Source organism: Capricornis sumatraensis, chromosome 1 (assembly GCF_032405125.1).
Source record: "Capricornis sumatraensis isolate serow.1 chromosome 1, serow.2, whole genome shotgun sequence".
Taxonomy (NCBI): domain Eukaryota; kingdom Metazoa; phylum Chordata; class Mammalia; order Artiodactyla; family Bovidae; genus Capricornis; species Capricornis sumatraensis.
Window position 1 is genome coordinate 674,738 of NC_091069.1, and position 258,580 is coordinate 933,317.

Genomic DNA, 258,580 nt, shown 5'->3' on the forward strand with positions numbered 1-258,580 from the left:
GATAAAGAACCCGCCTCCCAATGCAAGAGACATGAGAGGCCTGGGCTCGATCCCTGGGTGGGGAAGACCCCCTGGAGGAGGGCACGGCAGCCCACTCCAGTGTTCTTGCCTGGAGAATCCCACGGACAGAGGAGCCTGGCAGGTTATACTCCATAGAGTTGCACAGAGTCAGACACGACGGAAGTGACTTAGCACACACAACCTTAAAATTACAGAGAAAGGCAAAGGACCCAGAACAACAGCAACAACAACAAAAATCTTGGAAAGGAAGAGCACAGAGGAAGGACTCACATCTCCCAACTGGAAAACTGACCACACACTTAGAGAATCAAACAAATGTCTTCTGGCATAAGGTCAGACACACAGATCAATGGAAAAGAACTGAAATTCCAAAACCAAATCTGTACATTAACGGCCAATTAACTTTTTACGAAAGTATCCTGACAGTCTGGTTTCCGTTTCTGTTTATTTTTCTGGTGGGGGCGCCACACCGCTTGGTGTGCCGGATCCTTCTTCCCAGAGCAGGAGTCCAGCCCACGTCCCCTGCAGGGGGCGTGTGCAGCCATAACCACTAGGCCAGCAGGTGTCCCAGGAGGCACAGTTTCGTGTCAGCTTGCTTGGGCTACAACCCCCAGTTATTCAGTCAAAACATACCATAGGTGTTGCTGTAAAGCCCATAATCAGTTGATTCCAGGTAAAGCAGAGGGTCCTACATGACCTGTTACTGTTTCGTTGCCCAGGCGTGTCTGACTCACCTGTGACCTCCATGGACTGTACCCACCAGGCTTCTTGGTCCGTAGGATTTCCCAGGCAAGAATACTGGAGTGGGTTGGAATGGGTCCAATTCAGTTCTTTAAAAGCCCCTAAGAGAACAGCTGAGGCTTCCCTGAAGAATAAGAAATTCTCTCCATGGATAACTCATGCCAGAGGTTCAGCCTGCCATTTCCAAAACCTGCTCTAAGTCTTTTTAACTTGCCTAGATAGCCATCTTGTCGCCGATTCCTAGAAACTAATTCCTTAACACATATCCCTCGCTGACTCTTTTTCTCTGGTTGAACCGTAAGTGACACAGGTGTCAAGAGAACTCGATGAAGAAAGCATACTCTTTTCAAAGAATGGTGCTGGGAAAATTGGATATCAACAGGGAAAAAGATTAATTTAGACTCTCACCTCACAGTTCAGTTCAGTTCAGTCGCTCAGTCGTGTCCGACTCTTTGCAACCCCATGGACTGCCGTGTGCCAGGCCTCCCTGTCCATCACCAACTCCCGGAGCTTGCTCTAACTCACGTCCATCGAATCAGTGATGGCATCCAACCATTTCATCCTCTGTTGTCCCCTTCTCCTCCTGCCTTCAATCTTTCCCAGCATCAGGGCCTTTACAAATGAGTCAGTTCTTCACATCAGGTGATTAAAGTATTGGAGTTTCAGCTTCAGCATCAGTCCTTCCAATGAATATTCAGGACTGTTTTCCTTTAGGATGGACTTGTTGGATCTCCTTGCAGTCCAAGGGACTCTCAAGAGTCTTCTCCAACACCACAGTTCAAAAGCATCAATTCTTCAGTGCTCAGTTTTCTTCACAGTCCAACTCTCACATCCATACATGACTACTGGAAAAACCATAGGTTTGACTAGACAGACCTTTGTTGGCAAAGGAATGTCTCTGCTTTTTAATAAGCTGTCTAGGTTGGCCATAGCTTTTCTTCCAAGGAGTAAGTGTCTTTTAATTTCATGGCTGCAATCACCATCTGCAGTGATTTTGGAGCCCCCAAAAATAAAGTTAGCCACTGTTTCCACTTTTTCCCCATCTGTTTGCCATGAAGTGATGGGACCAGATGCCATGATCTTAGTTTTCTGAATGTTGAGATTTAAGCCAACTTTTTCACTCTCTTCTTTCACTTTCATCAAGAGGCTCTTTAGTTCTTCTCTGCTTTCTGCTGAGGGTGGTTTCATCTGCATATCTGAGGTTATTGATACTTCTCCCAGCAATCTTAATTCCAGCTTGTGCTTCATCCAGCCTAGCATTTCTCGTGACATAATCTGCATATAAGTTAAATAAGCAGGGTGACAATATACAACCTTGACGTACTCCTTTCCCTATTTGGAACCAGTCTGTTATTCCATGTCCAGTTCTAACTGTTGCTTCCTGACCTGCATACAGGTTTCTCAAAAGGCCAGTCAGGTGGTCTGGTATTCCCATCTCTTTAAGAATTTTCCACAGTTTGTTGTCATCCACACAGTCAAAAGCCTTGGCGTAGTCAATAAAGCAGAAAATAGATGTTTTTCTGGAACTCTCTTGCTTTTTTGATGATCCAGTGGATGTTGGCAATTTGATCTCTGGTTCTTCTGCCTTTTCTAAATCCAGCTTGAACATTTGGAAGTTCATGGTCCACATACTCTTGAAGCCTGGCCTGGAGAATTTTGAGCATTACTTTGCTAGTGTGTGAGATGACTGCAATTGTGCAGTAGTTTGAGCATTCTTTGGCATTGCGTTTCTTTGGGATTGGAATGAAAACTGATCTTTTCCAGTCCTGTGGCCACTGCTGAGTTTTCCAAGTTTGCTGGCATATTGAGTGCAGCACTTTCACAGCATCCTCTTTTAGAATTTGAGACAGCTCAGCTGGAGTTCCATCACCTCCACTAGCTTTGTTATTCGTGATTCTTCCTAAGGCCCACTTGACGCTGCACTCCAGGATGTCTGGCTCTAGGTGAGTGATCACACCATCATGGTTATCTGGGTCAATAAGATCTTTTTTGTATAGTTCTGTTTATTCTTGCCACCACTTCTTAATATCTTCTGCTTCTGTTATGTCCACACCATTTCTGTCCTTTATTGTGCCCATCTTTGAATGAAATGTTCCCTTGGTATCTCTAATTTTTTTGAAGAGATCTCTAGTCTTTCCCATTCTATTGTTTTCCTCTATTTCTTTGCATCGATCGTTGAGGAAGGCTTTCTTATCGCTCCTTGCTATTCTTTGGAACTCTGCATTCAGATGCTTATCTTTCCTTTACTCCTTTGCCTTTCACGTCTCTTCTTTTCTCAGCTATTTGTAAAGGCCTCCTCAACCATTTTGCCTTTCTGCATTTCTTTCTTGAGGATGGTCTTGATCCCTGACTCCTGTACATCACTAAACTCCCGCATAGTTCATCGAGCACTCTGTCTATCAGATCTAATCCCTTGAATCTATTTCTTAATTTCACTGTATAATCATAAGGGATTTGATTTAGGTCATACCTGAATGGTCTAGTGGTTTTCCCTACTTTCTTCAGTTTAAGTCTGAATTTGGCAATAAGGAGTTCATGATCTGAGCCACAGTCAGCTCCCGGTCTTGTTTTTGCGGACTGTACAGAGCTTCTCCGTCTTTGGCTGCAAAGAACATAATCAATCTGATTTCGGTGTTGGCCATCTGGTGATATCCATGCGCAGACTCATCTCTTGTGCTGTTCAAAGAGGGTGTTTGCTGTGACCAGTGTGTTCTCTTGGCAAAACTCTATTAGCCTTTGCCCTGCTTCATTCTTTATTCCAAGGTCAAGTTTGCCTGTTACTCTCAGTATCTCTTGACTTCCTGCTTTTGCACTCCAGGCCCCTATAATGAAAAGGACATCTTTCTGGAGTGTTAGTTCCAGAAGGTCTTGTAGGTCTTCATATAACCGTTCAACGTCAGCTTCTTCACCATTAGAGGTCGGGGCATAGACTTGGATTACTCACCTCACAGTTTATACAAAAATTAGTACAGAATTGATTCACAGACCTAAATGTAAGAGCTAAAAGCATAAAGCCACATGGAATAAAACATAGCAAATCTTTATGATCCTGGATTAAGCAAAGACTTAGCTACAACATCAAAGGCATGATCCAACATAGAAACAAATTAATAAATATCACTTTATAAAAATTAAAAACTTCTGTACTCCAAAAGACATTTTTAAGGGCACTACCCAGTATCATGTAATAACCTTTAATGGGAGAGAATTTTAAAAAAGATTATACATATATTGAATCACTTTGCTTTCCATCTGGAACTAACACAACATTGTAAATCAACTATATTTCAATAAAAATCTAGAAAACAAAACACTTTTAAATTATTTTAAAAACAGAGAGAAAATATTTACAAACTATGTAGCTGGTAAAGAGACAGCTAAACTATATAAAGACCTCTTGCAACTCAATAGTGAGGCAAACAACTCAAATAATAGAAACGGCTGATAAGGACATGGAAAGATGCTCAGCACCGCTGGTTATTAGGAATGCAAATTGAAACCACACACTAGTATCACTGTGATGAAAAAGACTGGCAGTAGCAAGCTTTGGCAAGGATTCAGAGAAACCGTCACCCTCACGCACTGCTGGTGGAATGGGAAACGGCAGTCACTCTGGAAAGCAGATAGGAAGTTTCTTCAAAAAGTACACCCACAGAAATTTATATGACTCAGCAATTCCACTCCTTGATATTGGCTCCAGATAAATGAAAACACGTGTCCACACAAAGGGACTGTAGCCTACTGCTCGGTGCGCCATTTCTGCGTAAAAGCCAAAGAATGGAAACAGTGCCGATGGCCATTAAATGGCGAGTGAGTAAAGGAAGTGCCTTTGATCCATTTAATGGGACCCTATTTAGCAACGGAAAGAAAGACACCATCTGCCAGTATGTCCTAGGGCACGGGTGAACCTCAAACACGTGCTAAGTGAAAGAAATCAGACATAAAACCACAGAAGATTCCATTTGCGTGAAATGTGTTTTCAAAAGGGCAGCCTATAGAGACAGGAGGAGGATGGGTGGTTTTCAGAGAAACAGGTGGAGACACAGACTCGTTGGAAATGAGCAGGATGGCTCTTTCTGGATGACGGAAACGTTCTAAGCCTGAATCGCAGTGATATGTGCACAATTCTGCACACTCACTAAGAACCAGTTCCCTCTGTTCAGGCGCTATCGTGTCCGACTCTTTGACGCCAAGACTGCAGCTCGCCAGGCTTCCTTGTGGTCCACCATCTCCCGGAGCTTGCTCAAACTCATGTCCGTCTAGCTGGTGCTGCCAACCAACCTTATCTCATCCTCTGTCATCCCCTTCTCCTCCTGCCTTCAATCTTTCCCAGCATCAGGATCTTTTCTATGAGTCAGTTCTTCGCATCAGGTGGCCAGAGTATTGCAGCTTCAGCTTCAGCATCAGTCCTTCCAATGAATATTCAGGACTGATTTCCTTTAGGATGGACTGGTTGGATCTCCTTGCAGTCCAAGGGACTCTCAAGAGTCTTTTCCAGCACCACAGTTTGAAAGCATCAATTCTTTGGTGCTCACCTTTCTTTATGGTCCAACTCTCACATCCATACATGACTACTGGAAAAACCATAGCCTTGACTAGATGGACCTTTGTTGTCAAAGGAATGTCTCTGCTTTTTAACATGCTGTCTAGGTTGGTCATAACTTTCCTTCCAAGGAGTAAGCGCCTTTTCATTTCATGGCTGCAGTCACCATCTGCAGTGATTTTGGAGCCCAAGATAATAAAATATCTCACTGTTTCCACTGTTTCCCCATCTATTTGCCGTGAAAATGGGCCTAGATGCCATGATCTTAGTTTTCTGAATATTGAGTTTAAGCCAGCTTTTTCACTGTCCTGTTTCACCTTCATCAAGAGGCTCTTTAGTTCTTCTTCACTTTTTGCCATAAGGGTGGTGTCATCTGCACATCTGAGGTTATTGATATTTCTCCCGGCAGTCTTGATTCCAGTTTGTGCTTCATCCAGCCCAGCGTTTCTCATGATGTACTCTGCATATAAGTTAAATGAGCAGGGTGACAGTATACAGCCTTGACGTACTCCTTTTCCTATTTGGAACCAGTCTGTTGTTCCGTGTCCAGTTATAACTGTTGCTTCTTGACCTGCATACAGGTTTCTCAGGAGGCAGGGAAGGTGGTCTGGTATTCCCATGTCTTTAAGAATTTTCCAGTTTATTGTGATCCACACAGTCAAAGGTTTTAGCATAGTCAATAAAGCAGAAATAGATGTGTTTCTGGAAGTCTCTTGCTTTTTCCATGATCCAGTGGATGTTGGCAATTAGATCTCTGGTTCCTCTGCCTTTTCTAAATCCAGCTTGAATACCTGAAAGTTCTTAGTTCATGTACTTTTGAAGCCTGGCTTGGAGAATTTTGAGCATTACTTTACTAGCGTGTGAGATGAGTGCAATTGTGCGGTAGTTTGAGCATTCTTTGGCATTGCCTTTCTTTGGGATTGGAATGAAAACTGACCTTTTCCAGTCCTGTGGCCACTGCTGAGTTTTCCAAATTTGCTAGCATACTGAGTGCAGCATTTTAACAGTATCGTCTTGTATGATTTAAAACAGCTCAACTGGAATTCCATCACCTCCCCTAACTTTGCAGTGATGCTTCCTAAGGCCCACTTGACTTCACACTCCAGGATGTCTGGCTCTAGGGGAGTGATCACACCATCGTGGTTACCAGGGTCATGAAGATCTTTTTTGTACAGTTTTTCTGTGTATTCTTGCCACCTCTTCTTTAACACCTTCTGCTTCTGTTAGGTCCAGACCATTTCTGTCCTTTATTGTAGCCGTTGTGGCATGAACTATTCCCTTGGTATCTCTAATTTTCTTGAAGACATCTCTAGTCTTGCCCATTTTATTGTTAAAAATCAATTAATTTTCCACTTAAAATGGGTAAATTTTGTGGTATGGAAATGATACCGCATTCAAACTGGTTTTTTTTTTTATTTTTTAATAAACAGACAAGAAAACTGCAGCATGAGACAGAAGTTCAGCCGGACTGACTGGGGCTGTGATCTTAGGGCGCGGAGAGACGAGGTGGTGGTCATCCTGAGAGGTGGGCGTTACAGAGCAGGGTGGGAGAGGGCCTGGGCGTGTCAGTGAGTAGAGGGGAGGCCAGCAGGTCCAGGAGCCTCTGTCCTATTTCCTGACCTGGGTGGTGAGCACACGAGAGTTTGCTTTACAGCAAAGCTTTACTTTATTCCATTTCTGGCCACACTGTATGGTTTTGCAGGAGCCTAGCTTCCCCACCAACGGCTGAACCTGGGCCGTGGCCGGCGGAGCACTGGATCCTGTGCGCTGAGCTGCCCAGCCAGCACACACTTCGGTTCACACACGTTTCTTGCTGTGTGTTGTGTTACACAACAATACCAACCAAAGATGTATTGTTCCTGAGAGTAGTCAAGCAAAAATGAGCAAGGCCTGTCTTCAGCAAATTAGAGACTCTACTGAAAGACATTCAATCAGGCCTTAATAAGTGCCAAATAGTGTAAAGGGATCGTTATTTCCCAAATTGATTTGTAGAGTCAATGCAATTCTGATCAAATCCTAAAAGGCTTTTCAAAGAATCTGAGAAGAACTTCCCTGGAGGCGCAGCGGTTAAGGCCCTGCACTCTGCGCTCTGCTAAGGCTCTGCAGTGCCGAGGGCGCGGGCTCTGTCCCCGGCCGGGGAAGTTGCTCTGCCACGCCTCCAGATGGCCCCTTGGTTGTCACAGCCCCTGCCAACCCGCCCTGCTCCCTGTAAAGTCGAGCTCCCCGTCCTGTTCTCTGGATTTGCCTTTGGTCTGACACTTCTTATACCCTGAATTGCAACTCCTCTGCTATTTTCAAATAGACTTGCCTTTGCTGGTAAAGTGACTGGCTATCACTTATCAAGGTTGATCTATATGGTGTCAGAAGTGGGCTCTGAAGGAGGTGAGCCCCAGGAGACTATGGACCTTGGAGCTGAGTGAGCTCCTCGTGCTCATCACTCCCCTGGGTCTCGTCCTGGACTCCACTCTCCGCTCTGTCTGCGTCTTGAGCTCTCTGACTTGTTCGGGCTCTGGAACGGCTTTGTCCTCTCACGGGGAGGCTTCATCCTTTCTGGGTCAAGGCTGGGCTGTCTTCTGGATAGTGCAGTAGTGACATTATTTGGGGGATGAGCTAACTGGAATCCAGTGATTTGTCTTATTCCTTTTGGAATCTGGTCTAGGACTCCAGCAACTTTCTTGGGCTTCCAGAACTTAGGGAAAAGGATCCTGGGCATCCAGTCCCTCTGAGGGCAGCCCTCCCTCGGGGGTTCTGGCAGGTCCATGTTTAAAACCTTGGACCCTGACAGGCTCTCCCCCCGCAACATGTTCATTTTTTTAAAGTGGGCCAAACAAATTAAAAGTAATCTGGAATTAAGATGGCCATTACAGGGAACTTTTGATCTTCCCAAACTCATTTTTCTTAAGATTCAATTGGAGCGCTGTGGTTCTAAAATTAAACAAAAGGAATGGGATATTTATTTTCATTGGTACCTGGAAATTTCCAAATGTGCGCAAAAGCCTTAATTGCTTGTTTGCAAGATAACATTTCTAAATTGCCTGAGCAGCTGAAACACTTGGAAAGAAGAAAAGAGTTTCCGAAGCCTCGGGCTCCTTGAGACCCTCCTCCCCCAGCGGGTTTGTCTCTGGCGCCCTCTTGTGTCGTCTCCACTTCCTTCTTCTCAGACTCCACCTCTTTGTCTCAGACTCCACCCCTTTGTCTCAGACTCCGCCCCTTTGTATCTGACCCCACCCCCTTGGTTTCATCCTCTCCCCTCCGCTGTGGAAACCTGCCCCTTTAAAATCAATCTTCTTAGGATCCTACTGCTAAACCCCTAACTATGGAGCAAATAAATAACCAGAAAGAAACATTAAAATAGCAAATGCCTCGATTTCTTATAATACACAAATATACTCCAAAACTCCTAGGAGAAAACTCGCTTTCTGTTACTGTTTGTTGAAATCTCGCTAAGTGATGAATCATGTTTGTAAAGGGGAATTTTGTTTTAAGTTAGTCCACCTTAAGGGGCGCCATTAAAATGGATTCCAAACGTCCTGATGGACCTCACCAGATGGTCAACACTGAAATCAGACTGATTACATTCTTTGCAGCCAAAGATGGAGAAGCTCTGTACAGTCAGCAGAAACCAGACCAGGAGCTGACTGTGGCTCAGATCATGAGCTCCTTATTGCCAAATTCAGACTTAAACTGAAGAAAGTAGGGAAAATCACTAGACCATTCGGATACGACCTAAATCAAATCCCTTATGATTATACAGTGGAAGTGAGAAATAGATTCCAGGGACTAGATCTGGTAGACAGAGTGCCCGATGAACTATGGACGGAGAGATAAGAATGCCTTCTCAGGCCACCGCAGTCACCCTCTGCGATGGCCCACACTATCTGCGGAGTGTGCGTCTCTTGGTATCTGATTAAATTCACTTCTTACCAAAAGAAAAAAGAAAAAAAAGAAAGCCTTCCTCGGCAATCAATGCAAAGAAATAGAGGAAAACAACAGAATGGGAAAGACTAGAGACCTCTTCAAGAAGATTAGAGATACCAAGGGACATTTCACGCAAAGATGGGCTCGATAAAGGACAGAAATGGTATGGACCTAACAGAAGCAGAAGAGATTAAGAAGAGGTGGCAAGAATACACAAAAGAACCATACAAAAAAGATCTTCACGACCCAGATAACCACGATGGTGTGATCACTCACCTAGAGCCAGACATTCTGTAATGCAACGTCAAGTGGGCCTTAGGAAGCATCACTATGAACAAAGCTAGTGGACGTGATGGAATTCCAGTTGAGCTATTTCAAATCCTAAAAGATGATGCTGTGAAAGTGCTGCACTCAATATGCCAGCAAACTTGGAAAACTCAGCAGTGGCCACAGGACTGGAAAAGGTCAGTTTTCATTCCAGTCCCAAAGAAAGGCAATGCCAAAGAATGTTCGAATTACTGCACAATTGCACTCGTCTCACACACTAGCAAAGTAATGTTCAAAATTCTCTAAGCCAGGCTTCAAGAGTATGTGAACCGTGAATTTTCAGATTTAACTGGATTTAGAAAAGGCAGAGGAACCAGGGATCAAATTGCCAACATCCGCTGGATCATCGAAAAGGCAAGTGAGTTCCAGAAAAAAACACCTACATTTGCTTTATTGACTAGGTCAAGGCCTTTGACTGTGTGAATCACAACAAACTGTGGACAATTCTTAAAGAGATGGGAATACCAGACCACCTTCCCTGCCTCCTGAGAAACCTATATGCAGGTCAAGAAGCAACAGTTAGAACTGGACATGGAACAACAGACTGGTTCCAAATGAGGAAAGAAGTACATCAAGGATGTATATTATCACCCTGCTCATTTAACTTTTATGCAGAGGACATCATGAGAAACGCTGGGCTGGATGAAGCACAAGCTGGAATCAAGATTGCCGGGAGAAATGTCAATCACCTCAGATATGCAGATGACACCACCCTTATGGCAGAAAGTGAAGAGGAACTAAAGAGCCTCTTGATGAAAGTGAAAGAAGAGAGTGAAAAAGTTGGCTTAAAGCTCAACATTCAGAAAACGAAGATCATGGCATCCAATCCCATCACTTCACAGCAAATAGATGGGAAAACAGTGGAAACAGTGGCAGACTTGATTTTGGGCTCCAAAATCACTGCAGATGATGACTGCAGCCATGAAATTAAAAGACGCTTACCTCTTAGAAGGAAAGTTATCACCAACCTAGACAGCATATTAAAAGGCAGAGACATTACTTTGCCAACAAAGGTCCGTCTAGTCAAGGCTGTGGTTTTTGCAGTGGTCACGTATGAATGTGAGAGTTGGACCATAAAGAAAGGTGAGCGCTGAAGAATCGATGCTTTTGAACTGTGGTGTTGGAAGAAGACTCTTGAGAGTCCCTTGGGCTGCAAGGAGATCCAACCTGTCCATCCTAAAGGAAATCAGTCCTGTATATTCATTGGAAAGACTGATGCTGAAGCTGAAACTCCAATAGTTTGGCTACCTGGTTCGAAGAGCTGACCTTTGAAAAGACCTGATGCTGGGAAAGATTGAAGGCAGGAGGAGAAGGGGACGACAGAGGATGAGATGGTTGGATGGCATCACCGAGTCGATGGACATGAGTTTGAGTAAACTCCGGGAGTGGGTAATGGACAGGGAGGCCTGGTGTGTTGCAGTCCCTGGGGTCGCAGAGTCGGACACGACTGAGCTACTGAAATGAACTGAACTGAATTCATATGAGTGAACTGCATAAGTATTTGTAAAATTCTCATGGAAAACCAACTGCTTTTATGTTTTGTTTTCCAGACACAATGGGTCCCTTTTCTCCTCCCCTTTAGGCTGTTATACGTGCATGTGCGCCAAGCCGCGCAGTCGTGTCCCACTCTCTGCGACCCCATGGACTGTAGCCCGCCCGGTCCCTCTGTCCATGGGATTCTCTAGGCAAGAAGACTGGAGAGGATTGTCCAGCCCCCCTCCTGGGGCTCTTCCCGATGCCGGGACTGAACCCGAGTCCCCTGCGTCCCCTGCACTTGGCGGGCAGATTCGTTACCACTCATGCTGCCTGGGACGCCTAAGCAGTCTGCGCCCCACGGTTTGGTAAAGCGCATCTTTCCATCAGAGGTTGACATTTACGTTTTTCTCCCTACCTGGCCCCTCGAGAGTTCTGAAACTCTCACTGAATATTAGTTCTTCATGACAGTGGACATATTCACACAGGTCTGCTGGGGTCTGTTCTCCCTGGAACAGAATACCCAGTGCATGTGGCTCCTGCCTCTCTGACCCACAGCTGAGAAAGGGAGAAGCGGTTCCGCACTGCTTCTACTGAAAATAACCGGCGGGGGTATGGCCTGGTAGTCCAGGGCTTAGAACTCCCCATTCTCGCTGCCAAGGGCCTGGGTTCGACCGCTTGCTGGGGAACTAAGATCCCACATGCCGTGTGGTGAGGCAAAAAATTAAAAAGTTTAAGAAGATAACCAGCTGGAATTAACATATACACACTACCGCACAGAAAACAGATCGCCAGCAAGGACCTCCTCGGTAGCACAGAGGGCCGTACTTCGCTGTACATCTGAAACTAACGGATCATTGTACATCAATCATATGTCAATCAACTTGTTTTAAAACTCAAAGAAAAAAATCACTGGGCTCTGGCAGAGCACCCCTTTTGCTGTGCACTCTCGGAAGATCAAGACCCCCACACAATGCCCCAGAGGCTGGAGGTCCTAGAAAACGTACCCCTAAAAGGAGCCCCTCTGGCCTCGCCTGAAGGGCACTGCCAGGGCCTGGTCACTAACTGCTGTGCCACTCAACTCCAGGGAGGAGGCTCCAGGTCGTGTCACCAAATCCCAGCTGGACCTGAGGATGCGACGAGCTGACTCATTGGAAAAGACCCTGATGCTGGGAGGGATTGGGGGCAGGAGGAGAAGGGGACAACAGAGGATGAGATGGCTGGATGGCATCACCGACTCAACGGACATGGGTTTGGGTGAACTCTGGGAGTTGGCGATGGACAGGGATGCCTGGCGTGCTGCGGTTCACAGGGCAAAGAGTCGGACACGACTGAGCGCCTGGACGGAGCTGAGATTCTGCTTCTGTCTCTGTAGGACGACCCTCCCTCCCGTGGACGGAAGTGAGCACCAGTGAACGTGTGTGTGTGACTGATCCATGCTGCTGTACACCTTTCCCTGTCAGACGGTAAAGCACCTGCCTGCAATGCGGGAGACCCAGGCTTGATCCCTGGGTCGGGAAGATCCCCTGGAGAAGGAAATGGCACCCCCTCCAGTGCTCCTGCCTGGGAAACCCCACGGACGGAGGGGCCTGGTAGGCTGCAGTCCACGGGGCCGCAGAGTCGGACACGACTGAGCGACTTCCCTTTCGGTTTCCCTCTGTAGGGAGACCCTTCCTCCCGTGGACAGGAGTGAGCACCAGCAAACGTATGATCAGGAATCCCTCCTGGACGCTAGCAGAGTTAGCCGACTCCAAGGCAGTCTCGGCTCAGCCACGGTCACTAACCCATTGGCCACAGTGGTTTTGGATAAACACGTGCCTGTGATCACTACCTGCTGAGCAAGCAGGTGTCTGCAACGGCAAACTCCTCTTCCTGAAATGGTTGAAAGCCTCTGGGGAAGTAGAGACCCAGAGAGAAAATCAAAGAGCAAGCACGGCGGCCACAGCACCGTCACCTGGCAGCCCGCTCTTCCGGGTGTGTCCAACTGGATGCCTGCAGGTCCGGCTCCGGTTTAGAACCAGCTTGCAGCCTGGGCGTCCCCGGGAGGCCCGGAGCTGGGAGGAGGGGCCTTTCGGGGCAGGACGTGCTCCCTCCCCATCCCTTCCTGCTGGGGCCCAGGGTCTGCGTGCTGGCTGGACAGGCCGGCCACTTCCCTCTGCCTGGAGGGTCCCCATCCCCTCCTGGACAGACGGCTCACCGTCTGCAGCTGACCAGCATGAAGAGGGCGGGTGAAGGAAGGGGCTCTGACCCTGGGGGACCCTCAGGGAGGGGCCTGTCAGGGGCTCTAGAGGTATCGGCCCCTGTGGGCCTTGAGGTCTCATGAGGGCAGGGGCCAGGCTGAGTGCGGAGGTGGGGTCTGGAGCCCCTGGCACAGCCCCCTACATGCTGGCAGCACCCCCACCCTCTCCCCGGCCACCTTCTTGGGTCGCTGCTGCTCCCCAGTTGCATTCCAGGACCCCTGCCTCCCGGGTTGCACCTTCCTCCCAGTGGGCTGCTCCAGGCTGACCCTGTGCCCATCAAGGAGCAGTGCTGAAACCACCACGCCGGCCCCCTTGGGAACCCAGCATAGGAGGTGGCCAAAGTTCAGCGCTCACCGCCCCCCTCCCCTAGGAGCCACCGAGGCTCCTGCAGTCTTGCCCCTGCTCCAAGGCCGGAGCCTGGAGAGCCTAGGGCTGGGGAGGTGCCAGGCTGGCAGCAGCCAGGACGGCAGGCATGAGGCCCGGCCCCAGTCCTGGGGCACACTGGGGACCAGGGAGGGGGCCCTGTTAGAGGCCTCCCAGGAATCCCGCACCCTGCAGCCGGCGGGGCGGCGGGGCGGGCAGGACCTCCCACATGGGCCCCCTGCCTACTTGGGTCAACCCCCTTCTGGAGCATTCAGGGGGCTCCCCTGGATCAGCTCATTGGGTGGAGCGCCCACCCAGCCCTTTTCCTCTCAGGGAGCTCCTGGGCCCAGGAGGCCATAAGAAGTCCAGGCCGGCCCAGGTGGTCCTGCCAGGGAAGCGGCCAGGAAGGCGGGGTGGGGTGGGGTGGGGGGTCCATGCGCGCCGAGTGCGGGTGTGGCCACTGCAGGTGCTCTGGAGTCGTGCTCATATCCAGCTCTGCGGGGACCACTGTGAGACCCTCGGGGGGCTGCTCGCTGTCTGTGGCCATCCGTCCACTAGACCACAGGGACAGATGGCCCACTCCTGGGGTGTGGGCCTCAGGGGACACACTGGCGTTGGAGATGCAGGCTGAGTTACGGACCAGCAGGTGGCAGATGGGGGCTGAGGGGCTCGGCACTGGCAGAAGAGGTCAGAACTGACCCGGCCCGGCCCCCCCACTCCAGGTCCCAGCGTGAGCCGGTGGCAGGCCGCTGCGGACAGATTTATTCGGGCCTCACAGGCCACAGCAAACCCGCAGTCCCCCCCCTCCAACGACCACGGCCACAGCGATGTCCCGTGGTGCCCGCCGTGAGCCACCGTGTCCAGGCGCGCCTGCGCTACAAGAGGTTGACCGCGGCCACCACCTGCTTGCAGCCGGTGACAGCGAACTCGCGGCCGGCCACGCGGTAGTAGCTGAGCTGCGCGGCCAGCAGCTCGGCGCGGGCCTGCTCGGGGAAGAAGCCCTCCCCGGCCATCTCGTCCCGGAAGCAGTTGACCACGTCCCGCTTGTCCAGCAGCAGGAAGGGCACGATGGCCGCGGCCTCCCACAGCGGGTGCTGGCGGACCAGCAGTGTGTGCAGGCTGGAGCGCAGCTCCTCCTCGGCCGCGCGCAGCTCCTCCGCCCCGTCGGCGCGCCCCGCGCGGGACGCGTTCTGCAGCACGAAGCGCGTGACCTCAGCGCCGCCCGCGCCGCTGAGCAGCACGTAGACGGCGTTGTGGAAGCGCGGCGGCCGCTGCGGCTGCAGGAGGCCGTGCAGCTCGTCCAGCAGCGCCGGCGGCAGCAGCTCCGCGTCGTCCAGCACCAGGAGCGGGGTCTTCTCCTCCGCCTCGGCCCGCGCCAGCACGTCGGCCACGCGCCGCGCCAGCTCCTCGCGGCAGCCGGCGGCGGCGCGCGGCGCGGGGCAGTGGTGGCGCGCGTGGTACTGCAGCACGAGCGCGCCGTCCTCCAGCACCGCGCGGAAGTGGCGCGCCAGCAGACGGCCCACGTGGCTCTTGCCCACGCCGCTGGGCCCGTGCAGCGCCAGGAGCAGCGGGCGGCTGTGCACGTGCGTGGCAAGGTAGTCCCGCAGCAGAGCCACGAGGCGGCCCACGGCCGCCGGCTGCCCGAACACAGCGCGCTGCAGCGTCTTCTCCAGCCCGTCGAGGTCATAGCGCAGCGCGTTGTCGTCCAGGTTCTCAATGGCGTTGAGCACCTGGAAGCCCACGATGGCCACAAGCAACAGCAGGCAGCGCTGGGCGCGGCTCTGGCGCTCGGCGCGCGGCCCGAACTTGCGCGAGGTCTCGGGGTACAGCACCAGGCGACTGCGCCGGCGCCGCTTCCGCGCGGGTCTCGACGCCCGCTCGACCGGCCCGTCGAAGGTGAAGAACTGCGGCTGCTCCTGGTGGACGCGCGGCGCCGCAGCCCCGGGGTCCGGCGCCACGGCCGGCGGGGGCGGCCGCCGCTTGCGCAGGAGGCGCACTTGGTGGCGCAGGCGGACGACGGCGCGCACCGGGGCGATCACGCTCGGGCTGGGGCCGACCGGGGCCGGGGGCTCCGGGCTGGACTGGCCGCGGTCCATGGTGCAGGGGCGGCGCTTGGCATGCAGGTCGCCCTCCCTGCAACAGGAAGGCGGGATGGTCTGCAGACTTCCGCCTGGCCGACTGGGACCCTCCCTCGGGATCTCACCCCCGCTGCGAGGCCCCTGGAGGGCAGCCCGCTGCCTGGAGACCGGGACCAGCCTCAGCCCAGGAAACGCCTCCCCGCGGGGCCCCAATGCAAATCTCTCGGGTCCTCGCATAAACAGCCTCGGGCCTTGAGGAAGTGCCTGCGCGGGGTGGGGGTGGGGGGCGCAGTTTATCGGCCGGCAGGCCGCCCGGGCTTCCTGGAGGAGGAGTTCGTGCCGGCCAGGCGCCAACTAAGGGTAAAGCAGGGTCAAGGCCGGCCCCGCCCCTGCCGCCGCTCGCCTGCCGGGCGCCTAGAAGGGGCCAAGGCGAGCAGAGGTCCGAGACCCCGGAGCTCGTAGGTGTCCCACACAAGAACCCTGGGCTCCGGGGGTGTGGGGGGGATTTCTCTCCAGATTGCTCTCGAGCTCCGTTCCCGAGCTGAGCCCAGGCCTCCCAGCCCCAAACGAGGATCCTCCCAACATCCCTCCGGTGGACACACGAATGGAGGGGGCGGTGGGGGGGGGGGAGCTCCTAAAGCGTGGTGGTCGGGGGGTGGTGAAAAGATGGACAGAAAGACAAAACTCGGAGAAGGAGAGATGGTCCATGAGGAGAGAGCTGGAGAAGGGCGGGTGATGCCCTGGCCCACCCCAGTACCTGCAGCTGCGTCAGATCAGGCTCTCACTGGCCCCCAGACCGGCACGCCTGCCCACGCCCGAGGCTGGGGCCTGCCACTCAGGAAGCCGACTGCGCGGGCTTCCCTGCGCAGGTCAGGGCGGGGTGAGGGGCCTCACCCGGTCAGCGACACCTGCGGGCACCCTGGGAGCGTCCGGACTGGAGAAAGCCCTGGGGAGGTTTCCGCTTCTTTGCAAAGGAAGTGAGTCAGGGGTGCGGCGCGGGCGGGACTTAGGCTGGACGGCGGCGCCAGAGGGGAGGCCTGGCGGGCTTGCCCAGGTCCCCCGCCGGTGGGTCACCTACCCTCCTCAGCCCTGCAGCCCTCCCAGACCACCTCACTCTGCCCAGCCCGGGACACCCCCAGGTTGCACCTCCCCTCCCCTGGGCCCGTGGTGAGGGGGATGGGCGTGTCCAGGCCGCCTGTTCGCACGAGTGGAGGGGGTGGGGGGGTCCCCCAAGCCCAGCCCAGGGCCCCGCAAAACAGGGTTCATTCCCTTTCTCCCCCCTCTTCTGCCAGGACCCGAGCTCCATTGTCCCCACTCTTCTCTGCCTTCGTCCCCTGTACCCCAGCCTAGAGTCCCCCCCCGAGACAGGGCAGCACAGACTGGGACAGAAGCCCTAGGACTGGGGAGAAAGCCCGCACTGGCTCCGGCCCCAGCGGGAGAGCAGATTCAGCAAAAACTTGGGCCAAGAGTTGGCAGGTGGAGACTGGGTCCTTCCCCAGCCACCAGCTTCACGCGGCCCTGCCAGAGCAGGCTGGCCAGCCTGGAGCGCCCTCTGCTCAGGCCACCCGGGGCGGGTCTGCTAACCAGTAGTGCCCCCTAACCCTAACCCAGCTGTGTGCCACGGGCGCTGGCGGCCCTGAGCCCCCCATCCTGTCCTGCCCACCGCCCCTCATCCTCCCTGTCTTTGCTCCTCCACACGGGTCCCTCTGCCCAGCGCACCACCCCTCCCCTCTCCCCAGCTTCCCTCCACCTCCTTGCACAAGCTGCATTCAGGGAAGTATCGGTCGTGGGCTGGGGGTTCCGCCGTGCCCGGAAGACGGGGCCCTGCATGTCTGCGTGTCTGCGCCCTCAGGCAGCCTCACTGAGAAGCCAGGGCTGCTCCACACCCTGCCCCCAGCCTCGGACCTGCCCGTCACCAGCCTGCTGCCTCTGCGCTGAGCCAGGGGCCCGGGCACCCCTTGGGCGTCCCCCATGTGGTCCCCACTCAGGGGGACAGGACAGAAGGGTGTTTGTGATCCGTTCAGGCCTCTGCTGGGTGTGGGGCTTCGGGATCTTCAGGCTTCCTGTAGTCTCCACACTTCTGCCTGAGGGGAGGGCAGGAGGCTTGAAGGGCAGATGCAGAAAAAGATTGGGGGGGGTGGATAGGGAGGAGTGCGGCCAGGTCTGCCAAAACTTCTGGGGTCCAGAACCCCCCCAAGGGGGTAAGGAGGGGGTATGGGGTGCGGCAGGAGTAAAGTCAGGCCTCGGAGGGCCCACCGCGGCCGGGTCAAGGGTGAACCTGAGCCCTTAAGGCCTCTCCCCTCTGCCCCCTGCACTCTCCCCCGCCTCCATGGGGACGTCTCCCCTTCATCCCCTACCCCACACCACTGCACCCTCCCTAGGAGGTACTCCCACCCCTCCTCCAGCCCACGCTGCACCCAGCCCAGAATTCGGGTCCTCGTCTCTAACCTGGTCTCTGCAGACCCCTCCTCACCTTGCTGCCCACCCCGACCCCTCTGCCAGTCCAGTGTGGCGCTAAGATTCCCAAACGGCTGGCCTAGAAGTGGGCAGAGCCCCCACCTCTCACGTGCTCCTCTCCTCCCCGAGTTTCTGCGTGGACACTCCCTTCCTCAGACCAGACCTCCCAGCCCCCGGCCTCCCGCCGCCCTGCCCGGTCCAGCCTCAGGAGCCTCGCAGCCCTGACGGTCCCTGAGCTCAGCTGCGCCCTCCCACCTGCCCACTTGGGCCTCCTCCTTCCTGCAGCCCCCCACCCAGTTCTTGCAGCTCGTGCCCTCTACCCACCAAGCCCCCAGCCAGCAGGACGCCACCCACTCTCTTGTCCGGCCCCTGGTCCCTCTGTTGGGGCAGGAGCCTGGCCCCGCTGGCCTGTCTGTCCACACTGACTGTGAGCCTCAGGTGGGTCACGTGGGCCCCGCCTGGGCGCTCGCCCCTCCCCGGTCCCAGTTCCTTCCCTTCCCCCCTCGGTGACCTGTCCTGACTTCCTGCCCAGGACCTAGCTCCCTGCTTCCTGCAGGAAAAGCCACAGCCGGAATGGATCCGGTGCCCGAAGCCCAGACCTTCCTCCTCCCCGAGAACCCTGCACCTGTGAGGGGCGCCTGGCACGGCCCCCCACTCCCACTCGGTGACCCCCCCAGCCTGTCCCTCCCACACCCCTTCCCCATTCACTCATTAGACACTCGGGCTCCTCCTGACCCCCAGGCCTTGCCTCCCCGCCCCGCAGAGCACACCTGTCAACATCACAGTGGCCTCCACACAGCCTGACCCTCAGCAACGGGCCTCCAGGGCCAACCCTCTCGAGTCCTGTGGCCCCCAGTGCCGCCAGGCCCCGGCCCCACCATCCATAGCTGCTGTCCCCCGGGGGCCAGGCATCACGGCCGTCCCCAGGGAGACAAACACTCCAGGAAAGCTCTCACTGGCCCGCGCTGCTGCCACACCTGTGTGCACAGGAACCGCTCAGCTGCTGGATTTACCAAAACACCTTTTATTTACAAAAGTGAACTCGCAGTGTGAGCCGCAGCTGACCCCCGCCTGGCCATGTGCTCCAAGGGCAAGCGGAGGCCGCGGGGCGGGGGCGGCGCTGGGTCTTCCTAATGCCTGCTCCCCAGGGCTGGGGGCAGGGGCAGGAGCTCCTTAGAGAGAGCTAGGCTTTGTCTGCAGACGCCCCTGCCAGCAAATTGTGTGATTCTGCCAATCGGTGGTGCCAACCATCCTGGCCTGCCCTCTTCCCCGTGGGGCTCAGGCCCCACCCCACCCCTGGGAAAACAGGTGACTTTTTCCCAGTCCCAGCTGTGGCCTGGCTCGTCTGTCTGCCCAACAGCAGCGGAAGCCTCCGACTCGAGGAGGACCAACCAGGCAGCTCTCCGCGGCATGGGAGCGGGAGGGCCGGGGAGGCCTGGAGCAGGGCTGGGGACCGGAGACCAGCGGGAACGTGAGGCCCCACACAGGAGGTGTACACCACCCAAGACCCAGTTCAGGGCAAGGCTGAGGTGCAGAGGAGGGATGCCCTGCCCACAGGAGGCCCCAGGGTCTCGCTCAGCCCGCACCCCATCCCAGGAACGGCCGACGCGCCTCCAGGAGAGGGTCTGCACCGGCAGGAATGTGGAGCCTCCTCTCCAGAATGACCGGGGCCACACCCCCACCAGGGGCCCTGCCCGCCCTGAGCAGCCCCAAGCAGAGCCTCAGGGCACAGCGGGGGCAGGCACAGCGGGCAGGGGCAGCTCCAGGGCGGGCGTCTCTGGGGCCTGGGCTGGGCTAGGCTTCCGGTGGTCCAGCTGCTCGAGCTTCTCTCCAAGCTGGGAATACAGCTCCTTCACTGCCTCTCCACTCTGCGGGGGAGGCCCAGGGCACGTGTGTGTGTATGTGCGTGCGCCAGCACGGGGACACGCGCACGCGCAGGGTCGGGCCAGCACAGGCAGCGCAACCCGAGGGTGCAGGCAGGTGTGGGGGGCGCACCTGGCCCGTGGGCTCCAGCGCCTTCTGCAGCGCCTCCAGCTTGGACGGGGCCACTCGGTGGTGCAGGTGCAGCAAGAGCCGCAGGACGTGCCGCTGCACGCTCTCCTTCCTGGGGGAGGAGCAGGCGGGCTGCAGGCTGCCCACGGGCCCCGCCCCCGGCCCAGAGGCCCCGCCCCACCCCTCTTCCAGCGGCCAAGGACAGGACCGGGAGAACGCACCTTGGGGAGGCGGTGAGGAGGAAGCCGTCGAAGAGGCTGCTGCAGAAGTCCTCCAGAGCGAACTCGTCAGCCAGCAGGGCCAGGCTGCCCGTGAGCAGGTGCAGGAAAATGTCCCCGAACGCCAGGTCGCCGAAGGTCTCCACTGCAAGCACAGCAGGCGTCCCCCAGCTGCCCCCACCTCCCCGGCCGGGCCTGAGCCTGAACCGACCCAGGCAGGCAGGCAAGTGCTGGGGGCGTCCGGCGGGCCTGGGCCTAACCGGGAAGGTCCCAGGGTGAGGTGGGGAGGGGACAAGTTCCTGTCGCTGGGGTTCCGCCCAGCGGCCAAGGGGACTGGGGTGAAGTGGGCTCCAGCAGACACACAGTGCTGAGGCGGACCCCCCACCCCACCCGCCACAGCTGACGCAGGTCTCCACAGCCTCGCCTGGCTCACAAGACACTGAGGTGGGCACGTGGTTAGCGTGCCGAGGGACGTGGCCAGCAAAGCCACCGCCAGGGAACAGGTGCCCTGGATCCCCCGACATGCCCCATGAAGCCCTGCAGACCCCAAGACCTGAGGGGCAGCAGAAGTGAGCTGAAGGAAGGCCCCTGTCTGACTCCTGATCCGAACAGACCATCTGCACGAAAACATCACGCGACAACAGGGGAAACCATCAGGGCCTGGACCCCGACTAACCGCGCCACAGTCACGGCTTTGAGAGTCCACGTCCCATCAGGACACCTGCTGGGCTATTCCGATCTGGTCTGCTGGGGTCCAGGCTCTGTCCCGCCCGTCACTGAGGGGACGGAAGCCACACACAGAGCCCCCTGCAGGTGGGCAATGGGCCTTGGGCTTCACTAGCCTGCACTTGAGTTCATAAAAGACTCCCACCAAAAAAAACGTTTAAAAGCAAAGAGAATTTTTAAAAACCGACACCCATTTTTACTAGAACCTTGCAGTAACAACAAAGCAGCAGCTTCCTCTCCAGAAGTGGAGACCCGCACCCGCCCAGTGGGTGGGATCAGACCTGCACCCGGTCCATCAGGCGGACGATGCTGAGACTCCACCTCCAGGATATCCCACACCCACACACACGCGATTCAACAAGAAAGACCCAACAGTTCCCAAATGAGCAGGAAGAACTTGGTCAACCCAAGTTCCTAGGACCGTGCTCCTGGAGGGATCCTGGACCGGCAAACTTGCCCCCCTGGGGTATTGGCCCCGCGGGGAAAGTTGGTCCACCGTGCCCCAGGCAGGCCCCTTAAGAGAGAGAGGTGGACGGCGAGAGGGCCAGGTCAGAGCCAAAGATACGGGAACGGGAGAAGCTGGGCGGATGAGCTGCAAAGGGGCCAGGGCCAAGGACGGGGTTTCTGGGAGCTGGGGGGACAAGAAGGGTCTTCTCCGGGGCCTCCAAGAGGAGCAAGCCCCACCCACACCTGCTTTAGCCCTGAGAGACCCAGTGTAGACAGCCGGTTCCCAGAAGCGTAAGAGTTAATTAAGTTCCCGTTCATCAGTTGGGTGGTGGCTGTATAGAAACTGACACCCACGACAGGCAGTCTCCTCCATAAAGAAAAGCCTGGAAGCAACTCGCAGCATTAGACCCGCCAGTGGCCACGTGCACACTGAGCGCGCAGCGTCACGCCCTCTCCAGAAGCCGCAACACCCCGACAGGACTGAGCCAGCAGAGGCCCTGCATCTGTTGTGTGCTGGGCAGGCTGGGTGCCCCCGACTGGCGCCCGCACCCCGGCTCAGCCTGCAGCTGGCTCCTGAAGGGCCCCCGGATGCCCCCAGCCTTCCTGGCTTGCAGGGCCCCTCCAGCGTGCAGAGCACGGTTCCCAGGAGCCTCTCCGCCACCTCAGTGGGGAGCTCTCACCCTGGTCTAAGGGCTTAGGAGGCTCCGGGCCCCTCGCCCGTTGGGAAAGACGGCACCGGCTCTTGGGGAGCGCAGGCTGCGGCGGGGGCAGAGGGCGTCTGGGGAGGGCGGCGGCGTCCCACGCCCGCACACTCACCGAGCCCCGGCAGCAGGCGCAGCAGCGCGTTCCTGTTCCTCTGCTTGGTGACGTGCAGCACGTAGTACAGCCCCACCTCGCAGGCCATGCGCTGCTCCTGCAGGAACCTGTGCCCCAGAGCCGTCAGCCCCCGCGCGGGCCCGCGGGCCAGGGCCCTCCCCCGCCACGCCCGCAGCCGTACTTGGTGAAGCTCTCCGGCAGCGTGTTTGGGTATGTGACTGGGGCCTTCTCCTCGGCTGGGAGCTTCTGATCCACGTTGAACGTGTGGTCGTCCACCACGAAGGACATGAGCATGGGCAGGAACCTGGTGACCAGCTCCACCTCCTGGGGCGCAGGCCCTAGAGCTGTCGCACGGCACGCCCGCCCCAGACCCCAGCCTCCGGCCACCCCCCAGCCGCAGGCCCGGCGCCCCCAAGCCCCACCCCAGGGCCCCTCACGGAGGAGCCCGCCTGACCCTGTTACCATCTTGGGCTCCTTGAAGACCTGGCTGTCGATCATGTCCCACGCGCCCTGGCCCAGCGCCAGCAGCCGGAGCAGCAAGAGGAGGTCCGGGCTGTCCTGCAGGGAAACGCAGGCCTCGGCAGCTCGCCTAGCGTCCTGCCCTGACCGCAACCCCCAGGGCTCAGGCCCACACGCCGTCTGCCTGGAGGGGGTGTGGGCTCACCCCAGGGTCACCCCCACACACACCCCGAGGCAGCGTGTGGCCGGCCGGGCGCACTCACCCTGGGCAGCACCTCCTGGCCCACCAGCTCCTGCAGGTGCTTGACGGTACTCAGGGACAGGGTGTTGATGGCGAAGGGGTCGCACAGGATCATGGACAGGTCCCTGTGAGGACACGCCCACAGTGTCAGCCAGGGCGGCTCGCGGCCCGCACAGCCACTGGCCCGGGAGCCAGCCGGACCACGTCACCCCACGCTGGCCCCCTTTCTAAAAGCTCACGGCTCACAACTTTTCCTTAACGTGCTCAATAAACTGAAAGACCAGAGTTTTTTAAAAAAAATGAAGGTCTCATTTTGGTCAAGGTTCTGATCCAGGCTCCACAAATTCAGTCAGGTTCTCTCAAGCCCGATCCCAGACCGGGGACAGCGGCCACCCAGACAGCACCTTGCTGCCAGACTGCCACCTCTGGACTCAGCAGGCCTGTCTGCTCACAGGCAGGCCAGCTCAGGTGCCTGGCCCGGCTGAGACACCACAGCCTCACCCCAGCAGCCAGGCCTCTTAGTCACGGGCTCGGACACCAGATGGTACCCCTAAAACGCACGGGAAAAAATACCGCTCCCGATGGTGGCCACGGCGGACTCAGGTGGACGCCGGCGGACAGGCACCCACACCAAGTGGACCCTCACCCCAGGACTTGCTCCTGCCCCTTCTTCACTCCGTCAAGGAAGCCCTGCAGCTCTCGGGCCCTCTTGCTGTCCACAAACCGCTCTCGGATGCAAGCGTCCAGGCACCAGGTGAACTGCGGGGAGAAGGCAGGGTCAGGGCTCGGCCAGAGACCGCGCCTGCAGGCAGCTCTCCGCACTGCCTGAGCGCTCAAGCCTGGGCTGAGCCAGGCACCCCCACCTCATGTCGCCAAGGACCCACTCGGCGTGAGGAACAGGACTGCACAAAGCAAACAGGCCCAAGGACCCACGTCTCCAGAGGCCAGGCAGTGAGAGAAAGAGGCCAGGTGTGTGTGTTCTGAAACGGGCCTTCCCGGGGTCCCCACTGCACGATGGGCAGTGCCAGGTCAGAGTGTATAACACCACAAAGCCCCTAGGGACGCCGTGGGGTGGGGTCACACCGCGTCCACGTCAGGACAGGGCAGTGCAGAAAGCCCTGTTCCAGAACACAGAGCTCACCACGAGGGCTCTGGACCAGGGGGGAGACAGACCCCAGGAAGAGCAGGGCAGTGGGGCTGGCCCGGATGCTGCGGACAGACAGACCCTGCAGCCGGGGGGGGTGGGGGGGGGGGGTGGCGCCACAGGGCAGTGGGCCCGGGGTCGAGGGCCCCGACACTGGGCCCCCCCACTGGGGGCCGGGACCACAGCGTCCCAGGGGAGGAGGGGGCCCAGGGGCACCCACCTTGTGGCAGGGGTCCACGGAGCAGATGTCGCCGACGTCCAGGTCGTGCAGCGCCATCAGCAGCTCGGCGCGCAGCGTGCAGTAGTGCACGTTGCGGGTGCGCAGGAAGAGCGTGCGGAGGAACTGCAGGACCATGTCGTAGAGCTTCACGCTGCGCCCCACCATGCGCGTCAGCCTCCGCACCACCTGCCGGGACGCCAGGCCTCACAGCCCGCCCCCTGGCCCCTCACCCCGACGTGCAGGATGCCGGCTCACGCTGCGCCCCACCATGCGCGCCAGCCTCCGCACCACCTGCCGGGACGCCAGGCCTCACAGCCCGCCCGCCCCCTGGCCCCTCACCCCCGACCCGCAGGACGCCGGCTCACGCTGCGCCCCACCATGCGCGCCAGCCTCCGCACCACCTGCCGGGATGCCAGGCCTCACAGCCCGCCCGCCCCCTGGCCCCTCACCCCGACCCGCAGGACGCCGGCTCACGCTGCGCCCCACCATGCGCGCCAGCCTCCGCACCACCTGCCGGGACGCCAGGCCTCACAGCCCCCCCCCCGCCTCCTGGCCCCTCACCCCCGACCCGCAGGACGCCGGCTCACGCTGCGGGGCAACGACTCTGGTTTGGAGGACGGTGAACCGTCAGGCCCCGAGGCTCCTCTGAGAGGGCGTCAGCCCGGGCCCCAGACTCCACGTCGGGTCAGGCCTGCTGCGGGCGCCCTGCTCCTGCCTTCTCTCTGTGACCGACGTGTGACATCTAATGTGTGGAGTCCACCCCTCGGGAGCCTGAGGAGCCCAGGAGGTGCCCTGATCTCTGGGGTCACTGAAGGGTCCAGGCACCCGTGGCAATGAGTCAGTGCCCAAAACACATTCATGCAGCAACAAACGAATCAGAAACAGACACAGGGAGAACTCAGGGCTGAGAGCAGACAGAGAGCTGGCCGAAAAGGTCAGCCAAGCCACCCAGCGCAAAGTACACAGAAAAGACAGAAAAATCCACGTGTAGGGAGGGTGCTGCGATGCCCCTTGCCAGCCCCACAGACGAGCCCAGGCCTCCAAGAGCAGACAGGCGGGCATTCATGGGGGCGGGAGGGGGCTGGCCAGGGAGGCCCGCACACAGCCCTGCCCCGCCTCACCTCACCCTGGCGCCGGGTCTTGGGGGAAGGGCTGAAAAAGTTGTGCAGGACAGAGAGCTCCGTGCTGAAGAGCGCGCTCTCCTTCTCCACGATGTACTGCTTCAGCAGCGGGGAGACCTCGTCGCCGAAGAGCGCCTGGTTGTCCTGCCAGATCTGCCGCTTGACCTCCACCGCGCAGGCCCGGTACAGCTCCTTGTCGGCCATCACCAGCTTCAGCTTCTTCTCAGGAACCTACATAATCGACAGGCCACCGTCAGCAGCACCCTGCCCTGGCAGTCTCCCTCAAGACAACCAGCAGGCCTCAGCACCCCCACGGCAGAGACCACATCCATCCCAGCCCAACTGACGGGGACACCTGGGACCGGGCCCCCAGGCCACGGCGTGGGCAGGAACCACAGACAGCTTTTCCCCAGACAGGGCTCCACACCCCAGAGCACATGCCAAGCTTCAGGGTCAGCTTGGCTCAGGGAGAAGCCAGCGCAGGCAACCGTGCTCCGAAGCTGTCTCTACAGGGACAGGCAGCTCAGGAGCCCTCCCCGGAGGGAGCCAGCCAGGCAGCTGTTACCTTGGGCAAGTGTTTCATGACACACATCACCACCGGCTGCAGAGATGGCATCTTCACCAGAGAAAAGCTCTTCTCCAGCAGGTCCTCCAGTTTCTTATACCTGGGAAAACTCACATTACTGAGGAAGCAGTCACCTGCGGGTCCCCAGACTGGCAGTGCCACCGGCGTCACCGGCGGCCCCTTTTTCAGGATGGCTGTGTAGCCATGGGGAGGTGAGCGCTGCTAACTGGGGGTTCCTGGCTGGGGAGAGGGCTGCCTGTCTCACTGACCTTTCCTCGGCCTTCCCCTCTGAAGCAATGGCTGACACACGCTCCAGCAGCTTGTCCCGAAGCTCATCAAAAACCGACTGGTGGAACTCCAGCCGCGGCGTCCCGTGCAGGTCCAAGAAAGGCAAGGCCGACTGCAGGGAGGGCAGCAGCACGCCGTTCTCTGTCTAAGGAAGCAGAGGTCGGCGTTGCTTCCTCGGGGCGGCAAGAGAGACCTCAGCCGCAGCCGCTCGTGGTCAGGCGCCCTGGCTGACCCGAGCGCTCGAAGAGGCAGACAGCAGGGTGTCTGCGCCGCGCCGGCTGTAGCAGCAGACGCTGGGAGCCGCCCGCCGGCCGTCGAAGCGGCCCGAGCTCGGCGTGTCCGGCCCCTCTGGGCCGCGGAGCAGACGGATACGCCCGCTTCACACGCGCGCCTGCCCCCAGCCCCTCGCGCAGCCCCACCTGGAACTGCTCGATGGCCTTGAGCGGCTCCGTGCAGTTGGTCAGCGTCTCCTTTAGGTCCTCGCCGTTGGCCACACCCAGGTCCTGCAGCCCCGCAAACAGGGCCGAGGCCCCGGTCCCCACCCGGCCCGGCGCCCCATCCCCGCCGCGCTCCCCCGGCGCTGCCGCGCTCGCCACGGGCCCTGCAGCGGTCCTCTCGCCCGGGCCTCGGGGGCCGCCGGCGCTCCGCTCCCCGGCGCCCTCCAGCTCGGCCAGGTCCGCCCGCAGCGCCGCTCCGCTCGCCCTGCAGCCGCCCACTTCCGCTCCGCGCAGCCAGGTCCGCCCGCCAACGGGCTCCCCGGAAACGCCGCCGACGTCGCGCAGGGGTTCCCGGGAGGAGCGCCGCGTCCCGCGCCCGGCAGAGACAGCGCGAAGGCGGGGCCCGGATGACGCACGGGTCGCCCGCGAAGCGCCGCCCACCGGGCCCGCCGCGCCCTCCTGCGCGGCCCCGCCCTCCTGCGCGGCCGCGGCCCCGCCCAGCCTCCCGGGCCCGGCTTCCTCTCGCCGAGCAGGACGCCGTCGGCGAGCGGGCCCCTGGGAAGCGGGCGCCAGCGCTGGGCTGGAACGCCGGGGGCCCGTGCCGCCGGCCGGTTGGCCTGCTCCAGGAGATTCAGGACTGATACTTTAGCCGGGCGCGTTTTACTTAAGAAATCTTGGGCCGCGCGCCGGGGAGTTAAACTCGCACCCCTCTGCGTTAGAGGTGTGGAGTCTTAACCACTGTACCGCCAAGTGCGTTTTATTTTTTTTAATATTGATTTGGTTGTGCCGGGTCTTTGCGGCTCGCAGGATCTGCGTTTTAATAACCATGAAAAACCCTTTTGCTGACCTTAGCGCCCACAGGACCCTCTCATCCTGGAATTTGGTTTCCCCCGTGTCCAACCTGATGAAGCCCGCACCACAGAACTGTCACGAAGACCAAACTAATGGGAAGTGCCTCAAAGCAGGGCGTGCCTAGCAGAGGCCTGGGCACGCAGTGACGGTGTGACAGCGGTGGCTGTCCTCTCATTGCCGTGAGCATCTAACCCCCTGACGAACCCGAAGGGCCAGGCCCTCAGGCTTAGGTCCAGCCCCACTCAACAGCCCCCCTGGCAGCACAAGAAGCCCGTAGAGGGCGGGAGACACTGCCCGCTCCGCACCCTCCGCGGGCTCCCTTACTGAGCGTGCAAGGCCTGGACTCGCACACAGCCCTCTGCAGCTTCTCGATCCCGCCAGCCCCCTCCCGTCCCATCAGCCTTGCGCCCTCCCAAGCTTGGCCGCACCAAATGTAACATCTGCTCCATTTCCATGTGCCTTTGCTTCCAAGGTTTGCTCTGCCAGAAATCCCCTTCCTGCCGCCCAGCAAACTCTGGCTCATCCTCGAAAGCCTTGCCCCAGAAGCCCGCCCTCCCCAGCCCAGCTGGGGCGTTGCTCCGTCCTGCCTGCTGGTCCCTCTCCCGGCTTGGAGTCCTAGGAGCTGCTGGCGGCGCACCTGTGAGCAGGGCTCCTCGTGCCTGACCTCGGGCCAGGCGCCACTGCTCTGACTCTGTTGCCCTCTGGCCCGCTGGTCAGCCCAGGGCCCAGTGCCACGGCCTGCAGTCCCACCGTTCTGATTCCCAGGGTGCTGAGGCTCGACCCACAGCTGGTTTGGCGCTGGGGGAGGTCCCAGGTGCATGGCGCTCATGCTCCCTTGCTCTTGGCTTCCCTGTGGAGAGGGATGATGCCAGCACCGTGGGGGTAGCTCTCGCGGTGCCTGTTGAAAGGGTTGAGCTTGGACAGAAGAGACAGAGGAGGGGTCTGGCCAAGGGCTTCGGGGACACAGGGAGGCCCCTGGAGGAGCTGGTGCAGGGACAGGAGCCACCGCAAACTGCAGGAGGCCCCTGCAGGGAGGCAGGCTTGGGGCCGACCCCTGGGCAGGAGGGCAGGGCGGTGGCGATGCGAGGCCTGACATGGGGCAGGGCCTCACGGTGAAGCCCAGGGCATCTGTTGGCTGCAGCCTGGTCTGCACGACCCTGGCTGAGCTCACAGGGTCTTTGGGCAGCTGCAGGGAGAAGTGGAGCCAGGCCCTAATGAGCAGGTCCTCTGGGCCTTACCTGGCTGGGGAGCAGGCTGACCCCACCTCCACCCCAACAGTTGACTCCTCAGCTCGGCAAGCAGCCCGACCCTTAGGAAGACCAGCAGCTGGATCCCTCCACTGGCTGGCACAGCTAGGTGGGGGCGTCCACACGGCCCAGAGACCCCTCCCACCAGGCTCAGGCTGCAACCCCAGCCACTCTAGAGAAGAGAGCACTGAAGGGAAAGAGAAGGGGACCTGGCCAGGGGACAGCAGACACAGCAGGTCCGCTGCGGCCACTCTGCAGGATGGCTCAGGGGAAGGGCCAGTGGTCGCCAAGCACACACAACTCGGACGAACCAACAGCACCTCGGTATATAGCAAGGGGATGGGCCCTCCTCGTCCACAGCTCAGAGGGGCTGGCTGGTCAGGAGAGTGGGTCAGAAGTGCCCAGAGAGTCAGAAGCCCAGGCCGGGGGTGGGGTCACTGAGTTCCAGAGGGAGGCCCAGCAAGGCCCCGGGGGGCAGGGTTTCATGTGCTGACCCGGCAGGCCGGGTGTACCCCGCGGGCTCTAGAGCGCACAGAAGGGGCCAGTGTCGTGGCGCTTGGGCCTCCGCACGCCTTGGATGACCACCCCAGGTGCCGAGGGGAACCGTGAGCTGTAGCAGTCCTCTACGTCGTAGGCGGCCGGGCCTGGGGTGCAGGCTGCAGAGGGGAGGCGGGTGCAGTCACTGCGCCCACCCCTCCCACCCAGGCCCACCCCTCCCACCCCCCGCCTCCCCCCCACCTTACAGGAGCCCAGCCAGGAGGCCAGCAGGGGCAAGCGGCCCATGGAGAAGGCGGGTGGGCACGGGCCCTTCAGACGGCAGCCCGGAAGGATGTTGTAGGTGCTGGGGCCAGGGCCCGTCTCTTCCCCTGTGGGCGGAGGGGCCGGCAGGAGGGGCTGGGTCCGGAGCCCTGCGCCCCAGCCCTGCAGCACCCCCTGGCGGGCTCGGGCCTCAGGTGGCCTGGAGGCAGGGCGGCCCCTGAAGCTGAAGGCTGGGCAGGCAGGCGGGCTGGGCAGCTGATAGTCGGCAGGTGATGGCCACTGTGGGGAGATGCGGCTGATGCAGGCCTGCCCCTCAGGGGGGTCCACCCCGCCCAGGACCTGCCAGGCCAGCCCCCACCTTCTGCTCTCGGTTGAAGTCAGCTTTCTGGGTGAAGGGGCTTTCACTCTGGAACCACACAGTCTGCCACGCCCTGCGGCCACCGCCCTCTGCAGTGGGGACAGGGTCACAGGGGTGCCTATGGCCAGGGTCCCTCTCCAGGTGAGAGGGCGGGCGGTGGGGGCGGGGGGAGGGGCACGCACCATGGGTGGGGTGCCTGCGGCCGATGCTGAAGTGAGGGTGTGGGGAGGACTCTCGCAGCGATGCGTCTGGCACCTGATACTTGGTGGGGCCGGGAACATGCAGGTCGGTCAGGATAGGCGGGCGTTGCTCCAGCACTGGCGGAACGAGCCCTGGGCCTGGGTCCTCCCAGCGGCCCCCACCCGCCCCGCCTGCTCCCCCGACCGGCCCGGGGCTGGGGAGCCCGAGCCCTCACTTACACAGCTCCCTCAGGTTCCAAGTGAGGGGCTCCGGGAGGGGGCTGGCTTGTGTCCTGAGGCCCACCTGGAGCTTCTGCACCACTGGGGGCCACGTCTCCTCCCAGGCGGCCCCCAGCCCTAGCTCCAGGCCTGACAACAGCGCAGCAGCATCGAGCCTGCGGGAGACACGAGCGGCCACCGTCCACGCAGCCGGAGGGCCGCCCAGGCCGCTGCCCCCCAGCCAGCCCACCGCGCGGGCAGTTACTGGGAAGTCACAGGTGGTTTCTGCTTCAGGGAGCCATAGGTCCAGTGTCTGCCTCCATTGATGTGAAAATTTGCCAGGAATTTCACCGCCTTCTGGTCAAAATTCATTATCAGGGCCTCTGGCTCCCCTCCCCCAGGGACATCACAGGGCTCTGTGACCTCACTGACTGGACATGGGTCCCCCGTTGCCAGGGACCCCCTGGGAAGCACTGTCCAGCCCAGAAGTGACCCCTCCGCTGACCCACACGGTGGGTTGGCCTGGGATCAGCCACGGCCAGCAGGCCCCAGTGACTCTCAACTCCACTGCGCTCTCTCCCTCCTCCCCTTCTTGTTCCAACACGTCTGATCTCCTGGACTTCTGGGTCTCCCGGGGCTCTGGGGCCCACTCTAATAGTGCTCAGGAAGGCCTGAGGCCCTGGCAGAGGGTGGAGAGGGAGGCGGGGGCTGTGGGCTGCTGAGCCTGCAGGGCCAGCCGAAGGAGACATGGGGGAGGGCAGAGGGGACTCCCCAGGGAAGGGGGAGGCAGGCCTGGCGGCTCAGGTGAGGCTGGGGGACACTGTCCTCTGGGGGGCACAGAGCCTGGACGTCATCACAGACACAAGGGCTGCTGAGGCTGAAACGCGAAGGCACGATGAGGCCGGGTGAGCGGGAGTCCAGGTGGGCGCCAGGCCCCCGCAGTGCCTTTCGGAGCCGACCAGCCCACCCGCCCCCGTCCCCGGCCTTGGCCTCACCCGGGCAGCGCAGCCAAGGATGTCCCATCCCCCAGTCCCCCATGCACGCCCGTCTCTCCCTCTCCAAGGCCCCCCCATCCGGCGCCACCGGGCCTGCTTGGCGCTCCTGTCGGTAGCGGTAGCGACTCGCTTGAGGAAACACACCTTTAATCAGGGCGGGGGGCTCCCCACCTGCTCCAAGGTCGCTCCCTGGGGAGCAGCTCGGGTTCCCCGGGAAGAACCCTGCCGCGGCGGATGACACGCACACCTGTGCTCCACGGGCCGTCTCCTCGGGACCGAGTGGAAGCCGCAGGTCAAAGCCCGGCCGCCGGCGTCCCCACGTGAGAGGTGGTCTCTGTGCTGGTGAGGTCAGGCCGCCAGCGCCCTCACTCGTTTAACTGAGGCCCTGTCCTCACTGTGGGCCGGCTTCACGGGCTTTTCTGTTGGGTGTTAACTTCTCATGGGTTTGCTTGGGGAGCTTGTTTCTACCGATACCGTATCTGCACACAGCACTCGCTGCAGACACTTCCCCCGCTCTGTCACCTGTCTCTTAGTATTGACTATTCTGTTGTTTGACATGTGCTTGAACCTGCTAACCGTCCCCTTTATGCTACCTGTCTTCATTTTTATGCTTAGAAAGTCCTCCCTACACACACCCCCCAAAAAAAATCAGGATTTGTTTTAAATGGAAAATAGTGACAGATCAGGAGACATGGGTTCGACCCCTGGGTCGGGAAGACCCCCTGGAGAAGGAAATGACAACCCTTTCCAGTCCTCTTGCCTGAGGAAGTCCCACGGACAGAGGAGCCTGTGGGCTACAGTTCCTGGGGTCGCAAAGAATCGGACTTGGTGACTTAAAGAGCAGTGCCAGCTCCAGAGCAAAGACCCCCGAGGACAGTGGCCCCCTGGCTCAGGAGGCTCGCTTGCTGAACCTCGCGGCGGTGCCTCCAGAGTGGCCAGCGCCTCGTGCACGAGGAGGGGGCTCACTTAGCCTCACCCCGAGGGGCTGCTTTTCACCGGGCTCCCAGCCTCCTGCGGGTTGTGAGCGTCCTGGCCGGGGCCTGCCCCTCTCTACCCAGGGGGCTCTCCAGTGTGACAGCCCCAGCCTGTGGCCCCGCCTGGAGGCGGGAGTGCTCACCAGTGCTGCAGGCAGGGCGACTCAGCAGGCAGGGCGACTCAGCAGTCAGTCCTCCTCACAATGGTTGCCAGGCAACAGGGCTCCTCTCTGGAAGGTGGCAGGCGCAGGCGCGGGGCTGGAGGCAGCCCCGCAGAACCAAGGCGTGATGACGGCCACTCAGAAGCACAACCTCTTCTCGCCAGAACCTCACTACATCCCTGGGTAAGCACCACGGCCCTGGGGCGGGCCTGGGGTCCCCGGGGTCGGCGGAGCACGGCTGGGGCGTCAGGGGACCCCAGAGCTGTGTCTCCAGGAAGCTGAGGCCAGAGTGGGGCTGGGGTCGGGGAGGGGGGGGGTTGGTCCTTGGGCAGGAGCTGGGAACCGGGGTGCCCGGGAGTGGGGTGAGGCTGCAGGCCAGTCAGGAAAGCCAGGGCAGGTTTGCGGGGGCCTGGCCAGCCCACCCTACCGGTGCAGCCTTGCCGGGTGGGTGCACGTCTGCGGAGAGCAGAGGCTGGGGACAGCGTGACAGCTGGGTGCACTGGCCTCTCCCTCCAGAGTGTGTCCCGCTTTAAAGAGCTGAGCTGGGACAGCCCTGGCCGTCCAGGGGTTAGACTCTGCTTCCACCACAGGGAGCAAGGATTCGACCCCTGGCCTGGAAACGAGGACCTTGCATGCCCTGTGCCCCCAAAACATGAAAAAATAACAGATAAAGAGGAGATGAGCACCTGGGGTGAGCTGACAGGCTTGGCCTTCAGGCCGCCTTGCTAGTGTCCCCACATCAAAAACAGAAATGGGGAGTTCTCTGGGGGTCCAGCGGTTAAGACACTGAGCTTCCACTGCAGGGGGCACAGGTTCGATCCCTGGTTGGGGAACTAGGATCCTGCCTGCCACGCAGCGTGACCAAAGATAAACAGAACTGGGCCTCCTTGCTGACGCACAGTGTGCACACTGACACACACTCAGACCACACGCCAAAAAAGGCTAGTAAGAACAGAGGCAACTCCGGGGACACTGAAGAGGCCCTGACCTTCAGGCTCAGCCTCGCTCAGCTCGCTGACTGACCTGCATCCACTTGAGCAGGGGTTTTGATAGATTTTATTCTATATATGTACGTTGGCATCTGCTACCTGTGGCCGCACTGGGTGTCCGGGCACGGGCTCTCCCAGGCCGTGGCGCGCGGAGGCCCCGCTCCGCGGCAGTGCCCGGCTGGCTGCTCACCGCAGTGCTGTCTGGCAGAGCACGGAATCCAGGCGCACAGCCTTCAGGAGCTGCAGCAGGCAGGCTCCGTGCCTGTGGGTTGCTCCGTGGCTCGTGGAATCTTCCCAGACCAGGGGTTGAGCCCGTGCCCCTGCACTGTGCCCCCAGGCAAGTTTTAAAAAGAAACACACACCCCTTGCTGGCACACAGGCCACTCCTCGGGGCTTAGCCGTGGCGCCCACGCCACTTCCCCACAGGCCTGAATCTCCCCCACCAGCAGGGTCCCCCCACACCTTCCCGGGATCCTGCCGGCTCCCGTGCGCCTCAGCCCAAGGCCCAGCCCGTCTCCTCCCTGCGACGCTTTGGCGGGCAGAGCTCCCTAGTCTCTCTTTCCGCCCCTTGTTGGAAAATGGCTGGCGGATGGCCCGCAGACGGTGGGGAGGACGACGCAGCTCCCCTCCCGCGGGCCAGGCCTATTCGCGGTGCTTGGCCTGAGCGGCCCACTCAAGCCCCAGGAGCCCCAGGTGGCGGGGCTGCCGTGACCCCCGCTCTGCAGGCAGGTGGAGGCTCTCGTCTGAGGCCAGCAGGCCAGATCCACACATGCTGGTGGGGCCCGGCCTCGCCCTCTCGCCTCTGCAGCTATGCCGGCTTCTACCCGCAGCTGCGCTACCGGGTGGGGGACACCTATGGGCGCACCACGGCGCAGCTGCTCACAGACCCCAGCGTGCAGAAGAGCCCCTGCTCCGTGCTGGCCCCCGTCGCCAAGCCCAGGTTCATCGAGGACTTTAGCGAGCCCAAGCCACCGTCTGTGCCCTGCCGCGACCTGACCGAGCCCTACGTACCCCACTACACTGGTGAGCCGCCCACGCCCCCAGCCCCGGCCCCGCCATGCCCCAGGATGCCCTCCTGCCTGCTGTGGCTCAAGGCTGCCCTGTCCCACACAGGTCTGAAGCCCTACAAGAACTTCGAGATGCTGGGCCGGTTCCCACCCCAGGAGGCGGATGCCCAGGGGTCCCTGGGGGGTGAGAATGTATCCAGGCAAGTCCCACTGCCTGCAGGCTTCATGCCCTATTCCCCCTACGCCCCCTGCCCCCCGGGCAGGAAGGGGGACTCCAGGGACCTTGGACACCCGGGGCTGCGGCTGGCATTAGGGGAAGAGGTCTGGAAGAGCACCGCCCCTGCCTGCAAGGCCCCCGGGCAGTACCAGGTAACTGAGGGACACCCCGGGAACATGGGCACCAGGCCCCACCCCAGCCAGACCTGGGCGGGGGCTGGGCGGTGACCTGCGCCTCCCCATTTCAGCTGTACCACTGCAGGAGGGATGAGTCCCCACCCCTCGCCCACTGGCAGGAGACACTCGACGTGGGCAAGTTCCACAGGCTGCCCCAGCTAGACCACCCCCAGCTGATCCAGCGCAAGGCCATCTCAGGTGCGTGCCCTCCCCACCAAGGCCCCAAGGGCCTGGGGGAGAGCAAGTGAGGCTGCCCGTGGGCCTTTCCCAAGGGTGGGTGCTCTGCGGGCCCACTCCTCTTTAGGAAGAGGGAGCAGCCTACACAGACTGCCTTGAGACCCCCGGGGCAAGTGGGGACCTGCAGGGGACCTGATCTCCTCCTTCCCCAGGTTACGCAGGCTTTGTCCCTCGGTTTGCCTGGGTGATGGGGATGAATTATCGCGATGGGGTCACACAGGCTATGGATGAGTTCGACAAGAGCCAGGTGTGTGGACACCACCCCTGGGTGAGCAAGGCCGTGTCCACCCTCTGGCTTCCCTGGAGAAAGCTCTGCCCAGAGAGGCTATCCCCTCCGCCCCGCCCCCCTCCCAAGCCATCTCCTTCTGACTAGGTCTTGGCTCCCAGGTCTGGAGTGTTGTGGGAAGGGAAGACCCGAGCCACTCACTTCCCAGAATGCCAGCCACACGCCCCCAGGACATTCTGCTCCGTGGTTTCCAGCTGGGGAGGCAGGACATGGCAGCGCTGACCCGCCTGTCTCCCCAGTTTCTGCTCAGAAATCCCATCTGTGCCCTGGGCGAGAGGCTGCCCAGCACACACTGGCCCAGCAACGCCGTCTACAGAAGCCAGGGCCTGATCCCTTTCTACATGGGCTCCATACCATGTGAGTGCCGGGGGCGCCTCCTGGAAGACGTCGTGGTGACAGGCCACTGTGGGGCGGGGCCAGGGGCTGGGCCCTCTTAGCCAGGCCTTACCTCAGGCAAGGTTCCCTTGGGACAGGATAACCCAAAACTCTCTCAGTGCCTCCCCTTCCCCGTGCAGAAGGGGCTCACTGACAGCCCTGACTAAAAGCCACAAGGCCAAGTGCCTGCAGACCGCACGCTGGCCTCCTGGGGGTTTCCTGTGCACAGGCTGGGCCCACCTCTGGGAGGCAGCCCCCGGCCCCCCGCAGCAGCCCTGCGTGTTCCCCATGCGTGCGGTGAGCACAGGGGCTCAGCAGCAGCATCCCCCTCACAGCCATGCAGGACAACTACGCACTGACTTCGGCAACAGCACCCGCAGGGCCTATCGGAAGGAACTGGAGAGGCGCGGCCAAACACTATGAAAACGCTTTAATGGTGGTGGCTGTACAGCACGTGATGTCGAGACAGGAAAGAACACACACACAGTGAGACAGACTATCAGAGCGGGCTGTGAGTGAATAAAGAGTTCCCACGGCCTCAGCCTTCCGGCTCGGGCCGCTCTAGGCCACCTCCTCCTCCGCCTCCTCCTCGAACTCGCCCTCCTCCTCGGCCGTGGCGTCCTGGTACTGCTGGTACTCGGACACCAGGTCGTTCATGTTGCTCTCGGCCTCGGTGAACTCCATCTCGTCCATGCCCTCGCCCGTGTACCAGTGCAGGAAGGCCTTGCGCCGGAACATGGCCGTGAACTGCTCCGAGATGCGCTTGAACAGCTCCTGGATGGCCGTGCTGTTGCCGATGAAGGTGGCCGACATCTTCAGGCCGCGGGGCGGGATGTCGCACACGGCCGTCTTCACGTTGTTGGGGATCCACTCCACGAAGTAGCTGCTGTTCTTGTTCTGCACGTTGAGCATCTGCTCGTCCACCTCCTTCATGGACATGCGGCCCCGGAAGACAGCGGCCACGGTCAGGTAGCGGCCGTGGCGCGGGTCGCAGGCGGCCATCATGTTCTTGGCATCGAACATTTGCTGGGTGAGCTCAGGCACCGTCAGTGCCCGGTACTGCTGGCTGCCCCGGCTGGTGAGCGGGGCAAAGCCGGGCATGAAGAAGTGCAGGCGCGGGAAGGGGACCATGTTGACAGCCAGCTTCCGCAGGTCGGCATTGAGCTGGCCCGGGAAGCGCAGGCAGGTGGTGACCCCGCTCATGGTGGCCGACACCAGGTGGTTCAGGTCCCCGTAGGTGGGGGTGGTCAGCTTCAGGGTGCGGAAGCAGATGTCGTACAGCGCCTCGTTGTCAATGCAGTAGGTCTCATCTGTGTTCTCTACGAGCTGGTGGACTGAGAGTGTGGCGTTGTAGGGCTCCACGACGGTGTCCGACACTTTGGGCGAGGGCACCACGCTGAAGGTGTTCATGATCCTGTCTGGATACTCCTCCCGAATCTTGCTGATGAGGAGGGTGCCCATCCCAGACCCAGTCCCCCCACCCAAGGAGTGGGTCAGCTGGAAGCCCTGCAGGCAGTCACAGCTCTCCGCCTCCTTCCTCACAACATCCAGCACCGAATCGACGAGCTCCGCCCCTTCCGTGTAGTGTCCCTTGGCCCAGTTGTTCCCGGCACCGCTCTGACCTGCAAGAGAGGGCAGCCGGTTGCTACTCAGCCAGGCGTGTGCTCACCACTGATCACTCGTGCCAAAAAGGCCAAACGACACACCGTGTGGATGACACACAAAACCCACCCCGCAGGTGTAGCAGACAGGTCCCCAGACGGATACGGTAGCGACGTAGCCGAGAAAACACCAAGGTGTCACGCTAACATGGCTAAACAACCAACCAGCCCCTCCCACGGGCAGCCTCTGCCAACTCCCAAGAGCAGACGAGCGGCCACTGCCTCCAGCTCAGCCTTCCCGGCAGGAAGATTACATCTGCCTACTCCTTCCCGGCAGGCAGACAGCTGGGCCTTCTCGGCAAAGCCGCTTTAGGTGAGGGGATTGAATAACTCTCGAGAGGAGGAGGGCGTCCTGGAACCCAGCTTCTACTGAGGATACAGAGTGGATCAGAACTTCGGCTCTGCGAGTCCTGAAGATGGCGACACTGGGCACCCCCTGACCTTTGCGCCGTCCTGTCTATCAGCCGCCACCCACCCCGATCCGCGGCTCACCGAAGACAAAGTTGTCCGGCCTGAAGATCTGCCCGAAAGGCCCCGAGCGCACAGAGTCCATGGTGCCCGGCTCCAGGTCCACGAGCACAGCGCGGGGCACATACTTGCCACCTGGGGGGCGGGAGGGCGTCAGCGAGGGGAGGGCCGCGGGGCGGCATGGGGGTGGGGAAGGGGCGCGGGGTCTCACCGGTGGCCTCGTTGTAGTACACGTTGATTCGCTCCAGCTGCAGGTCGCTATCCCCGTGGTAGGTGCCGGTAGGATCGATGCCATGCTCGTCGCTGATCACCTCCCAAAACTACGGGAGACGCGGGCGGGCCGGTCCAGGGCTGAGTCACGCCGGAGGTGCCCGGAGCCGACCCCGCCCCGGACGGCGCGGCGCGGCCCGGCCTTCCCTTCCCCCGCCGCCCGGCCGTCCCCACAGACCCCAGCCGCTGCCCGCCGCCCTAACCCCGGTTGCGGCGCCGCGAGGGGCCGCAATGCGGGGGCGCCGCCCGCCGGATGCCGCCATCTTTCCCGCCGCCAGCCCGCCCCGCCCGGAGGACCCGCGCCGGCCCAGACGTCCCCGCTCACCTTGGCGCCGATCTGGTTGCCGCACTGGCCGGCCTGCAGGTGCACGATCTCCCTCATGGCGGCGGCGGCGGCTGCAGCGGGGGCGGCTGCGGAGGAAAGAGCCGAGCGAAAGCCGAAATGCGGGCGCGCAGAGTGCTACAACCGACGCTGCGCCGGCGCTTATATACCCGCCGTGCCCGCCCCCGCCAGCCTCTTATTGGGCGTCCAGAGCGAGGCTGGCAGGCGGCCTCGTTTGATTGGCTGTAATCCCGTCAATCGGGCTGCCCAGGGCCCGCCTTCGCGACGCCGCTCGCCCTTTATTGGTCCGTCGCGGCTTCTTCACTCCCTATCCAAGTCCCCCCCTCGCTCTGCGGTCTTCTGACCATTGGCTGTTTCAAATGATTGATTTGTGCTCCCATTGGCTGGCTCCGCAGAGCACGCCGCCAGCCTTCCGCTATTGGCTGGCGGGGCCGGCGTCCTGGTAACCGCCGCAGTGCCGCGGGGACCGGCGCGGGCGGGGCGCTGCGGGGGCCGGCCGAGCCCCGGGCAGGCGGGCGGGGCGCGCCCCGTGGCCCTCGCGCGGGCACAGGCCTCGCTGTGCGCATTTCAGAGGGCGGCCAGGCTCATCTTGCGGAGTCTTGGAGCGGAGGAAGGGCTCGGCGCCGTTCACACGGACTCCCTCGGGGATCGGGGGCCGAAGGGCGGCGGCGCCTGGCCCGCCCCCTGAGCTTTGGAGGCCGCCTGCCCCCTTCCTCGGTCCTCAGGCCCGCACGGGTCGTGGGCAGGTGGGCGAGCGCGTGGGGCCGCGGCGCCCGGCTGGAGAGAGGTGGGCGCGGGGCGGGCGAGGCAGGACGGGGCCCTGCCCGGCAGCGGCTTGCGGCTTGTTGTGGAGACCGCGCTGGCCTGGCGCCTGTTGCCTTGGTGCCTTGGCCCCAGGAGCTCACAGACCCGCGTGGAGACACGAGGGCCGCGCCCAGGTCTCTGGGCAACCACAGATAGGTACACCTGGCTGAACAAATGCTTGTACTTTTCCTTGAATTTTGTTTGGAGGGGAAAAAAAACAACTTATGAAAAAAAAAAAACAGTTAACTTGCATGTAGTCACACTTTTAATCAATCATTTTAAAAACAGTACGCTTGCGTTATGTTTTCGTGACGTTCGCCATGGACAGTCTCTCTCGCTGTGGCCACGGGTCCTCTCTCGATTCTGGTTTTCTCGGTGAGGCTCTTACCCTCCTTTGCTCTCCAGCCCATGGATGTTGTGGGCAGCCCCTGGTCATCTCTACCTAGAGAGATTGTGCTTGCTCTTCACCGTGTACTCCATGACACCGCCGTTTCCTGGCGTGCTGCAGCATTAGGGCGCTTCACGGTATACTGAATCTGGGGGTGAGACGGTTGGGAGATAGCACACTGGCATAGGGATGAGTCTTTCCATACCCTGAGAGTGGTCTGCAGCTGCAGTCCTGAACCTGACCTGAAGCGTGAGTCAGCATGTCAAAGTAATAGTTCCTGAAGGGCCTAGGGGACCAGCCCCTTCCCCCGCACCAGTCCAGGAAGGTGGGCCCGGCTGGTGCTGGCCACAGGCAGTGACTTGTCGTGTGTGCAGGGTCCCTGCCTGGCATCTAGCTCTGCAAAGTAGCTTAGCGGCCCAAGCAGGCCTGCGAGGCCCTGCACTGCAGCAGGGAGGCTGCACCGAGTCGTCAGGATCAGCGAGAACGGGAAAAGCTCAGACTTTGCTCCAAGGGAGCCAGTGAGCTGGGGCACTTTGAAATGTTTGTCAGAGCCTGCCCTCCTCGCCCCCCACCCTGGGCTGAGACCCCACTGGCAGAAGTCTCTGCTTCCTGTGACCAGTGCCCGCAAGGCCGGGAGTTCAGCGTGGCACCCCTGCTTTACAGGTAACAAAACAGTTGTGTCACCCCCCAGGTGTGAGCCCCAGGGCCCCTCGCGGCACCAGGTTGCCCACCTCACTCCCAAAGTGAACACTGGCCGGAAACAAGGCAGCAGGCCTACCCGTGGCCCTCGGCCAAGGACCACAGTTGGCACTGCTGCACAGGGCAGGTGGGGCGGAGGCCCTGCAGGTCCCCACCCCTGACCAAGGGTGTTCCTGCCGCAGGGTGGAGGTGGGCTCCAGTGAGCCACGGGGTCCAGGCTGGGGGGAGGTCTGGGCCCAGTGGGGCTCTGTGGCCCAGCGGGACGCAAGGCAGAGTGGGCGGGGGCTGTGGGAGTGCCGGGCACCTGGCCCTCCCGCCCGAGCCTGCAGCTGTTGAAGGCGTCCTCAACGACAGCTCTGTTTACTGGTGGCCATGGTCCCAGTGGGAGGCTGCATTACCGCCTGGTTCATGGCCTCAAAGGACCCAGCAGTCAGCCTTTGTGGGCGGCCTCACCCGCCCCCGGAAGGAGAGGTGCACGCACTGGGTACTTGCTTCCCTTCTCACTGCCTTCCCACCACTGGGAGGGCGAGCCCCCTCCCCCACCGTGTCCCTGGGGAAACAGCCAGGCCCAGCCCCTCCTCAGGGACTTCCATGGGCGTCAGGCTGATGTCAGAAGGGCAGGTGTGTCCTGAGGTCACAAAAGTGGGAGGAAGCCAAAAACAGGTACATGGACCTGCCCCAGGGGTCTTGTTCCCACGAGGCCCCTTGTGGGTCTCAGAGCAGGCGGCTCGCTCCTCCAGAGGCCAGGGTGAGCCCCAGGCTCAGGAGACCTAGAGGCCTGTTGGGAGGACAGGAGACATGGAGCTGAGAGGGGCTGGGGGACACGGGAAGGGGGGGTCTGTGAGAACCCGAGTGAGAGGATGCCACTGTGGACAGGAATTGGTTCTGGGGTCCCGGTCTCATCTTCCTGAACATTCACACCTGTCCCCCTATCGGGTTTGGCTAGGCACACCTGGGAGGCTGGGAAGGAAGGTGGCCCCCATCTTCGGGGCAGCATCCCTGGATCAGAAGGTGATCACTGGTCGCAGCTGCAAACCGAGAAACAGGCAACCCACCCCCATACCCCACACTGCCACCCCCGCCCCCACGCGGGTCCGAGCTGCCCAGCCGTCTGCACATGGGCACACCAAGGCGCCCGAGTTCCGGGGGAGAGACTGGATCTGCCAACGCTCTCCTCTCAGGGCTGTGGCGGCACAGGGTCCGGCTGGTGTTGGGGGCAGCCCTGAGCCGGAGCGGGGTCAGGTTACCAGCGCCGGGCTCCAGACAAAAGCCTTCCTATGTGGAAACCCGCGGCGCGGGCAGGGAGAGGGCTGGGGGAGGGGGAGGGGAGTCAGCCCCGGGTGGGCACCCGGCCCAGAGACGTTTTACCTAGGTGCTGCCTCCAGGGGCGACCTGCGCCGGGCGTAGCGGGCAGGACCCACTTCCTGGGGTGGGGGCACTGAGCACCTGCTCTGCCCAGAACGGCGGGGTGGCGCCCCTGGCCGCCCCGGTGCAGGCCGGCGGACATGGGTAACCGCGCACTGGCCCGCCGGCTCTGCGCCCCCGACCCGCAGCCCCGCGCCGCCCCCGCATCCCCGTGCCCCGCAGCGGTGGGCGCCGCGCCGCGGGAGGAGACCGGGGACGCGGGGGAGCGGGGCGCCTCGGGGCCACCCGGTCCTCACCCGTGCCCCCCCCTACTCCGCGACGCACCTGCGGAATTCGGGGCCCCGCAGCGGCCACGTGACGCCCTCCAGGCCGACCGCCGACAGGGGTTGCAGGGCGCCGGAGCTGCCCGCGCGTCCGCCCTCCCTCCCTGCACCACAGGGAAGGCCCCGGGCGCGTCCAGCCTCCCTGGACTCCGAGCTTCTTGCTGCGGGCTCTCCCCGCTCCGGATCGGCCGCACTCAGGGCCTTCTGCCGCTGGCGGCCGTGGAGAGAGAGTCACAGCTCGGGCTTCGGCTGTTTGGCCGCACCTCCGGGGACTTCCAGCTCCTACTCGGGCTCGGCGCTGGCCCCCGAGTGTCCGCTGGGGGGCGGCAAAGGCACTGCCCCACCCCCAGCTCCCTACCGGGCGGGGTGGGGGGTGAGGTGGGGAAAGTTTGGGGTCGAAGGTGGGGTGGAGGGAAGTTGGGTGTCGAGGGGGGCCCTCCCCATGCAGCCCCGGATTGGGGAGAGAAGACGGCCCACACTTGGGTACAGGCTTTTTTTATTTGCAAAGAAGGCGACCCAGGTGACTCAGAAGTCCGCAGCTACTGGGATCCCCCTGGGCCACCAGAGGCCAGTGGGGCAAGAGGGTGAGGCACGTCCACCCTTCACAACTGCTGGGAGGCCAGAACCTGGGGGTTCTCATAACAGTGGGCCTCCTTGGCCGCAGCCTGAGGCGGGCTGCAGGCCTTGCAGGGGCAGCAGCGTGTCACCAGGAGGTCCCAGGGCTCCAGAGACCGTAGCCAGAGAGGCAGCCAGGCCCAGGAGCGCAGGCGGCGGGGCAGCCAGGCGGGCCGGTGCCGCTGCAGGACGGTGACCAGGGCGGAGAGGAGCAGCAGCACTACCAGGGGTGCCCCGACCGCAGCCAGCACTGCGCCCCCCGCCAGGGAGAGCCCAAAGGCGGCCAGTGGCAGCACCAGGAAGCACAGCAGCAGGTAGGCGACGGCCACCCAGCGGTAGCTGGCGGTCAGGTTCCCAAAGTGCTTGGCCAGCGGGATGGGCAGCCGGAGGATGGGCACCACGTACCACAGCAGGATGCCCGCCAGGTTGAAGAAGAAGTGGATGAGAGCGACCTGGAGGGAGGGAGGACGGGCGGGTGGGGCTCAGGAGCCTGGGCTCCGTGGGAGCCATGCTCCTCCCCGTCCTGGCAGAAAGGGGAGGCGTCCAGGTCTGTCTGAGATGGCCACTGTGGTGGGCATGCTCTCCCCACACCCCACTGTGCCTTGCAGGTTGGGAGCCCAGTGCGGCGTTGCCATGTGGTAACTGTGTCTCTGATAGCTCTGTGGATTCCACCTTCCCCTGAGCCGGCTTCACTTGCCCATGCTTCATCCACGGCGACCCTACTCATGCTCATTCCTCAGTGGGCTTAGCCACTCAGCCCCAGGTTCTGGCCTGGCTCCTGCGAGGAGGAGTTGCAGGGCTACACATGGAGGGAACACCACTCTCTCCAGGGGTTGCTGGAGAAGTCGAGGAGTCGCTGTGGTGGGTGCATTCCAGAGGGCTTCCTGGAGGAGGGGGATCAGGGCCCTGCACTGGGAGGTTCTAAATGGACAGAGATGGAGCCAAGGCAAGAGAGCAGGTGGGAGTTGGGGAGCGCTGGGGTTCATCTCTTCTTGTGGGCAGCAGCCCAGTGAGATCCAGGCCTTCCAGAGCCGCACCTATGAGGGCGCTGGGATGGAGGCCGTGGGGCCCAAGGGGCAACCTGTAGAGAATCAGGGGGACTGGATGGGACTGGGCGTGGGGCTCAGAGCTGGGGGGCTGGCGGGAGGCATCCTGGAGGCAGAACTGGGACTGGGTAGGAGTGCATGGAGGGAGACTGGGGAGTTGTCCAAGTGGGGACCTGTGCCGTTTAGGTTGCTGGGGGGTGGAGGGCATCCCAGAGGTGGTGAGATGGAGGGGCTTGAGGCCACAGCGGCCCCTCAGGAGAGCCGCCAGCTGGAACCGGGAAGAAGGCCTGGGGCTACAGGGTCCTGGAAATGACGAGGTTGCAGGGGAAGAGGGGAAGGCCTGGGACCCCGAGGAGTCCCACAGGGCCCTTGGGGTCCCAGGAGGTGAGGCTGTGGGCTTGAGTGGGCAGCCAGAGGTGGAGTCCAGGAGAGCCGAGGCCTGAGGCCCCAGGACACACGTCCCACCACCAGCCTACAGGACCGGACAGGAGGGGGTCTGACCCAGAGCGGAAGCCCCAGCCCACACTGGGAGTGGAGGGGCCTGCAGGCCGGGGAGGGTGCCAGAGGGCGGTACCTGGACGGCGCTGAGCAGCATGTCCGAGGGGCTGGCCAGAGCTGCCAGCAGGGCCGTGGTGGTGGTGCCAGTGTTGGAACCCAGGAAGAGAGGGTACGCTCGCTCCAGGCTGATCACCCCGACCCCTGGGGGAGCCAGGGTCATCACGGGCCCTGAACCCACCCACCACCCACCCGGGAAGAGAGGGTACGCTCGCTCCAGGCTGGTCACCCCAACCTCTGGGGGAGCCGGGGGTCATCACGGGTTCTGAGCCCACCCCCCAGGTGCTCCCGGCTCTGCTCACCGATGAGCGGCACGATGGCTGCGGTGAAGACGCTGCTGCTCTGGAGCACGAAGGTCAGGCCGGCGCCCACGAGCATGGCCAGGTAGCCGCTGAGCCAGCCAAATGGGCAGGGGAAGTCTGCGAAGCGAGACCCATTGACCCCGAGCCCCGCTTCCCCTCCCCCTCCTCCGCGGCGGCCCCGCTTCCCGCCGCACCAGCGTTGATGACCGTCCTCACGGCCTGGGCGACGCGGCCCCGCAGAGTGGAGTTGAGCAGCTTGACAACGAGGACGAGGCAGGAGCAGAGCACGAGCAGGGAGGCGGCCAGCAGGATGAGGCCCACGGCCAGGTCCGCGAGCGCCGTGCCGGCGAACAGGTGGCGGCCTGGGGCAGGGCGGGGGTAGGTGAGCCGCGGCCAGCGCGGGGCGGCGGGGGCGGGCGGGGGCGCGCGGGGCGGCGGGGCGCGCGGGGCGGCGGGGGGGGGGCCGGGGGCGCGCGGGGCGGCGGGGGGGCGGGGGCGCGCGGGGGGGGCGGGGCGGCGGGGGCGCGCGGGGCGGCGGGGGGCGCGCGGGGTTGGCGGGGCGGCGGGGTTGGCGGGGCGGCGGGGGCGCGCGGGGCGGCGGGGGCGCGCGGGGTTGGCGGGGCGGCGGGGTTGGCGGGGCGGCGGGGGCGCGGGGCGGCGGGGGCGCGCGGGGCGGCGGGGGCGCGCGGGGCGGCGGGGCGGCGGGGGCGCGCGGGGCCGGGCCTCACAGGGCACGGGCCCCTCAGACGCAGAGCCGTTCTTCCCAGGGCAGGGGCCCCCAGCCGCCGCTCCGCAGTGGCTGTTGTTCCCCGCGGCCTGGGAAGACAAGGTGGTGGGGCTCAGGACGGGCTCAGAGTAGGCGGGGCCGGGTAATTCAGTGGGCCTGGGGTCAGGGATCAGCGGTGCCTCACCGTCTGCTCCCTGGTGCCGCACCATCGCTTAATAAGGCTCTGGTTGGTGGCGTTGCCCGTAGCACTGCCCATAAGGACATCAGCGTCCAGCTGGGAACAGAGGATCCTGGACTGGCGTCAGTTCCTCAGGACTGGCCTGGGGCTCGGAGGACTGCAGCCAGGTCCACCGTGCTTGCCCCACCCGACCCTGGGCCCAGACTGGTCTCGCCAGCAAAGCCCTTCCAGCAAGGCCCTGGCCTGTGGGTCCTGCCAGAAAGGAGCGAGCTGCCTCACCTGCACGATGAGGTGTGTGAGCGGCCGGGTCAGCACCTTGAGGATGTCGGGCGTGTGCCGCCCGGGCTGCAGGTTGGCGGCACCCAGGATCAGCGCGCTGAGCCTCTCCAGGGGGGCTGCAGCACTCTCCAGCGGCAGCAGAACCAGCGCAGTGAGCCAGTTGAAGATGCCATGCACAGCCGAGCCGCCGAAGGCTCTGGGGTCACACAGAGGCAGCTGCGTGCCGGCCTTGGCCACCACCCGGATTGCCACCCCGGGCCCTGTCTGCCCCTTACCCCGCTCACCTGCGAAACTCGTCCCGGTCCCCCGACTGTGCCATCGAGACCAGGGTGCTGGTGATGGATGTGCCCACGTTGACACCCATGATGATGGGCACAGAGGCCCGGACGGTCAGCACTGTAGGGGCGCTGCGTCAGCTAGCCGCCGCCACCCCCCCACCATCCCGGGAGGGGAGGGACACTCACGCTTGGAGGCCACCATGCTGACCACGATGGAAGAGGATGTGCTGGAGCTCTGCACCAAGACAGTGACCAGCACACCAATGACCAGTCCCGCTACAGGGTTGGACAGCACCACGTTACCCTTGAAGATGTCTCCGGTTACTTTGCCTGCGCCCGGGAGACAGGTGTCCTGAGGCTGGGGAGGCCGGGCTGGCCAGCAGCCCGCAGCCACCCGGCGGGTCACTCACTGCCTAGCAGCTGGAAGGCGGAGCTGAGGATGTCCAGGGAGCAGATGAAAAGGTAGAGGCCGCCCAGCAGCCCGCAGGCCTTGAGGAAGCCGGTGAGCACCCGCAGCGCCCTGCCGGCCGCACTGAGCTCTGAGGGCACAGGGCAGGGCGGTCCTTGGCGGGTCCCGCCCTCCCGCGCACCCCTCCCGTGCACCCCTCCCAGGCCCCTTCCTTTTCTCCCTATTCCCAGGGCAGGGCCCCAATCCCCCTTGTCTGTCCCTTGGCAGAATGCTTAGGCCGACAGCCCTCTGGGGTCTCCTGGGAGCCTGACTGCCCACAGGATGGAGGAGGAGGGCCAGCAGGGCTGGCAGCCGTCCTGCTGAAGGGCCGGGTGCCCTGGTTGGGGTCTGCGGTGCGCTTCCGTGGGGCCTGTTGGAGCAAAGCCCCTCCTCACTCTCTCCTTAAGAACCCTCTCCAGACTCACACCCGGCAAGGTGGAGCCGTGCTGGACCGACCACTCACTACCTCCAAACCTACCTCTCCAGGCCTGTCCGGGGCCCTTCAGCTGAGGGAGGGCCCAGGGGTCCATGTCTCTGTCTTCCAGGATGGAGGCAGAACCAGAGATCCCTGCAGGGGTCGGGGTCAGCTAGGGCCAGGGATCTTCTGGACACCTTCAGCCCCGCAGCACAGGGGCTTGGGGTGAGGGATGGCAGCGGGAAGGAAGGGTCTGGCCGTGGGCTCTCCTGGGGACCGGCTGGTGCCCCTCTCCCAGCTTCCCCAGTGTGATGAGTCAGGGGCCAGATGGGTGGGCAGGGACGCCGGTGGAGGTTGGGACCCTGGGTCTCTGGTACCTGCGTTTCCCAGCCTCTGGTCCACCAGGCCAACTGTGTCCAGAGGGGCGGGAGGGGCCGGGCCACCGGTGAGGGGATGCGGCATGGATTTCAAGCAGGAACAGACCCAGGCCCAAACCCAGATCTGCCGGGGAGAAGGGCAGTTCAACGCTGCCCCCTGCCCGCCAGCTCTTGGGGTGTCCTGGCCTGAGACCTTCCCACCATCCCCCCTTCCCACCTGCTGTTGGCCTCAGCGGTCTCCCCCTTCCTCCTTCTGCAGGGGGATGGCTACAGTGACCCCAGGTGGCTATTAGGTGAGCTCAGTCCGGTTTGGGGGGACAGAGTGGAGGAAGCCCTGGCTTGCAGCTGATTCTGGCTGGAGGAAGGGCTGGTGGGTGACCCAGGGTGCTATGGCGTAGCCTGAAGTGGCCGGGACTCCGGGGCGTCTCCTATTGGGTGTCACAGAGACCACTGCAGATGGTCACAGCTTAGACTTTGGCATTTGGTACCAAACAGCAACGTCTCCACTTGATAAGGGCCCATTCCCAGTGATGGGGAGCAGGACAAGAGGCTTGACGCCCCGCCCCACCCTACCTCAAAGCTCCCTCCTCAGCCTGCTGGGCCTGGACCCCCAGGGTCTGGGTCCTGGGGAGCCTGCGGCAACCCCTCCCTCTGGCTGCCCGCAAACTGGTCTCTCAACCTCAGCTGCTGGAGAGTGAGGTGGGCGCTAAGCCCTGGGCCCTGATCCCAGTGTCCTGGGCCCCCGCCTAGTTCTAGAAGCTCCTACCTGTGTGGGCAGTAAGGGGCACCTTCGGGGAGGAGACACGGGCCGAGAGCAGCTGCAGGTCAAAGATCGGCTGGGCGCGCACATGACCTGCCGTGTACTGAGCCCATTAATGTTTACCCAGCAGCCAAGGGCCCCCCAGGGGTACCATCGCAGCCCTGGGTGCCGGCCTCTTCCAGGCCCCACCGTCACCCAGGGGTGAGCAGGGCTGGGCAGCCGGCCCCCAGAGCTGGGCTCCTGCACGTGGACGCCTGAGGGACATGGCAGGATGCTGCATGCTGGCCGCCTGTGGCAGGCAGGATGCTGGCACTCTGGCCTGCCGTCCTGGGGACCCCCCGGGAAGGCTGCTTTCATCTCTGCAGGCCTTCTTGTGCCTGTCCTGCCACGGTCACGTGGCCAGAAGGAAGCTCTTTGCACCAGGTGGGCGGGGAGGGCAGCAACCCCTGAGGTCACCCAGTTCAGGGCTGGGCCTGGCAGAGCTCCCACCCAGTGGCGCAGCCCCAGAGGGGGCCAGCAACGGTCACAGTCACAGGCGTCCCTGCCTTCTCCCACTCCAGGCCACACTGCTGCTCAGCCCAGCACCCGAGCCCACCCGGTTCTCTCCCCAGCTGGTCCGGCCCCCTCATTCACAGGTGTCTCTTTCTGGAGTCGGGCCCCTTCTCACTCCAGGTATGTGGGGAGGGTGAGCAGCCCCACGGGGGCCAGCCCCGCCCCAGCCGGCTGCTGCCTTGAGCCCCTGCCTGCTGTCCACCAACCGCCGGGGCTGGGGGACTTTGTCCCCAGGAAGGAGGAACTTTCCGACTGTCCTCTCAGCACATTCTCTGGCCTGTCCCTCCCATCCTGCCCCCCACGGCTGGGGCGGGCCCCTCGGCCCTTCCAGGGGTCCTGAGCGACAGCCCCTTCCCGCGGGGGGGAGGTGGGCGTGCGGCAGTCAGACCGGTGGGGTCTGTCTCTGGTCCCTCTGAGGGTCTGTGTGGCCGCCCCCGGGAGGCAGAGGATGCCACAGGCCCGGGGAGGGGCCGGCTGTCTTGAGCGCCCCTCAGCAGTCACCCCCTGGCCTGGAGTTCCTTGCACACCTACAGCAGCAGCAGCCACCATGCTTGTCCTCCCCAAGCAGCACCTGACACACCGGGAGCTGGGGGCAGTGAGCGGGTGGGCTTCACAGAGGGTGAAGGCAGGGACCCTCCAGCTGGGCTCAGGGCTCTATAAGGAGGGGCCCTCCTCCAGCAGGCCAGGAGCGGCCTCTGCTGGGCCTGCAGCCCTGGCCCGGACACTGGCCCCCAGACGGTTGCAGGAGCTGCCTCTGAGCTGCGTCCAGATCTGTGCTGGGCTCGCGGGACTCTGACAGCAGCGCCCCCGCAGGGCACAGAGACCCCCGTGGGGCCGGGGCCTGGCCTGGATTCCAGCTCCTGCAGAGGTGCACGGCGCTGTGGGCACAGCTCACCACCTTAGACGGTGGCCCCGGGGCAAGAACACGGGGCTGTTTCGGGAAGCCTGTGCCTCGTGCTGCAGGCCAAGGCTCCCTTCCGAGGGGCGGCGCCAAGCAACGCTCAGAGCTGGGGGCTGCCTGGGGGATCCCAGCAGAGGCTGCGGCAGGCCAGGCAGCAGCCTCCGGGCTGGGGGAAGCGGGGCAGGGGGCCCGACGCGGGGAGGAGCCTGGCCGGTTGCTGAGTAACAGTGGGGCTGCCCTTGCGGGGCCCGGGAGGATGCGGCTCCAGGCGAGACGGCCCCTGCCCGGCCCTGATGGCCAGGAAGGCGGCCAGGTAGAGGTCCAGCATGGCCGCCCCTCCACGGGGCACGGGCGTGCTCCGGCGGCACTGCGGGCAGGGGACCCAGCGCTGCTCGGGGGCCGGTGCAGCCAGCCGCCGCACGCACGCCTGGCAGACAGTGTGGCCGCAGTAGAGGCGGCGGGGCTGGTGCCCGGCGAGGTCATAGGCCGAGTAGCAGACGACGCAACCACCGCGCTGGGGCCCAGTGGCCACGGCCTCTTCAGAGGCTGAGTGCCCCTCTGGCAGCAGCATCCTGGGGAGGGATACGGAGCGGGTAAGGTATGGCCTCTGCAAGCGTCCCCCGGGTTTGGGCTCAGCAGGGGAAGTGCTCCCCCGGCCCCAGAGGGCCGGAATCCAGGCCTCTGCAGGCCTGAGAGGTGGGCAGTGGCCCGTGGGGCTGGCCGACACCGGGGCCTGGGCACAGCCTCAGTCCTCGTGACTGCCGGTCGGGCAGCGCCCTGGCCTGCGGCCCGGTCTCGGTGGCCCTCGGGCACCCTCCCAGGCTCGTACCCACCCCCCAGCCACTTGCTCGAGCCCCAGGTCTGTCTCACCTGCGTCTGCTCTGCCAGGTGGCTGTGTCCAGAACGAGGGTGGCCAGGGGCGGGCTGGGGGGACCCGGGGCGCCTGGGGCTCCCTTCCTGGGGCTCACGTTACTGGCTGAACATGGACCAGTCAGCGGGGAGGCAGGTGGTGGCTGCGGGCTGCGTGGGCTCCCCTTTCAGCCTCAAAGCGCTTGCAACTGGATCCACCAACACCGCCAACTGGGCTGGAGACGCCCCTGCTCCACCCCCCGACGCTGCGCAGCGCTGCCCAGCTTCCTGCCTCGCGACCCGGCCCTGCGCCCACTCACACTCGACCGCCACTCACCACAGGAAAGCTTTCTGGTTCCCACCTGGGTGCTGCAGGCCCTTCAGCACTCGGTTCCTCCAGGAAACCTGCCAGGACCCCCCCAAGCTCAGAGCCCCGAGGGGCCCCCCACTCCGTGGCTCAGCCACTGCGTGTGTGTCCGTGCTGAACTGTCACAGTGCCTTTTCGTCCCTTCGGCGTTTCCATCACAAGCTAGCCCCACGAGGAGGCCCGAAAGCACAGGAGTGGAGAGACCACCCAGAAACCCCCAGGCGCAGGGTGCTGTGGAAAGCCCCTGGCGCCCCTTCAGAGGCCACCTCCCCCTGGCATACACCTGGCCAAGGCCCCAGGGCCAGCCTGGTGGCATAGCAGGATGGGGTGTGTCAGGGAGGGCTGGGAGGGGGTCAGACCCCAGAACCTCCCTTGCTGGAGGAGGCTCCTCACTCCCACCACCCTGGCAGTCCTCGGCCTCCTGGGCTGGTTGGACGGGTTTCTGTGGCCGCCCCGGGTGGGGTCATCTTCCTGTGGGGGCCAGCCAGGGGCAGGGGCCGGGAACCTGGCATGTCTGAGTCCCCATGTAGTCAGGCCAGTGACATGTCTGCCCACACCCAGAGACCGGTCCTGCCACGCGGCTAGTCACCAGGGGTCAGGGGAGGGCTGTCACCGGGACCCGTCCATCCTGCGAGGCCAGCTCACCTCCTCCAGCTGTCTGCCCCATCCCGGAAACATCAAGGCACCTGGTGCTGGCCTGGACGCTCCCCCTGCACACGCGCTTTCCCGCCTCACCCCAGGCCCGAGGGGCTTAGCACCCCCGGCCTCCCACGCAGGTGTGCCGTGCTGCCCAGACAGCTGGGAGATGGGTCTGGCCCAGCACTGTCTGCCCGCCGCTACAGAGCCCGGGCCCTGGAGGCAGGACCGTGGGGAACAGCACGTGGCAGACGCCAGGGACCAGGGTGATCTGTGGGAGACCAGAAAGACACACAGGCAGGGCAGTGACTCACGGGTGGGCCGGGCCAGGTGCTGGGCCCCGGGCTCCCACCCCTGGAAACCTGCCCGCGCTGGTCCCACCCGCCACAGTGCTGCCAACCGGGCCCTCCTCCGGGAGGCTTGTCTCGGGCTCAGCACCCTGTTCCACGCACAGCATCCTCCTGCTGTCTAACTTGCCCCCAACTGGCCTTCCTGTCCAGCCCACGGGCCAAGCTGAGGCCGCAGGTGAGGTTGCCCTGGGGCTGCCCCGCCCGTGACTGTCCCACAGAGGCTGGCGGTCTCTGGCGGCATTTAGCCTGGGAACCTCCCCAAGGGGACAGTGGCAAGGAAGAAGTGTCCAGGATGGAGCTCGCACAGCTTTATTGCTTGGGCCTGGGCCTCGAAGAGGTGGTCAAGGGTGCCCCCAGCACGGGCAGTGCCCAGGGCTCCATTCCAGGGGCCTGGGCCGACGTCAGCCTTCCCGGTGGGTTGGGTGCAGCTGTCCAGGGAGGGGAGCAGCCAGTGCCCGTGACGACGCCACAGTGGCGGTCCCAACTGTCCAGGCCCTGGGCATGGCCGCCTGAGCAGAGGCCGGCTGGCGGCGCCAGGCCTCGGGGCCAGCGGGGGCCGGGCTAGGAGACGACGCAGCAGCAGCTGTGGCAGCGGCAGAAGCGGGGGCAGTGGCAGCAGGAGCAGCAGGGGCAGCACCAGCAGTGATGGGCAATGTCGTCGCCGCGCCCCACGGGCGGCGGGCCGGCGTAGGCCAGTCCTGCCGGGCGCTGCCCGCTGCCACAGGGCTTGCAGGGCTGCTGACAGGCTGGCTGGCCCCGGACGGAGGCAGCCTCCTTGGCGCCCTTGGGCCCTGGGGCCTCCTCCAGAGGCTCCAGGGTGCAGGAGCTCACCGGCAGAGGCTGCGACTCTGCGGAGGATGAGCCCGCCTTCAGCTGCTGCCCCAGCTCAGGCCGCAGGTGAGCCCTCGGGATGCTTATGTGGGCGTACGGGTTCTTGACGAGTGTCTCATGGGGGTCCATGGCCCTGCTGGCAAAGGTGAGCAAAGGAGACAAAGTCAGCTCCGGGGAGGGCAGCAGCTGCATCCCCAGGTAAGCCAGGTTGTGGAAGCGCCTGTGTGTGTGTGTGTGTGTGTGCAAGATGGCAGAGTATAGGGACCGTGAGAGCCAGCATCTCTCAGCTGTCCCCAGGTGTCCGCCACCCTCCCTGAGTGGCAGGGCCCTGTGATGGAGCTGGAAGTGGGGCGGGGGCCGGGAGACACAGGTAGGCTGGTCTAACCGCGGGTGGGGAAGTCCCTCAGCCCAGGACCCACCTGGAGCTGCGGTGGCGGCGAGCTGTCCTCTTGCCCAGGTCCTTGCGCCTGTGAGCTGAGCCTCCAGTAGCTGACTTTTTCCTCCTGGGGAGGGGCGGGGCCTCGGGCGGGGCTCAAAGACAGGGTTCCCAAGATGCCAGGAGGCCCCAATCCCGCAGCACAGCGGCCACCCACCTTTCCTTTCCTGGATGGGCGGTGGCCAGGCCTGGGCTCCCGGGGACCCTGCCAGCCTGGCTGATTCAGCCTTGACCCATCTGGGGCATGTCCAGGCCCTCCGGGAGCCGGCAGGTCAACGGAACGCAGGACAGGATCCTGGGTCAGGCCCGCAGATGATCTGGGGCCTGGCCGTCACCCACAGTCTCAAAACCACTGCTTTGAAGCAGAGGGAGAGGGCTGCACGGTGACCTGAGCCTCTTGCCCGCAGGCAGAGACCAGGGCATTACTGAGCACGCTGCTCTGCTCGGAGGCTTACTGTGTTTCTAACTGATGAAAGATGTTTGGTTTGCATACCTTTGCCGATAAAACTTACTTATCTCACTACTGGCAACATGAGTTTCATACACAAGTGGCGTTTCCTGCTCATTTCTGAAACTAGTTTTGCTCTGGTCGGGGGGGAGGGGGGCGGGGGCGGGGGGGCCTGTGCACAACCCCCCGTCTCTCAGGGGCCGCATCCTCGGCACTCCCACCTCCCCCAGCGTCATGTCCTAGGTGGCGCCTGGCGCCTGCCACGCCCTGGGGGCGCTGGGTGCGGGGTCACAGCGGACGTGCGCTCTCGGCGCAGGGCCTGGCACTGGCTAGCTCCGCCTGGGGCGGCCGGGCCCGCACCCCTCGTCCTTCGCGCTCGGGGGCAGGGGGCGCCTCTGGGAAGGGCGGGGTCCAATCAGACGTGGTCCAGAGGCCAGCTGACCCGCGCGGCCGGTGGGGGGCCAGTCAGACCGGTCTGGGCACAAACTCTACGGATGCGGCACGGGATGCGGGGGAACGGGGCCAGAGCCGGAATCGGGGGGCCGAAGGCGCAGGCCCACCGCGCAGGCTCCGCGGGCGCCGCCCGCCGCCCCACAGCGTCCGCCGCGGCGGAGGGGCGGGGGCCGGCGCGTGCGCAAACCTGGCCTGGAAGGAAGCGGGCGGCTGGTGCGGACTGTAGTCCCCAGAAGCCTCCGCGCTCGAGGGTTTTCCCAAAGACCAGGCTCGGGGTCAGCGGGCCCCTTCCCGCCAGAGCCGGGCTTGGGCCGCCCCGGCGCTGAGCTTCCGGGCCCGGGCGGGGCGGGGGCTCGGGCACGGGGCGGGGCCTCGAGATGGGGCAGGAGGGGCCTGAGTAGAGCAGCTGCCCAGGCTGGACCCCGAGCCCCGCCCCCGGCCGAGGCTGCCTCAGTTTCCCGGCCTTCGGGCCAGGGCCCCTCGCTGCCCCTCCCTTGGGCACCTGCTCACGTGCACAGCTCTCACACTCGAGTGGTGGGTGACACTGAAGGGCAGGCACTAGACTGAGGCCTCAGAGAGAGCAAAGTTGGGCCTGTGGGCCCAGAACGCCTTTCCAGCCTCCTGCCCACGTGGGGCCCTTCATCAGGAATGCCGACCGCGCTGGGCTCTGCTGCCCTGCAGGAGCTGGGCTTAGGTCTATAGCCAGGGGCACTCTGGCCTGTAACAGAGCAGAGCAGCTGTGGCTAGAGGGGCTGGGTCTGTCCAGGGTCAGAAGCAGGGCCCAGTGCTGGTCAAAGGAACGCCGGCAAGCCACGTCGTGGCTACGGCAGGTTAAGGAAAGGCACTCTGGAGGCCCAGGCCGCTCCAGTTCCCTGCCCTCCCTCTCACCTGACAGCTCCTCACAGGCAGAGGGTGTGTCCTGGGGGGGCAGGGAAGTCTGGCGAGGAAGCAGCTGAAAGGAATGGGGCTTTGCTGGGTGGGGTCGGGTTAGCCCACAGCTGTCTGATGGCCTGGCACCTGCTGACCTGCTAGGGTGCCGGAAAGGCCTCCCCGCCCATCCGTGTAGGTGCGTGTCCTCGGTGAGCTGCCCCGTGGGGCCTGTCCTGCCATCGGTCTGACCTGCTGCGCACCCCTCACACCACCCATGTGTCCCAGCGTCCTGTCCTTGGAGCACTCTCCCAGCTAGGGTTCCTCCATCGTCCACTCCTTCGATGCACACTTGCCCACCCCTGCTCACCCTCTTCTGCCCTCAGCCGGCCTGAGCTGGGCACCTGTGAGCCGGAACAGCCCGGAGGCATTCTCTAGGGGCCGAGGGGAAGGCAGTCCTCCAGAGACTCTGCCTGACGGTGGGGCCCCGGGGCCTGCTTTCCTGGGACCACCCTAGGGCTCCCTCTCCCCTTCCTTCCTCTGGTATTGTGAGATCTCAGAGTACTCCTTCCCTTCCAGAATCGGGGCAGGGGGCTTGACCAGGACCCAGGGTCAGCAGGCGGGGCCGGAGGTGGGGAAGACGGGAGGGGGCCTGCCGTGGGGATCCCGACTCCCACGGGGGCCGCGGGGGGAGGGGGAGGACGACCCCCAGAGCGGGCGCCAGGCCCGCGGCGGATCGAGGGGCGGCAGAGAGACTGGCCCCGCCCCGCGGACCCCGCGCGGGTCCCCAGACGGGGGGTGGCGCTGCGGGCGCCGCGCGCACTGCGGTCCCCGCGCCTCCGCCGCAGAGCGCGCCACGCTCCGCACGCACCTGCCGCCGCCGCCGCCGCCGCCGCCGCGCCGAGCCCCGCGCCCGCGCCCCACGCCCCCGGGAGCCGCCGCGGCCCGGCCATCGCCCGAGGTCGCCGCCGGAGCCTTCGTTGCCGCCGAGCCAAGGCTCGGGCGCCGCATCCAGGCCTGCCTTTGAGACAACCTCTGCGGAGGCGGCGGCGCGCGGCCCGGCCCGGGAACGCCAGGCTGGGGCAGGTGAGTGCGGGCGGGGCGGGACAGCGCGGGGTCTTCGCTCGCCTGCCTCCACTCCTGGGCAGAGGTCGGGCCTCGGGCGCGAGGGGCTACGGAAGGGGCTGGGTTCCGAGTCTGTCGAGGGTCGGGGTCAGAGGTCGGGCGCCCTGTCTTTTGTGCGCGGTGAGGGTGGGCCCAGGTGCTGACCTCACGCCGTCTCTCACCTGCAGCTCCGGCCCAGCCCCGGCCTCTCCTGTGCTTCCGCCGCCAACCCCGAGCTTGCCGCCCGGGTCCTTTGGCGGCCAGCGCTCAGGCTAGCTGCCTTCCCTGGGCGCCCTGTCCTGGAGCCATGGGGCCCACCTAGCCCCTGCCTGCCCGGATGTCCGGGCCCCGGGACGGCTGATCTCGGCTGCAGGGGGACCTCCTGCAACGCCCCCTGGCCAGCCTCAGAGGCCAGAGACCCTGGGTGAGCCCCTGGGCCCGACCCCCGGCCCAGGGCAACCGCCCACACCCCCCTGCCCCTCTCCTCCTCCCCCACGGACAGGACCTGAGAAGCCACAGTGGCCGCTGGGGGGGGCCCTTCCCCCCAAGCTTTTGCCCGCCTCCTCCAGGAGTCCACAGGGCAGCCAGGATGCTGTCCCCTCGCTGTCCCCCCGGCCCCACCCAACTCCCCCCGCCACCCGAGCACCCAGTCTGACTGGAGACAGCCGGATGCCGGCTGACCCGGGGCCCGAGGCGGGCGGTGGCTGGCCAGGCTTCCTCATGTCCTGCCTGAAGGGCCCGCATGTCATCCTCAAGATGGAGGCCATGAAGATGGTCCACCCTGAGAAGTTCCCTGAGCTGCAGGCGGCCGCCCCCTGCTTCCCGCCCGCGCCCCGGCCCCCCCCGGCCCTCGCGCCCAAGCGAGCCTGGCCCTCAGACACAGAGATCATCGTCAACCAGGCCTGTGGGGGGGACATGCCCGCCCTGGAAGGGGCGCCCTGCACCCCGCCCCTGCCACGGCGGCCCCCCAAGGGCAGCGCTGAGCTGGGCTTCCCCCGGGGGGCGCCGGCGGACGAGGTCATCGTGAACCAGTACGTGATGCGGCCCGGCCCTGCGGCCCCAGGGGCCCCTGCGGCAGCGGTGGCCGCGGCCCCGGGGGAGCCTCTGGAGTGCCCGACGTGCGGGCACACGTACAACGCCGCGCAGCGGCGGCCCCGCGTGCTGTCCTGCCTGCACTCCGTGTGCGAGCAGTGCCTGCAGATCCTCTATGAGTCCTGCCCCAAGTACAAGTTCATCTCCTGCCCCACCTGCCGCCGTGAGACTGTGCTCTTCACTGACTACGGCCTGGCCGCGCTGGCCATCAACACGTCCATCCTGAGCCGCCTGCCGCCCGAGGCGCTGACCGCCCCGTCGGGTGGCCAGTGGGGTGGCGAGCCCGAGGGCAGCTGCTACCAGACCTTCCGGCAGTACTGCGGGGCTGCGTGCACGTGCCATGCGCGGAACCCGCTGTCTGCCTGCTCCATCATGTAGCGCCCGCCCGCCCGCCACCGCCCGCCGGTCCCTGCTCGCTGCTGCTTCAGGGATCTGGCCCTGCCCTGTTGCCCGCTAACCCCTTGCCCACCACAGCTTCTGGCCCCACCCGTGTGGCACTGTCGCTGCAGCCAACTCTGCCATTAAAACTGTTTGCCAAAGCCTGCACCTCGTGCCCTGCACCGGAGCCGAGGCCTGCTCACAGGCCCGGGCCGGGGGGAGTGGGCACCCAGAGCGGCAGCCCTGGTGGGGTCCAGGCTGAGCAACCGGAGCGCGGCCAGATACTGGGGGTCAGCCTGCTCTGCTCAGTGGGCCCAGGCAGGGCCTGTGTGTGCGTGTGTGAGCCACCTGTGTGCTCCGGGCAGGCCTGTGGGAGCAGCTGGGCGGAGCAGGACTGGCTGGACCAAGGGAGGGCACGGGAGGGCACCTTCTCTGCGCTGGGCCCTGGGTGTGAGTGCAGCCGGGGGCACGAGGCAGCCCACCTGGGCCGCGGAGCCCGCCTGACTCCCTGAGGCGCTGTGGGCACAGCCTGAGGGCCCGTCTGAGCTGGGGCTGGGACAAAAGCTGGCTGCAACCACAGTGGGGTACAGGGCCTGAGGGCCTCCTGTCCGGTACTGGGCGACCGCGTCTGAAGAAGGGACTGTCGCCCGGCTGGTGAAGGAAGGGTAGAGGGGAGGGGTGCAGGAACGACAGCATCAGTCCCAGTGTCTTTTTATTGAGAGCTGCCCCTTGTACCGACGAGCCCGCGAGGCAGGGCTGTGACAGCGTCCATCAGGCGCAGGCGGCAGGCTCAGGGAGGAACAGTGCGGCGGGGTCGGGAGGACAGCGCCCGGTTGGTGGTCTCTGGCTCCAGGACCTGGTGGGGCCCTGGGCCCTTGAAGTGGAGGGGTGTGTGCTGACACCCAGCCTGCTAGGGGCCGCCGGGCTCCTGAGGTGGCCCTTTGTGGGCTGGGCCTGTGCGGCAGGGGGCCCCCAGGCTGCCTGACCTTCAGGGAACACTCGGGTCCATGGCGCCCCCTCCTGCAGAACGGCCGGGTGGGAGGCCCAGCAGCGGGGTGGGGCCTGTCCAGCGAGGGGCTCTCAGAGCCCTGGCCACGGCCCTCCTCCAGTGCTGTGCTGGGCACAGGCGGCTCGTGTCTGGGCAGTAGGTGTCTCGGGCTGGGTCAGGATGAATGCAGGTTCCAGGGCCGGCCCTGTCCAGGCCCCGGGATGAAGGCTAGCGCCCTGGTCAGCCCTGGGTTCTTCAGTCCTGGTCAGCGGGCCTTGGCACCGAGGCCTCCTGTCGGTCGGCAGCCGCGGCTGGCCCAGGCCCGGGCCCAGGCCGTGCCGGCCGCAGGCGCGTGGCCGTCAGCGGCGGGAGCCGCCCAGCAGCACGAAGAGCAGCCCCAGCAGCATGAGCGGGGCGAAGACGAGCAGCAGGCCGAGCAGCTCGAGTGCCAGCAGGCTCAGCAGTGCCAGGCGGCGGGCGCAGGGCCCGTGTCCCCGCAGGGCCCAGAGCCAGGCACCCAGGCAGGGCGGGCAGGGCAGGAAGGGCAGGCAGCCTCGGCCGCCCATGGCCTCCGGCAGGAAGCGCAGCTGGTAGCGGTGCTCCAGGGAGGCCCAGGGCCCGCGGCCGTGGCGGGCGGGCAGGGGCGGGGTGGGGGGCGCGGGGCGCGGGGCCCTGTCCGCCCGCAGCAGCTCCTCCTGCAGCCGGCAGATCTCCCACTCGAGCACGGGGGTTTTCTGGCGACACAGCGGGCAGCGTGCGTGGCCCAGGTCGCCGGGGGCGGCACCCAGCAGCCGGTGCAGACAGCCGGTGCAGAGGCCATGGCCGCAGTTCAGCAGGGCCCGGCGCTGCTGCCCCAGCCCGTAGGGCTCCGTGCAGATGGGGCACTCCTCCGCCTCCTGCTGCACCTCCTCGTCCTCCGTGCGGCTGGCCCAGGGCGGGGCCGCGGCCCCCAGCAGGGGCTCACTGTCCGGCGTCCTGGCACCCTCGGGCTCCCCAAGGGCTCCGCTGCCCGGCCCATCCTCTACCAGCACTTGGTGCAGTGGGTCCACGTGCTCGGGGCCCAGAGGCCGACTGGCGAACCCAGAGCTGCGGCCAGCAGGGCCACCAGCAGGGACCCCAGGGCACAGTTCAGGGGCGGTGCCTCCAGGGCAGGGCCCGGGATGGGTGGGTGGGGACCCCAGGGTGGCAGAGGGGTGGCTGGGGCCTTGAAGGTCAGCGTGGCCCTCCACAGCCGGGGCAGGCTCTGGCACTGACCTTGCAGCAACCGCCGCCTCCTTCTGGCTCCGGGCCCCACTCGAGGAAACTTCACTTGGGTCCCCGTGCCCCTGCCGGCTCCTGGGCCCAGCGTGCCGTCTCCGACAGGATCTGCCCAAGCCCAGCCGTGGGCAAGGCAGTCCCTGTGTCAGCCAGGGACGGCCAGCTGGATTCCAGGCGGGGGCCTTGTGGGCAGGCCAGTCCAACTCCTCCAACAGGAATTCCCCTCCCAGGGGTGGGGACGCCAGTCAGACCTCCCTCCCCACCAGCCTGAGCCACACCCCTTCCCTCCAACCCAGGCCACGCCCCCTCCCTGTCTCCTGAGGGCCCTGGGCAGCTGTACCCTGAGCTGGTAAGGAATGGCCAACACCAGCCTGGCCGGGTGCCTTTCCTGTTTGGCCCTCCCTCAGGGCAAGGGCAGAGTCTACACAAGGTGGGCAAATGGCCGGCACCCGCATCATCAGACTCACGCACCGGAGTGTGGGCTGAGCCACGGTGCCCGTGCCCAGTGGAGCGGGCTGTTCCATCCAGACCCGCTCTGGACCACCCACCGCCCGAGGCCCACTCCCACACAAGGAAGAGCAGGTAGGAAGCGGCCACCAAGAGCCCGGTGTTTATTGCTGAGGCTTTCCTGGAACTGAGCGGGCAGGTGTGTGCTGCCCAGGGCCTCCTCCCTCTGCTGGGGTCTGTGCAGGCGAGTTGACCACCCTCCCAGCTGGGAAACAGGACGAGAGCCAACAACAGCCCCCAGAGAGCGTCGGGCAGGGTGGCTGCAGCCAACAGCAGGATGGCCCTTCAGGCCCACGTCTCAGTCTGGAAACGCAGTGTCCGCTGCAGCTGGGCGAGGTAGGCGGTCGCATCAGGGCCAGAGAGCCCGCCCTCCTCCCGGAAGATGGACAGCAAGGTGTCGCACACATCGGCCGGCATGTACTTGGCGTTGCTGGAAGGGCAGGCAGGACAGCGCTCAGCACAGCCGGCGTCCCCACGGGGCCCGTCCCTCCAACCACCCTCGGCCCAGGCTCACCCTGCCAGGTAGAAGCGGGCGCCCCGGCCGTCCAGCAGCTCCCACACCAGCGGCCCGAATGCCCGGAGCCGGTGCTGCACGTACACTTTCTGCTCCTGCGGGGCGGGGGCGGGGGCGCTCTGAGCCTGCACCCTGGGCGCCCCGGCCCGTGCCCCTCCCCGCCCCTGCACACACACCTGCTCCCGGGAGAAGGCCGTGACCAGAGTCAGGCAGCCCCTCGCCTGCAGCTGTTCCCACTCGGCCTCCCAGTAGAAGTCCTGGTCCCGCAGGCGGCAGCCGAAGAACAGCACATTTCCTGGGGGGAGGGGGCGGGGAGCAGGGGCCTGAGCCTGCGCCTGCACCCGAGGGGTTGGGTGGGGGGAGCAGGGGCCTGAGCCTGGGCCTGCACCCGCAGAGCTCAGCTGGCTGCCTCCCCACCCCAGACTCTGCTCACCAGTCTCGCCCTGGGCCACTCGCTCCTGGATGGCTGCTCGGAAGGGGGCTACGCCGGTGCCGGGCCCCACCATGATCACAGGTACGTCTGGAGTCTTTGGGAACGTCAGGCCCCCAGACCGCACCCACAGGGGCACCCGGACAGGTCCTATGGCGTGAAGGAGGCAGCTTGAAGAAGCTCCCAGGCCCAGGGCCCAACCCCCCACCCCAAAGAGCCAGGGTCACTTTGCACAGGGTCCAGGGACGCCAGCCAGCTGGAGCAGAGGCCACGGCGGGGCTCCCGGAGGCGGGTCCGGTACTGCACCACGGCCACCAGGATCTGCAGCCGCGAGGGGTGGGCCTGGGGGACGGGACAGTAGGCAGCCTGCCCCGTGGGCCCCCTGCCTGGCTCCCTGCCCCCCCCCCCCGACCCCCGCCGCTGAGACTGGCCCTCCTCTCTCACCCGCAGAGAGGAGGCGATGGAGAAGGCCCGGGGCCGGATCAGGGGCAGCAGGTCCAGCAGGTAGTCTGGAGGGATGGCAGCAGCCGTGTGGGGGAAGTCGCATAGCACCTGGGGGGGGGGGCAGCGGCAGGGCAGCCGCGGCTGGCAGGGCCACACGCACTGCAGCAAGGCGCCCAGGCCCGCTCGCCAGCCCCTGCCCACCTCCAGGCCCGTCCCGTGGGGCCAGGCCCTCCCCGGCCCCTGCCCTCCCCTGGCCCCTGCCCACCTCCAGGCCCCTCCCGTGGGGCCAGGCCCTCCCTGGCCCCTGCCCACCTCCAGGGCCGTCCTGCGGGGCCGGGTGCAGTACTCGCAAAGCTCCTCCTGGCCCCGTGCAGAGCTGAACTCCTGCAGCTTCTCCCGCTCCAGCTCGTGGGGGGAGAGACAGGCCAGGAGTTCAAAGAAGGAGCGGCGGGGGACACTGGCAATGTCCAGGTACTGGGACACGAGACGCCGCATGGAGCAGGGCTGGGGCAGCCGCGCGGGGCAGGTGACGCCTGCAGGGGACGGGACGCTGTGGGGGGCGGGCACAGGGGGACGGGGCACCGGGGGGCGTGGGGGAGCGCAGAGTGCGAGTGCCGCGGCCTCGGGGGCTCACCCGGCTCCCGGGGCTGCAGGGTGAAGTGCTGCTCGGGGTCCAGGCCCAGCGCCTGGCAGAACTGCTGGACGTGGCTGGCCGTGTTCTCGGGCTGGATCAGCACCACGTCGCCGGCTGCAAAGCTGTGGGGGAGGGACAGCCAGGACCTGGGGAGGGGCCCACCTGCGGGGTGAGGACACTGGGGGCTCCAGGAAGCTGCAGAGGAAGGAGGCAAGCGGCCAGGGAGGCTAGGGGCCCCTGGACAGAGGGGTTCTGCCTCCCCAGCTGTCGTCCCTGCTCTCGGCCCTGACGTGCACCCACTTCAGGAGAAGAGCAGCTCAACCCTGGACTGGGGCTCCCGTGCAGCCCCTCCACGGGCCCCCGGCGCCGACCCGCACCTCATCCCAGAGCCCGAGATGTCGAACTCAATCAGCCGCACGTCCTGAAAGTGCGAGGGCCCCGTGACCCTCTGATTGCTGACCATGGGCGCCAGGAACGGCTGGAGCTCTGAAGGGGGCCCCTGAGGGTCTGTTCCGGCCACACACAGCTCCTCAGGGCCCGAGGTGGGGGTGTCCTTGAGGAACTGCAGGGTGAACTTGGAGGGCCAACTGTGAAAGGGCAGACACTCTCAGACCGCTGGCCAGGTCTGCTGTGCGGGTGGGTGCCACCCCAAGGCCACACTTACGGGACTCCAGGAGGGGTCAGGTCGAGGTTCAGAGGCACAGGGTGCGGCCCCAGCACCTTCTCCCACAGATCCTGCAGCCAGGGGTCGATGGCGGCGTCGGGCCTGCAGAGAGCAGGTACACACCCCTCTGGCGACCCTGCTCCCAGCTGGGCCCGCAGGAGGGTACCCCCACCCCGCAACCCACTCACCCCAGCTCGTGCTGGTCATCACCCAGGCACACGGGCAGGAGGGCGCTGCCTCCGAGCTGCAGCAGCCGGCGGTGCAGCTTCTTGGCCACGAAGTTGAACCTACAGAGAAGACAGAGCTGGTGCTGGCCCCGGCCCCGCACAGGCGGGAGGCACACGCCCAGTGGGCTGCACAGGGAGGGGGCTCCCAAGGCCCCGCAGGCTCCTTTGCTGGCTCCCTGAAGGACAGAAGGGTCTCTCACCCGCCCCGTGGGTGTGCCCGGCAGTGGGAACAGACGTCTACGTTTTGCAGTAAACAAAGCCCCCAGACCCTTCCCAGGCGAGGGTCACAGGCCACTCAGACCCTTCCCAGGCGAGGGTCACAGGCCACCCACTTTCCGTCCTTTGCACCCGGACAGCTCCGGGCCCCGGGCTGCATTTGGCTCTGGAGGCGTCTGTACCCAGCGACCCCTCCCTCAGCTCCAAGCTGGAGAGTTAGGAGTTGTAACGCCGCAGGAGCCCCACGGCGTGTGTGCCCCTCAACACAATGCCCTCAGAACTTCCCTGGGAAATAGTGCAAAGCGACAGCACTCCGCTCAGGACACAGGCATGTCGTGAGAACGGAGAGAGAAAGCAAAGCGGAGGCAGGCAGCGGTGGCCACGGACGGCTCCCAGGGCCGGGCTCTTTGCACCCTGCCTGCTCTCCCCTCACTGCTCTCCGCGCTCGTCGTAAGCTCAAACCCCTCCCCGAAGGCTGCTTATGAAGGCGGGGTGAGCCAGGCTCCCTTGTTGCCCTACGTCACATGTTGACAGACGACGCTGGCTCAGGCCCTGGGGTCTGGCTCTGGACACCAGTTCCTGCCTGGACCGTGTCTCAGGTGTGGCCCCAGCCAGCCCCCTCCCCGCCCCGGCTGTCCTGCTCACTTCCTGCATGAACCAGCCTATCCTTCACGCCCAGGGCTTCTGGCCACGGAGAAGGTGTCACCAAGGAGTGTCTGTGGGGCCAGGAAGCGTGGCCAGGGCCACGGCCTCAAGGGGGTGCCCTGGGGGCTAGGTCACGCACCCCTCCGCCAGGCCACTGTGTGGACGCAGGGGACAGGCCCACCCTCCCTCACTCACTTGGCGTAAGACGAGTCCCCAAGACCCAGCACAGCAAAGTCCATCTGACGGAGGGCGGTTGACGGCAGGCTCCTCCGGAAGATGAACCTCCAGAAACTCTGCAGTGGGAGAGGGGTGCTCAGGGCCTCTCCCGGCCACCGGGCCAGGCCTCCCCAGGGCCCAGGCCTCCCCAGGGCTCTGCTCTCCTAAGCAACGCTTTTGTTACAAGACCGCTTCTCGTTCTACCGTAGCAGTGAATGAGTTGGGCAAAGGCAGAAAACGGTGAAGTGGAAGAAAGCCGCCCTGGCAACAGTGCTGGAGCCAGGCTCCAGTGCTCCCTGCAGAGGGCCGGGGGCGCCAGGCGGGGCTGCCACCAGCAGGGCAGCTCCCAGCCCGCCCTCCCCACCCCCTCAGCATGCGGGCAGCACAGCCCTGGCAGCTCTCAGCCCCGCCTCGGGCCTCACAGCCACAAAGAGGCTCTGGGCCAGGACGGCAGACCCTGAGGCCCCTCTCTGGTCTGGTTTCCCCACTCATTGGAATCTTCCCTCCTGGGCCTGGAGCTACCGGCCATCAGGCTGCTCCATGTCCGTTCCCTGCCCCTGTGGAGCCAGCCCAGGTCCCACACTGTTCCCCTCCCCTGGGGCACCCTCGCCACCATGCGGCCACTCATCCCAGGTGGCCCCCAGGTCGGAGCCCGAGTCCCTCTCCTTCCCTGACCACAGGGTCACCACTGGGCAGCTTGTGCGGGAGCGCCTCCCATTCCAGGTCTTGGCCTGGCCTTCCCGCAGGCCCAGAGGCGCTTCTGAGATCTCCTGCTTAGACCTTGTCTCCTGAAGGCTATGGTAAGCCTCAGGTACTTCCTGAGAAAGGGTCCAGGGAAGATGCGATTCTCACAGCTTCGGTGTGAAAATGCCAGGCTTCCCCTTGCACCGCTGGCAGAGAGTGGGGCTCACTTCAGGTTGAAGCCGTCTTCTCCAGGCCCCTGAAAGTTTGCTCTGAGATGGTCCAGCTGGGTGGTTGCTGCTGGGAAGCCAGTGTCCCTCTGTGGCCTGCTCTGATCCCAGATGCCTGGGCACTCTGCATGCTCAACAGCTGAAACCCACACGAGTCAGGTGTCAGTGGGGGCCCGGTTCATGTCCTGCCGGCCCTTCCTGGGCACATGGTGGGCTTGTTGGCCCGAGATCCAGCCTTCAGCCCTGTTGACACTTTCCGCGGTGATTCTCTCACCGGTCTTCCTGCTGTGGGGCTGCTGGGAAAATCTCGGGCTCCTGATGTCATCTTTCTTGTTCCCTAACTTTGCTATGGTTTCTGGGAGAATTTCTCAGCGTTATCTTCTGATCTGGGATCATTTTAAGGTGGTCTCCTCAGCTCCTGCTCTGCCCAGGCTTGCTTTCTGGCCCCAGGGCGCCGGCTCGCCCGCCCCTCACAGATGGGAGCTCTGCCCTGCCTGTTCCTCTGGTTCCGCGTGTGCTTCTCCTGGTCCCCGTCCTTCGCAGCGGTCTTTCTTCGAGCACGTGGTCGTTTTTTGTGGTCTATCTGTGCTTCAGATGACAGAAAAGCTCAAGCTCAAGCCTGTCACCAGTGGGTTTCTTGGCCAAGAGAGGGGCCTGCCCGGCCAGTGTCCGATGGCGAGCAGGAGGCTCGGGTCCCCTGCTCCTGTGCCGTGCTGGGTCAGGAGGCCCCCATCCTGACTGCCTCCGTGGTGTCCATCCTGGCATCTGGCCCTCCGGTAACCACCCTCATCCCGGTGTGACCGTCTCCACGCTCAAGCTATTATTTCTGCGGCAAAGTCAGGACCTCTGCCCAGCTGGCCCCACGGGGGTCTCTATCCCCAACCCCTTCCACACCCTGGTCTCTGGCACCCACCACACGCCTCCTGCCCTGATCTCCCCAGACCTGCCTCCTCTCCTGTGCCGCCTCCTGTGATGGTGTGCCCAGTCCAAGCCTATTCTCAATCTTCTGCTTTTTGCACCTACCAGCATTTATACAGGCCTGGGTTTCTCTCTCACAGCTATTCTGTTTAATCCCTTAACCCCTCACAGCATAAGCGTTTTTGAGTTGTCTCACGTGCAGACATCCTTAAACGCTTCCGTGCCCGAGGCTGCCATCCGTCCCTTTGCTGACCTCACTTCAACTCCTTGCAGCTTTGAGCACCAGAGACCACCCTCTGGAGACAGTCACCCTTCTGCCCTCGGCCCTGGAGATGGTCCACTCCCCCTTCTCGCTGGCGGGGCCTCTTTCCTGCTCCTCACTGGCTTTGTGTTTAAGGGCAGCCCGTCCTGGGGGAGGGAGGCACCTCCTTCCTCTCGCCTCCATATTTTGGCCACTGCAAAACGTGCCTCCACTAAGGATCCTCATTGGAGCTCCAGGCCGACTGCACATCTCCACCTGGACAACATCCGGGCACCTCACCCTCCCGATTCTCTTGCTTCTGTGCGTGGAACCATCATCCATCCTAGTAGCTAGGCTCAAATCCCTGTCTTAACTCTGCCTCCTTTCTCATCTTTGAAATCGATTCCACAATTGCATGTTCAATCAACTCTACCTTCTTAGCACCTCTGGAGGGCGTCTGCCCCTCTCTGCTCTGCCACCACCCTGCCCCAAGCCTCAGGCTCTTGGCTGCACTGTGCCCACCTCCCACCACCACCACCATCCCCGTTCCGGCTCTCCTGCAGCCTGCTCCCGCTGCAGACAAGGGCTGGTTTTGCTGGAATACACACGTGACTGCATCACCCCATGGGTTCCACGGCCCTTCGTTTCAAATCCTTCTGCCTCCCCGTGGCTGTTGACCTCTTTGGGATCCAACCTGGCTGCCCGCTCTTTTTCCCTCCAAGCCTGATTCATTCCTTGGTTCAACCATCCTGAACCGCTTTCCACTCTTCCATGGCTGGGCTCTTTTTCTTCTCTGCAGAGGCTGCTCCCTCTTGCCTGGTGCCTGGCTAGCCCCCACTTATCCTTCAAGACTTAGCCTAGCCTCTTTTCTTCTAGAAGGCTCTCTCTGAACCTCCAGATTGAGGGGGCAGCCCTTATTAATGCTCCCATTAACATCAAGCACTTTCTCTTGCAGTGTGCATTTTTTTTGACATTGTAACTGCCCATTAAACATTTGCTTTTGCTGTTTTGAGTTTCACGAGGGTAGAAATGTGACTACTGGGTTCATAGCTGGATTCACAGCATGAGATTATGCTTGGAATACAATGTGTGCTCAAAAGATGGTCAAAGAATGGAAGAATGTTCCCTGAAGCTGAGCTTTGAAATACACACAAGACCCATACCAGATTTATATACAGCCCTGGAAAAAATATGAAAAGTTAAAGTGGTCCAGAGTTTATTAGGAAGGACACCCAGCGCTCCCCGCTCCACCCAGAGATCTCCTCCCAAATCCACAGGAGAACAATTATCCAGTGCGCTTCTCAAGTCTTTCCAGGCAACGAAACCAGGGTGCGGGCCAAGGGCAGGGAGCTGAGCTCCTGAGCGCACCGCAGGTCAGCCTTACCTTCATGTTGTCCGGGGGGTCTCCTTGGCCTGCAGTTGCACACACAAATATCACCACGGGCTCATTAATCAGATTCACCTCAACAAAAAGACACACACGTAAGGCCTCGGGCTGTAATGGCCAGGCATCCTCCCAGCAGCCTGGCTCCCCTCCTTCTCTCAGAGGAATGGGGCAAAGGGACTCAGCGCTAGCGAGCGGCCGGCCTGCCTGCCTTCTCTTTCAGGCTCCTCGGCTACCGCTCCCCTGTCTCCATGCGTTAAACTGGCCGCTGCTCCCAAGCGTTCCCGGCCCCTAAATCCGCCGTAATGGAAGGGCCCGCTCTCAGACGAAACGCAGCCCCCTGGGGTCGAGCGCTTCGGGGGCCGGCGCCCCAAGCCCGCCGGGTACCCCCGCCGAGGTCCGAGGAGCCCTCACCACGGGGTAGGAGTCCAGGGCTTCCACCCGGCAGCTGAGCTGCCGGCGCCTGGCCTCGCGGCCCAGCCTCTCCGACACATCCTGGGCTGTGCCCGTTTGGCTGCCGAAGAGCACCAGGAGTCGTGCGCTCGGCATGGGCTGACCCCGGGGAACCCCGCAACCCTGACGGGACCCGCAGCACTCGCCGCCAGCCCGGGCCCCCGCGACCGGCTCCAACTTCCGGCTTCTGGCGTCGGCCGGAAGTGACGCCCTAGGGCCGCGCCCGGCGGGGCATGGCGTCCGAGCGTGGCGGGCGTCGGCGGGTGGTCTGTGAGGGGTCCCGGGTCGGGGCCGGGGGGGTCGGCCGCGCGACGGGGCCGAGGGCCGGGGCAGGTGGGGCCGCTTGCTGCCTCTCGTTGGCCGCGGCGGCGGCAGCGGCAGGCGCCAGCGAGGCTAGGAGGGCGCGGCCGCGTAGCTCGGCAGCTGGGACGCTCGGCCGGGCCCCGGCCCGCGCCCAACCGGCGCGATGCTCTTCTCGCTCCGGGAGCTGGTGCAGTGGCTGGGCTTCGCCACCTTCGAGATCTTCGTGCACCTGCTGGCCCTGTTGGTGTTCTCTGTGCTGCTAGCCCTGCGTGTGGACGGCCTGGCTCCTGGCCTCTCCTGGTGGAACGTCTTTGTGCCCTTCTTCGCTGCTGACGGGCTCAGCACCTACTTCACCACCATCGTCTCCGTGCGACTCTTCCAGGATGGAGAGAAGCGGCTGGCCGTGCTCCGCCTTTTCTGGGTCCTCACAGTTCTCAGCCTCAAGTTCGTCTTCGAGATGCTGTTGTGCCAGAAGTTGGTGGAGCAAACGCGAGAGCTTTGGTTCGGCCTGATCACGTCTCCGGCCTTCATTCTCCTGCAGCTGCTCATGATCCGCGCCTGCCGGGTCAACTAGCCTCGCAGAAGATAGGCTGGAGTGCTGGGGCCCACACGGAGTCCCCGTGTCTGCCGCACCAGAGAAATCTTGAGTCTGAGGGCCAGCTTGTGCCCTGCTGCGTGCCTGGTTTTCGATCAGTCGTGTCTGAAATTGTTCCCTCAGCTGGGCTAAAAAGAGAAGCCTTGATTCTTAAAGTGTATTTTCTCTTACTTCATGCTTTGAATAGCTAATCTTGAACTGAGATCCCGAGAAGGATCCTGAGAAGGCCAGACAATCCTGAACTCCTGACAGAAACAGCATATAAGTAAAATATCCTCATGGGCTGTTGAGTATTTTCATGGATCCTGGCAAAGTACGCCGTGTGCAAAGGCTGCAGAGCTGGACTCGGGATATGCCCTGGCGAGCAGTGCTGACCTGAGCGCTTGCTGTCCCCATCTCCCCAGACAAGACTTTCTTAGATGCTTGAGCTCTAAAAAGTGTAAACCGGCTTGTGTCTTCTCCCCAGTGGCACTGCGGAGGATAGCTTTTTCTTCATTCCAACCCAGGCAGACAGGAGGATGTTAAATAAGCGTGACCCGGACCCTATCCGGAGATCTGTCGCCTGAGAAAAGAACTTGCTTTCAAGGCACTGCTTGGCTTCCTATCCCAGCTTTTCCACCACCTTGTGGCCGGCAGTGTTAGTGCACCTGAGACGTTTAGGCCACTCTGAGGGACCAGAGAGGAACAGGTGTTCTGATGCGAATGGGCATTGAGACCTACACATGGGAAGTTTGCAGTTGGTCTCAGCCCACGCTTGTCACCCTGAGGGCTTTGGTTTGATGCCAGTTAGGTGCCAAATGAAAACATTTGCTGAGATGAAAATAAAGTAAGAGAGTGTTTTGCTGAAACACACGGTGGTTGCCTGACCTTTTGAGGGTCAATGCTGAGCCACTCCCTGCTGTGTGGTGTGTGTGGTCCCAGAGCTGAGGTGGTGAGAGAGGGCTGGAAGTTGGCTCGAGCCTTCTGGTTGGATGGCAGCGTAGTTCCCTCGGAGCATCCCTGCTCCCTGCCTGGGAGCCAGAGTGAAGACACCCTGGGGGTGGGCCCACTTTGAGGGCTAACAGGCGTGTGCCATCAGAGGCCTTGTAGGCCTCACTGAACTGCAGAGCAGGAGTCAGCAGGCTATGACACGGGGCCTGTGTTTGTACTGCCCCTCAGCTAAAAATAACTTACATTTTCAAAGGGTTGTGAAGACACCATGGCAGAGAGTGAGTGTGGCCTGCGGTGTACGGGGCTTGTGATCTGGGCACGGTTGGCCTTTGGGTCAGATCACTTTTGTTTGTGTGCGTGCAGGGAGAGGCTGTCCTGGGCATCATAGAGTGTTCAGTGGCACCCCTGACCCCCCCTTACCAGATGCCAGGAGCACCCCTCACTTGTGACAGCCCAGTGTCTCCAGACATTGCCACATCTCCTGGGGGACAAAGCTGTTCCTAGTAAGAACCACTGGACTAAATTATTCCCTGTCTCGCCCTTTACAGAACATGTTTTCTGGACTCTTGTTCTAGTGAAACAGCTTCAGGACCCTTTTCCTAGGATGGCTGCTGCACGGCCTGAGCCACTGAGATGCTTGAGTTGGAGGCTGGTCTAGTTTGTGCCACAGCTACAGAAACATCTCCTACCCAGCATCGGCATAACCTGTGTCAAAACCAGATGCAAGCTGACCCTTGGGGGTGGGTTTCCTTTTAATGTTGCCTTTAGTCTGTGTGTTCTGTCACTGCCCTGTTGGATTCTGGTAGTTTGGGATCAGGTGATCCTGTCGGCCTACAAGGGATGAGTGCAAGAATGTTCAGCTTCCTTTTGGGAAGGTGATTTGAGGAGAGTCCTGAAGGAACACCTGGGCTCTGGAAGGCTGAAATCCAGTTTCTTTTCTCCAGCTGGACAGACTGGGCTGTTACAAGTACAGTTATTGTAGTGATAGCTGCAGACTGCCACGGGACACAAGTGGAGAAGGGCCCTGGGGCTGAAACCTGCCCCGGTCTTTGCAGAGGCCCAGGTGCTCTTGGAGCCTTGTCTCTGAAAAGTGAGTGTAGTGGGAGGCAGGAGTGTCATTTGTGAACATCTGCTGACTGTAGGCAGGTGCTGGAAAGGCAGGTGACACTTGTCCTTGCCCATGCCCCCAATTTGTCCTTCTCTCCTTGGCTCCAGCAGGCCTGAAAGAATGTAGTGAACTTTGTGCAGCCCTCCCGGGGCAGTGAACTTCCTCATGGCAAGTACACGGAGAAGGTGTGCCCTCAAAGTCAGTGTTGGGACTGGGCGGTTCATCAGGTGAACGGAATGTGCCCCGGCTATTATTGCCCTATGTGCCTTGGACTGCTGTGGGCCTGCTTGTGTGCGTTATGGGCTTCCACACTCCCATCCGTGTTTGGTGGGCTCTGGATGACCAAGGGTGGATAGTTTCCACTACTTGTCTGGGCAACAATAGTGGATTCTAGGGGCCAGCAAAAATCAGAGATTCCTGAGAAACCGGTTACTCAGCACTGGGTGGGGCTCCAGCCGTTGCTGTCTCCACTAAGTCCCGCAGGAGACCGAGGACCGCAGGTGGGCAGTCCTTGGACCCACAGGCACCTGGGCCAGGAAGAGGGAGGCTGGCGTACAACCGGCGCACCGCTCACGGGAGCGAGACAGCCTTCCAGTCCTGGGTTGGCCCTTCTTCCACCGCGCTTTCCGCGGGATAACAGGCGGACAGACCAAGCGCAGCCAAGGTCACCCGCGCCGCGGGGCCGGGGGGTCCCGACTGCCTGAGGGGCAGAACCCGCCCCCTCCGGGCCCCGCCTTCCGAGCGCGGCCGGCCTAGGGAGCAAAGGCGGAAGTGTGGGCCTCCCTTGAGGGGCGTGAGGCGTCACGGGCGTGTCCCAGGGGGCCTCCCCAATAGGGACCCGCTCCGGTGCTGGGCGCTGTCCACTGAGGTCGGCGGGCGGGCGGGGGCGGGGAGAACGCTCTCCAATCAGCGTGGTCGGCCACCCTCCCTGCCATAGGTGGGGCCGCGGGGCTGGGGCGGGCCTGAACGGGCCTCTCCCCCAATGGGCGGCGGCCCGGGGGTGGGGCCGCTGCGCGAAGGCCGGCGGCGGGCGGCGGCCGCAGTCCCCGGCGCGCGCTGGCTCCGGCGGCCACTCTGCAGCATGGCCGGCTTGGGGCGGCCGGGCCCAGCGCCCCGCGCCGCGATGCCTGCCTGGAAGCGAGAGATCCTCGAGCGAAAGCGGGCTAAGCTTGCGGCCTTGGGCGGGGGCGCGGCGCTGGTCGCTGGGGCGGGCGCGACGGAGACCGCGGGGCCGGAGACCGAGCCGCTGGTGCTGGCCGAGAGCCTGGGCCCGCTGCGCGAAAACCCGTTCATGCGGCTCGAGTCGGAGCGGCGGCACGGGGCGCGGCGCGGCGGGGGCGCGGGCGTGGCGGGGCCCGGAGCGCGGCCCGCGGAGCAGCTGCTGGAGCGGTACTGCTGCGTGCCCGGAGTGCGCACCATCCGAGCCGACAACATCCTCATCATCGAGTCGGCGCCCGGCTTTCCGCCCGCGCCCGCGCCCAGCCCGGGCCTCGGTCCTGGCGGGACCGCCCGCATCCGAGCCGCGGAGGTGCTTGTGTACGAGGCATCGCTGCCGCCCGGCCGCGTCAGCCGCCTGCTCCAGAAGTTCGACCCGCCGGCCGCACCGCGCCGCCGCGGGAGCCCGGAGCGCGTCCGCCCCACGCCGCCGCCCTCTCCGGGCCCGGCCGTTCCGCGCGTGGGCGAGCGCGCCGCCTGCTTCCAGTCCGATCCGGAGCGCTGCGGCTCAGGCCTTGGCCCCAGGCCCCGGCGCAGCGACTTCTTGCACAAGACCAGCAGCAACTCCTTCACTGTCCACCCGCGGGGCCTGCGCCATAGCGCGGGCACTCGCCCACTCCCCAACGGGCCCGCGGCCCCAGAGTCCCGGGCCGGGGCTGCCAAGGGCTTTGAGGGCTCAGCGCCTGGGCCAGGCGAGTGGAAGCCAAAGGTGGAGTCGGGGGAGGCCCCCGCCCACCAGTCCCCCAGCCAGGGGACCCCCAGTGCCACTCCAGCCGCGGCTCCGGCCCTGCCCACGCTCAGCCCTTCCAGTGCCACTCCCAGCCAGCGCCAGCGGGTCTCCGCGGCCGCCAGCGCCAACGACTCCTTCGAGATCCGGCCAGCCCCCAAGCCAGACATGGGCAGGATCCCTGCTGGGGATCTCCAGGCCCGGGCTCTGGCCAGCCTTCGAGTGAACTCTCGAAACTCTTTCGTAGTCATCCCCAAGCGCAAGACCTCTGGGGCTCCTCCTGGGGAAGGAAGGCGGTCCATGGTGCCTCCAGAGGAAGAAGTTGGCTGGGCCTCCCAGCACCCGGAGCCTGAAGCCCAGCAGGTGCCTGGAGTGGATGATGTGTCTGCAGCGGGGAGGAGCCCCTCCAGGATCGAGGAGGGGGGCAGCCCCGCCCCCGCCACTGCCCTTGTGGACCCTGCCATCAGGTGGCAGAGGCCGCCCTCACCACCGCCGTCTCCACGGGCCGCCACTGAAGCTGAGCCTGCCCAGGGCTTCCAGACTCCTGGCTTGGCCAACAGTGGCAGGGAGCCTGGGCGGCCAGGGCTGCCCATCACTTTCATTGATGAGGTGGACTTGGAGGACGAGGTTCCCCAAGAAGCCAAACTGCCCTGCTCCGGGGCTGGCGTGCCTCCCCAGTACCACCCACATCCGACCAGGCCCGGGCACTTGTCAGAGCTCCAGCGTCGGGGTGGCAACACCTTCACAGTGGTGCCTAAGAGGAAGCCGGGGGCCGTGCAGGCCAATGGCGTGGCCAGGCCAAGAGAGGCTGAGGAAGAGGAGCCAGGCAGAGTTTCAGAGCCCCCTGCTGCCGTCGGGACCTCGCCGAAGAAGCGCTACCCCACCGTGCACGAGATCGAGGTGATCGGTGGCTATCTGGCCCTGCAGAAGTCCTGTCTCACCAAGGCTGGCTCCTCAAGAAAGAAGGTGAGTGGCGGGGAGCAGGGTCCCCAGCAGGGAGGGGGAGAGGTGGCAGGTCACAGATCTGTGGGTGTAGCACGTGGCATGTTCTTCGGGTCCTGGCCTGTGCAGGTAGCCGGGGCCAGGGTGGAAGTGGGAAGGGGCAGGAAGCCCTTTGATGTGGATGGGGTGGGACTCCTGCTCAGCTCCCCAGAGAGCATACCGGCTTCACGCTTAGCAGGACTTGGCTTTGAGTGAGGGTTGACAGGCTGGTCTGAGCCTGGGCTGAGCTGCTGGGGAGTGAGGAAAAGGCTGCCCTCACTGGGGAGGCCTGACACCCTCTGGGCACAAGAAGACGTTCCTCAGATTCTTCCTGGTCGTCTGGGCAGCAGTGTGTTAACCCGGGGCGGATTCCAAGGCCAGCTCCACACGACTGTGATCAGCAGGTGCTGTGGGCTGATGCACTCTCCTTCTCTGCTCGTCCTGAGGCTGCCTCTGCCCTTCGCCTCCGTGGTTGGGGCCGTGGGGGGCGGTGGCATGCTGGCGTCATGGAGCCCCCTCGCCCGCCGTGCTGCTGGCGTTGTCCAGTTAGACGTGGCGCCTCGCCCGTTTGCTTCCTTTGGCCTTCCTGCCTCAGGGGTGGCCTTGGCACTGCCTCACTCCCTGTGCCACCCTCTCCTGCCGCTCCATCTGCCCCGTCAGGCCGCGCCTATCCCCCGCCGCGCTTCCGGCGCCCCCCACCCCTGCCCCGTCCTGGCCGCCTGACCTCGCCTCACCCTCTGTTCGCGTGCGGCAGCCACGGTCACGGCCCCACGCCCGTGCCTGTTCCCTCCCTCGTCAGCTCCTGCGTCCTGACCCTTGGCCCCAACTGCTGCTGGAGGCTCCTTTCCCCTGCTGGCCTCGGGCGGTGGAGGCGGTAGCTCCCACCCTGCCATGCGGAGGGTGGGCCTGAGGGCACTGGAGGCCGCGGAGCTCTCTGCTGAGCCCCCGTCCCAGCCCCATGGCCCCACGCCCGTCAAGCTGGGAGCCTTCTGCTGCCTCCTGGGCCTGAAGGGCTGCAGCCCAAAGCTGGGGGAGGGCTGTGGGGGTCGCCAGTGGCTGAGTGGGGGTGAGAAGGACGTGAGGAAGTTACGAGAGGAAGAAGGCCCCGGCCTGGCCTGGCCCTTGGACCAGCCTGGTCTCTGTCCTGGTGCCAGCCTCAGGGGTAGGGGGTCCAGATGGATGGTGAGCAGCCTGGCTAGGGCCCTGCCATAGCAGCACAAGCTGCTGGGAGTGGTTTATGCCTGGGCGAGCACCAGCTGCCCTTTCCAGGAAGAGCGGAACGCCCGTTGGGTGGGACAGAGGCGTGGGGCCGCCCAGCCCTTCACAGTGACCCAGGCCACTCCGGCCATGGACGCCCCCTGTGGTCCCACAGCCCCTGTGCCCATTCCAGCCAGCCTGGGGCTTCATCACCCTCCCGGTCCCCTCCCACCCCATGGTCCAGGGATGTGGGGGTCTGGAGGCCAGCAGGACATCGGGGGCCTCCTGGGCGGGGTGGGGGCTAGACCGCCGCCTCTTCCGAGGGACAGGGAGGCGCAGCTCCTCACGTGGGCATGGGCCCCCAGCCAGCTGCACACCCCGGAGCCATGCCCAGGGGGCACACACGACCTCCAATTAGTTATTTCTGGGCAGAAGCACAGATACCCTTCCTCTCCCTGGCTGCTAGGGGAGGGGGCGGCCACGCCCCTCTCGCCCTGCCCCAGCCCTAGGCTCTCCGGGTTCGCACTGTGGGCCTCTCCCCTGGGAGGTGCCCGTCTGGCGGCTCCTCCCCTCCCCTCTGCCCTCCTCACCTGCCCATCACCCACCCAGCCCAGCACGATGCCCACAGGGCTTGAGCCTCCATGCCCAAGCCCCCGACCACCCACCCCTCTGGTCCTCGGGTCTTTCTAGAGCCCGGGACCGCTGGAGCAGGCCCGGTCCCTCCTCTCAGCTTCCCCACTGATGGCGGGGAGGGGGGTAGGTGGGGGTGGGGCTGCCCTTGACTCAGGGCATCCCACCTGAGCCGTCGTGGGAACTCCTCTTGGGTTCTTGTGGGGTGGTCCTGTGGCCCCCTGGAGCTTGGGCTGAGTGGGAGACGGTGGGCGCAGGGGTACGGAGTGGGGTGGGTGCTCACCCCCGGCTGGGACTGCTGGAGCCCAGCTCCCAGCCCAGAGTGCAGGGTGGACACTCTCCAGTAACCAGCTGGGCATGCCGGACGGGCTGCGGTGAGGGTGAAGTGGGCGGAGCCAGGACCCACCCGCTGGCAACCCGGGGCAAAGTCCCCGCCGGTCAGCTGACCAGGCTTGTGCAGGTGCCTCTGGCTGCAGCCCCTGCTCCTTCTGTTCTCCTCGGGTCTGGAGACAGGTCCCGCCAGCGCACAAGTCACAGGGCGTCCTGTGACCCACAGACCTGAGCTCACGTGGAGCCTGGGGACTGAAGGGAGGTGGGACGTGACCTGCTGCGTGCCCCAGCTGGCTGAGGCAGGCCTGTGGGCCTACCCCTCCCACCCGGCCGCTGCCTGGCCAGGCCGTGCCAGGCTCAGGGCCTGTTTGCGCCCAGCCCCCTTGGTGTCCTGCTTGCAGCTGGTCACGCGGACTAATGAGAGCGTGCTAATCCGCCGGGCCCTGGCAGCGAGCCCATCCCTGTCCCCAGTGGCGGGGGATGGGCACAGAGGGCCTGGGGTCCTCGGGACAGCGCTGTGTATCCAGGGGCATGCTCCCTGCGGGCCTGGGCTGGGTGACCCCTGTGCCGGAAGCCCCTTCCTGCCTTGGGCTCCTCCTGGGGTCTTTGGCCGCAGGTCTCAGAGGGCCAGTTCCCGGGGCGGTGGATGGGGGGTGGCCAGTTGACTCCATCCCCTCTGTCTCGGGACGAGCACCTCGATGCCAGTTTTGCCTGGCCCTGGTGATGGTATGCCCATCTCCCTGACCGCTCGTCTGTGCCTGCGGGCCGGGCAGAGGCGGGCAAGGCTGCCCACAGCTGTGTGTGCCCATGGGAGGTGGCAGGACCCTGGCTCAGCAGGGCAGTGCCGGCTGCTCCTGGGCAGCCCTGCGCATGTCCCCCAAGGCTGGGCCCTCTGCTGCCCAGGACCGCGAGCCCAGCTCTTCTGAGACCCTCCCCCGCTCTCCGCTGTCCCCAGGCCCAAGGCTCTTCGCCCGGGGGCCTGGCTGCCTCTTTGGCTCCTTCCAGGGGAGGAGGAGGAACTTGAGCTGGCTGTGGTGTCCTGTGCCCTGGAGTTTAATATTTCGAGCTCCTGTAGGGCTGCTCACATCTGCCGCGGGCAGGCGGCTCCCGTATTCATTACCACCCCGCCTGGCCGGCTGAGCCCATGAGCAGGCGGTGGGGGCCTGGCCCTGGGCCCCGGAGAGGGAGGGTCCGGACCCCACGGGCCCTCCCCACCCGCAGCACAGTCTGGGCTCCGAAGCCTGTGGGCGGAAAGCAGAGGACTTTCCCCAGCATAGACTCCTGGGGCCTGTCGAGCGGACAGGGCAGGTGAAGACCGTGTGGGCAGGCCGAGTGAGAGAAGAGGGCCACTGGCCCCGCCCGGCACAGCTTCCGGCCGCCTCGCTCTGCAGAACGGTGACAGTACCCGGTGCCCCTTCCTGGGCCTGGCACAGAGCGGCTGCCTGAGCTCATGTGGGCCCTTGGGGGCCTGGTTGTGGGCGTGCCAGGCCCTGGCCCAGCCGTGGTGGTCTGTGCTGAGCAGGGCGGGTAGGATCATCCCGGTGCCTGGCAAGCTGGGCTGTGAACGCAGGCCTGGAGGAAGGCCCCAGACGACAGGAGGGGCTTGCTGGAAGCACAGAGGTGGGCTCCCGGGTGTGGCCTCAGCTGGACCTGTTCCTGCTGGCGAGTGTCAGGCTGAGAGATGTGGCTGGTGCTCTGGCTCCCTCGGGAGGCAGACCTGCGACCCTGGGGACCGCCTTGGAGGGGTCTGGAGACCCCCTGCCTTAGGGCTCCTGGTGCTGGCTGGGGTCTGGGCCTTGGGACCAATGGTCACTAGGAGTGAGGGGACCCTGGGGTGGGAGGGGACAGGAAGGGAGGGGCGGGGCCCAGGCTACAGGCAGACACCGCAGCCTGAGGGTCCAGGTGGAGGGTCTTCTCTGATGAGGGGCAGCCCCCACCGTGAGGCCGATGGAGTGCTGGGCTCCTGCTCTGGTCTGACGTCCCCACTGCACCCTGGGGGCCCCCTGCACCCAGCTCCGTCCAGCTAGAGGACCCCCAAGGCCCGCAGCAGGGCCTTCGCTGACGCGCCGCCTGCCCCCAGATGAAGATCTCCTTCAACGACAAGAGCCTGCAGACCACGTTTGAGTACCCCCCTGAAAGCTCCCTGCAGGAGGCGGATGCAGAGGAGGAGGAGGAGGACGCAGCGGAGGACGCGGAGGCTTACGGCCCTGATGGTGCAGCGGAGAAGCCCCTCACGCTGTTCCTGCCCCGGGCCACGTTCGTGAGCAGCGTGGGGCCTGAGAGCCCACGGCTGCCAGACGGCAGCTCCGGTGAGTGCCTGTCAGGGCGGGCAGGCAGGATGGGGTGGGGCGGCCCAGGCCGTGGGACTGCAGCCATACGTCCACCCATTCGGCCTGCAGGCTTGTCCAGCTACACGCCAAAGCACTCCGTGGCTTTCAGCAAGTGGCCGGAGCAGGTGCTGGAGCGGGCTCCGAGTGCGGAGCAGGCCCCGTCCAAGGAGGTCATGGTGAGCAGGGACAGGTGGTGGATGGGCGCCCGGGGAAGGTGGGCAAGATGGGGGCTCTAACGCCTGGACGTGCCCTTGACTGCCTCCACACCCCTCTCTCAGCTCACCCCCGCCAGTCAGAACGACCTCTCGGACTTCCGAAGCGAGCCAGCCCTCTACTTCTGACCTCCCACCCCCCGACCAGCACGGCCAAGGCTGAGCCCCCGGTGTCCGGGGGTTGCGCGCCCTCCGGCCTGCCAGGCTCTGCCCACCCATGTCCTGCTTGCCCTGCCTGGGGCCTCACAAGCAGGCTGGTGCTCAGGGCCCGACCCTGGGGCGCCCGGGACTCCCGACCCTGGTTTGCAGGCACTGCCTGTGGGGAGGGCTGCTCCTGCTGTCAGCTGTGTCCGGGTGGAGGCCGGTGGGACTTGGATCTCCCCACCCGCACCCCCACATCAGCCACTGTTTCTGATGATCGGCACGCCTCCCTGCCTCTGATGACGGACTCAATAAACGACACCGGATGAGCTGCCTCTACCTTCCTGCGCGGTCCTGGGCTGGGGAGAGGGCGTGTCGAGGTGCGGTCCGTGAGGCTACATCGAGGCAGCGTGGTGGAGGCCACCCACCTGGGGTCGGGTGGAGGACCATCGTGGGCGTGTGCCCAGGGAGGTGGCCCTGAATAACGCCCCACACCGCGTAGCGTGGCCCAGGCTCCTCCCCACCCGTGGCCCTCATTGCCCTGCTTCCGCTCCCAGCCACGCTTTGGCTGGGCGAGGGTCTGCCCTGTGCGTACCCCCGGTCTCTAGGGCTCCCCCTGCCCCCCAGAAGCGGGTCAGCGAGAGCTGTGGTGGGAGGCGGGACGCCAGGCAAGCTTTCTAGGGGCTGGAATCCTACAGGCCTGGGAGCGGGGGCACTGTAGCTGTCGGGTCTGAAGGCTTTCCTGAAGGGCCAAGGGCTGGGGGTGGACAGAAGGGCAGGGCAGGGAGCCTCGCTGCTTGATTAGACTGGAAAGTTCCCGGACCTACTAGGGCCTGCAGAAAGGCCATGGCAAGCTGACCACTCGCTTGGGGTCCCGCTAGCAGGGAAAACTGCCAAGAGGTGACAAGAACGGGAGCGGCTCCCGGCTGGACTGGCTGCCTGTGTGGAGCCAGGCCATTCACAATCCAGCCCTTGAAGTCATGTCTTTTCCTCTTGGAATGTCAAGCCCAGGAGAAATGCCACCTGGCCAGGCTTGGGAGGGAGGAAGGTGTTTTCCTGGAAGGGGTGGGCCCAGACTTCTGTAGACCTTTTCAACTGACACACGCTTCCCAATCTGCCCAACCTCAAGAGACAGCAGTTGTGAGGACCCCAGCGGGCTGACAGGCCAAGGAGATGGGCCCAGAAGACTCAGGAGGGACGGCTGGGCCCCAGGCTGCACAGACGCCACTCGTGACCAGAGAGAGTGGGAAGCATGGGTGCTGTGCTGCCCCGCAGCGTTCGGAGTCACTGGGCTGGAGTGCAGCTCTTCCCGGGGCTCTAAGGCCCAAGAAGGTCCCCTAGACCCGACCTTATGCTAGAGACCAGGAGCAGCGGCACCTTCAGTGCAGTGTGGGCTGTGCGCTAGGCGCAGCGGAAGCGGGTGTGGCAGAGGTCACAGGAAACGCTCAGGGGCACCCTTACCTCTACCCCAACAAGGCTGGACACAGGGAAGGTCACTCCAGGCCCTCTTCTCTCCTTCACAAGGAACCATATAACAGCCGGGCCAGTTTTGTGTTCTGACTTGGGCGGGGGGGAGGTGTGCGGTTTGCATCTGGCAGCCCCACACTACACAGGCAGCAGGGTGGCATGGATCTTTACAAAGACAAACTTTATTGACAGTCACAGGCCTCCAGGGCAAGCTCTGAGGTGAAGAAGGGCCCCAGCCCCTCCTCCACTTGCCTGGGCACCTACCGGCTAAGGAAGGAAGTCTGGGGACTCCCCCCCTGCTAAGTTTAGAAGCAGGCCTTCCCTGCAGCCCGGGTGGTGTGGGGGCCCTGCAGAGCTACGCTCCCCAGAGCCTGCGTGAGTGCAGGACTAGGACCCCCCACTGGGTGGGCTACATCCAGGGCCATCCTGTCACCCAGAGCCACTGAAGCTTGGCAGTTGCCTCTCTCGGCACCAAAGACAACAAACGGAGAAAGCTGCTTCCCTGAAGAACAAAGGTGCTTTAAAGACAGGCTTGCGGGGGGCGCTGAGCCACAGGCAGGACCCCCACCCGCGGCCTCATCAGCTCTCTTTGCCTCCACTGCTCTTCTGCTCTGAGGCTGTAGCCTTCGTCAGGTTCCCCGCTTCTCGCTTCAGGACACTAAGCAGAGTCTGCGAGCTCTCCAGGATCTGCGGACAGACACGCCAGCCAGTTAACACTCCTCCCCGACCCCACCCCCCCCACCCCCGCCCCGTCGGAAAGTTGCCACAGCCCGGCGGCCCTCTCCTACGCCGGGCCCTGATCCCCTCTGAGTATAGCCCAAAGCCCACTGCTCACACCCTGGGAATCCAGGCCCCGGTCGGCTCCCGCTCCCGCTGCTGCTCAGTCTGGAGCCAGCGACACGGCGACAAGACGCCAACAGTAGGACCCAGGCCGCGCTGTCACTCCACGGGGGCCGACGACCTGTCTAGGCGCCCCGGGGCCAGCACCCGGACCCCGAGCCCCACCTTGAGGTAGGCGGCTTCGGTCTCCGCGATGGTCCGATCGAACTCGTTCCGAGAGGCGATCTTGCGCGCCAGGTTCTCGTTGACTCGGGCCAGCTTCTCCGTCAGCTGCCTCACCTCATTCTGCAGCCTCTGCTTCTCCTCCTCCTCCTGCTGTATCTGCCGGCACAGCTCCTCCCGCTTCTGGCACAGCTCCTCGATGCCTGGGGCGAGCGGGGAGCGGGCGCGGTGGGCGCCGGGGGCCGCGGTGGGCACCGGAGCGCCGGCCCCAGCGCTCGAGGCGAGCGGCCAGCGAAGGCCCGGGCGCCCAGACCAGGCCGGCGGCCGGCGTCCCAGGGCGTCTGCCGTCTCAGGAGGCCCCGCGCGAGCCCCCGTGCTGTCTGCGGGGCTGAGCGCGCCCAGGCCCCCGCACCCTGCTCGCGCCATAGAGGCCGGCTGTCGGGGCGGCCACTCCGCGGCTCCGCCCGGCGTCCGGGCCGCTCCGGCCGGAACAGCCGCGCGCGGCGGGCCAGCGCCGGCCCGGGCCAGCAGGCCGGCGACCCCGCCGCCCTCCCAGCCTGCCCGCCGGCCTCGCCGCGCGGCCACTCACACTTGACCAGCTCGTTGTTGTAATTCTGCAGCGCCGCGCCCTGCTGGGTCATGGTCGCCGCCGGGCCCCGCCGCCCCAACCGCCGCTGCAGCCCGCCTCGGCGCCTGCGCACGATCTCCGCTCGCCCCGCCCCCGGCCGCGTCACCGCCCCTGCGCCTCTCGCCGCGCACCGTGTGCGTCATCGTCGCGCGCGCGCGCCCAATTTGGCGTCATCGCGGCGCGCCTCGCCGAGCGGCTCTGAGAGCTGGTGGGCGCAGATGGCGGCGGCGACGGAGGCGGGCCGTGACTCGGGGCCTGCGCAGGAGCTGCTGGCGGCCTGGAACACCGTGAGCACCGGGCTGGTGCCTCCGGCCGCGCTGGGACTGGTGAGGCCCGAGATTAGGGCGACGAGCCGGCGCGGGGTGCCCGGGGCCCCGAGCCCGCCGGCGCCCGTCCTGGCTTCCCTGCGTGTTCCGCAGCCCTTCCCTCGCGTGGGCCTGCGTCCCTGCGAGGAAGGGCGGCGGGGTTCCCGTGGCCTTCCATCCGCGCTGTCCCTTTCCCGCTTTTTCTCACCTGTCTCCACCCTCTCCGCCTCCGCGCTGCGTCCCCTTCTCATGGTTTTCTGTACTGCAGGCGTCCTCTCGAACCAGCGGTGCCGTCCCTCCAAAAGAGGAGGAGCTCCGGGCGGCGGTGGAGGTGCTCAGGGGCCACGGTCTGCACTCGGTCCTGGAGGAGTGGTTCGTAGAGGTGCTGCAGACCGACCTGCAGGCCAACATCTCTCTCGAGTTCTGGAATGCCATCTCTCAGCGCGAGAACTGTGCGGACGAGCCCCAGTGCCTTCTGTTGCTCCTCGATGCTTTCGGTCTGCTGGAGAGCCGCCTGGATCCCTACCTGCGTAGTCTAGAGCTCCTGGAGAAATGGACTCGCCTGGGCTTGCTGATGGGCACCGGTGCTCAGGGGCTTCGGGAGAAGGTCCACACCACGTTGCGGGGCGTCCTGTTCTTTTCCACTCCCAGAGCTTTTCAGGAGATGATCCAGCGCCTCTACGGGCGCTTCTTGAGAGTTTACATGCAGAGTAAGAGAAAAGGGGAAGGAGGCACAGACCCGGAACTGGAGGGGGAATTGGACAGCAGGTATGCCCGCCGCCGGTACTACCGCCTTCTGCAGAGCCCGCTGTGCGCGGGGTGCGGCAGTGACAAACAGCAGTGCTGGTGCCGCCAAGCGTTGGAGCAGTTCCACCAGCTCAGCCAGGTCCTGTGAGTACTTGGCCTGCGTGTCCTGTGTCCCTGTCCCTCCTGGCTCCTGCTTGCCCCTCTGGGTCCCACCAGCCCCTGCAGAGAGCTGGTGAGCTGGCTGGGGGTGGTCTCTGCCGCTCGCCCTGGTTCCCAAGGGTTCTCAGGATGTGTGTCTTCTATGAGTTTATGCCTCTTGTTCTTGCCTAGGTGCGTCTGTTATTCACCTTGGCTCAGGTGAATTCACCTTTGTACTCTGCTTATGCTAAGACTGCTTGATTCTACTTTCCCGGGCTGTGCAGAATTCTGCTGTGCCTATTGTAGGCTCTCGGAAGTGGAATGACGTTTGTTTTGGAATTGAGAAAAATACGCTTGCTATTTCTTCTCTGTAGAGCAAGTCAGAGATTAGACCAGCATGCTGGGCAAACTGATGGCCTTTCTAGCCTTGTGAGGAGGGAAGGATTCTGTTGTCAGACCCAGGTCCTGTCGTGCAGGTCCCCGGCTCTCTGGATGTATGAAATACCTGCTGATTGTATGAAACACCTGTTCGCCTGTTGCTGGCGTGGCTGCGTCGGGTCTGGACTGTGGCGCACGGGGCCTTCGCTGGGCTGCAGTGTGCACTTGGTTGCCCCGCGACACATGGGATCTTAGTTCCCTGACCAGGAATTGAACCTGTAACCTCTGCTTTGGGAGGATTCTTAACCCCTGGACCGCTCGGGACGTCCCGTGGCTCCTTGTGATGACTGTCAGTGTGAATGGAGTGGCGGCTGCGCAGCCGTCAGAGTCTTCTCGCTGGGCTGACGGTGTGGCGTGCTCCCTAGAAGCTTGGTTCTCTTGGGCTTTTCTGCCATCATGGGTCAGGATCAGCACTGAGAAGCAGAGACTGCTACATCTGTGTTCACGTGGCCGGAGTAGTGACATCTCTAGCTATTGTTTGAGGGCCATTGTTAGGAGGTGGACGAGGCCTTGGCCCCAGTAGCCAGAGGTGCTGACCCCTTGGGGAGAGCGGGAGGTGCCTTACCGGTGCTGCCATCTCAGCGGCTTTGCCTTGAGTTCCCCGGGGCGGTTTTGCCCCAGCGGGAGGGCTGCAGGAGGCTGTGCTGAGGGTGCGCTGCGGGTGCGTGCGCTGCGTGCGACGTGGGCGGGGCTCTCCTCCAGGCACAAGCTCAGTCTGCTGGAGCGGGTCAGCGCGGAGGCTGTGACCAGCACCCTGCACCAGGTGACCCGGGAGCGGATGGAGGACCGTTGTCGGGGCGAGTACGAACGCTCCTTCCTGCGCGAGTTCCACAAGGTGAGGCCCCTCCCGTGGATGAGAAGAGGCTGCTGGCAAAAGCGACTAGGTGCCTTGGCTTTAGAAGTGGGCAGAGTGTGGTGACCTGGGTGAATCAGGATGCTGCTGGTGACTGAAGCTGTCTTGGTGCTGGGTGGAGGCTGGTCATCCTGGGCCCACCCTGGCACCAGCGAGGAAGAGCCTGACATGCTTCCTGAGATCTGTGCAGGGCCATACGGCCAGAGGCAGCCCCAAGGTCCCGGGCTGTCCCAGCACGGGGCCTTGGGGCGTCCATGCTGTTGGGGTGTGGCCTGGGGGCTGCCCTGTGCTGCACAGCATTGTGGGAGAGCCGGGCCCAACCGTGGGGCTCTGAGCCTGCCTCACTTCCCACCCTCCCCACTCCGCTGCATCCTGCCGCCTGCCTCCTGAGGACGCGTGTGCGCTGCAATGCTGAGGGCGGGGGTGGTGTTCAGTGCAAGGGTCCCCGAAGTGGGCTGTAGCGTGCCTGGAGGCCCGGGGATAGCTGTGCTGTCCCCAGGCAGCAGACCGTCCGGGCCGTCTTGCCGGTGGCTGGGCGGCCGGTCCCCAGGGTGTGTCCGTCCACTCAGACGCAGCGCCCTGTGAGAGCTGCTGTGGTCAGAGATGAGCCTGGTGCTGGTGTGCATGGGGTAGGCCCTGGGAGGCCTCTTCAGGCCCCCATCTGCTGATTTCACTGTGCTCTTGGTCTGGGACAGGTCCCTGGGGTTCCCAAGGGCCAGCCCGCGGCAGGTAGCTGCACGCCTGCCCTGGGCTTGGGCCCTGGAGCCCCACAGCTGTGCTCTCCTGACAGTGGATCGAGAGAGTGGTTGGCTGGCTGGGCAAGGTGTTCCTGCAGGACGGCCCCAGCAGGCCCGCGTCCCCGGAGCCGGGTGCCACGCTGCGGCGCTGGCGGTGCCACGTGCAGAGGTTCTTCTACCGCATCTATGCCGGCCTGCGCATCGAGGAGCTCTTCAGCATCATCCGAGGTCAGCCCGCTCGCCAGGGGCCCCTGCGCTCACCCCTGCCCGCAGCCCAGGACCCCTGCGTCTGGAGCACAGCCGGGCCCCACCCCGCATCCGAATTGGGCAGGAGAGGCGCTGAATCTGCCCCCAGCTCTGCCCTAGCCCTTGGGCTCTGCTCCGCCCATCTGCCCCTCAGGGTGGCTGTGCTCAAGGGTGCGGGCCCCTGAGAGCACAGGGGCCGCAGCAGGCCCCGGGCAGGGTCTCTCCCTGGAGCCTGTGGAGGTGTGGCCGCTCACCCTCCAGGCCTCCCTCCAGCTGTCTGTGGGTGCACCACGTGTGCACATGCCAGGATCAGCCTCTCCCCACAGACTTCCCGGACTCGAGGCCGGCTGTGGAAGATCTCAAGTACTGCCTGGAGAGGACAGACCAGAGGCCGCAGCTGCTCGTGTCCCTCAAGGCTGCCCTGGAGACGCGGCTGCTCCACCCAGGTAGAGCCTGGGAGGGGTTAGGAAGCTTTTCTGCGGCCCTTGGGGGGTGGGGTTCTGCCCCACCCTGTGACGACAGAGCCACTCTTCAGTACGGGTTGAGGGGGCAGTGCCTCAGATCACGGGGGTCTCGGGGTGACGTCGCAGTAGGACCTGCAGGTCGCCTGACCGGGGTGTCTGTCTCCGTGTCATCGTGTTGCTCGGGGTCTCCTGTCCCAACCGCAGGCGTGAACACGTGTGACATCATCACCCTGTACATCGCCGCCATCAAGGCGCTGCGCGTGCTGGACCCGTCCATGGTCGTCCTGGAGGTGGCCTGTGAGCCCATTCGCCGGTACCTGCGGTGAGCGCGGGGCAGCTGAGGGAACCCTCAGGGCCCCCAGCCCCACTTGTGCTGCTGAGCCCCCTACAGGCCTTGGTGGAGTGAAAGGACGTGGTCCCCTGGGCACCAGGTGTCCTTCCAGGTCGGGCAGCCCAAGCTGGGCACCTTCCTTTTGCCAGTGCTGGCTGTGGGCCTGCAGCCCAGGGCCACCACACCCGTGTGCAGGCCCAGGGCCAGGTCAGCACAGACAGACGCACAGGCTCAGCTTTGCCTGGCTGCGAGCTGGCCCAGGGCTGATGGGAAGGGTGGGTCTTGTGTTGGCCTTTCCACCCCGAGGAACAGAGCCTCTTGACTGTTGGCCAGGGAGCGCAGCCGACCAGGAGCCCCTGGGGCAGTAGAGACTTGAGCCTGCTGACCCCTGGCCCTGCATGGCCTGGTCCGGATCTGTCTTGTCGTCTCAGCCCCTGATGCAGAAGACGGTGGCTTTTTAATTTTGGGGGGTGGCAGTGGAGTCTGATGGCCTTGCCTTTAGCATGTGACTGGTGGGTGCTGCCTGTGGGGGTCGGTGGGGTCACGGGATCAGCTGGAGCAGGCAGCGAGGGCTCATGTCCACCAGGACGCGGGAGGACACAGTGCGGCAGATCGTGGCGGGGCTGACCGGGGACTCGGATGGGACGGGGGACTTGGCTGTTGAGCTGTCCAAGACGGACCCTGCAAGCCTGGAGACCGGGCAGGACAGTGAGGATGACTCTGGCGAGCCGGAGGACTGGGTCCCCGACCCCGTGGACGCGGATCCAGGTCAGCGTTGGGCAGCTCTGCGAGGCCCGGGGTCGCGGGGGGCCCGGTCGGGTCAGAGTTCGGGTTGTCGCTACACGTGCTCGAGCTTGAGGAGGTCCTTGGTCAGTGCCCGACCTGGCCTGGTTCCCCAGGGTGCTCCCTCTGGCCGGCTGGGCCCATGTGGGTGGTGGCCCCCATCAGAGCCCTAAGGGGTGCCCTGCCTGCCCCACCCCCCACCCCCTGGCCCTGCTGCTTCTGCTGGAGGAGGGGCAGGTTTCTGCACATCCGCACCAGGGACCCAGAGCCAGGCCTCACGCAGGGGTGCAGTGGGCAGGCTGCTCGGCACAGACGGCGCCACCTCCATGTCTGAGGCGCCCGTGTGCCTGGCCTCCAGGGAAGTCCAGCTCCAAGCGGCGCTCCTCAGACATCATCAGCCTGCTGGTCAGCATCTACGGCAGCAAGGACCTCTTCATCAACGAGTACCGCTCGCTGCTGGCCGACCGCCTGCTGCACCAGTTCAGCTTCAGCCCTGAGCGGTGAGGCCTGCGGGGGATGCCCTGCGTCCAGGGGAGGCCCTGCGTCCAGGGGAGGCCCTGCGTCCAGGGGAGGCGTGGCCCTGACTCGGGACAGCAGTCCTCTGTCAGCCCCAGTGCACAGCGGAGACGAGCGCGGTCCCCGGCCCGGCAGGGGCCGGCCAGTGCTTGACCACTGCCCCGGGTGCCTGGGGATGGCTGGAGAACCGGAGCACAGGGTTAAGGCTGAGGACCTGAGGTCCTGAGTGGGGAGAGGCTCGGCACCGGAGACCTGATCCTAGGGGCTTCCTTCCAGAGCCAGGGGAGGGCAGCGGGGGGGCGGGGCCCTGGAGCCCGCCTGTGCTCCCCGCCTCAGCCCCGCACACCCCTTCCTGGCTAAAGACATCTGGGGGTGGCTGCTCCCAGGGCTGCCGCCTGGCCTCCCGGGCTAGGGACGTCCCTGCTCTGGGGACGGGGGCACAGGGCAGTGGGTGTTGCCCTGCAGGGGCTGCCTGGGGCGGGGGCGCTGAACCCCTCAGAGACGCATCCTTGCAGGGAGATCCGCAACGTGGAGCTGCTGAAGCTGCGCTTTGGCGAGGCCCCGATGCACTTCTGTGAGGTCATGCTCAAGGTGGGCGCCCGGGCCCCACACAGCCACCTGGTCCCTGCCCCCGCCCAGACCCTCAGGAGGCCCGTTTCCCCAGGACATGGCGGACTCACGCCGCATCAACGCCAACATCCGGGAGGAGGACGAGAAGCGGCCCGCTGAGGAGCAGCCACCCTTCGGAGTCTATGCCGTCATCCTGTCCAGCGAGTTCTGGCCACCCTTCAAGGACGAGAAGCTGGAGGTCCCTGAGGACATTAGGGAGGCCCTGGAGGTCTACTGCCGGAAGTATGAGAAGCTGAAGGTAGGGCTGCGCTGCTGGGGCTGCGGGCGCCTTGGCGAGTCCTGCGTCTGTGCTCTGGGCTCCATGCCCTCTGTGCCCTCCCGGGAGTCTGCCTGTGCACACGTGCCGTCTGGGCGTGCGCGCGCGCTCCACGCTCTGCGGGGCCTGACGGTGCTGGCGCGAGCCTTGACCCTGAGCTGCCTCTGCAGCGCCCGCCCGCCTCTTCTCAGAATCCTGCACTGGCATCGGTGCTTGGCCCAGGACACCCGCTGTGTCCCCTCCATGGTCGTCTCCAGGGGGTCTCCTGGCTTCTCTTGGGGTGTTCGGCGGCTCCTCTGGGTTTGCTGTGAGCCGGTGCTGGGGCGGGCTGCGTTAAGGCTGAGGATGTGAGGTCCTGAGTGGGGAGAGGCTTGGCGCCGGAGAGCTGATCCTAGGGGCTTCCTTCCAGAGCCAGGGGAGGGCGGCGGGGGGCAGGGTCCTGGAGCCCGCCTGTGCTCCCCGCCTCAGCCCCACACACCCCTTCCTGGCTAAAGACATCTGAGGGGCCCTCCCCAGCCTCCCTCTGTGACCCAGCGCGCCTGTCAGGAGAGACCCTGCCAGCTTCCTCTGGGGCGTCCCCCTGGGTCTGAAGGTGGACTCAGACACGGCCCCCTTCTCAGGTTGGTGCGTCCTCCAGCTGGGTGCTGGGGCGCCTGGGGGGCTTCTGCTCCCCGCAGCGGGTCTCCTGCCCGAGGCCAGCGCCGCACACGCGGGGGTGGCCATGGCCTCTGCTGCAGACTCAAGTTGGGGTTGAAAAGGTCACGGTTCCGAGCCGCAGCGCCTGGTTAGGACCTGGCCAGCTGCCGACTGTGGAGAGCTTCAGCGTCACACCCCCTTCAGAGCCGTGGGGGCTGCATTACTCGGGAGCAGCGCTTGGCCCAGAGTCACCCTACCAGTGTCCCCGGTGGCGGCCATAACAAAGATGACAGACAAGTGCCTTGAACATGACAGCCATTTTCTGAGTTGCAGCAGCTGTCGAGCATCTGTGGTGCCAGCAGAAACTCAGGTTAGGGTGTTAGCAGGGCGTGCCCCTCCACAGGCTCCGGGAGGGGCCTCTGGCCTCGAGGTGGCTCCTGGCTGTGGTGCGCCACTCTGGCCCTGGCTCGTGTTACCCGGCCTCTCCCAGGGTCTGTGTGCAGAGTCCCCTCTTCCTCCGAGGACCCCAGGCCCCGCCCCGTGTGACCGCACCTTGACAAGCTGCCTTTAGGGACCCAGGCCAGCACCCCTGCCCTGCTGCTGAGGCCTAAGCCTGTGTGGGCATCCACACAGGTCTCAGCATCCAGTGCCCAGACCAGGGCGCCCACGCCTCTCCTGGGCCCCCCATGCCAGTCCCAGGACTGGCTGGCTGATGTGACTTTGACACAGCTCACCTCTCGGGCCCCGCGGGCTCTGCCACAGAGTGCGTGGAGTGGTGCGCTCCTTTGGGCTCGCCGGCCCTCCTCGGTTTCCCCCTCGATTCACACGAGCAGTGAGGAAGCTGCAGGCTGCTCCTCCTACGCTTCACGTGAAATCTCAGCCCAGCGCCCCGCACCTCCCTCCAGCCCTGCTCGCCCCAGCGGAGCTCGTCTGCCGCTCCTTCAGCGGTCGCCTTGCAGTCATGTCCAGCGGCGCTGCGACAGGCCTCACCGGAAGGGGCCTTGGGGTCGGGTTTCCCCCGGTCGTCTCCCCAGCGCAACCCCAGCTTTCACGAGCACGCAGCTCAGAAGGTTCCAAGTCCTCCCCTCCCCCAGCGCTGCAGCCACAGGCACGTTTCTGGGAAAGGTGCTTGCTCCAGCGTCACGCTCCGCCCACACTGAAGTCCCACCGCCGCTCCGCGGTGGCCGTGACAAAGCCTGCTCGCCAGGTGGCAGAGTGGTACGACCTGCTCCTGACCCTGCAGGCCGGGTCTGAGGTGGAGGGCTGGGCGGGGCTGCGGGCCTCCTGGAGGCTGCAGAGGAGTCCCTCCCCGGTCTTCCAGCCCCGCTCTGCTTCCCCTGTCTGCGTCCCACCCACCCTCTGACAGGCACACTGGTCTACTAGGTTAGGGTCCGCGTCGCTCCCAGACCGTGTCTTCCCTACCGACATCCACAGGGCAGGTCACGGTCTGAGGTCCTGGGATCAAGAAGTGGGCGTGTCTCGGAGGGACACAGGGCCTGGCTGCTGGTTGCTGCTGGCTGAGGGCGGGAGCTGGGAGCCCACCCGGCGCTGGTTTGGCTGCCACTGCAGCTGTTACCCGCCGGTCGGGATGGGAGCCCTTTCCCGCCTGCTCCCAGGCTGTAAAGCCTGGTTCAGCGGGACCCGCCGAACGGCCCGCGCTGACCCTGTCCTCCGCAGGCCATGCGGACGCTCAGCTGGAAACACACCCTGGGCTTGGTGACAATGGACGTGGAGCTGGCTGACCGCACCCTGTCCGTGGCGGTGACCCCGGTGCAGGCTGTGGTCTTGCTGTATTTCCAGGACCAAGGTGAGCTCCCCAGCTGCGCCCCACCCCGCTTCGGCCACACCCCCAGGAGAACACGGCCTGTCTCCCGAGGAGGGAAGGCGGGCCCGGGCGGCTCCCCGCCCCAGCCCTTCTGAGCTGGGCCCGTGAGGGGCACGGCGGAGCTCGCCCGCCCACGCCCCGCCGCCTGCCCGCAGCCAGCTGGGGCCTGGAGGAGCTGAGTGAGGCGGTGAAGATGCCGGCCGCGCTGCTGCGGCGCCGCCTGTCCGTGTGGCTGCAGCAGGGCGTGCTGCGCGAGGAGCCGGCCGGCACCTTCTCAGTAGTGGAGGAAGAGCGGCCGCAGGACCGGGACAACATGGTGCTGGTCGACAGCGACGACGAGAGCGACTCGGGCCTGGCCTCGCAAGCCGACCAGAAGGAGGAGGAGCTGCTGGTGCGCCCTGCCCGTCGCGGGAGCGGGGCGGGGCGGGGCGCCGCGGGGGCGGGGCGGGGCGGCCTGACCGCGGCGGTTCCCGCAGCTTTTCTGGACGTACATCCAGGCCATGCTGACGAATCTGGAGAGCCTGTCGCTGGAGCGCATTTTCAGCATGCTGCGCATGTTCGTGGTCTCCGGCCCCGCGCTGGCCGAGATCGACCTGCAGGAGCTCCAGGGCTTCCTGCAGAGGAAGGTGCGCGACCAGCAGCTCGTCTACTCCGCCGGCGTCTACCGCCTGCCCAAGAGTTGTGGCTGAGCCGCCGCTGGGCCCTGCCCGCCCGCCAGGATGCGAGTAAAGAGATGGTTCTTCATCCTCCGTGTCGTGTCGGCTCTGTGGCTCCAGGGTGGGCGTGTGCCCCAGTTCTGCACACTGGCCTCTCCACATCCAGGCGGAGCGGGGCCCCCCAGCAGGTGGGGCTGCACCCCTGTGTGGGCTCCAGGCCGGGAGGAGTCCCGGCACGTGAGCGTCCAGTCACCGTGGCTAGCGAAAACCCACGTCAGGCTCGTGGCTCCAGCCAACGAGGGGCCAGCCACCTGGGAAACACCTCCTGGATCTCCACCCAAGGGCCCCCCAGCCCTGGCCTCACCCCTCTGGCCCTTGGGAGAACTCTGGTTCCCCTCCCTCTACTCTGCCTGAGGGTCCAGCCCCCCAGTGCTGGGCTGAGAGCCCCAGGGCTCCTTTGCGGGCCCAGTGTGTTAGAACGTGTGAGGCAGGTGAGCAGACAGGCGGCCCGTCGCGTCTGCAGCACGGGTGGCTGCCTGCATCCCTGCTGTGGTCCAGCAGTCAGTGCTGGGGGCTGACAGTGAGCCGTGCTTCCTGAAAAACCCATCCCTCCCACGCCTGAGGTGTGGTTGGGGGCGCCCGGGAGCCTGGCAGTTCCCCTGAGGGAGAGGCCGGGCCCAGGGAGCCAGCTGTCCCCAGGGCTGTGCACAGGCCCTGTCCAGCCACTCTGGGGGCCCAGCACTGGCCTCGCCCCAGCTCCCAGGAGGCGGTGGGGTGGGTGTTGGTGCCAGGCCTGAGGCCTTCAAGCTGTGCTAAGCACCATGGGCACCGCAGCCCAACCTACATTCATCCAGCTTGTTTGGCTGGACCCGCTCAAGCCTGGTGGCACTGCCCCTCCAGGTGACAAAGGCCCCTTTCAGGACAAGTGTCTGCTCTGCCCACCCCCCTCCGCAGGGCCTCCCGGCCCCCCGGCTCCCTCAATCTGCACCCCAGCGCCCCCGCCTGCCCTGCTCTGCTCGAGGGCCCCAGTGCTGGCTCTGCTTCCGGGACTCTTCTTTTTTTTGGCCACACCAAGGGTCATCTGGGGTCTCGGTTCCCCGATCAGGGACCAAACCCCAGCCATGGCAGGGGCACCCGGAGTCCTGACTGCTGGGCCACCAGGAGCTCGTTCTAGAACTCCTTATGCCCTAGGGTGGGGTTTGCCGTGGGGTTTGAAGGAAGATGTGGAGGGCCTCACAGAGCCTGAGTGGTCTGTGGATGCTGAGAGGCCGGCAGGTGTACCCCTTGGACTTGGCCTGCCGGGGGTCTGTGCTGTGGTCACGGGAAGAGGACTTCCTGCCTGGCACTGGGCCGGGCCTGTCTTCGTTCTCCTAGCCTGGGTGAAACCGGCTGGACCTGCCTGGCAGGGTGGCATCGCCAGCCCCTGGGTGTGGACACACCTGCCCCAAGTCCCTCTGGCCTCCGTGTGTGGGCGGGTGTGGTGAGACCCAGCGCCTCAAGCTGCTGCTTCACTCATCGGGTGCAGAGGTGTGCCAGGAGGCGGCCCCAGGTGGGGGCCAGGGAAGTCCCTGGTGACCAGGGGTTGGCTGCAGCCCCCAGTGCCCTGAAGGGTCAGGTGTGGGACAGGTATTTCCTCCTGCTGCCTGAGTTTGCTTGGCAGGTCCTGAGGGGAAGGGCTGAGGTTAACCTTGAGCTCCCGCGAGCCACACTTGCCTGGTGTGCGGGAAGGTCACACGGGGAACAGACCGCAGAGCTGGCCATGAGTTCTAACTAACAACACAACTAACCCAGAGCTCCCGGTGCTGTCGTAGTGGTTTCAGAGCCGCCTGCTCTTCAAGGGTGTTCTGCAAACGCTGCCGGGTCCAGGCCTCCTGCCTGTCTCAGTCTTGGGGGGAGTGTGGGGACACTAGGCAGCTGCACCCCCGGCCAGCCTCTCGCCACCAAGCTGCTGCAGCCCTCATCCTGACAAACGGAGGCTGGGGCTTGCCCACTGTGGACCTCTGGCTTTCCAGGCCGCCACCTCCCTGCCCCCAGGGGCACAAGTACAGGTGATACTGCTTCAGGTGAAGTGGTCCTCCCCCAAGGCCAGGGCAGCCCTGCCGCCGCCCTGCCTCAGATCTGGCCGGGGCACTCCAGGCCGCCCTACCAGGCCTGTCCATCCTGGAGCCTCCTGCCCGGGGCTCCCCGAGGCCCCCAATGCCCAGGGCAGCGAAGCTCCAGGACAGGCCCTGCCCCCGCCCTCCCTGCCTCACAGCTCCATTGTGAGGTCAGCGCCTTCCGCCGAGCTCCAGCCAGAGGCGTGCGGCGGGCCGGGGGCTGGACATGGCCGCCTGTCCCCAGCCCGACTCCTGCCTGCTCGGCAGCCCCCTCGGCCTCGTATGTCTGTCCCTTTTGCTCATCCCTGCTGCAGGTGTGGCCTCCCCCAGCCAGGCCCGGGGGCCATGGGGGCGGGGTTCAGGGGTCAGCCACTGGCGGGTGACGCGGGCCCTTGGCCGCCCGGGCCGTGTCTCTGCAGCTGGAGGCTACTGCGAGTGCAGCCTTGGCCTCAGCCGCGAGGCCCTCATCGCCCTGCTGGTGGTGCTGGCAGGCATCAGCGCTAGCTGCTTCTGCGCCCTGGTCATCGTGGCCGTTGGTGTCATTCGAGCCAAGGGGTGCGTGAATCCCAGGGCCGACTGGTGGGGGGGTGGGGACTGTGGGTCAGGCTGTTCCCCCAGGCTCCCGGTCTCACCGGGTGAGGTCAGCAGGAGGGCTTGGGAAGGATGTCTCCCAGACTGGGGCGGGGAGAGGTGGAGGGAGGCACCTCTGGGTGCCTGGAAGCCAGCTGAGCTGTTCACAGACTCACGCCTCACCTTTGTCCCCCCACCCCAGTGAAACGTGCCCTGCACACATGGACAGCAGGTGAGTGAGTCCTCCTCCTCCCAGGGGAGGGCCCCAAGGGTGAGCTGCGCCCTGGGAGGTGGCCGCTGCCTGGGAGCTGGAGGCCTAGGTGGTCGGGGTGGCCTGCAGCCGGCCTGACCCGGGCCGTGTTGCGCAGGATGGTGGGGCACTTCGGGCTGCAGGAAGGCCATATGGATCTGCGCACGGTGCACGTGGAGTCTCACCTCATGGACCCCGACACGGCGGTCCCCATGATACAGCCCCTGGAAGAGCATGGCCTCATGACCATCACCATGGACTCGACTCTGGAGGAGCCGCCCCCCCCACCTGAGTAGGGCTCTGGGCGCTAGCGGGAGGGGAATTAAACGGTATTTAGTTACTCTGTGCTGTCCTCCCTGGGCCCCTCGGGGGGTGTCCGTGGTGGGGGGGCCCTGCACGCATCTGGTCGCCCCCTTTCTCTTCACTGGGGAGCCCGCTCTAGGCTCGCGCTATCCACCCTCCGGCTGGTCCACACTTCTGGGTGTCTGCCCTTCCTGCATGCCTCAGCCTGGCTCCTCCCTGCCTCTGCCTGCTGCTTTGTCCCGTGAAGCCTGCAGGCCCCGGCCCCTGCCCCACCCCGGGAAAACACTAAGACAGGACCTGTGACTCGCCGGAGTCCAGAGAAGCAGCATGTGACTGGAGCACTTGGGCCGCGTGCCCTACCCCACCCATGAGTTTCCTTGAGGTTCCGGGAGAGCCCTTGTGGCGGGGGGGGCAGGTGACTGCCTCCCCTTCCTCAGGAGTGCTGCCCTCCCCCCGCCCCCCACCACATCTCCTGGACCGCGGGCTCAGGGGCCCCTCAGCCGTCCACCATGGGGATGGGGCCGTGCTAGGTGGGGACTGCTGTGCGCGCCCTGGGATCACTTGCTGAGTGGAGACAGAGGGGGCTGCGCAGCAGGGCGCACTGGCTCCTACGTTGAGTCGCTGCTGAGTTGGGCAGGGGAGGGATTGTGGGGGATGGCGTGGTCCAGTGGCTCAGGCCTCCTGGGCTCACGGGATGGCGCACCACACAGGTGAGGAGGGGGCGCGGTCTTTACAGCGCTGCTGGCCCGGAGCCAAGTGGAGCTCAGAGCTTTGGGACAGGTGGCTGGCAGTGCCCTGCCTTTGGCTGTGTGCCCAGCCTCCACCCTAGGCGCAGGACCAGCCGTGGGACAGGAACTGCCTGTGCTCAGAGTCGATATTTGTGCGGCCGCCGCAGGGTCGGACAGGCTCTGGCAACACGCGGACAGCGGACCTCCACGACTGTCCCCATGCAGAGTCCCTCCTTTCCCTCGTGGGGGCCGCCGCCGCCGCCGCAGCTGCTACTGCTGCTGTTGCCGTGGCCAGTCTGGACCCAGGCGCCCGCCGCAGCCGCCTCCTGGGGAACCCCGGGCGCCCTAGACTGCCCCGAGGCCTGCGTGTGCGCGCCGGGGGGCCAGGCCAACTGCTCGGGGCGCGCGCTGCCCGCCGTGCCAGGGGGCTTGAACCGGCGCGTACGCGTGCTGCTGCTGAACCACAACCGCGTGCACGCGCTGCCTCCCGGCGCCTTCGTGGATGCCGGCGCGCTGCTCCGCCTGGACCTGCGCGAGAACGGACTGCGCTGGGTGCACGCGCGGGCCTTCTGGGGCCTGGGCGCGCTGGAGCAGCTAGACCTCAGCGCCAACCAGCTAGAGGGGCTGCTGCCCGGCACTTTCGCGCCACTGCGCGCTCTGCGCGCCCTCTCGCTGGCTGAGAACCGGCTGGCGCGCCTAGAGCCCGCGGCGCTGGGCGCGCTCCCGCTGCTGCGCGCGCTCAGCCTGCAGGACAACGACCTGCCTGCGCTCGCGTCCGGGCTCCTGGCTGGCCTGCCGGCTCTCAATACGCTGCGCCTGCGCGGCAACCCCTGGACCTGTGGCTGCGCGCTGCGCCCGCTCTGCGCCTGGCTTCGCGGACACCCGCGGCACGCGCCAGGTGAGCCCTCGGGGGCGCGGGCGGGCCGGGCGGGCCGCTACCCCCGCGACCGTCTGACGCCGCGCCCGTGTCCCGCAGAGGCCGAGACGCTGCTTTGCGTATCGCCGGGGCGCCTGACGCTCAGCCCCTTGACCGCCTTCCCGGACGCCGCCTTCAGCCACTGCGCGCGGCCCCTTGCCGCCCAGGATCTGGCCGTGGTCTATGCTCTCGGGCCCGTCTCCTTCCTCGCTAGCCTGGCCGCCTGTCTGGCCCTGGGCTCCGCGTTCACTGCCTGCGGCGCTCGCCACCGCCGCCGCCGCCGCCGCGCCGCCGCCCGCCGCCAGCAGAGGCGGCAGCCGGATCCTGGCCCCGGCCCAGCCTCACCTGCGGCCACCGCCGCCCAAGCTTGAGGGGCCGCGGCCGCCCTCGAACCTCTCCCCACCCGCTTGCCCCTCCCGCATTCCTGACGGCGTCAACAAGCGACTCAGCTCGAAATTTTCGCGACATTCCTTTCGGCATCACCACTGCACACAGCGGGCGGGGCGGGGGTCGGCGCGCGCTGGGCCCCTGGGGTGGAGGGCCCGGGCCGCACGGGGGAGGCGCGCCCGGACGCGGAAGGGCCGGGCCTGCACGCGGCGGGGCTGAGGCTAGTCCCGAGCCCGCGTCTGCGAAGCCCACCCTGGGCGGCGGGCGGAGGAGGCAAAGGGAAGGCTCCGCCCTCGCAGGGTCCGGAGACTGGGGGGAAGCAGTGGGGGGCCCGAGCGCGCCCCGGGGAGGCGCTGCCAGCGGGTGGAGCTCAGGGTCTGCAGTCCAGGAAGGGCAGGGCCAGCTCAGAGGACGGGGTGAAGCGGAGAAGGGGTACAGGCAGGAAGGGGGAGGTGGGGTGGAGGCCGTGCGGTGCGAGGGCGCGGGAGGGGTGGCCCCGCCAGCCCGGGCTAAGGCCCACCGTAGCTCTGGGAGTGGCCGGGAAGGATGGGGCTCCAGTCTCTGCGCCAAGCCCCTCTGCCGGGCCGAGTCAACTGCTCCCCCTGCCGCTCAGAGACCCCAGGGCCCTGCCTCTGCCGGAGCGCCCTGAGGCCCTGCCCAGCCAGCTCAGCTCTGGCCCGTCCTCAGCGGCTCTCGTCCGAGCCTCAGTCCAGCAGGGGCTGCCCACCAGCAGCAGGGCGGACGGATGGACGGGAGGCCCGGGGTGGGCAGTCTCTGGCAGGCGGGCTTCCCTCAGGCCTTCCCGAGCAGCACGACCCCTCAGTGTCCTTGGCCGGGCTAACGGGGCGGGTGGGCGCCTCCAGGCGCCTCACACCACGGTGCTGACCGAGGGATCTGAGAGGTTGAGCGGGCCCGTGATATCAGTGGGATGGTACTGCTGCAAAATAGAAATACAGACAAGGCGCCCGTTAGCCCGGCCGTCAGGGGCACGCGCGGGGCCGGGACGGGTGGGCCGGCCGGCCGGCCGACCGGCGGGCAGGCGGGCGCGGCCTGGGCGAGGCTGGGGGGCGCTCCTCCCCCGCCCCCGTCGTGCTCCGGGACTCTGCGTGGGCCGGGCCGCTGTCCCGTCCGTCTGTCTGTCTGTCTGCGGGGGAGGGGGCAGAGGAGGGCGGGCAGGGCGTCTCAGCTGTCCCTATGCCGGGCACACATCTGCAGCTGGCCCTCCTCCCTCTCAACAGCGCGTCGCGGCAGCACTGTGTCTTTTTGGTTTTGCAAAGCGCCGCGTCCACCCCCGGTGCTCTATAAATAAGAACCAACAATCAATACCCGCTGGCCCCGCCGGCCACCAGGGACCCAGCCCTGAGCGCCCAGTGCCGCCCTGGCCCAGACCAGCCCCGGGACAGGGGCAGCGCATCTCAGCGGCCGCACTGACCCCACCCCTCCCGACAGAGCCCCCCACCCAGGCCTCCCTCCGAGCAGGTGCCCAGCTGGAAACGGTGGGGGGGCTGGGCTGCCCTCCCCCGCCCAGCCCCCAGCTGGCAGTGTCCCCAGTCACCCCTGCAGGGCCGGCCAGCCCCAGATGCCACGTGGCACCAGAGCTGGCCTGGAGGGTGGTCCCCGGGGAGGCTCGGGCAAGGAGTCTGCTGGGAGCGTGTCCCGGGACAGGCACCCTGAGGGTCTCTGAGCTGCGCCCAGGCCAGCTAAGGGGCTGGTGAGCGGGCTCTGGGCCGGGACGGGGGTGGGATTCTGCTGCCCTCGGAAAGCGGCCCACCGCCTGTGTAGCTCTCCTGCCCCTCCTTTCGCCTGCCTGGCCCCAGAGCTCTGGCTGCTGGGCGCCCCCTCCCCGGCTGCCCCACCCCTGGTCCTTGCTGGCCCTCCCAGCCCCCGGCGGGGCCCCTAGCTCAGGCCCCACCCAGTTCCCGAGCTGCAGGGCTCCAGGCCTGTGCTCTGCCCCTCGGGCCGCCCCTGTCCAGCCACTCTGCCTGTGCTGAGCCCTAGCAGTGGAGTAGCCAGGCCTCGAGGGCCCCTTTGGGGCAGGTGGTGGCCTCACCCCGGACTTGGATGGCTCTGCGCTGCGCCCTGTCTGTCCTGCGTCTGCCCCTCTTCCCTTGCGCTGTGGGCAGGGGCTACAAATCCTGCTTCCACCTGGATCGTAAGACTGGGGTGATGCTGCCTGTGAACTGGGGGCTCCTTGTGGACGGGATGACAAGCTGCCCCTGAACCGCAGGGAAGCTGATGGGCTAAGGGCTGTGCTGGCCCTGGGCGGGCCCTCCTCGCCTGGGGACGCTCCCAGCAGGGCTAGGCCAGTCTTGGAGGCCTGGGGTTCAAGCACACACACCCGGGACAGAGACAGGCTGCCCAAGCGGGAAGGCGGGGAACCCTTGGCTCAGGCTCTGAAGGGGCTGGGGGTCAGGTGCTGAAGCACTGCTCCCCTCCATGGGGGTCTCCCCTCCCTGAGCCTCGGTGCCCAAGGCTTGCCAGCCACAGCTTTTGGGGCCAGCCCCCCGCCCCGTTCTCAGACCCCCAGGTGCTGCCAGCACGCCTCCCGCAGGGCCCCTGCTCGGCCTGGGGTGGGAGCCGCCGCCTCTGGCCCCACCCATTCCCCATCTGACGGCCCCTGTGGCCAGGGGCCTGTGCCAACTCCAGGCCCCAGCCGTCCACCCAGATGGAGCCGGGCCCGGCCCCCCAGCCCCGGCCCACACAGAGACCACACGGAGGGGATGCGACAGGCATGGCTCTGGTGAGGCACGAGAGACAGGCGTCTGGGTGGCAGGGCTGGCAGCCAGACAGATGGACGGTGGGACGTCACAGGCTCCCCTCCACGGACGTCGCAGGGAGGGAGCGAGGGCAGTGGGCCTCTCCCTGGGAGAAGCTGGAGGGACGGGCGCGACAGGGAGGTGGTGTGGCCTCCTGACGGCTGAGGAGCCCGGGACGGGGTGGCCCTGTGCGCCCGGGGCTGCGGGCACAGCCCTGAGTGGGGAGGCTGGCCGGCTGACCAACAACATGACACGGCTTTAAGATGGCGCGTGGCGTCATGGCACGGAGGGCAGACTGACGCAGAGACACACGGGGAAGACAACCCGGCGGGCGGGCGGGCGGGCCCGCGGGCGAGGGCCGAGAGAGGGGCCCAGAGTCCGAGAGAGGCCCTAGTGTGCCGGGCGGGCAGCGGTGAGCGCAGAAGGGCCGCGCGGGCGGAGGCGGATGGTGGGATGGCGAGGGCGGGCCTGACGCACGGGACACAGACACGGGGGCGAGGGGAGAGTCGGACACGTGGGACTGGGCGCTCTTCCCCTTACCGTGTCTTTGGAGGACCTACGTCTCTTGAAGCTGGAGGCCAGGGTGGAGGTGATAGCCCTAAGTGTGGCTTTCTTTTTAGGGTCGGGCTCTGCTCTACCACTCTTTCTATCCTAAAATGAACACGCACAAGTGATTAGATGGCCGAGGGCGGCGGCCACACCTGCCCTCGCCTGCTCCTGGGGGCTGCTGCCCAGCCTGGCTGGCCGCGCGGGCCCTCGCTCCTGCCTGCCTCCCTGTCCTGGACGGACCAGCCACCGGCCCCACGCTCGCAGGAGGCCTCTGCTGCTGCCGGGGTCTCCGGTCTGACCTTCCTTGTGCTGGGACTGGGTTCGGGGAGGCGGGGTGGGGTCCTCAGCTGGCTGTCTTCCAGGAAGGTCTGCCTGGTTCCCTGGCTCCAAGGTGCCCTTGGTGTACGGTGCCCCAAGGAAGAGGAACCCCCTGAACACTGGGTGAGTCACCCCCACAGGCCCCACCAGCCACTCTGACCTCAGAGGAAGCGCACCGAGATTTAGGAAGGGGCTGAGGGAACTAAAAGCAGGTGGCGAGATGGATTGGAGTGAGATAGAGACAGAGGCGGCTCCGGGGACCCTGGCCTCAGGTCTGATGGCCAGGTGGGCCTTGCGCCCGCCACTGGGAGCAGTGGCCAGGTCCCAAGAGCAAGGGTGGGCAGATGAGAGGTGTGGGGACACCGGCGACCCCGGCCCCGGCCCTCCCTCTCGGCAACACCAGCTTCCTCCCAGGACACAGGCTCTAGGGAGGCACCCAGAGGAAGAGAAGAGCTGGGGCAGCCTGGGGCTGCCCGTGGGGCACGAGCCCGGCCCAGGTGGGCTGTGGGCAGCCCGTCCCCTGCTGCCGGCAAAGCCCCACGGGTGCAGCCTGGGGTGCCCAGCAGGACCGGCTGACCAGCTCAGACTGCAGTTACATGGAGCACAGCAGGGTGGCAGGGAACCGGGTCCTTGGAGGGGCGTGGGGCGGCGAGGGATGGCGGACTGCGCCTTGGACTCACACACTACACCCAGCTGGGTCCCTGTCTTACCCTGCCTCAGTCTGCCTTCCTACGGAATGGGCCTCGGTGGGCGACTCTGGAGACAGAGGGGCCAGGTGGACGCTCGGAGCCCGGCTTCGCAGAGGCGGCCACCCACAGGCGGCCCCCAGCACTGCGGCCTCGGCTGTGGCTCCCAGCTCCAGTCCTCGCCACTTGGGCTCCTGGGAGCCAGAGCCAGCGCTTCCGCCTGCGGGGATGGAGGAGGGCCGGGCCGGGCCGGGCCGTGGGCACCAGGCCTCGGAGGGCGGCCTGCCCTACCTGCAGGTTCTTTCTCCACACGTTCACTGCCGCAAACGCCAGCTGCATCTGCTTCCGCCGGGCGTCCTTGTGCCGTTTATAGGCGATCTCGATGAAGATCAGGAAGATCCCGGCCACGATGCCCCCAGCCACCAGCATGAAGACCCCTGGGGGGGACACCCAGTGCCTCAGCTGTGGGTGCTCCCGCTGCGGCCCCCTGGGGCGTCCATCCAGGCTCAGCAGGGGCCTTGACGGGGGTGGGTGGGAGGGGGGAGGGGGCCCACCTGCCATATTCTCGAAGGTGAGGGTAGCAGGGGCGTTGCTGCGCGAATCGCACTCCTGGTACCGAACCCACGTCTTGTCCAGGTCTTCCATGAAGCCGTTCTCGTGGGACCTGGATGGACGGGGCGTGTGAGCCCGGGCGGGACAGGGCGGGGTGGGCATCGGGAGGGGCTCGAGGGGCAGAGCGGGGCAGGGCGGAGAGGGGGCGGGTGAGGCCAGCTCACTTGAGGATGGACAGGGAGACGTTCTGCTTCCAGGGGCTGTCCTTGCGCATGCCGATGCCAAAGCCCGAGCGGAAGAAGAGCTCGCCTGTGGTCACCAGGTCGCACTTCTGCGAGGCCTCGAACTCCAGCACCGCCGAGTCCCAGATGAAGGCGTGCAGCTTGCTGCGGGCAGGGGCGGGGTCACGGGGGTCACGCTTCCACGTGGCCCTGGCTCCCCGCGAGCCTTCCTCCTGCCAGCTGGGGACCCACCGTCTGTCCCCTCCCCGTGGTTCCCACAAGGCCGGGACACTGGGTGTGGATGTGGACGCCCCCAGCCGGTCCAGCCCTCCCTCCCCGCCCCGCCCCCCCCGCCCCGCCCTCACTCGTCGAGCGCGACCTGGATGGCCCCGCCCCTCTCCCGCCCCGCCCCTCACTGGCCCCGCCCCGCCCTCACTTGCCGCGCCCCGCCCTCACTTGCCGCGCACGGCCTGGATGGCCCCGCCCCTCGCTGGCCCCGCCCCGCCCTCACTTGTCGCGCACGGCCTGGGTGGCCCCGCCCCGCCCCTCGCTGGCCCCGCCCCGCCCCTCGCTGGCCCCGCCCCGCCCTCACTTGTCGCGCACGGCCTGGATGGCCTCCGCGGCGCTCTCGTAGTTGTGTTTCTCCATATGGCGGTACATGGTGCTCAGCTCCACCTGCCGCCGGAAGTAGATGTCCACCGAGCTCTGCTTCACCGTCGCGTAGATGAACTTGTCCGAGGGATTCCGCAGCTGCGGGGTCAGAGAGCCAGGCTCGTGGCTGCTCCCCGGCCGCGCCCCACCCCACGCAGCGGAGGGCCTGAGCGCCTCCCTCCCCAGCCCCCAGCCGGGCCCGGCCTCACTCGCGGGTCGTTGATGCCGGTGATGCGCTCTTCCGGCCGGTCCAGCACCAGGAAGGCTGCCAGGTTGGCGGTGTAGGATGCCACAATGATCATGGCGAACCCCGCCCACACCATGCCCAGGATGCGCGCCGAGAAGCTTCTGGGGGCGCCTGCGGGCAGAGGACCGTCAGCTCGGGGCGGGCGGCGGGGCGGGATGGGGCCCTGGCCTGGCGTCGCCTCACCTTCCCCGATGCCTGAGTTGAGCAGGACGCCCCAGGAGAACCACATAGCCGAAGACAGGGTCAGCGCATCCTCCTCCTCCTCCTCGCTGTTCACTTTGAACCGGCCGAAGGGACTGCGGGGGCGCAAAGGGCGGGCGGGAGAGGGCGGGAGGGGCAGCCTGCCCCGGCCCTCGCCCGCTCCGCCCGCCCGCGGGTAAAGGAGTCTGGTCCCCGGGCCGCGCTCACCTGAAGCGGTCCAGCAGGTACAGCATCACGGCCACCACGTGCACAGACAGCCCCACCAGCAGCCACAGCGTGCTCTGGAAGGGCTGCATGAACGAGTCCAGCGTGCTCCGGGGGATCTCCTGCGGGGCCACAGGCCGTCAGGGCCGCCCCGCCCCGCCGGGACGCCGCCCCGCCCCGCCTGGCCTTCGCGCACCTTCTTGACCAGAATGGTCAGGCCCTGGTACTTGAAGGGCTTTGAGAACTCGATGTACTGCGCGCGCTCGTTGTTGATGGTCAGCGGGGCCACGATCATGTCCGCCTGCCCGCTGAGCAGCTCGCCCATCATCCCGTTCCACTCCTTTTTATTGCTGTTGTTCACCTGTGGGGCGACCCGCCGGTGGGGACGCGGACACCGCGGACCCCACTCCCCAGACAGGCTCCCGCCCCGACCCATCTCATGGGTCACCCACTCCAGACTCCTCCCAGGCTCAGGCCCCGCCCGCCGAAGACCCTCCAGGGAGCAGGCCCTGGTCCTGCGCCGGCTCCTAGGGACCACTCCTACCCGCTCCTGCGTGCCGAACTTGCCGTCGGCCACCAGGTGAACCTCATAAGTGAAGTTCATGGTCCGCGCCAGCTTGATGAGCAGATCGATGCAGAAGCCGTAGCAGCACTGAGGCACAGTGTGGCGCGCTGGCGAACGGGGGCGCGGTGCAGTCAGCGAGGGGCTCGCCGGCACGTGGTCCCTGCCCGCCCGAGGCCAGTGCCCCTGGCCCCCGCCCCGCACTCACGGCTGCCCGGCGACGTGTCATTGGGCCCGGTGCAGATCACCTTCTTGACCGGGTCCCCGTTGACGGTGAACTCCTCCTTGCACGTGCCGTCGCTCAGCGTAGGCTTGACATACACAAAGGGCTCCTGGTGGATCGTCACGATCTGGGGACGAGCGGACATAAGGCCTGGACCACCAGCCCTGGGCTGTCCTGGGCGCTGCCCTCTTCTCAGCACCCAGACTTCCCTGGAGCCCCCCTCCCCAGATCCCTGACATTGCCTGCTGCCCCCAGGAGGGGCGCCAGACCCCAAGGCTTCGCCCAGTGCACAGAGGGCAACTGGCCTCCTGGAACACCGTGCCTTCTCTTGGCCATTTTTCCTTCAGGTCCTGGCCTACGGAACAGTCCCTTGGTCAGTGGAGCCTGCCAGATGTCCAGTCTGCCCTGAGCCCCCTCTCTGACTTCTTGAGGCTGAGGACCTCCCTGTCCCAGCCCAGAGCCTACCCCCTGCCCCCACCCCTGCCATGAAGACAGGGGCATGTCCACTCAGAGCCTGCCCAGGACTAGGGACATGCAGGGACTGCCCTTGTTGGCTCTTCCAGCTTCTCCTGGCCTCAGCCTCCACCCGCAGGGGGTCATTGTCTGATCACTGCCCTCTCTGCCGTAGCCTCTTCAATCCAGGGGCTCCTTGGGGCTCACGCTGGGCACTCTCTCCTCTCTGTCCTTCAGAGCCCTGAAGGCTGAGAGTAGGCAGGATAGACGCAGGCAGAGGAGCTGAGCCAGTCACTGCACAGGATCAGGGGTCCCGGGGGACATGGTGCTGGGGTTGAGTCTACGAGGTGAATGGGGTTGGTGAGAGAGGCCCCTTCTCCTGCAGGGTGACCAGCTCCCCCAAGGGCAGGGGACTGGGAGCCCCTGAAGGGGCTTATTTGCCTTTAAAACTTTCATCACCATTTCTATTATACAAGTAATATGCTCATGCTTTTAAAAGAAATCAGTGAGACAGAGGAGGGCTAAACCGGGAGGTTGGAATTGACATGCACATGCACCACCGCACGTAAAATGGAGATGTACTGCATAGCTCAGCGAACTGCGCTCAGTGACCCGTGTGGGGGAAGAACCTAAACAGAGTGGATGTATGTGTGTGCATGATTGAGTCACTTTGCTGTACAGAAGAACCAAACACTAAATCAACTATCCTCCAATGAGAACTAAGTTGAAAATAAACAGTTTCATGTCAAAAAAATAAGCGACACACAAAAAGTTCTAAGAGGCCTTCCGGCTCTCGTAGCCTGTAGGGGACCGTCTTGGCCATCTGTTCTGTCTGTTTTACACTCAGACTTTTCAACACCAGGCGTCTTTCCTGCGTGTTGGCTTGGGGAAATCCCTTCTGCCCATAGAGAGGGTGGGTGCCCTGCGGGCAGGTGCAGACAAAGAGGCCCAGTGAGAGACCATGGGGTGGGGTAGCTCAGAAAGCAGAGGAGGTCACGAGAGGACCTGGGGGCACCACAAGAAGTGCGGTGTGAGGCTCCTTGCCTTTCGTGAGCTCGGGCACCAGCCTGGTGCTGGTGTGGGTCAGTCTGGGAGGGACTCTTGGGAGGCATCCTGGGATGAGCCTGAAGGAGCGTAGCAGAGTCGGGACGTGGAAGAGAAGCTGTGAGAGATGAGGTCCCAGGGGAGGGGCTCCCAGAGGCCCAGTGAGTCACAGAGGGGCTGGCCAGCGCAGGGAGACCCGGCTCAGAAGGGCAGTCTGAGCCAGTCCCAGCAGGAGGCCAGGAAGGCCAAGGGTGGGCGGTGGGCTGAGACCACCTGGAGGTGTGCCGAAGAGTGTGGGGGCATCATCTCCAGGACGGGGGCTCAGCACTCAGAGTACTGAAGTCCACAGAAAGACCACCGGTCTGTCCCTCGTCCCCAGGGGAGCCCTGGTCCACATGGCTGCCCCAGGCTTAAGCGGGATGGGGTCAGGAGGGGCCGGGAGGCTGGGCTTCCTCTCCTGCACCCACTCCCTCTCCCTGCGCCTCCGCCGCGCCAGGTGTGTGCAGTGGGTGCTGGGCTGGTCCCAGGACCTTTAGTCACTTCCAGGGCCCTCACTGTCCCCTCTGCACCCTCGGCACGGGATGGAGGCCATGGTGCACGGAGACCGGGGCAGGGAGGCGGGGCCCCACCTTCAGCCTGGTGGACATCTGATAGCCGCGTGGCTTCTCGGTCTCTCCGCCCGGCCAGATGATCTTCCTGTCATTGGGAATGACCTAGGGGTGGGAGTATGAGATGGAGGCGGCCTCGCGGGGGTCTCGGCCCCAGGGCCCTAGGGCCCCAGCCCCCACCCCCTCGTGCCCCCCACCTACGTGCGTGCCGTTGTAGACGCCCCCCGCGCCCCCACGCACGTGCGTGCCGTTGTAGACGCCCCCCGCGCCCCCCGTGACCCCACGCACGTGCGTGCCGTTGTAGACGCCCACTTGGACCAGCTTGCGGTTCTGGAGGTTCATGATGCTGTAGTTGGCGAACCTCCGGTCCCCGTCCTCGTTGAACTCCACGCGGCCGGTCACCCCGTCTGCGTACTTGGAAGACATCAGCACCCTGGAGAGGGCGGTGTGGTTGGGCCGGTCAGGGAGGCGCTCCCTGCTCTCACTGAGAGCCGCCTGGAGGGCGAGCCCAGACGGAAGGCACAGCCACGCCAGCCAAGCGGCTCCTCGGCTCTGGACCCTGTTTTGAGGGCTTCCTGTGGGCTGGGACGTTTGATTCTGACGGCTTACAGGTGAGGTGGCAGAAGCCCAGGGAGGACGCGGTGGCCCGCTCACCAGTGAGTGGAGGAGGCTGGGTGGAGGTCTCATCTTCCTGCGTGTGCACACGTGTGTGTGTGTGTGTGTGTGGCGTGTCCACTGGGCCATATATGTGTCACACAGCAGGTCTTCGTATGGGGTGCAGCCCTGTGCGTGTAGCTGTGGCACAGGTGTGATGTTCCGTGAGCCTCTCCGAATCTACATGCACACGTGTGTGCCTGTGTGCACAGATGCTGCATGTCTGCAGCTGTGTGTGCTCCTGCTGTGGGCACCGCGGACCAGGACTCTGCGCCTGCTACTTGGGGGTGGGTGCTGGTGACCGACTGGGCCTCCCCACACTAGTGGCACGGTGTCCAGGGTTCTCTGTGTTAACTCCTGCCCTGCTGCGGCCACCCACTGTGTCTCTTGCCAACCTTGGCTCTCGGCAGACTCGGATGTACTTAGTCACTCAGTCCTGTCCAACTCTTTATGACCCCAGGGACTGTAGCCCTCCAGACTCCTCTGTCCATGGGGATTCTCCAGGCAAGAATACTGGAGTGGGTTGCCATGCCCTGCTGCAGGGGATCTTCCCAACCCAGGGATCGAACCCAGGTCTCCCGCATTGCCGACGGATTCTTTACCACCTGAGTCACCAGGGAAGCAGGGTTGGGTGCCATCCCCAAAATCTTTTGTCTGACCTCCTAGGCCTGAGGAAGTTCCCAGTGCCCGCCCGAGGCAGGATCCTCCTCCCCAGGGCTGTTAGTCATCCTGGGGACTGGGGTGGGGTCTCACGTTGGCTTCAGTGTTTAAAGGTGGGGACAGGGGCAATGGAGGCAGCCATGCTTCTGTGACATTGGAGGCGATGGTGTCAGTGTTGGAAATGGACCAGATGGTTATCACAGCGGGGATGGAGGTGAGGATGGAGTCAAGGTTGGGGGCAGAGAGGAGTGGGGAAGGAGACTGTGTCTGTAGGCGCAGCACGCTGGGCTGGAGCGACTCTTTCGGGCTCCGGAACGGTGGCCCGCCCACCCTGGACGGGCGGCCCCACCCCCTCAGACGGAGGGGCCCCGCCCACCTCAGGGCGACCCCGCCCACCCTGGAAGAGTGGCCCCTCCCGCCTCAGACGGATCAGACACGCCCACCCCGGAAAGTGGCCCCACCCACCTCTTGAAGAACAGCCCCGCCCACCACAGAGAACGGCCCTGCCCACTCTGGAACAGCCGTCCCACCCCTCAGACGGAGCGGTCCCGCCCACCTCGGAGAACGTCCCCGCCCACCCTGAGGGGCGGCCCCGCCCACTGGCCCGCCCACCTCTTGAAGAGCGGCCCGGTCTTCCAGATGTTGGTGTTGCCCACGCAGCCCCGGGGCGGGTCGGTGATGTTCTCCTTCTCGAGCAGCTCGTGCACGGCCTGGGCCACCACGCCCACGGCGTCGCTGATGTGCGCCGACTCGTTCTTGCCGTTGATGAGCTGCAGCCCGATGATGCCTGGGGCAAGGGCTGGCTTAGAGCCCGCGGGGGACGCCTGCCCACCGGGACCCCGGAGCCCAGCACTCACCGTCCGGGGCGTAGCGCAGGGCGTTCCCCGAGATCTCGCGCTCCCCCACCAGCCACACGTACCCCGAGCCCGTCATGTTCAGCATCGCGGCTGCGCGGTACACCGTGGCAGCGTCGTCCTCGCTGTGGGGCAGAGCGGGGTGACGGCCAGGACTCCAGCTCTCCCCACCCGCGGCCGGCGGCGGCTGCTCGACTCCCAGGTCCCCCTCCACAGCGTGGCCTCCCCCTGCCTCTTCCGCCGCCCCTGGTCTGCAGGGAGCCCTGGGGGCACTGCAGCGACGGGGGGCAGCCCCCACCCCGGCCCCTCCCCCAGCCGGCACTGCACGTGGGCCCGGAGACTAGCCCCGAAGTGATGGGGTGGGGCCCAGACCCCCAGAGCTTGCCAGAGGCCTCTTGCTGGCCCCCTGCTCTTGTGGACAGGGTTAGCATGACACAGGCGGTGATGGCCCATTATTGACGGGTAACTTGCTCACCCGTACCAGACACTATTCTGAATGCCTTCCATGCACCTTTCTATTTAATTCTCACAGCCTCGCTGTGAGGCAGGCAGAACAGGATCCCTGGCAGGACAGGGACTGAGCAGCCGAGGCGCACGGTGGGAAGTGGAGGGTTGGGTCCGTGTCTGATAATCCACCCCTGAGCCCATGCTCCTGCAGCTTCCTGGGCAAGCCACACCCCTCTGGTTCCATGCCTGAGCGTGTGAACTGAGAGGCTGGGATCTTTCTGGATGCTGCTGGGACCAAATGCCAGGGCGCTGCCCTAAGCATCGCAGCAGAAGCCACTGGGGCGCTGAGGGCACCTGCTCTCCCTTTTGGAGTCTGAACAAGCATCTCTGGGTGCCCAGCCCTGGGTGCTCTCCCTACCACCCAGGGCAGAGCCCCTGGCAGGACAGAGCCCAGGCCTCACCTTGCAGGCACACGTTGCCCTGAGCTCCTGTGTTCCCGCACAGCTGAGCCTCTGTGCACCCCGCCCCCTAGAGATGGGATCCCCCTGGTCAGGACAAGCACCCTGGGCCTGATGGCACTCCCAACCTCCTCTCCCTGCAGGGTGGAACTTGACCCCAGACATGATGGACACTTTGCTTCTCTAATGCATGGGCAGCGGGAGACAATGCAGTTTGGGAGGTGGTCTGGGGGGGGTGTTATTTTCACAACGGCTGATGTGGGAAACCCAGGCAGCCCTAGGGACCCTAGGAGTCAGCCCCCAGTTTTCTCAGGGAAAAATGCAAACGTTCAGTGTTTGCTTTAAACAAGAACGCAACCCCAAATAGAGGTGCTTCAGGCTGCACCCAGCCAAGACGGCTGGCGGCACCTGCGCGTGCATGTCGGGGCGCGGCTCCCCCAAAGCCTGGTGGAGGGGCCTGTCTGCTTGACACCATCCAGGTCTGTGAGGTTGGACTGGTGGTGAGCACACACCTATGCTTGTGTCTGTGTAAATCAATACCTTCAGTAAAGCAGTTGCAGACAAAAGCCTGATCGACATCAAACTGTTTTATGGAAATAACTGATCCCGTAAAGATGATTTCAGGAGGATTACTTTAAAAAAACGTTTTGGAAACAAATTAGAGATTCTGACATGCTCAATAGAAAACTGCTCAAAAGTTAAGACTGGCTTAATGAAGTCGCTCTGCAAAATGCTCTCAACAGGCTTCGTGAGGAGGAGCCGGGGGGGTCGGGTTGGGGACAGGGTGAGCTAGGGCGGCAGCGGCCTTCCCAGGGGCCTGCTGGCATCCCTGGGCTCCAGGGGCGGACCGTGCCAGGCCAGCTGGTCCCCTGCAGTGGGACTCTGGCCTCTCTGCTCTGAGGGCCTGTGTGTGAGGGCAGGGGTTCCTTCCCGCTTGAAATCCAGAGGCCACGAGTGGATTCAAGAGGTGGGCGTGTGGTCAGTGAACGCTGTGCCTCCACAGGCCGTGTATGTGCGTGTGTGGGGCCTGTGCCCTGGGTAGTGTGTGGCACACAAGTCTATGTTTGTGAGCACGTGTGTGCTGGTGTGGGCCGTGTGCCGGTGTGGTGTGTCTGCTCTTGTGTCTAGGTGAGCACATGTTTGTAAGTGCGTGTGTGTGTGGTGTGTGGCGGTGTGCCTGTGTGTGTATGAGTGTCCCTGAGTGTGTGTGTGTGTGGTGTGTGGCAGTGTGCCTGTGTGTGTATGAGCGTCCTGTGAGTGCGTGTGTGTGTGGTGTGTGGCGATATGCCTGTGTGTGTATGAGTGTCCTGTGAGTGCGTGTGTGTGTGTGTGGCTGTGTGCCTGTGTGTGTGTATGAGTGTCCCTGAGTGTGTGTGTGTGTGGTGTGTGGCGGTGTGCCTGTATGTGGATGAGTGTCCTGTGAGTGCATGTGTGTGTGTGTGTGGTGTGTGGCGGTGTGCCTGTATGTGCATGAGTGTCCTGTGAGTGCATGTGTGTGTGTGTGTGTGTGTGTGGCGGTGTGACTGTGTGTGTACGAGTGTCTGGCGAGTGTATGTGTGTGGCTGTGTGCCTGTGTGTATGTATGAGGGGCGAGTGTGTGTGTGTGGCTGTGTGCCTGTGTGTGCGTATGAGTGTCATGTGAGTGCGTGTGTGTGTGTGTGTGTGTAGTGGTGTGACTGTGTGTGTATGAGTGCCTTGTGAGTGTGTGTGGTGTGTGGCTGTGTGCCTGTGTGTGTGTATGAGTGTCCCTGAGTGTGTGTGTGTGGTGTGTGGTGATGTGCCTGTGTGCATATGAGTGTCCCTGAGTGTGTGTGTGTGGTGTGTGGCAATGTGCCTGTGTGCATATGAGTGTCCCTGAGTGTGTGTGTGTGTGGTGTGTGGCGATGTGCCTGTGTGCATATGAGTGTCCCTGAGTGTGTGTGTGTGTGGTGTGTGGTGGTGTGCCTGTGTGTGTATGAGTATCTTCTGAGTGTGTGTGTGTGTGGTGTGTGGCGATCTGCCTGTGTGTGTGTATGAGTGTCCCTGAGTGTGTGTGTGTGTGGTGTGTGGCTGTGTGCCTGTGTGTGTGTATGAGTGTCCCTGAGTGCGTGTGTGTGTGTGTGACTGTGTGCCTATGTGTGTGTATGAGTGTCCCTGAGTGCGTGTGTGTGTGTGTGTGTGGTGTTGTGCCTGTGTTTGTATGAGTGTCCCTGAGTGGGTGTGTGTGTGGTGTGTGGTGGTGTGCCTGTGTGTGTATGAGTATCTTCTGAGTGTGTGTGTGTGTGGTGTGGCGATCTGCCTGTGTGTGCGTATGAGTAACCCTGAGTGTGTGTGTGTGTGTGGTGTGTGGTGGTGTGCCTGTGTGTTTGTATGAGTGTCCCTGAGTGCATGTGTGTGTGTGTGTGTGGCTGTGTGCCTATGTGTGTGTGGCAGTGTGACTGTGTGTGTGTATGAGTGTCCCTGAGTGGGTGTGTGTGTGGTGTGTGGTGGTGTGCGTGTGGTGTGTGGTGGTGTGCCTGTGTGCATGAGTGTCCTGTGAGTGTGAGTGTGTGTGTGTGGCTGTGTGCCTGTGTGTTTGTATGAGTGTCCCTGAGTGTGTGTGTGTGGGGTGTGTGGTCGTATGCCTGTGTCTGTATGAGTATCTTCTGAGTGCGTGTGTGTGTGTGTATGGCTGTGTGCCTATGTGTGTGTATGAGTGTCCCTGAGTGTGTGTGTGTGTGGTGTGTGGCGATGTGCCTGTGTGCATATGAGTGTCCAGTGAGTGTGTGTGTGTGGTGTGTGGCTGTATGCCTATGTGTGTGTGGCGGTGTGACTGTGTGTGTGTATGAGTGTCCCTGAGTGCATGTGTGTGTGGTGTGTGGTGGTGTGCCTGTGTGCATATGAGTGTCCTGTGAGTGTATGTGTGTGGTGTGTGGTGGTGTGCCTGTGTGCATATGAGTGTCCTGTGAGTGTGTGTGTGTGGTGTGTGGTGGTGTGCCTGTGTTTGTATGAGTGTCCCTGAGTGTGTGTGTGTGGTGTGTGGTGCTGTGCCTGTGTTTGTATGAGTGTCCCTGAGTGTGTGTGTGTGGTGTGTGGTGATCTGCCTGTGTGTATATGAGTGTCCCTGAGTGTGTGTGTGTGGGGTGTGCGGTCGTATGCCTGTGTCTGTATGAGTATCTTCTGAGTGCGTGTGTGTGTGTGTGTGGCTGTGTGCCTATGTGTGTGTATGAGTGTCCCTGAGTGTGTGTCTGTGTGGTGTGTGGCAATGTGCCTGTGTGCATATGAGTGTCCTGTAAGTGTGTGTGTGGTGTGTGGCTGTGTGCCTATGTGTGTGTGGTGGTGTGACTGTGTGTGTGTATGAGTGTCCCTGAGTGCATGTGTGTGTGGTGTGTGGTGTGTGGTGGTGTGCCTGTGTGCATATGAGTGTCCTGTGAGTGCGTGTGTGTGGTGTGTGGTGGTGTGTCTGTGTGCATATGAGTGTCTCTGAGTGTGTGTGTGTGTGGTGTGTGGTGGTGTGCCTGTGTGTGTATGAGTATCTTCTGAGTGTGTGTGTGTGGTGTGTGGCGATCTGCCTGTGTGTGTATGAGTGTCCCTGAGTGTGTGTGTGTGTGGTGTGTGGCAGTGTGCCGGTGTGTGTGTGTGTGTGTGTGGTGTGTGGCGATCTGCCTGTGTGTGCGTATGAGTGTCCCTGAGTGTGTGTGTGTGTGTGGTGTGTGGCGATCTGCCTGTGTGTGTATGAGTGTCCCTGAGTGTGTGTGTGTGTGGTGTGTGGCGATCTGCCAGTGTGTTTGTATGAGTGTCCCTGAGTGTGTGTGTGTGTGTGTGGCTGTGTGTCTGTGTGTGTATGAGTGTCCCTGAGTGCATGTATGTGTGGTGTGTGGTGGTGTGCCTGTGTGCATATGAGTGTCCTGTGAGTGTGTGTGTGTGGTGTGTGGTGGTGTGCCTATGTTTGTATGAGTGTCCCTGAGTGTGTGTGTGTATGGTGTGTGGTGGTGTGCCTGTGTGTGTATGAGTATCTTCTGAGTGTGTGTGTGTGTGGTGTGTGGCGATCTGCCTGTGTGTGCGTATGAGTGTCCCTGAGTGCGTGTGTGTGTGGTGTGTGGTGGTGTGCCTGTGTGTCTATGAGTGTCTTGTGAGTGTGTGTGTGTGGTGTGTGGTGGTGTGCCTATGTTTGTATGAGTGTCCCTGAGTGTGTGTGTGTATGGTGTGTGGTGGTGTGCCTGTGTGTGTATGAGTATCTTCTGAGTGTGTGTGTGTGTGTGTGTGTGTGTGTGGCGATCTGCCTGTGTGTGTATGAGTGTCCCTGAGTGTGTGTGTGTGTGGTGTGTGGTGGTGTGCCTGTGTCTGTATGAGTATATTCTGAGTGCGTGCGTGTGTGTGTGTGTGTGGCTGTGTGCCTATGTGTGTGTATGAGTGTCCCTGAGTGTGTGTGTGTGTGGTGTGTGGCGATGTGCCTGTGTGCATATGAGTGTCCTGTAAGTGTGTGTGTGTGGTGTGTGGCTGTGTGCCTATGTGTGTGTGGCGGTGTGACTGTGTGTGTGTATGAGTGTCCCTGGGTGCATGTGTGTGTGGTGTGTGGTGGTGTGCCTGTGTGCATATGAGTGTCCTGTGAGTGCGTGTGTGTGGTGTGTGGTGGTGTGCCTGTGTGCAGATGAGTGTCCTGTGAGTGTGTGTGTGTGGTGTGTGGTGGTGTGCCTGTGTTTGTATGAGTGTCCCTGAGTGTGTGTGTGTGGTGTGTGGTGGTGTGCCTGCGTGTGTATGAGTATCTTCTGAGTGTGTGTGTGTGGTGTGTGGCGATCTGCCTGTGTGTGTATGAGTGTCCCTGAGTGTGTGTGTGTGTGTGTGTGGTTTGTGGCAGTGTGCCGATGTGTGTGTGTGTGTGTGGTGTGTGGCAATCTGCCTGTGTGTTTGTATGAGTGTCCCTGAGTGTGTGTGTGTGTGTGTGTGTGTCTGTGTGCCTGTGTGTGTATGAGTGTCCCTGAGTGGGTGTGTGTGTGGTGTGTGGTGGTGTGCCTGTGTTTGTATGAGTGTCCCTGAGTGTGTGTGTGTGGTGTGTGGCGATCTGCCTGTGTGTGTATGAGTGTCCCTGAGTGCGTGTGTGTGTGGTGTGTGGCGGTGTGCTGGTGTGTGTGTGTGTGTGTGTGGTGTGTGGTGGTGTGCCTGTGTGTGTGTATGAGTGTCCTGTGAGTGTGTGTGTGTGTGTGTGGCTGTGTGCCTGTGTGCGTATGAGTGTCCCTGAGTGTGTGTGTGTGTGGTGTGTGGCAGTGTCCCTGAGTGTGTGTGTGTGTGGTGTGTGGCGATCTGCCTGTGTGTGCGTATGAGTGTCCCTGAGTGCGTGTGTGGGTGGTGTGGTGGTGTGCCTGTGTGTGTGTATGAGTGTCCTGTGAGTGTGTGTGTGTGTGTGTGGCTGTGTGCCTGTGTGCGTATGAGTGTCCCTGAGTGTGTGTGTGTGTGGTGTGTGGCAGTGTCCCTGAGTGTGTGTGTGTGTGGTGTGTGGCGATCTGCCTGTGTGTGCGTATGAGTGTCCCTGAGTGCGTGTGTGGGTGGTGTGGTGGTGTGCCTGTGTGTGTGTATGAGTGTCCTGTGAGTGTGTGTGTGTGTGTGTGGCTGTGTGCCTGTGTGCGTATGAGTGTCCCTGAGTGTGTGTGTGTGTGGTGTGTGGCAGTGTCCCTGAGTGTGTGTGTGTGTGGTGTGTGGCGATCTGCCTGTGTGTGCGTATGAGTGTCCCTGAGTGCGTGTGTGTGTGGTGTGTGGTGCTGTGCCTGTGTGTGTGTATGAATGTCCTGTGTATATGGCACAGACGTGTACACGAGAACAGAGAAGCAGGTCGCATGCACATGTGTGTGTACAGTACACGTGTAGATAGCATGTGTGTGATGTGTGTTCAGTGGATGTGTGTGAGTGCGAGTGTGTGTGCCTGTGTGGGGGATTAGTGCTTGCTAACTGCCTTCCAGCCCAAGGAGCAGGCTCTATCCGGGGGAGACGGGAGGCGGGGCACCCCACCCCTGCTGGAGCCTGCAAAGCTCCTGGGACAGGCGGACAGTGGGGCAGGCCTCCCCAGGCCCCCACGTCCCATGGGGCAGGGCGCTTCCGTCTCCTATTTCTGGTGGCCTGGCCTTCCCTTCACAGGACGAGCCATTTGCACAAAGGGAGGCTTTTACTGGGGCTCAGCTCCAAGGTCACGGTGGGGCCAGGCCCCTCCAGCAGCAGCCAGGTGGTCAGGTCCCTAACCGGTTCCCTTCTCGTAGCTGCCTAGTCTGGCCGCTCCAACCCCTCCACCCCAGGGCCCCGGCCTCTCCCTGCCGTGGACCTTCTCTGCAGGCCCCTCATCCCCTCCCCGGGACCCCTCCCCGACCAGCTCCCAGAACCCCGGTCAGCCACTACCGCCCAGGCCGCCTCTGCCTTCTGAAGGGCAGGGGCTTATCCCTCTGCCATCCCCAAGGCCCTGTGTGTGCGTGGGGGCGGTGAAGGGGGCGTTTGGCAGGCGAAGCCCAGCATCAGCAGGGCACACCCTGGGCCTGGCCCCGAGGTGGCCGGGTGGCCGGCCCAGCCTGGCCTCACCTGGCGGAGAGGACGATGACCCGGGCCTCCAGCTCCCGCGCCTCCATCAGCAGCGCCGTCACGTTCTTGGTCCCCGGGTCGAACTGCAGCACCTTCTCCGCCTGCAGTGCGAGCGGGAGTGTTAGCGGGCGGCCGGGGCGGGGCACAGCGCCTCAGGGGCGAGAGTCGAGCTGCAGCCGCTAGGATCCCCGAGGCCGCGCCCTAGGGCCGCCGCGGCCCGCCTGCCGCCTGCGCTGCCAGCTGCCTGCCCTGCTGCGCCGGCCTTCCTGCGTCCTCCTCCTGCTCGCTCTCTGCACTCCGCGCTCTCCTCCTCTCACTCCTGGCCTCACTTTTGCACTGAGCATGCAAGTTGAAGTGGACCGAGACTCAGAAAGAGGCGTGCAGCGGGCAGGAAACAGGAAAGAGTTTTGGAACGCAATCCGAAACGGCGGAGACGGCCGCCTTTTCCAAAACCTCGGGAGGTCCTCCGGGGCCTGTCCGCCGGCCCTGCGGGAGCGGCCCAGGCTGGACTGCAGGCGGGCGGGCGGGCTCCCTCCTGGGTTCCGCGAGGAAACCCGGGGGCCCGGAGATTCACATGCACTCCCCAGAGAGCCGCTCCTCCTGCGGGCCGCCTGCGGGCGGGGGCCCGGCGGCCGGCACCGGCCTCTCCTGCCTAGGCTGCCTGCTCTGGGCCTGGCTCTCCTTCCTCTCTGCTCGGCCGCGGCATGGCGCGGCCGGGCCCACGGCAGCCCTGGTGGCCGAGGCGCCCGGCCGGGGCTCCCTAGTCGTGGGTGGCGTGCACGTCCATGCATATATACCTTGGGTCCGCGCTTGTGGTCATAGGACAGTTGGTCGAGGCTTTCATAGTTCCTTTTTTTACTCTGATGAATAATGTGCACAGAGAGAATATGCAGACACAGAAGAAGATTATAAACGGTTGAAAATGACGGCGCTAAAGCAATCACACCACCTCCTCGGCACGTCTGCAGACGGGCACGTACCTGGAGCTCGCAAACACCTAGGCCGGGGCGGGGCTGGGGCCGGGGCCGGGCCGGGGCAGGGGTGCGGGGCGCGGGGGCCACTGAGGCTCCCTGCCTGCGTGGACTTGCGCTCATGGAAACAGTCAAGCTCAGGAGAGAGGGAGGGCCTGTCTGCGTCCAAGCGAAACCCACCCCCTGGGGATCCCTCCTGCCCCCAACCCTGCCAGGCACCTGCCATGGGGTCCCCGCCGCACCCCCCCAGCCACGGGAGTCCTGCATGGGGCGGCGTCCCCTCCCCCAGCACCCCTTCTGCCCTCTGGGAGGCCCAGGGTTCTGCCCTCGCTGGCGCGTGGCGCATGCCCCGCCGCCCGCGGGCACTGAGCGGCTGTGGCGGGCGTTCCTGACACAGGCGCATCTGCGGGCGTCCACGTGCGCTTGTCGGCCTAGTGAGCCTGCGGCGGGGGCGGGATGAGGGTCAGCGCGTCTGAGCACATGTGTGCGTGCAGGCACCTGAGTGTGAATTCGGGGTGACCCTGCTCATGGGCACACGCCACTTGTGAGCCTGCTGGACCTCCGGGGGGGGGGGGGTGGAGGGCCCCTGGGGCCTGAGTCTGGGACAGCGGGAGTGTGAGTGGATGGTCTTGGGAGCAACTGCACGTGCCTGCGAGAGGGAGCGTGTGTGTGAGCATGCACTGGGCACGCGTGCAGCCACCAAGGGAGGGGACACACTCGCCTGGTGCAGCCCTGGGAGCCAGCCCTCCCTCCTAGGTTCAGCCCGTCCCCTAAAGCAGGACCCCCAGGGCTCTCTGGGTCTGCCCTCTGCTTCCCCCCAGCTGATGCCCGCTCTTCCCTTCAGGCCCTATGGCACCTTGGGGCACCTGGGTTGGCACTCAGCTTATTGAAGCCAACTCCGCTTCTGCACACAGCGCGTGCGCCCGCCATCCCTGGGTCTTGCCTCCCAGGGCCTTCCTCTGCCTGGGCCTCTCTGCCTGGTTTGGCCACCACCCAACCCGGGAGGGGCACAGCCCGGGTGCGGAGCACCCGCGGCTGTGGGCTGGGTGGAGGCGGGACCCTGGGCTTCCTCTGGCAGTGGGGGTGGACAAGGAGGGATGGGGGTCACCTGGACCCCCAGAAACACCACTGTGGTCTTGCCACCGCCCCAGGGATGGGGGTCAGCTGGGCAAGAACAGTCAATTAGAACCAGGCATCTAATTGGTCCCCAGGAGGGGTCCAGAGCCTGGGCGGGAAGGAGAGAAGGGGCCGAAGAGGGGCAGGGCCAAGACTGGGAGCGGGGCTGGCAGGCACCCCTGGATAGGGCTTCTGTGAGGTTGGTGGGCAGCGGCTAGGCGGACGGCAGCTGCGCAGTGAGGCCAGCAAGAGGACACGGGAGGGGTCACAGCAGAGGGGACCGAGCCTTTGCGCAAGGGACGCGGCACGTGGGGCCACTGCACTGAGGGGATGCCCCAGGGGCGGCATTGGGGCGAGGTGGCGCCCCGAGTGAGTTCCAAGCCTGGGGCCTGAGCGGGCTGGGGGAGGGGAGGGGGCGGGGCGGGGCGGGGTGTTTGCGGAGCTCCAGGTGGTCCTGCCCTCGCCCCGCAGGGACTGACACGAAGGAGATTTCGACTAATGGCAAAAGCGAGTGAAATGAGCCGAGGACAGGCTGGGGCGGGCGCTCGCCAGACGGAGTGGTGCTGACCACGCACGATGGAAAGAGAAGGGTGTTCACACGGGCCACAGACACGGCGGCGGCTCGCCGCTCCTGCTCCTGCGCGCGCGCCCCGGCCCGCGCCTCACCTTGGACTCGCGCTCCTCCAGCAGCGTCTCCAGGCGTTTCTGGGCCGCCCGCCCCTCGTGGTCGTCGCTGACCAGGAGGATGACGTGGTTCCAGCTGTAGACGCGCATCATCTCGAACCAGACGCTGGACTGGTGGGAGTAGGGCGGCACGGTGCGCAGGAAGCTCAGGTGAATGCTCTGCGAGGCACAGCAGGGCTGAGGGCGCGGCCGGAGACCCCGCCAGGCCTCCGCTCCTAACCGCTGCGGGCAGACCCCGGACCCGGGGCCTCGCTTCCCCGGCTCCTTCCCGCACCCCGCATCATCGCATCTGAGAAGCAGGCTCGGCTTGCCCACCAGCCCCCTGCCTGAGACGGGGCGGGGGGGGTCTGTGGAACTTTTCCTGGGGTGACTCCCCCACCTCCCCACAGACACCCCAGCTCAGCTACTCAGGCTCAGAAAGTTCTTGCTGACGCCCAGCATCTCAGAGACCCCCACGGGTCCGTCTCGAATTCGTATAACCGTCTTTCTGAGGAAGCCTCCCTCTTGGGGCTACGCTCCTGTCTCTTGGCCTCGTTGGGGGTTGTTGCCCTAACCCTCACCCTGGCCCCGCCTGCTCTGAGGGTGCCGCCTGTGGGTGAGGGGCTGAGCAGGCTCCGCCCCCCTCAGCGGGAGCCTCCGGGTCTGTGCAGGGAGCAGGGCTCCTGGGGACCACCCCGAACCAGGGGTCCGTCTGCGCCCTCTCCGTGCCTTGGCATCTGGGCCCAAGAATGCCCCTTTGCCTCTGCCTGTCCTCCGGCAGGTGGCACGGCTGCAGGGCATTGTGGCTGGGGTGTGGTGCTGGCTCTGCCCGGGGCTGTCCTGGCCTGCCTTCTGGGCACATACGGTCAGGGGTTTGCTCTGGAAGGATCAGGGTGGAGCTCTAAGGTCCAGCTGCTAGGTGTGCCCTCGTGCTGGGCCATGGTCTGGATCTGGGGTGGGAGTCCGTGACAGCCCGCATCATGCCTGGGAGAGAGCTCCCCTCCCCGGCCTCCCCGGGCGCCCGGCTGCTGTCCTCCTTGGAGGCACTTTTCGGGCCTGGCGCCCAGAGAGGTGCGGAAGGCAGAGGCTGGAAGGCGCAGGAGGGAGCCCTCCACTCACCGCTGAGGGGTAAGTGCCTCTGAGCAGCTCGGGAGGCTCTGCTGCGGCTGTGGTTCTCAGAGCCTCAGGAAGAGGGGTGCCTGGCCTCCGCGAGCCTCCTCCCACAGGGGTCGTCCCAGAGGACCTCTCACTCTGCTCTCTCTTTGCCGTCGTCCCTGACCTCCCTGGACACCCCAGGCCTGGCTGAGATGACCTCTGTGATTCAGGCGGGTCATCTAGAGCTCAGGGCTCCGGACAGGATGAATCTGGAGAAGATGGGGAGAGCTGGAAGGTTCCCAAGAGCCCAGCCCTCTGCCTCTCTGCTGACACTGAGCCAGAGTCCGCAGTCTGTCTGCAGGTGGCCCACCCCAGTGTTCTCGCCTGGAGGATCCCATGGACAGAGGAGCTGGGCAGACTTCAGTCCACGGGGTTGCAGAGTCAGACACGACCGAGCGGCTGAGCACGCAGGAAGCCCCAGGTCTGAAGGGTAAAGTGGAGTGGGCCGACCACCCTCCCGGCCTCTTGGTGGCGTTTCCTCCCAGCTGACTGGTCCTCCCAGAGTTGGGGCAGACGCTGCGGGAGAGCTGTGTGCGAGCCAGCGCACGTTCCTCACTGCTCTGGGGGTGAGTTTCCTGCCAGCCTGACTCGGGGACCTCTCTACTCTCCCAGCTGCTGCTCCACGATTAGACGGCTCCGGTCAGACCCCCAGCCCGAGGGCCACGAGGCAGCCCTGAGGACCGCAACCCCCAGACCAGCCCCCCAGCTGCCTCCTCGGCTCACCCGGCACCGAGTTCAATCCTGTTCCAGCTGCGTCCTCTGGGGGGGCTGGAAACTACAGCCTCACTGGTCCCTGGTGGCGCCGCCCCTCTAGGTGTCTCCTCTTCCTGGAGAACCCCCTTTTCCAGGGGCCCCTGCTCCGCTGTCCGGGAAGCTGTCCCGTCTGTCCCTCCTGTGACCCACAAGGGCCTCTGCTGCTCCCCGGGGCTTGCTTTTGGCACCTGTCACCTGTCAGTGGGCTGTGTGCCTGAGTGTGTGCGGGCGTGTGCTACTGTGAGTGTGCATGTGAGAGTGTGTGTGTGCCTGGCACAGTGTGTGATGGGCCTGAGTGTGCAGGAGTGAACACGGTGGTTTTATGTGAGAGTGCAAACAAGCATGAATGAGTGGGTGATGGTGTGAGCACATGTGTGAACATCAGTGTGTGCGTATGTAAGAGCAGGCGAATGGCCTTGTGACTGTGTGTGACTGTGCACACACAGGCGTGAGTGTACAGATATGTTCGCATCTGTGAGTTTGTGTGAGTGCTATGAGTGTGTACCGGTGTGCATGTATGTGGGTGAGTCTGTGTGTCTCTGTGAGACTGTATTCTGGTGTGAGTTGTCAGTGTGCCTGAATATATCGTCTGGAGCCCAAAGCCCGTGATCTGAGCCCCTCTGCCTATGCCCTGCACCCCCTCCGCAGGAAGCTGCTGGCTGCCCTGGGTCTGCCAACGGGGGCGCCGCGGTCAGGCTTACCTTGTCTGAGTAGATGGACATGCGCGTGGTCAGCCCCAGGACGGGGATGCGGTAGAAGCCGGCTGTGTAGGAGACGGGGGTGGGTGTGAAGTGGTCGTTGGGGGTAGGTGGGTGGCTAACTAGGATGGCGTAGACCTGCGGGCACAGGGGACACAGTCAGCTTGAGTGGGGAGTGGGAGGCCCTGCCCCAGAGCCGGCCGGCCAGCAGCAGCAGAGGCGGAGCGCGGCAGGCAGGGGTGTGTCTGGGGGGCACTTGCGCCTCGTCTGGAGGCAGAGAGAGGGCAAGCTCCAGGGACTTGGGCTTCCCTGGTGGTGCAGCGGCTGGGGCTTCACTCCCAGCGCAGGGGGCCTGGGTTCAATCCCTGGTCAGGGAACCAGATCCCACATATTGCAACTAAAGATTCCGAGTGTCACAGCTAAGACGCAGCACCGCCAAACAGAAAATAATTTAAAAACAAGACCCCAAGGGCTAAGAAGACACACAGGGAGACCACAGGCCCGTCCCCACGCTCCTGCTGTCCAGGGCCTCCCCTCTTGCCCCTCACACTGGGGGGCTGCCCTGAGCTGCATGGGAGGACGAAGGCCAGTCTCTGTCTTGTCTGGGGCTGTACACGCCTCCACGCTGTGGGCTGGGGAGACCCACACCCAGAGCCCCCACTGACCCCCATCCTGGGTCAGAGGTGGACGGAGGCTAATGCTCCAGAGATGGAGGGGGTCTCCAGAAGGCCTGCAGGGACAATTACAGACCGAGGGTTAGGAACTAGTAGGAGAAGCGGGACAAGGAGCCACCCAGAGGCCCAGGCCTCTCGCTGATGTCTTCCAGCAGCAGGCTGAGCCCCGCCTGGTTTGAACCAGACGCAGTGCTGACTTGGGCACTGGCCGCAGCCTCAAGGAGGCTTGGACTTCCCGCCTGGACCAGCGGCTCACCCTCCAAGGCAGGGAGATGGGGCAGAAGGCCTGGTAGTTCTGAGCTGCCCTCAGATTGGAAGGCCCTGTCTGTCTCATTTGTGCCTTCTCCTGTCTGAGCCCCAGGGCCCCCTGCTTCTGCAGATGGGTGGGAGTGTGCTGGCCCCACACGGTGGGGGTGACGGCTGCCATGCCCACGCCTGGCCCACAGCGTATGGCAGTGAGTGAGAGCTACTGCTGTCGCCGCGGCTCCCGGCACTCCCTGGGAGAACGGTGCCCACAGGCAGCAAAACTGTAAGTGGGAGGAGGGATCCCCATAAAGGGCCCTACCCCTTCTCCCTTCCTGACCCCATCTGCACCCAGAGATGGCTGGTCAGTGTGTGCCCGAGCATGTGTGTGCGTGTGTGGCTATGCCGTGCTCACGAGTGTGTGCTGGGTGTGTGTGTGTGTACAGCATGCCCCGGCATGTCTGCTTGTGTGTGTGTGCATGTGTGTGCATGCTTGAGCCTGTGTTCACATATCTGGCACAGGAATGCATGTGCCCATGGAGATGCGTGGGGCTGGGCTTCTGTTAATGAGTGTGCAGTGGATTACCCCATGCCAACATGCATGAGTGAGTGCTAGTTTAAGTCTAGGCATCTCTGTGCACAAACGTGGATAAATATGTGCGCACATGTGAGCATGAGTGTCCGTGAATGAGTGTGTGTGAGCAGCACTTGGCCCAGGGTCGGTCCGCCTCTTACATAAAGGGCTGCATTGCAGTGATCGGGCTGTCTCATTGGGGTGCAGCAGGCGCGGAGCCGGGGGCGGACAGCTCCGCAGGCAAAATCGCCAGTTGTGTCCTCCCCCCCGGAGTGCGTGCTGCCAGCCGCTGAGCCCTGGTGTCTCCCACACAGGTCGTCCCCATCCCCACCGTAGAGAGCACCCTGCTTCAACACGTGGGCCACTTCCCCTGTCAGGCAGTACTGTGGATGCGGGCGGGGGAGGGTGAAGGGATGGCGGTCTCCAAGAAGGAATAAAGATGGCCCCGGGCCCCATCTGGTTTAAAGCCCTGCGTCCTGCGTGCGGCCAGGCCAGCGCCTCGTGGGCGGCCTGGGATGCCCGCCACCACCCAGATACACAGTGACCAAACAGACAGCCACACGCCCACACACACCAGCTGGATGCCTGGTGAGGGCAAGCCCCGGTTACAGGCGATTGGCCTGGGGCTGACACAGAGCTGACGCCCGGTGTTCAGCTGCTGGCGAGACCAGCCCTCTGGGTCCTTTCTCAAGGGGAGCGAGAGGGCGAGGGAAGGATGCAATGAAACGGGGACAGCGGCAAGGAAGGAGGCTGAAGCAGGGAGGATGGGGGGAAGGGTGGGGAGGGGGAGGGGCCGGCACCGCGTGAGCCCGGCGAGTGGGGGGCGGGCACCTGGCTGGAGATGAGGTCTTCGCACACAGACAGGGCCATCTGGATGGCGTTGGGCTTGTGGGTGACGGAGGTGGCGTTGAGCTGGATCTTCCAGGAGCCATGCCGCTTGTTGGCCTGATTCACAGCCTCGCGGAACATCTGCTCGTGCTTCCGCGTGCTCAGCACCGCGCCGATGTTGACGATCTTGGGGTCGCAGGCGGCGCGGGCGAAGGAGCAGGAGAAAAGCAGGGCGAGAGTCAGCAGGCGCATGGTGCTCATGGGCTCCGGGCAGCGCCCTGGCTCTGGGCGGCGCGAACACGGGGCCGTCCGCGCATCCCCAGCGGGAAGCCCCGGCCGTCCTGCGCGCGCCCGATCCCGCGGACGGAGGGCGCCGCGTCTTCCCCGGGAGCCTTAGTTCTGCGACACCCGCGAGAGGGACGCGTGCCGCGAGGCTTCGGCCAGCCAGGCAGCCCCCGGAGCGCGTGGGTCCCTGGAGCGCGGCCCGGGCGGCGGGGCGCTGTCCGCGGTGCTGAAGCGGGTCTCGCTGCCGCTCCGGGTGCCTCGCGCCGCGAGGACACGGCGGCGGCAGCTCCTCCGCGGGCTTCGCTGGTCCCGGTCCCGACGCTGCGGAGGCTGCGGCGACTGCGGAGCGGCGAGCGCGGCTAGCGTCGCCTGCCCCTCCTGCCGCCCCCGCTTCCCAACGCCGAGCGGGAGCGGGGGCGCCTCCCGCGCCAGATTGTGCGCCTGCGTTCGTGAGAGCGATTTTCAGAGCGCGCGCCAGAGGGGGACGCCTGTGCGCGCGCGCGTGTGCGCGTGTGTGCGCGCGTGGGGACGGGTCGCTGAGATTGTGAGACCTGGGCTGTCTCGCACCTGTAGGGAGTCGAGCGTGAGGAGGTGAGGAGAGTCCGTGTCAGCGCAGGCGGCCGCCTGTGTCCTTTAACAGGACCGAATGTGTTCGCGCCAGTGTGTGTGTGTGTGTGTGTGTGTGTGTGTGCGTGTGCACGAGTCCTCACCCGCAGTCAGTGATATTTCGGGGCCTGACTCTGCCGGCTGGAAAGCAAGGCCTGCGAAGAGGTCCTGAGCCGCACCCCTGCGGGAGGCAGAAGGCTCAAAAATGGGGGAGAGGCCCTGGCTGTCTGGCCATGTGACTCGGGCTCCCTCCTGGAGAACTGAGAAGAATGGAGGGATGACAGTGACCACCCCATGTTGAGCTGCATCTTCCAGGAGAGTCTGAGGGTCTGAACCCCAACCAGCTGTGGAGAGGCCATGCCAGAGGGGTTCAGGTCTGCAGCAGGTGGGAGGAGGGCCAGAGGAGGAGGCCTTGCTGATGCAGAGGCTGTGCACACCCTGTCTCCACACTTCTCCCCTCTCCTGGTGCACTCCTGGCGCCCAGCACCCCCTCCTGCCCCTTGACAGAACCACCCTGTCCTTCCAGTCCTCAAGATTCCAATTCTTTGTCCTAACCCCCTCAACCCCCGCGGTGTGCTTCCTTCTTCCTAACTCAAAGGATGACTGAAGCTCCGCCCACTGCCAGTGACATCACCGTTTCCAATAGCAACTGAGGATTATGCAGACCCAACCGCAGAAGCCCCCAGTGGGGACAAAGCAGGGTGGTCCCCACACCTAAACGATGTCCTAAGGGGTGGAGGGGGGAGGGGCCAAGTCCCTCCCGACAGGGTCCTGGCCCCGTCCTCTGCCTTCCTCACCCCTGTTCTGACCGGCCTGCCCCAGCTCAGCACAGACACTTGGGAACCCTGGCTGTAAGGCGAGGGCTGCAGCGCTTGGCATGCTCTCTGTCTTGTCCGCTTCTCTCTCAACGCGAGGAAATCATTGCTTGGGGGCTACTGTGCCCGCCTGCAGCTGCACCCACACATCCCTCTGTTCTGGGGCTGAGGTCCACAGCCTGCCATGTGGTCTTAGGAGGGCTTGGGGGATGTGCTCAGGGGCCCAGAGCTAGTCCCTTCTTCACAGGGTCTGTGGCCTCTGGTGGCTCAGAGCTTGGAGTCTGCACGGGTGCGTGGGGACAGGCCACCAGCAACGCTGGCTCTGGTGTGGCCCCGACAGCTCCAGGTCAGTGCAGGGAGGAAGGAATTCACCAGGGGCCAAAGCCACCCGGGGGCCTGGCTCCTCCCACCCACCGCACTCCTCCAGGAGGGGGTGCTGGAGAGACTCCTATGGGGCCTAGAAAGAGAATTTCTCCATGTTCCCCAGCCCAGAGCTGGTCGCCACACAGCTGGAAGCTTGAACGTGGCCATAGCTGGAGCACTCACCCCATGGGCGCTGCCTGCGGCCGCCAGCGCTCCTCTTACCCTTGAGGCCTGTTTGCCAACCCAGCACTGCCTCCCCAGGCTGCCAGCATTCAAGCTTCTGCCAGAGGCCCTCGCATGCCACAGGCCTCAGTCTTCCCCATGCTGAGTCTCTCCTGGGCTCTGCACCCCCTTTCACCTCCTGGGCTTCTTCCACGCCCCCAGCAAGAGGGGTGCAGCTGCAGAAGGGCTCGACCCTGCTGCTTGCCGTGAAAGATCCTGCCGCAGGCTGAGGCTGCCTGAGCAGATGCCAAGATGCGTCAAAGCCTTATTAAGAATATTTGGATCACCATATCTAAGCTTACCACGAGATCTGGGCGGGAATGGGGTTAATGGGCTTCCTTGCGCTCGTGGCAAAGAATGAGCCTGCAGTGCAGGAGACGCGGGAGACTGGGGTTCGATCCCTGGGTCGGGAAGACCCACTGGCGAAGGAAATGGCGATCTGTTCTGGCAGTCTCGCCTGGGAAATCCCAGGGACAGAGGAGCCTGGTGGGCTACGCCCATGGGGTCAGAGAGTCGGACACGACTGCGTGACTCAGCAGCAGAGCAGCTTATAAGACCAGGAGCGCTGATAAAAGAAGGAAAGCCTGGGGCTTCCCTGCTGGTCCAGTGGTTAAGAGTCTGCCTTCCAACACAGGGGAAGGGTTGTTCCGTAGCCCATGCTGCAGAGCAAAGCTCTGGAACCACAGCTAGAAAAGCCCGAGGGAACCGCACAACGGAGCCCGCGAGAGCCTGAGCTTAGCAGCAGCCCGTGCGCTGCGCGAAGGTCAAGTGCAGCCGAAGAAAGAGAAAGAGGGAAAAAAGTGAAATAAAGGCTTGGGAGCTTCCAGGCCTGCGTCTGCTCACGGTCATCACTAACCAGCTTCACTGAAGTGGGACGGCAGTCTGGCTGGGTTGTGGGAACGCGGGACGTGGTGTTGACTCACAGCACTTCTGCTGCCCTAGGGCACGATTAAATGCACCTGTGACTCACACAGACACACAGACACACAAAGATGCCGCCGGGACTGGACCGCTGAGTCCGGCGCATCAGAGTCTGTGGTCAGGACAGAGGAGTGCTGGGGTGCCGCCTCTGGCCTCCAGTGGGAGACAGGTCCTGTCCATCCAGGGGGAGGAGGGGGAGCCTCCAGCTGCACCACCAGGCCTGGGGCTCAACCGGAGCCCAACCTGCTTCCCCATGTGGAGGGAACTGCTTCCCCTCCTCCCTGACTCCAACCCAGGGGCTCTAGCAAGGGCTGTCAATCACACATACAGCCCCTCCTTGGCCTTGGTCCATTGGCTGAGAGGGAGTCACGTGACTCAAGCAGGAGCCCCCCCCCCCCCCGCCCCCTCAGGGTTTTCCCCGAGGATTTTGACCAAATCAGTCACCGGGGTGAGAACGGATCTCTGAAAGTTGAGTCTCTTGTGGACACTTCCGTCAGGAGGACGGTGACAGGCAGGTGGAGCTTTTGTGCTGTGTCCAGACTCCTGGCCTGCAGCCAGTCAAGGGCCTGCCTCCAGACCAGGCCTGGGGAGCTGGGGCTGGCTGTCTGCAGGCCTGGCCCCTGGGACTCCGTCCTCGACCTGGGGGAGCCCGAGGGCCCTCACCAGCGTGGCTGCAGACCCCCACGGTGCCATCTTGCTTGCTCTCGCGCCGATTTCCGTCGCGCACCATGTCCAGATGGTTCTTCTGCCCGCCACCCCCACAGGATCCTCCTGTCCCTGTCGTCACTGACTTTCCGAACCCTAACTTTCTGGCAAGCCCGTCTTCCCAACAGGTGTCCCAGGTGGCGCAGCGGTTAAGAATCTGCCTGCCAGTGCAGCAGACACAAAAGATGCAGGTTTGATGCCTGGGTCGGGAAGATCCCCTGGAGGAGGAAATGGCAACCCGCGCCAGCATTCTTGCTGGAAAATTCCATGGACAGAGGAGCCTGGTGGGCTACTGTCCATGGGATTGCAAAGAGTCAGACACGACTGAGCGACTGAGCGTGCAGGCACGCATCTTCTCAACATTACAATGTCCCCACAGGTCCCACTGTAGGGGATCTTTCGTATTTCATTCACCCACAGACATTTGCTGGGCTCCCGTGGCCCGGCAGGCACTGCTCTACGTTACTGGAGTCCAGCAGTGGGAAAGTGAGATTCCTGACCTAGCACACGGCAAGCAGATAAGGATCTCAGACCGTTTCCCGCAGTGTCGCATGCTCCAAGGAGAAGGAGAGAGGAGGGGAGGACAGAGCTCGATGGGGCCGTGCGGTGGTTTCCACACCCCTGCGACACCTTCGACATGCTCCCCTTCAGAGGGTGCCCAGTCTCTCTCTTTGTATGTGGTGGGACTGGCAGACTGCTTCCGAGAGGGGTGTGGCAGAGGGACACGTGTGGCTCTCAAGGGGAGGTCCGAGGAACAGCTGTGCTCGGGTGCCGTCCTTCCGGGGTCACCTGCTCCGAGGGAGGCCCGTGCGGACAGGCGCTCCTGCCAGTGGCCCCCTGCCAGTGGCCAGCACCGACTCGCCAGCTGTGGGTGTGAACCCCTTTGGACACTCCAGGCGCCCTCCGGACTCACCCAGCCTTTGAGCGTGGCCCACGTCTTGGGTGTCACCTCGTGAGGGACCTGGGGCCTGAGCCATTCTGCACACTGCTGCAGAATTCCTGACAGAAACTGTGAGACATAATGCGTGTTTATTGTTGTTTTGATCAATGGATGGTTAAATAATCAATGCAGGTTGATTTTTTTCTGAATGAAATGAGAGAGCAAGCCGTGCAAATATCTGAGGAAAGAGTGTTCCAGGGATGGGGATGCCAGAGCTTGGAGCAGGGGAGGCAGGAAAGAGGCCGTGGAGGTGGGGAGCCCTCATGGGGCCCGGCTTAATTCTATGTGAGATCGGAAGGATTAGACCAGGAGAGGGACATGGTTCAGTTTAACTTTTAGAGAGAACCATCCAGCTGCTGTGTGGATAATGAAAGCAGAAGGGGTTGGGCACCCAGGAAGTTACTGGGATAATTTGTGTTCCAGTGTAGAGATACAGATGCGACAAGATAGGGGACAAGAAGGTCAGGAGCCAAAAATGACTCCGGAGTTTCTGTCCTGAGCAGCTGAGAGAATGCCGGTACCGCCGTGAGGAAGAGACACATGCAGGTCTAGGAGGTGTTTTGAAGCAAGAATCAAGACTTTTCATTTTCCTGTAAAGCTCCCACTAGGCCACAAATCCTGCATGCTTTGACGTGCTGTGTGTTTTGTTTTCATTAAGTTGCACAGTTTTCCTAATTTCTCCTGTGATTTCTGCTTTGATTTATGGGTTATTTAGAAGTCTGTTGTTTAATTTTCAAATATTTGGAAATTCTCTGAATGTATTTCTGCTACTGATCACATATGTTACAGAGCACATATGTTGTATGATCTTAAATATATTGAGACTTATTTTATGGTTCATAAGGTGGTTTTTCTTGGTGAATATTCTGTGAACCTAGAGGAAATTGTGCATTTTGCTGCTGTTGGGTGCAGTGTTTTGATAAATGTAAATGTTCCTCAGGGTGGTTTTATTGAGCATTTTCCTTAATGACTATGTTCAGCATCTTTTCTTGTGCTTATTGGCCTTTTGTATATTTTCTTTGGAGAAATGTTTATTCAAATATGTCGCCCATATTAACTGTGTTAATTTTCTTCTTCGTATTGAGTTGTACGTGTCTTATATTCTAGATAAAGCTCTTTTATCGGATATTATGTTTTTTAATATTTTCTCCATGTCTGTGACTTGTGTTTTCATTTTCTTAATGTGGTCTTTAACGTGCAAGACTTTTAAATGTTGATGAAGTCCAGTTACCAAACTTTTTGGTAGTTGAGTGTGCTCTGGTATATCTAAAATATCTTTGCCCAATCCAAAGCCCCAAAGATTTTATTTTACGTTTTCATCCAAGAGCTGTGTAGTTTGGGTTCTCACACTTAGGTCTATGACCCACTTTGAGCTCTTTCCTTTATGTGGCATAAGTCCAGGGGCAAATTCATTCATTTTATGTAGGTATCTGATTGACCCAGCACCATTTGTTGAAAAAAGCTATCCTTTAATCACTGAGCTTTCTTACTGTCTTTGTCGGACGTCGGTTGACCATGAATGTACGGGTCTACTTCTAAAATCTCGGTTCTGCTTCATTGACCTACATGCCTTGATGTGCCAGGACCGCGCTGTCTTGATAATTGCAACTCTGCACAGCTAGTGTCAGTTCCCCAGCTTCATTCTTTTCCAGGGTTGTTTCGGCTAGTCTGGGTCCTTTGTAATCACAAATATAATTTAGGATCATCTTGTCAATTTCTGCTAAGATTTGATAGAGATTGCAGTACATTTATATGTTAATTAAGACAATTGCAGTCTTAAAAAATGGGGTCTTTCAATCCATTATTAATATTTAGAACATCTTTATTTTCAGCAGTGTTTTGTAGATTTTTATGTACAAAAACTTGCAGTTATTTCATTAAATTTATTCCTGTTTTTTTTTTGCTGCAATTTTGAATGAAATTATTTCTTTATTTTCAGCCTGTCATCAGTAATATGCATGTGGAAATAAAACTGACTTTCGAGCATCGATCTTGTGTCTGTGCGCTTTCTGAACCTGTCTATTAGTTCTAGTAGGTTTTGGTTGTTCTCATCTCCCCAGCATTTTGTAGGAATCACGCTGTCTGTGTGTTAATAGGCGGTTTCCTTTCTTTCTTCCTGGTCTGGAAGCTGTTTGTGACTTTCTTGGGAGAATGAACGAGACAGAAACTCTCGTTCCAAGACTGAAACAGTGAGAGCAGACATCTGTGCCTCACTTCTGATCCCAGAGGGAAAGCATTTAACTTTTCACTATCAAGTACAATAATAGCTATTGGGTCTTGCAGGCAATTGTACCAGGTTAGGAAGTTCTCTTCTTTCCCTAGTTTGTTGAGAGTATTTATTGTGAATAGGTACTGGATTTTTCAAATGCTTATTTTCTGCATTTATTGAAACGATCGTGTCGCTTTGGTGCTTTATTGGCATGGTGTATGACATCAATTTATGGATGTTAAACCAAGCTTATATCCCTGGGAAAAATGGTCAAAATGTACAGTGTTTCCTGAATATTGCTGACTTCTTTTAGCTAGCATTTTGTAGAGAATTTTTGCATTTCTCTGAATGGGAGATATTGGTCTGTAGTTTTCTAGTGACTCCTCGTTCCAGTTTGGTGTTAAGTTAACATTGGCCTCGTAGAATGAGCTGGAAAGTGTTTGCCCTCTTCTCTTTCCTGGAAGTGTGCGAGTGTTGACGCTAATTCTCCTTTGAGTGTTTGGTAGACCTCCCCAGCAGCGCCGCCCGGGCTTGGGCTTCCTCTCGGGGGGAGGCTGCCTCACTGACCCAATTTTCTTAGACATGTATTCATGGTTTCTATTTCTTCTTGCATCAGTTTCGGGCATTTGTATCTTTTTAGGAATTTTTCCATTTTATCCAAACCCTTGCACGGCACTGTGTTTGAAGGGGCTGCTCCTCCCTCCCTGGCAGCTGAGCCTGGGGGTCACAGCCCGGCGCCCCTTCCCTGCCCGGCTGAGGCCCACAGCAGGTCCAGAGCTGGCTCTCTGGGAAGCTTGGCCTGCACGCCTGGCAGAGTTCTCTCGAGTTCCGTCCAAAGCCGCAGCCCCCAGAAAACAGTGGGACCCGTGGAGGGCGCCCCCCGCCGCCCCAAGCCTACAGGGAGCTTCCGACAGCAGTGCCCGCGCTCCTCAGCCCCCCAGGGAGGAGTGGGCACAGCCCCTCACTGCACACCCTCAGCCTGGTCAAGACGGGGAGAAGCCGGCTGCCTCTGGTCTCTTTCCACGGGCTTGGCTGCTTGGGCCCTGCCCGCTTCCCGCCTGGAGAGCAGCGCAGGGCGCCTGTCCCCTCCTGTGAAGAGTGTCCTAAGTGTGGCCTGCAGCTCGGCCAGGCCCGCCCCGCCCCTCCCTGCTCCTCCAGCCCACGTGTGGCCGACTCCCCCAGGAAGGGTGCTGTCCCGGGGGCTTCAGCGGCAGTGAGCCTCCCAGGGGCTTGGCTCCTCCCGCCCCGGGTGTGCCGGCGGGGTCAGGGCCAGGCCCAGGGCCCGGAGGACGGCTGTGCCTCCATCCAGGCTTTGCCGTCAGCCCTAACCTGTGCCTTACTTGCCTTCTCCCAGCCGCTCCACAGGCGAGCAGAGGGCCTGGGGCAGAGGAGGGTCACCAAGGAGGAGGCCAAGGTTGAGGGTCCTGCCCGGCCCAGGGGCTCCTCACTGCCAAGTCGAGTTTGTTGGGTAAACTATTAAAACAGCTTGCTTTCACAAAACCTTTTTATTTTCAAATAATTACACCTTCGCGTGAGGTTTCGCTCAGCGCAGAGAGGCCCCGGGTACACCTCGCCATCTCCTGCAATGTCTGTCCTGCGATGCGAGGATGCCGTGACCAGGAGACCCCGGTCATGCTGAGTCCTCTCCCGGGTGAGGCTCCCTGTGGGTCGGGGGTCCCATGGCTACAAGCACCTCCCTCCTGCTTCCTTAGGAGCCACGTGCCCCCGTCATCTCTCACTCAGACAGCTGCTAATTTGAAGCAACTGAGTTTTGGAAGATGGACAAACTCAGTTTTCCCAGAATGCAGGGATTTCCAGTCAACACAAGGTGCTGCGATCCAGCCCGGCCTGGCGAGCGCTCTGTCTCACCAGCGAGTGTGGCAGGAGCAGCTCGGGGTGTCCCAGGTCTGCATCTGTCCAGGGGCTGCAGCCTGCTGGCCCTGGGGAAGCGAGAGCCCGCAGGCTGAGCTGAACCCAATCTGGGCTGCCCAGGAACCTCCCTGTGCTCCATCCAGCTCTTTCCCAGGGTTGCAGGGAGCCTGGGAAGACCCAGCAGATCGGGCACCTTGGGGGCTGGTCCAGAAGCTGTCCCTTCAACCAGCTCTCTTGGTGGGGAGGGTGAGAAACCATGACAAACCCTCCTCCAGATGCCACCGTTTCCCTGGTGGCTGGTTGTGCCAGGAGGAGTCCTGAGGGCATGTCTGGAACTGCCAGCAGAGTGCGTGTGGGAGACCTGCAGCGGCCCCAGAGATGCCCCCTAGAGAGGAGGGGGTGGAGGGAGGGAGGTCTCTGGGTCAGGGGCAGACAGGCCTAGGTCCTGGGCAGTAGGGGCCTGTGCTGGGGAGCCCTCCTGGGGTCATAGCTGGGATGGCAGGAAGGCATGGGTTCCCCCATGGGGACAGTGGGCATTGGGAACTGGAAAGCCCTAGGGAGGGGCTGCAGAGACCACTGGGCGGGGCCCCAAATCGCACAGCCCTCTGCAGCGCAGGCCTCCCTGGCCCTGTGTGTTGAGGGGAAGAAGCTCACAGCAGCGCCATGCTCTTTGCTGCATTCTGAAGACGACGGAGTCTGCTGGCCAAGAATAAGCACTCGGTTATTCCACCAGCAAAAGCGGATGTTGGAACATCACAGGAGCTGCAAATTGGGACACGCAGGCTATAGCAAGGAGAAGACAGTGGCACCCCACTCCAGTACTCTTGCCTGGAAAATCTCATGGACGCAGCAGCCTGGTGGGCTGCAGTCCATGGGGTCTCGAAGAGTCGGACACGACTGAGTGACTTCACTTTCATTCTTCACTTTCATGCATTGGAGAAGGAAATGGCAACCCACTCCCCCAGGGACGGGGGAGCCTGGTGGGCTGCCGTCTGTGGGGTCGCACAGAGTTGGACACGACTGAAGCGACTTAGCAGCAGCAGCAGCAGCAGGCTATAGCAAAAGCCATATGTAAGTCCAACAAACAGGAGAGGAATGGTTCCTTTATAGAGAAAAGTGAGGAGGGTGAGAGGTTTGGGTTTTTTTGCTGTTATTGTTTTTACTGAAATCTCCCTGGGAAAGACTGCGACTGCAGGGTGAGGATGGTTTCTCGACTAAGTCACTGAGGTCGGTGACTTCCTCTAGGAGAAGCCATGCGCTTGTCCGTGGGGGCCTGTCATTGATGGTTCTTTCCTGTTAGCCTTCTTCCATTGTGCTTTGTCACTGGCTGTTGACCTGGAACAAGAAAACAGCCAGTTATTTTACCAGCAACGTGGGTTTATTGTGGAACAGTTAAGAACCGGAATCCAAAACAAACAAAGGTGACCTTCCAGCAAGTGCTGAGAACAAAAAGAACCCTTTCATAGATGAGAGGGGGGCTGTTCTAAACAAGGTTCCATGGGAGAAAACCGGGAGCCGGAAGTGTGGCGGCTTTTTATTTGCTGCCCTGCCTCTCATTGGCTGAACGGTTGCCGAGCGAGGAGAAAACCTCCCTCTGCCTGCGGCGGAGGTCAGCACCTTCCTGTGGGGTCTGCTATTGAGGCTGCCCCCTAGGGCGAGAGAGCTCCCGCTCCGGGTCTCCTGACTGCACCTCCCTGAGGGTTTCCTTGACTAATTTTCGTTCACTGAGGGTTCCCTTTACTAAGTGTAATAAGTTCAATGGACTTCGCTTGTGGCTCAGCTGGTAAAGAATCCACCTGCAACGCGGGAGACCCGGATTCGACTCCCGGGTCGGGAAGATACCCTGGAGAAGGGAACGCTACCCACCCCAGTATCCTGGCCTGTAGAATCCCACGGACTATACCGACTCTGGGTCGCAAAGAGTCGGGCACGACTGAGCGACTTTCAGACGTATAGGCCCAGTGGCTTTCCTGGTGACGGCAGAGACTCTGCCTGCAACGCAGGAGACCTGCAACGCAGGAGACCTGGGTTGGATCCCTGAATCAGGAGGACCTCCTGGAGAAGGGAGCGGAACCCACTCCAGTCATGGGGTCGCAGAGTTGGATGCGACTAAGTGGCGTGCGCGCGCGCACACACACACTCGATGAAGACCCCGAGGGCCCCCCTGCCTGGCTCTGCAGCCCTCTGCCCTCACTGAGCCCGATCGGCCAGGCCCCAGCCCCGCGCCACGGCTCCGGGAAGACAGCCGGGTCAAGTCCGCCCCGAGACTCGGGGCGCCCCGCGCGCGCGGCGGAGCCGCCCGGGAAGGCTCGGCCGGTCCCCCAGGCCTTCGCGGGGGAGCCGGGCGGGGACGCAGCGCCGCGAGCGCCGGGCCAGAGCCGCTCCTCGTCGGCCGCGCAGAGCCGGGTAACGGTCGGCGGGCTTCTGCGCGCGCGGCGTACCGGCAGCAGCCCCGCCGCCGGCCCTTGGGGCGCCAGCGCCGCGCCGCCGGCATGCACCCGCGGCCCGCACCGCCCGGGGGCGCCTTGGCGCTGAGCCCGGGCTGGAGGCCGGACGGCGGCGGGGCGCGGGGCCCCTGCTGGCCGTGGCGGGTGAGCGTCCGCCGGCGCCGGCCCAAGCCTGCGGGGCCGGGAGGGCGCGGAGCGCGGCGGGAGGCAGGCTTCGCGGGCGGGACAGCTGCGACCCGGCCCCGGCAGCCGCGCCCGCACACGCCCGCCGGCTGCGGGGCCGCGGGGCCGCCGCGGAGGCGCGGAAAGAGGCTCGGCCGGCCCTCCGCGCAAGACCCTGCCAGAGCCCGCCCGGGCGCCGCCCCCAGCCGGTGCCCCGCGGGGCCTGCGGCGGGGCCCGCTGTGTTGCCCCGCGTCTCCGGTGGGTCTGGCACGAGGGCCTCGGATGGGGGCCCTGGACTCGGTAGCAGCGGCCCGTCTGAGACCCCTTGCGCCTCTGTCTGTCGAAGAAGTCAGCCACCCTTGACTCTTTAAGGTCACGCAGCACTGACCCCTGGCGCTTCACCGACACCCCAGCACTGAGTGTGTGAGCGCTCCTGGGGAGGAGCCGCCGAGAGCGGGTCTGTCTGAGGCGGCGGCACTCCCTCTGGCCCCTGGCTCCTGCTTGCTGGCACTCGGAGAGTCCGTCTGTCTCGCGCCTCCAGGGTCACCTGCCACCCCTTCCTCAAGCTGGCCTCGGGAGCTAGGACATTCGGAAACCCATTTGCTTTGGATAAACGTTGCCCCATCATTACTTAAAACTTTATAACGACTTCTTCCGCTGACTCAGGCCTATGTCCCCAGAGGTGCTTTTCTTTCATTTCTGCCACGAATCAGGTTTCAGTCCAGCTGCCTTCACCTTATTTCTGTTATTTCTGACTTTCACGGCCTCATGAAGATGAAAGGAAAACAGTACTCATGTCTCACCGCAGACGGACCTTGTGGTTTTTAAGTCCTTCCCATCACTGATCCAGAACCTAAGTTGTGAACCTGATGTCGCTTCAGTAGAATCTGCCTGCTGGGGTCACTGTCCTATTACGAGGCCTGGCGGGTCAGGAGTCTCCAGGAGCCAGCACCAGCGTCCCTTTGTCCTCTTTAGTTTGCTGTGGACCTGCCTCTCAGGAGCTGTTTTTCTTTTGGTTGAGTCAGGCAGCACCCAGGAGCTTAGTTCCCCAACCAGAGATCAAACTGGGCCCCATGCAGCGGAAGCTCGGATCTTAACCACTGGACTGCCAAGGATTTCCCAGTTGGGCCTTTAAAGAATTGGTTTTTGCAGGAGGCCTTTAATGCCATGCAAGGAACTTGTAGCTATGTAGAGATGGGGGCCTGAGCCCAGCTAGTGGGCTGCAGGGCCAAGGTAAGGCGGGAGGAGGCTGCAGCCAGCACACCCAGCTGCCAGTCATTTTCCACACCAACACCAGGGCCAGAAAAGGCCTCCCCATGGGTTTCATTCTAAGTGGATCGGTACGGGGTGTCGGCTGCAGTACTACTCCAGCCTGCGGCGCCCGCTTGGAGGAAACGTCCCCGGTTCAGAAGCAGCAGAGCCCCACGCTGGGCCTCGGGAATTGCTCCTCATCCTCCCGGAGTCTGACACGGCAGGAGAGATTGCTCTTTGTGCTCCTTTCAGTAAAATGGTCGTTGTCTGTCCCTCAGCAATGGAAGCAGCTGTCAAGGTTACAGCGGACGGTGGTCCTCTTCCTGCTGGTGGTCCTGATGCTCTTCGGCCTCTTGTCCTATGTCCACGTGGCTGACGAGTGGGCAGGTACCAGCTGCATGATCCTCGGGCGTCCTGAGGGCTGACTAAGGGGTGGCACAGTGATCTGGCAGCGGCAGGCGTTGGCAGGAAGTGAGATGACGAGGAGCCTAGAATGTCCCCAGCCCCCCGCTATAAGGTGGCTGTTAATCTGCGGCGTGTGGCTGTTGCCCAGACGTCTGCCCTGAGAAGCGGCCTGCCGTCCGGCCGTCTCACAGGAGATCCAGGTCCGAGGGTGCACGCGGAGTCTGCGCGCTGTGCTGCAGGCGCTTTCTGGCACGCACTGCAGTGCTGGGGAGGAAGCGCAGGTGCCGGGAGGAGGGCAGCTCCCTCCTGGGTTCTGCTCGCGGCTCCTTGGAGGAGGAAAGCTGCAGAGCCCCCGCGGGTCACTCCCGTGAATGGCCCGTGTGCCACCGTGGGCCCTCCTTGAAGTGGAAAAGATAAAGGCCAAGTGTTTGGGCTGTGGGTGGGGATAAAGACAGAAGCTGCCAGGCGCTAAGGGCAAGGTTTGCGTCCCTGTGGCACTCTGGAATCCCTTGACCTGCCCTTTTTGGAGGTCCCGGCCTGTCCCATTCTTTCCAGGAGGGCTGGCTGTGTAGGTGCTGTTTCCAGCGCCCTTTGACTCTCCTCTGGGCCTTGAGGCGTATTTGAGATAAAATAGACTCTCCTGTTTAGCTGTGGACAGCAGGTCGGCGGCAGCATGGCAGATGAGACCAGCAAATCCTCCCGTCTTGCCAGCTCCTCAGAAAGCAGCTGAGAACCCAGAGGCCGTGGCGGGGCTGTCGCCTCAGGTACTTGGAGTAAACTGAAGGTGGAGGCATAAGTGGGGTCCAGGCCGGAAGCGCTTCAGCACAGCAGGGGCTGTTTGAGAGGGACTGGGAAGAGTTCTGCTTCCTGCCGTGCGTCTGAGGTTTTAACCTGAGCCTCCTTGCTCTGGGCTGGTGGGACGGAGGAGACGCGGAGAGAGGAGGAGGGCCATGCTGTCCTCCGTCCTCTTTGCCTGTCTGGTGCTCCGGGTCCTTGGGAGGTGAGAGACCGTCCCTTTTCTCTGGGAGCTACTGGCCGGGAGCAGTCAGGCGGGGGCTCCCCTCTGGACCTGCCCAGACGGAGGTGCTGGGGCCTCCGCCTCACAGTGGGGTCAGCAGGGAGGAGTGGGAGTTGGCAGGTGCGTGGTGCCTGCCATCCAGAAAGGGTGGGGGCAGGGGTGAGGCCGTGTCCTGGGGGGCCCCGAGCCGTTCAGGGGGGTGAGCGGGGGCGGGGGGTCAGCCAGAGCCAGGGCAGGTCCCACCCCAGGAGAGCGGCCGGCCTCTGAGAGCCCAGGGTGCTCTGTGCCAGGGACACGCTCCCGCGGGCTCGGGTGTCCAAGTGCCCAGGCGCCCCCAGGGAGAGGCTCTGGGACTGATGCTGGCCTCACGGCCCACAGGCTGCCTGCTCTCACCCCGTCTCTCTGCAAGGTCTGTGTGTGAGAGAGCCGGTTTCTCCCTTTAGAGCCAAGAGCGTTCCTCCCGTCACTTCTGTGACCACTCTCGTGTGCTGACTTCACGGTCATGTGACAGCAGAATGTGGCTGTCTCTCCTCCGCGAGACACGTTTCGACACCTCAGCATCCACGACCTGGATGCTGGTGTCCAGGAGGGGCCTGGAAATGAAGGCGTGAACATCCACGCCTCCTGTGGAGCGAGTCTTGGGGCCCCTGTGCATGCTGAGGCCGCTGGCGCCTCGTCTCTGGGTCCGATGCCGACACTCGTCCCCGAGACCTGCTTCATCCATGGAGCTTTGTTTCGGCCGCAGCTGCTCTCGTGACCCAGGGGCCCGGCTCTGCGGGGTTTGGATCTTGGAAGGGGGTGACTTCACGGATCCTCCGCCAGGGTGTTCATGGGTGCTGCAGCCAGAGGCTTTCCCAGTCACAAGTCTGTGTCCTTGGGAGCTGGAGGAGCTGCTGTCACAGCCGCTGTCGGGGGCTGGAGCCAGGACGAGTGCGGCCTCGCACAGCGCTTTGTCACTGACCGGCCGCCTCTGCCGCAGCCTTCCGAGGCTGAGGTGGGAGTCCCGGGCGCAGGCCTGGGGAGTGTTCTCTGTGGCTCCATCGACGGGGACGGGGTGGTTGAACCCTGCCCTGCTACCTTTAGGGTCTGACTCCCAGACACGCTCTGGCCAGGGGCTTCACTGACTCTCCAGGGCTACACTCGCCCATAGGCGGAGCCTCCATCGGAGTCAGAGCCAGGAGCTGCCGAGAAAGGGGCTCCTCCCGAAGCTGCGCATCGTATGAAAAGCGGAAATCATTTTCTCTAGGAAACTGCAACTGCTCAGCCAGCCCACAGCGCTCCCTGTGTGACTGCAGGTCTGACTGGGGACGGGGTGCATCCTAGAAACGGGATGGAATCATTGTATGAGTGACTCTTGTCTCTGTCCAGAAGCCCCAAAGGCATTTCCGACGAGGACCCCCCAACCTGCAGATTAGAGCGCCCGAAGGAGACCCCCAGGAGAGGAGGCAGGACCAGGCCCAGAGGAGGGCGGAGGTGGTGGGAGCGGCTGGCTGGGGAGCAGAGGCGCAGAGAGACGGCCTCAGGTACCGGCAGTGTCAGAGACGGTCTGAACGTGGGAAACCCAGAGGCCCCTTTTGGTGTTTTATTCCCTGAAAAATAAAGAGAACCAGCCTGACACATAAGGATAGCTTTCCTTTGTCACAGACTGTGCCCGTGGGGAGCAGGGTCGGGGACTGCTCACTTGAGGTCCCCCGTGTAGAGTGGGAGCCTGAGCAATTCGCCTCTGCTCTGAGTTTGATTCTCTTCCTCCAGGTGGAGGGGAGCAGGGACCAAGCCGGAACAGGGCCCCAGACACCCTCTCAAGAAGGCAGAGTTCTCCAGCTGGCCTTTTCAGCAGCAGGCCCTGAGGATTCAGGCCCATCGAGGTAAGGGCTGCCTGTGCCCTCTGGGCCTCAGCTGGCATTCGTTCTGACGGGCGCCGCGTTGGCCTTACTGGAGAGTTGGGGTAGCCGTGCAGCTCCTGCCTTCCCTTGGAGCATGGGCACCGGGGGTCTTTGGGGTCAGGCACTCTTCAGAGCCTTGGTGACGACATCCGGCCCCTCCGCGGCTGACCCCCCACGTCCAGTGCAGCTGCAGGGGGCTGGCCTCTCGCCCGTGTCCTGGTGACAGGCCTGGGTGGAGCTGTGCACCTCTGTCCTTCGGGGACCCCCCAGGCCGATGGTTCTGGGCAGACGTGCGGGGCCCTCAGGCTCCGGCGTGAGAGGTGAAGGGCCTGTGGGCGGCGGCGCTCAATGAGCCCCATGCAGTCTGCACACTGTGGTCCTCACCTCCCCGTTGAGGTGGCGGTCTGTCCTGTGCCCATTCCACGGACCGGAGAACCGCGTCTGTGCCTGGCTGGGACCCTCTGCTTCCAGCTCTGGAGGCCCCCAGGAGAACCAGGGAGCCAGGAAGGGGTCCTGTGGCCACGGCCCTGAGGGACACAGGAGGGTTAGCGGTGGACGACGCGACGTGGTGTGGAGCCCGTGCGTGGTGCAGCGTGGACGCTGCTGGCTCTTTGTGCGGTAGCCCGCCTCTGATGTGCTCCAAGCCCCGGGAGGCATCTGATCAGCCTCGAGGTGTCAGCTCCTTTTGCCCCTCCTCGGAAGCTCCCTCCACTGAGGGCAGATGCAGGCCCCAGCAGACGAGACCGTCTTGTCAGGGTCACCACGTTTGATGTCCACACACCAGGCGGCACACCCAGGCGTCCTGGTCCCCCTGCTTTCGCTCCTTCGCTCTTTCCTGGAGGCTGGTCCCTGCTGGGACCTGGTGGAGGCTGACCAGCCTGGGCCAGGTGGCAGTTGCAGCTTGGGCCTTCACTGCAGCCTAAGATGCCCCCAGGGCAGGCTCACTGGCTGTGGGGCCACAGGGCAGGTCTGTCTGGGTGCCCACGCCCTGCTTTCCTCCTCCCAGCCTCCCAGAACGCGCGCCAGAAGGCTGTGGTAGACGCCTTCCTCCACGCATGGGCTGGATACCGCAAGTTCGCCTGGGGCCACGACGAGCTGAAGCCCCTGACCAGGTCCTTCAGCGAGTGGTTCGGCCTCGGCCTCACGCTGATCGACGCCCTGGACACCATGTGGATTCTGGGGCTAAAGAAAGGTACCTGCTGTCCCTGCGGTAGGCTCGAGCTCGCCACGCGTGACCCTCGGGCCCGAGTGAGCCGGGTCTGGGAGGCGACCACATGCCGTATCCTGCCGGGCTGTGCTTGCCCCTGTCCTGGCTGCCAGTGTGGCTGTGCTGGCCACAGGCGGTTCTCTGTCCCCACACGTCCGTGCGCCGTGCGCCTCCTGCAGAGCACCGAGTGTGCTGGAGGGTGGCATCCAGGGGTGTTTGCAGCCGCGTTTCCGCTGCGGTCAGGAGGGCCCTGTGGTGGGAGGCGACACGGGACCCGACGCGGTGGCCGGCCGCGCCCTGAGTCGCCCTCGGTCCTTGTCGGTGCAGACAGGATGAGACGGGTGACGTGTCCTCAGGTGTCTGACCTGGCGCGCTCATGGCCCTGTTCCGTCTAATACTTGCCCCGCAGGCCTCCAGCCACTCACTCTCTCATGCTTCTCTGTAGCGTGGCCTTGACGTCGAGCACTTGTGCTCACGCTGCACGGCCTTCCCCCAGCTGCACGCTGGCCCTGGGTATTCTGTGCGGTTGGAGGACTCCTGGGCCCCCCTCTTGCATGAGGAGGTGATGTCGGAACCCTGCAGGGATGTGCACAGCCCCGAGGGCGCGGCCAGGGAAAGGCTGGCCTGTTAACTTACCCCTGTGTCTCTGCTGTTCCATGTGGCAGAATTTCAAGAAGCCAAGAAGTGGGTGTCCAAGAAGTTACGGTTTCGGAAAGATGTGGACGTCAACCTGTTTGAGAGCACCATCCGGATCCTGGGGGGGCTTCTGAGCGCCTTCCACCTGTCTGGGGATGTCCTCTTCCTGAAGAAGGCTGTGAGTGTCCCGGCACTGGGTCTGTTCGCTTCCCGGGGGGGACTGGGGTCTCAAGTGCTCAGCAGTCAGTGCTTTTCTCACGGGACTGGGCTGTGGCGAGCGCTTGTTGCCAGTTCTGTCCCCTCCCGCTCTTGAGTCTGTGTCTGAGCACGTGGGTGGCTGAAGCAGCGTTGGGCCAGCCTGCTGCCTGCCTGTGAGGGCATTCTGAACTAACTGAGTCCAGCTCGGTTTTGTAGCTGGCCAGGGTTGGGTCACGTGAAGCCAGCCTACTCAGGTCTGTCCACTGAATTTGATGAAAACGGGTGTTGGGCTTACCATCGTGTCATGGAGACAAGGCCGCCGAGCAACAGGAATCGTTGACTCATCGCTGTGTTGTGTATCAGGAGGATTTTGGAAATCGGTTGATGCCTGCCTTCCGAACACCCTCTAAGATTCCACACTCCATTGTAAACATTGGCACTGGAGTTGCTCACCCGCCCCGATGGACCGCTGATAGCACGGTGTCTGAGGTGACAAGCATTCAGCTGGAGTTCCGAGAGCTCTCTCGTCTCACGGGGGATAAGAAGTTTCAGGTATGGCGGGGCTCTGCCCCCGGCTGAAGACTGGGGTTCCTGTGGGGCCGTCTCTGGCTCCTGGAGGAGACTGCAGGTCTGCGTGGTTGTGGGTCCTGGGCCACGAGAGTCGCGTCAATGTTGGTTCCTGTCCCACGTTCTCCTGCAGAATCGCGTTTTCTGGTGATGCTGGAGACGCAGGCGGGAGAGGCCTTGACTGGAGGCTGAGTCCTCTGCCTGGCCCGGCCCACAGGGCCCCGACAGCTGGTGGCTTGTCCTGCCGCGCTCGGTGTGGCCTGGTGCCACTTGCCGCCATCCTGAGCCCTCCTGCAGTGCTGAGGGCCGCCTGCTGTGTTGTGGCTGAGTGCCACGGAGTGTGTTGGAGCTCTGGGTTTTGTAGTCAGGTCAGCGTAGTTGACGTTGTTGTCCCATTTTGGCATCCAGACTGGGCCCTGCACACAAGTGTCCCGGCTGGGCAGCTGGCGCGGTGTGCCGGCGTGGCTCCTCCATGGGGGAGCAGGGCAGTGCTGACCCCTGAGTCCTCCTCCCAGGGAAAAAGTCCTAATTTGAGGACCTGGACTGGAAAAAGGCCTCAAGCGTGTCAGGGATTGCTATAGTCACAGCAGTCTGCGAGGCTGTGAGCTTCTGTTCACTACAGGCCTCCTTGGTGCCCAGATGCCTCCCTCAAATGATCCGGGGACCCTGGCATCTGAGCCCAGAGGACAGACAGCACCTGAGTGGGTGCTGAGGCGCCCACCCACCCTAGTCCTGAGCACCTTCATTCCCCACACTGCTCTGCCTTCCAGAGCGGCTTGGCACAGCGAGAGGCTTCAGCCTGTGTAGTCCTGCTGCAGTCGCCGTAGCCCTTCCCAGTTCAAACTGGGGAAACCGAGGCAGGGAGGGTGCTGGTTACGTATACTACATCAGAGGGAGTGGGAGATGGGGAATTCAGACCCACAGCACCTGCCCTTGAGTCTTCTCTCTTCTATTTTCTACCCATATCAATACGTATTATTAAAATGAGTGGAAAGTGAATATCGAATCTGCAAGCCCTCTACCTGTCATCGCCTCCTTTAAAAACACGCTCAGCAGAGACTGCAGCACGGTGACTGCCCTCTGCGCAGGCCGCGGCGTCGAGCACGTTCAGACCGTCGTGTAGCCATCATCACCGTCACCTCCCCAATCTGACCCCCTGCCCTCAGCTAGAGAGCAACTCCCTATTCTCCCAGGTCTGGACACGACCATCTACTTTCTGTCCCCATGAAAAATACTTTCATGCTTTAAAATTTTGCCTCTTTCTTTTCTTATTGTGGTGAGAAAATCACGTAACGTAAAATTCGCCATCATAAAACCATCTTGAAGCATCCAGTCCATAAGTGTTCAATCTGTTCACACAGCTGTGAAGCAGATCTCCAGAACTCTCCCATCTGATGAGCTGGAGCTCTGCACGCATTATGTAGCGACTCACTTCCTTCCATTCTCTGTCTCCATGAAGTGTCCTGTTCAAGGTCTGTCACACAGGTGGAGTCATACAGCGTCTCTCCTTGTGAGTCTGGCTCATTTCATGCAGCGTAGTGTCTGCGGGGTTCATCCGCAGAGTAACATCACAATTTCCTTCCTTTTGAAGACTGAGTAATATTCCACTACACGGATGGACCACACTTTGCTTTTCCATTCATCCATCAACGGACACTGGTTTGCTTCCACACTGTGGTTACATGGAATGATGCAGTTCTGAACACAGCTGTGATAACATCTGGTTAGATATAATCCTTAGAACTGAAGTTATGAGAGCATAAGGTTACTCCGTGTTCAGTGTTTTTGAGGAAACGCCATACCACTGTCCCGAGCGGTTGTCCCATTCTGGATTTCCACCAGCAGTGCACAAGTGTTTCAATTTCTCACATCCTTGCAATACTTGTTTACTGGGGTTTTTTGTTTGTTTGGTTTGGTTTTGGTAGTAGCCACTGAGGTAAGCGTGAGGTGACATCTGACTCTTGTGGTATCTATTTCCATTTCATCAGCGACCAATGATGTTGAACATTTTTTCCTATGCTTATTTGTATCTCTTCTTTGGCAAAATGTCTATGAAAAGCCTTTGCTCTCATGTGAATCAGCTTCCTTGGGTTTTTTGTTGTTGAGTTGTAGGGATTCTCTATGCACTCTGGAAAGTCATCCTGAATCAGATGTGGCACGCCCATACTTTTCTCTCATCTGTACTTTGCATGTTTCCAATGTGGATGGTGTCCTTAGATGTACAAGAGATTTTCATTTTCAAGGAGTCGGTCTCTCTATTCTGCTGCCCGTGGATTAGGTATTGTGTTCCAATCCCTGGATGAAGTGTGGCCTGTCAGGTGCCACCCTAGGTCAGGGAACCTCTGCTGATGATGGAGAACACACACCGTTCACGTGAGGTTCCCACACACCCAAGGGCAGTTCCGCCTGAAACGAGCCACTTGCTTATAAGGGTCACTTGCAGACACACAGACTGCCATGTCTCGGTGGTTGCGAGATCGCAGAGGAGTAAAGCAGCTCACTCCGGGGAAGTGTGCACACCGATGGGTGTGTAACCGCTGGGTCCGGACGACTGTGAGGAAGCGTGCACAGAGCCTTGGGGGCAGACACACGCGCTGCCCCGGCTAGACAGGAGCCCAGGGCAGGATGGGTCTTGAAGAGGGAATGGATGTTCCCCGGTGGCTCAGACTTTGGGGCCGTTGTCATCATGAGAAGCAACCTTGGGCTGGGAAACAGACGTGCCTGCCAGCCCTGCAGGGAGTGGGAGCACTCAACCATCCTCAGGAGGGGGTGCCAGCGCCACAGCTGCGGCCTCTGTCCCGGGTGGAGGCTGGGAAGGGTCTCGGGGACAGCTTCAGACCCGCGGTCGGCTGTGCAGGCGCTGAGTCAGAGGGCAGCCCCTCTGCCCGGCCCACCCGCTCACCGCCCCCGCCGTCTGCCCCAGGAGGCCGCAGAGGAGGTGACGAGGCGCGTGCATGGCCTGCACGGGAAGCTGGACGGGCTGGTGCCCATGTTCATCAACACCGACAGCGGCAGCTTCACCCACCTGGGCGTGTTCACCCTGGGCGCCAGGGCCGACAGCTACTACGAGTGCCTGCTGAAACAGTGGATTCAGGGCGGGAAGACGGAGAGGCAGTGAGGCCTGTTGCTCTGCCTTCGGGGCGGCGCCTGGGCTCGGGGTGGCGGGGCCCTCTGTGGGGAAGGGTGTTTCTGTCCATCCTATATGCAGAGCAAGGGCCGGCCACCGGCGTGGGCAGACAGGGCTCTTCCTTGGGGCTGTGGCTGCTTGGTCATCGGCTCCAGCGGGAGGCAGCCAGGGCCCCGTGGGACTCCTGGTGCTTAGCGCTTTGACCCTGAAAACTCACACGTTCCCAGGGAGCAGCCTGGCCGCTCCTTGTCCAGTTATAAAATAGAGATAAACCCCCGTGGGGCGCTGGGATCCTCTCAAGCCCGGGGGTGGCTGTGGCCCAGGAAGTGTCACTGACTGGGGAGCCCTCAGGCTGGTTCAGGATGAATCAGGCTGGCCGAGGCTGGTCTCCATTGGCCCCTTGGGGCTGGTTGGGAGGCACTGGCCTCACTGGGGTGGGGGCAGCCCAGAGGCCCGAGAGGCTGACCCCCATGGGGCTGGCAGGGCCGGGCCTCATAGATCCCAGGGGACGGGAGCTCGGGGCCACGCCCTGTTTGTGGACCCGAGGGCTGTGCGCCCACCTGGCTAGAGCACACGGGCCCCGCTGGTCTGCACAGGCTGCTGGAAGACTACCTGGAAGCCGTGGATGGGATCAGGAAGCACCTGCTCGCTAGATCCGAGCCCAGGAAGCTGACCTTCGTGGGGGAGCTCAACCACGGCCGCTTCAGCGCCAAGATGGTGAGTGGGAGCCTGTTTCCCTGATCTGGCCTCAAGGCAGCTGAGGACCCAGCCTCTGTGCTCGGTGTCTGGTGGCTCAGAGTAGGGACGACCGGGGGAACCTCGTGGTCCTGGCCGTGGAGCGTGGGCGGTCCCGGGTGGATGTGGGTGTCCCGTGAGAGCAGCAGGAGCTGAGGTCCGTGGGGAGCCAGGGCCCCCACCCCAGAGCCCCCTTCTCCTCCAGGCCTCTGCCCTGCTGTCTCTCTCTCCACGCTCTCGGGGAACCCCCCACTCCCAGTTGCGCCCCCTCCTGCTCTCCTGCACCCAGGGCCCCGGCAGCCTTTGAGGTGGCCCTTCCAGAAGCTTCTCCCCTGCCTGCGTGGGGCCCCAGGTGCTTGGCCTGCAGCTCAGCCCCCTGTCTGAGGCCTGACGGCGCTGGACCCGCTGATGAGGTGACCCTGTGGTTTCAGGACCACCTGGTGTGCTTCCTGCCGGGGACACTGGCTCTGGGTGCCCACCACGGCCTGCCTGCTGAGCACATGGAGTTGGCCCAGGCACTCATGGACACCTGCTACCAGATGTACCGTCAGATGGAGACGGGGCTGAGCCCCGAGATCGCACACTTCAACCTGCACCGCACGAAGGCTGTGAAGGACGTTCAGGTCAAGGTGAGCTACGCCGCGCCCAGGGCTGGGCCAGATGGGCATGCCGGGGGGCACCTCCTGAGCCCACGTGCCCCCCCCCAGGCGGCCGACAGACACAACCTGCTGCGCCCCGAGACCGTGGAGAGCCTGTTCTACCTGCACCGCCTCACGGGCGACCGCAAGTACCAGGACTGGGGCTGGGAGATCCTGCGCAGCTTCAACACCTACACGCGGGTGAGCCGCCGCCGGGCCCCAGGGCCTCACTCTCACCTCCCGGGGGCTGCACAGGGAGGCCCTGCCCCGCTGTGAGGGCCCGGGGGGTCGGGGCGTCCGTCTCTCCTCTCTGGGGACAGCTGTGTCGGGAGGGTCCCTGCAGGGGCCCGAGGCGCACAGAGCGTCTCTCTGCTGGGCCCTCCGTGTGGCCTGGGCAGCGTGTTTGCGCCCAGCGGGTGAGTGACCTCTGGGCCGCTAGTCTCCAGGCCAGGGGCCACAACCAGCACCACCCCCTGCTCTGCCCGGGGCCCACTGCCCACCCTGGCAGGGCTGAGACTTGACCTTCGTCCTGTGGCCCCTGAGGTGGACTCTACACCCCTCGGGTGGCCTTGGGGCCTTTGTGAGGCCTGCACAGGTTTTGGAGGTGGCACTTGGCATCTGGTCACTGAAGGGATCCATGGCTACCCTCCAGGTGGCCATTCCCCCTGTGGGCTTTGGTGTCCTCCCCGCCCCAGACCCGGCCCTAGGGGGCCGTGTGTTCTGGGGTGGGCCAGTGCCCCGGGGGGCCGCCTCTGGCTGGCAGCCCTCCAGAGGGCCGAGCCAGCGTCGTGACTTGCGGCCTTGCCTCTCGAGCAGGTCCCTTCGGGCGGCTATTCTTCCATCAGCAATGTCCAGGACCCCCGCCACCCCCAGCCCAGGGACAAGATGGAGAGCTTCTTTCTGGGGGAGACGCTCAAATACCTGTATCTGCTCTTCTCCGACGATCCTGACCTGCTGAGCCTGGACACCTACGTGTTCAACACAGAGGCTCACCCCCTGCCCATCTGGGCCCCCTCCTAGGGCGGGATGGCTCTCGAGTAGGCGCTGCCCAGGAGGCTGATACGTGCTGTCTGTGAGGATGCCTGTCGGCAAGGCCCGGGCCCTGGCCTTGGCTGTGCGCTGACCCCCCAGCTGGCGGCACGTCTCCGGGCCGGGCTGGTGACGGAGGCCGGCGGGCCGCAGGGCCAGGCTGTCTCGGGGCCTCGTGGCTGCCTGGGGCGGCCCCTGGGCGTCTGGTGCTCTGCTGCTGACTCTGCCTCTCGCCTGCTTCCTGCTGGATCATCGTTTGGAACACGTGGGAATAAATGGGCGGTGTGATCCTGGGGAGTCTTGTCCGCTCAGCGAGTTTCTTCCTTCTTCCTAGAAAATCAAATCAAACGACTACATTCCTGAAGCCTGAACACTCTCCTGCTGCCCTGCAAGGCTTCCTCGGGGTCCTGGGCATCTGGGCACCCCAGGCCACTTGGCCCCGAGCCCGTGATGTGATCAGAGGTGGGCTAGGGCACAGCCCAGTGCAGCCCAGCTTCAGGGTCACAGCCTGGGAACACGCCTGACCCAGGGGCTCAGGGCGTCCTGACCTCATGGGGCTTCCGGCCTGGCTGGCTGTGGTGTTTACATGTTGGGTCAGGGATCCGCCCCTGCCTTTACAGGGCTGGGCAAGGCTGGGGGGCATGTTCACCAGTTCCCAGCCCAACAAACGGACTTCAGTTGGGATGGAAGCACATATGCTCTGTGAGGTTCCCCATGTGTTTGCACTGGTCTCTGAAATGCTGGGGGTAGATTGAGACACTCCAGGCTTTTGGGTCCCAACTCTATGTTCTGTGCACCGAAAGTCATATTCCCCCCTTCAGAAATCCTAATCCTGTGAGGTATAATGAAAAACGTCAGCAAAAAGGTCACAAAGCCTAAGACAAGGGGAGGTTGCAGCCGCAGGGCAGAGGCGGCAACTCCCAGCTCTTGTTCCCCCAAGAGAGACATGCACACACACGAAACCAATCAGAGCCAGCTCTCAACGGCAGCAGCAGCGAGATCACAGACAAAGGTAAGGCAGGAAAGTGCTCCACCCAAGGGAACAAGACTAGTTGGTAGCAACCATCCCGGAAGAATTTCAGACCCCAGAATTATTAGAGAGCAACTTTAAGAGAATTGTTTAAAAATGCGAAAGGAGGGCTTCTCTGGTGGTTCAGTAGCTGAGAGTCCACCTGCCAATGCAGGGGACATGAGTTCGATCCCTGGTCTGGGGAGATGCCCCCTTCTGAGGGTCAACTAAGCCCATGTGCCCTAGAGCCCATGCTCTGCAGCCACAGAAGCCGCCACAGTGAGAAGCCTGTGCTCTGCGGTGAAGAGTAGCCCCTGCTCCCCACAGCTAGAGAACGCCATCACATCGCAACCAGGACCCAGTGCAGTCAGAAGTAGATGACGTTTAAAACATGCTAGAAGAGCTGAAGGAAAAATGCTCATGGAGGTAGAGGAAATCCAAAACAATGAGAAAAGTTGCTAACAGAAAGCAAAGGCTCAGGGTGAAAAGCACAGTAACTGAAAGATCCGTCAGGGTCGACAGCAGAGTCAAGCTGGCAAGAGAGAGTGAGCTGGAGTTGGTGTGTGATGGGTCAGCTCCGTTCAGTCCATGGAGTCGGTGTGTGATGGGTCAGTCAGTTGAGTTCAGTCACTCAGCCGTGTCGACTCTTTGCGACCCCATGAATCGCAGCACGCCAGGCCTCCCTGTCCATCACCAACTCCCAGAGTTCACTCAAACTCACGTCCATCGAGTCGGTGATGCCATCCAGCCATCTCATCTCGGTCGTCCCCTTCTCCTCCTGCCCCCAATCCCTCCCAGCGTCAGGGTCTTTTCCAGTGAGTCAACTCTTCACATGAGGTGGCCAAAGTACTGGAGTTTCAGCTTTAGCATCATTCCTTCCAAAGAACACCCAGGATTGATCTCCTTTAGGATGGACTGGTTGGATCCCCTTGCAGTCCAAGGGACTCTCAAGAGTCTTCTCCAACACCACAGTTCAAACGCATCCATTCTTCGGTGCTCAGCCTTCTTCACAGTCCCACTCTCATGAGCAGAGAAAACAACAAACACCAGTAAGCAGAGGCCAGAGAGCCCTGGAGTCCCTTCCTATGGGTCCCACGCGTGCCTTATAGTAGTTTCAAAGGAAAGAGAAGAGGGAAAAATGAACAGTTGAAAAACTTACCAAATGCGATGAAAGATACAAGTCTACAAATCCAAGAAGTCCAGTGACTTCCGAGAATCAAGTCAAAGAGACTGACACCAAGACACTTTAATAACCAAATTGTTGACAGAATCTTGAAAATAGCACAAGAGAAATGACTGCTCTATAAAAGCTATCTTCCTATTAACAGATAATTTTTCATCAGAAAATGATAGAGATGGACTTCCCTGGTGGCCCAGTGGTTATGGATTTGACTTCCAACGCAGGGGACAGGGGTTTGTTCCCTGGTCCAGGAACTGAGATTCCGTAGCTGTAGGGGATCTGTGCACACCTGCACCCTACAACCAAGACCCGCCAGAACCAGAAACAATCAACTTAAAACGGAAAACCGTAGAAACCAGGAGGCAACGGCGTATTTAAGGTGATGGGTGAATAAAGTTGTCAAGCAGAGTCCTGTACCCAGCAAAATTGACCTTCAAAAATGAAGAATTCAGGGCTCCACTGGTTCAGGGACATGAGTTTGAGCAAGCTCTGGGAGGTGAGGAGAAACACGGAAGCCTGGAGTGCTTCAATGTGTGGGGTCACAAAGAGTCGGACATGACCAAGCAACGCAACAGCAACAGCGGCGTTCCCAGACAAACAGCAGTGGCGTCTGTTACCAGCAGACCTGCCCTGCAGGAAATCCTCACGGTGTCCCTTCAGATTGAAATGAAAGGACATGAGAGAGTACCGCCAAGCCACAGGGAGAAATAAAGATCTCAGACAAAGGCAAAACCACGGGCAAGTATAAAAGCCAGCATTATATTTTTGGTTATGACTCCACTTTGTATTTACTATAGGATCTGAAAGACAAAGGCATGAACAGCGATTACAGACTTACGTGGCTGTGCACAAATGTGTGGATATGTGATCTGCAACAAGCAGCGTAAACCAGAAAGGACTGGAGGCGCTTTGGAGCACAGTGTACGTGTGGGATCGAGTGAAGCTGTCGTCTACTTAGGGACCTTGTCATAAATTTAGGATGTTAACTGTAATCGCCCTGGTAACCCAAGAACATATCTGTGATAAACATGCACAAGAGTCTCTAAGAAAGCTACTAGAGGCAATAAATTCAGGAAAGTTAGATCAACAGAGAAAAAAATCAGCTACGTTTCTACGCACCTGCAATGAACAATTCAAAAGGAAATCAAAGAAGCAATTCCAGTTTAAATAGCATCTAAAAGAATAACTAAAAATAAATTTTACCAAGGGGGTGATTTAACTGTACATCGAAAACTGTAAAACATTGCTAATGGAAATTAAGACTTAAACAGGTAAAACTCCAGTACTTTGGCCACCTCATGTGAAGAGTTGACTCATTGGAAAAGACTCTGATGCTGGGAGGGATTGGGGGCAGGAGGAAAAGGGGACGACAGAGGATGAGATGGCTGGACGGCATCACCGACTGGATGGACACAAGTTTGAGTGGACAGGGAGGCCTGGCGTGCTGCGATTCAGGGGTCGAAAAGAGTCGGATATGACTCAGCAACTGAACTGAACTGAACTGAGGTAGAAAGGTATCCTTTGTTCATGGGTAGAAAGCCTTTTTTTTTTTTGGCTGCACCACTCAGCTTACTGGATCTTAGTTCCCCAACCAGGGATCAAACCTGGCCCCAGCAGTGAAAGTGGAGAGTCCTAACCTCTAGACCACAAGGAAGTCCCGGGAAGACTTGATTTTAAGATGCCAACACTACCTAGAGTGACCTGCAGGTTCAATGCAGTCATGATCAAAATTCCAACTTTTTTTTTTTTTTTTTTGCAGAAGTTGAAATGTCAATCCTCAAATTCATATTGGATTGCAAGGGGCCCTGAATAGCCAAAATAATCTTGAAAAAGAAAAGAGAAGAAACACATTTCCCAAGTTCAAGACTTCCTACAAAGACACAGTATTCAAAACAGTGTGGTGTTTTCATGAGACTAGGATTGACACGTAGACCCTGGAAAACGAGAGCGAATCTAGAAATAAGCTGACAGCTATGCTGATGTTCAGTCACCAAGTCATGTCCGGTCTTGGCAACCCCATGAAGCAACCAGGCTTCCCTGCCTGTCCCTGTCTCCTAGAGTTTGCTTAAACTGATGTCCGTTGAGTTGATGATGCCGTCCAACCATCTCATCCTCTGTTCTCCCCTTCTCTTCCTCCTCCAATCTCTGCCAGCATCAGGGTCTTTTCCAGTGAGTCAACTCTTCACACCACGTGGCCAAAGTATTGGTGCTTTGGCTTCAGCATCAGTCCTTCCAATGAATATTCAGGGTTGCTTTCCTTTAGGATTGACTGGTTTGATCTCTTTGCTGTCCAAGGGACTTTCAAGAATCTTCTCCAGCACCACAGTTTGAAAGCATCAATTCTTCGGCACTCAGCCTTCTTTATGGTCCAGCTGTCACGTCCATACGTGACTCCTGGAAAAACCGTAGCTTTGATTAGACAGACCTTTGTCGGCAAAGTGATGTCTTGGCTTTTCAACACCCTATCTAGTTTGTCGTAGCTTTCCTTCCAAGGAGCAAGCATCTTTTAATTTCATGGCTGCGGTCACCATCTGTAGTGATTTTTATCATTGTGCAGTCGCTCAGTTGTGTCTGACTCTTTGCAACCCCATGGACTGCAGCAGACCAAGCTTCCCTCCCTTTCTTTCACTGTCTCCTGAAGCTTGCTCAAATTCATGTCCGTTAAGTTGATGATGCCATTCAACCATCTCATCCTCTGTCATCCCTTTCTCCTCCCACCTTCAATCTTTCCCAGCATCAGGGTCTTTTCTGGTGAGTCGGCTCTTTGCAGCAGGTGGCCGAAGTATTGGAGTTTCAGCTTCAGCATCAGTCCTTCCAATGAATATTCAGGATTGATTTCCTTTAAGATTGACTGGTTTGCTCTCCTTGCAGTCCAAGGGACTCTCAAGAGCCTTCTCCAACACCAGAGTTCTAAAACATCGATTCTTTGGCGCTCAGCCTTCCTTATGGTCCTACTCTCACATCCATACATGACTACTGGAAAAACCACAGCTTTGACAAGACCTTTGTTGGCAAAGTGATGCCTCTGCTTTTTAATACGTCTTCTGGGTTTGTCATAGCAGTGATTTTGGACCCAAGAAAGAAAGTCTGTCACTGTTTCCATTTTCCCCCATCTGTTTGCTTGGACATAGTCAGAATAATCTCTGCACACGGAAGGACACTGTCCCAAGTGCACAGGCCCCACAGGATGGGGGAAGATAGTCTCCAACTAGAAATCCAATAAAGGTTAAATAGCAAGAATATACTTTTTAAAACCTCTAAAACTCAAGAACAAAGTCTCTTGAAACTCAAGTAACAAAAAAACTCAAAACCCTCCCCCCCAAATTAAAGAACAAAAAAACAGCAAAGAATTAACGGTGGAAACACTTTTTAGGTTAAAAGGGCACATTATATGTACAATCTAATACATGTCCACGCATGTCCACGTTGACACGGCTGCGGGTGGCGCGGAGGCCTGCCTGGGGACCCCCTGCCCCCCGCCCCTCGAGACATTCCTCCAAAGAAGACTTACACACGCTCACAAAGGGCCCGAAAAGGTAACGTCACTAGTCGGGAAGACGCCAATCAAAATCCCAGTGAGAGACCACTCCCGCTGCGGCAGCGCTGCTGCTGCTGCTGCTGCTGCTGCTGCTGCTGAGTCGCTTCAGTCGTGTCCAACTCTGTGCAACCCCAAAGACGGCAGCCCACCAGGCTCCCCTGTCCCCGGGATTCTCCAGGCGAGAACACTGGAGTGGGGTGCCATTTCCCTCTCCAATGCATGATAGTGAAAAGTGAAAGTGAAGTCGCTCAGTCGTGCCCGACTCTTAGCGACCCCATGGACTGCAGCCTACCAGGCTACCTCTGAACAAAACAAGTGTTGGAGAGGATGTGGAGAAACTGAAACTTTTGTGCACTGCTGGCTGGAATGTAAACGATGCGAATTCCATGGAAAACCAAGTGGAGCGTCCTCAGAAGTGAAACATGGAACTACCATGTGGCCCTGCAAGCCCACTGCCAGGTGTGCCCGCCCCAGATGGAAGCGAGGTCTCAAGGAGATCATCGCATGCCTGAATTCACAGCAGCGTTTTAAACATAGGCGAGAGGTGGACACAGTCTGGTGTGAGTGGGTTTCACAGCGGGGTCTGTCCATGAATGGAATACGACTCATATTTACCCAGAAAAAAGGAAGAGAATCCTGACACAGGCTGCAACGTGGGTGAGCGCTGAAGACGTGGTGCTCAGCGAAAGCCAGAAAGAAAGATGAACTGTGTGTGATTCTACTTCTATGAGGGTTCTAGAATAAGCAGGCTCACAGAGACAGGACAACAGAGGTCATCCCAGGACAGGGGAGGAGTGCAGGAGACACGGGTTCGACCCCTGTGATGAATCTCCACGGATTCGTCACCACGATCGCCTGGAGAAGAGAACGGCAACCCCCTCCAGTGCTCTTGCCTGGGGACTCCCATGGACAGAGGAGCCTGGTGGGCTACTGTCCATGGGGTCTCAGAGTCAGACACAACTGATGACTGAACCATCAGCAGCCTGGGGGAGGTGTTGTTTAACGAGTGAGGAGTTTCTGTTTGGGGAGAGGAAACAGTTTGAGAGATAATGATGGTAGCTGCACAACAGTATGGACGAACTTACAGCTCATGTTATATCTAAATGTGGTTGAAAGCGTATAATTTCACACACACAGAGGAACATGGCCTTAACTGCAGGTGCTGAGTGGGTCAGAGCTGACAGCCCTGGGGCCTACTTTGGGACTCTCTGTGCATCCCAAGTGCCCACCTCTGGTTCCTGGCGGCTCTGAGGTCTGAAAGGGGCAGGGTAGGCTCTGGTAAGGGGCTGGGCCTGGCTCCCAGAGGGAGAATCAGGCTGTGGAGGGGAAATCAGGTCCCAGCTTTGTCCCCAGAGTCAGTGGCCCGGGGCAGTTGGGGAAAGGGATCTGGTCCCCCAGACGTACCTGCGTGCTCAGAGCCACAAGTCATGGCCAGAGTCTCGGAGGTTTCAGATGCTTCTCTTTGGGACTTCCCGCTGCTACCCAGGCACGGAGGAGCCACCTGGACTGTCTGCAGGGGGAATGCAGTGGGCCTGCGGTGGGTTGGGGTCCAGCCTCTTAGCTGACAAGAGGAGAGGCTGCCGTCCATGGGAAGGGACTCCTCCAAGAAGAGGCGGGCCTCTCAGCACAGGACAGGCCCAGGGGGACCCGGGAACAGGACCACTTTGGCACACAGAGACAAGAGGATGGGGACACGGGCACGCAGGGGCGGGGACACAGGGGCAGGGGCACGCAGGGGCGGGGGCACAGGGGGACGGGCACGCAGGGACGGGGACACAGGGGCAGGGGCACGCAGGGACGGGGGCACAGGGGGACGGGCACGCAGGGGCGGGGGCACAGGGGGACGGGCACGCAGGGACGGGGACACAGGGGGACAGGGACGCAGGGACGGGGACACGGGCAGGGGCACGCAGGGGCGGGTGCACAGGGGGACACGGGGACGCAGGGACGGGGACACAGGGGCAGGGGCACGCAGGGGCTGGGGCACAGGGGCAGGGGCACGCAGGGACGGGGACACAGGGGGGTGGGCACGCAGGGGCTGGGGCACAGGGGGACGGGCACGCAGGGGCTGGGGCACAGGGGCGTGGGCACGCAGGGGCTGGGGCACAGGGGCAGGGGCACGCAGGGGCTGGGGCACAGGGGCGTGGGCACGCAGGGGCTGGGGCACAGGGGCAGGGGCACGCAGGGACGGGGACACAGGGGGGTGGGCATGCAGGGGCTGGGGCACAGGGGCGTGGGCACGCAGGGGCTGGGGCACAGGGGCGTGGGCACGCAGGGGCTGGGGCACAGGGGCGTGGGCACGCAGGGGCGGGTGCACAGGGGCACGAGGGAGCCAAGGGTGTGTAGGGATGGGGCTGCGGGGAAGGGACTGGGGGTGATTGTGCTGTGGCCCTGGGTGACCTCAGGGAGGCCACACCCACAGGGCAGCGTCACATGGTGGGCGGTCATTGTCACCACACTGAGAGCCACAGCTCACGGCTGTGAGGGGAGCCAGGGGCCGGGGGGCGGGGCACACGGCTCCCTCCCCACCCAGCCCCAGGCCCTCTGCTTTCCGCCGGCCCATCACCCAGCAGGCGAGGCCTGGGCAGAGACCAGGGTCCTGCGGGCCAGGGACTGTCCTGGGAGTGGGGACGGGCAGTCCCCGCCCCTCTGCCGTCCATGCGGGGCAACCCCCCACCCCACACCCGCTCTGGGCCCGGCTCACGGGCTGCACCCCCAGCAGGACTGCAGTCAGCCACCCACTCGGCCTGGCTGGCCCCTCCAGGCCCTGGACTGGCCCCAGGGCAGTGGGGCCCTTCTGTCCTCTGGGTACCAGGGCATCAGAGAGGGGCTGGCCTAAGGGGGTGGGGGGGGAGGGTCCTGGATCCCAGCTCGGTGTCCGAGAGTGGCCCCAGCTCCTGCGCGGGCGGGCTCTGAGGCCCAGCTCACCCTCCTTTGCCGGCAACGTGGCCCTCGAGGTTTCTCAGGCGCTGGGCTCCTTTCCAGGGCCGCCGACCCCACCCCTCACCCCAGGGCTCAAGAGCTGTCCTCCCACCGAGCTCTGTCTTCTGAACTCTCCCTTCCTCCCCTTCAAGGGCAGGCCTTCTGGAGATGGCCGGGCTGGGAGGGGGCCGGGCGGTGGCTGGGCGGCGGGGAGGTCACCTCCCACCCACACGCGCGTGGCATCACGTCTGAGCTGGCAGTGGCCGCGGAGGACGGGAGGCTGGGCAGCCATACCCCCGCCCCAGCATGGACCCTCGAGCCCTCAGCCCACTTCCGTGCCCCCACGGTGACTGTCTCCAAGGTGACGCAGACAGAAGGGCCAGGAAGCTGGCACTGGGCGCGTAGGGAAGTGCTGCTCACAGCCCTGCCCAAGCCGTCACGTGAGGGGCTCTGCTGGTCATGTGACCCCAATCACCTGACCTGAAGCTGCCCGGCAAAGTGAACATGAGACCCCATCCCTGGCCGACCCTGCCCTGGGCCCTGGTCCTGCTGCTGGGGCTGCAGCCACGAGGCCTGGGGGCCAGGGGTGAGTGTGGCCCAAGGCCCCCACCCCCGCCCTGGGCCCCACTCCCCATCCCCCGCGACCCTTGCGGGGGCCCCAATCCCCGCACCCCCCCACCTGGCTCCCTCCCATCCCGCCGTGACCCCTGCCGGACCGCCAATCCCTGGGCCTCCTGCCTAGCTCCCTCCCATACCCCCGGGACCCCCGCCCGGCTCCCTCCCTTCCACCTCGCCCGCCCCCGCCTGGCCCCTCCCATCCACCTCGCCTGCCCTGGCCGGGCCCTCCCCAGACCCCGTCCCTCGTGGCCCCGATGGCTCCCCCCACCCCTGCTGAGCGTGGCGCCCTCCAGCCCACAGACCCAAGGACCCTGAGTTTCAGGAGGCCTACTTCGAGCAGCTTCTGGACCATTTCAACTTTGAGAGGTTTGGGAACAAGACCTTTCTCCAGCGGTTCCTGCTGACAGGTGAGCCGCCCCGGGGACAGCGCTCGCTGCTGGCAAGGGTTAGGGTTAGGGTCCCCCACTCCTCACCCGCCTCCACCCAACAGAGAAGTTCTGGAAGAGGGGCGAGGGGCCCATATTTTTCTACACCGGCAACGAGGGGGACGTGTGGTCCTTCGCCAACAACTCAGGGTTCATCCTGGAGCTGGCAGCACAGCAGGGGGCCCTGGTCGTCTTTGCCGAGCACGTGGGTACCGGCCGGGGCGGTGGGGGCGGGGGGTTGTGTGTGGGGGTGTTGCCCTGGGGGCTCAGAGTCAGCCCCCTCCATCCCTGCCGCCCACCTGCCTGCAGCGTTACTACGGAAAGTCGCTGCCTTTCGGTGAGCGGTCCACGTGGCGTGGGTACACGGAGCTGCTGACGGTGGAGCAGGCCCTGGCTGACTTCGCAGGGCTGCTCCAGGCGCTCCGGCGGGAGCTCGAGGCCCCCGATGCCCCGGCCATTGCCTTCGGCGGCAGGTGTGTCTCCCTTCTCTCCCCAGCAAGCGAGCTTGGCCCCGCCCAGAACTTCTGTGGGTCTCGGACGCGTGGGGTCCTGGCGGGCATGGGGCGGGAGGCCCTGAGAAGGCAGAGGATGTGGGTGTCCACAATGTAGCCTGCAGGCTGAGAGGCTGCCGAGTCTCCCTTGCAGGCGGCGGGGCGCTAGGGGTGCCCCGGGCTAACTCTGCAACCGCACCAGCTACGGGGGGATGCTCAGCGCCTACCTGAGGATTAAGTACCCGCACCTTGTGGCGGGGGCGCTGGCGGCCAGCGCCCCTGTGGTCTCGGCAGCAGGCCTCGGCGACCCTTACCAGTTCTTTCAGGACGTCTCGGCGGTAAGCCAAGGCCCCGGCCCCTCCCTCCCCTGGGCAGCCCCGCTGGTGGGTGCAGCCACACCCTTCCTCCCTCCAGGACTTCCAAGGCCAGAGCCCTGAGTGTGCCCGGGCCGTGCAGGACGGGTTCCGGCAGATCAGGGACTTGTTCCAGCAGGGAGGTGAGGCAGCTGCCCCCCTCCAACCGCCACCATCCCACCTCCCCACGTGGGCCCACAGCCCCCTCAGGCCCCCGTACCCCCCTGCAGCCCCCACAGGCCCGCGTCCCCCCCCGCAGCCACCTCAGGCCCGCGTCCCCCCCCGCAGCCACCTCAGGCCCGCGTCCCCCCCCGCAGCCCCCTCAGGCCCGCGTCCCCCCCCGCAGCCCCCACAGGCCCACGTCCCCCCCCGCAGCCCCCTCAGGCCCGCGTCCCCCCCCGCAGCCCCCTCAGGCCCGCGTCCCCCCCCGCAGCCCCCTCAGGCCCGCGTCCCCCTGCCACAGCCCCCTCAGGCCCGCGTCCCCCCCCGCAGCCCCCTCAGGCCCGCGTCCCCCCCCGCAGCCCCCTCAGGCCCGCGTCCCCCTGCCACAGCCCCCACAGGCCCGCGTCCCCCCCCGCAGCCCCCTCAGGCCCGCGTCCCCCTGCCACAGCCCCCTCAGGCCCGCGTCCCCCCCCGCAGCCCCCACAGGCCCGCGTCCCCCCCTGCAGCCCCCTCAGGCCCGCGTCCCCCCCCGCAGCCCCCTCAGGCCCGCGTCCCCCCCCGCAGCCCCCTCAGGCCCGTGTCCCCCTGCCACAGCCCCCTCAGGCCCGCGTCCCCCCCCGCAGCCCCCTCAGGCCCGCGTCCCCCTGCCACAGCCCTCACAGGCCCGCGTCCCCCCCCACAGCCCCCTCAGGCCCGCGTCCCCCCCCGCAGCCCCCTCAGGCCCGCGTCCCCCCCCGCAGCCCCCTCAGGCCCACATCCCCTTCCCACAGTCCCCACAGGCCCGCATCCTCTCCCCACAGCCCCCACAGGCCCGCGTCCCACCCTGCAGCCCCCACAGGCCCATGTCACCCCCCTGCAGCTCCGCACGTCGTCAGCCAGGAGTTCGGTACCTGCCAGCCCCTCTCCGGACCAAAGGACCTCAACCAGCTCTTCGGCTTTGCTCGGAATGCCTTCACTGTGCTGGCCATGATGGACTACCCGTACGCCACTGACTTTGTGGGCCACCTTCCTGCCCACCCTGTCCAGGCACGGCACCTGCCCCTGCCGCCCAGAATCCGGGGAGGGGCCTGGCCACCCTGGGGTGCTCAGAGCAGCCCGCCCCAGGGCCTTGGGCCCGCTCAGCCCTGGGACCAGGGAGGGATGGGGGGGTGCGGCTGCTGAGGTACTCCGTGCTCCCCCAGGTTGGCTGCAGCCGGCTGCTGAGCGAGAGCTCCAGGATCACGGGGCTTCGTTCACTGGCCGGTGCGTCCGCCCCCTGCCCGGGCCAGTGCTGAGCGTGGGGGCCCCAAGTTGGTGGGCGGCAGCCAGGCCCCAGGAGGGCGGTGTGAGGTGGGGAGCCCCTGGGAGGAAGTGGCCACCCCTGTGGGCCGCCCCCTTCCTTCAGGAAGGCCCGCAGTGCACGGGTGACACACCCCGCCCCGGCCCACCCTGCTGGGAGAGGGCACGCCACGTGGGCTGTCCCGCCCCCCGGGACCAACACCCCAGTCCTCCCTGGACCCACTGGACCCAAGAGCCCCGACCCCTGCAGGACCCCTCTGAGCGGACAGGGCAGGTGTCCAGGCCCCTGGCCTCAGCAGCCCTCTCCCCCAGGGCTGGTGTACAACTCCTCAGGCACAGAGCCCTGCTACGACATCTACTTGCAGTACCAGGCCTGCGCCGACCCCACGGGCTGTGGCTTGGGCAGTGATGCCAAGGCCTGGGACTACCAGGTATGGGGGGCTGGGGGCCTGGGACTGCCAGGTATGGGGGGTTGGGGGCCCGGGGCAGCCAGGTAGAGGGCGCTAGGGGCCCGGGGCGGCTGGGTAGAGGGGTTGGGCAGCCCGGGGCGGCCGGGCGCCGGGTTGGGGGGGTGGGGTGCTGGGGGCCCGGGGCTGCATGGGCTGGCCTGATCAGTGGAGCGTCCCGCAGGCCTGCACTGAGATCAACCTGGCGTTCTCCAGCAACAACGTGTCAGACCTCTTCCCTGAGCTGCCCTTCACTGAAGCCCAGCGCCAGCAGTACTGCCTGGACACGTGGGGCGTGTGGCCACGGCAGGGCTGGCTGCAGACCAGCTTCGGGGGGGGCGGTGAGGCCCCAGGCGGGGGTGGGGGCGCGGTTCCTCCCGCCGCACTGAGCGGGCGGTTTCACAGGCTCCAGGACCTGGCCTCTGGGTCAGGGTGAGGGGGCTCCCCCGTCCCACCACGCTCCGTCCATCCGTTTCAGACATTACAGCTGCCAGCAACATCATCTTCTCCAATGGAGACCTGGACCCCTGGGCGCGGGGCGGGGTGAGTCACGCGGGAGCCCTTCCTCCTTCGGTGGCCTGGCATCTGCTTGTTCACAGTCACTTTCCTTTCTAACGAGGCCACCCTCCTCAAGCCCCTGAGGGAGCTGCATCCTACCTTCTGGGACGAGCAGGCGGTGGGCGGGGGCTCAGCCCAGAGCATGGGCCCCTGACACGGGCTCCTCCGACAGATCCAGAGCAACCTGAGCGCGTCTGTGCTCGCCATCACCATCCGTGGGGGGGCGCACCACCTGGACCTCAGGTGCGCCTGCCTGGGGAGGGAGCGTGGTGCCTGGTCGGGCGGGCGAGGGTGGCTGGGCTCGGGGCCAGCTAGCTAAGTGCCTCCCTGCCCGCCCCCAGAGCCTCCCACCCAGACGACCCTGCATCCGTGGTGGAGGCCCGAAGGCTGGAGGCCGCCCTCATCGGCAAGTGGGTGGAGGCAGCGAGGCCCAGGGGGCTCCGGGGCTGAAGGCTGCCCGCCACAGGGCCAGAGACAGCCGGCTGGGGCCTGAGGCGAGGCAGGGGCAGACGCCACGCTCCGGCTCCTGCAGCCAGACCCGTGCCAGGGTGGGCAGGGCCTTGCCCAAGGAGGTGCTGGACAAACACTGCTGGCCTGTCAGGCGTGTCTGGTCCTATCCCTGTCCCGTCTGAGACCCTGGACACTGGCATGCTCACACCACCTCCTCAACGTGGCTGTTGAATAAAGCAGAGTCCTCGGCTCCGCATGCTGTCTTGTGGGTAGGGCGCGCAGGCCTTTACCGCGGCAGGAAAACCAGAGATTCCACAACCGACAGCCGCCCCAGCGACCCTCCCCCCTTCTCAGCCGTCCTCTCAGTCCCCAACTACTGCAGTGACCCCTGTGGCCCCCAAGTCCACCCGCCTGGGGCCAGGCTGGCACAGGGTGGGGGGCAACCTGCTTCACTGGGCCGACTGTGCCCCACCGGGCCGCAGAACGTCGAGGAAGGCTGCGGTCCAGGGTCTGGACAGACCACTGCCGAAGCGGCTCCTGAGCTGCAGGGTAGCGGCGGGGCACACCGTGGGCCCACCGGCTGGGTCTCTGCGCACAGGCAAAAACTAAGAGGCAGGCCCCACACACGTTTGGGCAGAAGCCCCACTGGGCCCGTGGGCAAGACGGGGACGGAAGCCTCACAGGATGGACACAGGAGGGCCATCGGGACCAAGTGCCAACTGCGGCTGAGTCAGGGTGGTGGGGAGGCCCTGCAGAGTCTGCTGGCAACGGCAACGTGTCTCCTCACACCCCCGGGAAAAGGGTCAGCCCGGCCCATGAGGGCGCTGCGCTGGGACTGGGCCCAGCCCGGGGATCTGGCTTCTTGCTGGAAAGCCACACCCTGGTCACTTCAGTTCAGTCGCTCAGCAGTGTCTCTTTGCGACCCCATGGACTGCAGCACACCAGGCCTCCCTGTCCATCGCCAACTCCCGGAGTTTACTCAAACTTGTGTCCACTGAGTCAGTCATGCCATCCAACCATCTCATTCTCTGTTGTCCCCTTCTTTCGCCCTCAGTCTTTCCCAGCATCAGGGTCTTTTCAAATGAGTCAGCTCTTCGCATCAACTGGCCAAAGTATAGGGGTTTCAGCTTCAGCATTGATCCTTCCAACGAATATTCAGGACTGATTTCCTTTAGGATGGACTGGTTTCATCTCCTTGCAGAACCAAGGGACTCTCAAGAGTCTTCTCCAACACCACAGTTCGAAAGCATCAATTCTTTGGCGTTTAGTCTTCTTTGTGGTCCAACGCTCACATCCATACACGACCACTGGAAAAACCACAGCTTTGACTAGACAGACCTTTGTTGGCAAAGTAACGTCTCTGCTTTTCAATAAGCCATCTAGGTTGGTCATAGCTTTCCTTCCAAGGAATAGGCATCTTTTAATTTCACTTTCACACCCTGGTCAGCCCTAAGGAATGGGTGCTGCCAGCTGAAGAGGAGCATGACAGGCCACCCAGGCACCTTGAGAGGGGCAGCAGGTGCTGACGCCCCGCACCCAGGGCAGCGGGCACAGCACAGGGCCCACTGAGGCCCACAGCCAGCATCTCACACACCCACCCTGGGGCCGCCTCGCCCAGCACTTGCGCTGTGGGTGGATGTTTCCAAAGTTCCTGGACCAGAGTCAAACCCGATGTCTGGACATGGGAGACCAGACCTGCAGCTGCCCCTTGCCCCGACCTCACGCTGGAAATCAGAAAATAAAGACGAAGCAGATGCCATTCAGAAAAAGTGTACTTTTATCATGGATTAGAAGTCCGTCTGTTGGGCTGGAAGCCGGTGAACATGCCCCCCAGCCTTGCCCAGCCCTGTAAAGGCAGGGGCGGATCCCTGAGTCCAACAAGTAAACACCACAGCCAGCCAGGAGCCGGAAGCCCCATGAGGTCAGGACGCCCTGAGCCCCTGGGTCAGGCGTATTCACAGGCTGTGACCCTGAAGCTGGGCTGCACTGGGCTGTGCCCTCAGCCCACCTCTGATCACATCACGGGCTCGGGGCCAAGTGGCCTGGGGTGCCCAGATGCCCAGGACCCCGAGGAAGCCTTGCAGGGCAGCAGGAGAGTGTTCAGGCTTCAGGAATGTAGTCGTTTGATTTGATTTTCTAGGAAGAAGGAAGAAACTCGCTGAGCGGACAAGACTCCCCAGGATCACACCGCCCATTTATTCCCACGTGTTCCAAACGATGATCCAGCAGGAAGCAGGCGAGAGGCAGAGTCAGCAGCAGAGCACCAGACGCCCAGGGGCCGCCCCAGGCAGCCGCGAGGCCCCGAGACAGCCTGGCCCTGCGGCCCGCCGGCCTCCGTCACCAGCCCGGCCCGGAGACGTGCCGCCAGCTGGGGGGTCAGCGCACAGCCAAGGCCAGGGCCCGGGCCTTGCCGACAGGCATCCTCACAGACAGCACGTATCAGCCTCCTGGGCAGCGCCTACTCGAGAGCCATCCCGCCCTAGGAGGGGGCCCAGACGGGCAGGGGGTGAGCCTCTGTGTTGAACACGTAGGTGTCCAGGCTCAGCAGGTCAGGATCGTCGGAGAAGAGCAGATACAGGTATTTGAGCGTCTCCCCCAGAAAGAAGCTCTCCATCTTGTCCCTGGGCTGGGGGTGGCGGGGGTCCTGGACATTGCTGATGGAAGAATAGCCGCCCGAAGGGACCTGCTCGAGAGGCGAGGCCGCAAGTCACGACGCTGGCTCAGCCCTCTGGAGGGCTGCCAGCCAGAGGCGGCCCCCCGGGGCACTGGCCCACCCCAGAACACACGGCCCCCTAGGGCCGGGTCTGGGGCGGGGAGGACACCAAAGCCCACAGGGGGAATGGCCACCTGGAGGGTAGCCATGGATCCCTTCAGTGACCAGATGCCAAGTGCCACCTCCAAAATCTGTGCAGGCCTCACAAAGGCCCCAAGGCCACCCGAGGGGTGTGGAGTCCACCTCAGGGGCCACAGGGCGAAGGTCAAGTCTCAGCCCTGCCAGGGTGGGCAGTGGGCCCTGGGCAGAGCAGGGGGTGGTGCTGGTTGTGGCCCCTGGCCTGGAGACTAGCGGCCCAGAGGTCACTCACCCGCTGGGCGCAAACACGCTGCCCAGGCCACACGGAGGGCCCAGCAGAGACACGCTCTGTGCGCCTCGGGCCCCTGCAGGAACCCTCCCGACACAGCTGTCCCCAGAGAGGAGAGACGGACGCCCCGACCCCCCGGGCCCTCACAGCAGGGCAGGGCCTCCCTGTGCAGCCCCCGGGAGGTGAGAGTGAGGCCCTGGGGCCCGGCGGCGGCTCACCCGCGTGTAGGTGTTGAAGCTGCGCAGGATCTCCCAGCCCCAGTCCTGGTACTTGCGGTCGCCCGTGAGGCGGTGCAGGTAGAACAGGCTCTCCACGGTCTCGGGGCGCAGCAGGTTGTGTCTGTCGGCCGCCTGGGGGGGGCACGTGGGCTCAGGAGGTGCCCCCCGGCATGCCCATCTGGCCCAGCCCTGGGCGCGGCGTAGCTCACCTTGACCTGAACGTCCTTCACAGCCTTCGTGCGGTGCAGGTTGAAGTGTGCGATCTCGGGGCTCAGCCCCGTCTCCATCTGACGGTACATCTGGTAGCAGGTGTCCATGAGTGCCTGGGCCAACTCCATGTGCTCAGCAGGCAGGCCGTGGTGGGCACCCAGAGCCAGTGTCCCCGGCAGGAAGCACACCAGGTGGTCCTGAAACCACAGGGTCACCTCATCAGCGGGTCCAGCGCCGTCAGGCCTCAGACAGGGGGCTGGGCTGCAGGCCAAGCACCTGGGGCCCCACGCAGGCAGGGGAGAAGCTTCTGGAAGGGCCACCTCAAAGGCTGCCGGGGCCCTGGCTGCAGGAGAGCAGGAGGGGGCGCAACTGGGAGTGGGGGGTTCCCCGAGAGCGTGGAGAGAGAGACAGCAGGGCAGAGGCCTGGAGGAGACGGGGGCTCTGGGGTGGGGGCCCTGGCTCCCCACGGACCTCAGCTCCTGCTGCTCTCACGGGACACCCACATCCACCCGGGACCGCCCACGCTCCACGGCCAGGACCACGAGGTTCCCCCGGTCGTCCCTACTCTGAGCCACCAGACACTGAGCACAGAGGCTGGGTCCTCAGCTGCCTTGAGGCCAGATCAGGGAAACAGGCTCCCACTCACCATCTTGGCGCTGAAGCGGCCGTGGTTGAGCTCCCCCACGAAGGTCAGCTTCCTGGGCTCGGATCTAGCGAGCAGGTGCTTCCTGATCCCGTCCACGGCTTCCAGGTAGTCTTCCAGCAGCCTGTGCAGACCAGCGGGGCCCGTGTGCTCTAGCCAGGGGGGCGCACAGCCCTCGGGTCCACAAACAGGGCGTGGCCCCGAGCTCCCGTCCCCTGGGATCTATGAGGCCCGGCCCTGCCAGCCCCATGGGGGTCAGCCTCTCGGGCCTCTGGGCTGCCCCCACCCCAGTGAGGCCAGTGCCTCCCAACCAGCCCCAAGGGGCCAGTGGAGACCAGCCTCGGCCAGCCTGATTCATCCTGAACCAGCCTGAGGGCTCCCCAGTCAGTGACACTTCCTGGGCCACAGCCACCCCCGGGCTTGAGAGGATCCCAGCGCCCCACGGGGGTTTATCTCTATTTTATAACTGGACAAGGAGCGGCCAGGCTGCTCCCTGGGAACGTGTGAGTTTTCAGGGTCAAAGCCCTAAGCACCAGGAGTCCCACGGGGCCCTGGCTGCCTCCCGCTGGAGCCGATGACCAAGCAGCCACAGCCCCGAGGAAGAGCCCTGTCTGCCCACGCCGGTGGCCGGCCCTTGCTCTGCATATAGGATGGACAGAAACACCCTTCCCCACAGAGGGCCCCGCCACCCTGAGCCCAGGCGCCGCCCCGAAGGCAGAGCAACAGGCCTCACTGCCTCTCCGTCTTCCCGCCCTGAATCCACTGTTTCAGCAGGCACTCGTAGTAGCTGTCGGCCCTGGCGCCCAGGGTGAACACGCCCAGGTGGGTGAAGCTGCCGCTGTCGGTGTTGATGAACATGGGCACCAGCCCGTCCAGCTTCCCGTGCAGGCCATGCACGCGCCTCGTCACCTCCTCTGCGGCCTCCTGGGGCAGACGGCGGGGGCGGTGAGCGGGTGGGCCGGGCAGAGGGGCTGCCCTCTGACTCAGCGCCTGCACAGCCGACCGCGGGTCTGAAGCTGTCCCCGAGACACTTCCCAGCCCCAAGCCAGGAGGACACGTTAGGAGCAAGTGGCCTGCATGGCGTAACAGTGTCCCAGTCTCAGGACAGCACAGGACCCCATGTCAGGGCCTGGCCAGGGACCTGCTGGCGCCCTCCTACATAAAAGACATGTCATGTGGACACACACACGGGAACACACCACTGATCAAAAACTCAACTGCAACCGGAGACACTGCCACACACCCGTGAGGAGGGATAAGTGACAGCTGGATGGCGCACAAAGGCATGTCTGGACAGGCTGACGCAGCCCGGAGCCCTCCTGCCAATGCCCCAGCAGCACAGCGGCTGCAGCTTGGCAGTGATCAGCCGAGAAACGAGTGCACCCCATCAGGAGTTCTCTGAGCTGAGGAAGGGAGGGTCCTGACCAGTCAAGCAACCTTGGGACAGCAGGCTCACTGACCACCCAGACTGCAGCCACGGCAGAAGACGGGCCCACTGAGCGCGTGGAAGGCTCTGGACAGCAGCCCCTGCCTGGCTGCCCAGGGCTCTGGAGCGATGAGCGGGAAGTCGGTGGACAGTGCTGGGGTCACTTGGGTGGAGGGGAGAGTTCTAGAGGGTGACGACGGCCAGACACGTGAGCACAGACAGCTACAGTTACGGGAGAGGGCAGGGCCTCCTGACACAGACATCTTCACAAAAAACAAGATGGGGGTGAGCGGAGAGAACGGGGAAACCTGAGCGGATGCCGACACGCAGACAGACGCGCCACAGCATGGGCCCTGAGGAAGCAGAGGGCAGACGCTGCTGAAGACAGAGACAGCCAGAGCCAGGCACAGAAGCAGGACCGCCATCGGACTACACGCACGCCAGCGCCGCCAAGCAGGAGCCACGCCGGCACACCGTGCCAGCCGCCCAGCCGGGACACTTGTGTGCAGGGCCCAGGCAGGGTGCCACGACAACGTCACCTACGCTGACCTGACTACAAAACCCAGAGCTCCAACACACTCCGTGGCACTCAGCCACAACACAGCAGGCGGCCCTCAGCACTGCAGGAGGGCCCAGGATGGCGGCAAGTGGACACTAGGCCACGCCGAGCGCGGCAGGACAAGCCACCAGCTGTCGGGGCCCTGTGGGCCGGGCCAGGCAGAGGACTCAGCCTCCAGTCAAGGCCTCTCCCACCTGTGCCTCCGGCATCACCAGAAAATGCGATTCTGCAGGAGAACGTGGGATAGGAACCAACACCGACACGACTCTCGTGGCCCAGGACCCACAACCACGCAGACCTGCAGTCGCCTCCAGGAGCCAGAGACGGCCCCGCAGGAACCCCAGTCCTCAGCCGGGGGCAGAGCCCCGCCATACCTGAAACTTCTTATCCCCCGTGAGACGAGAGAGCTCTCGGAACTCCAGCTGAATGCTTGTCACTTCAGCCACCGTGCTATCAGCGGTCCATCGGGGCGGGTGAGCAACTCCAGTGCCAATGTTTACGTCAGAGTATGGGATCTTAGAGGGTGTTCGGAAGGCAGGCATCAACCGATTTCCAAAATCCTCCTGATACACAACACAGCGATGAGTCAACGATTCCTGTTGCTCGGCGGCCTTGTCTCCATGACACGATGGTAAGCCCAACACCCGTTTTCATCAAATTCAGTGGACAGACCTGAGTAGGCTGGCTTCACGTGACCCAACCCTGGCCAGCTACAAAACCGAGCTGGACTCAGTTAGTTCAGAATGCCCTCACAGGCAGGCAGCAGGCTGGCCCAACGCTGCTTCAGCCGCCCACGTGCTCAGACACAGACTCAAGAGCGGGAGGGGACAGAACTGGCAACAAGCGCTCGCCACAGCCCAGTCCCGCGAGAAAAGCACTGACTGCTGAGCACTTGAGACCCCAGTCCCCCCCGGGAAGCGAGCAGACCCAGTGCCGGGACACTCACAGCCTTCTTCAGGAAGAGGACATCCCCAGACAGGTGGAAGGCGCTCAGAAGCCCCCCCAGGATCCGGATGGTGCTCTCAAACAGGTTGACGTCCACATCTTTCTGAAACAGTAACTTCTTGGACACCCAATTCCTGGCTTCTTGAAATTCTGCCACATGGAACAGCAGAGACACAGGGGTAAATTAACAGGCCAGCCTTCCCCTGGCCGCGCCCTCAGGGCTGTGCACATCCCTGCAGGGTTCCGACATCACCTCCTCATGCAAGAGGGGGTTCCAGGAGTCCTCCAACCGCACAGAATACCCAGGGCCAGCGTGCAGCTGGGGGAAGGCCGTGTAGCGTGAGCACAAGTGCTCGACGTCAAAGCCATGCTACAGAGAAGCATGAGAGAGTGAGTGGCTGGAGGCCTGCGGGGCAAGTATTAGACGGAACAGGGCCATGAGCGCGCCAGGTCAGACACCTGAGGACACGTCACCCGTCTCATCCTGTCTGCACCGACAAGGACCGAGGGCGACTCAGGGCGTGGCTGGCCACCGCGTCGGGTCCCGTGTCGCCTCCCACCACAGGGCCCTCCTGACCGCAGCGGAAACGCGGCTGCAAACACCCCTGGATGCCACCCTCCAGCACACTCGGCGCTCTGCAGGAGGCGCAGGGCGCACGGACGTGTGGGGACAGAGAACCGCCTGCGGCCAGCACAGCCACACTGGCAGCCAGGACAGGGGCAAGCACAGCCCGGCAGGATACGGCATGTGGTCGCCTCCCAGACCCGGCTCACTCGGGCCCGAGGGTCACGCGTGGCGAGCTCGAGCCTACCGCAGGGACAGCGGGTACCTTTCTTTAGCCCCAGAATCCACATGGTGTCCAGGGCGTCGATCAGCGTGAGGCCGAGGCCGAACCACTCGCTGAAGGACCTGGTCAGGGGCTTCAGCTCGTCGTGGCCCCAGGCGAACTTGCGGTATCCAGCCCACGCGTGGAGGAAGGCGTCTACCACAGCCTTCTGGCGCGCGTTCTGGGAGGCTGGGAGGAGGAAAGCAGGGCGTGGGCACCCAGACAGACCTGCCCTGTGGCCCCACAGCCAGTGAGCCTGCCCTGGGGGCATCTTAGGCTGCAGTGAAGGCCCAAGCTGCAACTGCCACCTGGCCCAGGCTGGTCAGCCTCCACCAGGTCCCAGTAGGGACCAGCCTCCAGGAAAGAGCGAAGGAGCGAAAGCAGGGGGACCAGGACGCCTGGGTGTGCCGCCTGGTGTGTGGACATCAAACGTGGTGACCCTGACAAGACGGTCTCGTCTGAAAATATGGGAGTTCCTTGAAGAGGTAGCAACAGAGCTACCATACGACCCTGTGACCTACTCCTGGCCACAGATCCGGAGAAAAACACGGCTGAAAGGGTCCAGGCACCCCCATGTCACTGCAACGTGTTTACAAAAGCAAGACACAGAGGCGACCTGAATGTCCATCAACAGAGAAAGAAAGAAAGGAAACGTGCTACACGTAAACAGCAGGCTGTCACTCAGCCGCTCAAGACAATGAAGTAATGGATTTGCAGCAACGTGCACGGGGCTAGAGACTGTCATAGCGAATGAAGTAACTCACACAAAAGAGAAGCATCCCACGACATCTCTTAGATATGGAAGCTAACAAAAAGTGATACAAGTAAACTTAGTTGCAAAATAGAAAAGGACCCATAGACCTAGAAAAGGAACTTACGGTTGCCAGGGAAGTGAAATGGGGAGGAGACAGTTAGGGAGTCTGGGACAGACTCATCTCTAATGCTCTGTCCTCAAGGGGTAAACACAAGGTCTACGTCACAGCACACGGAACCCTGCTCGGTGTTACAGGCACTCTACCCAGGAGGAAAGGGCGCAGCAGAGTGGAGACGTGTATGTGCACGGCTGAGTCCCTCCCCTGCTCGTTTGAGACTGTGACCGCGCTGTCAGGCATCTCTACTAGAATTCAGAGTAACAGTTACACTGGCTGCAGCACCGGATACTGAAAGACATCTCTCGAGGAGCCAGACGTCGTCACCAAAGCTACAGAGAGTGCCTGACCCACAGGAGCCTGGTCCACCTGGGTGTCCAAGGCTGAGCAGAGCTTTTGAGGGACGGCAAGAGCTGCACGGCCAGCCCTCCTCTCCAGCGTGTCCTTCGCTGCGACCCTCAGGACGAACGGCAGCTGAGGCCAGGGTGGGGGCAGGCGGGCCTTACCTGGATTAGGCTGAATCCTCGCTGCCTTTGGGGAAGGCCTCGGGGGGAACTCTGCCTTCTTGCCAGGAGGTTCAGTGCCCTGCTGTGGCTTGGTCCCTGCTCCCCTCCAGCTGCAGGGAGAGAAACATGAATGCTCAGAGTAGGGACAGAGGTGTAGATGCCCCAAGGCTGCCACCAAGCTCAGGCTCAAACTCGCACGCTACCCAGGGGACAGACGATGGACAAGCCAATAAACACCCTGTTCCACAAGGGTGCGCCTTTTGAAACACAGGAAAACACTTATTAGCACTGTGTCTTTGTTAAAAAAATCAGAAAACAATGGTTCCCACGTTCAGACGGTCTCTGACACTGCCGGTACCTGAGGCCGTCTCTCTGCGCCTCTGCTCCCCAGCCAGCCACTCCCACCACCTCCGCCCTCCTCTGGGCCTGGTCCTGCCTCCTCTCCTGGGGGTCTCCTTCGGGCGCTCTAATCTGCAGGTTGGGGGGTCCTCGTCGGAAATGCCTTTGGGGCTTCTGGACAGAGACAAGAGTCACTCGTACAATGATTCCATCCCGCTTCTAGGATGCACCCCGTCCCCAGTCAGACCTGCAGTCACACAGGGAGCGCTGTGGGCTGGCTGAGCAGTTGCAGTTTCCTAGAGAAAATGATTTCCGCTTTTCATACGATGCGCAGCTTCGGGAGGAGCCCCTTTCTCGGCAGCTCCTGGCTCTGACTCCGATGGAGGCTCCGCCTATGGGCGAGTGTAGCCCTGGAGAGTCAGTGAAGCCCCTGGCCAGAGCGTGTCTGGGAGTCAGACCCTAAAGGTAGCAGGGCAGGGTTCAACCACCCCGTCCCCGTCGATGGAGCCACAGAGAACACTCCCCAGGCCTGCGCCCGGGACTCCCACCTCAGCCTCGGAAGGCTGCGGCAGAGGCGGCCGGTCAGTGACAAAGCGCTGTGCGAGGCCGCACTCGTCCTGGCTCCAGCCCCCGACAGCGGCTGTGACAGCAGCTCCTCCAGCTCCCAAGGACACAGACTCGTGACTGGGAAAGCCTCTGGCTGCAGCACCCATGAACACCCTGGCGGAGGATCCGTGAAGTCACCCCCTTCCAAGATCCAAACCCCGCAGAGCCGGGCCCCTGGGTCACGAGAGCAGCTGCGGCCGAAACAAAGCTCCATGGATGAAGCAGGTCTCGGGGACGAGTGTCGGCATCGGACCCAGAGAGGAGGCGCCAGCGGCCTCAGCATGCACAGGGGCCCCAGGACTCGCTCCACAGGAGGCGTGGATGTTCACGCCTTCATTTCCAGGCCCCTCCTGGACACCAGCATCCAGGTCGTGGATGCTGAGGTGTCGAAACGTGTCTCTCGGAGGAGAGACAGCCACATTCTACTGTCACATGACCGTGAAGTCAGCACACGAGAGTGGTCACAGAAGTGACGGGAGGAACGCTCTTGGCTCTAAAGGGAGAAACCGGCTCTCTCACACACAGACCTTGCAGAGAGACGGGGTGAGAGCAGGCAGCCTGTGGGCCGTGAGGCCAGCATCAGTCCCAGAGCCTCTCCCTGGGGGCGCCTGGGCACTTGGACACCCGAGCCCGCGGGAGCGTGTCCCTGGCACAGAGCACCCTGGGCTCTCAGAGGCCGGCCGCTCTCCTGGGGTGGGACCTGCCCTGGCTCTGGCTGACCCCCCGCCCCCGCTCACCCCCCTGAACGGCTCGGGGCCCCCCAGGACACGGCCTCACCCCTGCCCCCACCCTTTCTGGATGGCAGGCACCACGCACCTGCCAACTCCCACTCCTCCCTGCTGACCCCACTGTGAGGCGGAGGCCCCAGCACCTCCGTCTGGGCAGGTCCAGAGGGGAGCCCCCGCCTGACTGCTCCCGGCCAGTAGCTCCCAGAGAAAAGGGACGGTCTCTCACCTCCCAAGGACCCGGAGCACCAGACAGGCAAAGAGGACGGAGGACAGAATGGCCCTCCTCCTCTCTCTGCGTCTCCTCCGTCCCACCAGCCCAGAGCAAGGAGGCTCAGGTTAAAACCTCAGACGCACGGCAGGAAGCAGAACTCTTCCCAGTCCCTCTCAAACAGCCCCTGCTGTGCTGAAGTGCTTCCGGCCTGGACCCCACTTATGCCTCCACCTTCAGTTTACTCCAAGTACCTGAGGCGACAGCCCCGCCACGGCCTCTGGGTTCTCAGCTGCTTTCTGAGGAGCTGGCAAGACGGGAGGATTTGCTGGTCTCATCTGCCATGCTGCCGCCGACCTGCTGTCCACAGCTAAACAGGAGAGTCTATTTTATCTCAAATACGCCTCAAGGCCCAGAGGAGAGTCAAAGGGCGCTGGAAACAGCACCTACACAGCCAGCCCTCCTGGAAAGAATGGGACAGGCCGGGACCTCCAAAAAGGGCAGGTCAAGGGATTCCAGAGTGCCACAGGGACGCAAACCTTGCCCTTAGCGCCTGGCAGCTTCTGTCTTTATCCCCACCCACAACCCAAACACTTGGCCTTTATCTTTTCCACTTCAAGGAGGGCCCACGGTGGCACACGGGCCATTCACGGGAGTGACCCGCGGGGGCTCCGCAGCTTTCCTCCTCCAAGGAGCCGCGAGCAGAACCCAGGAGGGAGCTGCCCTCCTCCCGGCACCTGCGCTTCCTTCCCAGCACTGCAGTGCGTGCCAGGAAGCGCCTGCAGCACAGCGCGCAGACTCCGCGTGCACCCTCGGACCTGGATCTCCTGTGAGACGGCCGGACGGCAGGCCGCTTCTCACGGCAGACGTCTGGGCAACAGCCACACGCCGCAGATTAACAGCCACCTTATAGCGGGGGGCTGGGGACATTCTAGGCTCCTCCTCATCTCACTTCCTGCCAACGCCTGCCGCTGCCAGATCGCTGTGCCACCCCTTAGTCAGCCCTCAGGACGCCCGAGGATCATGCAGCTGGTACCTGCCCACTCGTCAGCCACGTGGACATAGGACAAGAGGCCGAAGAGCATCAGGACCACCAGCAGGAAGAGGACCACCGTCCGCTGTAACCTTGACAGCTGCTTCCATTGCTGAGGGACAGACAACGACTATTTTACTGAAAGGAGCACAAAGAGCAATCTCTCCTGCCGTGTCAGACTCCGGGAGGATGAGGAGCAATTCCCGAGGCCCAGCGTGGGGCTCTGCTGCTTCTGAACCGGGGACGTTTCCTCCAAGCGGGGGCCGCAGGCTGGAGCAGTACTGCAGCCGACACCCCGCACCGGCTTCGTGGGTGCTAGTGGCTCGTAGCGCCCCACTCCCTTGGAACCCCATGGACTGTAGCCCGCCAGGCGCCTGTGTCCATGCGATTTCCCGGCGAGCACACTGGAGTGGGGAGACACCTCCTCCTCCAGGGGGTCTCCCCGACCCAGGGATCGAACCCGCGTCTCCTCTCGACAGGCGGGTTCTTTACCGCCGAGCCACCTGTGAAGCCCCAGCGTTCGGGGCTGGAGAAAGGAAACCGACGCAGAGCCCGTCTGCGCCCACAGTGCACGGCCGAGGGCGCCCCGCAGCCCTCCTCGCCTGGGCCCCGCGAGGCCGGCCGCAGTCGCGCCCGCTCCCCAGACCCCAGCCCGGGGAAGCGCCGACCCGGCCGCCCGGCCCGCCCCTCACCCGCCAGCAGGAGCGACGCCTCAGGCCCCGGCCGCCATCGTAGCTCCGGCCGGGGCTCAGCGTCACCGAGATGAAGTCCCGACGCGCCGGCGGCGGGTACATGACGGCCGCGGGGGCCCGAAGGGCCGCGCCTTCCGGTGGCGTCAGGAAGCCCAGCTTCGAGCCCGGCTGAGAGACCAGCGGGTCTGAGTCGGGAGTCCGGCCATAGCAGCGCCGTCAACTCCCCGCCCATCGCGCCGCGCCGCCAATGCGCCGCCGCCGCGCCTCCGGAGCCGCACTGCGCCTGCGTGCGTCGCCGCGGCTCCGGTGAAGGCGGGCTCGGGTCCCGCGCCCCTGCGTCTGCCCGTGCGCGGTGACGTCACTCCCACACGGCGGCGCCTGCGCGCAGCTCACCGCCGAGGCCGCGCGGCGCTGGGGCAGGCTGTCCGAGGGCCTCAGGGCCGCTGCGCCGTCCTGCGGCTGCCCCTGGGCCTGTGGGCATCGAGGATCAGCCAGGGCTTCTCACGCCAGTGCTGGCCGCGGGCAGGTGTCCCCTGCTCCACCGCGTCAGCCGGGAGCCCCTGAGCTGCGGACCCCAGGGCTGGACCCTGCCTCACCCCCACCGGGTGGATTTGACCCAGTTGGTGCCTGGCCCGGCTGGGTGGGCGGGATGACGCGGGGCCCGCTACGGAGTTAGAAGCCCGGGGGTTTTCATCCATCCGACCTGTCAGCCGTAAAGGTAGCCAGCTGTTCAATCAGCAAAATGAGTTTGTTCGGGCATGGCAATGGGTTTGCAGTTAAGAAGGTGCAACTGTACCAAATAATAGCCATGTCCAGGCCAAGGAGAGGAGTATTACTTTCGTTTGTGTTTTCCAAGATCTGGCGGCCTAAGTATCAGTGCTGAGTTTGATCAAATGCTGTTTTTTCATGGAGACTTTATGTCCCTGTAAAACCGAACAGTTTGAACAGATCGGTGATGGCTTCCTGTAAAGAGGTCTGAGAAGAGCAGAATACTAAGTCGTCCCAACGCTGTAATAGCGTGGAGGCTGCAGGAAACTTTGTATCGTTCAAATCAGCCTTTAAGTCTTGTGAAAGGAAGGAATTTCAGTGAAACCTCGGGGCATTCATGTGCAGGTGCGTTTTTGTCCTCCCCAAGTGAAATCTGAGAGGTCTTGGCTAGCCTTATCAGCTGGGCACGCCTCGTTTTAGCATACTTGCCCTTATTACACTTTGTGCATACTGTGTCTTTCAAATTGAAGGTTTGTGGCAACCCTGCACTGAGCAAGTTTATGGGCACCGTTTCTCCAACAGCATCTGCTCACTTCCTGTCTCTGTCACGTTTGGCAATTCTTGCAACTTTTCAGACATTTTTGTCACTATTATATGTTAGGGTGGTCTGTGGTCAGTGATTTCTGATGTTACTTTTAAAATGTTATAACTTGTTAACGGTGAGCAGTTTTTTGCAATAAATATTTTTTAATGAAGCACATAAGTTGTTTTTTAGACACAGTGCTTTTGCACGCTTAATAAACTGCAGAAGGGTATGAAGAACTTTTATACACACTGGTACCAAAAGGTTCACGTGACTTGCTTTGTTGTGAGATTCCTTGTTTTGCAATGGTCCTGAATGAGACCCACAGTGTTCCTGAAAGTGTACCTGTGCTAAAGAATGCACAGCCTAACTACAGTGAAGATTGTTGCTTTCAGCAGGAGTGGTTGTAGAGGGTGGGGGTTAAGAGCAAGAGGGTGCTGAGGGGCAGCAGCATTGATTATGGCCTGCAGGTCCTGGACAGACCTCCAGCCTCAGCCACTGGGCTTTCTCACAGGTTCCGTTTAGCAGTGTGCACGGGGTGGGGAGGCCCTGAGCCCTGGAACCTTGTCACAGGCTTTAAACCTGGAGGAGCTTCTCTGCTTAAGGGTGTTGGTTCGTTCTGGGGAGAGGATTCGAGGGACTTAAGTTTGAGTCTTGACAGGAAGAGCACTGTGGCTTTTGTCAATATCAGCCGGAGATGTTGCCCATAAGGAGGGTGGTAAAGTGAAGTCGCTTAGTGTCCGACTCTTTGCGACCCCATGGACTGTAGCCTACCAGGCTCCTCTGTCCCTGGGATTCTCCAGGCAGGAATACTGGAGTGGGTGGCCATTTCCTTCTCCAGGAGATCTTCCCAACCCAGGGGTCGAACCTGGGTCTCCCGTATTGCAGGCAGACGCTTTACCATCTGAGCCACCAGGGAAGGAGGGTGGTAGCCGATTCAATACGAACAAATAGGTCAGTGTCTCCAGAAACAGCTCCAGGACTGTGAGACGAAGCAAAGGGAAAGCAGCGAACAGTCAATTCACTTTGTTGGCTATTTTGATTGTTACTGTGAGTTCTCAGCATTCTTTCCCCTTTGGGGAGAAATCCCAGCGTGGCATTTTCTAGGATGTCTTGGCCTGACGGATGGAGGTAGAAGAATTGAGGAGAGGGAGTGGTGGGTATCTCGGGGGGCTTAAACAAAAAGCAACAGGTTCAGAGACACGTTGAGGTTCATCAGGGACCACCACCATTTGGACCACTTTAGTCTTCCAAGACGGGCTACTTTACCACAGTTGAGCTGAGTGTGGTAAGAGATTCACTCCCAAACTGGAAACGTGTTTCTCTGAGTTGATGATGAACAGAGTTTGGAAAGAGCCTCATCACTGGGGACTAGGAGGGCGCTGGAAAGGCTGTTTAGAGCCTGAAGTCACTTGAAGTACTTAAGCTTGCCACAGTCTCTTTCCAGTGTCCTGGCTTTTTGCAACACTAGCAGAAACTAAAAGGGTTTTGTTTAGGGACCATTATTCGCTGGAGTCGAGGTTAAGGATTTGAGAGGTCTCTCTTGGTCGAAGGCTAAATTTGCTAAATCTGGAGTAGACACGGTTTCCTGTTTGATCCCAGTCCTTGGAACTAAAAGGGAAGGGTCTCTTTTCAGCCAATTAATGAACACAGAGCCAAAGGCGACCTCAGTGAATCTGTTATGAAGCCAAACTCAGGTCCACTTGCCCACACATTATAAAGTCAGTCTCCTGACACCAGGCTCAGCCTGCGGGCTCTCGCTTCCCCAGGGCCAGCAGGCTGCAGCCCCTGGACAGATGCAGACCTGGGACACCCCGAGCTGCTCCTGCCACACTCGCTGGTGAGACAGAGCGCTCGCCAGGCCGGGCTGGATCGCAGCACCTTGTGTTGACTGGAAATCCCTGCATTCTGGGAAAACTGAGTTTGTCCATCTTCCAAAACTCAGTTGCTTCAAATTAGCAGCTGTCTGAGTGAGAGATGACGGGGGCACGTGGCTCCTAAGGAAGCAGGAGGGAGGTGCTTGTAGCCATGGGACCCCCGACCCACAGGGAGCCTCACCCGGGAGAGGACTCAGCATGACCGGGGTCTCCTGGTCACGGCGTCCTCGCATCGCAGGACAGACATTGCAGGAGATGGCGAGGTGTACCCGGGGCCTCTCTGCGCTGAGCAAAACCTCACGCGAAGGTGTAATTATTTGAAAATAAAAAGGTTTTGTGAAAGCAAGCTGTTTTAATAGTTTACCCAACAAACTCGACTTGGCAGTGAGGAGCCCCTGGGCTGGGCGGGCCCCTCAACCTCAGCCTCCTCCTCGGTGACCCTCCTCTGCCCCAGGCCCTCTGCTCGCCTGTGGAGCGGCTGGGAGAAGGCAAGTAAGGCACAGGTTAGGGCTGACGGCAAAGCCTGGATGGAGGCACAGCCGTCCTCCGGGCCCTGGGCCTGGCCCTGACCCCGCCGGCACACCCGGGGCGGGAGGAGCCAAGCCCCTGGGAGGCTCACTGCCGCTGAAGCCCCCGGGACAGCACCCTTCCTGGGGGAGTCGGCCGCACGTGGGCTGGAGGAGCAGGGAGGGGCGGGGTGGGCCTGGCCGAGCTGCAGGCCACACTTAGGACACTCTTCACAGGAGGGGACAGGCGCCCTGCGCTGATCTCCAGGCGGGAAGCGGGCAGGGCCCAAGCAGCCAAGCCCGTGGAAAGAGACCAGAGGCAGCCGGCTTCTCCCCGTCTTGACCAGGCTGAGGGTGTGCAGTGAGGGGCTGTGCCCACTCCTCCCTGGGGGGCTGAGGAGCGCGGGCACTGTTGTCGGAAGCTCCCTGTAGGCTTGGGGCGGCGGGGGGCGCCCTCCACGGGTCCCACTGTTTTCTGGGGGCTGCGGCTTTGGACGGAACTCGAGAGAACTCTGCCAGGCGTGCAGGCCAAGCTTCCCAGAGAGCCAGCTCTGGACCTGCTGTGGGCCTCAGCCGGGCAGGGAAGGGGCGCCGGGCTGTGACCCCCAGGCTCAGCTGTCCCTCCCAACACGGAGCCTGCAGGCGCTGCCGTCGCCTCGTCTCTCCAGAAAAGCACAGCATGGCTGCTGCTGCTCCCGCCAGGCGGGTCTGCGGGTGCACAGGAGCCCCCTCAGCTCACACAGGCCCGTGCGCCTCTCAGCACCTGCGGCACCCGCCTGGGCCCCACCCCAGTCCACCGAGTCCCTCTGCCTGCAGCCTGGACGCCACTGCAGGAGTGAAGCCAGAGCGCCCCCGGGGGCCCTGCAGGCCTGGGGTCACCCGGCTCCCGGGGCCCTGGTGGCGGGAGGCCTCCCACCCCTGTGGAGAAAGCCCGCTCTGTTCTGTGCTCCCTGGTTTGCAGCCAGAATTGCAGAGCAGCTCCCCTGCCCGGAGCCCAGGTGGGGCTGTGTCCTGAGTCTTGGGCCCCGGGGTTGGCAGGGGTCAGGGCCGCAGCTCCTTGGCAGTGGCCTCATCCAGGATGAGTGGGGGCCGGAACTCTCGGCCTCGCAGGAATTCCTCCAGTCCCTGGAGACGAGCAGGTCGTGATGACTGGATCCCACCTCCCGGCCCACTGGGTGAGGCCCCAGGTCAGCCCGGAGCCAGTGAGAGGCAGGGCCAGAGAGGTTCCTAGGAGTGAGGGCTGGATGCCACCTCGAGCCCCTGGGCCCGCACAGCCCCCCCACAGGGCCGGCCAGAGCTGCCAATGGGGGGCAGCGCGGGCTGCCCTCTCGCTGAGAGGCTCCCGCTGGCCCAGACCCCAGCCTCAGACCGGCCTGCTTTGCCTTGCCCAACCCCTCCAGGCTTCTGACAGCTCGCTGCACCCCAGGTCTCGGGCAGTCCTCTGCCACTGAGGACCGTGGCAGAGCTGTGACTTCCCAGCCAAGCATCCAGCTCAGCCTGCCCCGTCCGACCCCGCCAGCCCAACCCCAGGGGAGCCTCCGCCGGCCGGTCGGCTCTCACCTCTCCAGCGTATGACACCAAGGGTGAGATCTCGCAGATGGCCGGAGGCTCTGTGCTGCCAGGCAGGCTGGGGGTGAACTCATCAGAATCAGCTCAGGGGCCTGTCCCAGTGCCCTCCCTGGCCCCACCCACCAGGGAGCCGGCCAGTCCCGGCCCACCTGGCGGACCATCCCCCACACCCGCAGCCCTCCTCTAGGCAACCTCCTCTTCCTCTAAACACCAGGCCCCGGGCACCACCCCAGAATGACAGGCCCTGACTTGATCTGGAAAACGCTCCTTGTTCTCTGCAGGCATCTCACAGCCTGGATAGCCAGACTCAGGAGGTGGCTGTGGGAACCGGGGTGGAACTTAAGTTCCTATTCTTTCCCCACCCTGGGTGGTAACCTGCCTGCTGCTTTCTGGGTTCCCCACCTGGGAAGGTGCAGCCCTCACGTGCCCGGGGACCTGAGCAGACCTTGAGGACCAGGCACACGGCCACCTGCATTCAGCGTGGTGCCAGGGCAGAAGCCCCCACCCCTGCTCAGCAGCCATGCCAGCAAGGCCCTGGGGTGGGGCTTGGGCTGTGACACCCTGACACCACTGTCCTTTGGGCAACACCCCACAGCCCACATTCACCTGGGCTGCTCGAGGAGCCGGGTTCCGTGTGCGTCCAGGAAGCGGGCGCCTGCCCGCAGGGCCCACCGGCAGTGCTGGGCGAGCAGGGCCCGCCGGGACGTGGAGGGGCTGTCCCTGTCGGCTGAGTCGGCGTTCTTGAGTGGGGAGAACTCCTCCTCCCGCAGCACTTGGAAGGCCACGAAGTTCCTGGGGGGCAGGGGAGACAGCTGCAGACCCGATGTGCTGGCCAAGATGCCCTGGGCGCTGGCAGCTGAAAACCAGGCCGGAGCGACACAGACTACGTGGAGGTCTGTTCTCTGGGCCCCCGAGCACACGTGAGTCTTTGTTCCAAGACCCCGGAGCTATCTTTGGTCCTCTCTTCCCTCCCCTTCCCACTGGCCTGACCCCCAGAACCTGGGACCCCAGGTGGGGGCCACCTACCCTGGCAGCTCCAGCTACTTCCCCTGGAAGAAGCTTCAGGGCCCCGGGCCAGGGCAGAGGGGGCTCAAGAGGAAGCACAGGTGTCCCCCCATGTCCACCGCCCCGAGGGCTCCAACCGCCCCAGACGCGCCCCATGCTCCCGCCCCAGGGACTGCTTCCCCTGGGCTTCTCACGCCAAAACCTGCCTGCAGCCCCCCAGCCCCCTCTGCAAAGGCGCACGGCCTCCATTTCCCTGCCTGTTGGGCCTCAGAACTACCACCAGACGGGGGAAGGGGGCAGGAACAAACACGGCTTCTGCACTGACTTGGCAAATGGGAGCACGTCAAACACGAACTTCTCCATCTTGATCCCGTTCGGCTGGAGCGGCTTTACTGGGTATCCGTGCTCGTCCACATAGGGGACCTTCTTCACAGCCACATGTGGCTGCAGCAGGGGCTCAAGCTCCCTGGGGACGCGAGGCCAACAGGAGGTAAGACACAGTTCAGATGGACATCTCGGGGCCCCAGCCTGCCTCCCGCACGCCTGGCCAGGTGGGGCAACTGGACAGACGGACACAACGGACACAGGGCGGTAAGAGCCCAGCTGAGCCCTGTCTCTGCAGAGCCAGAGAGCCGGCCACCATCAGCCTCACCCGACCAAGCACAGTGGCAGCGGCAAGCCCCGGGGTGGGTGGCGCCCGCCGGCACAGCCTCTCTACGGGAGGGCCCACTCGGCCGCACCAGCTGCTGAGCTCTCTGGTGCCTCCAGCTTGTTTAAACTCAAGAGCCATTCTGCACTGCAACCCACAGAAGGTCAGGGCTGCCCCCAGGCCCTGCAGCCAGGCTGGCCGGGAAGCCGCCTGCTACGCACACCTGGTGACCGTCCGGAGGAAGTCTCGGGTGAAGAAGTGGTTGCAGATGTTGCCTGCGTTGTACAGCAGGCCCCCACCTGGCGCGCGCAGCTGCGCCACCTCGGGGCTGATCTCGCTGTACTCCACCACCTGGGGGACGCCGTCCACCTGGCACACCACGCCCACTGGCTCCTCAGGGTACGCCTTCTCCACCACCTGCAGCCGCGACAGGATGGATAGATGCCTGGCTGGGTGGATAAACTAACTGACTGGGGCGGGACCGGGCAGGCGGGGACGCGGGGCGGGGAGGGCGGGGACGGGAGGAGGAGGCGGGGCCAGGAGCGGGAGGAGGGCGGAGCGGGGTCAGGGGCGGGATGGGGGCGGAGCGGGGTCAGGGGCGGGATGGGGCGGAGCGGGGTCAGGGGCGGGAGGGGGGCGGAGCGGGGTCAGGGGCGGGATGGGGGCGGAGCGGGGTCAGGGGCGGGATGGGGGCGGAGCTGGAGGAGGCGCGGCGGGGCGCGGCGGGGCGCGGCGGGGCGCGGCGGGGCGCGGCGGGGCGCGGCGGGGCGCGGCGGGGCGCGGCGGGGCGCGGCGGGGCGCGCCTGCTCACCTTGGCTCCACAGTCGGCGCCCCGCAGCACGCAGAAGCCTATGAAGACCGGGTCGGCCAGCCGCACCAGGATGTTGTCCACGCAGTACACGTGCACGAACTCCACTCCTCGCCGCTCCATGTCCTCTAGGATCTGGTGGTCCTCCAGCGCGCTGTACAGGCCCCCATTGCCATCTGCCGACGGAGGAGAAAGGGCCTTGCCAGGGCTCCAGCCGGCCTCTAGTTGATGGTGTGCTGGAGACAGGGGAGGCCCCTCGGGGCTGGACCTTGCGCCTAAGGGAGCGCTCTATCGCTATTCAAGTAGCCCTGTGGCTGTTCCACGTGACAGATGGGAATCAAGGCCCAGAGAAGGGAGGCCACTTGCTCAGGACTACACAGCTTCGGGGCAGCATATTTTGTCTGTCTGTCCCGGGCCTCTTGACCCCGAGCTAGCTCCACATTCTCGGCCTTCCTCCACATTCAGACCCTTCCTGCCTCAGAGACGGGGCGTACCTGGTGCCATGGCGACCTTGTCTTTCCTCTCCAGGATGGCCCTGCCATCGAAGGACACAGCAGGCAGCATGCGCTGTTCAAACATGATCACGTTGTTGGGATCCAAGTGGAAAAAGTCATGCTCCTTGAAGAACTTGGCCGTGGGCCCCAGCGTGAACTCACTGGTCATGATGTACCTGCAAGGGAGGCAAGGCTGAGCCAGCCTTGCAAAGGGCCTGGTCCCCCTGGCAGATGGGACTGGCAGGCCTCCCTCTGGGTGGGGGCTGGGCTCTGTCTGGGGCTGTGCTGGGGTTCAAGCCCTGGTGCGGAGCAGGACTGGGGCTACACAGGTTGGGGGAGGGGGAATCACTCTGGGGCCGAGGGAATGCAGGCGGGCACACCAGGGCACCGTGCAGCGGGTCCCGTAGCGCTCGCCGGCCAGCTGCTCCACCCGCCGAATCCGTTCTGCCTGCAGCTGGTACAGGGTCTTCTGGCTGGGCAGCCCGACCTGATACATGCCCTTGGGGTAGGTCACCCCCAGGCGGGTGCCCTGCCCACCAGCCAGCAGCAGCACGGCCACCTTGTTCAGGGCGATCTGATGGAAACCTGGAGGCACGGAGCACCATGAGGGGGTTCCCACCACACAACCACCCCTTCATTTTAGCGCAAACCAAACTTGAGCCTGGGGCTGAGAGCCACAGCGCAGAACTTTCCAGATGACAGTCTGACCTGGGCTGGGGCCTCACCCACCCCTAACCTTACCCCGATCCTGCCGAGGTTCTGACCACGCCCTCCTGGGTCCTTCAGAGGAAACACCCCGCGGGCCTGTTCGGAGCCGCCGGCGGGAACCCGGGGCAGACGCCCCTCCAAGAGCAATAGCGTCAGCTACGGGCCGAGAGGCGAGGAGCACAGCCCGCCAGCGCTGCTGCGAAACGGGGCCTGTGCGGGTGTCCAGGGGTCCCCTGCTGTCAGTAAGTGGCAGCTGGCCATCCAGGGGCGCCCAGCACGAAGCGCACCCCCAGGGAATTCGGCCTGGGGGCGGCGGCCCCAGAACCAACCCGCGCCGGTACGTGTGAGAGGGCAGGCGATTTCACGAAGAAGGCAAACTGAGCTCCAAGCTCCGCTTCCCCGCGCGCCCCGCTCGGCCTGCTGCGTGGGCGTGGCCCCTTCCGGCCGCCCGCGGCGCCCGCCGCCCGGACCCCCGCCGCCTACCTTCCTCCTCCCAGAGCCGCCGGGTCTGGGGGTCACCCTCGGTCGCGCTGCCCACGCGCTCAGGAGGCAGGGGCTGCAGGCGCGCAGCCAGGTCGGACGGCGGGCCTGGGGGGCGCGCGCAGGCGGCAGCCGCGCGCTGGCAGTGCTGGCGCAGCGCCTCGGGCTCCAGGGCCTCGAGTTGGGCCAGCAGCGCGGCGCGGGGCTCCGGCGCCAGCTCGGCGCAGAAGCGCAGGAGGTGCTCCTGGCTGGCGCGCTGCAGCCGGGCGCGCAAGTCCGCCTCCGAGGCCATGTTGCCGCCGCTGGCCGCGCTGGCGCTTGTGACCCGCGCTCTCCGGCCAGTGTCACGGGACCCGGCGGGACTCCAGCCGGGCGGGCCCCGGGCGCCCCGCCTTGACCCCGCCCCGCCCGGGCCCGGCTGGGTCGCAGACCCCTGCCCACTCCGCCTCTCTTCCGCCCCCGACCCGCCCCTCCACTATTCAGCCCCCGAGGCCGCTCCGAGCCCCGCCCCTGGCCGCCCTGGCGCTGGAGGGCGGGCTTCACTTTTAGTTCACCTCGTAGCCCACAGTCCCTTGCGGAGGCTAAGGTCCGACTCTGCCAGTGGACGTGTTTGCATCTACCAGGACCCCTGGCGCCAGGAACCACAGTCCGGGGGCTCAGGGCTCAGGGCCAGCAGACTGAGGGCTGGGCGGGGGCGGACTGAGCCGGATCTCCCGCAGGGCCCCCAGAAGGGCAACCTTCCTGCCTGTGGGCCCCCTCCTTCTCATTCCTCCTTCCCATTGCCGTGTGACCGGAAGCACGCAGGGGCTGCCCCGGCCCTGCCTTTTTACTTTAACCATCAGATTTTAAATCTCTTGCTGCTTACAGCCTCATTGGTGAAAAATATGAGAGTAGCTTCAGGCACTAGAGGACGAAATTTTCTTTTAGAAACTAGTTTCACTAAGTCTAAAAGCCATACGTACCCATGGTTAAAAGGGTGCTTTAGGACCGGAAATGAAGAGATCTCTGGGACTTCCCTGGTGGTCCAGAGACTAAAACTCTTATCTCCTGATGCAGGGAGGCTAAGTTCAATCCCTGGGCGGGGAACTAAGATCCCACAGGCTCCAGTTAAAGATCCCAGATTGTTGTTCAGTCATCAGTCGTGTCTGTCAGTGACCCCACGGACTGCAGCACGGCAGGCTCCTCTGTCCTCCACTGTCTCCTGGAGTTTGCTCAATTCACGTCCATTGAGTCCATGATACTATCCAACCATCTCATCCTCTGCCATCATAATCTCCTCCTGCCCTCCATCTTTCCCAGCATCAGGGTCTTTTCCAATGAGTTGGCCAAAGTATTGGAGATTCAGCTTCAGCGTCAGTCCTTCCCGTGAATATTCAGGGTTGATTTCCTTTTAGGATGGACTGGTTTGATCTCCTTGCAGTCGAAGGGACTCTCAACGGTCTTCTCCAACACCACAGTTCGAAAGCATCATTTTTTTCTGCTCTCAACCTTCTTTATGGTCCAACTCTCACATCCATACGTGACTATTATAGCTTTGACTGTATGGACCTTTGTCAGAAAAGTGGTGTCTCTGCTTTTTAATACGCTGTCTAGGTTTGTCATAGCTTTGCTTCCAAGGAGCAAGCGTCTTCTAATTTCACGGCTGCGGTCACCATCCCCAGTGATTCTGGAGCCCAGGAAAGAAGATCCGTCACTGCTCCCACGTTTCCCCTTCTGTTTGCCATGAAGTGATGGGACCGGATGCCGTGACCTTAGCTGTTGTTGCTGTTTTTTAATGCTGAGTTTCATGCCAGCTTTCTCACTCTTTTCTTTCACCTTCATCCAGAGGCTCTTTAGTTTCTCTTCACTTTCTGCCATTAGCATGGTATCATCCACATATCTGAGGTTGTTGACTTCTCCTGGCAACCTTGATTCCAGCTTGTGATTCATCCAGTCCAGCACTTCCCATGATGTACTCTGCATTTAAGTTAAATAAGCAGGGTGACAATGTATATATAGCCTTGCCGTATTCCTTTCCCAATTTTGAATCAGTCAGTTGTTCCACATCCGGTCCTAGCTGTTGCTTCTTCTTCCTTTATTTTAAGTAACTTTATTTACTCACTTTCGGGTTTGCTGGGTCTTTATTGCTGCACGGGCTTTGCTCTAGTTTCAGAGAGCGGGGTCCACCTTCCAGTTGCAATGCATGAGCTTCTCATTGCGGTGGCTTTTCTTGCAGAGCACGAGCTTTAGGGCGCTTGAGCTTCGGTAGTTGCAGCTTCCAGGCTCTGGGGCTCAGGCTCAGTGGTTGTGGTGCACAAGCTTAGTGGCTCTGCAGCATGTGGGATCAGAACAGGGTGGAACCAGAGTCTCCTGTATTGGCAGCCTGATTCTTTACCACTGGGCCATCAAGGAAGCCTAACTGTTGCTTCTTGAGCTGCATACAGGTTTCTCAGGATACAAGTAAGGTGTTCTGGTATGCGCATCTCTTTAAGAATGTTCCACAATTTGTTGTGATCCACACAAAGGCTTTAGCATAGTCAATGAAACACAAGTAGATGTTTTTCTGGAATTTCCTTGCTTTCTCCATGATCAAATGAATGCTGGTAATTTGATCTCTGGTTCCTCTGCCTCTTCGAAATCCAGCTTGTACATCTGGAAGTTCTCGGTTCACATACTGCTGAAATCTAGTTTGAAGGATTTTACCTGGCTAGCATGTGAGATGAGTGCAATTATGTGGTAGTTTGAACATTCTTTGGCATTGCCCTTCTTTGACACTGGAATAAACACTTAGGTTTTCCAGTCCTGTGGCCACCGCTGAGTTTTCCAAATTTGCTGACATATTGAGTGCAGCATGATAACAGCATCATCTTTTAGGACTTGAAATATCTCAGCTGGAATTCCATCACCTCCACTAGTTTTAGTCATGGTAATGCTTCTGAAGGCTCATTTGACTTCACACTCCAGGGTGTCTGGCTCTAGGGAAGTGGCCACGCCATTGTGGTTTTCCAGCTTCCAGTTCTTCAGTGCATTCTTGCCACTTCTTAATATTTCCTGCTTCCTTTACTGTGCTCATCCTTGCATGAAATGTTTTCCTGCTATCTCCAGTTTTTTTGAAGAGCTCTTTAGTCCTTCCCAATTTGTCGTTTTCCTCTACTTCTTTGCATTGTTCGTTTAAGAAGGCCTTCTTATCTCTCCTTGCTATTCTCTGGAACTCTGCATTCAGTTGGGTATATTTTTCCCTTTCTCCCTTGCCTTTCACTTCTCTTCTTTCCTCAGCTATTTGTAAAGCCTCCTTTCATTTCTTTTTCTTTGGGGATGGTTTTGGCCACTGCCTCCTGTACCATCCCACATGCCAGAACTAAGACCTGGTGCAGAGGAAGGGAGACAAAGAAAGAAAGAAAGATAAGAAAAGAAAAGCCTCCTCCAGCCTGTCCTGCCAACGCCTGTTAAGGCGCGAGCCCCACCCCTTCCAAGTACCCTTCCTGGGTTAGGAGGCAGAGCTTAACAGCCTGTTGGGGGTCCCCTGCACTCGCTAGGGACTGAAAGAAGTGGGCCTGCCTCTGGGCCTTTGCACCTGAATGGGTTGTTTTCAGAAAGTCAGAGGACTTCCTGCTCCACTTTGCTAGATCTCTGCTCACAAGTCACACTTGGGGGGGACCCTTCTATCCTTTTCTGTTCCTCCTTGCCTTTCTGCACCCTGCCCTGCCCGGCTTCCCGTGATCTATGTGCCATCCCGTGTGCCATCGCGTGATCCATGACCAGCACACAGTGGACACTCAGCCAACGCCTGTTAACAGAACGATCGTGTTGGGCCCCAGGTCTAGCACAGTGACTGGGCCAGACGGCTGTGTGGGTGCGCACGCTGCATGGGGGCTGGTCCGCTCCATCAGTCTGTGGCCCTGAAGGGAGGTCTGCGGCAGGCGCTCCAAGTGGACAGTGTGTGTGGGAAGTTGGGATTCAGCTGAGGTCAGGAGGATTCGGACAACTGAGACCATGTAGCCAGAGGCACCTGAAGGGCCAAGAGTAGGGGGGCCGGCCCACCTGGGCAGAGGGGGCACTGACAAACGGGGGTACCTAGGAGGCACAGGAGGGTGCCAGCTTCTTGGGCCACCTGCCGAGGGCGGCAGAGGACGGCGTGGCCAGTGCCCCTGCCCACTCCAAAGAGCTCCTGGCTGCCACAGAGAAAATTACAACTAGGGTGTGTACCTCTAAAGCTTAAAGGCCGCAGAGGATCTGCCTGGCCTGGGCCTCTGGGAAGCCTCCCCCATCCCCCACCAGGGTGACAGCCAACCTGGTGGGAAGGTGTTGAGCAGGTTGGAAAGCGATGCGGAAGGAGGAAGCGATCAGAGTTCAGGATCAGAACAACATGGGGACCATGCCTTTGTCCCACGTCCAGAGCTGGCACTGACTCCAGCTTCTCCTTGCCTTTCTCCAGTGCCTAGTGAGGGGCCGTCGGAACACCCATGGACCAGGGGCTGGTAGGGCCCACCTTCCCCATGGCTCTAGAGGCCCTGAGGGGCCTTTGCTTCCTTGGCACAGTGGGCTCAGGCTCACAAGGGCCGTGGCCTAGCCTGGGTCCCACTGGGCATGCCGTCTGAGAGACAGCAGCTTTGCCCGCTGCCAGCCGCCTGCCTCCACGCCCACACTAACCCCACAGAGCTGCCCCCAGGCCGCCCCCTCCCACGGGCCTCGCCTTGGTTCAGCGTCCCACCCAAAGATGCTCTTTCTGCTGTGACCTCCAGGAGGGTTTCCACTGAGCACCCCTGTGGACCAGGAGAGCACGGGGCTCAGCCAGGAGCACCGAGGAAGGGTGTTCTTGGCAGGAGAGCCCCCAAGTGCAAAGACGCAGAGGTGAAGGAATGCCAGTACCCTGAGCACAGGGGACTGGTGTGGGGGATGGGTGCTGGAGGCAGAGAAGGAAGGGGAGATGAGCTGCAGGACAAAAAAGACCTGAATGCCTCTGGGGACTCTGGCTGGTCCTGCCACTAAAGGGGAAGGCAGGGACAGACCAGTCTCCATGGGGTGACTCTAGGCTCACAGCTTTCTAGGTACCCCCCAAATTCCTCACCATTAAAAGAGTCCTCACTTTGAGGGATAACCCCAGGGGAGAAGAGGACCCAGGACACTCCCTGGCCAAGGCAGCTGCCCTTACAACAGCTTGAGACTCAGACCAGTGCCTGGGGCCCAAGGACACAGAGGCACAGGTAGGCAGGCCAGCCAGAGTGTGGGGCCCATAGCCAAGAGCCTGTCTGGAGGAGGTGGTCGTCAACTTTTTGTCCTTTTACCCCCCAAGGTGAACAGTCTTCTTCTAAAGCAGCAGATAACTCATGTGCTCTGCTCAGTGGCAAAGTGGGTATCAGTTACGTGGAGAAGACCATCAGTGGAGAAAAGGGATCAGGACAGGACCTCAGGGCGGGCTATGGGGAAGGCAGGGTCCCAAGCAGACAGCATCTCGGGTCCTTCCCTGATTTGGGGAAGGTCCCATCAGTGGGCCTGAGGTGAGTCCCTCCCAGACTGACCAGACAGAGTGACCAGGGAATGAAGCAGGGGCAGTGGGCAGGGGTGGGAGGGGGTGCACAGGCCTTCCTAGCTGGCTTCAGGAGGCCATGTGTGCCCTGGTTGCAGCTGGAGGGGGTGTCCGGCCAGAGGAAGGGGCCGGAGCAGAAGGACCTTGTGAGCACACGGGAATCTGGGGACACAGAAAAGTGGCTTTGTCCTGCGGCTGGCAGGAAAGGCCAAGCTGTCCCGAGGGGCCGGCGGAGGAGCGAGCAGCGGTGGGGACAGAGGCTTCTGTGATCGGAAGCGCCCAGCTGGCTGGAGCCCACAATCCCCTTGGGGCCCGCCTGGCGCAAGAGAAAGGAGCCCCAGGGCTGCGCCGAGGGACACTCAGTGAAGAGCGCGCGGGGCAGATCTAGGGGAAAGGGGGGTCCCTGGAGGGTTGCTCGCCTCCTTATCCCGGGAGGCCACCTGGGGACAGGTTACCGCCAGCCCCGGGCCTGCCTCCGAAAGGTGGGCTGGGCGGCCAGAGCCAACGAGGTCAGGACCGCGGAGGGAGCGGCCGAAGTGGTTGGGGCTGGGGAGTCTACCGGGGCGCTCGGGGGTCCCGCCCCCACCCGCAAGCCCGAGAGGGAGGCGGACTTGGGGGACCCCGCCCCCTGCCCGCCGGGCGCCTCCGCGCGCCCCCGGCCCCTCTGGGCACGGCGGGAGCGCGCGAGCCACCGGCCTCTCCACCCGAAAATCAAACCGGGGCTGCCGGCTTCTCAGCCAATCAGAGAGGAGACGAGCTAGCCTCGGCCAATGGCCGCCGCGAATGCTAATAAGCGCTGACGCCACGGTGAGGCCCATTCAAAAAGTCGCCGCTATTGTCGGGGCGGGTCGCGCGCCGCCGGGCCCGCCGTCGGGCCGCGCGGGGACCGAGCCGGGGCGGCCTGAGGCCTGAGCGCTGCGGGCGGGCGCCCATGGCCGGAGCCGCCATGGCCGAGCCGGGCGGCGGGCCGCCTCCCGCGCCCGGCACGGAGGGGCTGCCGCGCGCCTTCCTGCAGAGCCTGCGCACGCTCTTCGACATCCTGGACGACCGGCGGCGCGGCCTGGTGCACCTGCGGGAGATCGAGTCCCGCTGGCGGGGCGCCGAGGCGCGCGAGCTGCCCCGCGGCGTGCTCGAGGGCCTGCGCCAGGTGGCCCCAGCCAGCGGCTACTTAACCTTCGAGCGCTTCGTGGCCGGCCTGCGCACCGCGCTGCCGAGCGCCGACGGCGACACGCGGGCCCCCGCGCGCGCCCCGGCCCGGGGAGGCTGCTCGGCGCGGCCCGGGGGCCAGCCGCCGCCCCCGCGCCTGGTGTTCGCGCCGGCCGACGAGCCGCGGACCGTCCTGGAGAGGAAGCCCCTGCCCCTGGGCGCGCGCCCCCCGCCGGCTGGCCCAGGCGTCGCGAGTCGGAACCTGGAGAAGCCGTGCGGCCTGGCGGAGGCGGCGCCCGGTCCGGCGGAGCCCGAGCGGCCCCAGGGCGCGGCACTGGAGCGGAGCCCGAGCAAGGACACTGGTGAGTGGGGGCGGCCCCTGGGCCCGCCCGGAGCTCCCCGCGGGCGTGTAAACCTGGGTCTCCCCGCTGCCTGGAGGAAAAGAAGTTCCTCCGCGCCTCGGGTGCTCGGGGACCCGGCCAAGGAGCTGGTGGGAGCCCCCGCAGACCCCACCAGGAGCCCACTCCAAGCTAAACCCGAGCGGGGAGCCTTTTCGGTCTGAGGGCTCTCCACCTCAGTATTTGCCCACACCTAGGGACACCCGGGCCCTTGGGCTCGTCTGGTGACTCAGGCAGAGGCAATTCTCACTGGTGTCAAGGGAGGGTCCCCAGACTGTGAAGGGCCTTTGCTGCCTGCTTGGGTCCTTCTCGGTCTAGCAGCTCGGGGAGAGGCCTGGGCGGACCGCCCCCTTGAGACCAGGGCAGGCGGGAGCTGCCAGACGTGGTGCAGGAGGACCTGGCCCGAGAAAGGGCAGAGAGTGGAGGGTCTCCAGCCGAGTCTTCCAGGCCTGGAGCCTTGGCGCCTCTGACACCTCGGCGGAATCAACCACAGCCCCTGGGGATGGCCCAGCTTCTGGTCCAGTTGGCAGGGACAGGACATGACTGAATGGTCCCCTGTTTATCCCCCAGAGAGCCTGCCCTGGGAACAAGACTGGCATTATCCGGGGGTGGGGGGCGGGGGCGGGGGCGGGGCGCCCTTCGGCCTATTCAGCCTGTGCAGATGCAGGCCTACCGCTGGGCAGCTGTGGCCGTTTCTGTGCTGCCCACCGCTCTGCCAGCCTTGCTGGACCCCATGCCCAGGCTCAGACATACTCCCCAACCCCGTGACTGCCAGCTGGAGCTGCGGTGGCCCCCGCCTGCCTGTCGAGCTCCAGGCTCCTCGCTGCCCAGCCTCCGCATCCCCCCGGGTGTGAGGGGAAGCGGGCTTCTGGGCGTGCGGCCCTGAGTGCGGGCCCGGTGCCGTCCGCGTGCTTGCGTGCGGTTGGGAATTAGCCGTGGGACTGGGGTTTGCAGCCTCAGGCCTGTCATCGCACCAGGTCCGTCACTGCGGTCCTCTGAGGTCCAGTTCCGGCGTCCACTGTCACCTTTGACCAGCGGAGGCCCAGACGGGGCTCGTGACATACTGTTTGGGTGCAAAACCTGGAGGTCCGAGAACCCTTAGCACCCCAGGAAGAGAAAGGTGCCCCACGTTCACAGCCCCCAAGCCCTCCCCAGTGTCCAGGCCCTCCTTCCTGTTCCGTGTTGGGGTTCAGCATGCATCGCAGGCTGGCTTGAGCTCCGTAGGTACAGGCTGCTAGATCCCGCTTGGACGGGATGGGATGGGGTGGGGTGGGGTCAGGGATGCCTCTGCCTGCTGGGCCTCCAGCCTGCTGTCATCTGGGGGCCCTGGGCCACCCTGCAAACCTGGTGGTGCTGGCCAGCTCAGGTGTCCCGGGGTGCCCCCAGCATCCCTCTGCTGTGTCTTTTCTGCCTGCAGCGCAGCTCGGCAGGTTGGAACATGAACTCAGCCTGCCTGGAGCCGGTCTGCCAGGGCTGGCTGGTTGGAGCTGGTCTGCCACAGCTGGCTGGTGGCCCACATGGCCACCTGGTGCCAGCCCTCTGGGCGTGTCCCTGTCAGACATGCCTGTGCCCACTGCCGTGCCAGGCAGGGCATAGGGCTCGGGAGCCCAGGGAGGGCCCCCTCTTCGCCTGCACCCTCTCCCCACTCACGGGCAGCCTTGCTCGCCCTCCCTGTCCTCCAGGGAAGCTGGTGGCCCTCCAGAGGCCTGCCCCGGGAAGCACCTGGCTTTCTGGCCCCACGGCAACTCTGCGGGGGGCTGTGTGTGCGTAGGAGTTTCTGCTGGGGCTCCACTGGTGCAGGTGTGCAGGGGTCAAGCTGCAGTCTCCTTCCTGGGAGAATGCTGGGCTCTGCTGCCTGAGCCCTGCGTTCCTCCTGCTTGAACTCCCTGTGTGCTAAGTCGCTCCAGGCGTGTCTGACTCTTTGCAGCCCCATGGACTGTAGCCCGCCGGGCTCCTCTGTCCCTGGAGTTCTCCAGGCAAGAATGCTGGAGTGGGCTGCCATGGCCTCCTCCAGGGGATCTTCCCGACCCAGGAATTGAACCGAGTCTTTTTGTGTCTCCTGCATTGGCTGGAGGGTTCTTAACCACCAGCGCCACCTGGGAAGCCCCAGTCACCCTTAAAGGGCCCCGGGCGGACAAGGAGAGAATTGTGGAGGCCAGAGGTCACCTCACTGGCTCCGAGGTCAGCAGCCTTTGAGCCCTTGAGGTATGGGCCCTTGGTGTGCAGAGATGAATTAGATGGAGCCCCCTGCCTTCCAGGAGCTCGTACAGGGGGGGCGAGTGCAAACCTGAGCCTCAGTGGCTGCACAGCCATCTGCACGGCAGGTGTGAGGGCTGAGAGAGGACCAGGCTCCAGCCAGGCCCCGGCAGGGTGTGGTCCAGGGAGGCTCTGGATCGCTGAGGATCCCAGAGGCATGCAGGGCTGGGCACCTGGCTTTGTGCAGCTAGGGTTGGTTGGGGGTGGGTCTGGGATGGATGTTTGGGGGTTTGGGGGAGTCAAGCTTGCCTCATGGGAAGTGAGCCAGGCTCTCACCTCTGCTGCAGGAGCAGTGACCTGCAGGGCCCAGGAACTCGGCACGGGGGACGCCCACTGGGGGCCCCGTGCCCGAGGGGAACGGCGGAGGCACACCATCACCAACGGCGTGGACTGCGCCCTGGTGAGTAGGGGCCCAGGGGCTCTACCGTCTTGCCTGGGTTTGGACTTGGCCCCCACACGCGTGGTTTCCTGGACCATTCCTCTGCCTGGGAGGGGACCCTGTGGCAGGAACGTCGGCGGTTCTAAACCTCAGTTCCCATCCTGGTTTGAACCCACTTGGGAGCTGGCCCACAGTCAGGTCAAGAGGTCCTTTGGTCAGCCCCTCCCCAGCACCGCACTGGACCCTACCTGCTTCCCTTCCCTGGCACATCAGGCTAGCCCACCCGCTGAGAGTGACCACGTGCCATAAAGAGGGGGGAAGATGCCCTTGGGAACCCTGTGTGCAGAGGCCAAGGAAGGCCAAGACTGCCCCCGGTCCCGGGAGGAGGAGCCGGGCTGTGCTCCCCGTGCAGAGGCGCACAAGCGCTCCTGTTGGTACCGGGCTGCGTGAGTGCAGCTGTGTTGAGCGGGGGTGTGTGCTCGGGAGTGTGAGTGTGGGCCGTTAGGAGTTCCAGGCACAGGCAGGTGCAGGCTGTCCTGTCCTGCTGTGTGCCTGTGTGCAGCATGGCACATGCCCGTGTGGTGCCCGTGGGTGACGAAGCCCGTGCCCGTGTGGTGCCCATGGGTGACGCAGCCCGTGCCCGTGTGGTGCCCGTGGGTGACGCAGCCCGTGCCTGTGTGGTGCCCGTGGGTGATGGAGCGTGTGCCCGTGTGGTGCCGTGGGTGACGCAGCCCGTGCCCGTGTGGTGCCCGTGGGTGACGCAGCCCGTGCCCGTGTGGTGCCCGTGGGTGACGCAGCATGTGCCCGTGGGTGACGCAGCCCGTGCCCGTGTGGTGCCCGTGGGTGACGCAGCCCGTGCCTGTGGGTGACGCGGCCCATGCCCGTGTGGTGCCCCTGGGTGATGCAGCCCGTGCCCGTGGGTGACGCAGCCCGTGCCCGTGTGGTGCCTGTGGGTGACGCAGCCCGTGCCCGTGTGGTGCCCGTGGGTGACGCAGCGTGTGCCCGTGTGTGGCAGCTGAAGCAGATGAGGGAGCTGCAGCAGGAGCAGGAGGTGCTGCTGCAGGGTCTGGAGATGATGGCGCGGGGCCGGGAGTGGTGCCAGCAGCAGCTGCAGCGCCTGCAGGAGCGCCAGCGCCACCTGGGCCCGAGCCGGGCCAGCTCGGTGAGTGACACTGTCCCTGGGCCTGTCTCCACCCCCACCCCTGGGCACAGCGACCCGTCCCCCACAGTGATCCCCTGCCCAGGTGGGCAGAGGACAGTGGGTGCCCCTCTACCCAGAGTGCTGGGCCACCCCTCCCTGCCGTGATACTCCCCACCTGTGACGCTCCTGGGCTCCCCGCCCACAGGGCCGCCCCTGGGGACCCCCCGGGACCCCTGGGCCTCCCTGCACCCCCGGGCTGGCCCTGCTCCCTGACCGCCCCTCTGTGCTCTCCTCCAGGACCTCGGGGCTGAGGGCAGCCCCCGCCTGCTGGGGCAGCTGCTGCCTAAAGTGCAGGAGGTGGCCCGGTGCCTGGGGGAGCTGCTGGCCGCAGCCTGTGCTGCCAGGGTGAGTGCCTCCCAGCCCAGCTCGTGCCACCCTCGCCCTCACCCTAGCGGCTGTGCCAGGCCTGCCTGACCGTGCCCTCCTGTAGGCTCTGCCCTCGTCCTCCTCGGGGCCCCCGGGCCCTGTGTCACCCTCGGCCCCCAACTGGCAGCAGCAGACCATCCTCATGCTGAAGGAGCAGAACCGGCTCCTGACCCAGGTGGGCAGGGGCGGGGGGTGCTGCTGGGGGGCGGGGCGGGGGGGTGCTGCTGGGGGGCGGGGGCGGGGGTGGGGGTGCTGCTGGGGGGCGGGGGCGGGGGCGGGGGTGCTGCTGGGGGGCGGGGGCGGGGGCTGGGGGGTGCTGCTGGGGGGGCGGGGGCGGGGGCTGGGGGGTGCTGCTGGGGGGCGGGGCGGGGGCGGGGGGTGGGCGGGGGCTGGAAGCAGAATGCGGGAGGGGGCGGGGGCTGGGGGTGGGGGGTGCTGCTGGGGGGCGGGGCGGGGGGGGTGCTGCTGGGGGGCGGGGCGGGGGGGGTGCTGCTGGGGGGCGGGGTCGGGGGTGGGGGTGCTGCTGGGGGGCGGGGGCTGGGGGGTGCTGCTGGGGGGCGGGGTGGGGCGGGGCGGGGCGGGGGCGGGGGGTGGGCGGGGGCTGGAAGCAGAATGCGGGAGGGGGCGGGGGCTGGGGGTGGGGGGTGCTGCTGGGGGGCGGGGGCGGGGGCGGGGGCGGGGGCGGGGGCGGGGGCGGGGGCCGGGGCGGGGGCCGGGGCGGGGGCCGGGGCGGGGGCCGGGGCGGGTGCGGGCAGGGGCTGGAGGTGAGATGCGGTTCCGGTGCCGGTGCCGGTGGGATGGGAGCTGGAGGCGGGATGCGGTCAGGTGCAGGTGGGAGCTGGGGGCAGGATGTGGTCTGGGGCCGGCAGGGGGCTGGCGGCGGGGTGCGGGCGGGGGGCTGGGGGCGGGGGGTGCGGATGCTGTCCCGGTGTGGATGGGGGCTGGAAGGCGGGATGCGGTCCCCAGTGCGGGCAGGGGCTGGGGGGCCCTGGCCAGGCCCTGACCGCCCCCCCCCCCCCACCAGGAGGTGACCGACAAGAGTGAGAGGATCACGCAGCTGGAGCAGGAGAAGTCTGCCCTCATCAAGCAGCTGTTTGAGGCCCGCGCCCTCAGCCAACAGGACGCCGGGCCCCTGGACTCCACCTTCATGTAGCTGGCCCCGGGCACAGATAGAGGACCTTGCCGCCTGGCCGGTCTCTCAGCTCCGGGCGGGGGGGCACTTCTTGGCCCCCCCTCTGAGGCAAAGGTGCCTGGACACCTGCCTGGACGTCGCCTCCCTCCTCTCTTCTGATCTGGGCTTTGGGGCTGGCAGGGTGGGAGACTCCATCGTGCCAACGCCCAGCCTGGAGCCGCCGCCACTGTCGGTGGGGAGGGGCGCTGGCCTCAGCAGCTCCGGGCAGGCCCGCTCAGTGTTCTGCTGGCCTGTGCCCCCTCCGCCTGGGGTCTCCAGTCCACGGCCCTGTTCACCCTGCGCTGCTAACTGGCCTTGGAGCCTGCATTTGGGTGTCTCGGGTGGGGCCTGGAGTGGGACACCTCAGACCCAGTGGTGATTGGCCCCGAGTGTCCGCGGGCACGTTTCCTCCCTCAGGACTAGGGGTCCCACCTCAGCCAGGAGTCCAGGGGCTTCTACTGGTGTCCAGTTCCAGGGGAGCCCCAGGGCGCAGTGTTCTGAATTGCTGGATTCCTGCCTGAGCCAGAGCTGGCCTGATTTCTCTTCCTCGCGGACCTTAGACGCTAGGTGAACGGGCTGGCGGTCACCCCTGCTGGCCCGGACTCCACTGAGCAAACAGTGCCCTTTCTCGGACCTGCCAGGTAACCACGGCAGCGTAGGGTGCCCTCCGTGGGCAGCGCCCTGTCCTCAGGGTGGTGGTACCCTCTGGTGTGCCCCAGGAAGTCCTGGAGACCCAGCAGCCTTAGCAGCACCCCCACCAGATGTGCGCTTCCCAGGGAATGAAGGGGCTGGGTCTGGGTCTGAGGAAGGGGGTCCTGAAGGATTCAAGAGCCTGGCAGCGGGTCCCGCTGGGGTCGTTTGTTGACTGTGCCCCCACGCCCAGCCCGCTCTCGGGGAGACCACCTGCTCAGCTGGCCTATAGCCACCCCAGGAGGGGCTCCGAGCGCACGCAGGGCCCTCCCCTGGAGCTGAGGGCATCCAGACTTTGCAGGCAGGCCATGTGTTCAGGCCTGGACATGCTGGGCACTTACAGAACCGGGCTCTGAGGGCTGACTGTGCATAGCCTCACATGCCTGGGGGTGGCAGTCTGCCCAGAGAGGAGGGGTCCGGAGTGCTGTGGCCCGCAGGGCCCAGCTCGGCCTGTGCCAGCTGGAGCCCTCCCCCCACACCAGCAGCCAGTGGAGGGAGGTGGTTGCCTCAGGTCCGGCACTCAGGCAACTTGACCTTGACCTGGGCAGGTTCCCTGGGATGTGAGGCAGAAAGGGAGCTGGACCCAAAGGGCGGCACCAGGTCGCCAGCATCTGAGCCATGGGATGACTGGACCAGGGCCCACCAGGACTGCCCAGAGGCTGCCCCTCTCCTGGTTCCCCCAGTCGTCCTCCCTGCCAGCCCTTGAACAGAGCCCCCGCCCCAGCTCGGGCCCTGAGCCCCTCACTAGGAGTCGGCTTACTTCCAGAACTGAAAACAGCCCTCCCCAGCTCCGAATCCTCTCTCCGCCCACGCGTGAGTCAGGGCAGGCCGGGCCGCGGACCGTCCCAGCTCTGGGCCCTGCAAGTGGTGCCCCGGCCCCCGGAGCTCCCTCCCCTGCTCCCCCTGCCCTGCTCCTGCCCAGCCCTGCCCGAGCCTGCAGGGGCCGGGACAGCAGAGGTGGCACCCTTCGCCCTGAGGGACTCTGCGTCCCTGCTGAGAGCTCAGTGTTCACCCCAGGGGTACCACCAACTGCAGGCGGTCCCTTTAGTTGCAGGGTGACTCGCAGAGAGGCCTTTAGTGATGATGCTGGCCTTCCACGCAGGACGGAAGGTGCACCCTCCTTCCTTGAAGCCTGCAATGAGGCTTCCTGTGCCACCCTGGAGACCCCAAGGGGAGAACTGTGAGTGCCCACAGGCTGGCGAGCCCAGGCGGCTGGCAGAAGCAAAACAGCCTTTCCAGAGCAGCGAGTGTTAGCCACACAGGGGCAGCGACTGGGGCGGGGTAGTCTTGGGGCCTGCCCGTGCCCTGGAGAACATTTAGCAGCATCTGCCCACTAGATGCCAGCACCACTCAGTGTGACGCCAGTGGGGCGGGGGAGGGCTTCGCCCCCCTTAGCTGAGCATCTGCCAGAGCGGCGCAGCTCCACCAGGCCTCAAGGATTCCCTGTGGTCTGAGTGCCGCGGACAAGGAGCGTCTCCAGTTTAAAACCTGCTCACAAGGGATGGAGCCACTGTGAGAGCTGGGAGGAAACAGATTCTGTGGCCGTTTCAGATGCTGGGACGGTCAGAAGATGCTGGTGTTTCGTGTAGCTGGAGAAATAAAGAGGTGCTTGAAAACACGAACACGGAACCGTCTATAGTTCTTATTCCATTAAAAGTGTCAACCTTGACTCTATAAAGGTGGCCAATAAAATGAAAAGAATCTAATAGAACTAGAAATTTGAAAGTAAAATTTAAAACTTGACTGGGCCTGATGTGGAAAATTTCAGCACAACTGAAAGGAGGCTCAATGAATTGAAACAGAGCTTAGGGAACGATTTGAGGACCATTCAGTTAGAAACTATAAGAGAAGGGTCTTGAGAGGTGGGGGGCTGTTTGATTAGATTTCCTGAAAAAAGCATGGGGAGAAGGAACAATATATGAAGTTAGAATGGCTTACATTTTTCCAGAATCGTCTTAAAATTCCAATCCTTACATCCAGGAATCCCAGTGGATCCCAGGCAAGATGAATTAGGAAAATGGCATTTTCTCTTACAAGATTGTTAAAGAATCCAGAGACAAAGCCAGTTGCCTTCAAAGGAGATACCACAGTGACATCAAAGTCCAGAGACTGAAAAGCCATCAGTGGCTGAGAGGGTGTCATTACTAGCCTAGAAGCCTGTGCCCACAGACGCTGTCTTTCAGGAGCGAGGGCTGGGGTTCCCCTGGTGATGCAGGGGCCAAGACCACGCTTCCCAGTGTGAGGGCCGGCTGCAATCCCTGGTCAGGGAACTAGACCTCGTATGCCACAACAGAGAGATCCCACGTGCAGCAAGGGCGCTATTTTTTAAAGCCCAAAACTTGGTGGCTTATGTACACAGCTCGGTTGCCTTGTCATGTCCGAGTCTTTGCGACCACATGGACTGTATGTAATACCCTGCTAGGCTCCTCTGTCCATGGGATTCTCCAGGCAAGAGTACTGGAACGCCATTTCCCCTCCAAGGGAACTTCTCGGCCCAGGGATTGAACCCACGGCCCCTGCGTTGGCAGGTGGGTTCTTTACCACGAAGCAAGCAACACATTCTCTCGCCATTTCTGTGGGTTAGGAACTGCTGGCGTTGGCCTGAGACTGCATGAGTCTGCGGCAGAGGCGGTCCTCAGGACTGCGGTCTTCTGCGATGCTGAGTGACCGGGGAGGACTCGCTCCCAAGACGGCGTGTCCGCACGCTGTCAGCGGGCCTCCCTTTCTCGTCTGCTGTGGCAGTAACCCTAATGAGGATGAGGGTGCTGGCCTTTCGGGGAGTGGAGCAGAGCCCAAATGTCACGACTGCGGAAATGGGGGGCGGAGCCGAGGCATTCTCAAGTATAATTGTTCACAAGGTGGGAAAAGATGCCAACTGTGTTTATTTCACTAAGTCTGTAAGTTACAATAACTGGGAGAACCAGGTAAGGTAATAGCTAATGGTATACCTTTCCCAAAAAAAGGGAGGGGCAGGGAAATGAAGGAGAAAAGGGAAAAGAAATTCAAATCTAGAAGAAAAAGTGTAAAACTCAGAAAACACATAAGATTGAAGAAATACATTACTGTTCACAGTATATGTGAATAGATTGGTGAGTTATCAGATTGGGTTTTTAGAAATTCAGATGTGAGCTGTTTTAAGAGACACACCTGAAATATGATACCAAAACAATAAAAAGGGAAAAACCCAAGCAGTTGTATTAATCTAAAACAAAATAGATTTTAAGGCAAGAGATGTTAATAACATTGAAGAGAGTAACAATCTCAAAAAGCTTAATTTACCAGGAAGACACAGCAACCCTAAACTGTAAAATATAGCTCACAAAGATATGCAGACATCTGACCGAGGAGGACACACAGCGGATAAGCGTGTGACAAAACGTTCAACGCGATCAGCCATTAGGGAAATGCAAGTTCAAACTGCAGGGAGAATGGGTGCACCCCAACCAGGGTGGCTGATGTGGAAAGCTGGAAGCGCTGCAAGCTGGCGAGAACGTGGGGAAACGGCCACTCCCTTGTTACTGGCCGGTGTGTGCAGTGACGCCCCACTCTGGAGAATAACTTGGTCATTCCTTTCAAAGCTAGAATCACCACATGTGATGGCTAATTTCACATGTCAGCTTGACTTGGGTATGATTCCCAGTCCTTGGGTTACAACACAGAGGTTGCCATGAAGGTATGTTTTAGACGTGACTGACTTCTACATCAGTGACCTCTGAGTTAACCAGACTGTCCTCCATAACGTGGGTGGGCCTCGTCCAATCAGTCGAAGGCCTTAAGAGAAGACTGCAGTCCCCCAAAAGGAAGGGGGTCTGCCTGCAGGCTGCCTCTGCACTCAGGCTGCTACACCGGGTCTTCCTGGGTTCCAGCCTGCTGACGAGCTTTGCAGACTTCAGACTTGCTGGCTCCCACAACTGCGTGAACTAGTTCTTTACAATAAAAAGCTGCTTCTCCCCTCTCCTTCTCTCCCTCCCCAAATATATATTCCTACTGGCTCCCTTTCGTTTCTCCGGGGCACCCTGACTAATCCATCATATGCACAGCGGTGGCATTCCGGGGTGTTTTTCCCAGGGGAACAAAGACTTGTTTTCACGCAGGAACATGTATGAGATGACTCACAGCAGCTTCACTGGTCATCGCTCCCAGCTAGACACGGCTCAGATGTCCTTCCTTCTGCGGGTGTCTGTTCGGACACTGGTCCAACCACACCACAGGATGCAAGTCAGCAACGAGAAGGAAGGGACTGCTGGGAACGCAGCAACGTGGGTGAGCCCCGGGGAAGAGATGCTGGCCGGGGAGAACCAAAGTCAAGAGGACACGTGACGCGTGACCCACCCCTGTGCCAACCAGGGAACAACAGGGCGGAGCAGGGCGGCTGGGGCGGCGGGAGCTGGCGCAGGGCTCTCTCGGGGACAGACAGCTCAGCGGGGTTTCCTAATTGTCACGGTGGGTACACAGGGCTCCACACGGGATAAAGCTGCAGAGAGCTGCACACGCACGCCCGTGCAGGTGGAACCAGTGAGATGAAGTGAGCCCCTCGGATGGCACTGCTGTCGGTCTCCCGGCTTTGCTACTGTCGTCCAGCTGCCGGGTCGTGTCTGCCTCTTTGCGACCCCAGGAGCAGGAGCACGCCAGGCCTCTCCGTCCCTCACTGCTTCCTGGAGTTTGCCCAAGTTCATGTCCACTGAGTCTGTGATGCCATCCAACCATCTCACCCTCTGCTGCCCTCCTCTCTCTCCTTTTGCTATCGTACCATATGTTTATATGCACATGTATGAAACACGTATGTATGTTATACATGTATGTACAGCAAGACTTGTCAGAACTGTAAAGAAATGTTAGCAAACTCATCATCACAGTGAGAACATGCCTCTTGGCCAGTGACAGTAGGTTTGGACGCTATTGGCAGTGGTGATGTAGCGCACACATCCAATGCACTCACTCGCTGGAGAACACACAGTCTTCTCCAGCACACGAGGAACATTTCTATCTCTTTGTGACCACACGCTGGGCCCAAAACCCAGTCCAACAGATACCAGAAGGCTGCTTGCAAGCCGGCTACACGATGAAACCGCGATGCAGGCACCTCAGATAGAAGCCCAGGAGCTTCCCCAGTGGTCCAGTGGCTGAGACTCCAAGCTCGCAATTCAGGAGGCCCGCATTCAATCCCTGGTCAGGGAACTAGGTCCCACGTGCCGCAGTGTAGACCCAGTGCAGCCAGATAAATAATTTTTTTTAAAGCCCAGACTTCTGGGTTTTAAGACACACACACTTCCTCAGAAAAACAAACCCAAAACAAAGCAAAAGCGAAAACAACCAAAAAAAAAAAAAAGGAAAAAAGGAAAAATATGAAAAAAGAAATTAAAAAAACCCACCCATATCCAAGCAACTCGTGTGTCGGATAAGAAATGGCAATGAAACTGGAAAAGAAAAAAAAAAGACAGCATGCAGCGAGAGCAGAGACCAGAGGGAAACGTGCACAGACAGTCAGACAGTCACATTAGGAGAGAAGAAACGTGCACAGTCAGACAGTCACATTGCTGCTGCTAAGTCATTCAGTTGTGTCCGACTCTGTGCGACCCCATAGACGGCAGCCCACCAGGCTCCTCCGTCCCTGGGATTCTCCAGGCAAGAACACTGGAGTGGGCTGCCATTTCCTTCTCCAGTGCATGACAGTGAAAAGTGAAAGTGAAGTCGCTCAGTCGTGTCCGACCCTCAGCAACCCCATGGACTGCAGCCTTCCAGGCTCCGCTGTCCCTGGGATTCTCCAGGCAAGAACACTGGAGTGGGCTGTCACTGCCTTCTCCAACATTCACATTAGGAGAGAAGAAATGTGCACACACAGTCAGACACTCACATTAGGAGAGAAGAAAGGCGTGTAAAGCGTGAATTAAGTATTGAACTTCAGGTTCTGGAAGAAGCAAGAGCCGATACAAAGAATACAGAAGAAACTATGACAGGTCAGTTTAAGACATTTTTGCTGAGTGCATATACGTGCCTGACAGGGCTTCCCAGGTAGCACTAGCGGTAAAGAGCCCGCCGGCCACTGCAGAGGCCTAACAGACACGCGTTCGACCCCCGGGTGGGGAAGATGCCCTGGAGGAGAGCATGGCAACCCACCACAGTGTTCTTGCCTGGAGAATCCCATGGACAGAGGAGCCTGGTGGCTAATGGGGTCACAGAGTCGGGCATGACTGAAGCGACTTAGCACACACGTGCATGGACCTGACCCCTCTCTCGATGCTGGGTAACAGCTGCTGCTGCTGAGTCGCTTCAGTCGTGTCTGACTCTGTGTGACCCCACAGACAGCAGCCCACCAGGCTCCCCCGTCCCTGGGATTCTCCAGGCAAGAACACTGGAGTGGGTTGCCATTCTGAGTATAAATAATAATGATTAGAGCAGGAATTCGTGAAATAGAAAACAAATATCCAAGGACCTCCCTGGCAGTCTCGGGGTCAAGACTTGGTGCTTGCAGTGTGGGTTTGCCCCCTGGCTGGGGAACCGTGCTCTCACATGCATTATATGAAACATCAACAAAGGGGCAAAAACTTGACTGAGAAAACTCACAAAGTGCAGAAACATCTGGCTGGATTAGTGAAGAATAAAAGACATAAACCAAACAAAATGTTGTTAGGAATTAAAAAAAAAAACAGAAATAACAACAAATGCCACAGAAATAAAGCAGACAGTAACAGGAAATTTTAAACAAGATCACACGAATCCACTAGCCGCGGATAAACACCTCATGGCAGACCCAAAAGGCGCAAAGGATAGAGCAGAAAACGGACACGTCGGACTAGTCAAGAGCTTCCGTGATTTCACCGCAAAGAGCTCACGGCCAGAGTGTACATAAAAGCCGTGCAAATTAGCAAGCAAAAGACAACCATCCCCGGAAAACTAAAGATTCAAACGGATGCTTCACGGCACTCAGGGAAGACTCGGCTTCTCTAGTGACTGATGAAACAGCACGAAAAGCTCAAAGAGGTTTCTTTCTCGCCAGCGTCTCAAAAACCCGAGAGTTGCAGGGGGGCTTCCCTGGAGAGACCTGGCGGCTGAATGCTTACGAATCCGCCCTGCAATGCTGGGGACGTAGGTTTGATCCCTGGTCTGGGAACAAAGACCCCTCCTGCCTTGGGGCAACTAAGCACATGGACGGCAGCTCCTGAAGCCCGCTCGCTTCAACCAGAGTCCATGAGCCACAATGGAAGACCCCCATGACCGTGACGGTCTCACATGCTGCAACTGAGATCCGACGCAGCCAAATAAATAGTGTTTTTTTAAAAAATCCAAGAGTTGCAGAATACCAACCAAAACAGTGGCATGTGCCCTTGAGATCACCAGGTGGCGCCGCCTTGCTGTAAACCGGGCGTGTTGGCGGGTGACGTTGAACGCACGTGCGCTCTGGTCCCCGGCCCCTAAGCTCTTCCCCAGGGAAAGGCTTGTGTGCAAGTGTGTGTAGCAGCAATCTTAGTGAAAGCAGCCTGACGCCAGGACCACGAACACACTCAGTATGAAATGTGAGGTTTGCAACACTCGTACCCGAAGACAGTGCTTCACGCGTTAGCGTTAGGAATCTCAAAACTCCAAAGGCAGTGGAAGAAGCTAATTCCAGAAGAGCATTCCAGCACATCAAAAAAAAAAAAGGAAAAACGGCACAATAGATTATGTAGAGATGCGTCGAGGGGCGGCAAGCTATAAACAAAAGCAAGGGAGTCACCAGTACAAAAGTCGGGGCAGGTCAGGTGGTCAGGGCTCTGTGACCGCCAGCCACCCCCGAACAGGACTCCTCCAGAGGCCCGGGGGGTTGCACCTGCCGTGTGCCTGCGTCACCTTGCGAGGCACCCCTCCCCGGACAGGCAGCGGGTCCTCCCCGCACAGCGCCGTTGCTCACTGTGCACGCAGTCTGGGGCGCCTGGTCTTCAGAAGGGTCCCGGCAAACATCCGTTGAGTGACTTCTCGAGCGCAGTGAGTGGCGAGGAGTTTCAGCCACAGGATGTGGTGGCTTCCCACGAGGAGATGGAGGGAGGGGCAGTGGAGGCCTTGACCTCTGGGACCCCCCTGCCTGGGAGGTCTGGGTCCTGCAAGGGGGGCGGGTTGCAGGCCCTCCCCCATGGCCTCTCCTGGCACCTCTCTGCAACCACATTCCTCTGCCTGGAGCCAGGGCCAAGCATGTGGAGAACATCTGGAGCCCCACCTCCGCCGGGGTTCCCGGAGGAGGCCGGAGGCGCCTCCCGCCCGGTGGGCCCATGCCAGGGCCTCCCTGTCGCCTGCCCCCCAGCCCGCCTTCCAGAGTCCAGTGGTCGTGGTCGAAGGAAGTCTCTGGGCCAAGAGGCGGTCCCGCCCGGCCCCTGTGGGGGAGAATTCGCTCCCGTTCCCGTCTCGCCGTGGCTGTTCCATGCCCCACTTCCTCCCATCGGCTCTCTCCAGGCTGGTCTGGGCCCTTGGCATGAGCACGGGGGCCAGGCCTGCGTCCCCGCAGCCCCCTCCACTCGGGCCTCGAGGGCTGGGGGGGCCAGGGCAGGCTGGCACACCAGTGTCTGCCAGTCTCCCTCTGAGCCGCCTTTGTCTCTTCCTTTTCAGCCTGAACTGCCAGCCTCTCCCTCCTCTGAACCTTCCGGGGTGGAAGAAGAAAGGGCCTGGGGTGGGAGGGGTATGGGGAGCTGGCGGGAATCCGGGGCCTGGAGCCCTGAGCCGGCCGCACCCAGTGACTCTCTGCTGGCCCCAGCCAGGAAGGTTTGGGGAGGCCAAGCGAGGGCCCGGGGCTCCCACCCTTCCCGCCGGGTCCTGAGCTGGAAACAAGGCTGCATTGCTGGGCCTGAGACACCAGACCCTCAGCCTGGGCAGCCGGCCCAGCGAGCCTGATTGTCCCGTCCGGTTCCAGCCGGCTGTGCCACTGCCCAGACCCTGTGCCCATCAAAGGCTGTCCTTCTGGGTCCTCTCCCCGCCCACCCCTGTTGCTGGCACTCCGGGGTGGTCTTGCCACATAGTTCTCTGCTGTGGGAATTCCCATTTTGCGCAAAGTGGGGGTGGCCCTTGGCCAGGGTAAGGGGTGATTCTTGGCCAGGGTGGCACGCAGGGTGGCATAGGGATTCAAAGCATAGCAACCAGACGTGTCGTGGGGTGCAGGGGCAGAGCTGGGGCTTCGGCCAGTTGAGCACCTGTCCACCACCGGCCGGCCTGCAGCCCCTCTCCCCCTCCCCGCAGCGGGATGAGGCCTCCTGTGTAGAGGCCCCTCCTCCCAGTCCAGGCTTCTGGGCCCCTGGGCGAGGGCCCTGCGCTGGGTGGGATCAGTGGTGGGGCCCCGGGCCCCTGAGCAGGGCCCCCTGTCTCCGTGGGACTGTGGGCCCCCTGCTCTGCTCTCTGCCTGCACCCTTACCAGTCTCCTTGGAACCGTGTGAAGTAGGTCTGGCTTCCCTCTGCTTGGCCCTCAACTCTCAGCTCTCAGCACCTCCAGGGCAGGCAGACCCAGCCTGGGTCGTGCTGGGGCTTGACTGGCACGGCGCCCTGCCATGAGCCCAGGACTGAGTGGGCACCGCAAGCAGGGTGGCCCTCCCCTGCAGGGACCCAGCCGAAAGCCCACGTGGTTCCTGTAGCTGGTAGTGCCTCCTCCTTCAGGATCAGGCCAGGGGAGAGCCGGCTCTCCAGAAGCACGACCCTCCAAACAAGCGTGCCCAGGAGGACCCCAGGCCAAGGCCGGAGAGGGCAGGGCGTTCTCTGGGTCCTGCTGGAGTGCCCAGCGGCCCAGCGTGGCTGGCAGGCTCTTAGAGGTTGGGGTGAGGGTCCGGTCAGGAGGGATGACTCTAGGGCAGAGCAGACAGGAAGGGGAAAGGGGGCAGCGAGCAGGGTTCCTGGGCTGCGGCCGGGGCGCCGAGAGGGGCGGCGCGGGTGACTCAGCAACCGAGGCTCACCTGCGCTCTGGGCGGGCTGGAGGTGGGCGGGCCGTCCCGCCATGGGCGTGGCCTCCGCTGACCGCTCCCCGCCCCGGGTGCCAACCCCACGGTCCCCCGACCTCGCTCAGCCTCCCGGCTCCCCGCCGCCGCGCCGTGCACGCCAGGCCCGCCTGCGCATCCATGGCCGGGAAGGCGCTGTCGCTGCTGCCGCCGCTGCTGCTGGCCGCCGCCGGCCTCGCCGGCCTCCTGCTGCTGTGCGTCCCCACCCGCGACATCCGGGAGCCGCCCGCCCTCAAGGTGCACGCTCGAGCTCCCGGGCAGCCCGGCGCAGTCCGCGGAGGCTCGGACCGAGCCGGGCCCGGCTGCGCCCGCGTGCCAGCCGGGACTCCGGGCGCTCCTCAGCCGTCCCGGCGGGGTGGGGTCCGGGCCCCTCAGCCGCGCTCCGGCCCCGGCCCAGGGCGCTGCAGCGGCGCTTCCGGGGGACGCGGTGCCGGAGGCCGAAGCGCCAGGATCTCTGCTCGCTGCCCCCGCCGCGGAGCCGTCTCGGAGCGGCCAACGGGGAGTCTCTCCGTACCCCCAGGGCGCCCAGGACGTGGCCGGGCCCGCGCCCCCAGCACACTCGGCCTCCCTCGGGGTTTGGCCCAGATGGGGTGCGACGGGCGCTGGGCCAAGGGACCCCTCCCCACCCTCGCCGCCGGCTCTCTCGGTGCGGGGGCAGCCCTGGCCGGTCCTAAAAAAAAGTTGGAAGGACTGGGCCTGGTTCCCCACCGGCCCCCGCCAGCCTGGACCTCCGGGAGCCTGGGCTCCGTTAACCCTCTACTGCGCTGAGGGCCAGTCTGGTGCCCGGGGGGACAGTGGGTGCTTGGGCGCCAGGCGCTGGGCATGCAGATGCAGGATGAAGGCGCTGTTGCCAGGGGAGACCCCCGGCTGGGGCGGGGCGGGGCGGGCGATGGCGGCTCTGCTCCTGGAGTTCCAGGGACCCCAGCAGGCTCCCCTTGCTGGAATGCAGGCCCCCGGGGCAGGTGCGGGGAAAGTGGCTCTGGCAAGCTGGGTGCTGGCATCTTCCAACCTGCAGGAAAGGCCCCTGTGGCGTTCCAGCAGCTCTGCAGGACAGTGCCCCCCTGGCCCTGCCCTTGAGGCCCAGGGATAGGGCCTCTGCTCATTGGCCAGTGGTCAGCCTTGGTCCTGGCTTCCCTGGGGCTTCTATTTCACATCCTCAGCTGGGGCAGAGGTCAGAGAGGTGGGATGGAGGGTGGGAAGGAAGGGCCAATCTGAGGGGCTCTTCTTGCTGCAGCCTGAGGACCTCAGGCCCCCGGCCAGGGCTCCCAGGGTGGCCCCCGACCCCTGACTCTGACCACACTCCTCGGGAGGCTCCTGCAGTCAGCGGGGGCGCGGCCAATGGCCCTCCACCTCCACCCCATCTCTGCCCACCAAGCTGTGTCCCCGTGGTTGTCCTCAGCCTTCTCGGAGCCTCAGAACTTCATTCTGAAGCTTTCAGTCTGGACACAGGGTGGGCCAGATAGCTGAGAGAGCCACAGGGCATGGCTTCACGCCCCGCCCCACCCCTAAGGCTGACCCCCGCCCCACCCGCAGTATGGCATCGTCCTGGACGCAGGCTCTTCCCACACGGCCATGTTCATCTACAAGTGGCCAGCGGACAAAGAGAACGACACAGGGATCGTGGGCCAGCACAGCTCCTGCGACGTGCGAGGTAAGAGTCCCCGGAGCTCTGGACGCCCCCGACCTACATGCCCGCTCACTGTGGGGCCTCGGGAGCCCTCCCTGGTCTCAGCTTCTGCAGACTCGAGCCAGCAGACCCCTCTGCTTGGCGCCAGGGGGCCACTCTGGGCAGGAGCTGCAGGAGCCCCCCCAGAGGGAGGCTGCGTCCCTGGGCCTTGGAAGGGCTGTGGACAGTTCCTAGAAAAGAAGCCCCAGGGAACATCTGGAAGGTTTGGGCCTTGCCTGGCCCAAGATCGGCTCTACATCCCAGGCAGAGCAGGAAGGGTCCCGAGGAGCTGGTGGGCACACCCAGGCAGGCCCCTGGGGAGGCCGGGCTGGGTGGGCACCCCCAGTGCTTTGTCCGAGCACCTGTGTGCATACCTGCTGGGCAGGTGGCGGCTCGCAGACCGTGGGTGGCCACAGGCAGCCCTTTTATCTCTGAGCCGGCGTCTCTGATCATTTAAGCTGGGAGATTTGGTCTAAGCAGCTGCCTGGCTTGGGAGCACAAACGCCCCCAGTCCTGCCGGCCTGTGGACCACCTAGAGGTGCCCACCAGGCCCCTCCTGCTGCTCCCTCCAGGTGGGGGCATCTCTAGCTATGCTGACAACCCCTCTGGAGCCGGGCAGAGCCTTGTGGAATGCCTGAACCAGGCACTTCGGGACGTGCCCGAGGAGAGACACGCGGGCACGCCACTCTACCTGGGAGCCACAGCGGGCATGCGCCTGCTCAAGTGAGTGTCCTGCCCTGTCCGCTGACCTCCTGGCCCTGGGGGCCACGGCAGCCTGAGCCCGGGGTGGGCCCTGCACACCCCCCGCTGCAGCCCAGGGCTGGGGCCCCTCCGCTGGCTGGGCAGGCGCTGAGCAGCCCAGGAGCCCCAGGTGGCTGTGATGGACTCTGAAGCCCTCCCTGTTCACAGCCTGACCAGTCCAGAGGCTTCGGCCAGCGTGCTCGCTGCTGTGACAAAGACGCTGACCCAGTACCCCTTTGACTTCCGCGGTGCCCGCATCCTCTCAGGCCAGGATGAGGGCGTGTTTGGCTGGGTGACCGCCAACTACTTGCTGGAGAACTTCATCAAGGTGGGCCCGGCAGCCAGCCCGATGAGCCGGGGGTTTGGGCACCCACCCGCTGGCTGACCCCAACCTCTACTTCCCACAGTACGGCTGGGTGGGCCGGTGGTTCCGGCCAAGGAAGGGGACGCTGGGGGCCATGGACCTGGGGGGCGCCTCCACACAGATCACCTTCGAGACGGCCAGCCCCACAGAGGATCCGGCCAATGAGGTTCAGCTCCGGCTCTACGGCCAGCGGTACCGAGTGTATACTCACAGTTTCCTCTGCTACGGTCGGGACCAGGTCCTGCGAAGGCTGCTAGCCAGTGCGCTCCAGGTATCCTCTACTGAGCTGCCCTGGAAGTAGGGCTCAGGGAAGATGGGGTCCACGGGCCCAGAGCAGAGCCTGAAGGGTGGCCAGAGCGGGCTTCTCCAGGAACCGAAGTCGTGCTTGGATCAGCTGGAAGGACAGGTGGGCGAGAGTCCAGCATGAGCAAAGACCCGAGGCTGGGGGTGGACCTGGTGAGTAAGGAGGGCTGGGGCCAGCTCTCAGAGGACCTGGACTGCCTGGCCAAGTGCTTTGGGTTTTGTCCAGCAAGCGACGGGGAGCCATGGGTAGCTCATGCATTCAGAAGAAACTCTGTCCTCTGAGGAGGCCCTCCCAGGGTCCTAGGGCGGGGGTGGCCGGTAACGCTAGGAGCGGGACTGACGCGCACCCTTGTCATTCCCCAGACCCACGGCTCCCACCCCTGCTGGCCGCAGGGCTATTCCACTCACGTGATGCTCCGGGAAGTCTTCGAGTCGCCCTGCACCGCCGCCCAGCGGCCCCGGGCCTTCAACAGGAGCACCAGGGTCAGCCTGGCGGGCAGCAGCGACCCCACCCTCTGCCGCGGCCTCGTCTCCCAGCTCTTTAACACCTCCTCCTGCCGCTTCTCCAGATGCTCCTTCAGTGGCGTCTTCCAGCCCCCTGTGGCCGGGAAGTTTATCGTGAGTCCAGAGGACGGCGGGGGGGGGGGGGGGGGCCGTGCCCTGAGGTGCCTGGGGTCTGGTCACAGCGTGACTGCACCCGCGTTTCAGGCCTTCTCTGCTTTCTTCTACACGATGGACTTCCTGAGGACGGTGATGGGGCTGCCTGTAGCGACTCTGCAGCAGCTAGAGGTGGCTGTGGCCACCGTCTGCAACCAGACGTGGAGTGAGGTGAGGCCTGCGCCCCCATTCCACCAGGGCTGTGCGGGGTGGGGCTGGGTTTCTGCCAGCCAGCGTCAGGCCTCCCGATCTTTCTTTTGCTCTGTGAGTAGAGGGGTGTGGGGATACACTGCCAATCAGACTTGAAAAGTGGCCAGGCTACAGCCAGGAGCCCAGCAGTCAGATGAGATGGGACTGAAGAAGCCTCTCTGAAGCCTGACCCTAGATCCAGGATCTGCAGGGTGGAGGGGACAGGCAGAGCAAAGGCCCCGGGGCAGCAGGGAGTGTGGAGTGAACAGGGCAGGGAAGAGTGTGGCTGGGAGAGCGTGGGAGAGAGCAGACGGCCCGGGGTGAAGTAGAAGGACCCGGGGAGGCTCAGCAGGTAGAACAGGCAGGGCTTGGGGGAGTCAGGAGTGGAAAACAGCTGTGCTGGTCGCAGGCGGAGTAAGAGGGAGGGGGCTGGACCCGCGGAGGAGGGGGTGATTCCTGAGAAACCCTGGCGTGTCTGTGCGGCTCCTCCTGCCCTCTCTGTGCCTAGTCCCGAGCAGACTTGGGGAGGTGCGGAAGTGGGCTCAGGAGGCAAGCCCAGGGCCCGGGGCCAAGCCGGGAGCTCCTGCTCCCCTGATCTCTCCAAGCCCACTGCAGCCCCCCTCCCCGGAGGCCACGCCGCTGTCCCCTGGCCGGCAACCTCACAGGCACCCCGCGGCTGCCATCCAGAGGTCACGCTGCTCCTCCCCAGGGGAGGGCCCCGCCCGCTTCTTTCTGGGACCTGCAGCCCCGCGCTGCGTTTCTGTGTCTGGTGGGGCAGAGACCTGCGGGTGGTCGCTGGCCCTAGAGTCTCCCACGTGCATTCCAGCTGCAGGCTCGGGCGCCGGACGACCGGGCCCGCCTGCCCGACTACTGTGCGGGGGCGATGTTCGTGCAGCAGCTGCTGAGCCGCGGATACGGCTTCGACGAGCGCTCCTTCGGAGGCGTGACCTTCCAGAAGAAGGTGGGAACCCGGGAGCAGAGGGGCGGGGCCGCCCGGGCCGGGGTGCGGAGGGGCGGGGCCGCCCTGGCTGCGCAGAAGCTCAGGCTGCACCTGTGGCCCGCAGGCCGGGGACACTGCGGTCGGCTGGGCGCTTGGCTACATGCTGAACCTGACCAACCTGATCCCCGCTGACCCTCCTGGGCTGCGCAAAAGCACGGACTTCAGCTCCTGGGTCGTCCTCCTCCTGCTCTTCGCCGCCATGCTCCTGGCCGCGTTTGCCCTCCTGCTGCACCAGGCGCGCGCCACCAAGTCGGCGCGCACCATCTAGGGGTCCCCAGCGCCAAGCTTCCCCGTCTCTATATCCCCGCATCCCTCCCCGACCCCGCCACCAACATCTCTGTCCCTAATGCAGCGCAGGATCAAGACTCAGTGCCCACGCCGACATCTGGCTGGGACGGGCAAAGGGAAGGGAACCCAGCCCCACCCCCCCAACTCCAGCCTTGGTCTCACCTCCAGGCCTCCTGCTCCCCCTCTTACTGAGGGTGGGGGTCCTCAGCCTGTGAAAGCAGAGTCGGGTCTCCGGGAGTGGAGTTCTGAGGGCCCCCTCCCACCCCAGGATTGGGTATTGGGGGAGGGTCATGGTCACAGCCCAGGGCCTACTTGTACACATCTTTTAATATTGAATAAAAGGATTTTCGTAGAGCAGTGGAGAGAATGTCCACGGGGCAGGGCCTCTCTGTCGCCTCCCTCCCCACCCCAGCTGCGTTGGCTGCACAGGCCGTGCTCTGGTCCTAGGGGAGGACCCTGGCTCTTCCTACTTCCTTCCTCTCTGGGCTCAGGCTAGGGGAGCACAGACCCTGCTCCCTTGCTGCACCACCGTGGCCTGGAGTAGCTGTCAGCTGGCTGCTCTAAAACAGAGTCCCTGAGACTCCTGCCAGACTGGAGCCTGGGCCCTGGTCTCAGGTTGGCCGGGGTGGGGTGGGGATGGCAGACGAGGGAGTGAGTGGGCCCAGTGATGGCCTAAGTTGCAGGCAGTGCTCAAGGGGGCTTCCCTGGCGGCTCAGCGGTAAAGAATCTGCCTGCAATGCAGGAGGTGCAGGAGACGTGGGTTCAGTCCCTTGGCTGGGAGGATTCCCTGGAGAAGGAAAAGGCAACCCACTCCAGTATTCGTGCCTGGGAAAACCCCATGAACATGACTGGGCACGCAGGCCTCGCAGGCGGTGCTCAAGACACTGAGGGAGGTGGGGGGAAGGAGGGGGCAAACCTCCCACAGGAGGCGGGTGGTGTGGGGGGGAGCCAGGGCCAGGAGGGACGCAGGGCCCCATTGCTCAGGAGGATGAGCCTCGCAGAGAGCCTGGCTCTGGCCAAGCCGCACAATCCACACAGACTCCACCTGCCGCTCGGGCAGCCCCTCCCCAGGCCCTGTCTCCCTGCATCTCTCCGCCCCCCTCCCCCACGTTCTGGGAAGTGAGCTCTGACACTATTTCTGTCTAATCAGTGCCTCGTAGGGGACGGGGGCGGTCCTTGTTCTGCTCACCCCCACACACGTCTGCCAGATTCTGAGCATTTCACAAACCTGCGGGCCACCAGCCCCGTCTTCGGAGTTCCGAGACTCAAAGGGCCGAGAGGCGCACCGAAGGCGGAGGGGACGGGGGAAAGCCGCCCTCATCTCCCAGGGACGGGAGCCGGGGAGGTTTCCAGGTGGGACGCGGAGGCTGCGCTCCCAGGCGGCAGTAGGTGGGGTTAAGGGGTGCACCCCAGTGCGTGCCGTCGTGGGGCATCCCGGAGCCACCTGGGCACCGTGGACAGCTCCCAGCTGGCTTTCAGCAGCAGTTCCAGGTCACTCTTGCCCCCTGGTGGCCTCACCGGGAGCGGCCGGGCTAGTCCTGCGCGCCTGTCTGCGCCTTTGCCGCGTGTCTGAATGCCCGGTCGGCCTCCGGGCACACCTGCGCGTCCCCGTGCGCCTGCCCTGCTGTGTGCGCCTAATGTACCTCCAGACCCAGGCGGACCCTCCGCTCCAGGAGGGTGGCTGGGGGTGGGTGGGAGTTATCAGCCCCAGAGGGACCGGCTGGGGAAGGGCATCCCAGGGAACCCAGCCCCAACCAGTGCCCCGCCTGGAGAAGGTCCAGGTTGCAGAGGTCGCAGAGGCTGAGGCGCCCCGAGGGCTGGCTGCGGGGTCGAGGGGAGGCTCGGAATCGGAGGGGGGCGCAGCCTGACGGCGGTCCCGCCTCCGCAGGTGGGGCGCGCAGGCGCACTCCGACTCGGCGCCCTCGCCGCCCCCGCCCGGCTCGCCTGCCGCAGCGTCAGCGCCGCCGCCGCCGCCGGTTCCCCTCGGCGTCCGCCTCCGGCCTCCGCCCCCTCCTCGCCGCCGCGTCCCCTGGCGCCCCGACCCCGGGCCGCGCGGTGCCATGCTGCCCCGGCCGCGGCGCTGAAGGATGGCGACGCCCGTGCCCCCGCCCTCCCCGCGGCACCTGCGGCTCCTGCGGCTGCTGCTGTCCGGCCTCGTCCTCGGCGCGGCCTTGCGCGGTGCGGCCGGCGGCCGCTCCGGTGAGCGACGCGCTGGGCAGCCGGCTGCGGGGCGCCCCGGGGTCGGGGGTCGCCGGGTGGGGCTCGGGCCGCGCGGCGCCGCGCTCACCCTCCCCGCCGCCGCCGCCGCCCCGGTCTGGGCCCGCAGGCCTCGCAGGCCCCGCCGGCCCAGCCCGCGAGCCGCCGCGCCGGCCTCGCCCGGCCCTGCCCGGGTAAACAGTCCCCGGCGGGAAGGGCGCGGCGCCGCACCCCGAGGAACTCCGCTGGACGGGGCTTCTCCGGGCTCCTTGGCGGCGAACCTGAAGTCCATCCGCTTCTTGTCTTTGTCTGGGTTCGTGAGCCGGTGGGTCGGTGTCGCAGGCGGGCTGTCTCGGAGCGGGCCGCGGCCTGGAGCCGGTCCCACGGGCGTTTCTCTGTGCGCGCGGCTCCGGTGCCTGCTGGCCTTCTTGCCGGTGGCCGTCCTGGAGTTGGAGCCGCAGTGCTGGTCTGTCCCTGCCGCTCCGGCGGTGGACACGCACCTTGCTTTGCTGCCGTGGTGGCGTCTGAAGTTTCCCGGGCGTCTGACAGCTCGTCTCAGGCTTCGGGGCTTGCTCTGGCCTCGCTGAGGGCAGGAGGAGCTCACAGCCTCTGCTTCCTCACTCACCCTCTGCCCTGCGGGGCCCCTCCGTTCCGTCTTCTGTGCCTGGCAGTGGGGGCACCCCCCAGGGCAGATCATGCAGAGAGGGATGAGCCCAGGGTCCTGGGAGATCCTGCCAGCTTCCCAGATGGCACTGAGGCTCCAGACTTCTGCAGGAACCCAGAATCCTGCTCGCACCCTCAGGTGGCAGGACCAGGGGGCTTTGTACCCAGGCCCCATTTTTCCTAGCAGCTCCACAGGAGAGGTGCTGCCTTTAGCCCACTTCACAGATGAGAAAACTGAGGCACAGAAGTGCCGTGACCAGTATGCAATGCGGCTGGGACGCTAACTTGCGCGGTGTGGTCTGCATGTAGCCTCAAGAGGCCAGAGCAGGGCAGGCTTCTTCCTGGGCACAGCACCCCTGGTCAGGGGCCTGGCCTGACCAGAGGAGGCTCCCAAGGAGGTCTGAGGGCCAGGGCATGGCTGGCCCGGGATGGTGGAGGCTGCCTGCTGGCGGCCTGGCTCCAGGGCGTACAGCATGGGGCCCCCGAAGAGACCGGGAGGCCGGGTGCTGCCCCAGCGGCTCGTCAGCTCTGTGCTCGCCCAGATGCGGGGCAGCGTGCCAGCCACTGTCCAGGTGTCGTTGTCCTGGGGCCTCGTTTGCGCTCTGATTAGAGCGGGGACCTTCCCAGGGTCAATGGGGAGCACCCGCATCTTCCCGGGGCAGGGGACAGGGAGCGAAGGGAGACCCCTGGAGCCCAGAACCGAGAGCCGGCTCTGGACCACAGGCCCCTTGCCCTGGTCAGTGTACCCTGAGTTCTCAGCACCAGGGGCTGGGACTGCCTGGCTCCCCGGGGGCCCAGCTGTGGGTGGGGTCTAGACAGACCTGCTGGCCCAGGCTTAATGTTTAACCAGCCCCAGCCTTGGGTCCACCGCGCTGACACTGGTGCCTGCCGACCCAACTTGTGCAGGAGGTGGGATCCCTGGGAGGGGAGCCCCAGCCCACTTGCCCACCTGCTGTAGAAGCTGCTGGAACTTCCTCCAAGGGATACCTATAGCCAACGGGCTGTGAGTATCGTTACCAGGGAAACCAAGTCAGGCCAGCTGAAGTCTGGAGGACAGCCTGGGATGTCACCCTCCTGTGGGTGGTGGGGGGGCTGGGCCAAGGGGACCAGTCCTGGTCGTCCAAGATACCACCAGCCCCACCTCCCCAGGCATGATTGACGGTCCTGTTGGGTCTCTCCGTGGCTCCCCAGGCTCTGCTGCTGAGTGACTGGGGCCAGTGTCCCAGGCCTTGAGACTCCCCAGCATGGCGGTGCCTCGCCTTTCTGCATCCAGAGAGGAGACTGAGGCTGAGAGGGCCCCCGCCCTCCAGTGCCCAGCATCAGGGTGGGAGCCACGGCTGTGTGCGCAGGACGCTGAGGTCTGGGCCCCCAGTTAGAAGCGGCCTCCCTGCTGCAGTCCCAGGCCCCCCGTCCCTGGCAGCGGCGGCTACAAGAGTGCCCCGCCTGGTTTCTGTTTGTGAGGCCAGTGAGCCCGGCAGACCCCATCCCAGGTTTCCCCACCCCAGCAGCCCCTCTCTGTGACAGGACGGGCTAGAAGGTAGATGTGGCGGGGGGGGCGACTGGATCTGGGCCGTCTCCCAGCCGGGCTTTCTAGGGCTGTAGGATGTCGTGATGGGCTTTGAGTGGTGGCTTTGAGTGGCAGCCCTGAGGGGATGAGACAGACCAGGGCCCCACCCTCTGTGGCTCCCAGGCTGGGTGAGAGGCTTGCTCTGGGTCAGCTTGAGGCCAGAAGCAGGGCTTGGAGGGCTGCCCGATCCTGCCCAGGAGAGCTCTACGCTCTCAGGACAAGGGACAGTTTCCGTGCAGAAAGCTGGCCTGGGCCTGGGCACTGGACTCTGGGGAATGGGTGGGGCGAGGGAGTTCCCATAAGTGTCAGGCCTGTTTGTCTTCCTGGTTCTGATCCCTGACGCAGGGGAGGCAGGGCCTGCCCAGAACAATGGCCGGAGCCTGGCTTGGCCAGCTCTGGGGTGGGAGCGGGGTGGCCAAGACGGCACCACTTCTGGGCAGGGGCTGAGTCAGACCCTCCGAGACCCTTTTCTTCCTCTGCTTCCTTCCCAGATGCAGCTGCCTGTCCTGGGAGCCTGGACTGTGCCCTGAAGAGGCGGGCACGGTGCCCCCCGGGTGCACATGTCTGTGGGCCCTGCCTCCAGCCCTTCCAGGAGGATCGGCAGGGGCTCTGTGTGCCCAGGATGCGCCAGCCTCTGGGTATGGCCCCCTGTCCCCCGGTACATTTGCCCCGTTCCTCGGCGCTCGGGGGTCCTGCACCTTGTGGGATGCCAGGACTCGCCAGTCTCCCTCCAAGTGGACTGGTGGCCCTTTCCAGATGGCACCAGTGTGGAGTTGGGCAGTGGGCTGGGGCAGTCACCCTTCCCAGGGCCACCGGTACCCAGCATGAAGTGCCAGGGTGACCCCAGGAGAGACAAGGTCAGCGTTCCCCAGGCCTGAGTCTCCGCAGAGTCGGGCAGCCACCTCTCCACCCCCCGAGCTGCCTCTGCTCTTTGCCCAGTGCCCCTTCTCTCTCCATCACGCACTCGTCCTGTCTGCTTGAGTGCCCTGGTGCTGCCCTGACCCAGCGTCTGTTGGGATGGTGCCAGCCAGAGTGACTCCAGGTGTAATGGGGCATTACAGAGGGTATTGTGGGGGCTGAAGAGTTGGACAGGGTTGGGGGGGCTTCCTGGAGCACGTCCCTGGCAACGAGGTGGGGGGTGGGCACTGAAGCCACGTGGTCTGCTCTGCGGATGCTGAGTGTCAGAGTCTGCTTGGCACCTCTGTCTGGGACGGCGAGGCCCATCCATGGCCCTGCCCCTGCAGCTGCCCTCCCTTCCTCCTGGTGACCAGGCAGGGGTGGGGTTAGGACGGGGCTTCTCTGCACCCCCTGGGGAGTCCTGCCCCCTTGGCCGAGGCCCATGTGGCCCGGGTGATGCACTGTCCCTGCGTTCCTCCCGCCACTTTGTGGGAGGCGGGTGGGGAGAGGGCCGGCGCCCCTGTCCTGGCCTCTGCGTGTTACCCTGGCACTTGCCCCCTGCCTGCTTGCCTGGGAACTGCCGCACACACAGTTGTTTCAGTTCTCACCATGGCAACTAGGATGGCCAGGGCCCGCGGGCTGGCACCTGGTCCTCTGGCTCCGGGGGCCTAGGAGGAGCCTGTGGGGAGGAGCCCCAGGCCTGGGGACTGGCTGGTGGATGGGCCTTCCCGCTGTCTCTGGGAAGGCCACCTGTAGCTGGTGTTGCCAGGGAGGGCCCAGGGCCTCTCCAGCTGATGGCCCCTCGCCCTCGCCAGGGGAGGGCTTGCACCCGCCCAGACTGGAAGAGGAGATCGACTTCCTGGCCCAGGAGCTAGCCCGGCAGGAGGCAGGGCGCCCTGGGCTCAAGGCCCCATCCCAGCTTGAGGGACAACAGCGGCCCCCGGAGGCGGGTGAGACCCTGACCCGCGCATCTGTCTGGCTCCCCACACCCTTGATCCCAGCCCGGTTTTGCTGTGCTAACTTGCCATCTCCCTGCAGCGGCCACCCTTGGGCTTTCAGAGCGAGGCCAGGGACTCGGCCTGGGCCTCCCCTCCACGCGGGGAGCCCCGGCGCCCACACCCCGTCCCTCCCTGGGCCCCGCCGTGTCGTCTGGGCCTGTGCACATGTCCCCACTGGAGCCGCGGGGCGGGCACGGTGACGGCCTCACCCTCGGTAGGTCCGGCCGGGCGGGGTGGCGGGATCCTGCCCCGAAGGCTGCCCTGACCGCACCCCCTCCCTGCAGTGCTGATCCTGGCATGCTGCGTGGCTGGCGCAGCCGCGCTGGCGGTGGCGGCTCTCTTCTGGTGGCGGTGAGCGCGGGGCGGGGTGGGGCCGGACAGGTGGGAGGGGCTAAAGGGGTGGGGCTGGTCTAGAGGGGCGGGGCTGGGGAGGGTGTGACCCCGAAGGTCTCTTCGTTCCCCGCAGGCTGCAGCAAGACATCCGCCTGACCCAGAAGGCCGACTACACGGCCCCGCAGGCGCCCAGCTCCCCAGCTCCGCCGGGGATCTCGGTGCGTGGCCCCGCCCCTCCCCGCCCCTCCCCGCCCCTCCCCGCCCCTCCTTCTTGGGCCTGACCCTCCCGCCCCACCCCCCCACCCCCCGCAGCCCGGGGACCAGCGGCTGGCGCACAGTGCGGAGATGTACCACTACCAACATCAGAGGCAGCAGATGCGATGCCTGGAGCGGTAAGACGCCCCGCCCAGCGCTGCCCACCCACCCACTCCAGGGCCTGCCGCCGCCTCCTCAGCCCTGCCCACCTCCACCCCGGCCTGCCGCCGCCCCTGCCCTCTACCCTGGGCCACTGGCACCTGCAGGGTGAGGGAACACCCAGCAATCCTGCCCCCCACCCAGGCATAAAGAGCCGCCCAAGGAGTTGGACTCCGCCTCCTCCGACGAGGAGAACGAAGACGGCGACTTCACGGTGTACGAGTGCCCGGGCCTGGCCCCAGTGAGTGCGGGGGGGGGGGGGGGGGTGCCGGCCCGGGAAGGGGTGCCGGGGGAGGTGGAGGGGGATCCCTCCCCTGCTCTGGGCCCACCTAACGCCAGCGTTCGCAGACGGGAGAGATGGAGGTTCGGAACCCATTGTTTGACCACGCCTCGCTGTCCGCGCCCCCGCTGCAGTGACCTGAAGGCTGACGCCCACCCTCTCGGCCATCCTCTCGAGGACGTGATCCACACTGGTGGGGAGGAGCAGGGGGCCCGGGCTTTCCCATTAAAGCGAGGGTGTCCTGATGCACGCCTGCTGTGGCTGGGGCCTCAGCGGCTAGGAGCCCCTCTTGGGGCAGACTCCTGCCTGACTGTGCCCCCCTGTTGCACCTGTCCCAAGTGTGAAAGCCCCCAATCGAGGGGAGGAGGAGAACCCTAGAGATCAGGCATGGATTGGTAATACTGGAGACAAGCCAATTAAAGTGCATTTCAAAGCTTTGGCTGAGTGTGTTAGAGACTGACCTCCCCCCAGCAGGGGGCCGTGGTGGATGGACCCCGGAGTGGGTCCCCGGGCCTCTGCTGCACCCCAGCCTGGGAAGACCCTGTCTTCCTGCTGCTTGCTGGGGAAGAGGGCCGCGGAAGGGAGAGTATGGGTGCATGGCCAGGCCAGTTTAGAGTTAGCGCTTTTCCCTCAAACACCCCATCCTGTGTACGATGAAAAGGGCTGGGAGTGGGCACTGCAGATGCTGGCCAGTGGGCACTGAGGCCTTCGTTTCTGCCCTGCCTCCGCTGGGAGGGATGGGCTGCACACCTTGTCTCTGGGCTTATTGCTGGACCACGTGGACTCCCGGGCCCCTGTATGCCAGGCATAGGAACCTAGGCTACACACAGGCGTGTAGACCAGGGTGGATGCTGAGGCGACAGAGGTGGTGGGGTCCCTGAATGTTAGGAGGTACCTCTCAGTCGACCCCAGCCCCCTGCCGAGAAGCAGGAAAGCCAGTGGAGGGGAAGGTGACCTTCAGCTGAAGCCCCAGAGTGGGGTCCAAGGTTTGTGCTCAGAAGTGACGAGCAGACTGGGCTGGGAGGAGGGGCTTCTGGGGTCCAGGGAGCAGTGGGGGCCTAGTGCAGACAGGATGGGGTTCAGGCTGGGGAGGAAGGGTGGGTGGGGTTCAGAAGCCCCTTAGTGAGTCCTCAGGGCGGGGTCCCGAGGTTGCTGGACCTCTGGCTCCTGGTGCGGCCGCCCTGCAGGGGGTGGGCATGGCCCGCTTGGGGCAGTCTGGTCCCTCAGGTGGGGCTGGGCAGTGGAAGCCGGGTTGGCCCTTCTTAGACCTAGAGGCTCTCCTAAAGCAGTGTGTCTCTGGGGCTATGGCCGGCTGTGGCCTTGGGCGGGCCCCCAGCGGGAAGCCACGGTGTCCCTCTGGTGCGCTGGTGTGGGAGATGGAAGGGGGTGGGGACAGGGAGCTGGCAATGAGCGCAGGGTGGCATGTGGGCAAGGCATGGAGGACCCCTGTCCCCTGCTACTTAGTCTGTGTCATGAGGGGGAACAGCCACAAAGAAAACTGGGGGGCAGAGAGGTTAAGGCCTCCCTTAAGGGTAAAGGCCAGTCACCGGCTGAACCCTGCAGACCCAGGACTGAAGGTTGCCCTGGAGCCCTGGGCTCGGTCCGTGGATTCCTGCAGCCCCTGCAGCCTCATGGTGCTCTGACCTGGGCAGAGGGTGGCCACCCACATGCCCCGCTGGACCACTGACTCCCTCCAGACAGCAGTGTCTAGGCGGGGCTGAGGAAACACCCAGCTGCAGCCCAAGGGGCGCCTTGGGGGCAGAGGGCCAGAGCACACCTGTCTACTCCCAGGGCTGGCTCAGCTCAGCCAAGAGGGGCCACGGGCTCGGAGCGCCCCCTGGTGGCAGAGCTCGGCCGCGGGAGGGGACGAGGGTAGCAGGGGGAGCCTGCGCCGCTTTTCTCCAGGGAGAGTGTGAGGCCAGGGCTTTTGGGAGCCCCTTGGGGAAGAGGGGTGCACAGAGGCTGGCAGTTGGCCAAGGGGGCCCCAGGTCGGGTGCAGCTGCGGGGGCAGCAGTCACAGCAGGTGGCTGCCTTCAGCCTCACTGCGGACCACCCGAAGCCACCAGCCCCTCCATCCCTCCTGCCCTTCCCGGCCACATCCCATCCAGGGGGAGCTCCAGGACCTGCCGGGCCCCTCCAGGGCCCTGTGCACCACAGCCTGCCCCGGCTCAGCCCCCGGTGCCGCTGGAGCGGCAGAGGTGTGTGTGCAGGACAGGGGCTCCAGACCCGCCCACCTCCAGGCTGTCGAGGGCTTGGTTCGAGCAGCGATTGCAGGAGTTTGGCTGCTCTGCTTGAGCTTGCCGGGGCCAGTGGCGGGAGCGGGCACTGGGCTCCGTGGGGCCAAGAGCCCGGTGAGTGGGCTGAGGGGCCCGGTCCCAGCCCCTGGTCCCTCTTCCCTGACTAGCGGCCGACCCTGGTTTCACTGAAAAGGCCTCTGGAAGGGGGAGCCTCTTCCCTTGGGCCCTGGAGACCAGTTAGGGGCCCTCCAGGCAGGTTCCCCCGGTAGGCTGGCCCTGGAGCAGCGCCACATGTGGCTGGGCTGCGGGGTTGACCGCATGTTCCAGGTCCAAGGTGCTCATGGGCGGCTGAGCCGGCGGTGAGTGCTTGCCTGCACCCCGTTGACTCTGGGGCCTGGCACCGAGCTGGCAGGAGGCCCCGCTTTCTCTTTGACTCAGGCTCACCCGGCTCTTTATTTTTTCCTCTGAGAATCTCTCATTCTGACCCATTTCTGGGCCAAATCCTGAGCCCCGTTTCCCAGCAAGCAGGTTCTCACAAGTGGGGCCCCAGCTGCCCCCCGAGCGGGTAGGCGTGCAGGAGGCCCCGGGGAGCATCCCAGTCGAGGGTGGGGGCGGCTCCTGTGAGTCCACCCAGGAAGAGAGCGGGCTGCGGGTGTGGCTGGGGCCTCTGGCAGAGCCCCCACCACCTGGCAGTGCAAACAGGAAGGGCAGAGGCCCTGGCAGCTAGGAGCCAGGTCACCAGCGGTCTGTGGGGGTGTTGGCTCCTTCCTGCCCTCCCCTGCTGCCCTCAGGGCGCCTGCCACAGGCGGAGGGGGTGGGGTCCTCGGGGGTGCCGGCCACCCTCTGCTCTGGCCAGCCCGATGCCACATCCACCCCTCGGGCCTCCAGATGGTTTCTGACAGTTCCCACGGCCCTCTCCCCACGCCCCCCACCCCCCAGTGTTGCACAAGAGCCTCGCCACCACCGTTCTGAGCCTTTGCTGGGAGTGAGGAGCCTCAGAGGGGCCAGAGTGCCCCCTTCTCCCAGACCGGCCTCTGTCTCCCCCATGGGTGTGCTGACGGCTCCTCAGTTCCCGTCCTGGACACAGTCTGGTCCTCACCAGGAGACGAGAGTGGGGACAGGCCGGTAGTCCCAGGAGCCCAAGAGTGGACAGGGGGATGGGCGGCCCCCAGGACATCACGAGTGGCAGGCCTGGTGAAGGTTCCAGGCTGGAGTCCCTTCCACGGCACCCAACCTGCAGCCTCCAAGAACCAGGCCAACCTGAGGCCCTCAGGACGCTAGCGCCAGGGCTGGGCCTTGCTGGCCACATCCGGCTGGGGCGAAGGAAGCTGGTGACCGAGAGCAGAGCGGGCTGGAGCCAGGGCAAAAGGGGAAGGAACTGGACCTCCACGCCTGGGCCCCAGGACTGGCGGACGGCGGGTGGGGAGAGGGCCTCTGGACTTCGGCCTTCCTTTTCCTGGAACAGGTGCCCACGTCAGGGACACAGCGACTCCTTCCCTTTCCAGCCTGGAAAGCCCCTCCGTACTCCCCCGCCCTGGGCTGTGGAGCCTGGAGGAAGAAACCCGGAGCCCCCAAGGGCAGCGTCCCAGCCCAGGTTCCTGCGTCTCTTCCCGGCCTGGCCAGACCCAAAGCCACCCAGGCTGGGGCTCCTGCAGACTGATGCCCTTGGTGGGGAAGGAAGGCGTGGCAGCCCCACAGCCCACCGGAGCCAGGCCCAGCCTGGTGCTGTCCACTGAGGGCGTGCGCTGGGGCCCTGTGTGGACCCTGTGACAGAGCCCCTCCCAGGGAATCCAGGTTCCGGGACAAAGGTGTCCTCAAGGCAGCAGGGCTAGGCGGCATGAAGAGGCCTGGCTAGAAGCAACACGCGGGAGGAACCTCAGCCTCCCAGGTGGAGCTGAGCGCAGCGTGTCTGTAGCCAGAGGGTCTAGGGGCCCACCGCGGAGCCGAGGGGGGCGCGGGGGAAGTGGGTGATGACGCAGCGCCGGGGGAGGCGGCGGCCCGCGCGCGGCGGCCCCGGGGAAGCACGCCTGCTCTCCGTGGCACCCCTGGCAGGGCAGTGGGCGGCCACTGAGTCCTCGATGTCAGGGTTGCCCTTTCCGGGTGGGGGCCATCTCTACTCGTGATGGCCTCCCTGTCTCTGAGGCCAGGCAGGCCCTCTCCTCCTGGGCCAGCTGGCGGGTCATCTCCAGGCCTTTCCAGAGGCCGGCAGGGGTTGGGGACACGGTCCTGGACCCCAGCTGGGTGCCCTTCCGGGAGCCGTCACCCACTCCCCCCAGCAGGCAGGGGCCTCTCGGGGGAGGCGGTGTTTGGATGCTGGTGGTGTCAAAGGTCACTGGGGGCGGGACGGGAGTGGGAAGATACTCTGGTGGCCTTCCTCCGGAGCAGACGAAAGGAGAGTGTTTCTAGGCGGCGCCCTGCGCGGGGGAGCAGCTGTGGTTTCAGGGCGTTCCCGCGGAGTGGCAGCTGTGATTTGAGGAGCCGTGAATGCAGAATGCTGGTGAGTCTCTGGCCTTGGGGGAGGCCTGGGCTGGGAGCCCGGGGCCCGTGATGAGCTGGAGGACACAGCCTCTCTTCCCGTGTCCCCTGCAGGGCTCAGCCCCACTCCGAGCCTCCGGGCTCTGGGGGCCCTGTCCGTGGCGGCCCTTCTCTCTGCTGTCTGGCTCTGGTGGCGGCTCGGGGCGGCCCCCGGGGGAGCCCCGGCCCCACAGCCCACGATCACCATCCTCGTCTGGCACTGGCCATTTGCCAGCCATCCTCCAGAGCTGCCTGGGGACACCTGCGCCAGGTACGGGGTTGCCCGCTGCCGCCTGACCGCCAACCGCAGCCTGCTGGCCAGTGCCGACGCCGTGGTCTTCCACCACCGAGAGCTGCAGGCCCAGCGGGCCCGCCTCCCCCTGTCTGAGCGGCCGCAGGGCCAGCCCTGGGTGTGGGCCTCCATGGAGTCGCCCAGCCACACCCGCGGCCTCGGCCGCCTCCGAGGGGTCTTCAACTGGGTGCTGAGCTACCGGCGTGACTCGGACATCTTCGTGCCCTACGGCCGCCTGGAGCCCCGTGAGGGGCCTGCACCTCCTCTGCCGGCCAAGCGTGGGATGGCCGCGTGGGTGGTCAGCAACTTCCAGAAGCGGCAGCGGCGTGTGCAGCTGTACCAGCAGCTGGCGCCACACCTGCGGGTGGACGTGTTCGGCCGCGCAGCTGGGCAGCCCCTGTGTGCTGGTTGCCTGCTGCGCGCTGTGGCCAGCTACCGCTTCTACCTGGCCTTTGAGAACTCCGAGCACCGGGACTACATCACCGAGAAGTTCTGGCGCAACGCACTGCTGGCCGGCACTGTGCCCGTGGCCTTGGGCCCCCCGAGGGCCGCCTACGAGGCCGTCGCCCCGCCCGACGCCTTCGTGCATGTAGACGACTTTGGCTCGGCCCGCGAGCTGGCTGCCTTCCTCACTGGCATGAACGAGAGCTGCTATCGGCGCTACTTTGCGTGGCGAGACCGGTTCCGCGTGCGGCTGTTCAGCGACTGGCGAGAGCGCTTCTGTGCCATCTGTGCCCGGTTCCCCCAGCTGCCCCGTGGCCAGGTCTACCAGGACCTTGAGGGCTGGTTCCAGGCCTGAGCTCTGCCCGTGGAGGGGGGGAAGGGGAGGGTGGCTGGGGAGCTGGACACGTGGGTAGAGGGCTGAGTGTTGAAATCAAACCACCGGCATCCGACCCGACCCCCATAGGCAACGGCCGGGCAGATGTGGAGGCTGGGGTGGGGGACTGGGAAGCAGGGCTCGTCTGGGCAGCCTGCCTGGAGGAGGAGGCTCCTGGACATTGGAGTCACTCTTTGGAGGCAGAGGCGAGAGCAGGGAGGGAGGGACGGAATACTGGGTGCTGAGGTCCGTCAGGTGGACGGCCACACAGGCCCTCCGTCCCCACCTCGATCATATCTGAGAGGAGCGGGGGCTGAGAGAGGCTGGAGGCAGGGCCCTCGGGGCTGCAGACATGCCTCCTGAGGTCTGTGGAGGCAAAAGCCAGGCCCCTGACTCAGAGCTGGGGTCTCTTTGTCCCGAATGTGCAGTCTGGAGCCCGGCGTGCCACCCAGCCTGCTGTGCCCTGAGGAGGGGACACCAACCAATAAAGACACGAGCAGAGCACGCGTGGACTCTGCCTCCCCTGCGCCCCCACCACCCAGGCCTCCTGTCCTGGCTGGATCCTGCCCCCTGCCCCCCAGGCTCATCCTCCCGGCCTCCATCGCTGCACTGAAAGGCTCTGCAGCAGAGAGCCCGCCCTGACGGCCCTCACCCTGAAAGGCCCAGGGGCGGGGAGCAGAGGCCCAGCTCAGAAACGCGGCTGGGAGACATGTACAAGGCGCCCTGGGACTTCATTCTCAGGCTGTGGGCATCCAGGGTGTGACGAGGCCCGGTTAGATGTGGGCACCTTGGCACTGGTGGCAGCGTGGGCATGGGGGAGCACCAGGGGGTCCTGGTGTGCAGGGGAGGGGGGTGGGGGCTGGCGCTGAGCCTCTGGGTGGCGCTGCCAGGGCCCCAGGTGGGTGGGAGGCAGGTGGAAGCAGGAAGCTGCTGCCCTCCCCCTTGGCAGTGGCTTCCTGTCCTGACCTAGCCCCACGTTCTGATAGAGAAGGAAGTGTCCTCAGGCTGCGGGTGGAGGGAGGGGAGGAGGGGGGCAGGAGAGGGGGATGGATCCCCACCCCCTCCTGCCTTGCGCTCAGGTTAGAGCCTTCTCTGTGTAGCGCAGACTCAATACCACTTGGTTTGCCCCTCCCATTCACAAATTGGGAAACTGAGGTTAGGAGGAGCCCAGAGAAGCGCAAGGCAGGACGCTTCTTGCATCAGGGGCGGGCCTGCCCTCTGCTGGCCTCCCTGGGAATGGGCCTCCCCACCAGGCTCAGCCCCCGCCAGGAGCTGCCCCAAGCCTGTGGGTGCACTGGCCCCAGAGACCCCATACAGAGGCCACAGTCACCTGCACCCACAGGGAGAGAAAGCAGCCCCTCACAGAGGGCGCAGCCTCAGCCTCCCCAGACACCAGCCTGCCTCGCCTGCACAGGGCGGTTCACTGGGTCCCTTCTCCCCCTGGCTGAGCCCAGGGAGCTGCAGCCCCCACGGAGCCTAGCCAGGGCCGCCCTGCCACGTGGTCACCAAGTGGCTCATTCACAAGGAGCACACGGAAGTCTTACAGGGGAAGGACAGCCGCCCTGCCGCCCTTCTCGCCCCCCAAGGTGCAGGTGGGGTTGCCCCCAGTCTGGCAGGAAAGCCAACTTTTTGAGCCTTTAGAGACATGCCCACCTTGCACAGATAGGACCCGCATCCGAGGCTGCGCGCCCCCTCCCCAGGTATGGGTGACTCTCCCCCTCCAGCCCCCGAGCGCCCCGCGCGCTGGGATCTGGCTCTCAGGTTCAGATGAAATTCCTGCCATCGTCAGGCAGCCAGAGGTGGGGACCTGGTGGGGGGCGAGCAGCCCCCAGCATCCCCCGGGGGCCACGGGCCAGGGCCAGGGTCGACCTCGGAGCGCCTCTAAGGGAGGACTATTTCAGGGGGCCGGGGTGCTGCGCCTCGGCTCGGCGCCCCGAGAGAAGAGCGCCCTGGGACTGAGTCGGGGGTCTCGGTGTACGTCTGGCCCTTGTGCGCACCACCTCAACGCCTAGCGGGAGGCGGGCAACCAGAAAGCCTCTCGTGTCGGGTCACAGCTCCGGGAACCGCCCAAACGCCGGTGGGCAGGCGACCCGGGTCGGGCGGCGTGCGCAGGGCGCCCGCCGGCCCCTTTAAGCGGGGGCGGTGCGGCCGGGGGGCGGCGCGAGCCGCGGCCGCCGGGGCGGAGCCAGCGCCGAGCCGGTCCCGGAGGCTCGAGACCCCGCCCCGCGCGGGCGATGCCGAGCGGCGCGGCGGGCGGCGGGCGGCGCGGCGCGCAGAGGAGCGGGCGGCGGGGCGCGCAGAGGAGCGGGCCGCGGCGCGGAGGCGGCGGAGCGCGGCCCCGCCATGGGCTTCCTGCACCAGCTGCAGCTGCTGCTCTGGAAGAACGTGACGCTGAAGCGCCGGAGCCCGGTGAGCGACCCCCCGCGCCGCGGCCCGGCGGGAGCCGGAGGCTGCGCGCACCGGGGCCGGCGGCGCGCTCCCCGCGCGCACGTGCGGCGGCCCGGCCGGGCGCGCGCGGACCCCAGGCGGGCGGGGCGGCGGGTGGTCGCCCCTTCCACGCCTGCCCTCGCCCCGGCCTCCGGAGAGGGGGCTCGGCTGTACCCGGCCCGCCGCCCGCGTCCGCTGACAATCGTGGAGCTCGGCTGAGTCACGGGGCGGGCGCCCTCCGCAACGCGCTCTCCCGGGCCAGCCTCAGGGCTGGAAGGTGGCCCGGGCCCCTGGGGGAGCGGGAGGCCCTGCTTCCCCCGGCAGAGGACCGGCTGGAGGTCTGGGTCCGGCTCAGAGGCGCTGCGGTCTCTGGGCCCAGCCCTGGCGCCCCTGCAGGGACCCTGTCCCTCCTCCGGGCGCAGCCCTCTGTCCTTGGACAGGCGCCTCTCCTCGCGCACATCCACCGGCCCTCGCTCGCGGGCTCGCGCCGCGTCCACGCTGTGCCTGCCTCGGCCACCCAGGCCCTGCTGCACTCTTTTGTCCTTCGGGGCCCTCCTCCCTGAAGCGCTCCACTCTCCGCTCCCCCAACCCGGCCTCCCCCCGCACCCCCCCCCCCCCCCCCCGGGACTGGGTCCTGTGACTACCATGCTCCCCAGCTCTCTGCCCTGTGCTTGAGGGTGCAGGGCACAGCAGCTGTCAGGGGCTGAAGCGCCAGTGAGGAGAGGGGCTGGGGCCGTATGGGTGTCATCACTGCCACTGCTCCAGCCTTGGGAAGGGCAGGGGCATCTGCTGGCCTGCCCAGCTGGCACCAGCCACATCGCAGCGAGGCCTGGGCAGCTCGGGTTCTTGACAGGACACGGGATTTTCCAGGATGGGGCTCAGGGCAGGTTGGGGTCTGGAGATGGAACCTGAGGTGGAGGCATCCTCTCGCCCCTCTGGAGTTTGGGGCTCCTGTCCCACCTGGCCCCAGGGCCCCTTGAGCCGACCTGCTCCTGCCTGGGCCCCTCCCTGAGAGGGGTTTCAAAGTGCACAGTGGGAAACCCAGACCTGCAGATGGGCAGGGTAGCCGTCATCACCCTGGCCTGGCAGGATTCCCCTGGGCACCTGGCCCTGACAGGGAGCCAGGCTTGTGTTCGCTCGCTGCCCGTGGCGCCCGGGGCTGGCTGGCGCTGGGCTCGTGGGTCAGCCCTGCAGCCTCTGGTGCTGCCTCCTCCGCTGCAGGGTTTGGGTCACCGGGGCCAGCAGGGCGGGGCCCTGGGGAGGGGTTGGACTGGACATGGGCATGCGTCAGTGTCAGCCCTCGAGTTCCTGGCAGGGAGGATGGGAGCTGGGAGCAGAGGCTCCCATGAGGGCCCCAGCATCTCCTGGGGACCTCAAGGCTCAGGGAAGTGGGCACCTGGCAAGCAGGGGGGAGCTGCCCACGGACTTACACCCAGGAGTAGCCCCCGCATGTCAGGTTGGGCCTCCCCAGAGCCTTCCTTGCCCTGCCCCATGGTGCCCCCAGGGATGGCTGAGCTTGTGGAGGTCCTTGGCTGTGGCCACAGCACAGCAGGAATGCTTCCTCCAGGGTGGCTGAGGCCTCGCTGGGCTCACGCCGGGGGCTGGGGCAGGCTAGGTGGCGGGCACACTCCTCCACTTTTCTGGGAGGGTCTTGGGCGTCACAGTCGGCTCCCTGGACTTGGCCGGCAGAGGGTCTGCCTGCGTGCTGCATGCCTCGCTGAGGGTGCATATGTGCCCTGGGGGAAGCCTGGTCTGGGGGGTCGGAACCAAGGATCTCTGTGCCCGGCTTGCTCCATCTTCCCAAGCTTTGCGCCTCGGTTTCTCCATCTTTCGGTGTGGACCTTGGTCTGGATACCGGTCTGTCCTGGGGCTTCTGGCTGCTCCTGGTGGGGGGACCAGGTCCCTGGAGTCGGGGGCAGTGCCTCCGTCCTCAGGCCTCACCTGTTCTCTTCTGGACTCAGCGGGAGGGGCCTGGAGGGGACACACGGGGCTGGCCCGTCTCCAGGGACAGGGGTCCGACCGCCTTGTAGGCCGCTGGGTGGGGCACCCAGGTGGGGCTGACCCTGCACTGCCTGCCGTAACCAGATGCCCCTCTGGCCACCCGCCCGCCAAGCAGGCCTCCCTCCTCCCAGCAGCTCCTGTGTGGCCGTTGCTATAGCAATGAGGAGGCAGCGGGCCTGTTGCTGCAGTTACTCGCGGAGGTGCCCGGAGGCAGGGCGGGGGTGGGTGGGGCCGGCTCAGCGGCCATGACCCCTGCCACTCGGTGTGCACACGGCAGGCACCTGTCCTGGTCCACATGCCTCCTGGGCTGGCCCCGGGCTGGCTGTTGGCTCAGGGCGGGGGTGGAGGCTGGCACGGGCTGGGGCGGGCGTGGGGCGCAGACACATGGCAGGGTGTTCCACACCACAGAGCCCTATTGTCAGCCCAGTAAACACAGCAGCGTCTGGCCCCACCCTGGGGGACCAGGGCTTGGGCCCTGGGCCAGAGAGAGCGCCGCTGGGTCAGCACTCTGAAGTCAGTTTGGGATGGGGGTGAGGCTGAAGGAACCTTGGTGCCTCTGCAGAAGCTTAGTAGGGGTAGGGGTCAGGACGTGCCCTCGGGTGGGCCAGGGGCCCCCAAAGAGCAGCCAGCCCAAGGTCCGCCTCCCCCTTCCATTGTGCCCTCCCTGAGCCAGGAGGGGTGCAGGCGGGAATGGAGGGGAGTCTGGACCCCGAGCACTTTACCGCTCCAGGCAGGTCCCAGCAGGGCTCACCTCGGTGCTCAGCCTGCAGCCGAGTCGCGAGTTGCGCTGGGAACCCTGATCAGAGGCCCCAGGCAGGGCCGCGCCCACCCGAGCCACCTGGGGGGCGGGGTGGGCCAGGGCAGGAGGCACCTGCGTCTCAGGGTCGAGGGGGGCTGTCAGACCCCTGACCAGGTCTTCCCGGAGGCTCAGGGCCCAGGGGTACAGCCAGGCCCTCCCCCCACCCACGCCTCACCTTCTTAGGCCTTTGTGGGGGTGGGGGCGGGTGGAGATTGATGCCACTACAGCTGCAGGGAGGAGGGCTGACTCCGGGGACGGTCGGAGTCACAGCCCAGAGCAGACACTCCTGGATCCTCTGAGATCTTGCCCAGGCAGCCCTGCAGGCAGGCAAGGAGCTGGGCGGTGCGTGGGTCAGCGTGGACCGCCCGCTGCCTGATCCGCCCTTGCCAGACTCCAGCGAGGCGCACCTGGACCGGGTGTCGGGACCCGGCTCGCTTGAGCCAGAGAACGCTGACCCTCTCCCCTCCAAGAGGCTCCGGAAGGGAGGGGCTGCGATTTCCGTGGGCTCGGGGGGCCTGGGTGGACCTGTGGCCCATGGCGGGGCACGCAGGGTTCGGTGGGGCTGGGCTGGCCCTGGGAGGGGTGGGTGTCTGTCTGTGAGGGAGAGGAGGGTTTGGGTGTGTCCTGTCCAGCCCTGGGCAGGCGGCCTCACTCCGCCCGCCCTTTCCAGTGGGTCTTGGCCTTCGAGATCTTCATCCCGCTCGTCCTGTTTTTCATCCTGCTGGGGCTTCGGCAGAAGAAGCCCACCATCTCTGTGAAGGAAGGTGAGGGGCTCCTGGGGGCCCGGCTGGGAGGGGCGGGCAGGCGGCCCTCACGGCATCTCGCACACTCGTCGGCGTGCACACAGCTGCTCCCGGCCTAGGGGTGCCTGTCCCCCGGCGCGGTCCCATGCCCCGCGCCTGGCCGGGCTGGGGTGCCCGAGGCGCTGGGCCTCACTGTCTCCTCTGTTCTGTTCTGCCCCTCCTCCCTGCCCTGCATGGTTTCTGTCCTCCTCCCGGGCCTGCACGCAGTCTGTAAGTGCGCGGTCGCCCCCCCCCGCCCCCCCCCCGGCTGGCCCGGGCATCCTCGGGGGCCCTGCGGGGCCTCCTGGTGAAGCTAGTGCCCTCCCCCGCCCCTCGCTTGCACTAACGGCGTCTCCTGGCCAGCTGGGTCCTGCAGGGCCCCTGCCTGCTGTCAGGAACAGCTGGCTTGGTGGGGTGGGGGTGGGGTGGTGGGAGGTCAAGGCTGGAGCCCCTGGACCTCAGTGGCTCCCCAGTCAGGCTCCCCGGTGTCATCCAGGGTGGGGTCGCCTGGCCCTGCTGTGCAGGGCTGCAGCACCTGGCCGCTGTCCACTCAGACCTAGTGGGCTCCTGCGTTCACTCTACTAACCAGCTGGCCAGAGAGGTCAGAGGTCACTGCCCAGTAGGGGCCCCCTGTGCTCCTGAACCCTGGGGGCAGTGCTGCCTCGTGTTCTTAGGGAAGCAGTCAGAGCGCTGGCCTTAGCTGGTGGAGGGAAGAGGGACGCTCTGGCAGTTGTGGGGAAGGGATGGTGAGATGCCCTTTGACCTCTGACCTGCCGGGGTCATCTGCACTAGAACAGTCAGCCGTCTGTTTCCCGTCTGCTGCCTGCAGCTGCTTTTCTTCCTGACTTTCTCTAAATCTCTCTTCTCGGCCTCTGTCTCTTCCCCTCCCCACCGGCCGCGCCCCTCCCCGGCCCTGGGCCCTCAGCCTTCTACACAGCGGCGCCCCTCACCTCCGCCGGCATCCTGCCGGTCATGCAGTCGCTGTGCCCCGACGGCCAGCGGGACGAGTTCGGCTTCCTTCAGTATGCCAACTCCACGTGAGTGCCCCGCCCCCGGGCCTGGGCCCCGCCCCGCCCGGCTGCCCCGCCCCTGGCTGCCCCGCCCTGGGCCTGGCGGCCTGCTGGTGACGGCCAGTGGTGCTTCAGGGTCACACAGCTGCTGGAGCGCCTCAACCGCGTGGTGGAGGAGGGCAACCTGTTTGACCCGGCGAGGCCCAGCCTGGGCTCGGAGCTGGAGGCGCTGCGCCAGCACCTGGAGGCCCTCAGCGCCAGCCCAGACCCCTGGGACAGCCGCGCAGCCCGACCTGCAGGTGTGCCTGGGGGCGGATTGGTGCCTAAGCCCGCGGTCAGCGGTCAGCGGGGTTTGAAGCCGGGCTCGGGTGCTTCCTGCCGCGGGCTCCACGCCCAAACCCCCGCCTGGCGCTCACCAGGAGCCTGCTGCCCGTCACTGTGGCCAGCCACAGTGGGAGCTGCTGGGAGCTCAGCTCTGAGGCCCTTTGGGGCTCCCTGGCCCCGGGCAGGGCCGGCCTTCAGCCCTGTCCTTCTGCCTGTCCAGTGGCCTCCTTCTCTCTGGACTCGGTGGCCAGGGACCCGCGGGAGCTGTGGCGCTTCCTGACACAGAACCTGTCACTGCCCGATAGCGCGGCCCGGGCTCTGCTGGCTGCCCAGGTGGATCTGCCCGAGGTGAGGGCCGGGGGCCTCAGTGGGTGCCTGCGTCTGCTCCTGGGAGCCCCCCGCCCTGGCCCTCCGCTGGCTCCCGTGGGGGTGCAGGGCTGGAGCCCCAGCAGCTGATCCATGACCCCCTCACGCTCAGGTCTATCGCCTGCTTTTTGGCCCTTCGCCTGGCTTGGACGGGGGTTCAGGGCCCCCCAGGAATCAGCAGCCCCTGTTCCAGATGGAGGTGAGGGGCACACGCTGCCTGCTTCTGGGTGGGTGAAGAGAGGCCTCCCATTGAGGGTGAGGGGGTCCCCAGGAGTTGGTGGTTGTCCCAGGGAGGCAGGGTGGGAATGCGTCTCTCTCCCGCCCCCTGCCCCCACTTGCTGTTGCAGGACCTGGGTGATCTCGGACCCGGCCCGCTGGGTGGGGCAGGGTAAGGCCCTGGGCCGTGTGGGCCAGGCCTTTGGTATCCTCTTGGCTGAGGCTCCTTTCAGCCATTCCTCTGCACCCTGTCCCCAGGAGCTGCTGCTGGCCCCTGCCCTCCTGGAGCAGCTCACGTGCATGCCAGGCTCCAGGGAGCTGGGCCGGGTGCTCACTGTACCCCGGGGTCAGCAGACAGCGCTGCAGGGATACCGGGATGCGGTCTGCAGAGGGCAGGCTGCAGCACGTGCTCACCGTTTCGCGGGGCTGGCTGCTGAGCTCCGGAACCAACTAGATGCAGCCAAGATCGCCCAGCAGGTGAGGCCTGCCCACCGGACGGCCTGCAGCTCTGGCACCTGGGTGGGGGGTGGGGGTGTGCCAGGACTCCTCGGCGTCGCCGGGAGCGCCTGGGCCCGGGGCTCTGCCTGGCTGTCCTTGGGTCCCCTGCCTGGGCCTTCGATCCAGCCTGTCTCCCCGCCCCTGGTCGGCGCTCCTTGACCCCCAGGCTGCTCCCCTGCTCGCCTCCTGTGTCTCCTGCGGGAGTCCTCCCCGTTCCATGCTGACCTCCGCCTCCCGTGCAGAGCAGCCCCCAGACCCTGGGCCTGCGTCTGCCCACTCGCCCCGTTTCCCCTCAGCTGGGCCTGGACGCCCCCAGTGGCTCTGCTGCCCCACAGCAGCCACCACCCCCACCGCGGCTGCAGGCGCTCCTGGAGGACCTGCTGGACGCCCAGAAGGTCCTGCGGGACGTGGACGTCCTCTCAGCTCTTGCCCTGCTGCTGCCTCAGGGTGCCTGCGCAGGCCGGGCTCCTGGGCCCGCAGCCAGTGGCCCTGGTGGGGTGGCCAACAGCACCAGGGCTGGGGCGGGCCCCAGCTCCAACAGCACGGCTGAGGAGGGGGCCCCGTCCGCTGCAGCCCCGGCCCCCTCGGACGCGCTGCAGGGCCAGTGCTCCGCTTTCGTGCAGCTGTGGGCCGGCCTGCAGCCCATCCTGTGCGGCAACAACCGGTAGGTGGGTGGCAAGGGCAGGGTGAGGAGACCGGGGGTTGCTGGGCCTGCCCCCAGGCCTGGCTCTGACGCCCCCTCCCTGGTCCCGGTCCATGGACCCCTACTCCATGCCGACCGTTGGATGCCTGCACCCGCTCGGAAGCCCCGCGCGCACCCCTCCCTGCCGACACCCCGTCCCACCTCGAGTCTCACCTGCTTGCCCCAGCACCATCGAGCCCGAGGCGCTGCGAAGGGGCAACATGAGCTCCCTGGGCTTCACGAGCAAGGAGCAGCGGAACCTGGGCCTCCTCGTGCACCTCATGACCAGCAGCCCCAAGATCCTGTACGCGCCCGCGGGCTCTGAGGCAGACCGTGTCATCCTCAAGGTGTGCGCCTCAGGCTGCCCGTGTCCTCTGGAGCAGGAACTGAGGGAGCTGGGCAGAGGGTTCTGCAGGCTGCGGATGCCAGTGGTGGGGGGGGCGGTGGCGGTTGGTAGAATTGGCACGAGAGGGGTGCAGCCCTGGCTCTTGAGAACTCCGGGGCTTGGCTCTCTGGGTGAGGGGACCTGGGAGCAAGTCCTAGGTGCAGGGGCACTTTGAAGGCTGCCTTGAGGATGCCCTGCCTGGCTGGTGTGGCAAAGGGTCCTGGCTGGCTGAGCACAGCCAGGGCTGGGCAGCACTGGTGAGGACAGAGGGGGGGCTGCAGGCAGAAACCCTCCAGAGCGTTGTCTGGGTGAGATTTGGGCAGGGCAGCTGCGTGGTTTGGGACCAGCTGAGAGCACGGTGTCCGTGGCCCTCCCAGGTTGCAGTCTGGAAGAAGTAGAAACCGGGGCTGGAGATGGCCCAGGAAGGGGAGGGGCTGTGGAGGGGGTCCCTAGGATGAGCATGAGGGGAGATGAGGGCCAAGTGTCAGGGCCACTTGGGACATATGTGGAGGGGTCCCACAAAGGGGCGGGGAAGACACCGCTGGTGGCAGGGAGTGGGGAGGCTGTGCTTTCCTGGGAGCCGGGCAGAGGGGGTCTCAGGGGAGGCGCTGAGCAGAGGCCTGGGAGGGAAGGCCTTGGAGCTTCCAGGGGCCATCTGGCCAGACCTAGATTGGTGGTTGGTGGGGACTGGCCAGTGGGTGGCCTCCAGCCAGGGAGCGAGGTAGGGAGTGAGAACCCCCCCTTGCTGGCCGGGGTCCTTCCATGAGCCCCATGCTCTGCCCTCACGCTCTGCAGGCCAATGAGACCTTCGCCCTTGTCGGCAACGTGACTCACTACGCCCAGGTGTGGCTCAACATCTCAGCGGAGATCCGCGGCTACCTGGAGCAGGGAAGGCTGCAGCAACACCTGCGCTGGCTGCAGCAGGTGCTGGGGGGCTGGGCTGGGGTGGGTGTGGCAGGGGCCCACCTTGGCTAGCCCAGGCCACCCTCTGAACCGGTCTCCCCCTCCCGCAGTACGTGGCCGAGCTGCGGCAGCACCCGGAGGCCCTGAGTCTGTCGCCCGAGGAGCTGCCGCCCGCCCTGCGCCAGGACAACTTCTCACTGCCCAACGGCTCGGTCCTCTTGCAGCAGCTGGACACCATCGACAATGCGGCCTGCGGCTGGATCCAGTTCATGTCCAAGGTGGGTGGGTAGGCCCCACTGGGCCCTGCGGGTGCCCAGGCCACCTCTCAGGACACTCCTCTCCTAGGTGAGTGTGGACATCTTCAAGGGTTTCCCAGATGAGGAGAGCATTGTCAACTACACCCTTAACCAGGCCTACCAGGATAATGTCACCGTATTCGCTAGTGAGCCAGCCCCCTGGGCAGGTCCCCAGCCCGGTCCCCCGCCTCTCCCCTGCCCTAGACCTACCCCCCCACCAGCCCCGCCCCCACCCCTCGGCCCCGCCCCCACCCTCGGCCCCGCCCCCACCCCTCGGCCCCGCCCCCACCCCTCGGCCCCGCCCCCACCCCTCGGCCCCGCCCTCCCTCTCCCTTCCTCGGCCCCGCCCCTCATCTCCCCTTCCTCGGCCCCGCCCCTCCTCCTGTCCCAGGTGTGATCTTCCAGACCCGCAAGGACGGTTCCTTGCCGCCCCACGTGCACTACAAGATCCGCCAGAATTCAAGCTTCACGGAGAAAACCAACGAGATCCGCCGGGCCTACTGGCGGCCGGGGCCCAACACCGGCGGCCGCTTCTACTTTCTATATGGCTTCGTTTGGATCCAGGGTGAGGGCCGATCCTGGGTCCGCGGGGGGGGGGGGTGGGTGCGGGGTGCGGGGCGCGGCCTCCGTGGACCACCATCCTCTTGCTCCACCCACCCGCAGACATGATGGAGCGCGCCATCATCGACACCTTCGTGGGCCACGACGTGGTGGAGCCCGGCAACTACGTGCAGATGTTCCCCTACCCCTGCTACACGCGGGACGAGTGAGTGCAGACGGAGCGCTGGGCGAGCGCTGGGCGCCCGGTCCGCGGCCTCCGCCTCACGCCCCTCCCTCCCGCCAGCTTTCTGTTTGTCATCGAGCACATGATGCCGCTCTGCATGGTGATCTCCTGGGTCTACTCTGTGGCCATGACCATTCAGCACATCGTGGCGGAGAAGGAGCACCGGCTGAAGGAGGTGGGAGGAGGGGGAAGAGGGGAGGGAGGAGGGGGAAGAGGGGAGGGGTGGAGGCGCAGGAGGGGGCGATGGAGACAGGTGAGAGGTGGAGAGGAGTGCCCTGCCGCCCCACAGGTGATGAAGACCATGGGCCTGAACAACGCGGTGCACTGGGTGGCCTGGTTCATCACGGGCTGCGCGCAGCTCTCCATCTCGGTGACGGCGCTGACCGCCATACTCAAGTACGGCCAGGTCCTTGCCCACAGCCACGTGCTCATCATCTGGCTCTTCCTGGCTGTCTACGCTGTGGCCACCATCATGTTCTGGTGAGTGCTGTGCGGCAGCAGCGGGCTGGAGGGCGGGCTTGCTTCGAGCAGGGACCCAGGCCTCGGGTGTGGCTGACGGCCCGTGGCCCTGACTGCTCCCAGCTTCTTGGTGTCCGTGCTGTACTCCAAGGCCAAGCTGGCCTCGGCCTGCGGCGGCATCGTCTACTTCCTGAGCTACGTGCCGTACGTGTACGTGGCTATCCGCGAGGAGGTGGCCCACGACAAGATCTCCGCCCTCGAGAAGTGCATCGCGGTGAGGGTCATGCGGGTGGCCCAGGCCTGGGGGTGTCCGGCCTCGCTTCCTGCACTGACACTGCTGTCTCCTCAGTCCCTGATGTCCACGACAGCCTTCGGCCTGGGCTCCAAGTACTTCGCTCTGTACGAGGTAGCGGGCGTGGGCATTCAGTGGCACACGTTCAGCCAGTCTCCCGTGGAAGGGGATGACTTCAACCTGCTCTTGGCTGTCACCATGCTGATGGTGGACGCGGTCGTCTATGGGGTGCTCACGTGGTACATTGAGGCTGTGCACCCAGGTACCGAGCCCTTTGGAGGGAAGGGGAACAGGAGAAGGGGGCTGTCTCTAGGGGGACACATGGCCTGGGGGGGTCGGTGACCCCAGGCCCTGAGTCAGCCTCCCCTCTCCCCATAGGCATGTACGGGCTGCCCAGGCCCTGGTACTTCCCACTGCAGAAATCCTACTGGCTGGGCAGCGGGCGGACGGAGGCATGGGAGTGGAACTGGCCGTGGGCTCGCGCCCCCCGCCTCAGCGTCATGGAGGAGGATCAAGCCTGCGCCATGGAGAGCCGGCGCTCGGGTGAGTGGAGACCAGGGTGGGGACTGGGGCAGTTGCTGACTTTGAGGGGCTGAGGACATCCTTGGTGCTGACTTTGGCCCCGGTGCAGAGGAGACCCGGGGCATGGAAGAGGAACCCACCCACCTGCCGCTGGTGGTCTGCGTGGACAAGCTCACCAAAGTCTATAAGAACGACAAGAAGCTGGCTTTGAACAAGCTGAGCCTCAACCTCTATGAGAACCAGGTCGTGTCCTTCCTGGGCCACAATGGGGCTGGCAAGACCACCACCATGTGCGTGTCGGGGGTGGGTGGCAGGGAGGGCTCCCTTCAGGAGGTGGGGCCGTGACCTTAGCTGTCTACCAGGTCTATCCTCACCGGCCTGTTCCCACCTACGTCGGGCTCGGCCACCATCTACGGGCACGACATCCGCACAGAGATGGACGAGATCCGCAAGAACCTGGGCATGTGTCCCCAGCACAATGTGCTCTTCGACCGGCTCACGGTGGAGGAGCACCTCTGGTTCTACTCGAGGCTCAAGAGCATGGCCCAGGAGGAGATCCGCAAGGAGATGGACAAGTGGGTGGGGCTTGGGCGGGACCCGAGGCTGCAGGCAGCAGCACCCCACCCCCGCGGCTCACCTCCCATCTGCCCTCAGGATGATCGAGGACCTGGAGCTCTCCAACAAACGGCACTCACTGGTGCAGACGCTGTCCGGCGGCATGAAGCGCAAGCTCTCGGTGGCCATCGCCTTCGTGGGCGGCTCCCGGGCCATCATCCTAGATGAGCCCACGGCCGGCGTGGACCCCTATGCGCGCCGCGCCATCTGGGACCTGATCCTGAAGTACAAGCCGGGTGAGCGGCTGCTGAGGGTGGGGAGAGCAGCCCCTGCCCGGCCCCACCTGGCCGCCCCTCTGATCCCCGTCTCCCCCAGGCCGCACGATCCTCCTGTCCACCCACCACATGGACGAGGCTGACCTGCTTGGGGACCGCATTGCCATCATCTCCCACGGGAAGCTCAAGTGCTGCGGCTCGCCTCTCTTCCTCAAGGGCGCTTACGGGGACGGCTACCGCCTCACGTTGGTCAAGCGGCCTGCCGAGCCAGGGGGCCCCCAAGGTCTGTGCGGAAGCCACCTGCCCCAGACTCCTCCTCAAGACCAGTGAGGTTGAGGGGCTGGGCTCTCACCATTGCCCAGTGGCCCCAGGATGCTAGCTGGGCCTGGCCCACCCTCTCCCCCAGCCCCTGAGTGAAGCCCTCCCTACCCTCCCAGAGCCAGGGCTGACAGCCAGCCCCCCAGGTCCGGCCCAGCTGAGCAGCTGTTCCGAGTCCCAGGTTTCCCAGTTCATCCGCAAACATGTGGCCTCCTGCCTGCTGGTCTCCGACACCAGCACCGAGCTCTCCTACATCCTGCCCAGCGAGGCAGCCAAGAAGGGGGCCTTTGAGCGCCTCTTTCAGGTGTGTGAGTCTGGGCTGGGCTGATGAGGTGGGGTTGAGGTCTGTAAGTGGGGGAGGCGGAGGAGGTGTGTTCAGCAGAAGAGGCGGGCCTGGCTCAGGGGCGGGGCCAGCGGAGGGGGCGGGCCTGATGGAGGAGGCAGGACTGGGCTCGGGGGCGGGGCCAGAGGAGGGGCGGGTCCACTGGAGGGGGCGGGGTGGGACGGGGCCAGTGAAGGGGGCGGGCCTGGTGGAGGATGCAGGACTGGGCTCGGGGGCGGGGCCAGCGGAGGGGGCGGGTCTGCTGGAGGAGGCGGGTCTGCTGGAGGAGGCAGGACTGGGCTCGGGGGCGGGGCCAGCGGAGGGGGCGGGCCTGCTGGAGGAGGCAGGACTGGGCTCGGGGGCGGGGCCAGCAGAGGGGCGGGTCTGGTGGAGGAGGCAGGACTGGGCTCGGGGGCGGGGCCAGCGGAGGGGGCGGGGCTGCCCAAGAGGTGGGCACCGCCTGCCCTGCAGCCACCCCCTGTGAGGTGGGCCTCACGCAGCTCTTCCACAGCACCTGGAGCACAGTCTGGACGCACTGCACCTGAGCAGCTTTGGGCTGATGGACACGACACTGGAGGAAGTGTTCCTTAAGGTATCGGAAGAGGACCAGTCGCTGGAGAACAGTGAGGCAGGTGAGACTCCAGAGCTGCTGATCAGCTCTGCCCCCATCCCCTGGTTCCGCCAGCTCTGAGCGTGAACCTAGGGTTGTCACTCTTACCCTGTCTCTGGGGGCCAAGGGTTTTAGGTGGGAACAGGGAGCCAGGAGGCCCCAGGGTCAGGCTGGGGCTGGTGCCTGGGGTGGGTGGGTGAGTGTGGAGGCCTGCAGGTGAAGGCTGCCCTGAGCCCCCACGCGTCTCCCCTGGCCCCTCTGCAGATGTGAAAGAGTCCAGGAAAGATGTGTTACCAGGGGCTGCGGACCCGGTACCCGGGGAAGGTCCTGCCAGCAACCTGGCACGGTGCGTGGAGCTGGCCCAGTCACAGGCGTCGCTGCAGTCTGCATCCTCGGCGGGCTCTGCCCGTGGTGACGAGGGGGCCGGATACACCGACGTCTACAGCGACTACCGCCCTCTCTGTGACAACTTGCAGGACCCTGACAATGTCAGCTTGCAAGGTGGGGGCTGTGGGATACAGCTAGGAAGGTCCCTGGAGGGTGGAGCGGGGCCCATGCTCAGCTCCTGCCTCCTGTGCAGAGGCAGAGGCGGAGACCCTCACGCGGGTTGGCCAGGGCAGCCGCAAGCTGGAGGGCTGGTGGCTGAAGGTGCGCCAGTTCCACGGGCTCCTGGTGAAGCGCTTCCACTGTGCCCGGCGCAACTCCAAGGCACTGTCCTCTCAGATCCTGCTCCCCGCCTTCTTCGTCTGCGTGGCTATGACCGTGGCGCTGTCTGTCCCAGAGATCGGTAAGGCTGCCTGTCCAGGCACCCGGACATCCACCTGCTTGGGAGCCACGTGGGGGGTGCCCTGGGCATGGTAGCTGAGGCTGGTGGGCACACTCTGGGGTTCCTTTGGGGTGCAGACTTCAAGCTTGGGACCCCTGTGGGTACTAGGAAGAGGGGACCTGGGCCGTGAGGGGCTGGCAGGCTGTAGGAACTTGCTCAGGCTTCTCCGTGTTTCCCGCCAGGCGACCTGCCCCCGCTGGTCCTGTCCCCCTCTCAGTACCACAACTACACGCAGCCCCGTGGCAACTTCATTCCCTATGCCAACGAGGAACGCCGGGAATACCGGTGAGCCGGCAGCGGGTCCGCCGTGGGGGGCGGGGGCTAGTGCAGGGGCTGGGGGAGCTGACCTGACCCCCACCTGGACTTGCTCTTTACTTTCCCAGCTTGCGACTGTCCCCCGATGCCGGGCCCCAGCAGCTGGTGGGCACCTTCAGGCTGCCATCGGGTGTGGGAGCCACCTGTGTGCTCAAGTCTCCGGCCAACGGCTCGCTGGGGCCCACGCTGAACCTGAGCAGCGGTGAGTCGCGCCTGCTGGCCGCACGGTTCTTCGACAGCATGTGCTTGGAGTCCTTCACCCAGGGGCTGCCGCTGTCCAACTTCGTGCCGCCCCCACCCTCGCCCGCCCCGTCCGACTCCCCTGTGACCCTGGACGAGGACCTGCTGCCCACCTCCGGGTCAGGTACTGGCTAGTGGAGCCGCCTGGGGCTCGGGAAAGTGGGGGCCAGGCTGACTGTGCGCTCTGCCTGCAGAGAACTGGACCTCGGCGCCCTCCCTTCCACACCTGGTGCGGGAGCCCGTCCGCTGTACCTGTTCGGGGCAGGGCACTGGCTTCTCCTGCCCGGGCAGTGTGGGTGGGCACCCACCCCAGATGCGGGTGGTCACGGGTGACATTCTGACTGACATCACGGGCCACAATGTCTCCGAGTACCTGCTCTTCACCTCTGACCGCTTCCGGCTGCACCGGTGAGCAGAGGGGAGGGGTGCGCCGGCCGTGGATGGGGAGCGGACCCCCATTGCCCGCCCGGCCTCACGGGTGGTCGGCTTGCCACCCAGGTACGGGGCCATCACCTTTGGCAACGTCCAGAAGTCCATCCCAGCCTCGTTTGGGGCCCGGGCCCCGGCTATGGTGCGGAGGATTGCAGTACGCAGGGCTGCCCAGGTGAGCCCCGCTCAGCCCTGGGCCCGGCCGCGTCCCGCCCTCGCCCAAGGTCTGCAGGGACGACAGGCTCTGGGGGTCTCTCTGTGCTCCCCCGCAGGTTTTCTACAACAACAAGGGCTACCACAGCATGCCCACCTACCTCAACAGCCTCAACAACGCCATCCTGCGTGCCAACCTGCCCAAGAGCAAGGGCAACCCTGCGGCCTATGGTGGGTGAGCGGGGCAGGGCGGGGTGGGCCTGCAGGGGCAGAGCAGGTCCTGAGGCTGCCCCTGTGCTGCAGGCATCACCGTCACCAACCACCCGATGAACAAGACGAGTGCCAGCCTCTCTCTGGATTACCTGTAGGTGCGGGCGGGGGTCGGGACGGGGCGCCGCCGCGGGACCGCGTGCCGGCCAGGGCTGAGGGCCTCCTCGCCCCCAGGCTGCAGGGCACCGACGTAGTCATCGCCATCTTCATCATCGTGGCCATGTCCTTCGTGCCGGCCAGCTTCGTGGTCTTTCTGGTGGCCGAGAAGTCCACCAAGGCCAAGCACCTGCAGTTTGTCAGCGGCTGCAACCCCGTCATCTACTGGCTGGCCAACTACGTGTGGGACATGGTGTGCCCCCAGACCCCCGGCCCTCCCCCGTGCCCCCGCCCCTCTCTGGGACCCCCCCCCCCCCGTCCTGCCCTCGGGACCCTTGCCCCTGTCCCCAGGCCGCTCCACCTCTGGCCCCTCACCTGCCACGCCTGCTCCGATAGCTCAACTACCTGGTCCCGGCCACCTGCTGCGTCCTCATCCTGTTCGTGTTCGACCTGCCGGCGTACACTTCCCCCACCAACTTCCCGGCTGTGCTCTCCCTGTTCCTGCTCTACGGGTAAGCTGGCGGGGGCGGGGGCGGGGCGGGGCGGGGTGCAGGGGGCGGGCGGCTCAGTGACGCCGCCTGGCTGCCGCCCGCAGGTGGTCCATCACACCCATCATGTACCCGGCCTCCTTCTGGTTCGAGGTCCCCAGCTCGGCCTATGTGTTTCTCATTGTCATCAACCTCTTCATCGGCATCACTGCCACCGTGGCCACCTTCCTGCTGCAGCTCTTTGAGCATGACAAGGTGGGCCGGGGTGGCGGGGTGGGGGATGGCAGGGCAGGGCTGAGGCTGGACACCTGAGGTGCCGTGACACCTCCCCCCGCCCCCCCCCCCCCCGGCCGTGACCCTCCAGGACCTGAAGGTTGTCAACAGTTACCTAAAGAGCTGCTTCCTCATCTTCCCCAACTACAACCTGGGCCACGGGCTGATGGAGATGGCGTACAACGAGTACCTCAACGAGTACTACGCCAAGATCGGTGAGGCTGCGGGGCTGATGGCGCGGCCCCTGGGTCGGGGGGCCTAGGCGGGCTCCAGGCCTCGGGGTGAGCGGGTGCTCCCGAGGCCCCAGCCCTGAGCCAGCTGCCCCACAGGCCAGGTTGACAAGATGAAGTCTCCCTTTGAGTGGGACATCGTCACCAGGGGCCTGGTGGCCATGACCGTCGAGGGCTTTGTGGGCTTCCTCCTGACCATCATGTGTCAGTACAACTTTCTGCGGCAGCCGCAGTGAGTGCCACGGCTCTGCGGGTGGCGGCGGGGCTGGGCGCTGCCCTCTGGCGTGGCCCCGGCGCTCGGGCCCCAGGCGGCGTCAGCCACGCGCTAACCCCACCCCGCCCCCCAGGCGCATGCCCGTGTCCACGAAGCCCGTGGAGGACGACGTGGACGTGGCCAGCGAGCGGCAGCGAGTGCTCAGGGGAGATGCAGACAACGACATGGTCAAAATCGAGAACCTGACCAAGGTGGGCCCTGGGCGTGGGGGGGCTCCTGGCCGGGGGGCGGGGCCCAGAGTAAGCGGGGAGGGGGGCCTGGCTGGGGAGGCGGGGCCTGGGGCAGGCGGGGGCGGGGCCTGGGCAGGCGGGGGCGGGGCCTGGGGCAGGTGGGCTGGGGGCAGGTGGGCTGAGGGCGGGCGGGGGGGGGCGGGGGGCCCAGTGGGAGCTCACAGGGCCTGCTAAGCGGCCGCCCTCTCACCTCCGACAGGTGTACAAATCGCGGAAGATTGGTCGCATCCTGGCCGTGGACCGCCTGTGCCTGGGTGTGCGTCCTGGCGAGTGCTTCGGCCTCCTGGGCGTCAACGGCGCGGGGAAGACCAGCACCTTCAAGATGCTGACAGGGGACGAGAGCACGACGGGGGGCGAGGCCTTCGTCAACGGGCACAGGTGCGGGCAGACGGGCGGACGCCTGGGCGGGCAGGCTGGCGGCCGCGGCCCCGGTGCTGATGGCGCCGTGTCCCCAGCGTGCTCAAGGAGCTCCTCCAGGTGCAGCAGAGCCTGGGCTACTGCCCGCAATTCGACGCCCTGTTCGACGAGCTCACGGCCCGCGAGCACCTGCAGCTGTACACAAGGCTCCGGGGCATCCCCTGGAAGGACGAGGCGCGGGTGAGGGTCGCCCGGCGGGGGAGGCGGCCGGTGTGGTGGTGTGGAGGGGGGCCCCCTGACGTTCCCGTCACTCCCAGGTGGTGAAGTGGGCCCTGGAGAAGCTGGAGCTGACCAAGTATGCCGACAAGCCTGCCGGCACCTACAGTGGAGGGAACAAGCGGAAGCTGTCAACAGCCATCGCCCTCATCGGGTACCCAGCCTTCATCTTTCTGGTGAGCCCAGGGGTGGCCCTGGGGGTAGGATGGGGGATGGAGGATGACGTGGGTTGGGGAGGATGGGGATGGGATGGGGAGGATGGGTGATGGAGGAGGATGGGGGATGGGGTGGGGTGGGGATCAGGTACCCCAACCTTCATCTTCCTGGTGACTGGCCGTCAGGGTGGGATGAGGGTCAGAGCCCCATCTTTGTGTTCTTGGTGAGCCTGGTGGGAAGCAGCTGCTGGGGCCAGCCGGGGTAGACGGGGTATAGCAGCTGAGCCTGGCACTACCCCCAGGACGAGCCTACCACAGGCATGGACCCCAAGGCTCGGCGCTTCCTCTGGAACCTCATCTTGGACCTCATCAAGACGGGGCGCTCGGTGGTGCTGACTTCACACAGGTCTGCCCCTGCCCCCACCTGCCCCACGCCCCCCCACAAGCCCCTCCACTCCGTGCCAGCCTGTGGGTCTCGCCCGCAGCATGGAGGAGTGTGAGGCGCTGTGCACGCGGCTGGCCATCATGGTGAACGGACGTCTGCGCTGTCTGGGCAGTATCCAGCATCTGAAGAACCGGTAAGCCCCGGCACCGGAAGGCCTGGGGGGAAGGGGCACAGGGGGGCGAGGGAGGGGGCGGGGGGCCTGGGTGGGGAGAGGCACAAGGGGCGGGGTCCCACGGGGGCGGCCGAGGTCACAGGGGGCGGGGTGTCCACGGGGACAGGCCGAGCCTGGGCCCCTCTGCTGGCTGGGTGTGGCCACGAGCCTGTCCTGCAGGTTTGGGGATGGTTACATGATCACGGTGAGGACCAAGAGCAGCCAGAACGTGAAGGACGTGGTGCGGTTCTTCAACAGGAACTTCCCGGAGGCCATCCTCAAGGTGGGCAAGGCCTGGGAGGCGGGGGGGAAGGGGGCACCGCCCGAGCAGCCTCTGACCTCTGCGCCCCCCAGGAGCGGCACCACACGAAGGTGCAGTACCAGCTCAAGTCCGCGCACATCTCGCTGGCGCAGGTGTTCAGCAAAATGGAGCAGGTGGTGGGCGTGCTGGGCGTCGAGGACTACTCGGTCAGCCAGACCACCCTGGACAACGTGAGTGCCCCGGGCTGGGGCCGCCCTCCCCCCTGGGCCGGCCCCCCCGCCCACGCCCCTGCTCCCACCCACCAGGTGTTCGTGAACTTCGCCAAGAAGCAGAGCGACAACCTGGAGCAGCAGGAAACGGAGCCCCCCTCGGGCCTGCAGTCCCCGCTGGGCCGCCTGCTCAGCCTGTTCCGGCCGCGGCCTCCCCCCACTGAGCTGCGGGCGCTAGTGGCCGACGAGCCCGAGGACCTGGACACGGAGGATGAGGGCCTCATCAGCTTCGAGGAGGAGCGGGTGAGCCAGGGGCTCGGGTCAGGGCCGCGGGCTGGCCAGGGGGCCGGGCTCGGGGCGGGGCGGGGCGGGGCGGGGCCTCGGGCCCCACTGTTCTGAGCCGGACTCACCTGATACTCGGGAGTAGTGTGGATCTTGGAGGCCCGGGCGCAGTCAGGGGAGACAGACCACGGCGACCTCCTAGCACCTTGGAAACGGAGGGCGTTTTGGAGCCAGGCAGAGCTGAGGTGGGCAGAGCAGAGCCTGGGAACAGCAGCCACAGCCGCCGGCCTGGCAGGGGCGGACCACCCGGGAGCCCTGCGCGCACCGAGAGGGAGCTCGGGGCGGACAGAGGCAGGAGGGCCAGCGAGAGGGCCGGCCCGGGCCGGGGGCGGACTCACACAGCCCAGCCGGCCTGTTGCTGTCCACCAGGCCCAGCTCTCCTTCAACACGGACACGCTCTGCTGACCGCCGGAGCTGGGCCGAGCTTACGCAGTGGGAACAGAAGTCAGGCGGTGGCTGAGGTCCCTCGTGTGCACCCCCCCTCCCCGCGCCCACCTGCCAGGCCCTGGAATGGGCGGTCCAGGGCCAAGGGCTTCACCCTCCTCCAGCCCTGCCCCATCGGCCGCCGCGCCGCCCTCCCCTCGTTGTGCCGAAGGCTGGCCCAGCCCCGGGCTGCGTACACCCTCACCCTGCTCTGCCTTAAAGCCTTGCGGTCTGGCTGGCCCCTGGCCTCTGCCCTTGCCTAGCTCTGCCCACCACTCCCAGGGCCGCGGGGTGCCCCGGGCTGCCAGGACCGCCCAAACTCTCCTGGCGGGACCTGGCCTCCGCATGGGCTGAGCTCTTACACCCAGTTTGGATGGTGGCTGCTGCCGGCTTTGGGCTGAGGTGAGGGGTGGGTTCGGCCTCACCCAAAGCGCCTATTTATTTTGCTTTAGGATAAGGCTCTCTCACCCTGGCTTCCCGCAGGGAGGCTGCCAGGGCTGGTGGGCCAGGAAGCAGGAACGGAGACGCTGGCCCCACCGGCCAGGTGAGGGGCCTGACCCCCCTCCCTGCCCCTCCTGCTGGCATTGCCCTCCCCCCAGCTTGGCCCCCTGCCCTCCCACCTGGGAGCCAGACCTGTACATAGCGCACAGATGTTTGTTTTAAATAAACAGAAAAGTCCATGCAAGCCCGTGTGTGTGGGGTGGGGTGTGGGGTGAAGGGGACCCACTGGATGCCAGGACACAGCACCTGCCCGCAGGCACTGGCCTCTAGCTGGGGGAAGGAGATGGGGTCAACCTGGAGGAGGGGCCGGTCTCCTCTCCCCTCACTGGCCCTTCTAAACAGAGCTGTTAAAGTGCTGCTGGAAAGGGCCCGCAGGCAGGAGCTCAAGAGAGAAGTTTCCACCAGAGATGAGGCCCCACAGGGGCCCTGAAGGGGAAGGGTGGGCAGCTCCACGGGCCCCTCTGGCGGCTGCTCTGCGGACGTGGCAGGGGCGGCGGGGATGGTCAGACAGTCCCAGTGCCGCGGGGAGGCTGTGGTCCTGTTAAGGCTGGCACACAACGTGGTAGGCAGTTCAGACGACGCAGGTGGAGAAAGCACGGGTGGCGAGTCTGTGCTTCCCGTGTCCAAGGCCACTGCAGGCGCACGCACAGGCTCAGAGCCATAGGCACGAGCGCAGGGTGCTTTCGTTTGCTGGATCTCTCTCTACCACTTGGCCTGCTTTGCTAGGGCCACCCTAACAGAGAACCGCCACTAGGCAGCTTACACACCAGACACCTGCTCTCACCCTCGGGGGCCAGAAGTTCAAGGTCAAGGTGCTGGCAGGTTGGATCCTCCTGAGGTCATGGGGTGGCGAGAGCTCCCTGCTCTCCCAGCCGCTGGGGGTCTTTTGGTCGCCTCTGGTGTCCTTGGCTTGTAGGACATCGCCTGGCTCTCTGCCTCCAGCTCCACACAGGATTCTCCATCTGTGTGTGTGAAGGTGTCCATATCTGCCCTTGTTATGGGGACACAGTCATACGGGCTGGCGCGCATTGCCATGACCTCATCTTGATCACCCCCCTTTCCAAATACAGCCACATTCTGAGAGTGGGGGCTGGGGGGAGGGCTGGAACATGTGAATTCAGAGGGGGCAGCCATAACACCAGGGAACCTCAGGCCAGTGGGGCCCGCCCTCCATCCTCCGGGGCTGCACCAGGCTCCCACCCCCCGGGGACTGCAGGCCGTTGATTCATCCTTCGTGTACTTACGGGGACGTCCCAGAGGCGCCGCCGTTTACCGGGAGTGTTTCCCCACATCCTTGCCAAGAATATGGTTGTCACATTTCTGTCCGTTGAACCACAAACCATTATCTATCTTGTTCTGATTTGTTCTTGAAATAAGTGTGCGCTGAAACCCTCGTGTGTTCTGTTGGGTGTTTTATTTCCTTTATTCTGAGCCACCTGTTCATTGCACCATTTTCCTAGCGGACGTGTGAGGGTGTTTCCACACACAGGCCATCTGGGGAGCAGGTCCAGGTGTGGAGGGCCCGGGCCCCCCTCCAGGATGGGCTGTGTGATAAGGAAGCAGGAACCCAGCTGGGCGACCCCCACCAGTGGTTGCAGAGCCGCCCGTGGTGGTGGCAGGTGGGTCGGAGGCCCAGGCCCCGAGGCCACAGTACGGCCAGGTCAGCCCGGCTCGGCTCGTGGCGGGGCCTGTGCCCGGGGCCCTAACCAGTGCTGGGTCTGGGGAGGGGCTGTCAGGCTGGGCCCGAGCGGGGCGGGGCCCTGGGCCTGGAGGAAGGCGCGTGCAGACCCCACGGTGGCCACCAGGCGGCGCGGCACCTCCACAGCCCGCCCCGAGGCCCCCGAGGCCCGGCCCGGGCGGGGGACGCTGCGAGCGGCCGCTACTGGGCAGGTGCGCGCGCACCTGGGGGGCTGCCAACCCCCAGCCTCTTCTGTCCCTTCCTTCCAGTCCGAGAGGAGGGCGGTTCCCATGGGTCAGAAACTTGTGGCTTCTAACACCAAGAGCTCTTCTTTTCAAAGGTTAAGGACCGGGAGAAACACACCGCGACCGCACAGGGGAGAGGCAGGGGCGTGGGGTGGGCGGGCGCGCCCCGGGGACAGCTCACAGGTAGGAAGGGGGCGTCCCTTCCAAGTGGCTTCCCACTCTTGTGACGCCCTGGTCGGCAGGTGAGGAAACTGAGGCTGTGGCCAGGCTATTCCCAACTCCCCTGCTCCCTGGCCTGGGCGTCCACTGCGGGGAGGGCAGCGGGGTTTTCGGTGCGGGCGACCCTGACCCAGAGCTGCCCCCGCCGTCCACTGCCTCCTCCTCCATCACTCTGTCGCCTTCCCTCCCCCGGGACCCCTGGGGGCTTCGGTCCGGTCTGAGCTCCCTTGTGCCCGCCCCGCAGGAGCCTGGCAGCCTTCCCAGCCGAGGTGACTCCACAGGGCGGGCCGGGGCTGGGGAGGGCGGGGCGCTTGGAGAACCTTAAAGGGCGCTCCCAGCCCGCCCAGGCCCTGCTGCCGCGGCTCCCACCATGGCTGAGGCCGGCAAGCTCCAGCTGTTCGTCAAGGTGCCAGGCTGCCGGGGCTGGGGGAGGTCCCGGGGAGGGATGCTCTGTGGGGCTCTACTTTCTGGGGCAGGCTGGGGGGGGGGGGGTCTGCGGCTGTGTCCCCTGAGGCGGTGGGCTCAGGCTGTCTCATGCAGGCTGTGTAACTGGGTGGGGGGGACAGGGGGTGCATTAGAAGGGAGAGCACGCCATCCCCGAAAGGGCTGAGGTGGCCCCATTCTCCTGCAAAAAAAGCCCCTTAGGGGTTGCACCAGGCAGGTAGCCTGAGGCCGGGGCTCAGGGGCTGTGCCAGGCAGCCCCCTCGGTGCCCAGATCTGTGATCCCTGCGAAGGGACTGCCAGGTCCTGGCCTCCTCCCACCCTTGGAGCCCAGGGCAGCAAGGTGCCCAGTTGGACGGGATGAATCACTCAGAAAACAGCTCCATTGGCCCGACCCACCCTTATGACCAGCCTGCAGGGCCTGGTGCCCAGGGGCCTGGCCTCTGCCCAGGCTCTGAAGATAAGGGTCAAGGGGCCAGGCCCCACAGCCAGGGTCCCACCCCTGCACCCCTCATCCTGGCACCCTGCCCAGCCTCCAGGCCCTTGGCAGCTCCGCAGACCCCTCCTCCCAGGGACCAAGTCAAGGGCCTTCACCGGCCACTTGTCGAGGTTGTGCCTGAGAGCGCAGGAGCCCTGGGCTTGCTCTGGTCTCTGGGCAGCAGGAGCCCGCAGGGGTCCTGGGTGTGCCCCCTGCCCTGGCAGCCCCGTGTCCCCCACTCCAGGCCAGCGAGGATGGCGAGAGCGTGGGCCACTGCCCCTCCTGCCAGAGGCTCTTCATGATCCTGCTTCTCAAGGGTGTGCCCTTCACACTCACCACTGTGGACACCCGCAGGTAAGCCCTGCCCCGGGACCCTGGCCTCGCGCTCCTCTGCCAGCCACCTCCCGCCCTGCCTCGTGCCCACAGGTCCCCGGAGGTGCTGAAGGACTTCGCCCCAGGCTCCCAGCTGCCCATCCTGCTCTGCGACAGCGACGCCAAAACCGACACGCTGCAGATCGAGGAGTTTCTGGAGGAGACGTTGGGGCCCCCAGAGTGAGGGCCGGGCGCAGAGGGGCCCGCGGACAGGCCACCCCCGGGCAGAGCCCAGGAAGGGCAGAGCGGGCCGGGAAGGGGCCGCGGGCTCTGACTCGCACCCCTCCCCCTCCAGATTCCCCAGCTTGGCGCCCAGATACAGGGAGTCTGCCGCAGCGGGCAACGACGTCTTTCACAAGTTCTCCGCCTTCATCAAGAACCCGGTGCCCGCACAGGACGACGGTGAGGGTCTGGAGGCGCGGCGAGGGTGGGGGGAGAGGCGCCCTGGCCGGTCCTCACCGGGCCCCTCCCCCTCAGCTCTGTACCAGCAGCTGCGGCGCGCCCTCGCCAAGCTGGACAGCTACCTGCGCGCGCCCCTGGAGCACGAGCTGGGGCGCGAGCCGCAGCTGCGCGAGTCCCGCCGCCGCTTTCTGGACGGCGATCAGCTCACGCTGGCCGACTGCGGCCTGCTGCCCAAGCTGCACGTCGTGAACGTGAGCGCCGGGGCGGGGCGCGGCGGGGCGGGGCGGGGCGCGGCCGGGCGGGGCAGGGCAGACCCGCCAGGAGACCCTGTCGGCGCCCCTCGCCCGCAGACGGTGTGCGCGCACTTCCGCCAAGCTCCCATCCCCGCTGAGCTGCGCGGCGTCCGCCGCTACCTGGACTGCGCCCTGCAAGAGGAGGAGTTCAAGTACACGTGTCCCCACAGCGCCGAGATCCTGGCGGCGTACCGGCCCGTCGTGCGCCCCCGCTAGCGCCCCCGCCACCTGCCCACTCGTCTGCAGCCCCATAAAGGCACCTCTGCCCCGGTGAGCGCGAAGGGGCATCGGAGGGACCAGAGGCCCTCAGTTTCTGCCACTCCCAAACGCCCACCGTGGGCCGCTCAACTCCAGACAACAGCCCAGGATAGGCAGGGAAGCCGGTGGGCGGGGTGCGGCCCATCTCCCTACTGCTCCGGGGTGGCGGGACTGGACTGGGCTCCCAAACCAGTCAGGCCAGGGTGGGGCGGCAGGATGGCTGGGGAGGGTGGGGAACGAAGCCCCGTATGGGCAACTCCGGGCCAGAGGGCGGGCCCCACATTCCTCAGCTCTGCCCAAGCGCAGGCAGGCCACCCCCCACCTCCCTGGCCATCGTGTGGGGTCTGCACCACTGAGGCGTGTGCCCCAGCAGCAGGAACAAGGTTTCTAGCCTCTCAGAGCCCCACCCTTGCACAGCTGGCTGGGCTCCTGGGAGTGCCCCTGGGCGTGCCAAGCAAGGACAGGTGGGCAGGGATAGAGAGGTGGGCAGTCTCACCAGGAAGCACAGAGCCTGACACGGCCCCATGCCTGGCCCGCGGGCCTGGGAGCCAGCGTCTGGCCATGACCTCGTGACTTTTGCCAAATGAAGATGTTTATTTGATGGGGAAGGGGCTGGAGGAGTGGCCTTGTTCGTGCCTGGCAGCAGGCTGGGCAGGTGCTGGCGGGAGGTCCAGGGGGCCGCCCCTGCCCTCGCCTCACAGGCACTGTCCTGACTCTGTGGTGCCTTCAGGGATCATCAAAGTCTACACCACTTGCCGGCTTCTTACTGGGAGAGAAGAGGGGATGACGCTGTGGTGTGTGGAGGGGCGGGCAGGGTCCACGCTGGACAATGGGCACAGGAGGGACGGGGGGTGGGGGGGCACCTCTTGAAGCCGGGGTTGATGAGAGACTCCCCTGGACACCGCCTCTTGACCCCAGGTCCAGGGCCACCTCTCTGAGGATCTGGGTCTGGGGAAACAGGAGGAGGGCGGGGGGTCCTGAGTCCAGCAAGACCCCAGGCCCACGACCCCCTCCCACGAGGACAGAGCCCCTCTCGGGACTTTGAGGCTTATTCTTGAGTCCCAGCAGAGTCAGCAGGGTGCCAAACCGAGTCACAAGTGACAGGCCTTACCTGGTAAGAAGAGATGAGGCCCCGCCTGCCAGGCGCTCTTCCTGGGGCTGGTGGCTGTCTCCTCTGCTGCAGCAGCTGGGGGGTGGAAAGCAGGAATGCAGGCCCGGCCTGGGGGACCCTAGTGAGCCTAGGTGGGGGGTTCCCACCCCCACCTACCTGCCAGCTGCCGCTCCAAGCTGCACACACGCTTTGCCAGGCCCAGCATCAGTGTCTGCAACCTGGAGGCTGCCTCTGGGCCTGGCACCTTGGACAGGTCAAGTTCCAGCGCCGAGGGCCCCCCTGAAAGGGTCAGGGATGCTCTGTCTTCCTGCAGGGTGAGAGTCACAGCTTGCTGCTCGCAGGCTGCCCTGGGGAAGGAGGGGGGCTGAGTACCGTGGCCACATCCACTGCTCCCCACCCACCCTGCCTCTCTGCTCAGAGGCTCACCTGAATCGGAGGGCGATGTCTTCAGCTGCACTGAGGCCAAAACGGGCTTGCTACAGGGCACAAGGGCTGGTCATCAGGGGCCTGAGACCCTACGGCCTCTGGGGACACCCTCAATCTGCGCGACCACAGCCTCCCGGGACAGCTGCAGGGCCGTGGGAGGGGTGTCCAGGTACTTCTGGGAAATTCCAGGCCGCCCCCTGAGAGCCCACAGGCGGTCCGCGCTGCAGGTGTGTGGTGCAGGGGGCGCCTCCCGGCCACCCAGGAGCCCCGTTACCCACCAGGGCCGCCAGGCGGTCCGGCGTGAAGCAGGTGCTCCAGAGCTCCGCGGCGTCCGTCACACTGCGGGGCAGGGGCAGTCAGGCCGGGCCGCCCGCGACCCCTCGCAGCCCCGCGGGACCCACTACTCACCAGAGGTTGAAGCCGCCGCGTTCCCCGGGCCCGCCGCCCTCCCCCTCGCAGTAGCACACGAAGCGCGGGGGTCCGGGGCCCGGCGGCAGCGTGCAGAGAGGCGGCGGCACCATGGCGCCTAGGCAGGCGGAGGGACCCGGCGGGCAGGGCTTCGGGGCCGGGGCGCCTGCGGGCCCGAGGCGCCGGCCGATCTAGGGCGCCTCGGGACCTGGAGCGCCTGCGCGAGCAAAAGGCTTCCGGAGCGGGGCGGGCTGGGGCGGGGCTTGGCCCGGGGCGGAGCCTGCGCCGTGGGGCGGGGCTTGGCCCGGGGCGGAGCCTGCGCCGTGGGGCGGGGCTTAGTCCGGGGCGGAGCCTGCGCCGCGGGGAGGGGCGACGTGCACGGCTCTGGCTCCCGGGTTGCTCTCACCGAACCTGGTCACCGTCTGGGGCTCTTTGGACCTTACCTTCTGCGCGCCCCCTGTCCCCGCTGAGTCCGGGGCTCCCCCCTTGGCGCAAGCCCTGGGGGGGCGTAAGCCCCGCCGGCCACCACTTTGGCCTCAGATCTCTTTGACCCCCCTCTCTGGTCCCTGCGGCCTCCCCCTGGCCTCCGCACCCCGCTTCCTGTGTCAACTGGAAAAAGTCAAATACAAAGCACAATAAAGTATGGTGACTCGCGCCAGCTTTCCGGCCTTCCGCCCCTCGTTTGTTCGCTCCGCCATGTTTAGCCAGCGCCCCTTGCTTCCCGGTGTTGTCCCGGCCCGGAGCTCACCTTGATCAGTAGCCAGGTCTCTGATCTCCTGGAGCTGGGGAGCGCTCACTGGATGGACAATGAAGCATGAAGTCCTCAGGTCGCGCCCAGTGCCCTCTGAGCTGTGACCTGGAAGAAGAGAGGGATGGAGCACGCCAGGAAAGGGGGCACCAGGCAGAGGGGGCGGCCTCTGTAGAAGCCCTGCTGTGGGCACAGGACAGCTCTGCCCCAGGCTTTGTGAGGCCAGGGTGACAGGACCGAGGCATATGGGGGGTGGCTGGCAGGTGGGTTTGTGAGCTGTGATGATGGGTTTCAAACGTGCCTGCAGCCAAGCCTGCTGCAACCGGCCGCTGCCTCCTGCTTCGCAGCCCTCACCCGCCCCCCCCCGCCCCCCCCACCCAGCGCCGGGCTCCCGCCTCGGGACCTCTGCGTGCGCTGTTGTCTGCCTGGCACCCCCTCCCCAGACTCACGCACTCCCTCAGGTCTTTACGCAGAGGCCCCTTACCGGTGAGGCCTTCTCTTGTTTTATACCTGATTTCAACACCCTGCCCCGCATCTCCTGTCCTCTCCTCTCTGTATTTACTCGCTTTTCAGCTTGTCACTATACAAGGTATCTTCTGATGTACCTGCGGTGACAGCAGCCTCTAAGACGGCCCCCAACCGAGTGCCCTCCTAGTTTTGCACCTTTGGGGACCCCTCCCCTGAGCCTGCGCTGGATGGAGCCCCTCGAGGATAGCCGATAGAATGTGCCGGAAGCGATGGGCTGCCACTTCTTTCTTCCTCTGGAATTGCTCACACAGCCCAAGGAGCCCGGTGGCAAAGGACCAAAGCCCAGCGCGTGGAAACCCAGACCCCGACCCTCTCCCGGAGGAGCCTTCCGCTGGGAACACAGCCCCCCCCAGAGGGCACACAGCCAGCTTCTGGACCCTCAGAAACAGGCAGATAACACACGCTATTTCCAGCCGCTGAGTGCTGGGGTTAATCTTTCTGCAGTAGATTACTAATACGGTTATTTATTCTCTTTCTTGCCCATTTTACCATGAGGTTCACAAGGGCAGGACTTTCTGTCTGTGTCATTCGCCCTTGTATTCTCAGTGTTTAAACGGTGGCTGGCACGCTCTTGTTCTGTTGCTAAGTCACGTCAGACTCTTTGTGACCCCCACGGACCACAGCACGCCTTCACTATCTCCATCACTGTCTCCCGGAGTTTGCGCAAACTCATGTCCATCGAATTGGTGGTGCCATCCAACCATCCCATCCTGTCGTCCCCTTCTCCTCCTGCCCTGAGTCTTTCCCAGCATCAGGTCTTTTCTAATGGGTGGAACATAGAGATATTTAATAAATATACAAATGAATGAATGCAGAGGGGAGAGCTGTTGGCGGGTTTAAGCAGGGGTGGGATGGAGGTGTCCATTCTGATTTTTGTGTATAAAGCGCATGTTGAATGTCATGAGGCGGGGGGATCAAGGGTTGCAGTGGTGAAGGCAAGGGGGCAGGGAGAATAGTGGAGGGCTGCTGAGTTCCTACAGCAGAGCTGATGCAGCTGGGGCCAGGGGCTCAGAGTGGAGTTGGAGAGAGGTAGCAGGAAGGAGGGGATGGATCATGGATGACCCCTGCATTTCAGGAGTGTAGAAAAGCCCTTCCCAAGATGATTGAGGCAGGGCAGGATTGGAGGAGACCTGGGGCCTCTCCTTTGCATGGAATCCCTGACATGACTGTATGTCTGATGGAGGTGAGTGAAAGCTGCTGTGCTTGCAAGACTCTAGACGATCGGGCCGGGAGGTGTGAGTGTGGCACCACCACCCCTTGTTGTCCCGTCGCTAAGTCGTGTCCACCTCTATGCGACCCCATGGACTGCGGCACAGCACGCTCCTCTGTCCTGTACCATCTCCTGGAGTTTGCTCAGCCTCATGTCCATTGAATGGAGCCAGTGATGTTATCTAAGCATTGAATCCTCTGCTGGCCCTTCCTCCTTTTGCCTTCCATTTTTCCTAGCATCAGGGTCTTTTCCAGTGAGTTGGCTCTTCACATCAGGTGACCAACATACTGAAGCTTCAGCTTCAATAGACCTTCCAAAGAGTATTCCGGGTTGATTTCCCTCAGGACTGACTGGTTTGCTCTCCTTGCAGTCCAAGGGTCCCTCAACAGTCCTCTCCAACACCACAGTTCAGAAGCATCAGTTCTTTGGCACTCAGCCTTCTTTATTGCTCAACTCTCACATCCATACATGACTACTGGAGAAACCCTAGCTTTGACTAGATGGACCTTTGTTGGCAAGCTCGTACATTTGCTTTTTAATACACTGTCGAGGTTTCCCATACTGTCTCTTCCAAGGAGCAAGCACGTTTTAATTTCATGGCTGCAGTCACCGTCTGCAGTGATTCTGGAGACCAAGAAAAAAAAATCTAGCACTGTTTTCTATTTTTTCCCCCAACTATTTGCCATGAAATGATGGGACCATGATCAATGCAAAGAATTAGAGGGGAAAAAAATAGAACGGAAGACTAAAGATCTGTTCAAGAAAACTAGAGATACCAAGGAACACTTCATGCAAAGATGGATGGGCACAATAAAGGCCAGAAATGGTCTGGACCTAACAGAAGGAGGAGAGATTACAAAGAGGTGGGGAGAACACACAGCAGAACTGTACAAACAAGATCTTCGTGACCCAGATACCACGATGGTGTGATCACTCCCCTAGAGCCAGACATCCTGCACTGTGAACTCAAGTGGGCCTTAGAAAGCATCACCACAAACAAAGCTAGTGGAGGTGATGGAATCCAGTTTAGCTATCTCAAATCCTGAAAGATGATGCCGTGAAAGTGCTGCACTCAATATGACAGCAAATTTGGAAAGCTTTTGAGCAGTGGCCACAGGACTGGAAAAGGTCAGTTTTAATTCCAATCCTAAAGAAAGGCAATGCCAAAGAATCTTCAAAGTGAAAGTGAAGTGAAGTTGCTCAGTCGTGTCTGACTGTTTGTGACCCCACGGACTGTAGCCTACCAGTCTCCTCCGTCCATGGTATTTTCCAGGCAAGAATACTGGAGTGGGTTGCCATTTCCTTCTCCAGGAGATCTTACCAACCCAGGGATTGAACCAAGGTCTCCCACATTGTAGGCAGACACTTTACCGTCGGAGCCACCAGGGAAGTCCAAAGAATGTTCAAAGTACCACACAATTGGACTCATCTCACACACTAGCAAAGTAATGCTCAAAATTCTCCAAGCCAGGCTTCAACAGTATGTGAACTGCGAACTTCCAGATGTTAAAGCTGAATTTAGAAAGGCAGAGGAACCAGAGATCAAATTGCCAACATCCGCTGGATCATAGAAAAATCAGTTCAGTTCAGTCGCTCAGTCGTATCCAACTCTTTGCCACCCCATGAATCGCAGCACGCCAGGCCTCCCTGTCCATCACCAACTACCAGAGTTCACTCAGATTCACATCCATTGAATCGGTGATGCCATCCAGCCATCTCATCCTGGGTTGTCCCCTTCTCCTCCTGCCCCCAATCCCTCCCAGCATCAGAGTCTTTTCCAATGAGTCAACTCTTCGCATGAGGTGGCCAAAGTACTGGAGCTTCAGTTTTAGCATCATTCCTTCCAAAGAAATCCCAGGGCTGATCTCCTTCAGAATGGACTGGTTGGATCTCCTTGCAGTCCAAGGGACTCTCAAGAGTCTTCTCCAACACCACAGTTCAAAAGCATCAATTCTTCGGCACTTAGCCTTCTTCACAGTCCAACTCTCACATCCATACATGACCACAGGAAAAACCATAGCCTTGACTAGACGGACCTTAGTCGGCAAAGTAATGTCTCTGCTTTGGAATATACTATCTAGGTTGGTCATAACTTTTCTTCCAAGGAGTGTCTTTTAATTTCACGGCTGCAGTCACCATCTGCAGTGACTTTGGAGCCCCCCAAAATAAAGTCTGACACTGTTTCCACTGTTTCCCATCTATTTCCCATGAAGTGATGGGACCAGATGCCATGATCTTCGTTTTCTGAATGTTGAGCTTTAAGCCAACTTTTTCACTCTCCTCTTTCACTTTCATCAAGAGGCTTTTTAGTTCGTCTTCACTTTCTGCCATAAGGGTGGTGTCATCTGCATATCTGAGGTTATTGACATTTCTCCCGGCAATCTTGATTCCAGCTCGTGCTTCTTCCAGTCCAGCGTTTCTGGTGATGTACTCTGCATATAAGTTAAATAAGCAGGGTGACAATATACAGCCTTGACATACTCCTTTTCCTATTTGGAACCAGTCTGTTGTTCCATGTCCAGTTCTAACTGTTGCTTCCTGACCTGCATACAGATTTCTCAAGAGGCAGGTTAGGTGGTCTGGTATTCCCATCTCTTTCAGAATTTTCCACAGTTTATTGTGATCCACACAGTTAAAGGCTTTGGCATAGTCAATAAAGCAGAAATAGATGTTTTTCTGGAACTCTCTTGCTTTTTCCATGATCCAGTGGATGTTGGCAATTTGATCTCTGGTTCCTCTGCCTTTTCTAAAACCAGCTTGAACATCAGGAAGTTCACGGTTCATATATTGCGGAAGCCTGGCTTGGAGAATTTTGAGCATTACTTTACTAGCATGTGAGATGAGTGCAATTGTGCGGGAGTTTGAGCATTCTTTGGCATTGCCTTTCTTTGGGACTAGAATGAAAACTGACCTTTTCCAGTCTTGTGGCCACTGCTGAGTTTTCCAAATTTGCTGGCATATTGAGTGCAGCACTTTGACAGCATCACCTTTCAGGATTTGAAACAGCTCAACTGGAATTCCATCACCTCCACTAGCTTTGTTTGTAGTGATGCTTTCTAAGGCCCACTTGACTTCACATTCCAACAAGTGTTTCTTGACTTCCTACTTTTGCATCCCAGTCCCCTATAATGAAAAGGACATCTTTTTTGGGTGTTAGTTCTAGAAGGTCTTGTAGGTCTTCATAGAACTGTTCAACTTCAGCTTCTTCAGCATTACTGGTCGGGGCATAGACTTGGATTACCGTGATATTGAATAGTTTGCCTTGGAGACGAACAGAGATCATTCTGTCGTTTTTGAGATTGCATCCAAGTACTGCATTTAGGACTCTTTTGTTGACCA

At 63.6% G+C, this 258,580-nt stretch overlaps 30 protein-coding genes across 50 annotated transcripts; 15 read left to right on the top strand and 15 right to left on the bottom strand.

Moving 5' to 3' along the window:
* Positions 1 to 14,440: 14,440 nt before the first annotated feature.
* On the bottom strand, positions 14,441 to 16,511 carry TOR4A (torsin family 4 member A). Its single transcript, XM_068987697.1, has 2 exons — positions 16,462 to 16,511; positions 14,441 to 15,759 (listed from the first exon to the last, which is right to left on the bottom strand). Exon 2 carries the CDS (start codon positions 15,720 to 15,722, stop codon positions 14,502 to 14,504), a length of 1,221 nt encoding a protein of 406 aa, XP_068843798.1. The 5' UTR covers positions 15,723 to 15,759; positions 16,462 to 16,511; the 3' UTR covers positions 14,441 to 14,501.
* A 2,706-nt stretch (positions 16,512 to 19,217) lies between these two features.
* On the bottom strand, positions 19,218 to 28,516 carry NELFB (negative elongation factor complex member B). The gene is made up of 14 exons (XM_068987975.1): positions 28,325 to 28,516; positions 26,818 to 27,390; positions 26,380 to 26,543; positions 26,111 to 26,210; positions 25,546 to 25,776; positions 24,425 to 24,610; positions 23,707 to 23,819; positions 23,083 to 23,185; positions 22,823 to 22,918; positions 22,542 to 22,684; positions 22,361 to 22,467; positions 20,375 to 20,516; positions 20,157 to 20,265; positions 19,218 to 20,029 (listed from the first exon to the last, which is right to left on the bottom strand). The coding sequence occupies exons 1-14, from the start codon at positions 28,514 to 28,516 to the stop codon at positions 19,883 to 19,885; spliced, it is 2,406 nt and encodes an 801-aa protein (XP_068844076.1). The 3' UTR covers positions 19,218 to 19,882.
* Positions 28,517 to 29,456: 940 nt separating this feature from the next.
* Positions 29,457 to 30,821, bottom strand: STPG3 (sperm-tail PG-rich repeat containing 3). Its single transcript, XM_068987461.1, has 6 exons — positions 30,715 to 30,821; positions 30,471 to 30,625; positions 30,234 to 30,368; positions 30,052 to 30,140; positions 29,678 to 29,972; positions 29,457 to 29,590 (listed from the first exon to the last, which is right to left on the bottom strand). The coding sequence occupies exons 1-6, from the start codon at positions 30,819 to 30,821 to the stop codon at positions 29,457 to 29,459; spliced, it is 915 nt and encodes a 304-aa protein (XP_068843562.1).
* A 1,885-nt stretch (positions 30,822 to 32,706) lies between these two features.
* On the top strand, positions 32,707 to 36,289 carry CIMIP2A (ciliary microtubule inner protein 2A). The gene is given in 8 exon segments (XM_068980504.1): positions 32,707 to 32,762; positions 34,377 to 34,591; positions 34,682 to 34,944; positions 35,040 to 35,166; positions 35,358 to 35,452; positions 35,731 to 35,848; positions 36,202 to 36,222; positions 36,225 to 36,289. Coding segments are annotated over 8 exon segments (960 nt in total).
* An 18-nt stretch (positions 36,290 to 36,307) lies between these two features.
* On the bottom strand, positions 36,308 to 38,701 carry TUBB4B (tubulin beta 4B class IVb). 7 transcript variants are annotated; one of them, XM_068980569.1, is made up of 5 exons: positions 38,591 to 38,701; positions 38,207 to 38,315; positions 38,020 to 38,130; positions 37,397 to 37,488; positions 36,308 to 36,790 (listed from the first exon to the last, which is right to left on the bottom strand). In XM_068980569.1, exons 1-5 carry the CDS (start codon positions 38,645 to 38,647, stop codon positions 36,428 to 36,430), a joined length of 732 nt encoding a protein of 243 aa, XP_068836670.1. In that variant the 5' UTR covers positions 38,648 to 38,701; the 3' UTR covers positions 36,308 to 36,427. The 7 variants fall into 7 exon arrangements, with proteins under 7 accessions (XP_068836670.1, XP_068836651.1, XP_068836624.1 ...); XM_068980550.1 differs by having other exon boundaries at positions 36,308 to 37,034; positions 37,377 to 37,488; XM_068980523.1 differs by having other exon boundaries at positions 36,308 to 37,262; positions 37,335 to 37,488.
* Positions 38,702 to 42,789: 4,088 nt separating this feature from the next.
* On the bottom strand, positions 42,790 to 47,492 carry SLC34A3 (solute carrier family 34 member 3). The gene is made up of 12 exons (XM_068988016.1): positions 47,408 to 47,492; positions 47,094 to 47,183; positions 46,578 to 46,706; positions 46,354 to 46,497; positions 46,174 to 46,285; positions 45,890 to 46,085; positions 45,617 to 45,706; positions 45,434 to 45,521; positions 44,900 to 45,067; positions 44,706 to 44,822; positions 44,423 to 44,547; positions 42,790 to 43,254 (listed from the first exon to the last, which is right to left on the bottom strand). The coding sequence occupies exons 1-12, from the start codon at positions 47,490 to 47,492 to the stop codon at positions 42,790 to 42,792; spliced, it is 1,809 nt and encodes a 602-aa protein (XP_068844117.1).
* Positions 47,493 to 49,720: 2,228 nt separating this feature from the next.
* Positions 49,721 to 51,503, bottom strand: RNF224 (ring finger protein 224). The gene is made up of 3 exons (XM_068988039.1): positions 51,450 to 51,503; positions 50,807 to 50,874; positions 49,721 to 50,192 (listed from the first exon to the last, which is right to left on the bottom strand). Exons 1-3 carry the CDS (start codon positions 51,501 to 51,503, stop codon positions 49,721 to 49,723), a joined length of 594 nt encoding a protein of 197 aa, XP_068844140.1.
* An 880-nt stretch (positions 51,504 to 52,383) lies between these two features.
* CYSRT1 (cysteine rich tail 1) lies at positions 52,384 to 53,178 on the bottom strand. Of its 2 annotated transcripts, none has more exons than XM_068966798.1 (2): positions 53,073 to 53,178; positions 52,384 to 52,786 (listed from the first exon to the last, which is right to left on the bottom strand). In XM_068966798.1, exon 2 carries the CDS (start codon positions 52,780 to 52,782, stop codon positions 52,384 to 52,386), a length of 399 nt encoding a protein of 132 aa, XP_068822899.1. In that variant the 5' UTR covers positions 52,783 to 52,786; positions 53,073 to 53,178. The 2 variants fall into 2 exon arrangements, with proteins under 2 accessions (XP_068822899.1, XP_068823573.1); XM_068967472.1 differs by having other exon boundaries at positions 52,384 to 52,789; positions 53,073 to 53,127.
* Positions 53,179 to 56,630: 3,452 nt separating this feature from the next.
* Positions 56,631 to 57,431, top strand: RNF208 (ring finger protein 208). The gene has a single exon (XM_068974740.1). It carries the CDS (start codon positions 56,631 to 56,633, stop codon positions 57,429 to 57,431), a length of 801 nt encoding a protein of 266 aa, XP_068830841.1.
* Positions 57,432 to 58,778: 1,347 nt separating this feature from the next.
* LOC138092231 (ring finger protein-like) lies at positions 58,779 to 59,921 on the bottom strand (the record flags this gene model as incomplete). Its single annotated transcript, XM_068988052.1, has 1 exon — positions 58,779 to 59,921. A coding segment is annotated over one exon (1,143 nt), but the record flags the coding sequence as incomplete, so codon positions are not given.
* NDOR1 (NADPH dependent diflavin oxidoreductase 1) lies at positions 59,868 to 68,243 on the bottom strand. Of its 4 annotated transcripts, none has more exons than XM_068963983.1 (14): positions 68,042 to 68,243; positions 67,628 to 67,705; positions 64,153 to 64,250; positions 63,058 to 63,156; positions 62,870 to 62,971; positions 62,583 to 62,792; positions 62,206 to 62,327; positions 61,884 to 62,104; positions 61,572 to 61,679; positions 61,355 to 61,448; positions 61,131 to 61,277; positions 60,874 to 60,992; positions 60,698 to 60,792; positions 59,868 to 60,613 (listed from the first exon to the last, which is right to left on the bottom strand). In XM_068963983.1, the coding sequence occupies exons 1-14, from the start codon at positions 68,174 to 68,176 to the stop codon at positions 60,469 to 60,471; spliced, it is 1,773 nt and encodes a 590-aa protein (XP_068820084.1). In that variant the 5' UTR covers positions 68,177 to 68,243; the 3' UTR covers positions 59,868 to 60,468. The 4 variants fall into 4 exon arrangements, with proteins under 4 accessions (XP_068820084.1, XP_068820076.1, XP_068820066.1 ...); XM_068963975.1 differs by having other exon boundaries at positions 61,355 to 61,469; XM_068963965.1 differs by having other exon boundaries at positions 60,698 to 60,816; positions 61,355 to 61,469.
* Positions 68,244 to 68,546: 303 nt separating this feature from the next.
* On the top strand, positions 68,547 to 69,749 carry TMEM203 (transmembrane protein 203). The gene has a single exon (XM_068981537.1). It carries the CDS (start codon positions 68,547 to 68,549, stop codon positions 68,955 to 68,957), a length of 411 nt encoding a protein of 136 aa, XP_068837638.1. The 3' UTR covers positions 68,958 to 69,749.
* Positions 69,750 to 72,097: 2,348 nt separating this feature from the next.
* Positions 72,098 to 79,051, top strand: TPRN (taperin). The gene is made up of 4 exons (XM_068979973.1): positions 72,098 to 73,924; positions 78,177 to 78,405; positions 78,496 to 78,602; positions 78,705 to 79,051. Exons 1-4 carry the CDS (start codon positions 72,098 to 72,100, stop codon positions 78,765 to 78,767), a joined length of 2,226 nt encoding a protein of 741 aa, XP_068836074.1. The 3' UTR covers positions 78,768 to 79,051.
* A 1,397-nt stretch (positions 79,052 to 80,448) lies between these two features.
* On the bottom strand, positions 80,449 to 81,927 carry SSNA1 (SS nuclear autoantigen 1). Its single transcript, XM_068982254.1, has 3 exons — positions 81,838 to 81,927; positions 81,252 to 81,451; positions 80,449 to 80,933 (listed from the first exon to the last, which is right to left on the bottom strand). The coding sequence occupies exons 1-3, from the start codon at positions 81,887 to 81,889 to the stop codon at positions 80,826 to 80,828; spliced, it is 360 nt and encodes a 119-aa protein (XP_068838355.1). The 5' UTR covers positions 81,890 to 81,927; the 3' UTR covers positions 80,449 to 80,825.
* Positions 81,928 to 82,079: 152 nt separating this feature from the next.
* ANAPC2 (anaphase promoting complex subunit 2) lies at positions 82,080 to 91,479 on the top strand. Its single transcript, XM_068965757.1, has 13 exons — positions 82,080 to 82,202; positions 82,450 to 83,072; positions 84,207 to 84,339; positions 85,148 to 85,322; positions 85,667 to 85,786; positions 86,009 to 86,126; positions 86,722 to 86,903; positions 87,277 to 87,418; positions 87,950 to 88,025; positions 88,099 to 88,302; positions 90,634 to 90,763; positions 90,937 to 91,172; positions 91,258 to 91,479. Exons 1-13 carry the CDS (start codon positions 82,095 to 82,097, stop codon positions 91,468 to 91,470), a joined length of 2,460 nt encoding a protein of 819 aa, XP_068821858.1. The 5' UTR covers positions 82,080 to 82,094; the 3' UTR covers positions 91,471 to 91,479.
* A 2,280-nt stretch (positions 91,480 to 93,759) lies between these two features.
* On the top strand, positions 93,760 to 94,649 carry TMEM210 (transmembrane protein 210). The gene is made up of 4 exons (XM_068988067.1): positions 93,760 to 93,847; positions 93,953 to 94,088; positions 94,306 to 94,335; positions 94,472 to 94,649. The coding sequence occupies exons 1-4, from the start codon at positions 93,760 to 93,762 to the stop codon at positions 94,647 to 94,649; spliced, it is 432 nt and encodes a 143-aa protein (XP_068844168.1).
* A 954-nt stretch (positions 94,650 to 95,603) lies between these two features.
* LRRC26 (leucine rich repeat containing 26) lies at positions 95,604 to 96,671 on the top strand. Its single transcript, XM_068988074.1, has 2 exons — positions 95,604 to 96,282; positions 96,361 to 96,671. The coding sequence occupies exons 1-2, from the start codon at positions 95,604 to 95,606 to the stop codon at positions 96,669 to 96,671; spliced, it is 990 nt and encodes a 329-aa protein (XP_068844175.1).
* An 884-nt stretch (positions 96,672 to 97,555) lies between these two features.
* On the bottom strand, positions 97,556 to 123,490 carry GRIN1 (glutamate ionotropic receptor NMDA type subunit 1). Of its 5 annotated transcripts, XM_068989189.1 has the most exons (21): positions 123,233 to 123,490; positions 120,914 to 121,048; positions 118,308 to 118,484; positions 116,352 to 116,414; positions 115,555 to 115,655; positions 108,134 to 108,255; positions 107,889 to 108,063; positions 106,251 to 106,395; positions 105,984 to 106,067; positions 103,843 to 103,984; positions 103,617 to 103,744; positions 103,269 to 103,433; positions 103,076 to 103,194; positions 102,851 to 102,963; positions 102,630 to 102,778; positions 102,362 to 102,519; positions 101,773 to 101,934; positions 101,551 to 101,660; positions 101,288 to 101,433; positions 99,984 to 100,094; positions 97,556 to 97,624 (listed from the first exon to the last, which is right to left on the bottom strand). In XM_068989189.1, exons 1-21 carry the CDS (start codon positions 123,488 to 123,490, stop codon positions 97,556 to 97,558), a joined length of 2,832 nt encoding a protein of 943 aa, XP_068845290.1. The 5 variants fall into 5 exon arrangements, with proteins under 5 accessions (XP_068845290.1, XP_068845305.1, XP_068845322.1 ...); XM_068989204.1 differs by lacking the exon at positions 99,984 to 100,094; XM_068989198.1 differs by lacking the exons at positions 97,556 to 97,624; positions 116,352 to 116,414 and adding an exon at positions 97,870 to 97,986.
* A 3,679-nt stretch (positions 123,491 to 127,169) lies between these two features.
* Positions 127,170 to 147,901, top strand: LOC138092316 (endoplasmic reticulum mannosyl-oligosaccharide 1,2-alpha-mannosidase-like). Its single transcript, XM_068988096.1, has 15 exons — positions 127,170 to 127,337; positions 131,650 to 131,763; positions 134,348 to 135,035; positions 136,281 to 136,415; positions 137,082 to 137,197; positions 138,820 to 138,974; positions 139,204 to 139,316; positions 140,341 to 140,526; positions 141,207 to 141,355; positions 141,739 to 141,927; positions 144,866 to 145,056; positions 145,666 to 145,786; positions 146,236 to 146,433; positions 146,512 to 146,643; positions 147,259 to 147,901. Exons 1-15 carry the CDS (start codon positions 127,170 to 127,172, stop codon positions 147,460 to 147,462), a joined length of 2,859 nt encoding a protein of 952 aa, XP_068844197.1. The 3' UTR covers positions 147,463 to 147,901.
* A 6,918-nt stretch (positions 147,902 to 154,819) lies between these two features.
* On the bottom strand, positions 154,820 to 155,761 carry LOC138092367 (skin secretory protein xP2-like). Its single transcript, XM_068988171.1, has 2 exons — positions 155,615 to 155,761; positions 154,820 to 155,476 (listed from the first exon to the last, which is right to left on the bottom strand). The coding sequence occupies exons 1-2, from the start codon at positions 155,759 to 155,761 to the stop codon at positions 154,820 to 154,822; spliced, it is 804 nt and encodes a 267-aa protein (XP_068844272.1).
* An 842-nt stretch (positions 155,762 to 156,603) lies between these two features.
* DPP7 (dipeptidyl peptidase 7) lies at positions 156,604 to 161,230 on the top strand. Of its 3 annotated transcripts, none has more exons than XM_068975183.1 (13): positions 156,604 to 156,706; positions 157,032 to 157,145; positions 157,313 to 157,368; positions 157,473 to 157,636; positions 157,857 to 157,992; positions 158,069 to 158,150; positions 159,029 to 159,195; positions 159,351 to 159,411; positions 159,760 to 159,878; positions 160,078 to 160,234; positions 160,372 to 160,436; positions 160,624 to 160,694; positions 160,793 to 161,230. In XM_068975183.1, the coding sequence occupies exons 1-13, from the start codon at positions 156,625 to 156,627 to the stop codon at positions 160,899 to 160,901; spliced, it is 1,383 nt and encodes a 460-aa protein (XP_068831284.1). In that variant the 5' UTR covers positions 156,604 to 156,624; the 3' UTR covers positions 160,902 to 161,230. The 3 variants fall into 3 exon arrangements, with proteins under 3 accessions (XP_068831284.1, XP_068831274.1, XP_068831268.1); XM_068975173.1 differs by having other exon boundaries at positions 157,229 to 157,368; positions 157,929 to 157,992; positions 160,793 to 161,228; XM_068975167.1 differs by having other exon boundaries at positions 157,229 to 157,368; positions 160,793 to 161,225.
* A 1,449-nt stretch (positions 161,231 to 162,679) lies between these two features.
* MAN1B1 (mannosidase alpha class 1B member 1) lies at positions 162,680 to 173,996 on the bottom strand. Its single transcript, XM_068965523.1, has 13 exons — positions 173,791 to 173,996; positions 173,102 to 173,210; positions 172,320 to 172,435; positions 170,543 to 170,697; positions 170,185 to 170,294; positions 168,813 to 168,998; positions 167,984 to 168,132; positions 167,412 to 167,600; positions 165,786 to 165,976; positions 165,056 to 165,176; positions 164,409 to 164,606; positions 164,200 to 164,331; positions 162,680 to 163,584 (listed from the first exon to the last, which is right to left on the bottom strand). The coding sequence occupies exons 1-13, from the start codon at positions 173,890 to 173,892 to the stop codon at positions 163,381 to 163,383; spliced, it is 1,962 nt and encodes a 653-aa protein (XP_068821624.1). The 5' UTR covers positions 173,893 to 173,996; the 3' UTR covers positions 162,680 to 163,380.
* Positions 173,997 to 177,353: 3,357 nt separating this feature from the next.
* On the bottom strand, positions 177,354 to 183,469 carry UAP1L1 (UDP-N-acetylglucosamine pyrophosphorylase 1 like 1). The gene is made up of 9 exons (XM_068971890.1): positions 183,181 to 183,469; positions 182,370 to 182,574; positions 181,990 to 182,165; positions 181,499 to 181,671; positions 180,911 to 181,104; positions 180,364 to 180,504; positions 179,640 to 179,825; positions 179,025 to 179,091; positions 177,354 to 178,589 (listed from the first exon to the last, which is right to left on the bottom strand). Exons 1-9 carry the CDS (start codon positions 183,467 to 183,469, stop codon positions 178,506 to 178,508), a joined length of 1,515 nt encoding a protein of 504 aa, XP_068827991.1. The 3' UTR covers positions 177,354 to 178,505.
* Positions 183,470 to 189,614: 6,145 nt separating this feature from the next.
* Positions 189,615 to 195,582, top strand: SAPCD2 (suppressor APC domain containing 2). The gene is made up of 6 exons (XM_068988704.1): positions 189,615 to 190,191; positions 192,771 to 192,883; positions 193,878 to 194,024; positions 194,301 to 194,408; positions 194,494 to 194,604; positions 195,454 to 195,582. The coding sequence occupies exons 1-6, from the start codon at positions 189,615 to 189,617 to the stop codon at positions 195,580 to 195,582; spliced, it is 1,185 nt and encodes a 394-aa protein (XP_068844805.1).
* Positions 195,583 to 206,357: 10,775 nt separating this feature from the next.
* On the top strand, positions 206,358 to 211,425 carry ENTPD2 (ectonucleoside triphosphate diphosphohydrolase 2). Its single transcript, XM_068979547.1, has 9 exons — positions 206,358 to 206,474; positions 207,771 to 207,888; positions 208,476 to 208,626; positions 208,813 to 208,972; positions 209,052 to 209,279; positions 209,675 to 209,929; positions 210,020 to 210,139; positions 210,984 to 211,118; positions 211,222 to 211,425. The coding sequence occupies exons 1-9, from the start codon at positions 206,358 to 206,360 to the stop codon at positions 211,423 to 211,425; spliced, it is 1,488 nt and encodes a 495-aa protein (XP_068835648.1).
* Positions 211,426 to 213,532: 2,107 nt separating this feature from the next.
* NPDC1 (neural proliferation, differentiation and control 1) lies at positions 213,533 to 219,165 on the top strand. The gene is made up of 9 exons (XM_068983025.1): positions 213,533 to 213,644; positions 216,363 to 216,509; positions 217,584 to 217,718; positions 217,807 to 217,980; positions 218,051 to 218,117; positions 218,233 to 218,317; positions 218,412 to 218,491; positions 218,658 to 218,754; positions 218,862 to 219,165. Exons 1-9 carry the CDS (start codon positions 213,533 to 213,535, stop codon positions 218,928 to 218,930), a joined length of 966 nt encoding a protein of 321 aa, XP_068839126.1. The 3' UTR covers positions 218,931 to 219,165.
* Positions 219,166 to 223,514: 4,349 nt separating this feature from the next.
* On the top strand, positions 223,515 to 224,635 carry FUT7 (fucosyltransferase 7). Its single transcript, XM_068972010.1, has 2 exons — positions 223,515 to 223,527; positions 223,620 to 224,635. Exons 1-2 carry the CDS (start codon positions 223,515 to 223,517, stop codon positions 224,633 to 224,635), a joined length of 1,029 nt encoding a protein of 342 aa, XP_068828111.1.
* A 2,361-nt stretch (positions 224,636 to 226,996) lies between these two features.
* On the top strand, positions 226,997 to 246,277 carry ABCA2 (ATP binding cassette subfamily A member 2). Of its 2 annotated transcripts, XM_068984792.1 has the most exons (49): positions 226,997 to 227,062; positions 230,551 to 230,644; positions 230,891 to 230,893; positions 231,588 to 231,699; positions 231,808 to 231,971; positions 232,217 to 232,344; positions 232,475 to 232,561; positions 232,837 to 233,055; positions 233,373 to 233,740; positions 233,946 to 234,105; positions 234,939 to 235,067; positions 235,157 to 235,324; positions 235,392 to 235,488; positions 235,734 to 235,907; positions 236,006 to 236,108; positions 236,187 to 236,301; positions 236,416 to 236,606; positions 236,709 to 236,859; positions 236,935 to 237,139; positions 237,256 to 237,420; positions 237,509 to 237,689; positions 237,762 to 237,974; positions 238,054 to 238,250; positions 238,330 to 238,512; positions 238,667 to 238,851; positions 239,381 to 239,501; positions 239,744 to 239,980; positions 240,060 to 240,266; positions 240,488 to 240,590; positions 240,689 to 240,984; positions 241,055 to 241,268; positions 241,359 to 241,464; positions 241,562 to 241,673; positions 241,746 to 241,806; positions 241,887 to 242,061; positions 242,205 to 242,320; positions 242,404 to 242,551; positions 242,661 to 242,784; positions 242,899 to 243,031; positions 243,147 to 243,264; positions 243,503 to 243,681; positions 243,759 to 243,900; positions 243,978 to 244,112; positions 244,394 to 244,497; positions 244,577 to 244,669; positions 244,868 to 244,970; positions 245,042 to 245,179; positions 245,255 to 245,461; positions 245,870 to 246,277. In XM_068984792.1, exons 1-49 carry the CDS (start codon positions 226,997 to 226,999, stop codon positions 245,903 to 245,905), a joined length of 7,266 nt encoding a protein of 2,421 aa, XP_068840893.1. In that variant the 3' UTR covers positions 245,906 to 246,277. The 2 variants fall into 2 exon arrangements, with proteins under 2 accessions (XP_068840893.1, XP_068840891.1); XM_068984790.1 differs by lacking the exon at positions 230,891 to 230,893.
* A 2,659-nt stretch (positions 246,278 to 248,936) lies between these two features.
* On the top strand, positions 248,937 to 250,768 carry CLIC3 (chloride intracellular channel 3). The gene is made up of 6 exons (XM_068987268.1): positions 248,937 to 248,972; positions 249,730 to 249,839; positions 249,912 to 250,037; positions 250,153 to 250,259; positions 250,335 to 250,510; positions 250,610 to 250,768. Exons 1-6 carry the CDS (start codon positions 248,937 to 248,939, stop codon positions 250,766 to 250,768), a joined length of 714 nt encoding a protein of 237 aa, XP_068843369.1.
* Positions 250,769 to 251,425: 657 nt separating this feature from the next.
* On the bottom strand, positions 251,426 to 252,908 carry PAXX (PAXX non-homologous end joining factor). 4 transcript variants are annotated; one of them, XM_068982537.1, is made up of 7 exons: positions 252,756 to 252,908; positions 252,626 to 252,686; positions 252,348 to 252,397; positions 252,078 to 252,268; positions 251,922 to 251,996; positions 251,674 to 251,758; positions 251,426 to 251,576 (listed from the first exon to the last, which is right to left on the bottom strand). In XM_068982537.1, exons 1-7 carry the CDS (start codon positions 252,866 to 252,868, stop codon positions 251,537 to 251,539), a joined length of 615 nt encoding a protein of 204 aa, XP_068838638.1. In that variant the 5' UTR covers positions 252,869 to 252,908; the 3' UTR covers positions 251,426 to 251,536. The 4 variants fall into 4 exon arrangements, with proteins under 4 accessions (XP_068838638.1, XP_068838656.1, XP_068838628.1 ...); XM_068982555.1 differs by lacking the exon at positions 252,348 to 252,397 and having other exon boundaries at positions 252,078 to 252,228; XM_068982527.1 differs by having other exon boundaries at positions 251,449 to 251,758.
* Between the last annotated feature and the right edge of the window lie 5,672 nt (positions 252,909 to 258,580).

Coding starts and splice junctions, on each gene's coding strand:
- TOR4A (XM_068987697.1), bottom strand. CDS start 15,722: ATGGACCGCGGCCAGTCCAGCCCGGAGCCCCCGGCCCCGGTCGGCCCC.
- NELFB (XM_068987975.1), bottom strand. CDS start 28,516: ATGAGCGCCATGCACCTGGGACCTCCCCCAGCGCCAAACCAGCTGTGG. Junction 26,544..26,817: donor AGGCCATCGAGCAGTTCCAG/GTGGGGCTGCGC, acceptor CTGCTTCCTTAG/ACAGAGAACGGCGTGCTGCT. Junction 20,266..20,374: donor CTCCTCACCGCCTCCCCAAG/GTGCGTTCTCCC, acceptor CTCCTCCCCCAG/GAAGGAGAGCGTGCAGCGGC.
- STPG3 (XM_068987461.1), bottom strand. CDS start 30,821: ATGAATTTTGACCAGAAGGCGGTGAAATTCCTGGCAAATTTTCACATC. Junction 30,141..30,233: donor CCGCAGGCACCCCACCCATG/GTGCGTGCCCCT, acceptor TCCCCACTGCAG/AGGGCGGTGGCCGCAGGGCG. Junction 29,591..29,677: donor GGCCTCCTGGCTGGGCTCCT/GTAAGGTGGGGG, acceptor TCCCCTCTGCAG/CCTGCACCCCAGGCCCGGCC.
- TUBB4B (XM_068980515.1), bottom strand. CDS start 38,647: ATGAGGGAGATCGTGCACCTGCAGGCCGGCCAGTGCGGCAACCAGATC. Junction 38,316..38,590: donor GCAACCAGATCGGCGCCAAG/GTGAGCGGGGAC, acceptor CGTCTCCCGTAG/TTTTGGGAGGTGATCAGCGA. Junction 37,489..38,019: donor GCCGGACAACTTTGTCTTCG/GTGAGCCGCGGA, acceptor CCTCTCTTGCAG/GTCAGAGCGGTGCCGGGAAC.
- SLC34A3 (XM_068988016.1), bottom strand. CDS start 47,492: ATGCCGCATCCCCTCACCGGTGGCCCGGCCCCTCCCGCCCCTCTGGAC. Junction 45,707..45,889: donor TCACACACCTCATCGTGCAG/GTGAGGCAGCTC, acceptor CTCTGTTCCCAG/CTGGACGCTGATGTCCTTAT. Junction 43,255..44,422: donor TGCTGCTCAGCGCCGTCCAG/GTACCGCCCTCT, acceptor CCCTCCCTCCAG/GTCGCTCTCATCCACTTCTT.
- RNF224 (XM_068988039.1), bottom strand. CDS start 51,503: ATGGGGCAGACAGCTGGAGGAGGTGAGCTGGCCTCGCAGGATGGACGG. Junction 50,875..51,449: donor CGCAGGATGGACGGGTCCCG/GTGACAGCCCTC, acceptor GGGTCCTGGCAG/GTTTCCTGGAGGAACCGAGT. Junction 50,193..50,806: donor AACCAGAAAGCTTTCCTGTG/GTGAGTGGCGGT, acceptor ATCCCTCCCCAG/GATGCTGCTGCCAGAGGGGC.
- CYSRT1 (XM_068966798.1), bottom strand. CDS start 52,782: ATGGACCCCCATGAGACACTCGTCAAGAACCCGTACGCCCACATAAGC.
- RNF208 (XM_068974740.1), top strand. CDS start 56,631: ATGCCGGCTGACCCGGGGCCCGAGGCGGGCGGTGGCTGGCCAGGCTTC.
- NDOR1 (XM_068963965.1), bottom strand. CDS start 68,176: ATGCCGAGCGCACGACTCCTGGTGCTCTTCGGCAGCCAAACGGGCACA. Junction 63,157..64,152: donor GGGGACTCGTCTTACGCCAA/GTGAGTGAGGGA, acceptor TCTTCTCTGTAG/GTTCAACTTCGTGGCCAAGA. Junction 60,993..61,130: donor AGTGGCCCAGGGCGAGACTG/GTGAGCAGAGTC, acceptor CCCTCCCCCCAG/GAAATGTGCTGTTCTTCGGC.
- TMEM203 (XM_068981537.1), top strand. CDS start 68,547: ATGCTCTTCTCGCTCCGGGAGCTGGTGCAGTGGCTGGGCTTCGCCACC.
- TPRN (XM_068979973.1), top strand. CDS start 72,098: ATGGCCGGCTTGGGGCGGCCGGGCCCAGCGCCCCGCGCCGCGATGCCT. Junction 73,925..78,176: donor CTGGCTCCTCAAGAAAGAAG/GTGAGTGGCGGG, acceptor GCCTGCCCCCAG/ATGAAGATCTCCTTCAACGA. Junction 78,603..78,704: donor CCCCGTCCAAGGAGGTCATG/GTGAGCAGGGAC, acceptor CCCCTCTCTCAG/CTCACCCCCGCCAGTCAGAA.
- SSNA1 (XM_068982254.1), bottom strand. CDS start 81,889: ATGACCCAGCAGGGCGCGGCGCTGCAGAATTACAACAACGAGCTGGTC. Junction 81,452..81,837: donor CAACAACGAGCTGGTCAAGT/GTGAGTGGCCGC, acceptor CGCTCGCCCCAG/GCATCGAGGAGCTGTGCCAG. Junction 80,934..81,251: donor CCGAAGCCGCCTACCTCAAG/GTGGGGCTCGGG, acceptor GTCTGTCCGCAG/ATCCTGGAGAGCTCGCAGAC.
- ANAPC2 (XM_068965757.1), top strand. CDS start 82,095: ATGGCGGCGGCGACGGAGGCGGGCCGTGACTCGGGGCCTGCGCAGGAG. Junction 83,073..84,206: donor CACCAGCTCAGCCAGGTCCT/GTGAGTACTTGG, acceptor GCTCTCCTCCAG/GCACAAGCTCAGTCTGCTGG. Junction 88,026..88,098: donor TCTGTGAGGTCATGCTCAAG/GTGGGCGCCCGG, acceptor CCGTTTCCCCAG/GACATGGCGGACTCACGCCG.
- TMEM210 (XM_068988067.1), top strand. CDS start 93,760: ATGGCCGCCTGTCCCCAGCCCGACTCCTGCCTGCTCGGCAGCCCCCTC. Junction 94,089..94,305: donor GGTGTCATTCGAGCCAAGGG/GTGCGTGAATCC, acceptor CCCCCACCCCAG/TGAAACGTGCCCTGCACACA. Junction 94,336..94,471: donor CCTGCACACATGGACAGCAG/GTGAGTGAGTCC, acceptor CGTGTTGCGCAG/GATGGTGGGGCACTTCGGGC.
- LRRC26 (XM_068988074.1), top strand. CDS start 95,604: ATGCAGAGTCCCTCCTTTCCCTCGTGGGGGCCGCCGCCGCCGCCGCAG. Junction 96,283..96,360: donor ACACCCGCGGCACGCGCCAG/GTGAGCCCTCGG, acceptor CGTGTCCCGCAG/AGGCCGAGACGCTGCTTTGC.
- GRIN1 (XM_068989189.1), bottom strand. CDS start 123,490: ATGAGCACCATGCGCCTGCTGACTCTCGCCCTGCTTTTCTCCTGCTCC. Junction 108,064..108,133: donor CCTGCGCTACGCCCCGGACG/GTGAGTGCTGGG, acceptor CCCTTGCCCCAG/GCATCATCGGGCTGCAGCTC. Junction 106,068..106,250: donor GCGTCTACAACGGCACGCAC/GTGCGTGGGGTC, acceptor TCCCACCCCTAG/GTCATTCCCAATGACAGGAA.
- LOC138092316 (XM_068988096.1), top strand. CDS start 127,170: ATGTCCAGATGGTTCTTCTGCCCGCCACCCCCACAGGATCCTCCTGTC. Junction 135,036..136,280: donor TGTGTTGCCCCGCGTCTCCG/GTGGGTCTGGCA, acceptor TGCTCCTTTCAG/TAAAATGGTCGTTGTCTGTC. Junction 140,527..141,206: donor GATTCTGGGGCTAAAGAAAG/GTACCTGCTGTC, acceptor TCCATGTGGCAG/AATTTCAAGAAGCCAAGAAG.
- LOC138092367 (XM_068988171.1), bottom strand. CDS start 155,761: ATGGGCCGGCGGAAAGCAGAGGGCCTGGGGCTGGGTGGGGAGGGAGCC. Junction 155,477..155,614: donor CATGTGACGCTGCCCTGTGG/GTGTGGCCTCCC, acceptor CCTGTGCCCCAG/CCCCTGCGTGCCCACGCCCC.
- DPP7 (XM_068975167.1), top strand. CDS start 156,625: ATGAGACCCCATCCCTGGCCGACCCTGCCCTGGGCCCTGGTCCTGCTG. Junction 157,369..157,472: donor TGGTCGTCTTTGCCGAGCAC/GTGGGTACCGGC, acceptor ACCTGCCTGCAG/CGTTACTACGGAAAGTCGCT. Junction 160,235..160,371: donor GACCAGCTTCGGGGGGGGCG/GTGAGGCCCCAG, acceptor CATCCGTTTCAG/ACATTACAGCTGCCAGCAAC.
- MAN1B1 (XM_068965523.1), bottom strand. CDS start 173,892: ATGTACCCGCCGCCGGCGCGTCGGGACTTCATCTCGGTGACGCTGAGC. Junction 173,211..173,790: donor GGCGTCGCTCCTGCTGGCGG/GTGAGGGGCGGG, acceptor TCTGTCCCTCAG/CAATGGAAGCAGCTGTCAAG. Junction 163,585..164,199: donor GCTTCAACACCTACACGCGG/GTGAGCCGCCGC, acceptor CCTCTCGAGCAG/GTCCCTTCGGGCGGCTATTC.
- UAP1L1 (XM_068971890.1), bottom strand. CDS start 183,469: ATGGCCTCGGAGGCGGACTTGCGCGCCCGGCTGCAGCGCGCCAGCCAG. Junction 182,166..182,369: donor ACCCGCTGCACGGTGCCCTG/GTGTGCCCGCCT, acceptor CCTCCCTTGCAG/GTACATCATGACCAGTGAGT. Junction 178,590..179,024: donor TGGTGTCATACGCTGGAGAG/GTGAGAGCCGAC, acceptor GCTCGTCTCCAG/GGACTGGAGGAATTCCTGCG.
- SAPCD2 (XM_068988704.1), top strand. CDS start 189,615: ATGGCCGGAGCCGCCATGGCCGAGCCGGGCGGCGGGCCGCCTCCCGCG. Junction 192,884..193,877: donor ACGGCGTGGACTGCGCCCTG/GTGAGTAGGGGC, acceptor CGTGTGTGGCAG/CTGAAGCAGATGAGGGAGCT. Junction 194,409..194,493: donor CCGCAGCCTGTGCTGCCAGG/GTGAGTGCCTCC, acceptor GCCCTCCTGTAG/GCTCTGCCCTCGTCCTCCTC.
- ENTPD2 (XM_068979547.1), top strand. CDS start 206,358: ATGGCCGGGAAGGCGCTGTCGCTGCTGCCGCCGCTGCTGCTGGCCGCC. Junction 208,627..208,812: donor GCGGGCATGCGCCTGCTCAA/GTGAGTGTCCTG, acceptor CCCTGTTCACAG/CCTGACCAGTCCAGAGGCTT. Junction 209,280..209,674: donor TGCTAGCCAGTGCGCTCCAG/GTATCCTCTACT, acceptor GTCATTCCCCAG/ACCCACGGCTCCCACCCCTG.
- NPDC1 (XM_068983025.1), top strand. CDS start 213,533: ATGGCGACGCCCGTGCCCCCGCCCTCCCCGCGGCACCTGCGGCTCCTG. Junction 213,645..216,362: donor TGCGGCCGGCGGCCGCTCCG/GTGAGCGACGCG, acceptor CTTCCTTCCCAG/ATGCAGCTGCCTGTCCTGGG. Junction 217,719..217,806: donor ACAGCGGCCCCCGGAGGCGG/GTGAGACCCTGA, acceptor ATCTCCCTGCAG/CGGCCACCCTTGGGCTTTCA.
- ABCA2 (XM_068984792.1), top strand. CDS start 226,997: ATGGGCTTCCTGCACCAGCTGCAGCTGCTGCTCTGGAAGAACGTGACG. Junction 236,109..236,186: donor CCCTGCTACACGCGGGACGA/GTGAGTGCAGAC, acceptor CCCTCCCGCCAG/CTTTCTGTTTGTCATCGAGC. Junction 237,140..237,255: donor CATTGAGGCTGTGCACCCAG/GTACCGAGCCCT, acceptor CTCTCCCCATAG/GCATGTACGGGCTGCCCAGG.
- CLIC3 (XM_068987268.1), top strand. CDS start 248,937: ATGGCTGAGGCCGGCAAGCTCCAGCTGTTCGTCAAG. Junction 249,840..249,911: donor ACCACTGTGGACACCCGCAG/GTAAGCCCTGCC, acceptor TCGTGCCCACAG/GTCCCCGGAGGTGCTGAAGG. Junction 250,038..250,152: donor GAGACGTTGGGGCCCCCAGA/GTGAGGGCCGGG, acceptor CTCCCCCTCCAG/ATTCCCCAGCTTGGCGCCCA.
- PAXX (XM_068982527.1), bottom strand. CDS start 252,868: ATGGTGCCGCCGCCTCTCTGCACGCTGCCGCCGGGCCCCGGACCCCCG. Junction 252,687..252,755: donor CGCGGCGGCTTCAACCTCTG/GTGAGTAGTGGG, acceptor CCTGCCCCGCAG/TGTGACGGACGCCGCGGAGC. Junction 252,269..252,347: donor GACATCGCCCTCCGATTCAG/GTGAGCCTCTGA, acceptor CTCCTTCCCCAG/GGCAGCCTGCGAGCAGCAAG.